The 283,006-nt window shown below is 37.6% G+C and overlaps 9 protein-coding genes and 5 long non-coding RNA genes across 29 annotated transcripts; 7 read left to right on the top strand and 7 right to left on the bottom strand.

The window, feature by feature from the left end:
- The first annotated feature begins 35,288 nt into the window (after nucleotides 1–35,288).
- LOC116249521 (uncharacterized) lies at nucleotides 35,289–48,896 on the top strand. Of its 3 annotated transcripts, XR_004171209.2 has the most exons (4): nucleotides 35,289–35,837; nucleotides 36,333–36,577; nucleotides 37,040–37,809; nucleotides 37,898–39,367. It is a non-coding gene; the product is annotated as an uncharacterized LOC116249521 (long non-coding RNA). The 3 variants fall into 3 exon arrangements; XR_007572984.1 differs by lacking the exons at nucleotides 37,040–37,809; nucleotides 37,898–39,367 and adding an exon at nucleotides 48,520–48,896; XR_004171208.2 differs by having other exon boundaries at nucleotides 37,040–39,367.
- A 5,125-nt stretch (nucleotides 48,897–54,021) lies between these two features.
- On the top strand, nucleotides 54,022–71,584 carry LOC116250112 (uncharacterized). 2 transcript variants are annotated; one of them, XM_031623514.2, is made up of 6 exons: nucleotides 54,100–54,153; nucleotides 55,783–55,869; nucleotides 63,846–63,939; nucleotides 66,958–67,172; nucleotides 70,605–70,902; nucleotides 70,988–71,584. In XM_031623514.2, the coding sequence occupies exons 3-6, from the start codon at nucleotides 63,905–63,907 to the stop codon at nucleotides 71,262–71,264; spliced, it is 825 nt and encodes a 274-aa protein (XP_031479374.1). In that variant the 5' UTR covers nucleotides 54,100–54,153; nucleotides 55,783–55,869; nucleotides 63,846–63,904; the 3' UTR covers nucleotides 71,265–71,584. The 2 variants fall into 2 exon arrangements, with proteins under 2 accessions (XP_031479378.2, XP_031479374.1); XM_031623518.2 differs by lacking the exon at nucleotides 63,846–63,939 and having other exon boundaries at nucleotides 54,022–54,153.
- Nucleotides 71,585–77,306: 5,722 nt separating this feature from the next.
- LOC126409916 (uncharacterized) lies at nucleotides 77,307–90,071 on the bottom strand. The gene is made up of 2 exons (XR_007572816.1): nucleotides 89,870–90,071; nucleotides 77,307–77,660 (listed from the first exon to the last, which is right to left on the bottom strand). It is a non-coding gene; the product is annotated as an uncharacterized LOC126409916 (long non-coding RNA).
- A 10,422-nt stretch (nucleotides 90,072–100,493) lies between these two features.
- Nucleotides 100,494–101,956, bottom strand: LOC116250011 (agmatine hydroxycinnamoyltransferase 1-like). Its single transcript, XM_031623329.2, has one exon. It carries the CDS (start codon nucleotides 101,932–101,934, stop codon nucleotides 100,636–100,638), a length of 1,299 nt encoding a protein of 432 aa, XP_031479189.1. The 5' UTR covers nucleotides 101,935–101,956; the 3' UTR covers nucleotides 100,494–100,635.
- A 1,778-nt stretch (nucleotides 101,957–103,734) lies between these two features.
- Nucleotides 103,735–106,410, bottom strand: LOC116250010 (agmatine hydroxycinnamoyltransferase 1-like). Its single transcript, XM_050076602.1, has 2 exons — nucleotides 106,339–106,410; nucleotides 103,735–104,469 (listed from the first exon to the last, which is right to left on the bottom strand). The coding sequence occupies exons 1-2, from the start codon at nucleotides 106,408–106,410 to the stop codon at nucleotides 103,735–103,737; spliced, it is 807 nt and encodes a 268-aa protein (XP_049932559.1).
- A 9,921-nt stretch (nucleotides 106,411–116,331) lies between these two features.
- LOC116250012 (uncharacterized protein C630.12) lies at nucleotides 116,332–166,459 on the top strand. The gene is made up of 13 exons (XM_031623330.2): nucleotides 116,332–116,634; nucleotides 116,864–116,926; nucleotides 117,571–117,749; nucleotides 131,138–131,267; nucleotides 131,371–131,467; nucleotides 140,402–140,461; nucleotides 140,543–140,643; nucleotides 140,843–140,877; nucleotides 165,109–165,166; nucleotides 165,275–165,349; nucleotides 165,422–165,579; nucleotides 165,686–165,952; nucleotides 166,050–166,459. The coding sequence occupies exons 1-13, from the start codon at nucleotides 116,485–116,487 to the stop codon at nucleotides 166,297–166,299; spliced, it is 1,623 nt and encodes a 540-aa protein (XP_031479190.1). The 5' UTR covers nucleotides 116,332–116,484; the 3' UTR covers nucleotides 166,300–166,459.
- Nucleotides 166,460–174,573: 8,114 nt separating this feature from the next.
- On the top strand, nucleotides 174,574–184,707 carry LOC116249604 (uncharacterized). 8 transcript variants are annotated; one of them, XR_004171229.2, is made up of 5 exons: nucleotides 174,574–174,731; nucleotides 175,890–175,991; nucleotides 176,119–176,210; nucleotides 181,000–181,078; nucleotides 182,951–183,090. XR_004171229.2 is itself a non-coding variant. In XM_031622752.2 (2 exons), exons 1-2 carry the CDS (start codon nucleotides 181,172–181,174, stop codon nucleotides 183,105–183,107), a joined length of 1,848 nt encoding a protein of 615 aa, XP_031478612.1. In that variant the 5' UTR covers nucleotides 181,087–181,171; the 3' UTR covers nucleotides 183,108–183,420. The 8 variants fall into 8 exon arrangements, 1 of the variants encoding a protein (XP_031478612.1); XR_007572993.1 differs by lacking the exons at nucleotides 175,890–175,991; nucleotides 176,119–176,210; nucleotides 181,000–181,078; nucleotides 182,951–183,090 and adding exons at nucleotides 184,247–184,352; nucleotides 184,477–184,707; XR_007572992.1 differs by lacking the exons at nucleotides 175,890–175,991; nucleotides 176,119–176,210; nucleotides 181,000–181,078; nucleotides 182,951–183,090 and adding exons at nucleotides 184,235–184,352; nucleotides 184,477–184,707.
- Nucleotides 184,708–191,197: 6,490 nt separating this feature from the next.
- On the bottom strand, nucleotides 191,198–193,123 carry LOC116250968 (protein ASYMMETRIC LEAVES 2-like). Its single transcript, XM_031624993.2, has one exon. The coding sequence runs from the start codon at nucleotides 191,970–191,972 to the stop codon at nucleotides 191,334–191,336; it is 639 nt and encodes a 212-aa protein (XP_031480853.1). The 5' UTR covers nucleotides 191,973–193,123; the 3' UTR covers nucleotides 191,198–191,333.
- An 11,540-nt stretch (nucleotides 193,124–204,663) lies between these two features.
- Nucleotides 204,664–238,782, top strand: LOC116251200 (integrin-linked protein kinase 1-like). Of its 3 annotated transcripts, XM_031625320.2 has the most exons (12): nucleotides 204,665–205,807; nucleotides 206,354–206,428; nucleotides 206,539–206,643; nucleotides 211,161–211,246; nucleotides 212,755–212,875; nucleotides 213,402–213,481; nucleotides 218,037–218,099; nucleotides 218,226–218,347; nucleotides 229,669–229,754; nucleotides 230,220–230,344; nucleotides 237,574–237,705; nucleotides 238,489–238,782. In XM_031625320.2, exons 1-12 carry the CDS (start codon nucleotides 205,385–205,387, stop codon nucleotides 238,493–238,495), a joined length of 1,425 nt encoding a protein of 474 aa, XP_031481180.1. In that variant the 5' UTR covers nucleotides 204,665–205,384; the 3' UTR covers nucleotides 238,496–238,782. The 3 variants fall into 3 exon arrangements, with proteins under 3 accessions (XP_031481181.1, XP_031481180.1, XP_031481178.1); XM_031625318.2 differs by lacking the exon at nucleotides 238,489–238,782 and having other exon boundaries at nucleotides 237,574–237,745; XM_031625321.2 differs by lacking the exons at nucleotides 229,669–229,754; nucleotides 238,489–238,782 and having other exon boundaries at nucleotides 204,664–205,807; nucleotides 237,574–237,709.
- A 2,410-nt stretch (nucleotides 238,783–241,192) lies between these two features.
- LOC116251534 (uncharacterized) lies at nucleotides 241,193–251,635 on the top strand. Its single transcript, XR_004171697.2, has 3 exons — nucleotides 241,193–243,225; nucleotides 245,621–245,744; nucleotides 251,567–251,635. It is a non-coding gene; the product is annotated as an uncharacterized LOC116251534 (long non-coding RNA).
- On the bottom strand, nucleotides 249,190–253,400 carry LOC116251532 (zinc finger BED domain-containing protein RICESLEEPER 2-like). 3 transcript variants are annotated; one of them, XR_004171695.2, is made up of 4 exons: nucleotides 252,920–253,400; nucleotides 249,934–251,881; nucleotides 249,776–249,834; nucleotides 249,190–249,605 (listed from the first exon to the last, which is right to left on the bottom strand). XR_004171695.2 is itself a non-coding variant. In XM_031625859.2 (2 exons), exons 1-2 carry the CDS (start codon nucleotides 253,389–253,391, stop codon nucleotides 250,227–250,229), a joined length of 2,127 nt encoding a protein of 708 aa, XP_031481719.1. In that variant the 5' UTR covers nucleotides 253,392–253,400; the 3' UTR covers nucleotides 249,190–250,226. The 3 variants fall into 3 exon arrangements, 2 of the variants coding, with proteins under 2 accessions (XP_031481719.1, XP_049933113.1); XM_031625859.2 differs by having other exon boundaries at nucleotides 249,190–251,881; XM_050077156.1 differs by having other exon boundaries at nucleotides 249,190–252,431; nucleotides 252,920–253,056.
- A 16-nt stretch (nucleotides 253,401–253,416) lies between these two features.
- On the top strand, nucleotides 253,417–255,833 carry LOC116251533 (uncharacterized). 2 transcript variants are annotated; one of them, XR_004171696.2, is made up of 4 exons: nucleotides 253,417–254,025; nucleotides 254,636–254,741; nucleotides 254,867–255,363; nucleotides 255,494–255,833. It is a non-coding gene; the product is annotated as an uncharacterized LOC116251533 (long non-coding RNA). The 2 variants fall into 2 exon arrangements; XR_007572990.1 differs by lacking the exon at nucleotides 253,417–254,025 and having other exon boundaries at nucleotides 254,603–254,741.
- A 906-nt stretch (nucleotides 255,834–256,739) lies between these two features.
- On the bottom strand, nucleotides 256,740–258,436 carry LOC126409879 (uncharacterized). Its single transcript, XR_007572760.1, has 3 exons — nucleotides 258,316–258,436; nucleotides 257,408–257,697; nucleotides 256,740–257,335 (listed from the first exon to the last, which is right to left on the bottom strand). It is a non-coding gene; the product is annotated as an uncharacterized LOC126409879 (long non-coding RNA).
- Nucleotides 258,437–259,156: 720 nt separating this feature from the next.
- On the bottom strand, nucleotides 259,157–260,275 carry LOC116250009 (zinc finger BED domain-containing protein RICESLEEPER 2-like). Its single transcript, XM_031623328.1, has one exon. It carries the CDS (start codon nucleotides 260,273–260,275, stop codon nucleotides 259,157–259,159), a length of 1,119 nt encoding a protein of 372 aa, XP_031479188.1.
- Nucleotides 260,276–283,006: the final 22,731 nt, after the last annotated feature.

The following is a 283,006-nucleotide window of genomic DNA, read 5'->3' as shown; positions in this document are numbered from 1 at the left end:
TTAACACTATTACCATGTAAAATATAAGGGCCCCTGCCTCCGCCTAGAGGTCGAAAAGTTAAGGTTCACTATTCACATTACAAGAAGACATAATTTATTGATTAAAAAGGAAAATATTTTATTTGTGAATTTGTTTTTCATTCATGGTTTTAAATATGAGCATCTTTGTCGAACAGCATTAAGGAAAATATTTTATTTGTGAATTTGTTTTGCGTTCATAATTTTAAATATGAGCAACTTTGCCAAAGAGCATTATGTCTTATAGGATAACTGGGGAAGGCGTGAAAGGGTAGAGCATTGATCGTTAGGAAAATGTGCTTACTCATTTCTACAATAAAAGAGCACATTTCGGGTCCAGAGTGATTTATATGTTATGGACAAACAAGGAGGATGTGAAAGGCAGCCCCTCCCCTATGATGCCGTAGGAGAATGAGTTATGTATGTCATCTTGTGTATACAATAATTGCATGTTGGGGGTGGATCCTACTATCAATAAGTACATTTACTTCAGTGTCAACGTTGCACGTGCATGGCAAACATTTCTTAAGCTTGTCACTATCTTATGCCTCTATTGTTATCTTATACCCATTATCTCATATTCTTATCATTATTTCATACTCATAACATCTGAGATAATGACAAGAGGTGCTATGAGATAACGACAAAGGGTATGACATCATGATAAGAAAATGAGATCAAAATAAGATAATGGGTATGAAGCAACAACAGGAATATAAGATAATGACAGGGGTATGACATAATAGGTATGAAACAATGATAAGAATATGATATAACAACATGAGGGGGAAAAAATAAGGATAGTTCATTGCCACTCAAAGGGGTACATTGGTCATAGCAACCGCATAACACACTCATTCAGTATATGCTTTATTGAATCTCAAAACCTTTAGTCACCACTTAGCAACATTACAAGGCTTATGCACGAAATTTTAGTGCACAAGCTGGCTTATATACCCACTTCGATATGGCAGGTCTTGACAATCAGCATGTTGGAGAAATAGAAAAAATTGGCTGAAAAAGATAAACATAATCATGATAGCTCCCAATAACCATGTCGTTAGTGTCACGACCCAAGTTTGGACACAACTTTTTTTTTTCTTGGTGAAAATATAGATATATTATGGAATGAACATCAAGTCTTAAAAGTCAAATCAACTCTTGGGTAATGACCAAAGTAGAAATAGATCCAACAAGAATATAGATGTCACAAGGACCCATGTAGAGCCCAAACAAAAGACTACAATAACTCAATGAAAATAAATTAACAAAAATATCGCAAGCTTGACTTAATGCCTAGATCGCCGATGCCCTATGGGCAGTCCGGTGCAAACGGAGGAATGGATGGCCATAATAAGTTCGTGTCATCCCATAACCTTTCGGGACAAAGCCAACCACCAGACTCTGCTCACACTTACATGTATCATAGCATAAGACATATTCAGTGTTCTTTTGTATATCAACAAAAGATTTGGCATATCAAAACATATTCCAGTAGTTTTTTATGGAACCTAGCCTTGAGCGCAATTCTCAAAACCAGCATATTCAAATACCTCAAAACACACTACTCTAAAGACTTTTGATCATTCTAATCAGATTGAGTTATAATAGGCATTGTTGGTCAGCATATTTCAGAGAAACCAACTTTCAAATTTATTTTATTTACACCTGTGATATAACATTTTCATGAACAGCATTATCGATGCCCAAATGTGTCCTTGAACATGCATATGTATGAACAATATTATCTCTGCCATAGTGTGTTCATATAGTTCTCATGAATACATGAATACATTAATACAAATAGATATGAATTACACTATTTCAATTCTTTCATGTACATAAAGTTGTCAAATATATATGCATAAGAACAACATTATCTCAACTCTAAGTACACAAATAGTTGCCAAGAATGTACATGTATGACAACATTTATCTATGCTCTAATATGACTGTCATTTTGGTAAGTAAGAACAATATTACCTCATCATTGATATATCCATATGGTTGCCATATATATTCATGTAAAAATTGTATTATCTCATCTTTGATATAACTGTATGATTATCATATATATTCAAACAAGAAAAACATTGTCTCTGATCTATCCATATGATTGTCATATATATGTGTATAACAACAACATTATCTCATTTATGATATATCCATATGATTACATATATATGTGTAACAACAGTGTTTCTCATCCATGATGCAACCATTTAGGTGTCATATATATATGTGTAAGAGCAGTATTATTTCATCTATGATATATCCATATGGTTGTTAAGAATAGTATTATCTCATCTCTAATATATTTATATGACTGTCATATATATTCAAGTAAGAATAGTATTATGTCATCTCTGATATATCTATATGATTGTTATATTTATATGAGTGTGACAACAACATTATCTCATCTATGATATATATGTATGATTGCCATATATATTCAAGCAAAATCCCTTGGTGAGGCTTTGAAGAAGAAGCAGGTGATGCCCCATCAAGACGAGGGCTTCTCTTATGTGACCCTCTCCCTCCCTCCCTCATTCTCTAAACTTTGAAGTGCAACATGGTGGAGGAGATAACGGCATTCGATCGAGGTTTCTAGGGAGCAAAGCTATTGTATAACCAAATATTCAAGAACACCACGCTCTATTTAGGTAAGTTTTTCTCGTTTTCATACACGGGCATATGGTATTAGGTTGCTTTCATGATTTTCTACAACATAGGTTAGAATTTCCAAGTATTATTGATTGTAGATCTCGATTTTGTGCCTTTTTTTATAAATCTAAGTGTTGGATCATCTAATTAGTTGGTGAATTTTACATTTTTCAGGTTTATATTTTATATTTTGAGTTAGATGGGTCGATAATTGTGTGATATTCAAGGTTATTGCTTATTTTCATCATCTGCTGTTGGATCCTTTTATTTACAAAATATAGAACTTGATCCCTATATGTTTTACTATTTCTTGTTCTAACTGTGTAGATGGTGTAGGCTTCCTGTCTTTTATTCATAGTCATCGAGCATTTAAGGTAGGGTGTAATGTTGGAGTAGCTCGTGCATACAAGGAGTCACTGGCAGCTTCATAGGCTGACCAGTGAGCTGCTAGCTGCATCCGGCAGCCATTTTGGCTACTTTCCTCTTTACTTTCTCATGTTTTCAGCAATGGTTAGTGGGGCTTTAAAGTAGAAACACATAGATTAGGTGTTTATCAATCATACCTTGTCAAAAGTGATGTTTAAGTTGATTTTTTTTTGGAGTTTTGTGGTTTTCAGTTAATATCAAGGTGTTGGCTGCATCCAGCACTAGGGCTGGGCATCAGGCCGGGCCAGCCCGATTTTTATAAATCAAGTTCAGGCCCAACTGAATTAAAACTGGGCCCCGTTACTCAGCTCGATAGCAGTCGGGCCGACCCAGGCCCAAGGATTATTGGCTACTAGGCTCTTAATAATTTTTTTTTATAAAACCCACCATTCATGGCAGGTAGGACCACAAGGATGAAAGAAACAAGTTTTCCCCTTTTTCTAATGTGCTCACCCACCCTTTTTCCTCAAAGATATGCCATAAAAACTAAACTTGTTTTGTTTTTTTACATTTTTAATTATTATTTTAACATTAATAAGTATTTTAATGTTCTTTCATATTGTTATTACTTATGAGGGTGTCAAGGCATAAAGTTTGTAATACAAAATCCCCTTTGAAAAAGTTTTACTTTTCATTCATATTTTAACCCAATAATGCAAAAAGATTTTCTCTTTGTACTCAACAAAGACAAAGGACTTTTAGTCCTGCATCGAAAAGTTTTAAAAAAACACCTCAGAAATGGCTATAAAATGGGCTTGGTTCATTTTAGTCGGGCATTTCTACTCGAGCCTAGTGAACTGGCTGGGTCTGGGTCCTTTTGTTCCATTAGGAAAAATCCATGGCCTGGCCTGAGCCCAATCTGAGCCAGGTATGGGGTACCCATTGGGTACCCAGCCCGATGCCCACCCTTATACAACACCTACTTTAGTAAATTTCCTTTAACTACATGATTTTCCAGCTTGTATTTGCTGTGTTTATCTATATATTAACATTGATGAGATAATTATATGTAGTTTTAATGACTTTGTTACATTTTAGCTGATAATTTGTAGGGTTTTTTGTAGCTGGCTGTGTAGAACTTTAATTGTTGCAATAGAAGTATTTTCTTTTGAGAATCAGAATTCTTACTCTTGATTATATTGTGAATGCAATATATTTTGATTATACATATTGGTAGCCAAACAATTGTCCTCAAAGTTCGGCTTAGATTCACTATTTGTGAAATCCAATCAATATAACTGGGATGTCGTTTCACTTTATATTGCAACAAAATATTTGACTATATGTGAACAGACATTTGAAATAGATTGCAAACTATATTTACATCCAAAACCGCACCAGCCGGCTAATATAAGTGTAGACTAGGTTACACATGATCTTACACTTAAATTGACCATGGTTAACCCAAAATATGCAATCCAGACTCATTGAATTGGATGGCAATGGTTTACTACTAACTACAGGTCGCTAACTAGCAACACCTCTTGTCAAAGTGACTGCTCAAAGACACTCTATCCAGCCATTACGTGTTGCAAGAGCACAAGATAAACCCAAACTCTGTCAATAAAACAAGAAACATAAACAACATCTGGAAACCACACTACCACGCAATAGAATGAAGTATGTTGATAATCAAAGTGAAAGTCAGCAGTCTGCAAGTTAATACTTAACAAAAACCACTAAAAACACAATATTACTAAACTACTGAGACATGCATAATTGAATGCAAATACTGAAAAGCTACATTAGAATGCAATTTAATTTACTTACAACCAACAGTAGCCAATTGTGGCATAAAAAAAAAGTCAGTTAGCTAAAATGCTGCCAGTGAGGTCCCTTTTCCATTTTCCTACCCTAAATAGGTCTGCATCGAGCCGAGTCAAGCCCGAGCTTGGCTTGCTCGAGCTCGACTTGGCTTAAAAAACTCTAGCTCATCGAACTCAAGTCAAGCTTCTTATAGCAAGCTCGAGCTCGACTTGACTACACAAAATTGAGCTCGAACTCGACTTGTTTAACCCATTTAACTCACTTAGGAGTTAACTCACATTGAGTTGTGTAAGCATTAACTCATTTAACTTATGTAAGCATTAACTCGTGTAACTCATTCAACTCATGTAAGAATTTAACTCAAGTAACTTGTAAAAAATTCTTTTTGCCCTAAAAGTTAAAATCAGTGAACCAGTTTTGGCAACATATATTGAGTACTAGTTTGCAAGTCGAGTCAAGTTCCAGAAACTTGAAATTGACTCGTTTATCGTTTTAAGTATTTTTGTAAGCTCGAACTCGGCTTGTTTATAAATGAGTCGAGAACAAGCCGAGTTTTTTCAAGTGAGTTCGAGTTGAGCTCGAGTCTGGCGTGGCTCATTGTGCAGCACTAACCCTAAACCAACTACTAAACACAATAATCAACTAATACAAAGCTAATGGTTTAATCAAAATATATAAACTATTATCACTACTATAAACAGTTCAGTAAATTACACAATAAATTATTGCACTAATTGAAACTTACAGTCTACACTGCACACTGTACAAAAACACAATCACGTAATCACCCTAAATTTTTCAAAGATTCTATATTTAGCCTTTCTCAAACATTTCGTGATAACTTTACAACAACCTTCAAGGATTTTCGGCTTCAAATGCTTCAATTTCTCTTATTTATGATCAATTTCTCTTATTTATGATCAATTTCTTCTTTTATCTGACTATCAATGATATTTGGGACTTATTTGGATCTATTTCAGACTTTAGACACAAAGCCCAATCACAATTTGAACTAATTCTATAATGTAAACTCGACTGGTTCAAAAAAACATATAGAAGCCTAAAACAAATCCCAAGATCCAAATCTAGATCCAAAGCCCAGCCCTAGATCCAAATTTAGATCCAAATACTAATCCCAGATCCAAAATAGATCCCTAGACTAAAACCACATACAAAATGGATTCATATCCCAATCCAAATTCTAAAACTGGATCCACAACAAAACTTTAGATTTAGACCCTGATCCAAATCTCAATTCCAGACTCATTTGTTCCCAATTTGTGCCTTCATATCAATTCAGACTTGATCCGAACCCAAAATCCAACGTCTAGATCCATATCATTATTTAGTTCCAAATTCTTGATCTAGATCCAAATTTAGATTCAATGCCATGTTTTTACCTTAATCTAGATCTAAATTTAAGATTCAAAACCAAATATGAATTTTAGATCAAAATTTGATATCCAAATTCAGATATATTATTTTTGATCCATTCTAAGTTTCAGAGAGCTAGATCCATTTTTAGATTTGAATACAAGTCACAAATCATTCTCAGTCCAAGTATCGAGACATATGATCATTTTTCAAATACCAATAATTTCTAGTTCAAGGTTTCAAAAATACCCATGATTTTCTGAAAATGTCATTGAATTCTCTTGGTTTTATCAAAATATCCTTTCACTTAAAAAAACAACATTACTTTTTCTTAAAAAAATACCAAAATACCCATTGTGGGGTCTACAGTCAAAGTGGCAGGCTAACCAAGCCTGGTCTGGACAACCCAGGCCTGGCCCATTGCAGCCCTGGCTTGGCCTGGCCTGCCCTAGCTGTCGTCGTGGCCCTAGCTTGGCCTGGCCTGGCGCTGGCCCGGCTAGGCTAAGCCTGTAGCCGGCCAGCATAGGCCATAATAGGCCTGTGGCTGGCCAGCTCAGCCTGTCTAGGCCTGGTAGTGGGCCAGGCCTAGGTTACGGTCAACCCCCCCCCCCAGTCGACATATTTGTAGATAGATTTGACGCTCTTAGTGTTTTTAAGCTATTTAAAGCTAATAATTACCTATTAATTAATAATTGCATTTTAGAAAAACACAATGGCCTTGAGTCTCTTCCTGTATAAATACAACCTCATTTCTCTCATTTAACAAGGAGAATCCATCATCTTTTCAACCTTTGAATTTTCTCTCTCCTCTTCTAGATTTCTTCTTCTTTTCTTCTTTATCTTTTTCTTCTTGTTCAAATTTTCTTGTTTGGCTCTTCTAGTCTTCAACTCCAAACCTTCATTCCCAACAAGAGGAGACCATGGAGGACTTGTGATGAACTCTTGGGGAGCATCTCCAACCCGTTCAAGCCATCATCAAGGATTTGTTTTTGCTGAAAGAGCTAAAAAGCCGCCTCTACATCAAAATTTTTTAAGATATTTATAACTTTACTTTCTACCATTTTTTGTCTATTTTCTTTATAACAAGCCAATGAAGGTCTAGAGCCATTCCGGAGCTAAGAATTCTCTTTCAAGCTCCAAAGAGCATAACCAAGGCAAGAAAATTTCCTCAAGATCATTTTCCCTCTCATTTTAACTTATTTTTTTAACTAGTTTTTTCATTTATTTTAACTCATTTATCACTTTTAAACTTGTTTTTCTCTCATTTTAACTTTTCTCACTTTTATTTTAACTTCTTTTTATCTCATACTTTACTCCTCTGTTAATGTATATTTCTCTCATTCTTAACCATCCTCTATCTTTTTTAACTTGTATCTCTCTCATTTTAATTTCTCATCCTTATTTCTCTTTTTTTATCTTATTCCTCTTCTCATTTCTCTATCATTTAATTCTTTCTCTTTCAAATATCTCTCTCTTTTCATCTTTATTTCTCTCAATATATTTTTCATTTTTCTCTTCATCTCTTTTAATTTTTCTATACATATTCTTTATCGCTCATTATATATCTATCTTTTCATTTCTCTATTGATGACTTGATTGTATGTAGATGTGCATTACGTTGCGAGGATCTAGAGTGAGTTATTTTTTTATTTTTATCATTTTAACGTTGGGACATGTCCAACCCAGGAAACACTCATACATGCTTGATGTACATGTTAATTTGCAGTGAGCATATTATTTTCGATTTTTTAAATTGCAAATCCATCTTTTCTATTTTTCTTAATCATTTTTCTAGCCTTTCATCGGCCCACCTATATTTTCAATACACCCTTGAGTGACTCGCTAGATGAAATCTTACCACTATCAATTTATATCAAAATTTTCCTTTTCATTACTTCATAAATGTATGTTATGGCAGAAATGGTTTTTTTTTTATTATGTATATAGAATTTGTGTAATCATGCATATACAATCACTTACAGGAATCACGAATGATCATAAGCACATCTCTAAGAAGGTTAAGTATGACAAGATCAAGCTTAATGAGGTGATGATCAAATTAAAACAAAATCTTGAAATTTACTTAAGATTCAAGGAAAACATCTTACAAATTATAATATATTTTCTTGTTTCAAATATCAAATCTTTATATTTTTCAACATATTATTTTGATATTCGCAATATTCCAAAATCTCTCTCTTTAGCCCTATGATGAACAAGAACTATGGTCATCGTTCATTTATTTTTGATATCTTATTTTCAAACAAAATTTGTAAAACTTGTTTTTGCAAAGTATAACAAGTTGAAGCCATGTTTTGCAAAATAAGTAATTTGCGAGTATGTTTTCATTGATATTTCCTTAAGCAAGCTGAAAACTTCGATTTTCAAAACTATCTTCAAATACAAGTTATCTTCTAGTTGAGTTCTACTGACAATATTTGAAGAACTCAAATGATCTTACAAGTACCTCTTTAAAACAATTTGTTTACTATGTTATTTGGCTATTCCAATAATTTGAGGATACTTAATCATGTTCACTTAGACTTATAATTCAAATACAAGCCTCTTCAATTTAAGGTTTGATTGAAGACATTATGTGCTCTCTATTTATTTTAATCACTGTCTTAGGCAACATTGCATTAGAGACAATCGATTTTGCATGTGTGCTCATATTTCAAAGCTTCCTATATCTATTTGTCATGATCATCATGTTACTATGCTCAATCTTAGACAGTAGCACAAGACTATGCTTATAGTTGGATCACACCTTGGGTGGAAAAGCCCTTTTGTTAGTACCATGAGTAGTAATTTGTGGTATATTGATGAGTGACAAAGGAGAAATGAGAAACTCAGCTTTTAGTTGCCTAATAGAGGAGTCTATGCTCGTACTAAGCCTCTTGGCTAAGGTATACTGGTGTATCTTATATGGAACAATCATAACTAATCAACATACTCAATTAGAGTCCTATGTTCTTTTTTCAAATATATGTATGATGAATGCATGTGTGTCTTTTATACACTCCTTGATCAATTTAATAATTTTACATTTCATCTTCCTCATTTAAATCAATGTCTTCTTTGATCATCTCTACGTAGTCTTCAACATGACCATGTCATAAATCCATGCTTTAACCCTACTACCTAAGTGACTTTGATTAACTCTTTCATCAAGTTCTATGATTTGGCAAGTCTAATTTTTTTATAATTGCTTCAAAATATATATTTTACACACCTTGTTAATCCCTCATTTTATTCATCTGTCTAACCTTCTACGCTTGAACTTGATACCCATCTATTGGTTCAATTATTAATTTTGCTTAACTCCGGTCATGCATTGTTTTTATCCTCCTTTATATTTAGCCAAATAATTTTCTAGCTTTAACACCTATAGTTTACATGATTTTATTGGGTCATCATTTATTCCAAATTGATTTTCAACCTTTTCTTTACTTCAGTATATTCTATTTTCACTCGTCGGACACATTGCATCCATATTGAGTCTCTGTCTTTCTGAATCAAACATCATGTATTTATTATGTACCTTCTACTCGGCTTGAGCTTCAATCCTTTCAAAGTTAAGATTCTTCACAAGTGATAGATTGCTCATACTTTTCTTTATTTTTCTATATTATCTTTAAAGTGTTATCAACTTGATATGTCACTATAAAGCTACTGATCATATTCATATAACAAGTTTCTTTCCTACAAACCTTTGTCCCAATTGCTTGTCACTAAAGACAAATAAAAAATTCTTTTATACCTAAGTCCATACATATGATATTACCTTGCATCCTCATTTTCCTATTAGTGAAAAATATATTAGTTTTCTTTATATAATTTTGTCTACACCTTTTCTTTACTAGGGCATTTTCTATTATTTTCTTGTCTCAGTCCCAACCCAAGACATCAACCATCTACCTTTTATATATACATTGGTGCATTCCATTTTGAATCAGATTCTATCTCTTCTGTCTCTTACCAGTCATGCAATTGCTAACATTGGGGCATTTTTATTTAATTATGAATATTTTGAGGCCTTTTCTAAATTGCTTTTGAAACATTTTTTTTTCTTTCACAAAATCATCATTATCCATCAAGGCAAGCAACACCCAAGCACTAGTTTGGGGAATTTTACTAAGCAAGTTCAAAATCTATCCTTCAGTGAAAAAAAACTTTACCATAAGACATTCAAGGTGATAGGAAGTCTTCTTGTCACAATCAATGTAGGAGTAATAGGGTTTTATTCTTAGCTTCAATAAAGGTATTTGAGGTGATGAGGGTTCTTTCCTGGCGTTACCACTTGTTATCGAGCAACCCACTCAAGAATGGGTAACATTGGCCGACCTGGCGCAACCCTTGGCCCAACTAGGCTAGGCTTGTAGCTCGCCCGCATAGGCCAGAATACGACTGTGGCTGGCCAGCTCAGCCTGTCTAAGCCTGGCAGTGGGCCAGGGCTACGCTGGGTGAGCCTTGGGTGGACAAGCTGCCCCTTGGCACGGTCAACCCCCCAGTCAACATATTTTTAGATAGATTTGAACCTCTTAGTGTTTTTAAGCTATTTTAAGCCAACAATGACTAATTAATGGCTAATTTTATTTGTAAAAGAATACCACAATGCCCTTGAGTCTTCTTCCTCTATAAATATATCCTCATTTCTCTCTAACATGGAAAATTCATCATCTTTTCAAGACTTTGAGTTCTCTCTCTCCTCTTCCTGATTTCTTCTTCTCTTCTTCTTCGTGTTCAATTTTTCTTGTTTGGCTTTTCTAATCTTCAATTCCAAACCTTAGAGGAACTTGTGATGGACTCTTGGGTAGCATCTCCAACCCATTCAAGCCATAATCAAGGATTTCTTTTTGCCCAGAAGATCTAAGGAGCTGCCTCTACATCAAATCTTTCTTTTAAGGTATTTATAACTTTTCTTTGTACAATTTTCTTGTCTATTTTCTTCGTAACAAGCCGATGAAGGTCTAGAGCTTCTTCGGAGCTAAGACTTCTCTTTGAAGCACCGGAGAGCATGGTCAAGGCAACCATTTTCTTCAAGATCATTTTCCCTCTCATTTTAACTTATCTTTTTAACCAACTTGTTCATTTCTTTTAACTCGTTTATCTCTTTTAAACTTTGTTTTTCTCTCATTTTAACTTTTTTTCTCTCACATTTTTTTCTCTTATTTTCATTTTAATGTTTATTTCTCTCATTTTTAACCTTCATCTATCATTTTAACTTATATTTCTCTCATTTTAATTTCTCATCTTTATTTTTCTTTTTTTATTTTATTCCTCTTCTCATTTCTCTTTCAAATATGTCTCTCTTTTTCTCCCTCTTCCATCTTTATTTATCTCTATGTATTTTCATTTTTCTCTTCATCTCTTTTAATTTTTCTCTACATATTCTTGTTTGCGCATCAAACATCTATCTTTTCCTTTCTCTATCTAATTCTCTATTTTGATAACTTAATTGTATGTGGATGTGTATTACGATGAGAGGATTGGGGGTGAGTTATTTTTCTATTTCTTATCATTTTGAGGTTGGGATATATCCAACCTAAAAAGCACCTACACGCGCTTGATGTATATGTTAATATGCATTGAGCATGTCATTTTCGATCTTTTAAACTACAAATCCATCTTTCATATTTTTCTTAATCATTTTTCTAGCCTTTCATTGACCCACCTATATTTTCGATACACTCTTGAGTGACTCACTAGATGAAATCTTATTACTATCAATTTGTATCAAAATTTTCGTTTTCATTACTCCATAGATGTATGTTATGGTAGGAATGGTTTTTTTTATTATGCATATATAATTTATGTAATCATGCAATCACTTATAGGAATCACAAATGCTCATAAGCACATCTCTAAGAAGGTTAAGTAAGACAAGATCAAACCTAATGAGGTGCTAATCGAATTAAAGCAAAATCTTGAAATTTACTTAAGACTCAAAGGAAACACCTTACAAATTATAATATTTTCTTGTTTTAAACATCAAATCTTTACACTTTTCAACACATCATTTTGATATTTGCAATATTCCAAAATCTCTCTCTTTGGCCCTATCATGAACAAGAAGTATGGTCATCATTTATTTATTTTGATATCTTATTTTCAAACAAAACTTGAAAAACTTGTTTTTGCAAAGGACGACAAGTTGAAGCCATGTTTTGCAAAATAAGTAATTTGCAAGTATGTTCCCATTCATATTTCCTCAAGCAAGTTGAAAACTTCGATTTTCAAAACTATCTACAAATATAAGTTATCTTCTAGTTGAGTTCTACTAACAATATTTGACAAACTCAAATGATCTTACAAGTGTCTCTTTTAAATAATTTGTTTTCTATGCTATTTGGTTATTCCAACAATTCAATCTCAAGTTTCTAAAGTTACTAATTACTAAGAGTTTGTTAACCCTTTTGACCATAGTTCTAGACCCGAGGGCACCACCGTTTTTTTTTCTGAAACCAAACCATATTTAATCATTTCAATATTTGTCTGAAATATATTTATTTAGACTTGCACACACATGCATATAGGATTTAGGATAACATTTCAAATATAAGAATGTGCCAAGCAAGAGGCTAGCTCTTGATCGGGTTACCCCCAATAAAGGCATTGGGAATGGCTGGAGCTCATACCGATAGATGAGTCCATTTCTCTCTCATTTTAAAATAAAACCTCATTTTTTCTAAAGCACTCTAAAGACCAAAATAAATTTTGGAGGATGCAAACAAATCCTAAAACTTAAACTAACAATCAAAAGACAGTTTTCTATCATCCAAGCAATGATTGTACAAATAACTGCACCATTGAAACACTGAAATGCCTATTGCTTTTACATAAAACATATAAGAATATGAAGCAAATTGCTGTAAAATATATAAATGTGCAAATCTATTCTACTAATTATACTAGAGAACAGTCACAAACCTTCAACATAACATAATTACTTATTCTAAACACTAACCTATACTACAAATCAGTACATTCAACAAAGTAAAAGTCTAAATTGTGAAACTATAACTGATGACATGTGGAAATACAAAATACCTTAATATAAGCAATCTTATGCACAAGCCGCAAGTTGTAAAATCACCTAATAACAGCCTAAACTCATAAATTAATCATAAAGAATAACTAAAACCCAAATTTCATGCTACAACTATATTATCTAAGTATATAACTACTACTGTACCAAACTACAACAACAATTACAGTAAAATTCAGGATGTTACATGGTCGAATGCACACTTACTAGGTTGAAATCCTGTACACCAGTAATAGTCTATAATCTTAAATTAGCTATCATTGCAATCAATGACTCCTACTTATATAAAAACTGATATAAACAAAGGATAGCTAATAGACCTAACTAGGAACACTTTAATTTGCACAAAACTATTGATCAGCAAGTACTCGTTGTGATCAACACTAACCAATTGTCTAGTAAACTGCTGGTTGAAATATAACAATGATCTACTATACTAAGTTGATAAGTCAAGTAATTTTTGAGCTTAGAAATCAATAATGTTAATAAAGTAAACACATCAACTAAGCTACCACTACATAAAAAATGCTAAAAATGAGATAAAAATCACATTAAAAGTAAAGAAGCTACAAACTAACATGCCAACTATTCAAAGTGCAGTCTATATACTAAAAATATTCATAAAACATGACTAAACAACTAATATACTAAATCTAAACTTATTCAACAACAAGACAATTGCAAAGTCTACCTAGAAGCAGCAAGAAGTAACCTCAATCAACCAGCCACTACGTGGTGGACATGCCTAATAAATCAATTAATTTTAAGTACATATGGTTGGCAACAATGAAAGTTATAATTTTTACAGCATACTCAATAAGTAATCAACAACATGTGAACACAAACTACATAATCTAAACTAATCACATTAAAACCCAATAAATTAACTCATGGGAGTAAGAATAATTGAATGAAAAATCTGCTAGAAGCAGCCAGCACTCATCGGACTACTAAGGAGCTGCCGTTGAGTTCTATATCTAACCCTACTCTAACACATTAACTCAATGAAAATGCACAAACACTTCAACTAAATTGACTTGCACACATGATCTTTGGAAATACATGCACCAAATGAAAACCTAAATCCAAAGTTAACATTCTAGAAAACTCGAAATCCTAAATCCATATAGTAGAAAAGCAAGAAAAAGTGCCAAATACATGCCATGCAATTCAAACCATTTGAAACCCAGAATTAAAGCTGCAGCCACCTGTTAGAATCCATCTCCAGCTCTTCCTTCTCTACTCCAAGGTTGGTTTTGGGGTTTCAGAGATCCATGATTTGGTAGAAGGCAGTCACTAGTTCATGAAGTAGAAATCCGAGTGGCGCATCACCTGAGCCAAGCTGTCACAGCATGGGCCTTTTTTCATGCGTAACCCATGTTTTTTGGGTACATGGGCCATCTAGACCTGTCAAAATGCATCAACCCTCTTTCTTGCTTCATCTTACGAAATCCAACTGCACATTCTTGGAATGAAGTGTATGGCTTTAATTGTTTCTTTGTCTATGGCAAGTTCTGGTGGTCATATCTAGAAGGAGCCACTTTATCAGATGGTCTTGGCACCTCAGGCTCTCCAATGGAAGTTAGCTTGTGGGCTAATTGGTATAGGGGTCTGTCTACTTCCTGATCTACATATACGTGGCCAACAACCTTGCTGCCATAGCCAAGAGTCCCTACTGTAGGGGCAGGGTTGGCCACGACAAGTGTACTCTTGCTTGGTCAAGACTCCTTCATTACTGAGACCACCTTGTACTCTTGGCCACATCCAACATCCAGTGCCTTCCTTGCCACTGTCACATATGACAACACTCCCCTTATTCTCTCAGCCATGCCAAGCAACCAATGCTATAGCACACCCCACTCCCCAACAGGATGCCATGCCTGATTTGGCTGCCCGCACTCATGTGGTTTCTGCTCTTGGTTGAAGGCTTTTCATGCTTCCAGATGAAGAAAACAAGACTTCTTTGATTAATGGCATGGGCAGTACATGCACAAAAGTTGCACCATTCTTAGCCCATGATTTCTCTTCCATGCTTGACCAAGAGTGTGAAAGATACTTAAATATTTATTGAATGAGCACGTGTATATGCAATTTTCCCCAGCTATTGTTTTACGTTTGACAAACCCATCCCTCGCACTACCTATGGCTTTGGTCCCATAAACCAAGGTGACTAAGCCTCAAGGTCCACCAACGCACATGGCATGTAGACCATGCATATGGCACGTAAACCATGCCCCCCATTGGCCTTGCTTGAAAGCTTCGCAACTACCTAAAGGTAGCAGCAAAAACCTCGAGTGTAAAGTGTTTTGGCATTCACCAAGCACTCTCAGCAAGCACCTCCTACCAAGCCTTACCATAACTGAGTGCCCTCAATCCTGCCAACCTCTCGATTGCACTATAGATCCTAGCTCTTTCTACCCTCAAACCCTCCAGTGCATGCTTCCTGGCATTTAAAAAATATCATTATTAATGCTTGTTTAATATTTTCATTGTTCATGTGTTGTGAAAATATGTCTTGTTATCATAACATACGATATGTACCGATCATTATGGCAAATTTTAAACAATGCCCCATAGCAAATGGCTCACGTCACTTTAAGCACATCTGGTTGTTAACTCCCTACACCATGGGTCTGTTAGGAATGTGGCTCTTACAAGATCACTTAATGCACCAAAAGAAGAGGAAAACAAAAGAAGAAGAAAAAAAAAGAGAAGATGGCACAAAAATTTACATGATTTGGAGACAACGTTCCCTTTCCATGGCCACCACATAGAGTAGTTTTACACTATCACAAAAGAATATAGAATGCAAGCTAAAATGATGCCCTTCATAAGCATAAGATTAATGGAAAACCCACACAATGAAAAAGTGACATACATGCCATTACAAAAAGTCATAGAAATTAGGAAATACTGTCAAGTATGGATCAGGCTCCACTCCAACAGGGTCTTCTTCATTGAGTGGATCCTTATGTTAAGTGGAACTGCTATCGGTCTTCCTTTGATAACAACTATGCCCTATGAGGACTATGGAAACAGTGAAACTTCAAATGCTGGTAGTGATAAGATTGTTACTTAACATGTGTCTTTTACTGTTGTATACTTATTTTCATATGTGGTATTTGATACTTAAGATAGATATAATTCACACAAAACATAAGAGATGAGACAAAAGTAAATGCTTAAAGGTAGCCCAAATGAAAAATGACAAGAAGATAAAAATCCAATGTAATAAAGAAACAATTAAAAGACAATGCATCAACATTGACAGGCTTCTTGAGAACATTGGCACCCAATGGGAAATGGGCTCCAATAAGTTATAGTACTTGTCTAGATATGCCTAAGACCTACAAGGATAATATGTGTGCACAAGTATGTAATGTTTGAAAATCTATTTGTTTGTATGTATGTGATGTGATATAATACATGACTTATTTTGTTGGCAAAATTTGAATTAGACAAGAATATGGAGGGGTGGGTCATGTTAAAGTTGAATGAAAGTTGGAGATTATGCAAATGTGAACGGAAGAAAAAAATATTTTGACCCATTTGAAAAGATGATGACCGTGTGATCACTGACAAGGATGATCGAGATAGAGTAAACCCTGAACAATGGAAAGCTTATTGAAAGAGATGGAACTCACTAGAGTGACAGGTACCTGTAATAAATTTAATCATATCTTTCATTGCTGAGCAGATGCAGTTCATGAGCTAATTACTAAACTGTAGGCAAACTCAAAGAAAAACAAGAAAAATAGGGTCAAGTAAAAGTTCCACACAGGATAGGTCCAAGAAGCAAGGCAAGAGTTTGGGATGAATGGGTGTGACATGTAGATTTCATTTATAAACTAGTTTTTGTTTTTCAGCTGAGAATATATAATTAATATTTATGTTTTATTGGTTTATATCATAAGGATAATGGATGTCTTCATAGAGAGACACTAGAGAGGAGATAAAAATCAGACAACACTCTAGAAATTTGATTGTAATGTGATATTTCCTTACATATAGATTATTTTTGCATTTCTTAATTTTGTGGTGTTATCGTTTAATGATTATTTGTGATTATCTGTATATGTAGGATAAACATAAAACGTTGAAATCTTTGCAACTTTAAAATTATGATGACAACCCAAGTTGTAATTATGTTTATGCAACTATCATCGAATGGGAGCATTCTTAACATGTGTGCACATATGGATTAAGGCCAAACTACACGTATATATTTGATTCATAATGAAGTGATTTACTTATAAACAAGAAGTAACTGATTATTCCACAAGGGCAAAGCTTCCAAAATAAATGGTGGTTTAACCTGAGAAAAAAAACTCATTGAAAAAATAAGTTGTGAGCTTAAAATGACAACTAAGGTATCTCATAGAATATGCATTGGCCAGTCAAACAACAAAATATTGCTCAAAATGATATATAAAAGAACTTATAATTTTTAAGGAATGATGCAAAAAGTGGACACCATTTTATGTTCTTCCTTATTTTTTGTGACATTGAACTTTATCACACTTTGCTAATGTAGTCCAAACTTTTTATTGCTTATTTATTGAAAAGAGTTAAAAAGATGCTCTAAAGGTTGGGTCCACATAAACTAGGGAAGACTATAAGTATGGATCAGATTCTATAGTCCAACAATCTCCCACTTGGAGACTGTTCTAGCATTCAAGCTTTGTACTCCTTCTTCAAATCACCTTGTGTGGCACCTCCTCTACAATTGATCTTGGTGGCCAACCATGGTTTGTATCCTTAATTTCTCAATCATCACAGACTTTGTCAACATGTCTGTTGGATACTCTGTTCCACAAATCCTTTTAATTGACAACACATTATCTTCCAACAAGTCACAAATGAAGTGATACTTTAACTGTATATGTTATGTCCTTGCATGGAACACCAAATTGTTTGTCAAATAAATAGCACTTTGGCTATCATAGAAAAAAACACTTTTATCTTCTTTTTTGTCGAAATTTTTTAAAGGTTCCTAAGCCAAACATTTTGTTACTTGCTTCTATGATGGCAAAATACTCTGATTTGGTGATAAATAATGCAACAATCTTTTGAAGTTAAGATGCCCAACTAACAATTATTCCACTCAAAGTGTATACGTTCCAGTAGAACTCACTCTTAAATCTGCATCTACAAAGCCTTGTAAAGATACATTCTTTCTGTCATACCTGAGTTTCCTTCAAGTATCTCAAGATCCATTTAATAACTTCCCAATGCTTTCTCCCCAGATTCAACATGTATCTACTAACTACTTTCTCTGCATGTATAATGTCTGGCCTAGTGCAAACCATTGCATTCATTTGACTCCTTACATCAGACCCATAAAGGATATAGGACACAACTTTATGATTTTCTTATGTCTTAGGGATGAATCCTTTAAAAGTTGAAAATGACTTGCCATGGGAGTGGTGACAACTTTTACATCTTGCATTTTAAACCTACTCAAGATCTTCTCTATATAAGTTTCTTGAGATAATTTTAAAGTATCTATCTTCTTGTCCCTTAATTCTTATTCCAAAAAAGTTTGCCTTGCAGCACCTAAGTCTTTCATTGCAAACTCTTTTGGTAATTGTTGTTTTGATATATCGATCTCTTGTATACTAGAACCTGCAATAAGCATATCATCCACATACAAGAACAAGTTAATGTAACAACTATCAAATCTTTTAAAGTAACAACAATGATCTATATCTCATCTCTAAAACTCATTTTTTTTTGTGAAGCTATCAAACTTTTTATACAACTGGCTTGGTGTTTGCTTCAACCATGTAGACTCTTTTTCAATTTACATACACAACTTTCTTTTCTAGGTACCTGAAAAGCTTTATGGTTGCACTATATAGAAGTCATCCTCAAAATCCCCATTGAGAAAAGCTGCTTTGACATCTCATTGTTCTAGTGTAATCACCTCAAATTTTTCCAAAAAAAACTGTAATTTTACCCAAGCACGAAACCCAAATTTAGACGCGAGATTCAAATCCAAGATCCAACTTTTAGATCCAAATTAGGTCCAAAACTCAAATTTAGATCTGAGCATTTGAAACTCAAAATCCAAGATCGAGTTCAAAATAAAATAAAAAAGTCTGGTGCTATAAGGGTCACGCGCGCGTGCATAGACTTCTCCCCGTTTTATGCTTCGTCCTCGCATGAAAATATGTTTTGAAAGCCTAAAACGAAGCCGACCACTCTTTTATAACAAAAAAACCAGTTTTCTAGATATTTTAAATAAAAAAGAGGTTTTATGGTACTTTATCTTATTCACTTTAATTATATTTTATTTAAAAGTTTTTTTAAAACAAAAAGAAAAGAGGTTTTTTTTGTTGCGAGACATGCGGTCCCGCGACATGCAGTCGCGCAACCGCGTGTCGTGAGATTGTGCATCATGTTACGCGATTGCCTGCGACACTGCTGCGCCTCTGTCCCAGGCGTTGTGAGTGACTGGCGTGCATGTCCCAAGCATTGTGAGTGACTGGCGTGCATGTCCCAGGCGTTGTGAGTGCCTGGCGCGCCAACACCCCCTCCCTCATCCGTTTTTGTGAAAAAGAACCGCCTTTGGAGGGTGGTTTTGGTATTTTTTGGTGGGCATTAACCCTGCCCACACTCCAAATGGGTATTTTGCAGGGCTAAGGGCCAATCACACTTAGTCAAAACATATTTTCTTTAAAAAAATGAAAATAATTCAGAAATATGTGAAATTCATATGAAAATGTTGTGATAGTAAAAAAAAAAAAAATCAAATTTTGAGTTTTGACTCTAAAACTCTCTATAAATACCCTCACAATCTTTCCCCTTAGGCATATGTTAGCCATTGGAGAAACTCTAGTGAATTATCACTTGAGGACTTAGAGTTTTTAGTTCTCTTCCTCGATTTCCTTCTTCCTCTTTCCTTCTCACCTTTTTTTTTCTACTCCAACTTTGAGAAGAAGCTTCATCAAGTCACAACTCTATTGAAGGCATCATCTTCATCACCTTGGAGTTTCACTCAAGAGGATTCAAAATCATTCCAAGCAAGGGTGTTCATTATCATTTTCATTAGAGGTATGTAATCAACATCTCATTCCAATCTTTCTCTTATTTCATTTCTTCTTCGTCTCCTCATAGCCATATAAGATAGCTCTCAAATATCTATTTTAGAGTAAAAAAACTATTCTTGAGTGCACCGGGAGCATGAGAAGTAGGAGGTATGTTTTTATTTCATTATTGATTCATGTTTTCTCTTTTATTTATTAAATATATTCTTGTTATCATTTCATTATCTTTCCTCATCTTCATCTCCCCATGGTCATACGAAATAGCTCTCAAATCTCTATTTTAGAGTCAAGAGGCTATTCTTGAGTGCATCGGGAGCATGAGAAGATGAGACTATATTTCATTTCATGATTAAATCATGTTCTTTCTTTTATTGAATATATTTTTGTTGTTGTTGCTCATTCTTTTCTTGCATATCTTCTTGTTGTTGTTTCCTTATTTTCTCTCTTCTTCATTTTCCCATGACCATAAGAGATAGCTTTCAAGTCTTTATTTTAGAGTCAAGAAGTTATTTTTAAGTGCACCGGGAGTATGAGAAGATGATATTATCTTTCATTTCATGATTGAATGACTCTATTTCTTTTCTTGAATAGTCTTGTCGTTGTTACCTTATTTCCTCTCTTCCTCATCCCCCCATGACCATATGAGATAGCCCTTAAACCTTAATTTTAGAGTTAATGAGCTATTCTCGAGTGCACCGAGAGCATGAGAAGATGAGATGATATTACATTCTATGATTGAATATGTACTCTCTACTACTTGAATGTTGCATTATTTTAGAGATACTGTTCGCAGTGGCTTAATTTCTCTCTATTTATATATGTGAATACACGGTGAGAATGAGAGTGTAGTTTGAGATTCTCTCTTTATTATTGTATTGATTAAGTTTTGAGGTTGGGGCTTGTTTAGCCCAGAAAACCTTCATGAATTTGTTCATATTAAAATGCATTTTTATGTCATTTTGCGTTAGTTTCCTTTTAATCTCCTGATTAGAAACTCTAATGAGCGTCTTATCGTGTGGTTTGCTTTTCTTTTATACCAAACGGTGGAAGAAACATATTCCCTTGTAACAAATGAAGTAACTATGTCTTATGTTCATATATAAAAATGTTTAGGATCATGGTTTCCAAAATATTTTTGAAGGAATTCTTTCTAATATGGCTTTGGGGACTTGGCTTAGACTCTTGCATGGGTCCAAGCTTCTCCTCCGGCCTACATCAAACTTAAAGTTAGATGTTTTAAGTTACTTTTAATCTCATAAAGGGACATATGTATATACATGTTATATACATATGTATGCACATGATGATTTCCTTCATTCTTCCATCTCTATGTTTCCATATGCTGTTTTACAAATTTTCACATATACATGTGTTCTATTTTTTCTCTCTAGAATCTTTTATTTCTCTTTTCATGTCAAATACTTTCATCCACAAATTTCTTTCATATATATATATATATATATATATATATATATATATACATACATACATTTCTCCATTTCTTTTTTTTTTAAATCTCTCTTTCTATTCAAATCAATATCATTTTTACCGACTTTCATATACGTGTATGTGTGATAATATGTAAACGTATATATGCATTTCTCTAAAATCTCTCTCTCTCTCTCTTTGTCTTTCCTTCTTTCTATGAGAGTATTTTAACTTTTCCATTCTTTTAAACATTTTTCTCTCATGATCCTTCTATATGCCAACGTCATCAAGACCAAAGTTCAAGTAATGACCCAATATTGGAATCATGCTTGATGGTCTACAACCTCAATCCAATTTCAAAAAAAACTTTTCTTTCTTTGTAAAATATTTATGATAACTTTAAAAACAAAAATCTTATATGTATGTTATGGTAGAAATGCTTTTAGATGAATATTGTGGTAGGAATGCTTTAATCATATAGGATCAATGCATTCATGCATTCCACTCACTTAACATCACTTATAATCACAAGCACCACTCCAAATAACTTAAGTAAGAAGAGATGAAACTCTAAGTAGGTGGTAACCGAATTAGAGCAAAATCTCAAACCTACTTAAGTCTTGAGAGAATACTAAAGCGACTTCAAAAATAAATCTCTAAAGTTCCAAATATTTATAAAGAACTTCTCAAAATCAAAATGTTTTACACTTTATAAAACTTTCTTAAAATCTTGAAACATCAAGTCTTTAACATTTTCTCAAAGCACTACACCGCATATAGAGTGAAAAGATATTTAAGCCAAAATGAAATGCATCAATAATAGACATAGCCATTGGATTGATTACCCTGAAAAAGGCACCGAGAACGGTCAATCCTCGTACCGACGGGCGAGTACATTTCTTTCTCATCTTCAAAACAAAAACTATTTTTCGGGAGCATTCCAAAAACCAAAGAAATTTTAGGGATGCGAACATCTAGGTATAGATTTTCAACTGCAACCAAACTCAGCGCTAATCTAATTGTAGTCAATTTAACAGCTGAAGAGAAGATTTTAGTGTAATCAATACTTTCTTTTCCCTAAAAACCCTTTGCCACTAACCTTGCCTTGTACCTCTTACTACCATCAACTTCCTCCTTTATTTGATAGACCCATTTATTATGTAGAGCCCTTTTTTCAATTAGTAGCTCAGTCAGCAACCAAGTTTTTGTTCACCATCATCAATCAACAATAAATAACGCAAGAAAGTGGAATACCTATGAGTAGGCTTTGGTGTCCAACTTGATCTCCTCAACTGCACTTAAGGTGTTCTAGGATCTTGTTCTAATGGTCGTTCTCTACTTTTTTGAAGTTATTTTTTACTACATCCTCTTGAGAAACCTCTTTCATTTCAACCTAATCTCTTTCTACCTCTTGATTTTTCATCACTTTCGAAGTAGTGGTGTTTTTGTCATTGTAAAGCATTGTTTTATTGCAAATTACATCCTTATGTATGATGATTTTTTTTTGTTCATCATCCCAAAAACTAAATTCATCGTTATCATATCCAATGAAATATCATCTTGTTGACTTTGGATCCAGCTTGTCTTTGTTATCAGAGTCAATATGCACATAACAAACACAACCAAAAGTTCTCAAGTGCAAAAGGTTTACCTTCTTTCCTGTCCAGACTTTTCAGGTATTCTATAGTTCAAGGGAATAGAGGGTCATGTTTATTCCTAGTGTAGTTATCATTAAACGTGACATAATAGAGTGATCTTCTAAGGAAACAAATAGGCGCTAGGCCCCAAACATCTATATGCACTAATTCTAATTTCTTCTTCTTTAGTGGTCACCCGACTTTGGAGAAGGATATCCTTTTCTGCTTTTCGGAGATGTAATCTTCACAAGGTCTAACTTTTACAAATTTCAGATTGTGTAATTTATTATTTGCTGCCATAATTTTCACCAATTTTTAACTCATATGTGTAAACATAAATTGCCATAGCAACGAGTTGTTATCACATTTTGTTGCAAACACTGTGTCTTTAATGTCAGCATATATGTACAAAGTACCCACTTTGTTGGCTCGTGCTATAATTATTGCACCTTTGCAGCTTTGGTTATCTTCCAACATCCTCCAAAAAACATAGTGACATACCCCTCATCGTCAAGCTGACCTATACAAACCAAATTTCTCTTCAAGCCCAAAACTTGTCGGACATCCTTCAGTTTTCATACATGCTTGTTTTGCATTGCATATGGATATCGTCCTCCCCCATAATGTCCAGTGGTTCATTATCTACAAGATGTTTTCCAAAGTTGCCTGCGATATAATTTTTCCTCATATGAAGTAGAGTGAAAAAGATGTACCAGAATCTAAAATCCAAGATTTCATTGAAGCTATACAAACTCAAAACTAGGCATCATGTATGTCCTTCATGGCAACATTTACATATTCTTCTTCCTTCTATTGATTCTTCATTTTCAATAATATGCAATCCCTTTTTGGGTGACCTGGTTTTCCATAATTCCAGCATCATTCTCCTCGATGTTTGAATTAACTTTTTCCTTTCAATTTAGATCTAACTCTTTCTTAACTTGTTTTATTCATCCTTTTTCTGCCTTGAATATTTATGGTAGAAGCAAATGTTTCTCGTGGTTCTCTTCTACAAATATCTTCACCCAAAATCACGTCTAAAACATTGTTAAATTTCAACTTGTTAGACCCATAATAACTACTCACTGCAATTATATTCACACCCAACTCTCAACCAATGTTGACAAAGGATCTTCAAATTAAATGAACTATGCATCAAATAAACCTTATTTGAGGCTTTCATGCATATTAGTTATTGCCTTCTTTAGGCCCACGGTGGTCTTCTCATTGACGATCGTGGTCAGTGTCAACTAAATAACTTTAAGTGCTTGTCTATATAGCAACTGCCAATCTTCTTGTGACATTGTTGTCCACTTCACTCCAGTGATGGGTTGATGTTATTTCTTTTGACATAGTTAGTTTTCGACTTGCATCCTTCAAATTTAAAATCTTTGCCATCAAATTTTTGAAAATTCACCTATCATTCTCCATCGCCTTTGTTCACAATGTTCCTCTTGGCCACAAATCATTCTCTGATACCAATTGGCAGGAACGAAAGAGAAAAACAGAAGAAGAGAAAGAAGACAAAGATTATGTGGTTTGAAGACAATGTTCTCCTGCATTCACTATCTTTACACAAAGCAGCTTTTCACTATCATGAAAAAATAAAGAATACAAGCTAATACAGTACCCTCATAAACATGAGATTAGGGCAAAACATGCAAAGCTAAAAATGATATAAATGCCCTTTAAAAAAACATGAAAATTAAGAAAGACTATCAAGTACGGATCATGCTCCACACTTGAACAAGGACTTTTTCATTGAATGGGTCCTTGTGTTAAGTGGAATGGCTATTAGTCTTTCTTTGATTACAACTATCCCCTATGACAACTATTGAAACATCAAATGCTAGTACAGATATGATTGTTACCTAAGATGTGTTTTTTTATTGTTGTATATTTATTTTCATATATGGTATTTGATATTTGTGACAGATATAATTCATGCAAAATATAAGAGTTGTGACAAAAGTAGATGTTTAAAAGTAGCCAATATGAAAAATGACTAGAAGACAAAACTCAAATGTAATGAACTTGGACAAACAATTAAAGACAATGCATCAACATTGACTAGCTTCTTGAGAACATTAGCACTCAATGGGCAATGGGCTCCAATAAGTTATAATACTTGGCTAATTTTTTTTTAAAAATCTATTTGTTTGTGTGTAGGTAGGCAAAAATTTGAATTAGGCAAAAATAAGGAATGGTGGGTCATGTTAAAGTTGAATGAAAGTTGAAGATGGTACAAATGTGAACTGAGGAAAAAGTAATTTGATCCATTAGAAAAAGATAAGGATTGTGTGAACATAGACATGGAAGATCGGGATAGAGTAGACCCTAAACAATGTAAAGATTTCGAAAGAGATAGAATTCACCAAAGTGGTAGGTAGGTATAATAAATTTAGTTATATGTTTCATTGCATAATAGATGCAGTTCATAATGTAATTATTGAATTGTGGACAAAGTCAAAGAAGAACAAGGAAAACAGGGTCAAGTTAAAGTGTCCAGATACATACAGTAGAATCAAGAAGCATGGTAAGAGTTTTGGATGAATGGATATGACATGTAGATTCCATTTATAAGCATGTTTTTTGTTTTTCGACTAAGAATAATTAATATTTATGTCTTACTAGTTTATATCAGAATGATACCCACATGAATGTCTTCATAGAGACATACTAGACAATAGACAAAAATCCAATAATAAATTAATAGTCTATAGATTTGATTGTATGTGATATTTCATTGTACATAGTTCTTTGTGCATTTCTTAATTATGTGGTCTTAACTTTTGACGATTGTTTTTTGTTATTTGTTTAATGTACGATAAACTTAAAAGGTTAAGATCTTTGTAACTTCAATATTCTAATGACAACCCAAGCTGTATTAATGTCTATGAAACTATCGTGGGATGAGTACATCCTTGACACGTGTGCACCTATGAATTAGGACAAACTCCACATACGTATTTGATCCACAACAAAGTTGATTTACTTATGAACAGGAAGCTGCTAATTCTTCCAAATGGGCAGAGGTTGCATAAGAAAGGGCAGTCTAACTTGAGAAAAAAAAAAGCTCATTGAAACAATAAGTTGCAAGCTTGAAACAACAACTCCAGTTTCTTAGAGAATCTGCCTTGGCCAGTCAAACAACAAAACATTGCTCAAAATGATATATGAAAGAAATATTTTTTTTTTAAATGATGCAAAAAGTGGACATTGTTTATGTTATTCCTTATTTCATTGGTGACATTGGACTTTGTTAAACTTTGCTAATATAGTCCATACTTTTTATTCCTTATTTGTTCTTAAAATGAGTCTTTGTTACATTTTGAGGTTTTTTGTGCTGTCAACAATATTGAAAAGATTTGAAAGAAGATGCTCCAAACTCTTATTTTGTAAGAAATATTAGTTAGTAAATTCTCATTTTTACATTTGTATAGATACATTATTCATGAGAGCATTCTTGTGCATTGTAGGTAAAGAAACACTTGTACATGCTTCACATTTAGTAAGCACCCATGAACTTTAGTAGTGCTCTTATGTGCTTTGTCTCAAGCAAGTGTTGAATTTCGACTAGGACTTGTGTGGTTGCTATCTTTATCCTCACTATGTAAAAAGCTACAACAATTTGTTAAAATAAAACGTGACTGAGGCTTGGAAAATCTCCGATAAAGTTAGCACAGATGCTTTCTTTGATATGCATGCCTTTTTGCGCACTTTCTAAGTTTCAAGTTCTTCTGATATTCTATTTATGTTGACCGACCATACTACCTATTTTTGTTATGCAATCTTTCATGTAAATACTAACAAATCTTGTCAAAGCTGTACCATCTACATCAGCTATTGGTTACACCAAGGTGTCATTTTGGTATTGTGGTAATTTGCCATCATTCCATTAGTAGTGGGTTAGACATTCAACTATGATTGTTTAGTGTTTCTGTTCTTTGTCCTTTTAAAAGTTTTTTTAGAAGACTATGTGAATGCTAGAAAGACATTAAAATTCCCAACAGTTATGCTTGTTGGAAATCATAAGAATTCCCAACTGCCATAGTTGTTGAGAATTACAAGAATTCCCAACTGTTGTGATGGATGGAAATTCCCATAATTTATGTATACCATTGGCAAAGACAATGGCCAATGCCAACTACTTGGGCCGTAAGCAATAAAATTTCCCACAGGACTTTCCCCAATGGTCATAGACAATTGGGAGTTCAATTCCCAATAGCTAAAGGGGGATATTGCCAACAGTTCACAACATTGTTGTATTATTAGGCTACTTGAACAAGGTCTGTATTCCTAATGTGCCTTTACAAGTTTGCTGAGGAGAAAGTGAAACATTTGTTTCATGCTTGTCCAATATGTAAGAGCATATGGAAAACAAGTACTATCCAATTTAGGGTGAACAGACTGCAAAAGTCAAATTTATTCAAAAGAACTCAACTGGTGATTCAATCACAATTTCAAAAGTTAGAAACAACAATAGACATGATGTTGAGAAAATAGTTACCATGTCTCTATTTAGTTTATTTGGAAAGTTAGAAACAACAATAGACATGATGTTTTAGTTAGCTTGTGGGGCTTTGTAAGGACCCATTTCTCTTCCTAAATTGAAAGTAGACAAAAGGAGTGCATTCATCTAACTTTGAGGAAGGAAATTAAAACCAATACATTATGTTGTTTTCAGGAAGGATGACAAAAAATGAACAATGGGGGCTGGAAACTCACTAGATACTTAAAGTTGTTGGGCAAGATAGAGGTAATATGAAATGGGAAGCATTTTGGTCTAGACTAGCAATTTGCAAGTTTGTTTCTAGGAGAATGTATTAAATATATAGGGGGATGGCTAACTTCTTTTATCTATTGTTATATCTAGCTTGTGTATCAACAGTCCTACTAACTTACTATTAGTATTTTTTCTAAACAGTATTTCTAGTAAAGCTAAAGTATATATATGTATATATATACATGTATAATGTATAGGAATAGCATTTCTATGCTCTATAGAACATGTAAATGGAAAGTAAAATTTCTTTCATAACGGAAGTTCATAGAAGAAAGAGATAAGAAGGAACCGCTAAAAGTCTACAATAAATTCCAACCAAAATGACCGAATTATGAGCACAATTGCTATGGCTCACCAAGAACAGATCACTCGAATTTGAAATAACAACCAACCAAATAAAATACAGCAAGTAAGGTCTTTCCCCTTGCAATTATTGACTCATTTTTCCAACCTTAAATGGGAATATCGTTTATGAGACACATTGAAAAGTTTTTCGTTAATATTTATTTTATATACTATATTGTTTTATAATTGAATTCTATATAGAATCGGTTGATTAATGTTGTTTATATTGAAATGAATGAGATCAGTGAGTGGAGTCGAAGGCTAAACTCATTGTGAATTCATCGAGTCAGAGTTTGACTCTATGAATCACGTCTGGTTTGCCTTTTTGCTATGTCTGACTTGTTATGTCCATCGCCCCCTGACTTGGGATTAGTTCGCTTGTGCCACTAGTTCAGTTCATAAGAACTGGTTGATGCAATTCAAATCAAACTGAATCAGTTGATTTGGTTGAAAATAAACTAAACTTTAACAGGTTACGGGTAGGAATTTAGTTGGAAAGCTGCTGCTTCTGTTGGATACTTGCTTTGCTTTTTTTTTTATTTCCTTTATTCCTTCTTTGTTTTCCCTTCCCCTTTCCCTTCCATTAATTTTCTTCTTCCCTCCTCCTTTCTGCCTCTCCATGTTCTCCTCCCTTCTCTCACCCTTGCTGCTGCGATGTAGCGACCTGTTTTTTTCGTATTTCTGTTTTTTTCCCTTTTCTGCTGTAGCTGCTAAACAACAACTCTCTTACTCTCTCTCCCCCTCGATCATTTTCTTTTTATTATAGTGTTATTAGAATTGATACGAATTGACCTGAATCAGCCAATTTGCATCAATCGGTCCTTTGCTGATTTGCATCAAGAGCCGATTCTAGGCTCATGGAAAATCGGGCGATTCTTTTAGGAACCACCGAAATCATATGAAAATCAGGCGATTCTAGTCCAAAATATATCCTCATCTCTCTTTTGAGTCTTCTAGTTTCTCTTTTTATTTATTTTTTTATATGTAATGTGGTGTGTTGTCCGCCCTTCCCCTTTTTGTTGACCCCTCTAAAAGAGTTGATGCGGGGAGGCAATGATGACTTTGGATCTGGACCCTAGGTCCATTGTTGTTAAAGGCATGAACTTGGCATTTTTAAGCCAAAGCACCTTGAGACATGATGGTGGGGCACGAATGACATGATGGTGGGGCACAATTGGTCTTCAAACGTGTGCACTACCGTGTTGAAGTGCATGCTTCACTGTGTGATGTGCATGTCTGAGGCATATGGTTTAAGCATCATACCTTTTCCTTTGAGCCCATTTAATGTTTCCTCCTTTCCAGTTTGCCATTCGGCTAAGGCGCCGTGGTCCGTCTGTGGTTGGGTGACAATGTCATTCCTTCTTTCCTCTTTTTTCACACCTTTCTTATTTTACTGTGCATTATATTGTATTTTTTCGTCTGTTTGCTTTTATTTTTGCGGTTTGCTTATGTATCTATGGGACTTCTTGTCCCCCAATTTTGTTATATATTTTTCATTTTATCGGCTCTCTCTCTCTCTTCAACACAATGGCAACACTGAAAATGGGTTGATATGCAATATATTTACTCAATTTTCATGTAATTATGTGCCGTAAACCAATTTTTGAATTTTTTTTACGAAATATAATCCTCTAAATCTGAACTATACGACTAAGAACCTACAGATTCATATTTTTAATATGTAAAAATTCTCTTACAGCTTTCAAGGTTTCACTTGGATTGTTGATTTTTGTGCTTATAGGACCTAATTTAAGCATCAAATTTGACGCTGTTTGGGAATCACAGTGGCATGCTTACACAAATTAGATAAAAAAACGTAACAATAAGTTATTTCAAATCATGGTTTATTTACTTTTCTCTTTTTCTTAAAATAACCTTCCAAACGACGGGATAGACCATTTGCAATATTGATGCAGCCATAAGGGGCTCCGTCTCTCGAGCTGACTACCATGCAATGGGGGCGCCAATTTTTAGCCTCTTTTCATTATGGGTAATTGGTTTTTTTTTTTTTTTACTTAAAAGCATTTTGTGCATAACAAGTATCGAAGCATCAATAGTATGCATGCCCTTAATACTCTGTGGTAGCTAGGAAGGTTAATGAATGTGACTCGAGCTGAATCCAGGATTTTGGCATCAAATTTTAATAAATTTTTTATTTGTACATTTTCATACATTTTACATTGACCTATACTAGTGACTTTTTAATAGAGCACTTAAAAACAGACATGGTCTAAATGTTTAATGAGGGCAAGGTAGTTAGGTGAGTGAATTATTGTAACATAGTTAAGCACAGCAAGATAGTCATGGAGGATGCTCCAGACAATATCACGGATGTAAGAAGCATGGCTGCATCAGAAGCCTCTGACCTTATGGTATGTATGTACTTTATGTTTCTCTGTGTGGAATAAATAGTTTATCTTCCTGAAGTCCGATTTGCTTGAGTGAAAGCATGTTATAAAGAATAGATGTGTATATGGGTTGACACATATCCATACTAGGGCTTTAAGGTTTCTAGAAAACGTAATAAATCTGTTTGGAATAGTAGGAACAAGTTGCCAAATCCCAAAAACCAAGAGACAAAGGCAAAATGGAGTACCCATTTGAGGCAAAAGGCTGTTAGGGGAAACAAGAAGCCATGTGGTGAGGTTGAGGGATTAGCAGAGGCGTGCTAAACTACACAGAGCTATTACTATTCTAGAACTAAAAGAGACTCCAAAGGTGGGTATAAGGTCAAGCAATATACACAGATAGGCTGAATAACATGAGGAAACGAGGGTAAAGAAGGCCTAGGGAGGATACAAAAATGTTCCAGAAAAACAAGATGCCAGAACAAAAAACGATGCCTGAATCTAGTAGAAAACACATAAGCGAACCTACGACAAACATCAGAACAAACATAGAACTGATAATAGAAAACCAGACACTAATCTAAAATACATTACTAAATCTTATTAGAAATCTAGAAAATAAGAAACCAGAGGTATAGACTTTGGAACTTGATAAAAATCTAAAGTATATATCAGAGTTACAAACAGCCATTTATAATGAGAATCTAGTAATAGTAATAGGTAGAATAATAACAGAATCGTTTATATGAATAATAAAAAATACAAAGTATCATCACAAAAAATATACTATTACAAAGAAAGGCCTAGGCTAATTAAAACAAATTTAGGAAGAAAATTTTTAGAAATACATGAAGAAGATCTAAGACTCGTAACAAATGAAGAAGATTTGCTGATAGAAGGAGTTAGATAGAATGACTAGACTACATATAGAAAATAGGAAAGAAAAAACAGAAAAAAAAGGTATGGCAAAATGAAGGTTGCCATGCTGGTATATCACAGTCAGTGCAAGGTTGCCCAACATACCAACAAAATAAAACAAATGAACTGCTAGAAAGAATAATAGAAAAGATGGATAAAGGATTTGAACGGATAATAAAGGAACTAAAAGACATTAAAGAACAAAACAAAGAAATGCAAAAACAAATAACTGAGATACCACATAAAACAGCAGAAAAAATAACAAAGATCCAAAAGAAAACAACCGTACAAGAAGATGGCATTATTACAGAAAAAGAGCAAGATGTAAACATATATGGAATAAACAAAAGTACCGAAGAAGAGTTAAGTGCAAACGAAGACAACAAAAGCATTATTATACAAAACTCATGGAAAAAAGAAAATGCTGAAATTAATATGAACACCACACCAAAAGAAACAGTGGAAGAAGAGAATATACGATGAGAACCGATTAAAGAAAAACACTTCGAACGTAGAAGAACAATGAGTGAACCACAGAAAGAATATACAAGAGGTTATGGGAATCGAGACTCAAAGACACACCAAATACAAAATTACATGAAGTAGGGATATTAGATTTAGACAAAGCCAAAAATATACTAGAAAAAATACAAATATGGAAAGCCGAAATATGACAACATATAACAGAAGCAAAAATGGATACAAAAACTATACCAAAATACATAGAAAACTCATTCATAGGAAATGTAAAATTATGGTTCGAACAACTAGATGGATCAATAAAAGACTCATTAAGAGGAGAAACATATGACAAAGGTAATGTTACAACAAAACCTTAAGAAAAATTATGTAGCCACAATTAAAGTAGAATTGGTACATGCAAATATAGATCAAGACTATAAAAATAGAAATAAAGAAACAGCTAGGAACAACCTCATATCTTTAACAATATGCAATATGTGTTATTTAGATGATTATATCACACTATATAGCCAATACTTTTATAACACATAATTAGTAAAACTGACAAAACCATAGTATTAAGATGGTTTTACCAAAAATTACCTAAAACAATATATGAAAGCATCATTAAAAACTATAAAGAAAATCTGCCAAAAGAAGACACATTAGGAGCAATGATAGAAGTTTTAAGGCAATGGTATAAAAAATCATGTATAAAGTATACCAAGGAAAATAAACTAAAAAAGAATTATGAGAGATCCTTATAAAGGCTCTATAGAATATGGGACACCACAAATAGGTTGTGGATCCAGAAACTACAAATATAAGAAAAAGAAAATTAAAAAACTTAGGACTAAATATAAAGAATACGAAAAACATTTCAAAGAAAGAAAAATATATTATATAAGAAATAGAAACAAATATCCCAAAAACCTGAAAGAATGCAAATGTTATAATCATGGAAAAATAGGACATATAACGAGGAACTGTGGACAACCTATAAAAGAGAAAATAGCAAAAATCATAGAGGAAGATTATATTGAAATAAGCCTATTACAAGAAAAAGATATATCAGAAAATGAAATGATTTACGAAACTGAGACTGAAACAGAATCTGACAAAGAAACATACAGTAGCGATTATGAGTAAGGAAATGGAGAGACCACAAGATATTATTTACCAAGAGGAAGTAACAGAAGAATATACAATACAAAGGGTAATATTTGATGAGAAAATATTCCAACAGATAGAACAACAGGAAATTGACACAAATAAAGATAAAATATTCGATTTCCCACTCATTAAAAGAATACCAAGCATAAAAAATATAATAAAGAAAATTAGAGAAGAAAATTATATAGTAAATCAAAGAGAACATGTAATAGACACAGATCAAGTGGTAGGAACTACCAGAGTACCACTTATAAGTAGAGCAATATAACTGAAGAATTAAAACAATTAAAGATAAAAGAATCAACAAAATACATATACTATCAAAGAATAAAAATAATGATAAAAACATGTTTTAGAGAAAAAATAAATACACCTATAGAAATATACTTAGCAGACAATTGAATTATATAGCCATTAGAAAAAAACCATCATAGACAAAAAAAAAAGGAATCTGATATACCAAAAATTGAAATTCATTATAAAACAAAATTTTACAATAGCATTAACTTACAACTACTTAGACAAGAGCTTAGTGTTATATTGGAAACTGTCTGGAATCAAGTTAGAAAAAGGATGCAAAGTCATGACTATTAAGGAAAAAAATATATATGTAGTAACAAATAAATACAAAATAACAACCAAAAGAAAAAAATGATAAGATACAAATAGACAATCCTTTTAAGCAACTAATAAAACTCGTAAACGAGGAAGAACAATATTACCTTGAAGAAGAAAACAACGAATTAGAAATAATCAAACATAGGCTGAGCATCACTGAAAACAGAAAAGAAGTAGGAGAAACCAGCCATAAAAATCACCCGTTTTTTATAAAAGCAATAATAGATAACAATATAAGAAAAATATTAATAGACACATTACACCAGAATTAATAGGAGAAGATTTAAATTTTTGAAATCGGTATTTATTTTAGCATAAATGGACAAAATACGATTTTTGAAGTTGTACTTTATCCGATTGCATTTATGAACGTATATTCGGATTCCTCTCCATTTCTAGAGCATATCTATGGAGAAGAATTTTAATTTTGACCGTTTACTTTGTGGGGCACTTTCATAGTCTTAAGTAAACGGTCCAGCTATAAGCGTGTGGGTCGTACCAACAAACTTATCACGTGATGCTGAGTCCAACGTTACCACCCAGCCCAGCATCGCCCACCGGCACTCCGCGAGGCCCGGTTGTTTGACCCGAGCTAGCCCTAACCAGGCTGAGCTAGTCAGGGCTGACCAGCCATGCTAAGCCAGTTGACCATGGCGAACCAGCCATGGCCATGGTCATGGTCATACCATGACTAAGCTAAGGCCAGGCCAAGGCCAAGGCCAACCTAGGCCTAGGCTCGACTCCAAACTGACCCTCAACTTTTATTTTAAGTGCACAGTTTTGTGGTAAAGTTAGTTTAACCCAACGGTGCTTAGTTTGCTTAAACTCGCAAACTTAAGAGATCATTCATGACTCTACGTTTGCCGGTTGTGAGTGAACCAGTTTGTCTTTTTCAGTTCTGTCATTGCATGCCATTAGATTTTTATATTTAATGCTTAAATCCTGTCAAATTGCTTCAAATGAGTGCAACATGTTTAACATAACTGTCATTCATGTATGATGATAAAAGGATTGTGCCTTGATTAATAACAAGACGCTACAACAGTTCAAACCTACTTTAACGCACTAGAAGCGTGCGTCAGAATTTGTTAGGGGCATGACAAAGCCTCCATTTACAAAAGTACCCTTCCTTAACGCCCAAACCCCATGTGTCAATGATAGCGCTTTTTCCAAAGTTAGATACCCAATGCGTTAGTAATTAGTCTTCAGTCATTTACACGCACACCGAACGCGGTGGTGTAGGGTTTCTTTTTCCTTTTTTCCCGAAATGCATGTCCCTTCTGCGTTAGAAAATCCCTTCTCACTTTCCCAAACGCGCAGCCTTCTTTCGTTAGTCATACCCTACAGGTGAATTCAATTCCATTCCCGCGGATTTTTATTTCGCTTCCTTGTCCCATCCTGTGAAGCTCCCGTCTCCTTGCTCCGGCTTTCACAGAGAACCGAAAGATCCTTTCTCTCTGTTCCGGCTGCCGCTCCCCTTTGCAAAGGTGTCCCATCTCTCTCGCCAAACTGCTGCTCAGTCTTGTAATACAAGCAGGGCCCTGCTCTGGAGACATTCCAGCACGAGCTAGAGAAGGAAAAGCACTACGAAGAAGTCTTGCAGCTGCCAATAATGGAAGGGTTAGATGACACCAGCGTCATGGTAGAGATGAAAGCGGCACTAAGGCAGTATGAGCAGATAGGATCAAACCTTGGGATCACTGCCACCTGCAATTTTCCGCTGCAGATCCAAGCAGATTAACCAGATGGATAATCGGGGAGGAGGGCAGAAAGGTATAGTTCTTTTTCAATTTTAGCACTTTCTTTTGTAAAGAGAGCGTATTTAAAATCTATTGAGCACTGTATAGCCCTCTTCTTCTGTGCAATAGTTTCATGTCTGAGGGGATCAATTATTAATGGTTCCTGGACAATTCAGACCAGTATGATTCTATGATGGGTGTATGGGTTATAAGTCATCTCTTCCCTCCCTTTCTCCTCTTTCTTACACACATAAAGTTTGATTTTCACATTTTCAGTTCAGATCCTGCTTCGCATCAATTTCTATCACTTGTTCCTTTATATAACATTTTTCAAAACATTTATAACTCTCTTTTCCTTCATATATTGCTTTCTGTTTCCTTTTCATGTGCTGGTTTATGGTCAAACTGTAAAAGTTTCACTTGGCTTCGGGTATTGCTGCTTGTATCCTTTTAATTTACTGGTCTATGATGAAAAGCAGTTTCGGAAAACTTATTTTGATGCTAAAAGATCATTTGCTGCCATTGTTAGAGGTTCAAAGGTGTCATCAAAGATAGGAGTGATTGAGTCGTTACTGGAAAAGGTTGATATTCTTCTTCTTGGTGGAGGAATGATCTTCACATTTTAGAAGGCACAAGGTCTTTCAGTGGGATCACCACTAGTGGAAGAGGATAAGCTCGATCTTTCTTGAGAAAGCCAAAGCCGAAGGAGTATCTCTCTTGTTGCCCTCTGATGTTGTTATTGCTGACAAATTTGCTCCTGATGCCAACTGCAAGGTTTGTTATTATTCTGTTTCCAGATTCTAGATCATGTCTATTCTTGTGGCAAGTATCACAAAACTTGTTAGTTAGCAAGAGATGTTTCTCCAGCAACTACCTACAAATGATTTTCCTTTCACAATGTTGGGAGATTATATAATTTTAGCTTATATAGTGGAAATTTTGAGATGTGGAAAGGGTTATGCATAATAGTATAGGGATTGATTTTGATATATCGTGCTCTTTTGTTACCATACCAAAGCACCAATCCCAACCAGCGAAGCCACCCTATCTCGGTCATATGGTTTGACCAACAGGGGCGGAGTCGGGGGCTTCTAATTTTGACTGGCAACTTAAAAGGGCAGTTGCTAGACTGTTTTTTGAAACGCCAAAAAGGATCAAGGCCCAAGCCCCCCAACGCACAAGAGCTTCTGAAATCATATTATTTACTTACCTTCTGATTTACTGTTTGTTGTACAGACTGTTCCACTTTCTGCGATCCTTGATGGTTGGATGGACTTGATACTGGTCCCGACTCCATCAAGACATTCAGTTAGCTAAAGGCACCTACCCTACATCTAAACCCCCTAGAAAGTTGAAAAGGGAAGACGGTTAATTTCCCTTCACAAATTGTGCATTGCTGAAAGTTTCATTTTTGGAAGAACTCCAATGTCCCCGAGGGGACATTGGAACATTCTTCTTCACAGAGTGTGACCAGCATTTCTGGCCCCATATCAATGAGACACAATAAGCAATTGCAGCATAGAAGAAGAAGAAGAAGAAGAATAAGAAGAAGAAGAAGGTGAAATGTATATGCCCAGCAGGGGGGTTGTTGGGAGCTGACGATTGTCCTATACTCTTTGTTCGCATTAGAAGGCCTCCAAAGTCCCTTGGATGGTGCGGTGATAGATATTGTATGAGGGCTAGGGTGAGTCCTCATGTGGCCCAAATGAGTGTGCTGTCCATGTTTCTTAAAGCAGCAGCATGGCCCTGAGTAAGGGGGAATTAAGTCTTGTAATGTTGAAAATAAGAGATGGAAGTCTTGTAAAATCTTGGATTGATCTAATTATCTCGTCACTTTTGAAGATTATGATCAGGTGCAGCATGAAATTGGCCCGTTTGTTAGAGACATCATCTCTGGTGACAGAAACAGAGAGGGACAATGGGCAGAATGGCCTGTCATTGCTCAGTGTCTTCAGACCCATCTTTCTATGGGGAACGATTCTCTGATTTGGAGGCATAATGGCCAGGTAATTTTGTCTAGAGCTTGACAAAATATTTGTATTAAAGGAACTATCAGTTGGCATGGAAAGATTTGACTCTCAAATTCAATTCCAGGGGCCAATTGGTTTGTTTATATGGGGAGTTATGGCAGGCTAGTGATGGAGGCAAATGGGTATTGCTTTAGGCTTTTAGCCTCTCAGTGGAGGCTGCTTTTTTCTTCTGTGGAGGATCAACAGCACATCATTTTCTTCTGCTTTGTTCCTAAATCCATTTTGTTATATGTTATGGCATGGTTTGGAATTCTATCCTTCCTAATGGAGACTTTGGTTCTACTTGTAAAGAATTCAAAAAGTTGTGGATACTTTGCTTTAATGTTGTTTATATGGAGAATTTGGACAATTAGGAATCATGTGTATCATTCTGCGCATGTTCAATCCATTATGCATATAAAAAGGGATGGTTGGCAGACATGCTCTGAGGCATTCTTTAAGCAGAAGTGGCAGGAACAGGTTTTGGTGGCTATAAAACTGTGGCTCAAGACCAAGATTCTCTCCTTTTAGGAAAGTAAATCCTCCTAATGGCTGGGTAATTGAAATTTTAAGTATGCTGTCAAAAGGTGTTCCTCTATGTGGAGCTGTTCTTCTGCTCAATGATAGTCTTATGTGCAGAAAATGTGCATCAGATCATGAAGAGGTAGGCATGGTTGAAACATCTCTCCTGTTTGCACATGGTTCCAAGAACTGAGCAGTCTATTCATCTATTGCTGTTGAATCCAACAACAGAATTTGGATGAGATGGCTTCAAGACAGAAAATTGAAGATGGCATTGGATATCAAGAGTTTTATGAGAAGAATATCAAGGAACAACTTCAGAAGAGAACTCCATAATTTTCTTATCTTAATGTTGAGTTAATAAAAAAAGTATGAATTTCTGTGAAGTGCAGGGACAATTGTCTGATTTTCAGCATTGTCACATACAATGCATATTATTCGAAAAAAACACGTATTATACATGTTTTTTTTCTCCCTTTTTTGTATTTTATTTTTTTATAATTTTCAGGTTTATTAAATGTTTAAATTTGTTAAAAATTTGTCAAGATTTTCCCAATATATATACCAAAAAAATTCCTCGTCGTATAATACCCGTATATGATATATGTGACAATGATTTTCAGCACCTATTTTCTGTTGGTGGAAATTCTCAGTGACAAGATGGCCAAAAGCTGTCAGCTTGCATCTATTCTATATTATGTCCTTGAAAACCTGGAACCTGAACAAAAAATTAACAAGGAAGTCAACCTGTGAAGTATGACTTTCTTTTAACTCGCTATTGCTCTTATATGAAAGTGACAAATGCATTCCATTAGGCCTGGGCGTCGGACTGGGCCGCCATCGGGTACCCAGACCGGTCGAGCTCGGGTCCGGGTTAGAAGTTATAGTATCGGGATTTAGCCCGTTGTGCCCGACCCGGCCCGACATCATAACGGGCCAGGTTCGGGTTAACTAAATTGGCCTGTTGGGGCTCGTTAAGGCATTAACTTGAAAATTCGACTTCGGCTGTTCGAGTCTTCGACTAACAATTCGACATTAGGGTTTTCATTTGCAGGCAGGTAAGAGCTGAGCTACCAACACCGTCGCCGCACAGCTGTCGGTCCGCCACAACCTCCATCGACTTCCTGGCTGCTAGCGTAGTGCTCACCTTCCCTCCCTCCCTCCCCACATGCCTGCTGCTACTTGCATTTTGTCTCCAACTTCATGTAAACGAGAACAACAACCGATTAAACACAACATCTACAACTCTCTGACATTTGATCCGGAGACAACGTGGGCTCGAGAATCGGTGTATATTCCGAACAGGAAAGCAGAGTGGGACCTCGACTATCCACCACTCTTGGAGTATTTTATTTTTTTGCTTTTCCTATTTTAATAACTTGTCCTCAATAGATGAAGCTTGCCTTGTTTAACTTTTTTTTAAACTTGTTTTGCCTAGATGTGCAAATGATGGTTGCTTCTTTTAATTAATTAAATAATAATATGCATGTATTTGTTAGCTTTTGAGTTTTCATGAGATTCTTGGTCCACGTTCGGTTTTCTCGTTTATGTTTCTATTGCTATGTGCAAATGATGGTCACGACATTATGCTAGGTTGACTACTTGTTTCTATTTCTCATTTTCTTTTTAGTTTAGTTTGGATATTGCATAGTTTGATAGTTAGTTTTTAGATTAATGGCTTGAATTTGCTATTGGTACAATTTTTCTTTGGTTGTCTATTTGTAAAGAGAAAATGCGGGTAGGAACTAGAAATGGTTTTCCCTTGATGTCTGTTGTTCCAGGGAACATTTTCCTTGAATCTGGTTCTAGTAATGGTGGGTTTTACTAGTTCTTTACCTGTCGGTTAATTTTTGACAATTTGTCACGAATTTAATTGATCGCCTTGAACTGGTGAGAGTGTGACTGTGTGGCGGTTTTCCATTTCGTTTCCTAGTTCATGTCAATATATTTGCTACTCTGATCTTCAGTTCTGCTGCCCTTTTTCGTCAGTCGTCACCATGACAATGAGCAGGTTGGCCTTCAAGAGAAATGAATTTGTGTAACTAGTTGAAAATGAGCAACGCTTATAGAAATTGTGAAGTCTCAGGCTAAACCCAATTTAATTGAACCACTTTGGTTTCGAAGTTGACTTGAAGACAAATGTAGGTTCAGTGATATTACAAATCAGGCATCAGACAATTTTGGCCTAGGAAAGAAAACGAATTGGCTATGCTTTGATAAAATTAGTTGTTTATCATGTTATTACTGGATTGGGACTTTTAGAGCAAGTTGTTTATCATCATGAATGCTCTTTTGGTTATAAAGGCTGAAAGCCTGAAAGAGCATGATGCAACTACTTATGTTCAAAATTTTTGAAGTTTTTATTTATCATCATACGATTCTTGTTAGCCTTTTATTCAGCTTAAGAGTTGAATCATTTTATGTGTTTAGGTTGTTTGGATTCCACTCAAATAGTAAGTTATGTCTTTCCACTCTGGGAATGAAGAATATCATCTGATGGCAGATATAGAGGAGAATGAATCGTCTTCATCTACTGAATAGGAAGTTGAATCCAAGAGGAAAAAAATGTCAATAGTATGGAATGACTTCACATTAGTACAATATAAGGGGAAATAGTATGCAAAATGCAACCATTGTGGTGAACGATTTAGTGGACATAGTTATAATGGTATTAGTCACTTAAACCGACATAGAGTTAATTGTACCAAAAAAAACATTACTAATCGAAAACAATAAACTTTGTCATTTGGAGTTTGTGAATCTGGTACCACTTCTTTATGTCTACATAAATTTGATATGGAGACTGTAAGAAAATGTATGGCTAAATATACAATACTACATGCACTTCCTTTCAGTTTTGTAGAATATGAATATCATAACGATTTTATAAAGGCTTGCAATTCAAGGTTTTTCCATTTTCTAGAAAAACACTTACAAAAGATGCTCAGTCAATGTTCAAAGCTAAAAAATGAGATATCAAGGAGTTTTAAATAACCACGTGTAGCGGGTTTCATTGATATTTGATATGTGGTCCTCACAACAGACATTAGGATACTTGTGTTTGACAACCCAATATATTGATACAGATTGACAATTGCATTCTCATATACTTAATTTTGTACATGTGCTTCCACCACATAATGCAAGTTGTATATGTGACATTTTATCTGCATTACTCCTAAAGTGGGAAATTCAGTTGAAGTTGTTTTCTGTTACGGTTGATAACTGTTCAACAAATGATAATGGAATAAGTTTACTAAGAAGGGCCATAGAAAGAAAAAACAATATTTCATTTCCATTGAGAGGCGAATACTTTCACATTCGTTATGGTGTGCATATTATAAATCTCATGATTAAAGATCGTATGAATGATGTGCTTGATACAATTTCAAAAATTCGTGACAGTGTCAAATATGTAAGGGGATCACCAAAATGACTACATGCTTTCAAGCAATGTGTAAAGGCAATGAGTTTGGATGAGAAAAAAAGTTTAAACTATGATGTTCCTACTCGATGGAATTCTATATTTATAATGTTGAGAGATGCATTGTTATTCAAAGATGTCTTTCAACAATTGGCATCATGTGATCCTAATTATGCATGTTTGCCTTCTGAGGATGATCTCATGCATTTGATTTATATAAGTTCTTAAAGGTATTCTACAATGCAACAAATGTATTATCTACTTCTAAGCAGGTAACAACTAATCTTGTATTTCAAGAAATTTTATCAATTTACCATCATTTGCATATACATCGTGAAGCATCAAATGGACATATAAAGACATTGATATGCCAAATGCAAGAAATATTTTACAAATACATTAAGAGCTACAATATTCTTTTTGCAATTGTAGTTGTTTTGGATCCTAGGTTCAAGTTGTCGTACTTGAAGTATTTGTTTGATGATTTGAATAAATTTGGTGCAATGGTCAAATATGAAGATATAGAGAGCATCCTACATGAATTATATGTTGAGTACAAAAATATGTATGATGATAGTGACATAAATAATATGCAAAGGGGTAATGCATCCACTAGTACCATGATTGCAACGGAAGAGTATAGAAGCCTGGCTAGATGTGGTCTCAGAGCATACTTCAGCTTTGTATCTCCTGTAGTGGCTCACACAGATCTAGACAAATATTTGAGTGATCCAATGGAAGAAATTGCATCTACTGAAGTCTTCAACATATTATCTTGGTGGTAGACAAATGAAAACAAATATAAAATTGTAGTAGAGATAGCTCAAGATGTATTAGTCATTCTTGTATCTACAATTGCTTTAGAATCTGCATTCAGTATATCGAGTCACGAGATCTCAAGTGCAAGCACTCGATGTCGTGAATCAACAAATTCGGGTCATCCTCCACCCTGTGCTGAAGCAGAGCGATGACAGCCAAAGCTAAGCGCATTACACATCCGTGCAGAAAGAGGGTATCCCTTATGAATGATCAAACGTTTAGCTTTTTCAGTGGGTCCGCTTGGACTATGCCAGAAAACGTCATGTATTTGCCAATTGGCGATTTTGAGCTTTGCTTCCTTCTGAGGCTCGTATAGGAATTATTTATGGAGGGAATTTTTGCTTATTCAGATATATCATGATCCTGCCCCTCCGAATTTTCCTTTTTGATGAAGACAGTTTGAATTCAAGTGAGACATCTCTGTCAAGCAATACAGTTGTCACTTTGTCTACCAATTCAGTCGAACAGACGACAACGCCCTCCACCACCACTATTGAGGATTATACTTATAGTCTTGAATCATCATCTAGCCTTTCGGGAACTTTTGATCCATTTTCTATTATTATTGATTCTTCTTCTTATCCTAGTCTTATTTATTCTTCTTATTATGGCATTTTTGAAGATCACCCTAGACAAGAGGCATCTTCCATTCATCTCTCTTTTGGTTTTGGGAGCTATTCTTACGATGTATTAACGACTTGAAATGATGCATTCATAGTGGAGATCCCTCCATCTCATCCTAATTCGGTCCCCCGCTTCACCTTTCGGAATGGGGGATCCCCGTTGGCAAAAACCATGGTAGTAGTTGCGGAACTACTGGGTCGGAATCCCGCTCTTGTGTCGTAGGACGCTCGGCAATCGACCGGGTGGGTTATCCTTCCAGTTTCGAGTGTCTTTTTGGCGTATTGGTGAACATAATACGGTCTACAGGAAGAATTCTTAATAATTATCGATGCTAATTCAACTACTCCTGAAAATGTAGAATCGTTAATCTGCATATAGAATTGGATTCGTGATGCACGCAACTTGTGTGAAATGTAAGTTTGTTTAAAGTTCAATCTAATTTATTTTACACATTACTATAGTAGTGTGTTTAAATTAATATGTGTTACAGTTTTCATGATGTAGAGCACCATTCTGACGAGGAAAGTTAATCCAATGCATGATTATCATGGTAAATTTTTTATTAATTTGTAGTGTTTAGTATTCTATGCATGACCTTTAAATTGCTCTCTCTCTCCACCCTCACATGTAGCAGACAAGCACCTGTTAAATTCTATTAACATTTCTTTTCATGTTAAATTGCAGATTTGCTGATGGACTCTGAAGATGTTACTTTGATTTTCAAACTCTGCTTATGGACCATTTAAATTTTGCTGTCACCTACTTATTGGCTGCTCTCGAATATTACTTGTTTGTCTACCTTGTTCAATGGCAACAATACTAATGTTGAATAGTGAGGAACTTCAATGCAACTTTGGTCTTCTAGGCGTCGTTAGCTTTTCATAGGTTTGAGCATTATGGTTGACATTAGTATGCAGCATATGAACTTTGGAACCCAGCCCGCCTCGGCTCGGCTATCAATTTAAAAACAAGCCAATGATGGCCAGAAGACCAAAGTTGCGTTAAAGTTCCTCACTATTCAACATTAGTGTTGTTGTCATTGAACAAGGTAGACAAACAAGTAATATTCGAGAGCAGTCAATAAGTAGTTGACAGCTGAAACAAAAATAAAAATGTTCCATAAGCAGAGTTTGAAAATCAAAGCAAACATCTTCAGAGTCCATCAGCAAATCTGCAATTTAACATGAAAAGAAATGTTAATAGAAATTAATAGGTGCTTGTCTACAAGCATACATGTGAGTGTGGAGAGAGAGAGAGAGAGCAACTTAAAGGTCCTGCATAGAATACTAAACACTACAAGTTAATAAAAAATTTACCATGATAATCATGCATTGGATTAAATTTCCTTGTCAGAATGTTCTGCATCATGAGAACTGTAACATATATTAATTTAAGCACACTACTATGGTAATATGTAAAATAAATTAGATCAAACTTTGAACAACTTACATTTCACACAAGTTGTGTGCATCACAAATCCAACTCTTTGTGCAAATTAATGATTCTATATTTTCAGGAGTAGTTAAGCAATGAGCATCGATAATCATTAAGGATTATTCTTGATATGCTAAATGCAGATTTTAAAGCAATTGTAGATACAAGAATGGTTAATACATCTTTGCTATAATTTTATATTTGTTTTCATTTGTCTTCCACCAAGATAATATGTTGAAGTCTTCAGTAGATGCAATTTCTTCCATTGGATCACTCAAATATTGGTCTAGATCTATGTGAGCCGCTACAAGAGATATAGAGTTGAAGTATGCTTTGAAACCACATCTATCCAGACTTCTATACTCTTCTGTTGCAATCATGGTACTAGTGGATGCATTGCCCTTTTACATATTACTTGTGTCACTATCATCATACATATTTTTGTACTCAACATATAATTCATGTAGGATGCTCTCTATATCTTCATATTTGACCATTGCACCAAATTTATTCAAATCATCAAACAAATACTTCAAGTATGACAACTTGAACTTAGGATCCAAAACAACTGCAATTGCAAAAAGAATATTGTATCTTGAAGTATTTGTCAAATATTTCTTGCATTTTTTATATCAATGCTCTTATATGTTCATTTAATGCTTCACGATGTATACACAAATGATGGTAAATTGATAAAATTTTTTCAAATACAAGATTAGTTGTTACTTGCTTAGAGGTAGAGAATAGATTTATTGCATTGTAGAATACCTTTAAGAACTGACATAAATCAATTGCATGAGACCACTCATCCTCAAAAGGCAAACATGCATAATTAGGACCACACAATGCCAAATGTTGAAATACATCTTTGAATAACAATGCATCTCTCAACATTATAAATATAGAATTCCATTGAGTAGGAATATCATAGTTTAAACTTTTTTTCTCATCCAAACCCATTGCCTTTACACATTGCTTGAAAGCAGGTAGTCGTTTTGGTGATCCCCTTACATATTTGACACTGTCACGAATTTTTGAAATTGTATCATCCATATCATTCATATCATCTTTAACCATGAGATTTATAATATGTGCACCACAACAAATGTGAAAAGTATTCCCCTCTCATGGAAATGAAATATTGTTTTTTCTTTCTATGGTCTTTAGTAAATTTATTCTACTATCATTTGTTGAACAGTTATCAGCAGTAACAGAAAACAACTTCAATTGAATTTCCCACTTAGCAGTAATGCACTCTAATAAAATGTCACATATACAACTTGCATTATGTGGTGAAGGCACATGTGCAAAATTAAGTATATGAGAATGCAATTGCCAATCTGTATCAACATATTGGGTTGTCAAGCATAAGTATCCTAATGTCTGTTGTGAGGACTACATATCAAATGTCAATGAAACCCGCTACACGTGGTTATTTAAAACTCCTTGATATCTCATCTTTTCAGCCTTGAACATTGATTGAACCTCTTTTGTAAGTGTTTTTCTAGAAAATAGAAAAACTTTGAATTGCAAGCCTTTAGAAGATCGTTATAATATTCATATTATGCAAAATTGAAAGGAAGTGCATGTATTATTGTACATTTAACCATACAGTTTCTTATGGTCTCCATATCAAATTTATGTAGACATAAAGAAGTGACACCAGATTCACTAACTCCAAATAACAAAGGTCTTTGTTTTCCTTCAGTAATTTTTTTTTGGTACATTTAACTCTATGTCATTTTAATTGACTTGTACCATTATAACTATGTCCACTAAATCGTTCACCACAATGGTTGCATTTTGCATACTATTTCTCCTTATATTGTACTAACGTGAAGTCATTCCATACTATCGACCTTTTTTTTCTCTTGGATTCAACTTTCTTTTCAGAAGATGAAGACGATTCATTCTCCTCCATATCTGCCATCGGACGATATTCTTCATTCTCGGAGTGGAAAGACATAACTTACTATCTGAGTGGAATCCAAACAACCTAAACACATTAAATGATTCAACTCTTAAGCTGAAGAATCGTATGATGATAAATAAAAACTTCAAAAATTTTGAGCATAAGTAGTTGCATTATGCTCTTTTAGCCTTTATAACCAAAAGAGCATTCATGATGATAAACAACTTGATCTAAAAGTCTCAATTCAGTAAAATACTCCAAGAGTGGTGGATAGTCGAGGCTCCGCTTTGCTTTCCTGATCGGAATATACAGCGATTCTCGAGCCCACGTTGTCTCCGGACTAGATGTCAGAGAGTTGTAGATGCTGTGTTGAATCGGTTGTTGTTCTCGTTTACATGAAGTTGGCGACAAAATGCAAGTAGCAGCAGGCAGGTGGGGAGGGAGGGAAGGTGAGCACTACGCTGGCAGCCAGAAGGTCGACAACGGCTGTGGCGGACCGGCAGCGGTGCAGCGACGGTGGTGGTGGCTCAGCTCTTAACTGTCCCCAAACGAAAACCCTAATGTCGAATTGTTTGTTGAAGACTCAAAGCCGAACTTTCGAGTTACGCCTTAACGGGCCCCAACGGGCCAATTTAGTTAACCCGGCCCGTTATGATGTCGGGCCGGGTCAGGCACAACTGACTGAAGCTCGATACTATAACTTCTGACCCGTGCCGAATACCCGGTGGCTGCCCGGCGCCCAGCCCTAGATTCATCAGTATTCTTGTTTCAGCCTTTGATTATTGACCATGTGCTTCTTTTTCATTCCTTTAACTTGCTGGAAGAAAAACTGTTCGTCTTATGACTTTTTGGGTTTACTCGAGTTGTGAGAAATGTTGTATTGGGAGTGGTTTGTTGTTTATCTGTTCTAAAGTAGCTTGTGATTTACATGCTTCGCCACAAGTTGGCTCTGTTTCAATCAATGATGAGGGAATTTAATGTGAAGCCCAATGAGGTGGCAATGCTTTCTATTATATCAGCCTGTGCCTAGTTGGGTTCTATTGAGTCTGGAAGATGGGTTCATTCGTATGTTAAGAATATTGGGTTTCATACAAGGGTGCGTGTGAACATGGCTTTGACAGATATGTACTGCAAGTGTGGTGATTTGGATGATTTGACAATATGCAGGAGAGGGATAAAGTGTCTTGGAATGCCATGATTGCAGGCTCTGCCATGCATGGCAAGAGCAAAGAAGCTTTGCAGCTGTTCTCAGAATTGATTGAATTAGAATTTCAAACCACTGGCAAGAGCAAAGAAGCTTTGCAGCTGTTCTCAGAATTTATTGAATTAGAATTTCAAACCACTGACATAACCTTCATTGGGTTACTGAATGCATGTAGCCATGCAGGTCTTGTAAATGAGGGGCGCAATTTTATTGAGTCTATGAGGAATAAGTTTGGGATTGAGCCGAAGATTGATCATTATGGTTGCATGGTGGATTTACTTGGCAGGGCTGGATTATTGGATGAAGCATATGAACTTTGGAACCCAGCCCTGGCCTGCTATCAATTTAAAAACGGGCCGGGCCGGGTCTCGGAGCGGGTTGACGAGGCCCGGTATCCAGCCCCTGGCCGATCTTTTAAATGGCACGTCCTAGTCAGGCCAGCCCAGCCCGACGCCCAGGCCTACATTCCATGTACTAATATTCTGTAATTTTCATATTTTGAAGTAGGCTATAGAAGTTGAGAAAATGAGGGAGCAGTATGTACCATGCAACATTCTTCTCCTTCATGCAATTGCTACCACTCCTCCAACAATGAACTTGCCTGAAATTTGTCTTGCGTTTATTACCTAGTTGCTGTAGAACATGTTGGTTCATAACAATTATTTCTGACTCTGAATTTCTTTATTTCTTGTCTTCTTCGTGCCTATTACTCTTTTATAGCATTTCTAGTTTGGATCATGCTAATATTATGTAACTTCTGTCTTGTAGATAAAAGCTGAAGTTCATGCTTTGAAAAAAATTGGTGGACTTCCTTGGCCTCAATCTTTTGTTCGTACTGCATATCAAGACAGTATCAGACAAGATCTTGATTTATTTGACTGGCTTCGGTCAGTGTTTGGATTTCAGGTACTGTAAATCCTGATAATTTGATTGGTTTTCATTGAAACTTGATAATTGTTTGTCATGAATAAATCTAATGTGGAGAACCAGAGAGGACACCTAGTTTTGTATCAGGAACGTGCACCCATTTGGGAAGCTACGGCTGAATTTAAAAAAAAAAAATGTTTAGCGCAGCAAGTTGCGTTACTAATTCTAATATGTAACACATTTGATTTTGTTACTAATTACAATTTGTAATTCAGCCACTTCGTTAGAATTGTTTATAAAAAATCGTTACTAACAATAAACACATGACATTTTTTTGTAAGGAAATCCTTTTTCAGTTGGCCTTTAGTAACAAAATTAGTAACGTGTCGGCTGCGTTGGAAAAGACATTTACGAACACAAACTGTGTGTTAGTAAATGTGCATTTTCTTGTATCGAGATGAATTGGAAGCACGATGGAGCGACATAGTTCTGAGGGGTGGCGAGCGATGGTGCAATTGTAATTGTATCAAGACGATGGTCTTATGTTGTGTACCACCTGAGAATACTTGGTGGGGTTGTTTGGGTAATGACCTTGCTCAGACGTGAGAAGTCCGATGAGACTTTCGGCTCAATGTGGATATACGGCTCATAAGGTAGGTCTGATGTGACCTGGCACGGTAGATGCCTTAAGTTTTTCCCTCGCCCTTAGTATGTATTAGCGGAAAACATCTCATTGAGGTCGATCAGTGGGAAAACTGCAACAATATTTTAAATAAGTAGAAATTAAGTAAAAGATGATCAAGGAAACAATGTATCGTCTGTCATTGTGCCACACAGGTTAATTTTTAGTGATATTGAATAAAGCAATGCATAGATGATACTGAATGATAGTTTTGTTTACATATTTTATATTCCTGGTGTGAAATCATCCTGTTATAATGTTGTGATATATTATTGTCGATGCATGAATTACATCTTCACAAACCTCGTAGGTGGGCCTACTGAGTATGAGAAACCACACTCGTGCTTTGAATTTTTACTGTTTCTCAGGTGATTTTGATGCGCCACCATAATGAGCAAGGGAGACCTTGGTAGATATATAATTTTGACCTATGACCATCTATGGACGCTTGAGGACAAATCGGACCTATGCCAACTACAAAAGTTATGTGATTGTGAATGCTCTGCTTAAAAAAAAAGACTGGGTTTCGGGATGTTACATTATGAATGCGATTTTATGCTATTGGCTCAATTGCCTTGCTTCACCTCAACGTATTTAACAACATTGTGTCTAGTTCAATAATTAAACCTTTCTTAATCTAATTTTTCTAAGATTTATCAAATATATTTTTATGTTCCACATTTACCCCCTTATGGGTATGAAAACCCTTATGGGTAATATTTATTATTTTGTATGTGATTTCTAGGATACTTATGTGTTCCAAATCTTACCCCTTATGGGTATGAAGACCCCTGTGGGTAATATTTATTATTTTGTACTTAAATATACATGATGCACATAAATACCCTTGGTGGAGCTTAGTGGACTTGTATTTATTCAGTGTGACACCTAGGATTATGAAAATTTTCAATTTTACCCATATTTTTTAATGGCATCAGCAAGTAAGGGTAGGCATCGGGCCGGTGAGCCTGGCCCAGGCCCGGCCCAATAGCCAGCGTCTGGGCCTGATCCATTTAAAATTAAAAAATAATTTTTTAATTATAAATTTTTTTAATATAAAATATATTTATTAATAATAATATATACTATTAAAACAAAAAAATTTAAAAAAAATAATTTTTTAATTTAAATGTTCTTAATAGGCTGGACTCGGCCTGATCGGGCCCGGGCCCGACGCCCAGGCCTATCTATCAGCAAGTCAAATTTTATGGGGAAAATGGTCGTATATTATGAGTTGCACATGCGGCTTCTTTCGTTTATTGACTGATAGAGATCTCATAAACGCCGTGTCCACTTGCTTCAAAGAGCATAGCATAGTTGCATAGGGTAAAGGGCGCATAGTCTTAAACTGCAAAGTGTTCCATCCAATTAAAAGCGGCCTATTATCCATCTAGACCTCAATGCACCAAAAAACGAAGGGCTTTGAATCTCCTGTCAGTGCATGGAGTAGATAATGGATTGTGGGAAAATTCCGTGCAGACTCATATCGCCCGATACTGCTTAATTTTTTAAAAACTTTCACGTACTCATAAAAATTAAAGTAGAAAATTAGAAAATTGCTTCCAGTACACGAGATTTTCAGTGCGGGTTTGATCCACGGGAAAGGCATTCACGTAACAACATTTAAAAGCTTTTTCACTGCGGACAAAGCGCTTTCTTTTTTTTTTCTCAAATTTAGAGTGGACTTGGTAAAAGAATCCAGAATTCAAAATTCGACCTCGAGTGTCCGACATCATTTTACTGAATTATTTTTCCGACCGTCGGGCGCGTCCGCGTCTTTGCCGCTGCGTCTTCACCGCTCGCCACTGCCTCTTCGCCCTTGAACTGCACCAACCGCGCCCATCTCGATCCATCGGAACCACCTCCCGCCGACGTGCTCCTCTAGTTCTCCACTAAAACGATGGCCGAAGAGACCACAATCTCGCCGCCGTACTCTTCTCCACCAAATCAATCCCAGGTATTATCTCCGTAGTTCTTCCTCCTCCGGCATTCTCTTTGGGCAGGTAGAGACTCATTTTCTGCCGCTGGTTGGGAAACGCACGGTCCGGATGGATATCTGCACCTGAGGCCATCCCCACCGTTCATCGACGTTACCGAGTTCACGGTTTTTCCACACAATCCTTCCATCCCACTTGCACAACCTTCTCATAAGTACGTTAATTGGAACCTTAATGTTTGGCCACTGCGTCCCATTAATGTGTTGTCAATTGAATTTATCAATAAACTAGATTTTTCTTAGAAATTCCCTACTTTCTTAAACTTTCATGATACATGGATAGCACACATTATGACCTCATCTCCACAGCCTCAATTGCAATCTCAATGGATGGTGTTGTGGGTTAATACTTTGATAGCTCTCCTGGCTTCATATAAAGAGACTCAATGTCACCCCTCTTCTTTGTTACTGTCATGAAGCGTTTCCATAGGTGCATTATGCATAGTGTGAACATGAACAAGCTCTGTGGGCCAACTCTCCCAAGGATTGGGAAAGCGCTCGTGGCACTGTTTTTTGTTGATGACATAATGTCCTTCCCACTCAAGGGTTGAGTTTCTTCAAGAAATCAAAAGTACTATAGGAGATTTTGAGATCAAAGCTGGTACGAGAGTTAGTGACGCTAAATCGAGAATAGTAACTTTCAATGCCCATGGAGACTTGAGCAACTTGGTTGTTGCCTCAACGGGTTGGCCCCTTGCCGCCCTCCCCCATTAAGTACTTGGGGCTCCACATCTTTTTGGAAAAACTTACTCTTGACCTCTACCAAAAGTTCAAATAAAATTGAAGGTGTGGCCTTGCTACTCTCTAATGCGGGCAGATTATGTCTACTTCAATCTTTCTTTATACCTCTAATATTTTTCTCATGTTCCCCTTTCAAACTTCCGAAAAAAATTATTCAAGTACTCGAGTCTCTTGCAGCTATTTTTTTATAGAGCTCTAACTTAAGATGCTGCAAACACCACTTAGTTGCATGGAATAAGCTTTGCAAACCGAAAGGGGAGTAGAGTATGGGGTTGAGAAGCATTACATACCTAAACTACCTAAACAAAGTATGCTTAGGGAATCTTGCTTTGAAGGTTGGACATTAAACATTTTCTTGAGCCTCCCTTGCTTGGAAAAAATATCTCATGAATTACAGTTTCTAGACGCGAAAGGGTAAGGCCAAAGACTTACGACCCTAGAAATGAATATAATGGGGTTGAGACACCATTAAAAAAGAGGGTAGATGGTTTGTGGGGAATGACTTTACAGCTTGAGTGTGGTTGGATGACTGGGGGAGGGCATTTTGTTGTTCAATGTCCATTTCTCTGAGTTCTATGCCATAGAAACCACACGTTCATTTTCTGTTGCAGATTTAAAGATTGTCATTCAGCATGACCTTGATGTCAATTGTTTGGTCTGATACACAGTTGTTCCCCCAAGGGCCTAGTGGTATGCCTACATCGCGAGCAAATACAAGTTGAGCACTATAGACAACCTTCAACGTAGAGGGTTTTTATCTATCGGATAAATGCCCCCTTTGTCTATCAAACGAGGAGTCTATTAATCATTTGTTTTTTGGTTGCTTGGTTACTACAAGCCTTTGGCAGCTCATGCTCACTAAATTCCACAAACCCTCTACAAAATTGAGGTCGTTCCTGCAAGGTATCTAGCGGTAGATCACCTCCTCTTTCAAGAGGGGATGGTTGAGCTGGTGCTGACAAACAACCTTTCCAGTAGTGATCTGAAAAATTTGGGCATCGAGTTTCTCAGTGGCCTTTGAATATTGCCCCATTTGACTACAACAGAAGATTGACAAAATATGAAAGGAGTGCTGCTTGATTTACCAATCTTTCAATTGGCCACAAAATCAAAGAATAGAGTTTTCCCTTTGGGTGAGGGCAAACTTCATTTCAGATCTAAATCTCCTCAAATCATAGCATGAGCTTCTAATCCATAGCTACCTTAAGAGTGGATGATGGTTAAAGTTGGTTTGGTGCTATGATTTCTACCAAAAGGCATATTCAAAACAAGGAAGCACTTTGAGGTTTTCTTTTCAATCCTTTATTTCATGAAATTGCTAGTTTGGAACAATTACTGTCCATGTTGTAGATTGAGTGGCAACATGTTCTTTCTAAAAACATGCAATGGATAAAAGCTATGTGGTAGGTGATTCACAATCAAACTCAACTTCAACCAGTTTTTCACAACATACACAGGTTGAAGTCACATCTTAATTTTTGTTGTCGTAATTCCTCTAAGGAGCTGTATCATTTTGTTTTACTGCTTGCAATCCGACGTTATCTTTCATTGGGACCCTTCTTCTCGTGGATGAAATTTGAACTTGTTGCTTAGTTTCTTACCCTAAGTGATCTTTCTTGTATACTTTCCTTTTCACCCTAAGTGAACTTGAGGGCCTGGCCTTCTACAGCATGGTTTTATTGGAACCCTTCCCTTAAACTTAACTGAACCCCTCTTCCGGTTGGTTGGGAAAACGTCGAAAGCGTTTGATCCCTTGAAATGGAGAAATGGAAAACAAAACCTCGATGGTTTTCCCATGAACATGTTTCGTGATGGATCGAAATATAAACCTTTGGAAGTTAAGGAGTGTTTTGAATTTTTCAAAGGCTATGGGGCCTCCAAGTATTTTAAAAGGACTCCGAGGGATCATGGAAATATACGAAAACATTTAGCGCAGATATGAAATTTGTGAGGAACTGGTATTCCCTTTTAGCGATTTTTTTTTCCCCCCATTTTCAATGCTTATCTCTCCTCTTGATCCTTCAAGAGAATTCATTCGTGCTGTCGTGAGTGACGTTTGCTCCAGCGACCGGCGATGCGCCGAAAAGAGGCTCCGACGAACACCGGATGAAACCCGGTACGAGAGAACTCTCTCTCTCTCTCTCTCTCTCTGTCCTTTTTTTTTTCTGCCTATGCAGATTGTAGAGAAACCCTCTGTATCACCCTCGACGCACCAGAGGGTTTCGGGGTTTCCATCAGCGTTCAGCCCTCTACGTCGAGGGTACCATTCACCCTCGACGCAGAGGGTTTCTCTTTGCATAGAAGGTACCCACCCTCGACACACGGGGAAACCTTCTGCCAAGTAGAGGGTATCCCTCTGCGTTGCCATCGATGCCGGGGAAGCCCTCTGCGTCGGCCTCGATACAGCAAAGGGTGCCCCTCTGCGTTGGGTTCGGTGCTTAGGGCCTCTGAAACTCTCTTAGTGGAGTGTTTTTGTTTTTTGGTAAAAATGGGGGACGGCCGTCGGCCGATCGTCGACCGGTGCTGTTTGTTTGTTTGTTTTTTTTAAAGTAATACGTAATTGATCGAGTCGGAGAAGGATAAGAAATCCCAAAAATTTGGGGCAAAAATAAAATTGGGGACAGCGATCTAGGGTTTAGTAGTGCTGTCAATGGCGTTGGAATGCAGGACAAGGCTGGGTGCAACAGTTGGATGGCGCAAAATCTCTCTCTCCCTCTCTCTTCGTGGGCAAGAACCGAAGCACTTAATCTCTCTTCCTCCTCCGTTCCTAACCTCTAAATTGTAGTAATCATTAATTCATTAGATGTCGTTATCTATGAAAAGAATTCCTTGTGGCTTTGTCTACATTAAAATGCCACATTTCAGGAACTTAATTGATATTTTGCATCTGTGTTGGTGCTTTTTTGTTGCTTCTTGCTGCTTTTTCTGTTCTACAACTTAGGTGCTCCATTTTTCTATAGCCATCTTGTTATTCATGTAAAATGAGGTTTAACTGTTTGTTATTCTTAGCTGTGTCTGCACATTCTGTCTCTTGCTGCATTAAAGTATTTTCGTTATTGCCTCTCCTGTATCTTTGGAATGAAACTCGGAGTAGAAACGGGAAAACATTATTAATGTGCCAGTTATGTGTTTATTACATATGGCATATACCCCCAAAAGCAACAAAACATGATATAAATCTGCCAGATATATGTTTGAGACAATGAGATGAGACGAATGTAGGAGGTTATCACGTATGCCCAAGGGTCACTGGGATTTTCCATCTTCTTTTATGCATGCCCATCAAACTGCAGAAAAATTACTTCTGGAATTATGATTCTAGAAAATCAAAGACTCTGAATTTGGAAGGGATGAAAATTCGTCTGCTGCCCTATTTCAAGAAAATGATTCCGTAACTATTTTTCTGGGCCACCAAATGGTAAAACTGGGAATCATTATTAAATTACCATTGGCCCCTTCTCTGGGGTTGAATAGAGAGAGAGAGAGAGAGAGAGAGAGAGAGAGAGAGAGAGAGAGGTGCTGGAGAGTGTTTGCCTTGCCTCATTAGGTTCTATTCCTGGCCAATGAGCAGGGACCAGTGCTTCATTTGGGGTCTCTGCTTTCTTCCTTTTCACAGATTTTAATTTAGGCTAGGGTTTACTGGGCATTTTATCAGTCGTCCTTCTGTGGTGCTCATTCTCCATTCAATTTTGGTGCTGTGTTTTCTGTTATGGGTTTTCATTTGAATATTTTGTTTTGATGACAGGGTTGTTGTGTGTTATGGTGGTGTCGTGGCAGGCAAAAAGAAGGTGCACTTGTTCCTGGTTGTGCTATTGCCAACAATTTTTACAAGGTAAGATGACTTTCTTTCACAACTCTCTTTGGTGTTTTCTTTGTTGGAATTGTTTTTATATGTGATTTTCGGGTATACAAGGTGTTGATGTGTGTTCTATTGTTGTATACTCAATCAGTGTTTCACGTGTTATCGTTCTAGAAGTTCTAGGAAGATGTACAAAAACATTTGCCTTTGCTTTTCTTGCTGTAAGATGTTGGGTGTACATGTTAATGTACGCCTCTGCAGAGGAATAGAGATCTACAAGATCAAGCTGGAGCTGGAGCTGCTTAATGTTACAAACTGAACATATAAACTTTTGTCTGTTTGGTTTATATTCGGTGAGTCCAAATCTGAAGTAAAACCCTGCTGAAATGGTACTTGTTCATCATAGCAATAGGATGAAGATTACAAGATTAAAGTGGTGCTTGACGCTACAGAAGAATATGTATAACATTTCTATTTAGACAAGAGAACCATATTCAATTCTATTTAGAGAACGGAAGTATATTTTATTTAGAAGCCCGAAAGAAAATCCTTTTGTGTCCTACAATTATAATCTGAATGCTGCCCTGTTGATAAAGTTGGCGTGATTTTCTGCTGGAACACTTCTATTGACATAATTCAAGCTTGAATGTCAGTTCTTCAAAAGCCGACCAAGTTACTGGCTAGAAGGACTGGGTTTGTGGAGATCGAAAGGAGCAGATCTAGTGACAATCTTATGAGAGCCACGTCTTTTAGATGGAACAACAAACAAGGGAAGTATGATTGCAAAAATAGAGGGTGTCTAAGGCAAAAACTCAATATTTTATAGACTAAAGGAGGTCCATGTGAATTGAGCTGGATCTGGATCAGTTTCATTGATCCTCTTAGCTGTGCTGAACAGTTGCTATTTGCTTTTTTAGTACTACTCCAAGAGATATAAACTTCACACCAACCCCCCCCACATATATATGCAAGATCTAGTTTTGACTGTCTTGTTATTGGGTATCCGACTTTATGGAAATTAGAAAATTCATAACCAAAGGATGAATTCCTTAGGAAAGTCAATTAGCTATTAACAGAATTCATATCCGACTTTATACGACTTTATAGAAATTAGAAAATTCATAAACAAAGGATGAATTCCTTAGGAAAGTCAATTAGCTATTAACAGAATTCATACGGAAATGATGATATGGCGATTGATTTGCTTGAGAATTGGAAGTTGTAACTTTTAGGAACGTGCATGTTTTGACATCTAAGATGATTTTGGATTGGTGAATATTAGAACTATGAGGTGTTGGACAATGCATCTTTCTGAAAGTAGCCTTCACTTATAAGGCATTATCACCATTCTCGTTGAGATACGTTTCCAGTCTATGAATATGTTTTTGTTTGTTTTTGTTGCTAGCTTTTTTCTACAAATAATTCTCTGTAGATGGGCTTGGAGTTTCATGTTTGGTTCTAAGTTTATGTTTCCTTTGGGTGTTTTATTTTCTTTGCATAGTTAATTGGGACACTTACGTGCTTTAGTTCAATGACGTATGTGAAAGTAAAAAATTGTGACTGAAACTTTAGTTATGTTGATTGTTATGTAATGAAATATTTGATGTGTTAGTGCTATGATAAACTTTAATTATTTTGGTGTAACAGCTTATAAGTTGATAATTACAGGTTCTTCATTGTGAAATGCTTCAGTTTTTTTAGTGCTCATTGATAACCTTTTTGGTGTTGTGCATAATCACCGGGAAGCATGTCTATGTAAGAGGAACATGAGATTTTTCTGAGGCTTTCCTACTTAATTGGTTTAGCAGGGGGCATCCAGCTATGGCAGGGATATAATCAAACTCGTATTTGCTAAAATCTAACCTTGATCAGGCTAGGCCATTATTTCCTACATACGGGTGCGGGTGCATGTGCAGGCAATGTTGTAAAAAACGTATCGTAAGCCGTATCGTTCCGGCTTTAAGATACGTTGTATCGTAATGTATCGTAACATATTGTAAATTTTTTTAATAAATCAGAAAAAGTAGGAAAAAATTCGAAAAATTCATAAAAAATCAGTAAAAAAACAAGAATAATATGTTCTTCATAAAAAACATGTTTTACAGAATGATAAACTTATTATTGCTATAAAGTTACGGTTCATCATTCGTAAACATCAAAATTCATAATAATATCAATCTAGAAAACACAATAACTCAACAATTACATAACGTATATCATAATTTCATAACCACAGATTCATAAGTCATAAGGTATTAAGGTCCATAAGTCTATGAGATGCCACATCAAAAAACAAGTTTTAGATGTTATGCATTACATCACAAGATAATAATGAAATTGTGAAAATGTTCAATGTCAGTACATATAAAATGAAAGCACTTTTGACTCTCATTCATAATCTTCATCATATTCATTCTCATCCTCATCTTCATCTTCTTCATCTTCATGATTTAAAAAAACCCCTTTCCTTCCAATGGGAATCAACCACCCATGCACAAATCCATGCTTTAATCGATGATTTAACGATGGAATTCGATGATTTCCTCCACGACGGCACAATATTTATGTTAGAAATGAAGAATGGGTGGTTTTTTATAAAGAAAACTCAAAAAAGAGGGATTTGAGCCCTCCTTTTTTGAAATCAGTATGTATCGTACGATACGAAGCGTATCGCACTGTATCGTATGATACGGGGGGCCTGTATCGTACACATCGTACGATACGGGCACGATACACCCCTATATACGATACAAGGAGTGTATCGTATCATATTTTTCAAACGATACAATACGTATCGTACGATACGTACAACACTGGGTGCAGGTGTGGACCATAAAAAACTTGGGTGCCGCAGTAATGTCGTACAAACACACACACACACACTATATATATATATATAATCACATGGGTGAGATGAATTCATTTCTGCTGCAGCAGCACTACTACTACTACTTGTCATATTTCTACTTTCACTTGTAGGCATCGTTCCTTTTCCTTTATTGGCTATTACAACTTATGTCTGAAAAACAAAAAATTATAACTACTAACTGAAAATTTATATCGGCAATTCAACAATATATATCAACAATTCAAGCACGTAAGAAAAGAAATGATGTAGCTCTGCTGGTCTGCGGCTGCCACATGCAAATAGTGCAGCCGTTGGAGCTACATTACATAAGTGCACACTCACTTATGTGATGTAGCTTCAACGATGCATTTTGTTTTTCATTAATATCAACAGCCACAGCCATACAATTCAACTAAATCAATCAACTAAAAGCGTATGGACACGGTGATTGACAAACACACAAATCAGGGGACTGAAAGCTTACAGTGAACTTGCAAAACACACAAATTAGACGACTGAAAGCACCACTGACTAAAAATGCACAAATCAGGCGAACAGAAAAAAACACTAATCAGATTATCTCCAGCAGACCAGAAAAACGCACAAACGTTGGACAGAAGGGAGAGGATGAAAAATGTCGACGGAGGATGAAAATACATGCCGCCGGTCAATGGGATAGGTTGTCAAACGACGGGTGAGGCTGCTGGAGAAGTAAGATGCTTAAACGTTTGGACAGAGAATGACACAGCCAAATCAGGCGATGGAGAACCAAATGACGTCTTTCAACCGCAATAAAGGTGTTGCCCTTTGCCGGAAAAGTTGCCGTTTGCTAGAGAAGTCGTCATTCGCCAGAGTTACCCTTACTGCTGAAAGCACCCTTTGTCGATTGCTGTGGGTGAAACGCACAGCCCATTGAGGGCTCTGCTGCATTTTCTCTTTAACGTTAAAAAGAAAAAAATGTAAACCCTACACTGTGGACGGTTTTGGACTCCGGTCAACTTTGTTCTGAGTCCGAAAATAGACAGATTTGTACTCAGGTATGTGGACCATACCCGACACGCTACCCAGGGCGTACTGAGTGCGTACCGGTATGGTGCAGGTACTGTTCATAGTACCTGTCTTACATAGGTCACAGTGGTACGCCAAAACGAGTCGCGTACTTGTACCGGTACGCCGGTATGGCAAAAAGGGTACGATGGTACGGGGCGGTACGCCAAATCCGGATCTGAGTTAGAACCAGATCCAAACAACATTTAAACAACCAATGGGCAACAGGCGGAAAGGCAAACCCTTCGATGCCCAATGCCCTTCTCCTCCTCCATCTCGACTTTCAATAGAAGGTTTTCCGGTGGGCGTTTGGGCAGCTGCAGACCGACGGCGACCGGCGACGAACGGCGACTGTCAACCGGCAACGGATGGAGAACAGTGACGGACGGCGAGTGGGCGACGCCGACGGCAGTTTTTCGTCTGTTGGTTTTTGTGTTTTCCCCTTTTGATTTTTAGGGTTCCCAACTTCCGATCTGCTTCAATATTGCGAGATTTGTTCTTCTCTCTAGTTTCACAACTTCCGGTGTGCTTGTTCTTTGTGTGTCAGTGCTCTGTGTGCATGTTTTCCCATTTACATGTTATAGGTTCATGCACAGAATACCTTTTAACTGTTTGTTAATATGATTATGAGGGAGACAATGCACTGCATGACTTCCCCAATGTGTTTCTTCATTTTGAGGGCATCTCCATCATGACCCATGTCTTGCATAACATATTTTTTCTTATGCCTCTCAAGCCTCTCTACGAACCAATAGATGATAAATGCTTAGAAAGCTGTAGAAGCTTGGCCACCTCTCTAACAGCTTCCTTAGCTTCTACACCTAGATCAGGAAGGAGAATAAAGGCGGTATGTATGTCCCGATGACAAATTTATCTACCAAGAACCATGTCTACAAAGAGATGACCACCACAACAGAAAGTAATATTTTCACAATTCTAAGTCACATCAACAACAAAGGTGATCAGGCTCCTTCAACTGCAAAAGCACATGAAAGTAGCCTTTATGTTCCAAATGATCACAGTCATGCTTTCCCCTATCCATATAGTTCACAAAGCAATAGCGATTGAATCAATCCACCTTCCCGAGGCGAAAAGCCTCTAGTTTATCCATTTTTAAGCCTCTCCCACCTGGCTAGGCATCTGGACTTAAAGAACTTAAAGTTTGGTCATCCTGAGAAAAAAAAAAAAATCTCACTTGACAGCAAGAGACTATCAAACGAAATTATCATGTTTACCCACCTAAAGGCAGCTATACCCATTACAATAGTTCAAGACATGGGTGCAGGGTGTATGGCAGTGGCTAGGACATGGTCAAACCTGTACAATGTGCAACTGACACTGCCCTTTGTTTCCATGTTTGGACTTGGTCAACTTTGACCAACTTCAATGTACCTTTTTGTAACCCTTTTAAACTAAGTCACATGGTGATCTAAAATGCACCAAGCACCCATGTTGACACGACACGGGTGCAGGCTCCGACAAACACCCAAGCCGCACCTGATTTTTTCCTTTTTTTTCAATTTCTTCTCTACCTTTTTTTTCCTTTTCCCCTCCCTTTTTCATTTCCCTCCTCTCTTTCGTTTTTTTTCAAACTTTCAGCTTTGCCCTTCTCTTTTTAAAAAGGCAGACAGTCAAAGGTGCAGCAGTCGTCCTTTTTAAAGCACACCCAGTCTGCTGTCCTTTAAAAGGACGACTAGACTATGCATATTTAAAATAAAAACTTTATTTTATTTCCTCTCTCTTTCTTTCTTTTGAAGCTTCCAGCTTTTCTCTTTAAAAAGGAAGGCAGCAAAGGAATAACCAGTTTGCTGTCCTTTGACCAGACTGCTTACACTAAAAAATAAAAACTTTATTTTATTCAATTTATAATATTAAAAATTAACTGCCCTTACAATGCCTGTCCTTTAAAAAGGACAACCAGACTGTCTATATTCTAAAGGACCATTATTTTATTCAATTTAATGTTTTAAAAATAAATTACATTTCTATTTTCATGCACCCAACACTTACATTCAATTTAAAATGCACCCAACTCCGTTTGGCATTCGCTCATATTCACAGTGTGTTTGACTGTTTTTCAGTTCTTTTTTGTGATGTTCAGGATTTAATGATTATTTTCTGAAATGTGGAATTGTTTGATCGTTGTTTTCTTGGTATACACTATACAATATACATGCTTGAGTTTGATTGTTAAAGTGTTAATGTTTTTCACCTAGATCAGTTTTTTGTTTTGGCTGCAATGATGATTATACTGTTGTCTAATGTTTACTTGCTTAGCATGTATATATGACTAATTTCTGCTGGGTTTTGCTGTTTTTCATAGTGTCCATAATTTGATCTGCTTTGCTGCAATGACTGTTAGCACCAAATGTTTGAAGTGTATTGTAAACATTTACTCATTTACCATTTACTGATTTAGATTTTAGTATTTTACTTAGCACCGAATGTAGATAGTGTAAATTTGTAAACTTTTTTGTACATACTTTATAGACAATTTTGTTATGTGTGTGCGTGTGTGTGTATTATAGTAATAATAATAATAATAATAATAACTTACATTCGCTGCACCTAATTGTTTTTGGAATGTGCCACTCCGGCACCCGCACCCCGCAACTATGTGACAAAGCTTTTCAAAGATATTAGCATTCGTTCAATTTGATCAACTGTGTTATCCTTTTCTCTTAAACCTTTTACTTATGAAGACTGAAAGCAAGCTGACTGAAATTGTTGTGCCCAGTACATGTGCCTTCGATTTTCAGACAGGAAGGAATACCACACACATGATCTGCATAGTTGCCTCGGTAGAAAGTAGAAACAAGCTTCTGACTACATGACTTTGAGGTAAGGAAATTGAGGACATAAGACATTAAAAGGGTCACATCCTTAGTTGTCAAGATCTTGACTAGTTGGTTGACTAGTCCAACTAGTTGGTTGAATCAGTTATCTACCGACCTGTGCCTCAAAACAGCATTGGTCATACTAGTTAATTAGTCAACCTAGTGGTTACTCAGCCAACTAATTCCTGACTATACATATAAATGTATATCTGTGTTCATATTATAGATATATATGTTTTTTACTTATTTCCTATGAATATTTGTGTTTATTACTTTATTTATTTATAGTCCATCGATTTGAAATTAGTTCCAACCTATGTCACATGCATGCAGGTAAGGCACCGACACAACTTTTTCAAAAAACTTAGGTGCATGGGCACAATGTGTGAGTGTGTGTGCGAGCGCGTATGCGTGTACATATAGATGCGAAACGTGATTCCATCCCTGGTATGACGTTCCTCAGCTATCCGATTTACCACCATCAGATGGCATCCTTTTATTGAAGAAAAGGAAAGAAAAAAGAAAAGGGGGAAGAGGGAAGAGGGAGAGAATGCAGACCGCTGCTGTGGGGGTTTCGCAAGTTGGAACTACCTTTGACAGATCAAGACAGCCAGCGTAGGACATCCTTCTGGCAGATGCTCATGCATGAATGAGGGAGCACCCCTGTCGCGAATGGAGAAAAAGGGTTTTCCTGCTGCTCAGGAAGTGAGGGAGCTAGCAATGGAGGAAGGAGGATGCCAGTGGTGGTCAGTCAACGTCTCACAGGACCCGATGGCCCGCAAAGGGGGTTAAATAAGAACACAAGGTCTAGATCAGACAGCTCAAATTTGGAAAATTCAATTACTATTTTCACTCAAGAAGTTATAGGGAAGAAAGATAAAAAAAACTTGCAAGAGGGAATTAATCCCACACACACACACACACACACACACACACACACATATATATATATATATATATATATGAGGCCCAAAGAGCTAGCTGTTGGAAGTCATCCAATAGCTCTATTCAGAGCCGTTTGAGTCCCCCAACTGACCTTGGCAAGACCAAAGTTGACCAAAACAAAAAAAAAAACATGAAATAAAAAATGAAAATTTACAGAAAGAAATATAAAAAATATTTACAGCAAAACCTATATAACAAGCATACTTAATGTATGTACACACACACACACACACACACACATATATATATATATAATTAAAATATGCTCAATATGTACAATACAACTATTTTAACTTTTAACAGCTTTTTTATCAAATAAATGTTGAGTGCAGGATTGCCGGTTCGAGAAGTTGACTGCAAAAGGCTCTAGGAAAGGAGATATTTGTTACTTATGTCCCATAGGTATGGGTACGGGTGTCGGTACAGGTACGGATACTAACCATTTTTAAAAAACTTGCGTGCGGGGGTACGGCCGTATATATATATATATATATATATATATATATATATATATATATATATAATAAGAAATATTTAGAAAATATGTATCAAAATAAAGAATATACATCAACATAAACAAATAAATAACATAGAAAATATATATCAACGGCTCTTGCAGCAGTGTGTTTAAGAAACCTATGAAAAACTTTAAACATATGGACATCCAAGCAGCCCCCTAGTCAAATATCAACATCATTCGAAATTTCACATCCAAAGAATAGAAGAAAAAGTAAGGTGGAAAAAATTAAATCAAAGTAAAATTAAACAGTTTGGATCTATAGGTACTCAAGTGTCAAAGTACCCATTTTGGGTACGAGTACGGCGAAATGGGTACATGGACCTTATTGAATTACCCATGTGACTTAGTTTGTTACATGAATTATCTTTGTAACCGCAAGGATATTTTTGTAATTTTGTGGTAAGAGATTGGGGATCCTAGTGTATCAAAATTGTTGAGTTGAACACATACTAGAAGGAAATATTTGAAAAAGATTTTGAATGTGAAGATTGTATTCTAGGATAAATGAAAAGTCCACCTTTTAAGGAAAGAACTTTCTTTACTTCCAATTCTTTTGAGGTTATCTATTTTGATGTTTGGTGTCTCGCACTATCACTTCAAATTTCAAAAGGAGAATTTTTGTATTATGTTCTATTTGATGATGATTACACACACTGCAGTGGATTTATTTGCTCAAACATAAGTATGAGGTATTTACCATGTTGAAAGCCTTTCACAATGGCCAATTTGATGCTAACATTAAAATCTTTAGGCTAGATTCCAATGGAGAATATCTTTCAAATGAATTTAAGGAGTATCTTGATCAAAATGAAATAGTTTACCAAATGTCTTATCCTAGAACCCCTCAACAAAACAGGTTAGCTGAAAGAAAAGATGGACATATAGTAGAAACGAATAGAACCTTATAAGTTGGGAAAAAGGAAAAGAGCAAAAAGAAAAGATAAGAAAAAGAAGGATAAATTGTAGGAAAAGAAGGAAAGATGTAATTGAAGAAGGTCACTTTGAAAAACCCAAAAACAAAAAGAAAAAAGATTGGAGGAGGAGAAGAGGAGGAAAAATAAAGAAAAGGAGGGAAATGTTTGATTATGTATCTTGGTATACTGCATGTTTTCTTCTTCTTCTTCTTCTTCTCCGGCACGTAGGTGGGTAGCAGCATACCATTTATTTTGTCATAAATGTTATATTAGGTTTTACATATGTTGCCCATGATTTTTTTTTTCAGAACTTAATGGTTACACTTTTAACTCATAACTAAATATTTTGGACAGTTTTTTTTTTTAAAAGCTCACAATGCATAGACTACCCGTCACCTAGGCATGTCATGCCTAGCACATAGACATTGGATAAAACCTATGTCACAATGGTATGGGTACGGGTCGGGTACGGGTACGGGTGCGGGTACGGGTACCGGGGTACAGGTACTGGTACGGTGTTTTCGTAAATCTTGGTATGGGTACGGCGACTATTATATATTATTATATATAATTAATTCAAAAAATTGAAAAAACGTTATGGGTTCAAAAGCACCGACCTAAAGATGTAATCATGTTAACAACAATAAGTCATAAACCTTTTATTTTTAAATGCAATTAAATGGCCTTCTGCAATTACACGTGCAACTAATCCTTCCTCTTTTTTAGAATTACAAACTAAGCACAAAAGAAAATCAAGTGCATGAATACATTTCAATGGAATGCATACATTGGAACACGAAGATGCAATTCTTCACCTCCTCTTTCACGTACAATTATGAACTATTTTTTGTATAATTATTGTTTACACCTTTATGAAATTCTACCTTATGGTTTGAGATGTGGTGCCCAATGTGGGTTCTCTATATATGGTTGAATGCAAGTACTGGTGTAATACGATCTTAAGCAGGGTTTAATTTGGCTTTGGGAACTGTAGTTTGTGAACAGGCCAATGGTGTTGAGTGAACCACATATATTAAATGGTAGGAAATTGTAAGAAGCCTAGCTGAATAACAATTTCTGCCTCCCTCTCTCTCTCTCTTTCTCTCTTTAATTTTTTCCTTACCAATGTGGGTTCTCTATATATGGTTGAATGAAAGTACTGGTGGGATACGATCGCTGGGTTTAGTTTGGCTTTGGGAACTGTAGGTTGTCAACAGGTCAATGGTGTTGAGTGAACCACATATATTAAGTGGTGGGAAATTGTAAGAAGCCTAGCTGAATAAGAATTTCTCCCTCCCTCCCTCTCTCTTTCTCTCTTATACTTTTTCCTTAACTTGCATTCCAAGTCTGCATTCAGTTCCTGAATTCTTCAAGGTTAGGCCACCATCTCAGATCGCAGAAGCCTCAAAATTGTTATAGGAGTCCATGCCATCAAAAGAAAATTCCAGCAGAACTAGTGTCACAAATGCTCCTAGTCCTATGGACAAGATGAAGTTGATCTTGGAGGCCAAGGTCGTCAGGGCCACCCTGGTGCTGCATCTTAAAATCCCCAGTTTATGCCCCGCTCAAAAACTTGAGGCCTTGAACCAACCTGGGATGCCTAAATGATAGATGCTAGAATCTAAACCATAAACTTGAAAATCTTAAACTCCAAAACTTATGTTGTACACCTGTACTTTCATTCAAATGATTTTAATATTTAATGCTTATGCACTGTCCTCAAGAATGGAATATGTCATGATATTTTCCAATCAGATTGCAGAAATCCATCTTCATATTTGGGCTTACTTTTGGGTATATTTTGGTCAAATCATTAATGATTTTGTTTGCCCCCTTGTAACACCACAAATGTCTCTTGCTGCAAGAGAGAGAGAAAGAGAGAGAGAGACTTGTACATCCCCGTTTGCTGTCTTAGGATCTGTTTGCGTCCCTGTTCTTATATGACTAGTTTTTTTGGCTCATCTCCTGACTTGTTATTGCATTATCTTTTACATGCCAAACATAGTCAAGTTCTGCCTCCAAGCGTCATGTGAATAAATTAGGCATGCCCAGTTCAATGGACCCAGAGATGGAGAAGCACCTTGCATCAATGCTGATACAAGAGGCAACAACATTGCGTCAGCAGGCTGACAAGGAAGGAGTGCACATTTACTTGCAACGGCCTCAGCAAAGGAGTAGACCAAATTCTCGCTTTCTCTCTGCAACTGTTCTTGGAGTGCAACAAGGTGAATGTGAAAATCCCTTTATATGGTCGCATCACCTTTTTCTTTTTTGCATAATGGGTGGATTGGGATCATATCAGGTACAGCTTGAGAAAACCTTAGCACGTTATTGAATGTTTACAAAGTTGAATGGTAACGGTTGAATCTTAATGCCTCAAAATTTTTTCAATGCTCACTCTAAAATTTATAATTGCTTTCTCTTGTTGGTTTCAATTTAAACACTTGATTTCAATGTTGTTAAATGCGTTGAAGCGAAGTGAAGCATTATGCCTGTGAGGTGAGGCGCAGTGCTCCAAGATGAAGCGAAGCGTAAGCTTAAGGACCAAAATCACTAAATATATAATATCCATAAATAAGGTTAAAATTAAGAACAACTATTAAAATAATAACAATGTGTAAAGGACAATGTGAGGAAACTTATTTGCTCATATTATCAATTAGAAAATGATATTGGAAAATGACAACTTGAACATTTTTGGCTGCTCAAAACTTATAACCATCAGCAAGAACTTCTTAGCTCCAGAAAAAAGGAGAAACTAAATTGCAGCTTGGTCCATCAAAATCACATTTAGGACCTGCCAATCAAAATCACTTTGAAGCACTGCTATAAAAGTTGGCTTGAATCTGTTGAACAGAAATGAAGTATCAAAAAAACTTCCAATGAATGGTTTGGAACAAAAAAATTAGAAGAAAATTAAGAAACTTAATGCCTACTATAGTGCATAGCTAGAGAAATGAATAAAAGAATCAAAGCCATCCAGAATTATCAACAACATTTGTATATTGGTTTCATAGGCATGCAAACAAACCATATCCACACTCCATTTTTCACAAAGGAAGGACAAAAAGGAAAAAAAAACCTTACCAGTGACCAGCGAGAGGGCTTAGAAAAACATTGCCTTAAAAAAACCTGACCTTAAAACTCATATTTTATAAGCATTTTGAAAGCTGACCGCAAGGTACCTGAAGCGTGTGCTTCAGACACATTGCATGCATCAGGTTAATTTATGCTTCATACAGATGCTTTGATGCGTTTTCATTAGTAAGGTGGTCTGATGTGCACGCTTCACGCCTCGAAGCATGCACAATTAACGACAGTTACGACACTGCTCGACATCACAAATTTACCTGGTCCTGGCAGGCCTCCATTTTAAAATTTTTTGTTGATGATAAGCCCACTTGGATGGTCTGTGTATTTTAGACCTAAGTCACATGGGTGCACCAACTATGTGACATAGGTTGACCAACTACCAGCACCCATACCCGTACCTATGTGACATAAGTGCACCAACTATGGTGGCAGCCCACATCGGTGGGGGTGAGGGTGCGGCTCGACATGGCACCCGACTTGGCACACGACAAAATATGATAAGTTTTTCATTTTTTTTCCTTCTCCTATCTTTCCCTCTTGTTTTTTGCCCTCTTCTCTCTCTCCCCCCTTATTTTATTTAATAAAATTTTGAATTTTGTATGAGATTAAGGTAACCTTGATAAAAATAAAGTTTAAAAATATAGACAAATAATATTACTTATATATATATATATATATATATATATATATATATATATATGTGTGTGTGTGTGTGTGTGTGTGTGTGTGTGTGATCTCGCTGCACTAGCACACAATCTTTTTTTTTTTTGAAACTTGCTGCATTCCACACCCATGTGACATAGTTTTAGAATATAAACCCAGATTACTGTGCATCATTACTGTGACAGTGTGTTAACTCATGAAAAAACTTGTTGCATAATTTTGTTTACTGAACGTCAATTAATTTCCATGATAGAGCAAGCAAGATTAACATAACCAAAATCAAATATGTGATTTAGCAATGACTTCGTTGTAAAGTAATAAACTAGTGGTTCTCCCCACAAAATTAGTCAAAGCTTGGTAAATTGACATGGCTAAGCTCACGGATGAGTTGAACAACCTTGATGTGCCTTGTAAACTCATGCTGCTCGCTTGTGCCATCTGCCTGTAGGTTTTGCTAGAGTCAGTTGAAAGGTTCTGGGTGTTCATTCTCATGCACAAAGAAGGATTAAGAGTTGACCAGTTCTGTCACTTCTTCATTCACTAAAATTTGGGTATTGGGAAATTAAGTGTGATACTAATTTTCACCAAGGTCTTTTGACTGAGATCTGATATCATAGAAAATGCATAACATTAGTGAACAGGCAAATTCTTTTCAAGATGTTTGATGGAGTTGAAGTTGATAACAGTAACTGAAAATGAGAGTTCTGGTAATCCTGGTTTCCTCTCTACCCATTTTTAATCTAGGGAACTGAGGAATGGGAGAACTGCCAGTGCTTCATCTCTCCATTTCATGACACGAGGTTCATGAGCTAGCAGGTCATTTTCCGTTGTAGTTACTTTTGGCTAGAAAAGCATGGAGTATTTGGAGCCATATTTTGGGCTTATAAACGTGGAGGAAGTGTTAAGTTTTACCTTTTTTCTTGCTGCATTCATGTTCTTTCTCTCTTTCTGATGGTTCAATTATGTCTCATCAGTGAAGTAGGAAACAGATGAAGCAAGTTATTTTGATCACCTATGTCACATAGGTATGGGTACGGGTGCGGGTACGAACAATTTTCAAAAAAATTTGGGTGCGGGGGTATGGCCGTACACACACGCGGACATATATATATATATATATATATATATATATATATATATGTGTGTGTGTGTGTGTGTGTGTGTGTGTGTGTGTGTGTGAAAATTTCAAAATGAATTAACATATTCTCAAATCATGATCCAAAACACATTATGGAAGTAATTAACATACAAATATATCAGCTTTCTTGATTCTCTGTCACATCATCAAGATTAGAAGGAGCAACAGGTCATGCTTTTAAGATATATTGACATCGCTATGGTGATGGCTCACACTATTATCGAAGAGTCAAGTTATAGAGAAGGAATGGATTTTCGAAACATTGTATGGAAGATTTTAAATGAAAAGTTGTGAGGAGCTATGTACAAGAAAGGTTTAGAGTGAAAAAGGAAACAAGAAAAGAGGGGGATTTTTAATTTTCAACTAAAAAACTGGACAACTTTGGACTTGGTCAAAGTTGACTGAGTCTGAAATGAACAAAAATGATCTCGGGTACGTTGACCGTACCCGGTAATGCGTTGACTGTACCAGGGCCGTACCCGTACCGTACGGGTACTCCTTAAGAGGAGTACCCATGTGACATAGTTTGTAATCCATGTTCTTTTCCTTTCTCATGTTTCAGTTCTGTCTCGTGGGCAAAGCAGGAAATTTGTGAAGCAAATTATTTTGATAATTCAGAATTCTTTAGTTACTAGTTGGTACAGGTTTCTGAAAAATGAACCTTTTCTTATTATAGGACCTCTTGGGAGTTGGAATGTGTTGAATTAGTTTTTTGTTTTTGCAACCCTGTATTTATGTTCAAATGGATTTTATTGTTTGGTAGCAAACCGTGTTACTGAAGTGAATGAAATGTGGAGGATCAGGGAGAAAGAATTGGAATTAAATGGCCAGTTAAAAAGTTCAGATGGTAAAAGCGGCCACCACAGATCCCCTGACCACGGTCACCAGAAATGTCACTCTGCTGATTGTTGCAGCACTTCATCAAGGACTGACAGGAAGAGGCTTGACAACAATAGCGATAGTCCCTGCATTTCAAATTCACTGGTTTGTAGCAGTGGCTTTTCACCAGAGCATGATGGTGCTCTGAAAGAAGAGGAGTTGGAGGACTTCTTGAGATCAAGGTTATTATTATTCAGCAGCAAACATCTACTTACTAATTATTTTATGATTGTACTTCTTCTAACTGAAAAAACTTGCGAGTGACAGGGCCAAGCGGGGAAGAGGTTCAGTGGGTTCAAGAATGGACGAACCTGGCCCCTATCTTCCATCTGTACGATCTAATGAGAAATCAGTATCTCCAGATTCAAGGCTAAACAAGGAGTGGGAACGCCACATATTTGGACCTGATAAGCCTTCCTGGCTGAATGTGCCCCAGGATAAAGATGATATGGATCTGTCTAAACTGAGAAAGAAAGCTGCAAAAGAATCCAATCGTTCTGAGAAACGGAAGGTTAAAAAAAGTAAGAAGAAGAAACGACGTTAGATGCATTATTGGCTGTTGTCATTAGCTCTTCAGTGCTTCATTTCTTCTAACCATGGCATGGTGATCGTGGCTACAGCAGAAAAGGGAGGTAGGATTGAGTTTTTTTTTTTTTCAAAAAAAGAAAAAGAAAAAGGGACAGGCTTGTTTCCTCTAGGAGTTTTGAGTTTTTAACATTCATGAAAGGAAGCTTCGCCATACTTTACTGTCGTGGATATTACTGCCTGGATCAGTACAAATTGTCTTTGCACGTGTTATAACACTGCTTTTGAACAATAAAAGACCAAGTTTCCAATGAAATGAAATTAACTAGTGTTGCTGTAGCTTTGTAACCCCATATGCAATAGAAGCTTGCTTGTATTTCTTGTTACAAAATTTGCACCTATTGAATCAACAGGCACTCTTGTTTACGTGAATGCACGAGTAGCTCGTTTGCCGGATAAATTTCTTTAGCAGGATCAACTTTGAATCCTATGGGGATAGAAGAATCTGATTTTGTCACTGCTTCTGCAACACCTTTTTTCTCTTTTATTTTCTCTGGATAGGAGTGCTAATGGACGCGGGAAGGACTTGGCAAAGCGTGTCTTTAATATGACTTCTTGTCTTTTCTCACGCACTTGGGGTTCATAAAACTGTCCCTTTTGAGTTACAAGCATACTTGTGTGCTTGGCCCCAAATTTGAGTGTTTAGCTTTGATTATGAAGTTAATTATAACCAACTGACTCCAACTGATACGAGTATGTAGTGTAGTAGATCTCAAGCTAATCTATAGTTGGCTTTTATTTGTACCAATAAGGACAAACTACGTCAATTGACATTATAGCACTTAAGCCTTTAAAGGTTTTTGAAATTGTTTTCAAATCCTTCTTGACATACGTGGTGATAACTTGGAGTGTATTGTCTCATCAACCAATTTGTCTTGGAAGATTTTATATAGGTTTGTCAATTAGTGTCGGCATCTTGAGGATAAATTGGCCGATGGAGCAGGACCACAAAGGTTAATTTTTTTTTTTCTTTTGTAACAAAAATATCATAACTTGCCATCGTAAATGGAATAAAAGGTGTGTGATTTAGATGCACCATCATGTACCCAGAAAATAGTTGTTAACCTAGTGAGTATAGCGATCTACGTTTCTGTCTTCTTTGTTTGAAATAGTTCAATAGCTTAGCTAATGTTGGGTGTTCAATTCCCCCCAACGTCATGTGCTGAAGCGGTGCTTTAGGTCTAACCTCAATTTGCAGGTAAATAAGAGGAGCCAAGTGTTTGTTCACATTGGGAACTATTGCCTTGTTTGTGCATATGAACATTTATTAGAACAATTTCCTCTACTCCATGCACATGATTATGATCCTCATGTGCATCAGACTCATTACTGCCCTATTCATGCATGTGCACATCCATTGCAACACTTTCTCATGCTTCGTGCACATCATGATAATCTTCACATTCATAGAACTCGTCATCAACCTATTTATGCATACACGCATCTATTGGAACAATTTCATCTATTCCATGTGCACCAATATGATCTTCATATCATTACTGTAGTTCTACTTACACTAGTCCTAAAAGGACATCAGCAAAAAGGGAGGAAGCATCAATAAATTTTTTACTAGTACAAGTTATGGAATGAATGAAAAGTATTGCTGTCCTAGCTGCTAATAATTTAATTGCAACGTATGCAAGTAGCAACACCTTCACTGGTGCAAAAAAAGCATAAAAAGTGTTGTGGGAGAACTTAATGGAAGGTGGGCTAAAAGATTCATGATAAAGTATGGATGACACAAACCACGCTCATGACATTTGTCAACAGCGACATTGCCTATTCGTGTTAGTGACAAGGCTAAACTGTCGTGCAATTTGCACAAAAGAAGACAATGTCAGTCAGTATGAACTAAAATGGTGCACTATGGGACACCAAGTTTAATATGGACACAAAAAAGCAACATTGGCATATTGCATATTATATAGGTGATTTTTTCTGTTGACCACCTGGCCCGTTAACTGATTTATAATTAGAGGATTAATGTTCACTGGTACAGTAACTCCATCGTAAAAAATCATGTATCAAAGTTTATTAGAATTTTAAGGGCTTACAGCATAGGGATTTATTTAGTACCGGTGAAAGGGATTGGTTTAGTAATTAGTTGTCCTTGTTCCTTGATATTTTTTGCTAAAGCTGCTAAGGGGCTAAGATATGCCAAATTGGGAGCCTAAGCCCCATGTGAAGTCTGTTGAGCTGTTACAGTTGGTATGAAAACTGATTTAACGCGATGACCTAAAGTCACACACAGATAAATGCCTTGGGAGCGTGCATTTTAACACATTATTATGGCAAGTTACTCCCTTATCAAAGATTATAGAAAATCTTCAAAGTTTATATGATTGAAAATACCATCAGTTAAGTGATTGATTGTCTTGGTTTCAATCTTTCTGCAGCTTTAGAAGGTAGGTTGAGACATAAAAACTAAAGAGCCTAAGCCTGATGTATGAGTATGTTGGATTGTTACAATGGGTATAAGAGCTGAGTCAACATTAAAACCTACAGTTTCACATGTATGGGCTCATGTGCTTTGAGGGGGCTGAATTATAGGACTCTCTAATGAGAAAAAGTTTAATCATGTATTAAAAATTATAAAAAACTTTAAGGGCTATAGAGAGGGTTTGCTAAATGGAAATAGCATAAGTAAAATTATTTGAACTGATATAATAGCATTTGAAAATTTACACATACTTGACACTAAAATCATGATAGCATTTTTTGCAAGTAGTGCTTGAGTACAATATGACAGAAAATTACAAATGCACTAACATGTAAATGTAATAAGCTGTTGTGTCTTTGTTGGATGAACATCTGCTCGTATAATCTCCACTATTGTTATCATTCAAATGCTTTTCTTGCAACATCTAACAAGCAATTTAATACTTGTTTTCATGCATGAGGCCAATAGATTTCTATCAAATAGACTTTACATGGTTTGCCTTTTTGTTTTTTTACAAAAATGTCATCGACCGTAGGTTGAGTATATTATATAAAAGCCCTGACGTTAGATGCTTCAAGGGGAGGGATCTCAACACTTTCATGTTGCCATTACAAGAGAGTGAAATATAGAGCAGCTGCACGTAATATACATCGGTATAAATAGAAAAACAAGCGGATTCTTTGAAATAAGGGAACATGTGTGAAAATAAGCCAAGACAATACTTAGAACACACTTTTATTATAGAAATAAATCAAGGGCATTTTTTGAATCGCCCATTTCCATTTGTCATGTCGACACACAAATGCTCGAACTTAAGGGTATTTATCGGATTCCCTCAACTTCTTTGCTGGCATCTACACCTGAGGATTCACTTCATTCAATTGAGCCATGCATTCTGCTGAGGGTAGGCCATGGAGGGCAAGGGCCTCCAACTGGAGAAGTTCGAGTCCTTTTCAGTGAGTGAAAGGTTGGCAATCCACTGCTCGAAAAGAAAGCCTAAAGGCCTTCCCATTATTCTCGACTGCGGTGTCTGGGCTTCTTCAGGGCCTGGGTGTTGCGAGTTGTCCTCACAGCCTAGGATCTCTTGCATGTGCCTTACTCCCGCTGGCCTAAGAGTACAACACACGTGTCCGAACAAGACCCAAGGATACCCCAGTACAAGTATCCTAACCTCAATATGCCTCACGTACAAGATTAGCTCTCACGGTGTGTGTATGTGGACAGTACAGTGCACATGCAAACCAATGAGAGGAAGAGACAGATAGAGAATAGGACTAGAGAGAACCATCTCTGCTAGGCTGAGAGGGTGCGATGGCTGGGCTTGGTAGTCGTGTACTCTAGAGCGATAGGCAGGTCCTGAGGCCGAGATGTCAAACTGGTCCACTTCGGGTGCTTCTGCCGCTCAAGAGGCTTGCGCGATCATGGACCACAGACGGGCTTAGCCAGCGTGGCCGGTGACAATCAGGGGACTAGCAAGGTCTTGATCGGCTAAATCTATCAATCTCATGAGGATCAACCTAGATCTAGCACGTCTATGGAGAACTCTGATCTGGGGTGGAGTTGCCGAGGGAGATGTGCAAGATCGCCTCCTACATGGGAAAGCTGTGCAGTCAAGACATAGTTGTTCTACAAGGACGTTGGAGTGGCATTGGGGACAGCTGGTGGTCGCTGATTGGGATCAACAAACAGAGATGTAAGAAACGAGAGATGGACCCACCCTAATGGCAGCTAGAAAGTCGTCGGTTTCCTTTCTTGAACCTGCAGCTCTTCTTGTGCGAGCTGGTGGATGTGGTACACGGTTGGCATCCAAGTAGCATCCGACTTGCTGAGATGGGAGTGCTCTCTGGTTGATACATGGGCTGAGCATGTATGCTCCATGTGTGGGCTCAAGGTAAGCATGTGGCTAGTGGGTGTAGCTGAGGTAGTATCCCAACTGGGTGCACTCATGGTGTGTGTGCTGGTGACTTGGACTTCGTCCAAGTGGGTTGGGTCAAACTGATTCCATGTTGTGCCAAGGTCTGAGGTCAGCTCGAGGTGGGTGCACCTACTCGGGTTTAGCCGAACTCTATCGGTAAATCACTCTAGACTTGTGAGTCTGACACGTGGTGACACGTGGTGTCTTGATGTGGATTGGGCCTATATGTTTGCAGGATGCGAGCTTAGGGTCTAGAAGGGCTTGGGACCTTACTGATGTCTGCATCAAGTTCTACCCTCGAGACTGGTCTTGTCCCCAAGACCTAACAAATGGAAATATGTCATGTAACTTGTTCTCCCAAGTCTGGCTCATGTCCTTCTCTTGATCCCATTGGAATAAGACACGACGAACAATTGTGCCCTATCTCATGATCCTCCTTACTTTTACGATTTAGATCCATCACACCCTGGCCTTGTTAACACCCAAACTTTTTATTCGAAACATGTCGAGATGCGATGACACAACAATTGAAATGGAGCTATGCAAATCAAAATTACAATGCGGAAAACATTCTATTATGTAACAAAATCAGTCGATATAAAATGACTTCACATTTATCAATGACGCACATGACAAAAATGCCTCCAGATCCAAAACATCGATGTCTAACAAAAACAAGACATCAATGAGATCAAAACATGATGCACCAGCATGACTATAGACCCAAAATCTCTCTAGTAAGAAGTGAGCGGAGACAACTCATCAACCTACTGGCCTAAGTCCACCAAAACCTTACACTTTGTAGTATGACAAAAACCAAATAAATCCCTAACCTTCTAAGATAAAGGCTCAAATCTATAGTCTAACATATAAATAACATAACCTCTATGATATTATAATATGTACATGCAATCACATAACTTGCTACGGTAACCTCTCACATTTTCCATAATATGTAGGGACCTACCACTTCTACAATCCACACATCATATTCAATTGAAGTACATTCACTTCATTCACATTTATTTCATTTACATTCGATTTACTTGCATATCACAGGCGACCTACAATCGAGAGACAACCCCCGTGGTGGCTCAAAACAATATGGATTCGTTCACGCTGTAGTAGTAGCACAATCATATAAAAATGTGTGAATTTCAAGGAGAATTGTTTAACTGGAAGCCCAACACTCCCATCACATCATGCAATGATACCCTGGGCTTTGCACCGTTTATGCTTCGAGTAGGCAAGACCAGTGGCAAGGGTGGGATGTATCCCAAACACATTGCCCTAACCCCTTGGTCTCCCATCAATTATTCTTTATTAATTTATCATTATAAGGACATATTCATAATGAGACCAGCTAACACACGAGGTTGGTTCACTTCATGAGTGCAACCATACCTCAAAATGCCTTCATAAAATGGTTACACATTGAATCAATACTCTTAGCTAGCCATTATACTTTTTTGGATACTTTTACCTTTCAAGTTCATTCAATTGAAATACCAACCAACAACAATGCATACAACAATCTCATATCATTCACATTAGTGAAACATAACAATCACATCATACTAAAATTTCGCTAAACCACAGAGAGTAGTCTCCACACATGATTGGCTCATAGCATTCATATGCAAATATCAAGCTAGGATGCTCACTAATGTATAATCAGAGTCAAAGAAACACTCGATTTGCTACCCCACTTAATCTGTTCTAAGCAATTATAATTTCTAACATGCATATAAGTCAACCAATCTCGTAATCATTCAATCACGTACATACATTCATGTGGTAATAAACATGTTATATCACACCTCATTCAACAAAACACAATCATAGGATCCAACGATGCTAAAAAGAACACTTCATATTTGGCCTCAGGCAAGGATTTGCATGGAATGCCGTCATACTTGTCGTGCATTGCCACAAACACCCACAATTGCCTCAAGCTTCAAATCCTATCGCTCAAGGTCCACATGACATGCCCTGTGCACCTACATAAATTCAAAGCAGTAAGTTTTTCATTCATTTCACTCTAAAATCCATATAGGTAAGAAATATGACTATTGAGGCATCGGTCATCATTTCAATAGGGTGCTAAAAGGTACATCGGCCCGTAGAGCTCTTTAATTAGTTTTTCTCAGTTTTTGAGATTATGACCGATTGATTTAAACTCCAACACCTCGATTCAACCTATCAGTTAGATGTCTTTCAACTTGCTTTCTTAGTTGAGATATCATTTTAGCAATCATGTTTCTCCATTTGTCAATTCGACAATGACAATTCTAGCTCACTAGTAAGGGTGTAAAATTAATCGAATCCCCACAAAACAAACATTATTATAGCACCCTAGTGTATGCTCGAACCCTGATAATTTACACATTTTGTCATTCCTTCAAATCACAATTTCACATGTGACCCAACATTCCCACAAGCTACGAAATATTTATATCAACGACAACATGCATTATGGGTTCATTAAAACAGCCCTAAACCTTCATCACATTATCAAAAAGTCTTCCATGCTTCCTATTTGCTTCAAATATTAACCTATCATGTTAAAAAGATGATTATACACATTCTTAGGGCAAATATCCAATAAAATTAGGCTTGCTTAGCTGTACTCACCCCTCTTAGAGAGTCTTAGCTGCTGTAGTGTCCCCAGCATCCACCCCAAACGCTCGACCGATTCCCAAACGGCCAAGACTATATGTTCTTGTCGCCACCAACACCATTTATTTGCTGGTATGAGGGGAAAGGTGCACCCTTCCAATTGTCAAATCCAAAATAGCCCTAAAAAGCATGAGAATAAGCACGAGAAATATCAAAAGATAGGTATGATGATAGAAGAGAGCATCTGATTGTGAAGGAGATGGTTCAGTTGAGGGAGACACAAGAGATACGAAGGAGTAAAGGCGAATGAAGGAGAAAGTGCGGGAGACCAATGGAGTCCATGAGGGAGGGCTCAGGTGGGGAGAACTTGAGATGAGATAGAGGGCGAGAGTGAGAGACAGTGAGGGTGAAAGGAAGCTAGCGGGAGAGAGACCAGAGGGCGAGAATGAGATCAGAACAAAGAGAGATCGGGAGGGAGATGGCTTAACTCAGAAACGCTACCCTCCATCTCCGCTGCCGTTGCCTCTCCTTCTTGCGCCTCCTATTCCTTTGCATAAAAAACCCAACAGCGTGAGCAACAAAGAGGGAGAGCCCCAGTGTCGAGCCTTCCTCTTCACACGGGTGGAATTTGGGTCTAGGTCTGGACCTGATCCAGGTCCAACCTACCCCAAAACGCCACTCGTTACAGTTTCGGCAATGGTGAAGATCCTGTGGAGCATCGGCTTCTTCAGATGGGGGTAGACCATGAAAGATACTTATCTGCGGTTTGAAGACTTGCGAGAGCAACGGGCACCATCTTCTTCCTCTACAATTCCCGGTGGGATCTCAGCCACTGAACTCCTCCATGGTCGAGGAGAATGCACCATAAACCCACCCCGAATCCCTCGGTTGGGAAGAATGCTCTCGAAACCTCCGGTGGTAGCAACCAACCGCTGCCCCTCTGGACGATTTTGGCAATACCTCTCACGCAAGAGAATTTCTCAAGGTTGTCCACACAACCATCAAGGAAACTCCACACAAGAGGAAGAAACTTCAAATTTTGATTAATTTCAGACTAGAGTTTACAACACATGGTCTTAGCTTTTATATGCCTAGACCGAACTGGTGCAATCACTGTCTCGAGCTGAGACGATACTCAAGAAGAAAGAACAAAAGCAAAGAACAATAAAACTGATACATGAAATAAACCGAGCGCTTGGCTCGCACCTGCTCAGGTTGCATATGAGCTTATCATTATTCTGCTGAAAAGGGAAAGTGGGCTCTTGCCCGCACTCACGTAGGTTCACCCTAGGCTATTGAAGAAGAATGCTACCTTGACTGAGTCCATTGAGACCTGACCTTGACCCGATCCTGTCTCTTCTACTGAACCAACTAGGCGTTGTCCGCCCTGGCCCCATGTTGAGTCTAGACCCAGCTTCCTTCTTGCATTTGCACTTAACCTCACTTAAGCTCGCAAGGCCTTTCGTAGAATTTACTTCATTCGGACCGATAGCCTCACTGAAAATCTGTACGTGCCTGTCAACTAGTTTGGCCTGGCCATCAGCCTCGCTCGCATCCCAGCTGCTAGTCACTACCACTGCCACTTTGTCTTGCTGCTGGCCTGGCTGCCCTCGACTGTTAACCTCACTTTGTTTATGGCCCATAGTGCCTGTGAGACCCTCCTCGGCCTTACCCTCACTTGAGTTTCGACCGGACTCGTCCATTTCCTCACATGCAGTCTCTCACGTCTGTGCAGCGTGTAACGCCCTTAGCACGCGACAAGCCATGTTGGTGCCTTCGACCTCTCTCATGTTCATGCTCTCGGCTATGCTCATCAGGCCTCGGCTACCCTCGGCGGTGTTGTAGGCATGCATCAACCTAGTGCTAGGCTAGCTCGTGATAGGTTCCTTTGGTTGAGGGCAGCCCTTGTCGGAAGTGTGGGAGCTCCCAAGAAGGATAGCTGGTGAACCTAACACTGGCTTGAGTGTTGGTGTTGGATCCGGTCTCTAGGATGTGTCTAGGATGCTGAGAATGCGATGATCAATCAAATCGGGTAGGGCAGAAACGACACAAAATTGGGAGGATCAGACCTAGAGTTTTTATGGTTGTGCTGAGATGGATCGCGATTATTGTCTCCATAGTTCATCGTGCAGCCTGATGCCTCCCAGGTCTTTTTCTCTACTTGATCAATTGGCTCTGTCAATCTCGTGCAGATTAGCCTAGATCTAGCATGCCTGTGGGAGAGCTCCACGTTCGGGGAAGAGTTGCTAGGGAGGGGGCAGATGTGCATGATCTCCTCCTCCTACATGGAAGAGCTGGTGGCCAGGGCATAGTTGCTAAACAAGGACGTCATAGTGATAGACAAAGATGTAAGAAACACGAGTACCAAGAGGGGGATATGGCCGACAGCAGGGGTCTTCACAATGGAGCCTAGCAGGGCGAGTGAGGAGGGTTCGATGATGGTGGAGATCTCGATCCAACGATCTGCTCTTCGCCTCAAAAGATGACTTCACACGATGGACAGAGAAACAAGGAAGAAGAAGATGAACTATGCTACCAAAAAAGAAAAGCAGCTATTCTATTTCTCTCTCAAAAATTCGATGCATGATTGAATGCATGATGAAATGCAAGATCAAAAGGGTTTAGAGGTGTTCCCCTGTGTCTGAGAGTCTGTACAGTCCTTTGCTTTGTTTTGCATTGTTCTTCCTTTGCTTATGTTGAGTCATTTGCTTATGCATGTTTACTTGTAAGGGAGTACACTCCCACCGGTCTAAGTGTCAAGTACTGGGATTTCTTGTTTTGGGTGGTTGGCATGAGAATCCTGTAAGAGGCCTCAGCCATCCTATATAAGTAAAGTCGAGATCATTCTCCTTGCTTATCTTTCTCGTGATGTACTAATTTTCCAAGCGAATACATTGCGAGATTTCTTTATTCACAAGTATTCTTTATACACTCATTTTCTCAAAACTACTTTTGCGCCCCGTTCAGTAGTTTGAAGGCTTGCGGCAATCAGGTTCTTGCCGCGCCGCACCGGCCGAAGTTGTCAGTCCGTGACAACTGGTATCAGAGCATAGGTTCAACTCAATCTGGGAAAGCGGTTGGATAGTCGGTGTAGAACTACACGCCGACGATCGTTGATCGAAAGAGACCTCCGACGATCGTTGATCGAAGAGGAAGAAGCCCTAGCGACTCAATACAATATGCAAAGTGCCAAGGGCAAGGGGGTAGCCCATTCTGACGAGATGAGTACATCCCAGGGTCAGGAAGACCTGACTGAGATGGTGAACAAGCTGGCTACCGACGTAACTACTCATGAAGATGCGTTGGGTAATGCAGCTGAGTCCTTCGGGAAAATGAAGGACGAGATGAAGGTACTCTGGGAACAAGTGGCTGACCTAGTGGCCATGAATCGGGGACTGACTGACACAGTGACCACGTTACAGGCTAAAGTCAAGGAATTTCAGGTAAAGAACCACACACTACAACGACCGATCTCTGTAGGTGGAAGTGACGATCGGCCAGCGAGGGTCGATGTTCAGAGATCAGCTAAATACAACGGAACTCGGGATAGTCGAACGATCGACAACCTTTTATTCTAAGTAGAGTATTACATGGACTTGCAAGGCATTATGGGGGACGACCTTCAAGTCAAGACTGCGGCTATGTTGCTAGAGGGCGATGCTGTGGCATGGTGGATAAAGAAAAAGCTCGACATTCAGAAGGAGATTTGCACAATAGACACTTTCGATGATTTTCAGCGAAAGTTAAGAACTTACTGATGCCCCCGAATGCGACACGCCATGCCTATCAGATGGTTGGTGAACTGAAACATACCGGATCCTTGCGAGATTACGTGAGAGCCTATAAGAGGCTGATGTTAGATGTGCCAGATATGCAAGAACAAGATAAATTGAACTGCTTTATTTTGGGACTGGCACAATCCGAAGTGGAAAGGAGTAACCTAGAGACCTTGGAGGATGCTTATGTGATAGTAGAACATTTGGCTGATACTCAGTGCAAGAACTACATTAACGCCTTCAAGCCGTCGAGAAAGCCTGACCATGGAGAAAAGAAAGAGGATCGATGGGAACGAAAAGATGAACCATCAACTCAGTGCCAAGTCGAAAGAAGAACATTCTTTCGCATAAACGACAATTCTCAGAATATAGTGCCGAAATGTTTGTTTTGTGATGGTAATCACTTAAGGAGGCAATGTCCAAAGCGTGTAAATAGGGACAATCAAGCAAGTTCTTCAAGGCAATCTGCTAATGCGGCACAAGGTGAAGAAGGAGAAGGAACAAAGAGGGTGCACTTCAACTTCTGAACACTATAAAAAGGGAGGAAAAAGTGAAAGTGACAACAACACCTTCTAACGAGTTCATGTACTTTGAAATCCTGGTAAATGGAAGACCTACATTGGCTATGATAGACACGGGGCCCACGCATAACTTCGCCTCAGTTGAGAAGGCGAGGAGACTGGGCCTAACCCTTGAGAGGGGAGAGTTACGCATGAAGGCGGTGAACTCAGAAGCCAAACCCATCCACGAAGTGGCCCGTGATGCGGTTGTGAAGATTGAGAGATGGTCAGGAATGGCCAACTTCTTGGTGGTCATAATGGATGATTTCCGGATGATCCTAGGCATAGAGCTCTTCAGTACAGCGAAAATGGTCCCAATGCCGCACCTACGCAGTATCAGTATCATGGACGAGAAGTCCTATTGTATGGTTCCAGTAACATCGATAAAAAGGGATAAGGGCAAAGCCGCAATGATATCTGCCATTCAGTTGAAGAAAGGCCTCAAGCACGGCGAAGAGACGTACTTGGTGGCAATCAGGGAAGTGACTAATGACTCCCCTGGTTTGGTCCCAGAGGTGCTTGCGCCTGTCTTAGCGGAATTCGCAGGAACAAGGCCTGCGGAGCTCCCTAGACGGCTGCCACCTCGACGTGAGGTGGATCATGCCATCGAACTCCTTCCTAGTGCCAAAGCCCCGGCAATGACACTATATCGAATGACCCCTACAGAATTAAGAGAACTTCAGCGACAGTTGGACGAGATGCTAGCTGGAGGTATAATCAAACCATCCAAAGGTCCTTTTGGTACACCAGTGTTATTCCAAGCGAAACATGATGGCTCCAAAAAGCTATGTGTGGATTATCGGGCATTGAACAAGGTAACAGTAAAGAACATGTACCCCTTACCTTTGATTGCAGATCTGTTTGATCAACTGGGCAGAGCTCAAGTGTTTTCCAAGTTGGACCTCAGATCAGGATATTGGCAAGTTCAGATTGTTGACGGCGACGAGCCAAAGACCACTTGCGTCACTCACTACGGTGCCTTTGAATTCTTGGTAATGCTGTTCGGGTTGACGAATGCCCCAACCACTTTTTTGACTCTAATGAACAAGATATTCTATCCGTACTTAGATAAGTTCGTGGTAGTCTATCTTGATGACATTGTAGTGTACAACAGCTCCATGAGGGACCATGTGGAACACTTGCAATCAGTGTTCGAGGTATTGGAGAAAAATGAACTCTATGTGAAGCACGAGAAGTGCCTATTCGGCCAACTAGTAATCAGTTTTCTTGGTCACATTGTGGGAAAAGGTCAACTGCGAATGGACACAGAAAAGATGAGGGCAATTCAAGACTGAAAACCGCCAACCAATGTACCAGAACTACGTTCTTTATTTGGTTTGGCAAATTACTATCGACGATTCATTGTGGGGTATTCTTTGATAACTGCGCCTCTCACTGATTTGCTAAAGAAAAACCGAACTTGGGCTTGGAAAGAGCTCGAAGAAGACGCTTTTGAGAAGTTGAAGAGGGCCCTGATGCAGGAGTCTGTGCTCAGGTTGCCCGACCACGCAAGGAAATTTGAAGTCCACACGAATGCATCAGATTTTGCCATTGGCGGAGTTTTGATGCAGGAAGGTCATCCAGTCGCCTATGAGAGTCGGAAGCTGAAAGACGCAGAGCGATGGTACTCCGTACACGAAAAGGAAATGACGGCCATTATTCATTGTCTTCGCACATGGAGGCATTACTTATTCGGGTCCCAGTTCGTCGTAAAAACTGATAATGTAGCCACAAGCTACTTCCAGACTTAAAAAAATTGAGTCCGAAGCAGGCTCGATGACAGGAATTCCTTGCAGAATTTGATTTCGCATTGGAGTATAAGGCAGAGAAGACAAACGTCGTAGCCGATGCACTGAGTCGGAAGGCGGAGTTGGCAACTACCCAGATAACATCATCCGAAGCGCAACTCGAGGGTGCTCTTCTCGGGCGGATTCGAGAAGGCATGAAGCAGGACCCAGTGGCCAAGCACTTGGTCGAAACAACAGATGTGAAAAGACGCGACGATTCTGACTACAAGATGGACTATTGATGGCAAAGGACAGACGAGTGTTCGTGCTAAAGGAGTGTTATGACTCATTATGGGTTGGCCATCCTGGCCAGGAGTGGACACTGGCACTGCTCGAACTACTGGCCACAGATGCGCGACGACGTTGAAGCCTATGTGAAAACATGGTTGATATGTCAGCAGGACAAATGAACAAACCAGAAGCCTGCCGGTCTCTTGGAGGCTCTTCCTATTCCAGAACGTCCGTGAGAATGCCTCTCCATAGACTTCATCGTCAGCTTGCCCAAAGTTGACGGCTTCAGCTCCATCCTTGTGGTTGTGGATAGATTTTCAAAGTATGTCACCTTCATCTCAGCCTCTAAAGAATGTCCCGCGGAAAAGATGGCAGAGTTGTTCGTGAAGCATATAGTCAAGCATTGGGGCGTGCCGAAAAGCATTGTCAGTGATTGGGACTCTCCCTTCACAGGAAAATTTTGGCGCGAAGTATTTCGTTTGTTGGGTTCAGATTTATTAATGTCAACAAGTTTCCACCCTCAAACGGACAGCCAAACTAAACAAATCAACGAATTGTTGGAACAATACCTTCGACACTATGCTAGTGCGAATCAAAAGGATTGGGTGAAATGGTTGGATGTAGCTCAATTTTGCTACAATTTACAGAAGAGCGAGTCTTCTGGTCATAGTCCATTCGAAATAGCCACTGGACAACAACCGTTGATGCCGCATACCCTTGCAGCCCAAGAAAAGGGAAGACCCACTTTTGCCTACCAGTTCGTTCGCGATTGGCAGGAACAGACGGAAATGGATAAGGCGCTCTTACACAAGGCCGCCAAAAAAATGAAAAAGTTTGTAGATCGAAATCGAAGGCCAATGGAATTCTGAGTGGTTGATCAAGTCCTCGTAAAGCTCTATCCTGATCGCACAGGCATTTTCCGTGGTTGACACAAGTCATTGATCCGCAAGTATGAGGGACCCTTCACGGTGCTGAAGAAAATCAGAAAGCTAGCCTACAAGCTAAACTTGCCGCCAGACTTTAAGGTGCATTTAGTGTTTCATGTTTGTAACCTGAAGCCCTTCTATGTCGATGAGGAAGACCCCGAGAGAAGCGTTCCAGAACGAGACCCGATCCTGCAGCGAGCCCCGTCTACCAAGCGAGCGGCGGACCGTCAAATGAAAGAGATTCTTTGACACAAGACAAACTATTTGGAGGAGCCGAAGAAGTACCAAGTGAAGTGGATAGGCGAACACAACCCCATCTGGGAGTATGCATTCCGCATGAAGCAGCACTACCCGCTGGAAGTCAAGGCCTATCATGAAACTGTTGGCGCCGAAAATGACACATGACTTGAAGGGGAGAGCCTGTTCTCCTGTGTCTGGGAGTCTATACAGTCCTTTGCTTTGTTTTGCATTGTGCTTCCTTTGCTTATGATGAGTCATTTTGCTTATGATGAGTCATTTGCTTATGCATGTTTACTTGTAAGGAAGTACCCTCCCACTGGTCTAAGTGTCAAGTATTGGGATCTCTTGTTTTGAGTGGTCGACATGAGAATCCTGTAAGAGGCCTCGGCCATCCTATATAAGTAAAGTCGAGATCATTCTCCTTGCTTATCTTTCTCGTGATGTACTAATTTTCCAAGCGAATACATTGCGAGATTTCTTTATTCACAAGCATTCTTTATACACCCGTTTTCTCAAAACTACCTTTGCGTCCCGTTCAGCGGTTTGAAGGCTTGGGGCAATCAGGTTCTTGTCGCGCCGCATGGGCCGAAGTTGTCAGCCCGTGACAAAAGGTGCACCTCCTATAAAGGCGAAAAGAATTCAAAAATGGGCTCTCCCATTGGTCGAGTTGGGCTGGATTGTTAGAAAGTCATCAGCTACCAATGACTCCTCTTGTGCGAGCTAGTGGATGCACCCTAGTGCTGACATGGTGCAGGGGTGGCATCTTGCTATGATGGCACTCTTCCTGGTTGACACATGGACTAAGCGTGTGTGCTCATGGCATGGAGTGCATCCAAATCGGCTGGGTCAGACCGATCTGGTGCTGCACCAAGGTCTGGTGCTCTCAGTTGGCGTTGGCTCAAGCTGGGTGCACTCGCTTGGGTTTGAGGTGAGCTTCATTGCTAAATCACTCTAGACATAATGACTCTAGTACGTGATGCTGTCAATGTCCTACTGTGGATTGGGTGTGCATGTCTACACAATGGGGGCTGAGGGTCTAGAAGGCCATGGGGCCTTATTGAGGTCCCCATCACTAGGGAAGGCCATGGGCTGCCTAAAACTTGACAAAGTACCATTACCTTTTTCAGCCCAAGAGAGTAGCATTCACGGGAATCAAAGTGTGGACATGTTGCCTCGTTCCCTACCCTATCATCTATGCTACACCCCTTGAGACAGGTTTGAGTCCTTAAAATAACTTTAGGGGTATAACTTTACTGGCCTCGCTCAGCTCAACAAGGTATCATGTTGAGAGGGGGCTGCTTTACTAAAAATGTAAAAAAGGTTAAAATCCCTAAACCTTTAGCTACTATAGGATACTTAAGCTTCCATTCTACATTGTCAATAAATCTCTCTCTCTCTCACTCTCTCTGATACAGTTGACACAACCTTTTTTTCTCAAATTTATTTCTATGTTGATGGCACATGCACTTTTTTTTTTCTCCTTCTCTTTGTGGCAAAAAGTTATGTGTATTGATGGTAAATGCACTTTTTTTTTTTCATCTTTGTGGCAGTGTTGGCCATGGCCAATGTAGTGCTAAGGAATGTTCAACGAGCGAGCCCAGCTCAAGCTGAGCCAGCTTGAACTTGGCACGACTGGCATATTGCTCGGCTTGAGCTTGAGTCAAGCTTTATGAGGCAAGCTTGAGCTCGACTCAGTTAACTGAGTGTGAGCTCAAGGTCTACTTATTTAAGCTGGTCAATGAATAATGATCCTCAACTTCTTTGGGTTATGAAAAAAAAAAACAAATGCAATAATTATTTGTTCTTCTCTAACACAAAGTATGTGAAGAGTACTAATCTAAATTTCATTGCTTAAATAAAAAATTAATTATATACCGGTTCTTATAATCTAGCGTCGAAACCAAAAAACTATTACTTGGTTCGCGGCTTGTAGTTGTAGCCCACGAAAAAAAAAAGAGGTGGGAGGAAGACGAAGAAGAAGACCAAAAAGAAGTAGAATGTGTGTGTGAGAGAGAGAGAGAGAGAAGAAGGGATGGAGAATTGAAAAATGAGAAAAGGGAGAGAATTAGAACACGTAGCAAAAAAATAAAAAACAAACACGCTGAGTGGAGCTTGTGTAACTCGAACTCAGCTCGTTTATAACCCATCCTGTTTCTGTAACAGAGTAAGTTCTCCCGTTTTCTTAGTTTGTCTTGTAGCAGGTGTGCCCTTTCAACTTGTCTTCCGGTACTTTGCAGTAGGTAATCCAGAGAAATGTCTAAACACATTGTCTTCCATTCTTTATATATGAGTTTTCATACAATAAAATCAAATACTGCATTCTTATACATTTTTTCATTTGAAGACATGACTGACGCGACACATTTCTGGAAAGGCAAAGGAGTGTCGGTATAAACTGCCCTTGATCACCATGACCCAAAGCTATTTAATTTGTGAAATAACATGCAATTCATACTATGTATCAATGTAATGGCCTGAAGAAGGCTCTCCCCTCATGGGATCCATTCTTCTAGAGACAGAAAGAGAGAACAGAAAAAGTTGACAAATAGAATAATTATTGATCTCTCCACCATGAGGCTCCAGTTATGAGTGCCCATCATGTTTCCGATGTAAAAGGAGGGAGCTAGATGTTATTACTAATATCAACATAAAGTAAGAGGGGGGATTTATACCAATAGGTTTTCCTCACAAAATTACCATTAACAAAATTCATTTTGGAATATAAAAAGCTGGTTATCGAAGAAAGTGCTTGGAGAAAAAAGATATTGTGTTCTTCAAACACATATTCCTAAAACATATAGTTCAAGAACATCGAGTTTTTATTTCAAAAAAGATAGTCACCATTTTTTTTTTTCATTTGACAAAACAACACACTGTAGAGCTGTCTTGCACACTCAAGCTCAAAAAGGTACTTTTGCAGTCACTAAATGCTTCATTTTCCTAATTTCAGGATTTTCATGTCTCACAAGAATCTCGATGCATGCCCTATTAGCCATTTTTGGACGTGTTATTCACAAGCCCAACCGTGGTCCATCAATGCTTTTTGCAAGTAAGCTCGGTTTATGACAATGTAGGTCTAGGAAATGACGCCTCTTGGTCATTCCCATGAAGTTGGATATCTAGCTAAAGTGTGTAGATGAGATAGGACTGAATTCACTGAAATCAGACACAACCACACTAGCAATCAAATTTTGAAAGATCGAAAAGACTTGGAGCACCAAAGCTATAAAGTATTCATTGCCAAATCTAATACACCCATCTTGAAAAAGAAAAATATATGAACAAAATGGATACTATGTGACTTACATAGAGTGGCGAATCAATGGACCATCCAGACAACCCAAACAAATTATGCCAAGAGATGTGCTCAACTCATGACCATCACTAACTTGAGGTCTTAAAATTAAAACAACATCCTAGCAGGGCATGACAGAGCACCAAAAAAACGAATGAACAGCATAAAATCAGAGTCAAGTCCTTCCCCAAAACAATCATATAGAAAATCAAGCAACTGAACACAAGAAATGAAGAACAACCTCCTACTTTAACTAATAAACAAAGAAAGTAGCACAAACATGTATGAATGTCCTGCAAAAGAAAGTGAGATGGTACCCAAGAGACCTGAGATGAAATTGGAAAAACAATAGCTTAACTTAATTTGTAGCACGAAGGATTGAACTCGAACCCTTGCAACAACGACAACAAAGCAACTGCAGTACTATCTCGTGACACATAGGGCTTAGAGAGAGAGATGGCTTGTGAAATGGCATAGGCAGGCTCATCATGTCTTAATTAACCCACTGACCGTGTGGAAACGCCTAGAAAAAAGAGAAATATAATTGAGGGCAAAGAGCAAGAACATCGGCTACTCTTTCAAGGCATGACATTGACAATGCAACCAGATAATGTTGAAGACGGGGTACTTGTAGCTCGGACAACCAGCAAACTATTGCAGGTTCATGGAGGACATTTCAACATATGGGACACCCTCAATGCTTTATTTGGGTGTGGGGAAACATAAACCCTCACGATCAGCATATACATGAATACAGAGGGAAGGATTTACCCACAGGCACCGAATGAAGAGGATAAGGCGGCGGATTTAGTCAGCAGAACACAGGAAAGATGGCAACACCGTATCATTTTTGCTTGAGCAGTGCACAAAGAGGAAGACCATCCGGTAGATAACGCTAGTTTCATGGAGAGGCACCATTGACCTAGGCATGAGTAGAGGAAGCTTCTGGATTGAAGAGAACTCTCCACTCACTTTCATTCTCTCGCTCCAAGTTGCGAACTCTAGCTACCTCCATATCTCTCTGCTAAAAAGTGACATTGCACTTGCAAATCGCTGTTTGATTTGCTGTAAAAAAAATAAAAAATAAAAATAAAAAAATAAAAAAAAGGTTGACAAGTGATCACATCTTCTTTGACTGTAGCTTGATTAGCAGTGAAAACAAGAGACTTGTCTCAGAGGAGGTTCAATACCAACATAACAACTTGTTCCACCATGACAACTAAGCTTAAAATGGTGGTTTAGCTCTAGTCTTCCCAGAGGATGGCTAATGAGATGTTGGATAGTGTTTTTCCATATGGGTGTTTGGAGCATATGGATGACTTGAAAGAACAGACTGCATGGGAATCAGATTTCTTCTTTGGTTGTTGAAGCTCATAAGACATGAGATCATGTTTTGTTTAATAATGTTAATTAAGGGGCTCAAATATAGAGATCATAATGTCTTTTCTTTTTTATGATTACTTGGAGAAAATGTCTTGGGCATAGAATGTCCACAAAGGCCTCAGACTTATGTTTCCAAGGTTCTGGTTTGCTTCAAGGCCTTGATAGAGTGTTGTGTTTGCATTTTTGCAGCCCTACATGAGTAATTTATGAAGCATGACAGTGAGCATAGGATTCAAATCTCACACAACTGGCTTTTTTATGCCCCTTGAGGTAAGAGATCCGAGTGATCTTAATTTCTATCTAGGCACTAGAACTCAATGGGGCAACTGGCTGAAGTTAGATGTTAGAAGTCCATGCATGCAGCTCCACAGCTTTCTTCAAGGGGAAAGATAGTTGTGTTTGCAATGAAATATGCTAAGAAAAATTGAGAACATATATAAAGTTAGGTTAGTAGACCTTAATTCTCATGAAAACGGTTGCAATCTTCACCAACATATTATCAAATTAAGTTTGTTTTTACCCCTAGGGATTAATGCACTGGACGGGCAAGGATGATAGACAGCTAGTCTTTATTTTGAGTTCTTGAAGCGTCAACTTATTCTGTTGCAAAAATGGGGTACTGATATGTAGAAGCATAGTAGAGACATCATTTGAAGTATCGAAAGGGGATAGCACCCTAGAGAATGGAAAAAAAAGTAAGAATTTCGGCTCTCTTGTTAGGTAGTAAAATGAAATATTCTTTCTACTTACCTAACAATTAGGTTGGTTTTTAAATATAAAATTGGTCAGTGAAAGACTCTATATGTTACCTTCATGAGAATAAATCTCAACCTAGCTTCTATGATGCGGGGCAGAACCACATCAATAAGGTCAATGAAACTGTCATCTTTACTAACACTTCGACTTTCCTCTGCCACCGATTAGTCTTGTATTTGGGATAAGACAACTCTATTGAAACTACTTTAAGTATGTAAAGAGAGAGAGAGAAAGAGATTTTGATTCAAGAGTGACTAGAACTTGTAACCAAAGTGGTGCTAAAAATTGCTTTTCCTTATAAGCAGCGATAATGCATAGCACAACTCAAATTTAAAACCTTTAGAAAAATCTTAAAACCCTCAAATTCCTAATAAAATATTGAAGGGCAGCATTACGTAATAGGCCAAATTATATGGGTTTGTGTGGGCAACTGCCCACACTAGCCATGTGTGAAAGATAACGAAGAAAGAACAATGTTCAAGGAAACAAAAAAAAAAGAACATAAAAAAGAAATTCATTCGACTAGCTATTTTGCATCATACAAATCCATAACTCAAGCAACTAAATATAAAATTGCCATACACAATTTTGTTCTTTATTCCTTCAAAAAATTAAAAGTATTTCAAGAAAGTAAATCTTGTTAATATACCCAAATGGGCCATGCCAATACCAGTGGCAGAGCTAGAAAATTTTCTTGAGGGAAGCGAAATTATAGTTTCAAAAAACTGACAAGGGTCAAAATATATTTTTTTCAAAAAATTTATATAAGATAAATGAAATTTTTTAAAATTTACATGCAAATTTTTTAAAAATTATTTTCGAGGCAGGGCTAAGTCCCCTGCCGGCCCCCTTGCGCTGTTGGGTCCAAATAATTTCCAGTCCTATGTATATGATACCCTTGGCAGCAGCTATATAATATATATATTATGTGCTGCACATGGGGTTGGCTTGCCAAAGCACAAAAAAGTTAAGCTCACCTAAAACCACATAAATGTTTTTATATCACTTACAATAAGTCCATTCAATGGTAGCAATTTTATTTTAATTAAAGAGTTTGTAAGGCCCAGAAATCCTTTTGTTTCCTCACATATATGGAATTAAAAAAAAAAGAAGAAAAAATGATATTTCAGAGAACCACTAATTGTCCGTGTGCCCCTTGGTTCCAAAAAGTAGTGAGCGCACCAACGCTAGCCCAATCAACCCAGTTAGTAGAAAAGGATGGCCACATGGGTCTCCTTGAATCCCAAGAATAAAATGGCACATGAACAAGCTTTTGATGTTAAATAGTACTTTTTCTAAAAAAAAGAAATTTAAACATTGAAAGTTATTATCTGGTAAACGGATGAAATATACTAGAATTAGGTGATGAAGGAAATTACACAATGCCGCCCAACAAATGGACCAATGACAAAGAGCACCCCCAATTTTAAACCACAATAAATAGTTGGGGTTCTAAACTTTTCACCTACTTTTCATGGAACCGGTGAAGCCTGGGCATCGGGCTGGCCCGACATCCAAATCTAGGCCCGGGCTCGGCCCGACTCGAAAACCCAAGCCCGATTAAATTTAAAAATATATTTAAAAAAATTATATAAATATAATTAATCATAATAAAATATTATATATATATATATATATTAATTAAAAAAAACTCATTATCGGGCCCACCCAAGCCTATTGAGCAAACCCGGAACGGCCCGGGTTCCTTTTTTCCAGGTCCGACTCGGGCAGGGTACCAGGTATCTGGCAGCGGCCTGACCCAGGCGATCATTCACAAAAAAGTTAAAATACACAAATAAATGACAAAATTGGCCTTCAAAAGCTGAAGTGATCTCTTAAAACATAAAAAAAAAACATGTTGTGCCAGCAAGAGCTATTCATTACTCTTTAAGATGACAAATTGTTATTGTCTTATGAATCTGTTTAAAAATTTAAGCAGCTTCATGAACTGTTAGATTATTTCATAAATCTGAAAGAAGTTTATGTAACAATTTGTTACTGTTACCAAATGACTCGTCAAGGACACTTGTAGTATAGGACGACAAAGTTGCTACCTTTGCCGTAGAGGGTGATAGTGTCCCTGTCCGATATGTATAGAGGCCGACAGCTGGCATTGCTCCAAAAAATGAGGTAGGAACCACGCTAGCTGATACATGCAAGACGCAGCGCAAGACTCGGGAAGCAAGAGGTGGAAATGAGGACTTTTTCATGGGTTGTAATCATATCACTAACATAAAAATAATGAAACTGACGCTCTAATGCTTACACCAGTTTGTGAAACTTAGTTGCACTCTTAATAACATAAAATCTTGTGGATAGGATTTATAGATATCCATCCAAGTTTCCGACATCTCTGATGCATTGCATTAGCGGCCAATGTTGAATAGATCTCAAGATGGTCCGAGGATTTGAGGTCCCTAGTCACAAAAAAACGCACGTGATAAATTAAATTGTCCTTTAAAGCATTAAAAATGCATTTTAAAAAAATGCATCTTTAATACATTTTTTATTTTTTAATGTCAAATAGTTTTTTTATTTTTTATTTATTACAAATATACTTATTTTTTTATGTTTGTGTTATTAGTTTCTCACTTATTTTATTTTCCACACATTTTTAGTTTTTATAAATTTTTAAAAATTTATCATATTTTTCTCACATTTTTTTGTTTTTTTAAGGTCATCGCATTATACCAAAAAAAACCTCATTGTTTAAAACTCTAAAATGTTATTTGTAACTATGATTTGAATTGATTATTCCTCGTAAAAAATGTTTAATTTTAACTCTGACTGCTTTTTTGGCAGCCGCAGTCTAGCACAGTGTGCCGTTGGGGGCTTTGAACATATAAAGCTCACAAAATTTTCGTGCTATTTTTTCAAGGCTTTCAGTTTCTCATATTAAAATAACTATATTATGTCTTTTCAAGCCAGCTAAGTGAGTTTTCTTGCTCAATTAACAGCAGAACGTTATATATATATATATATATATATATATATATATATATATATATATATATATATATATATATATATATATATATATATATATTTTTAAAAAGGAACTATGAAGCACTTTTAAAAATTAAGGCTAAAAGGTGGTCTGTAATGAACATCACCATAAATGATAGACTACGATAGGAAGAAATTGATTTGCGAAGTTGGAGAGGCAACATCGGCATCAGTCTTACATGTATTTTGTTCATTTACTATAGACTTATGTGACCTTGTTCTTACTTATTATTATTATTATTATTATTTTGCTTTTTTCTCATCGCTGTAGCACCTCGGCGGTTTGCCTTCTCCCATGCGGCCGTTCATGCATCCCATGGTTGATGGCTGTCGATGTCATGAATGTCCATCACTTTTTTTTCTTTTATATATATATATATATATATATATATATATATATATATATATATATATATATTATTGATTGGTGACTCTTTCTTTTTTTTCTCTTTTATATATATATATATATATATATATATAAATGTTTTCAACATGAAAGCAAGAATTTTGTTTTTAACAAAAGGAAAAAAAACGAAGATATTTTCCATAGAAGCATGCAACTTTTTTGCTAGGATGAATCTAACCGCAAGGATTTTTGTTTTTATTTTTACATTTAACGACTTAATGTTGATTGACAGGGTTGACACCATCAAATAGTTGAAACTGTTGATTAAAGTTAAATAATTGAAGTAAATTAGGAGGTCCGTTAGAGGCAAAGCGAGCTTTTTCCCCTTACTAAGTGTTCTATGTATATGCTACAGTACACCTTTAAAAATCAAACTAAGGACACGACACTCATGTCGACAAGATATGCTATGCCTCTCAGGTGGACCATGCATTTAACGCGGTGAAAGGTTGGTGGTTACATATAACAAGACATGCACATGTGAGGAGTTTATAATCCGGTGACGTCCGGTCAACTCCATGGCATTCACATGTGGTGGTTTCGAGATGCGTCAAGCCATCAGAAACAGGGTTTTGTCTGGTTAGACAACGAAGCCTACTATTTAGCTACAGCATGTTTGCCGGCGACTTATTCAGTTGGTAGCAGGAGGAGCACGACGTACGTCGTAAAATCGGTAGAACGTCGACCGTTTAAAATCCATGTAGAAAATGTTACCCCATATATGTAAGGTTTTCAATCAGTTTTTATTTTTTATTTTTTTTTTGGTTATTTTCATCATCTAAGCATAACTAGGATATATTCAGGACTTAAGGAGAGCTTTTCTTGTGGATTTTCAACTGCAAATTTGACCGGATTTCAGTTGATTTTCACTCAAAATTAGGACAACAGCATCTATGGTTGTTGCAGATGGTTTTTTCATCATTCTTCACCAATTTTCATGTCATTGTTTGTCAAGTGAAAACCACAAGGGAACAAAGACAACGAATAAAGGCTAGAGAAAGTTAATGTGGTTCTGCCTTTGTGCCTACGTCCATGAGAAGGAAGGATTTATTTTCTTTCTTCATCTGAAAAGCCGGTCCAATCGGCATCTGAAAAGGCATATAGATTTAATGAGCCATATTGTAGCATCCTAAGTCCAAAATGCAGAGTGCCTTTAATGTATCATAGTATTCTCTTGACAAGTTGGAAATGATTTTGTGTTAGTTTATGCACGTAATGACAAGTTTAATTAACACTAAATGATAATTAAGTCCTTGTAAATGTTAAATATTGAAGGCTGCCAACGATGCCTTGAAGAATTTAATGTTTGAAAAAGGTGGGAATGACATTGTTGGTTTCAATCATCCAACTATAGGTATTGCAAGGGGTCGATTATATATAAAGTCAATAAAGTATATATTAAAAAATATTATCAGGCCCACCCGATCCTGATTAAGGTTGGGTACCCAGCCCGACGCCCAGTCTTATTCTGGTGTGCCTTGTTGAAAAGAACTGTTGCTTAATGTCCGACCACCAGTAGTGTTTCCTAGAGCTTTAAAAGGAAGACAACATTCATCAAAAACAATGTTTTGACTATGTACATGTGTCATGATGGACCATGGAGACATCGGTAGCTTTTGTGTGATTCGTTGTACCCTAAGAAAGCGCATTGCATGAATCTATAATCAAATTTATCTTTTGCGTAGTTTTGTAAATGTATGTAGTAACACCTGATTCCAAAAAATCAAAACCAAAGAAAAAATAAAAACTGACTGAAAATGATCAAAACCAATTACAAAATAAAAAATAACAGTCGACGAACATTCCACAATTTAAAGTTGTCAAAGTTGGCCGGAATCTGGCCACCATGAGGCATTTTAGTACTTTATAGGCATTTTGTATATAGTTTGGGGAATTTTCATAATTTTGCGATGCTTCACTATAATGTCATGTCCTAGCAGTGTCTTAGGTGTGTCCCTATCGTGTCTCTCACACGTGTCATAGGTATAAATGTCCCCTTTTAGTGTTCTCACGTCATCCATCACATTTTATAGTTTCCTAGTGTTTTAAGTGATTTTTCTCATCGAGTTAGACCAATTTGTCATTCACTTTGCTTTTGGTTGATTTTTTTTTATTTTAATTTACAATTTAGTGTTTTTTCTAGGATCATGCTAAGTATAGTATTGGTTTGCCTTTTCTTGGATTAGAAATGAGGCTGCTCTATTCATGTTCTTGCTATTTTACTTGTGTTATTAGCTTGTTTTCTTTCTCCTTTAGGTATACTTAGGGTTTTTGTTCCCAGCACTTGAATGACATAAAGTTGAAGATTTAATTCTTGATTTGGTAGAATTTCTCTTGAAGCAAGGCTTATGATTTATTTTCTTATTTTATTTTGTTTTCTTTTTATATGTAGGCATCATATCTTTGGCATTTGTTATTGGTGCAACAATAAAAGCACAACTTTTTGTTTAGTTTCCTTGTCAGCAATATGCTCCTTCCATTGGACCCGACACTCAGTACTTGTGATTCCCGTCAAATTATTAGTAATTGGACTTCGTTTCATATAATTATAAACGAGAAAAATCAAGTTTAAAAATGAAAGGCATTGAGTTTAAAAACATATACTAAAAACAGCTTGGTCTTCCTTTGTCAACATGATGGTGTTACCATGTTGTAATATCAAAACTCAATTGCTCAAGGTGATATGTACAAATCTCATGTAGTCCGTCCCAAAGTTCTTTTATCATGCCTTGGAATAAGAGCCTTTCAGCTATGTTAGCGTCCATTCATTAAGTTCAAAAGTCAACACATAACTAAGTAGCTCTTGGATTTCCACTCCTCAAATTTAAGGACTTCTCTTAATGCTCTTTTCTAAATAACGTAAGCCAGCTATGATTTGCTGCTTTCAAGTAGGCTAGTTTCCTTGTACTAGCATATTGATTTTATCCCATATAATGGAGTCGTGGTCATTTAAGCTTGGGTTTTAAACATGAGGGAAAAATTAAACATGTAGAAGGACAAAGTGCGTTCATTTGCATACAACGTATGTCACATTGGTGTTTTTAAATGGCTGTCACATATGTGTTATACCCATGTTGATGTTGGTGCTGGTGCTTCAACTCCAAAAAACCTGTCACGAATGTATACATGTTAAAATACATCTTCATGACATTCTTATGTTTAGCATTTCTCTTAACTACCTGATTAGGGATACCAATGAGAGCTTTCTTATGTTATTCTCCATTTCATGTGGGGTTGATTTTCTTCCATACACAATGGTGGAAAAACTATATTTCCTTGTAATAGGTGAAATGATTATTGTTTTTTGCTCACATATAAAAATATTTCCATTCTCATTTTATCGGATCTCTCTATCTCTCTCTCTAAAATCTTTTTTTCTTTTTCTAAAATCTTTTTCTCTCCCTAAAATCTTCTTCTTTCTCTCTCTAAAATCTTCTTCTTCTTCTCTCTCTCTTTCAGTTAATACCTTCCTATCACGAGCATTCATATATATATATATAAGTACGTTTATGTATACATATTTCTCTCTTTTTAATTTTTTTTTTCTTTAGTGATTTTTAAAACCTCTTTCTCTTCATTCCCCTTAGATTAAAATATTGTCTTTCCTTTCTTCCATTCTTTTGAATATTACTTTCCCAAGATTTAATATTTGAAATTTTCCTTTATCAGCTTCATAAAAACTAAAACTCAAGTAATGACTCGATATTGAAATCATACTTGATGATCTACAACATCATTTCACTTTCATGTTTTTCTCTCCTGATGAGAATATTTAAGATAAGTTTATAAATAAATCATGATGTATGTGGTATGCTTAGATGAATGATATGGTAGGAATGAATAATTTGTTTTCAATCATAAAGAGTCAAGGTATTGACATTCACTTGTACAAGTCACAAATGATCATAAACACCTCTGTAAAAGAACTTAATCAAGATGAGATGAAACTCTAGTTAGGAGTAATCAAATTAGAGAAAAATCTTAAAACTATTTAAATTCTTAAGAGAACATTAAATCGACTTCGAAAAGTGATATTTAAAATACACATATTATCTTTCAAAGGTTTTCAAATGATATTTGTAAAGATTTCTTAATTCAAAATTCCTCAAATCAAAATCGTTTATACTTTCAAATGATACTTCAAAACTTTCTCAACAATTCGAAACATCAAATATTCAACATTTTTTTTCAAACACCACACTATTCCAGTTGCCCCCAGTAAAGGCAACTGGAATGATCGATTCTCTATTGATGGGTGAGTCCCTTTTATTCTCATTTTAAAAAATAAAATTTTATATTTCTGAAGAACTCCAAAAATCAAAGTAAATTTTGGGAATGCAAACAACGGGTCAGCGCCATCTCTCCCTTATCTCCATCATTAATGTTATTAATTTCAGTATCTTTCCCATACACATTGTATCGCAACTAAACCAACACAATAAGGACATGCATGCTTGCTTCCCTGTTTGGAGATGTAAAATCAGTACTACACGAAATCAGTACTATATGAAATCTAATGTTTAAACAAGTAATGAATATCAACACTAAGCAGAAGTACTCATATCTAGAGGGGCACCTATATGTATATAAAATTAAATCTTTAAAGATGTCTGTATAAAAATAAAAAAACTTAAGAAGCTGCACACACCAGACTAGATGTGGCTGTGCCTGGTCCAATGGAGATGGATTGAGGAGGGGCCAAATGGAGCACTCTGGCATTGATGGCATGGACCCCTCATCGCTTTTCTGTCATTGTCTTGTGAACGGCAAGGGCCATGACATTGTTTTTTCATTTTTTAGATATAATTTTGATTAAATGGGCAGTATAGTATTTTAATAGTCCATTTTAATGTTCTTTGTAAAGTGATGGCTGTTTGAGGGTTGACTTGAAAGGTTGAGTGTCGATCTGATGATGGTCAAAAGCGGTGCAACCATTTGTTAATGGCACATTTTTAGGCAGTTTTTTGTATGTTTTTCAAGTAATTCCCATTTTAATGTTTATCAACTGCCTTCAGGGTAAAGCCCACATATGACAATACCCTTATGTGTCCAAGGATCTTACTCATTTCATGCCATGGAATAAGAACCTTTCAGCCATGTTAGCATCCAATAATTGAGTTCAAAAGTCAAGACATAACTAAGTAGGTCTTGGATTTCCACTTCTCAAACTCAATAACTTCTTGTTATGAACTTTTTTTAACAACATATATAAGCCTGGGTGACTTGCTGCTTTCAAGGAGGCTAGTTGCCTTGCACCAGCTTATTGATCCCATTCAATGGTGTCGTGGTAATTTAAGCTTGGGTTTTTGCTCAAGTATGTACCACATTGGTGGTAGTTGATTAAGTCTCAGTGTTACATAGTATGCATAGCTCCATTGATGAGCATAATTTAATTGCCTTTTGATAATGAGAGCAAAATTAAACAAGTAGAAGGACATAGTTGTGTTCATTTGCCTACAAGTTTATGTTGATGCTGGAGCTGGTGCTAGTACTGATGCTAGTGCTTCTCTGACATAGCACGTTCGATGTGGTCAGCTGAATTGGGACAAAGCTAATCTTTTAAAATGTGCACCAAACTAAACTAGCACCAGCCAAAACGTTTATATGTAAATACAAATAAATAAGACCACTAAATATTTAAATAACTATATAATATTCACTCACCCACACCAGTTTTCTTTTGAAACATTGTCGTATCTGCACTTGGATTAGCATCCGTGCCAGTACCTGCACCCTATGCCCATGTGGTACAGCTACAAATTTAGTTTAATTGGCTTTATCATGTCAATCCATGATCATGTTAAAATTTCATTCTGAATTGAAATATATGATAACCACACAAGAAAGATACCAAATCATATGATCACCACAATTCACTGACATTGTCCATAGCAACAACATGGGGACTACCTAAACAAGTGAAAGTAGAAAGCGTGAAAGGGAGCATTAAGTTTCAAAACATACACTAGGTTTGGCATATAAGTACTAATCTAAATAATACAGTCCATTATGAAGGATCCCATGTCCTTCTCAAACAGAGAATCGAAGGCATCAACATCTCCAACGCCAGTGAAGGAAGGCACGATATGCAAGAACCCTTCTACTCTCTCATATGAAGGTACAAAGAGGCGAGGGCGGTTTGTACCAAAGTCCATGTCATAGAAGGGGATATTCAACCAGGAGGACACTTCCAAGTCAGGGCTCAACACCATATCTCCCCCATAGGCGCTCGGCACCAGCCCTTCCATCTTTTCCTTTGAGCTTGAGAAGTCAATGAATGACCTGAAGTAGTCGTCATCGACTCTAGCCACTGCATCATGTATGAGCCTAGCTGCATGTCGCACTGGCTTGGACAAGAGGTCTTTCACCTTAGAGCGAGGCCAAGCCCACAGCACCACATTGCCCAAGTAGCTCATGGGCACAGTAGGATTCCTCATTCTAAAGCGACCGTTCACTGCAATCCTTACTTTTGTAGTCAACTCCCCTTCTAGATTCCTGACACGGGTAATCTTCCTCCATAGGTGAGCTGTAAGGCTCTCAAAGGTAGTGTAAGGCTTATCACAAGGATTGTCACCAGAGGCCTTGGACTTGAGTTTCTCTAAAAATGCAGAAGGGAAGTGTGCCCTTTCCATCACAATAGTGTGTTGTAGCTCTGGGTGCTTGGGCTTTGGTTGACGGGCCGTATACTCAATCTCACTATGTTCAAACTGAACGAGAGAAGGGTTGCGAGGGATGAAGATGGAGCGGTCATGCAGTGGGAGTGGTAGAACAGGGATGCTGTTGCGCACAGTTTGGCCCCATGCTATGAAAAAACGGCTGAGAGACTGTGCATCCAAGACTGCATGGTGGATGGTGCAGCCCACCACCAAGGAACCACAAGCAAACCTGGTGAGCTTCTCCTGAAACAACTCCTCCTCTATTCCTGTAATGTGTGGGTGCAAGTCGAGGTAGTACGGAGATGGCTTGTCCATCAAGCTGCCAAGAGGAGAGCCGGAGGTAGCTTCGACAAAGCGAATGCCCTCGTCATTGAGAAGGATGCACTGGTGGCCATTGTCATCGAAACTGAGGCGGCCAGCGAACTCTCTGTACTCGGCAAGAAGCCGGCGGAGCCCTTGTTCAATGACTTCATTTGATGGGTTGGGAGGTCTGTAGGCATACAAGGTTCCAACATGGATCTGATATGTGACGGTATCAAAGGGGCTCAGAGGGATCAAGGAATCAGTAGGAGGGAGGGTTGGGGTATGATAGGTTGGCTTGAGCAGTGTTGAGCTCCCTCTATTGATCTTCATTTTTGGTTGTTTGTTTTCCTTGTTCTTCTTATGCTGCCTCAGACCTAGTGATGGCAGGGAGGAAGATGTTTTATAAACTATGTGAATGGGCCCTTGTATCAGTCCACCTAATAAATGTAAATGGAGCGTGAGTTGTGTGAGCTGCTTGGTGCACTCAAGACATATAAGCCAAAAAAAAAAAAAAAAAGTGGGAGTTGGTGTACTCTGAAAATTCTTTAAGAGAAATTTTCTAGTTAGTTTTTAATTTCTTTTGGGTTTTCTTTTTTATCTCTAAAAAAGTTCTTTTTACTATTAACTGGAGGCATTTTGATTATTAAGCATATTGCCAAACAAAAAAATTGTGCACCAGACAGGGCATGTAACCAGTTTCAATGTCAATGAGTGTATGTAGGATCTAACATCCCAGAGCATCATGTCTTAAATGATGATGATGACCTATCATATACGCATGACATATTAATGGTGATGTCTATTGTCTGCAGTTCAAAGCAAGGAATGTACGAAGAGCACGCTGAGGTCAAGCTCAACTCGAGTCACATATTGTTCAGCTCGTGCACAACTCTAGCTCACTCGAGCTTTATGAGGCAAGTTTGAGCTCGTCTATTTAACTATATATATATATATATATATATATATATATATATATATATATAAAAGTTAAAATGAAAGCCACAAAAAGGATATTAAAGTTCATAAAAATATTACCAAAACATGCCACTAATGATTAAGAAATAGAAAGAGACACATTTCGAGTCAAATTTAAATGAGTCGAGTTCATGTATCTCGAACTCCAAATTTTTAACTCGAGCATCAACTCAACCTCAACCTCGACTCTTTTAAACAAGTCAAGCTTGCATAGGCAAGTTCAGGTCGAGCCCGTGTTAACTTATTGTACATCCTTATTTAAAGCTGAAGTTAAATTGTACTTCCTTATTTAAAGCTGAAGTTAAATTGTACATCCTTATTTAAAGTTGATTATATGTCTGGGTGGCCATACAGTTGGGTGTGAGCTCAATATATGTCAGCCAGTACAACACACTCCTATGACATTAACGGGTGGCTAACCGTCACCATTTAGAAGAACTGATATACCTAGAAAGAGGTAGGTGAGTCTTGCAAATTCTAAGTCATGGAAAGAGAACCTCAGCTAACAGTCATCTTGCACCCACTCCTCTCTTTTTCATTACCCCCTATGACCCATATGCCAAGGGGTCAGATTTCGTTCGTGGGTATCCTTTCACTTTATGGTGCGGTGTGAATTGTGCAGTATCTTGTGGGCTTTGGCTCAACATACTGGACTTTTATGCATCTATTTTGAAGTCCGGGAAGCGCAATGATAGACTTGACGTTACCCAAGGGTACCATGCTTCCTTTGAGCATTGAGCAGTGTGAATGTTGCATTTGACGGGGAATTGATCGGACCGGCTTTGTTCATCGGGTTGGTATTGGCTGGACAAGGGAAGGTGAGACATGTGACGGTTGAAGATCTATGGTGTGGGATGTGTGTGAAAGTCCATATCATAGAAGGGGATTCTCAACCAGGAGGACATTTTCAAGTCCGGGCTCAACACCACGTCTCCCCCATAGGCGCTTGGCACCAGCCCTTTCATCTTTTGCTTCGAGCTTGAGAAGTCGATGAATGACCTGAAGTAGTCGTCATCGACTCGAGCCACTGCATGATGTATGAGCCTAGCTGCATGCCCCATTGGCTTGGACAAGAGGTCTTTCACCTTAGAGCGAGGCCAAGCCTACAGCACCACATTGCCCAAGTATCTCATGGGCACAGTAGGATTCCTCATTCTAAATCGACCGTTCACTGCAATCCTTACTGTTGTAGTCAGCTCCCCTTATAGATTCCTCACATGGGTGATCTTTCTCCATAGGTGGGAAAGTAAGGCACTCAAACGTAGTGTAAGGCTTATCACAAAGATTGTCACGAGAGGCCTTGAACTTGAGTTTAGCTAAAAATTCAGAACAGAAGTGTGCCCTTTCCATCACAATAGTGTGTTGTAACTCTGGGTGTGTGGCCGTTTGGTGATGGGCGGTATACTCAATCTCGCTATGTTCAAACTGAAAGCGAGGAGGGTTGCGAGGGATGAAGATGGAGCGGTCATGCAGCCGTGGAAGAACAGGGATGCCATCACGCACAGTTTGGCCCCATGCTATGAGGAAATGGCTGAGACACAGCGCATCCAAGACTGCATGGTGGAAGGTGCAGCCCACAACCAAGGAACCACAAGCAAACCTGGTGAGCTGCGCCTGAAACAACGCCTCCTCTATGCCCGTGATATGTGGGTGCAAGTCAGGGTAGTACGGAGATGGCTTGTCCATCAAGCTACTGAGAGAGAAGCTAGAGGTAACTTTGACGAAGCGAATGTCCTTGTCATTGAGAAGGATGCACTGGTGGCCATTGTCGTCGAATATGAGGCGGCCGACAAACTCTCTGTACTCAGCAAGAAGCCGGCGGAGCCCTTGTTCAATGACTTCAATTGATGGGTTGGGAGGTTTGAAGGCATACAAGAAGCCAACATGGGTCTGAAATGTGACAGTATCACAGGGGCTAAGAGGGATCAAGGGTGGGTTGGGGTATGATAGGTTGGCTTGAGCAGCCTTGAGCTCCCTCTATTAATCTATATTTTTCACTCTTTCTTTTCTTTTTCTTCTTATGCTGCCTCGGACCGAGTGACCGGCTCCCACCTCTCGGATCCGTCCACTTTTTCTCACCTATGATTGAGTTATGATCCAAAAGCCTAGATTGTCACGTCTTAAATAACGATGGTAACTTGTCATTTACGTACGTGATATTAGGGGTCACCATCAATATGTCTATTACCTACTCGAGGTAAGAATGTACAATATATATATATATATATATATATATATATATATATATATATATATATATATATATATATATATATATATATATATATATATATATATATATATATTGTTTGAATAGAAATGAAAACCACAAAAAAATATTAAAATTACTCAATTACCGACATGTCTCTAAAAATTTACAAAGACACAGAGTAGAGTTTTTAAATGAGCTGAGTTCATAGAGCTTGAACTCAAATTTTAACTAAGCTCGAGCTCAACTTGTGTATTAGATGAGCCGAGCTCATATCGAGTTTACGTTGGTGAATTTGAGTCAAGCTGGAGTGGGGTCGACTGGTCTGAGATAACAGTCCATCTCCAGATGTGGGCAGCATTATCTCTCCTTCAAACTTCATCTCCACCCTCCACCAGCTTTCCACTTCCTAAAAACATGATCCTCCACATCATTAAAGTTGTCATTAATGTCTGCCCACACCAAAGATGATGCTAGAGGGCCCGCCAACATCAATGAGCCAGCTCATGTTTTTTTCTTTCATGATCCCTCAATGGGCTCACATTCAAAAAGCCATTCCAGTGTAGTAGATAGGGTGGCAGGTGGAGGAAGGGGCAGAGCCAAGGTAGTCGCATGGGCCTCGGCCCCACCTCAATTTTTTTAAAAAAAAAATTGCATGTAAAGTCTAGAAAATTTCACTTGTTTTATAAAAACATTTTAAAGAATGTTATTTTGGCTCTAGTCAAAATTTAGAAACTTTAATTTGACCCCCTTTATAAAAAAATTCTGACTGCCTCTGGGTGGAGGGAAAATGGAGAAAGTACATCACACCTTTTGTCTCTCTGTTGATGGCCCCCATAGCGATGGAGCTGGGCTGCCAGGGCTCTATTGACCAAAAGCCCCTCTCTCCATCTTTCTCTCTCCAAGCCATCTGGATTGATTCTGGCCCCAGTTGCCCATGCCTCCCCTCCATAACGATGTGGCTGGGATGCCGGGGCTCTAGCTCTATCGCCAAAAGCCCCCTCCTCCCAATCGGGTAGGAGATTGATTCAATATGGAATTAAATCATGAATAGTTTGACTTTTATCTTATAGAATGTATAGTTTCTCCACTCTTGAATAGATTTATTTGAATATGTAAGTATAATTTCCTACGAATTATAGAAACTTCCAATGCCCAAGATTTTAAAATTTTTATGTCATGGAATCTTGTCTATACATCAACAGTCATGGTGTCACAAGATGATCCATCATGTTAGTCAACTAACTATGAATATGAACACCACCTCACGCCACATAGATATCCCTGGCACCTAGAGCCCGATGTTGTGTCAATCCTTACTGCTTAATGTGAGCTCAATGTACGTCAGCTAGTATATAGCAGTTTCACTGCATTTCACTCAAATTTTCATACTGATATGGAAAGGGCAGCCACACACGAACCAGTCACCATTTAGAAGAACTAATATGGAAAGAGTTAGGTGCATTCTCTGCATTGTCCAAGTCATTGAAAGGAACTTCAGTTAACAATTCATCTCCAGACGAGGGATCACCACCATCTCGACCCTGTACCTGCCCTTCCACCACTTCAAACATCTCAATTTTATCGGATGCCTCCAAGATATAGTTGAACCATTTCACCATGGGATCCAATCTAGCTAAACCAAAACAAACTTGTCGTAGGTTAACAAGAAAAATAGGTAATTCTGTTAACTTTTAAATTTTTAAAGGTGAAGAGAAATGGAAAAAAAAATGTTGAGATTTCATACCTATACCAAGTTTTTTAAAATTTGTGCCAACAACAGAATTTTAATTTCGAGCTTCATTTGGAGGCAGTCTAACGTTCCAGAGAATTCATCAATAGGAACGACAGTATATTTAATTTGGATCAGATATATAACCGAGCGATTCCAAAACCACCAGATATGACAAAAAGAACTAATATCCAATTAAGAAATCGGATCGGATTCAGATATACATAAGTATGTGATCAGATCTGGATTTGAATCAAATTTAAAATCGGTCAGATTCGGTTTAAAATTTGCACTGTATTCAGATTGTCAAATTGAATTTTGGATTCAGATTTAGATATGTATTCTTAGTTCACACTTGAATCAGATTCGAATGCAATCTGTTGGAGGATGCATTATCCTGAAAAGTTGGTTGCAAACTTCATATTTGTGAACTTACAAATTGAGTATATACAGATGCCACAGAAACAATATACTAGTAATAGGATCAAGGTTTTGGCATATACTTTATATCCAATGTCAAAGGCTGCATCGGTTTTTTGAGTAACCCCAATATATATGAGCTAATACAACACTCCTATGACTTTGTAGTTAAATCCTCCTACAAGGTGGATCAGTCATATGGAAAGGGCAGCTAACAGTTGCCATTTAAAAGAACAGGCATACATAGAAAGAGGTAGGTGTGTACTCTTGCAAATTCCAAGTGATGGAAAGGGAACTCAGCTAACAGTCAATCTCAAGATGAGGGATCAGCACTATCCCAACCTCATCTCCATCATTATTGTTATTAATTTCAGTATGTTTCCCATACGCATTATATAGCAACTAAACCAACAAAATAAGGGCATGTGTGTTTGCTTCCCTGGTTCGAGATCTAAAATCAGTACTATATGAAATCTAGTATACTGTTGAGGCAAATAATTGAATATCAGCAGTAAGCAGCAACGTACGTGGATGTAAGGTCCATTCTGCCTCTTTAGGGACATGCATGTTTGCTTCCCTGGTTCCAGATCTAAAATCAGTACCATATGAAATCTAGTATACTGTTGAGACAAATAATTTGAATATCAGCAGTAAGCAGCAGCGTACGTGGATGTAAGGTCCATGCTGCCTCTTTTAAGGACAAGCGTGTTTGCTTCACTGGTTCGAGATCTAAAATCAGTACCATATGAAATCTAGTCTACTGTTGAAACAAATAATTGAATATCAACAGTAAGCAGCAGCGTACGTGGATGTAAGGTCCATGCTGGTTCTTTAAAACTTAGCGTTTGACGTCCAATGGAGACGGAAAAAAGTATCTCATATCACGTTTGAGGTCCAATGGGGAGGGAAAAAAGTATCTCATATCACCATGGATCTCAAATTTACTGTAAACAAGAATGGCCTATGGGAACTGAGGGAGTCCCTTTATATTATGGGTCTATGTGAAAGGTTATCTTGGGAGTAGAGCCAGAAATTTCTCATTTGAGGAATTTTTCAGCTCCCTAAATCCACCCCTAGTCATCAATACATTAAAACTTTAAGCGACAACCAATGCACAAACAAGCAATTTATGTTGGCTGGTGCTGGCAAATGGCCCACATCTGCCCTCATGTGGCTCTTCCAGTACTCATGACCACCAATTTTCACCTCCCCATGGTGGTCATTATATATATATATATATATAACACGAATTAAACTCAAGTTGGTTTGTTGTGGATCCATGCCTAGTATAGAACTTTCTTCACCTTTTCATGGTTGTGTTTATTGTTTTGACCGTTAAGGCTGGGCATTGGGCTGGATACAGTTGAGTACATGATACTCGCTCGGGCTTGGACTCAAGCCCGAAAAATGTGTACCGGGCTGGCCTGATAACTTATCAAGTTGGCCCGGGTTGGCCCAACTGGACTTGATTTGGCTCAATAAGTTTTTTAATATTATTTTTTAATATACATATTATTACGAATAATTATATTTATGTATTATTTTATATCAAAATATATTTTTTATTTTAACCAAGTTGAGTGCAAGCTCAAGCCACGGTCACAAGCTGTGGCGTCTGCTGTGTGGTGTCTGGACTGCTGCCGATTGCCTGGTCCAACGAAGTGCTTGACGCCAAACTCCATAACGCTGCCTCCGGAGCCACCAAGATGCCAAATGGCGAGTGCCACTGCCCATTTGCCGTCTTGTAGATGACATCATATTCATGTGTCATGGCAGAATTGGATTTCTTTTAATTATCAGTTGTGTGATGCAGTTATGCCTGTATCCTTGCTTGGCAGAAAACTCAAAAAGAGAGAGCCAACCGTCCAGACTGCTGTCTGTTGCAGTGTTTTTTGAAGCCTGAGTCTGCTTTCCTCTCCCTCTTTTTAAGTCGGTAACTGGTTTATGTTATTTTTTCTCACGGCAATTCCTTTATTCTTTCTTAAATTTTTGTTTTTTTATTTTGAATTAAGCATATAATTAGATTAATTAAGGCCTTCTGATTGTTTTTTGTATTTTAGCGAGGGTTTTCAATTTTAGTCTGCAGATTTGGAGGTGTTCTGTTTGTGATAGACTCATTTGAGAATTAGGAGTTTTGATTGAGATTAAAAGTATTGATTTCCCTTTCAAATTTCAGATTAGTATATGTCATATTTTTATATAGTTTTAATTTTATAATTTCATTTGCATTCTTTGTTTAATAAAAAAATATCCAACGAGAGCGACGCTGTATTTGACCCATATGAACAATTTCTTGATTTTCATAATGTCATGGTCTGCAATTAGTTATTTATTTGATTATACTTGAATTTAGATTTCAAAATTCAAAATTTTCGTGTAAGTTTATTGAGAAGGTGATGAAAAGCATTTCTGATTATTTCAAACACAAAAGCAAGTTAATGAGCAAGAAAAACAAAACCAAGATGCAGAAAACAAATATGCTATTGCTGCTCCACTCTGAAATCTCTTGATGTTGCTCTTTTTTAATATGGTTTTCCACCTTTTAAGCATTTAAAAATTCAAACTGTAGAAAGCGTGGTGCATGTTTAAAGGTTGCAACATCTTATATGGGAGATATTAATAAATGAGAGAGATGAAGTTAGGTGAGCTTATATTAATTATGGCATATCAGCACAAGTTTTATAGATATTCAATGTCAGGCCCTTCAGTTCATCTTCGTAAATTCAAGCTTTGTGGCTTCAAAGGTTTACATGGTTAAGAGTATTCTCACAATACTTATAGGGCATATTGTTTGAAGTGTGCAGTTTGAAAAAAATATTTTATGCAACTTGTGTAGTTTCAAAAAGCTTAAGAAACAATGGGTCGACATATCAAGTACGTAATGAAGGTAATTTAGCATACAAAATGATCAAATCATTTACATTTGTATTTATTTTACATTTGGTAAAAGAACTTTTGGGACAGAGTAATATTTTTTGTCAAGTATTGCAAAGACAAGAACAAGACATTTTAAATGCAATGCCTATGGTTTACAATTCAAATGAGTTCCTATAAGAACTTAGAAAGACTAGCTAGGATAAATTTGCAGATACTATGAAAGCAATTTGTATGCCACATGACATCATATTTTATATGGATGTTCAATATTTTGTCAGATGATCACATTCTTATTATAAACATATTTTTATTACAATGAGACATCATTATCATGTAGATATTTTTATTGTTGCCATTACTTATGAAAATCATGAACGATCACTAGCACCTCTCTGAAAGAACTTATGCAAGATGAGATGGAGCTTTAGTTAGGTAGTAACCGAAAAAGAGCAAAATCTCAAACATACTTAAATTCTTAATAGAACATTGGATCGACTTTAAAAGTAATCTTCAAAGGTTTCCAAATGATATTTGTAAATAATCTTCAAATCAAAATGGTTTATATTCTCAAATGATTCTTCAAAATTTTCTTAATAATTTGAAGCATCAAATTTTCAACATTTTGTATGTTTGATCATATTTCAAAGCTTCTCATACCCATGTGTCATGGTCATCATGTTGCTGGGCTTGGTCTTAGGTGGTAGCACACAACTAAGTCTTACAACTGGACCACACCTTAGGTAGAAAAACCTCTCGTTAGTACTATGAGTGGTAACTTGTGGTATACTGACGAGTGTCCACGAAAAAGTAGATAAACCTTACCATTAATTGTCTAAGGAAGAACCTATGCTACTACTAAGCTATTTGGCTAATGTATATAAGCATAACTTGGCATTGGATTATCGTGACATGAAGTTATCTCAATGAGCCCTTTATACTCCTTTTTCTCCAAATTCTTTCACATGATAGAAGTATAGAGAATGTTGGGTGTGCACAAAACCCTATGTGATGATTTGCAGCCTTATTATATACTTCTAACTCATATGGCCCTTGTCAACTTTGTCAATTTAAATTTCACATGTTACCGTTAATTGCCGAGGAATGTACAACGAGCAAGCTGAGCTCAAGCTCCACTCGAGTTACATATTGTTTAGCTCATGCACAACTCTAACTCGAGTCGAGCTTTATGAGGCAAGTTTGAGCTAATCTCTTTCACATTATATATATATATATATATATATATATATATGTGTGTGTGTGTGTGTGTGTGTGTGACTATGTGTGAAATTTAAGTGAAAATGAAGACCAGAAATAGGGTATTAAAGTTAATAAAATATTACCAAAACATGCCACTAATGATTAAGAAATAGGAAAGACACATTCCTAGTCAAATATAAATGAGTCAAGCTCATGTATCTTGAACTCTACATTTTTAATTCAAGCATCAACTCAAACTCAAGTTCGGCTCTTTTAAACAAGTCAAGCTTACACAGGCAAGTTTGAGTCAAGCCCGAGTTAACTTATTGTACATCCTTATTTGAAGCTAATTAAATGTTTGGGAGGCCATACAGTTTGGTGTGAGCTCAATGTATGTCAGCGAGTACAACACACTCCTATAACATTAACAGGCAGGCACCATTTAGAAGAACTGATATACATAAAAAGAGGAAGGTGAGTAGTACTCTTGCAAATTCCAAGTCATGGAAAGAGAACCTCAGCTAACAGTCCATCTCAATGTGAGGGAACAGCACCATCTCTCCCTCATCTCCACCCTGCCTTTCCACTACCTTAGACACGATCGTCCCCATCATTGATGTTATTAACTTCAGTCTGTTTTGCATACACATTATATAGCAACTAAACCAACACAATAAGGACATGCGTGCTTGCTTCCCTGGTTCGAGATCTAAAATCAGTATTATATGAAATCTACTCTTTAAACAAATAATGAATATCAGCACTAAGCAATGGATGTGAGGTCCATGCTGCCACTTTAAAACAAAGAATTTGAGGTCCAATGCAGTGGTGGAGCCAAAAAAATTATTTGGAGGGGCACCCATTTATAAGTACTCATATATGGAGGGGCACCCATTTAGAAGTACTCATATATGGAGGGGCACCCATATGTATATACAAGTAAATATTTAAAGATGCCTGTACAAAAATCAAGAAAATTTAGAGGCTGGTGCAGAGTGCATGAGTGTTGTTCAAGCAAAGACCCTGCCACTGGCTGGGTTTTTGTCCGCCCAGGAGGCCCAAGGTCTAGTCGGTCAAGCGCCCACCAAGCCTGTCTGCCAGGCTGGCCTGGAGGTCAGCTTGACTGGTCAGCTCTCCTACTCTTGTCCTTTTTTTCCATTATATTGTTGTTGTTCTTGTTGTTGTTGTTTTTAAGCTCTATTGACTAGGGTTTGAAATATACATGTATTTTTGTTTGAGCTCTAGATTTGGAAATTCTTCTCTCGGAATTGAGAAAAGATCTTTTGATTTTGGATTTCAATCCTATATTTAGATCTAGCTTTTGAATCTGCTCTTTAGATTGGGATTACAGTTTGGAAGGATTCGTGCTAAAACTTGGATCAATGAGCTTGACTTTGGATCTTCGATTAGGTCTTTGAAGTGATTCTAAAATCGTATTGGTACTTTGGATAACGATCCAAATATGGACCCAGACTTGAAATGGATCTTGGTTGTTGTAATATGGATAGAAAATCAGTCCCAAGTTTTGAAACTGGGATTGGGTGTAGATTTGGATTTTGGATCCAAACCCAATTTAGGTTCTAGATTCTGGATCTTGGGATCAGATGTAAACCTAGTTTTGAATCTAAAGTCAAGATTTAGATCTTGGGAATGCTTATTTGTGATTGAAAATGGAAGAAAAGTAAAAAAGATAAAAAGATTTATTGCTATTTTACTTTTTTGTGTTTCTCTTGCCCTAGATCAGTCTAAGGATAGTTTTGAGAGTTATTTTTGGCCATGCTTTTGCCTAAAACTGTTGAATATTCGTCGGCGGTCATTCCTTCTTTTTTTTTTTGACTTTAGTGCCGCGCTTACCACTATTCGCAGCTTAGAGAAGTAATGCACAAATGCATGACAACGACCATGAGATTTGAACCATGGACCCCTTTAGATGTAAACCCCTTTACCACACCGAGTTGCAATGCGCCTCCTTGAGGCATGTAAACTTATTCTTAAGAATGAAAAGTGAAGAGAAAGAAATGGGTCCTACATAGTTTTACATAAAAACAAGTTACAATCATATGATATCAACCACGACCACGAGGGAAAAGGATTGTGTACAAGTTCTCAACACAAGGTTTTCAAGGCCACTCACATTCTCTGAGTAACTCTAAACTGCAAAGATATAAATTTCATTCACATATACAAAAATGCATATAACACATCATGGTAATCTTGCAAAAATCAATTTAATGGATTTTTAGCCCAACCTAAAACAGACATTGGGCTTAGAGACCCAACACACAAATGCATATGGGTAATGTGATTGCTGATATGCCACATTTGAGCACGGCTTAAAGCGATCTTTCTCAATACGATGAAGAGGCCGAAAGTGATTGTCATTAGTCATATATTAAAGGAAAGAATATATCTTGTTATCAAGCAGGAAAATTAGAAGAAATTGGCCAAAATGTTGTTGGTTATCATAAAGAGAAAATTACTGGTAATGCAAGAAAAATTCAAATGCAGGAAATCGCGTAGAGCACTTCTCAGAAACAGTTAAAGTGCCTTTCTCGCGCAGAGCTCATCCATCACATTTTATAGTTTCCTAGTGTTTTAATTTATTTTTAATTTCTCATCCAGTTAGGCCTATTTCAGGCTTACTTTGCTTTTGTTTGAAGTTTTTATCATTTTAATTACAATTTAATGTTTTATCTAGAGTCGTGCTAAGTATTGTGTTGGTTTGCCTTTGTTTGGTTTAGAAATTGGGTTGTTTTATTCATGCTTTAGCTATTTTGCTTGTGGCATTAACTAGTTTGCTTTCTCTTTTAGGTATAACTGGTGCTTTTGTTCCCAAGGGATAATATTCCACCGCTTGAATGAGTCTAAGTTTGAGATTTTATTATTGATTTGCCAGTACTCTTGAAGCAAGACTTGGGATTTATTTTATTTTATTTGATTTTTGTAGTTGGACATCATATTGTTGACATTTGTTATTGGTGAAACAATAAAAGCAAAACCTTTTTTTATAAATCTTCTTGATCTAAGGTGAAAGAAGCCCGACGTCTGAGGAAGTTTCCGTGGTTGGTTGGTGGAAAGAAGTAGTTTCATTATTGGACCGCTCATGGCTCCGTCGGCCGGCAGAAGGCCTGGTCACTGCCACCTCCTCCTGCATCAATGGCTGGCATTTGGAGGGAGATAACATGGTCCATATGTTCAACCGGACACTCGGCTTCAAAAGTTAAGACATAACTAAATAAGTTCTCAAATTAAGAAGTTCTCTTTATGCGCTTCTTTTTATACCATACCTGCTATGATTTGCTGCGTTCAAGGAGGCTAGTTGGTGTATAAAAAAAAATCCCATTCAATGGAGTCATGGTAATTTAAGTTTAGGTTGTTACTCATGTATATGTGACCATGGCAGTGCAGGGTTGATTGAGTACTGTTGCCTTGTATACAAAGCTCCATTGTTAAGCATAATTTAATTGCCTTTTGATAACAAGAGCAAAAATAAAAACATCCAGAAAGAAATAATTGTGTTCATTTGCCCACACATTTTAGCTTTACTGGCTTTATCATGTTAATAGTCAATCCATGACCTTGTTAAAATTGCATTAATGTGAATTTAAACAAATGATAACCACACAAGAAAGATACCACATCTTATAGTCACCACAATACACTAACACTGCCGAAAAGGTACGCATAATCTAAATTGTTTCTTTAGGTTTTAAGACGTAGTTGTAAGAATGGGGAAGTGGAACAGGCATGAACATACACTAGGTTTGGCAGAAAAACTACTCCTAATCTAAAGCATACAGTCCGATCTCACATTCTTCTCAAATAAAGAAATGAAGGCATCGATATCTCCAGTGCCAGGGAAGGAAGGCGGAAAAATCAACAGGCCTTCTAGTTGCACATAGGAAGGCACAAAGAGGTGAGGCGGGCCTGAGCCAAAATCCAAGTCGTAAAAGGGGAATCTCAACTAGGAGTTCACGTCCAAGTCAGGGCTAACACCACCTCTCCCTCATCATATACGCTCTTCAGACCTTCCATTTTTTCCTTTTGAGCCTGAGAAGTCCATGAATGACCTGAAGTAATTGTCATCGACTCGAGCGACTGCATCATGTACGAGCTTAGCTGCATGACCCATCGGCTTATTCAAGAGGTCTCTCACCTTAGACTCAGGCCAAGCCCATAGCACAACATTGCCCGAGTAGCTCATAGGCACATCAGGATTCCTCATTCTAAAACGGCCGTTCACTGCAATCCTTACTTTTGTAGTCACCTCCCCTTCAAGATTTCTTGAGGAGGTGATCTTCCTCTATAGGTGGGAGGAAGGCACTCAAAGGTAGTGTAAGGCTTATCACAAGGATTGTCACTAGAGGCCTTGGACTTGAGTTTCTCTTAAAATGCACAAGGGAAGTGTGCCCTTTCCATCACCTCTGAGTGCTTGGCCTTTCGTTGACCGTATACTCAATCTCACTATGGTCAAACTGAAAGAGAGGAGGGTTGCGAGGGATGAAGATGGAACGGTCATGCAGTGGGAGAGGTTGAACAGGGAGGCCGTCTCGCATAGTTTGGCCCCATGCTACTAAGAAATGGCTGAGAGCAAGCCCATCCGAGACTACGTGGTGTGTGGTAATTCCCACCACCATGAAACCACAGGCAAACCTGGTGAGCTGCACCTGAGCCAACTCCTCTATGCCCTTGATATCTGGGTGCAGGTCAAGGTAGTATGGAGATGGCTAGTCGATCGAGCTACCAAGAGGGGTGTCAGAGGTAGCTTCAATGAAGCGCATACCCTCGTCATTGAAATGGATGCACTGGTGGCTGTTGTCATTGAAAATGAAGCGGCCAGCGAAATCTTTGTACTCGGCAAGAACCTGGCGGAGCTCTTGCTCGATGACTTTGTTCGATGGGTTGGGTGGTCTGTAGGCATACAAGGTGCCAACATGGGTCTGAATTGTGACGGTATCGAGGGGGCTTAGAGGCATCATGATAGCTTGGCTTGAGGAGCCTTGAGCTCTCTCTATTGATCTTCATTTTCTGCTACTTTTCCTTTTTTCTTCAGTTTTAACTCCAGCTCCAACTCGATTAGAGCCATGCTTATACAAGCCAGTTCGAGACGAGCGGACTCGACTCGTTGTACAGTACATGATTTAGTAGCACTCTCTCTAACTCTCTTGCGTCAGCAAATCAGCTCCTTTAGCCATCGTGGACCCAGCCCGAAATGGGTCGTACATGACCCTGTTATTTATTTATTTTTTTTTTACCGAAATGCTTTGCAATAACCGGGTACTGGACCCATGTTCAGCTTGCTGCCTGTTTAGCGAGCAGGCACTAAATCCACCAGGTAACGGGGTTGGTGCAGGGCCATGACCACCCCATCTCTCGAATCTCTCTCCCCCACTCCGCCGGACTACGAACCCTGTTGGGAGGTCGAACATTAAAACTGCTTAGTTCGACAGATGCAGGTACGAGGGAAGGCATGGAGAGAGGAAGATGGAATCGTCAAGTCAAGGAGGAGATGCAGAGCGGTTGGCGTCTCACTCTGTTTCTTTGCTGCATATGGATTGTTACTATTCTATATGGGGAACTAATCGCCTACTGGTTGCCTCTTTGGGCTTGCTCTTGGCCGGTAAGCAGGGGATACTCTCTCTCTCTCTCTCCCTCCCCCTCCCTCCCTCCCTCCTTACAAACAAAATTGATCTCTGTGCGCGCTTCCGACTCCGATAGACTAAGGTCTAGTGACCATCTTCTTCTTCGTCATTGTTTCAATGATCCAACTGCTTCTGCTTGTTTTTGTTTTATTTCTTACCATGTCAAACCTCTTATGGTCGTGGTACCTGTCATCTTCTGATGTGCAGGCAATTGGCGACCTTCCCAATCCTGACAATCTGGTACATGTCGCCGTTCTTGCTGACCCACAGGTATCTGTAATCTTTCTCTGTCCAGATCTCTTACCTTTCTTTTTTAGATAGCCAAAAGCCACTACTGGTGTAGAAGACCTGGCCCCTCTGGTTCAGGTCTTTGTCCGTGTTTTTGATGCTCCCACGCTTTCGAGTGCGTCGTGGGTTCTTATGCACTGAAGGTGCATAATTATTTTGACGTTTCCTCCTTATTCCTCGCGAGCACGTAAACCTTTTCATGATTTATAATGGTGACGGCTTGGGAAGCTCTGATTCGATATTTGATGTTTTGGTTTTAAAGGTCCAAACAGTTTTTTAGTGAGTGTACTTAAAGCGGTCAGCCCTTTAAGTGAGGCAAAACGAACACAACGGGTAGCAAATGAGGCAAGCCATGTTGCAAGAGTTACAGTTCATAAATAAGTCATGTAGCTACCTTCACTTTGCATTGCACATTGGCGAGCTTCTTGCTTCGTCGGATATCAATCTTTGACCATTTATTAGTTTTTTTATTTATATTTTTATGCCATTCGCCTGATTTCATGCGTCTAGAGAACCCGTTTTGACGTTTGAGGTCAAAAAGACCTTCAGGTTTGTCATTTCTACCTTATGCAACTGTTTTTTCCATGTTTGCTTCACTTTGTTTTTATGCTTTATCTGTCTAATAGCTTACAGATCGAACATCACATGGCCTTTCTCCAAAATCCGGTGCTTTCAAGGCAATCAAATTCTACACTGATCTGTACATGCTAAGGGCGTTCCAGAAATCTGTGCTCCCTTTTAAGCCTCAGATAATCATATTCCTGGGAGATCACTTTGATGGTGGACCTTATTTGACAGATAGAGAGTAAGGAAAAAGTAACAATTTCTGGTTTTGGTTTATATGTTTCCTTTTTCACATTTTCGAGTGTGAGATAAACCATCTGCTGTTCAAATTGCTTAACTTGATGTGGTTGCAAAGTTCCCCCTTATTTTACTTAATGCTTTCATTCTTTGCCATGCTAATTTCTTGAACCGTTCTTGATTTTGGTGGGAAGAGTACTGGCAGATAATACATGTACATAAATCAAAATCATGAGGAGCTGGAGCTGGGAATGTCTACCTTCTTTACTCAGAATAATATTCAAACACAAAACGGCAAAAACTTCATATACCTTCATGGCATGTCAAAGCACAAAAGTGGAAATACAAAGCTTTAGTGTATAGAAACTTAAATAACCAGCTTTCTTTTTCCAAAAACTGGCAAGTTATATCTTTAAAAATTGTTAATTATGATTGAGAATGAACGTACAATGAACAATCATTAGCTTAAACAGCCATTCTTTAGTGAAATCAGGGGGAGAGTTGATCTGTGGATGTGAAGATTGAAACATGCCAGATTTGGAAGTTGTAACCCTTTAAAGAGAGGGAACCTTAAACTAATTTGAAAAGCCCCATTACACACATTTAGAAATTCTTTCCTTTCTGTATGAAGTTTCTTGCTGTATATATGTCATCTAGAGTAAAAGGGGCCCAACACCCATTCAGCATAGCAAAGAGTGTAATTCAAGTCCAGAAATATAAGTGCAATTCTAAATTAGTGATACCCTTTCTAAAACTTCCAAAATATTGCCTGGTACCTTGCAATTGAGAATTAGGGACTTTATAGACTGCTGTCGAAAATTTCATAGGTCACAAATCCACAAACAAAATGCACAAAATCAGTTTCCTTAGGTCCAATATTGAAAAGGCCCAAGAATAAGCAATTTTAGTGATTGTAAGATGAAAATAAGTCAGAATTCACTAATTTCTCGCTTTTCTACAGACACGTTCTAAACCCAGCAAACATATTGGAAACAGAAAAAAGGTTGTAGAGTAACTTGGGGCATGATGAATCAACTCCTGGATATCATGCTCTCAACAAAGGCGCAACCAACTCTCCAAACTCAGCATGAATTCCTATCTTGAAATCAGCCAACTTCATATTCTCCAGTACTCTTTCCTTTTTCATGAGTTTTTTCTATGCATTTTGATGTCAATATCTCATGCTTTGCCATAGTTCTAGCTTTGATATCCTGTGCAAGGTAAAAGAGCAAAAGTAATCCTTCAAAACACTGGGTTTTGTTTGTTTAGAATTAGGTGTTTTAATATAATATGAAGTGGTCAACCTCATTATTAGATTTTGTCTGTCCCTGAGATTCCCCTACTAGATTCTTTAATGTCCATACAAGGCAAAACGGCCATTGGCCAACCTAAATTCTGTTACTACTTATATTCCAGGATTACAACTTTGCCATTGAATTGACATGTTGCAATTATACTCCATTCTTCTAAAATCTTTTCGTGTTTGTACAATATGTTTCAAAGGTTCACTTAGGCCCCAGCTTGGCTGGTTGCATATGTTGGCTGTTCCGATGCGACCTCTTATATGAAAATGCCTAGGTCATCACCTAGATTGCATATGCTCTTTTAGGCCATTTGGTGCTGTAGAAACACGAACCACAAGGAGAGAGCAGAGAAAGAACACACAATATACGTGGAAAACCTCAGAAGGAGGTGAAAAACCACGGGGAAGCTCTGACCTAGGGGCAAACCGCAACCCTAGGAGAGAGAAAATTATATTCACTTAACTCAACAATTACATGTAAGTGAAGAATATATAGGAGGGAGAGAAAGAGTGCCGCCTAGGGTACCGAGCCTGCCTCGGTATCCGTGCCCCAATAGGACCGGGTCCAGATATGGACCCGGTTCCCATTACAATATATTCTAACAGGTGCCGAACAGGCTAAGTTTTTTTTTTCCTTTTTCTTTTTCTTTTAGCAGTCTAATCCTCATGTTTTGTTGTTTGAGCCACTTAATTTTTTATTTCTTTATCTTTTTTGCTTTTATGTTAATGTTCTTGAGCAGAGCCAAACTGAATTTTGTGAGTCGAAAAAAATCAATACAACTCGGTAGCAATTTCTCAAATAAAGAGGCATAAAAGGTGGTCCAGATTGGCCATAAATGTTCAGAGCATAGCAAAATGGCTAATGATGGCTGAAGAACAGCACACCAGAACCAGATGCTAGATTAATTCGGCCATTAATGAAAAGGTGTTGTTGGTAATGGGGAGGTGGTGCATGCAAGGCTGCAATCTGAAGAGTCAGCAGGGCCAATCAGAATGCCTAAAGCAGAGGCCATAAACCAGCGAGTGCAAGCACAAATCCTGGTGAAAAAATGTAGAAGCAGCAAACTGTGAATCAGAGAATCAGTTGAACAACAATGAAGAATGTTGGCAATGAGAGAATTGAGGCCAAACAACAATAATGAATTGCACTAGTAACAACTGAACAAAGAATGTGGGCGGTGCAAAGCCAAACAAAGTGAATCAGGCCAAATACTGATAGAGAATCGGGCCATAGAGAAATGACAAAGCGTGCCCAACAACAATCACAGCAACAGTGAGTTGGCCAGCCAGCAACAAATGGTGAACAGCAATAGTAAGTCGGCCAGCAATGTGGAGCAGCAGCAACCCTGGGTTGTCTAGTGTCACGCGGCTACTCTTTTTTCTTTTGGAGAGCCAGGTGCAACCTAAGGTTCTCAACTGACAGCCTTCAAACCTCCTAGGCAATACAGGTTCGGAGATGGGTTGTTGCAGAAGTGCTTGCGATAGTACTTCCACTCTATAGCGAAGGAGCAACTCTGGAGATTTCTTCAAGGCCGAGGCCCTTCTTTCATTCACTTAAAGAACAAAGTATACAATTGATTCCCTGATGCCTTCGCAAGGCCGGGCGGATGGCCTTCTGTAGGCACGTCCTTACATTATTTATGACTTTGCCATTTTTACAAGTGTACAACGCCAAAGGGACGAGTGGCACTTGGCCAGCGACCATGTGTCGCTGCGTTGGTCGCTCGCTATCCGTTGAAGGGCCAATCCCGCCTCTTTCCTGCCCGCATTTGAATTTCAAACGCCATAGTGGTTTAGCCTTTTGAACCTTTGCAGTGGAGTCCGTGTTGCCCTCGAGATCTGGGACAATTGTCTACAAAGGTCCAATCATGTGTCGCACATGCATCTCTGCAGAGCTTGGGCCAGCCAGGCAGTACAAGGCCTTTATCCTTTGCGAACACTTGCCTGCTCAGATGCTTCGAAGAATCTCTGCCTCGAATATCCTCACGAAGGGTTCTGTCCGAGCTGTCCTTGCTAGATCTTTGCCACTCATTGTCTGTCCAATGGTTAGGCCGGTTCATCCCATCACGTTCCAGCAAGTGTCTACTTCGGATGTGGCCAGGTTCCGCCTAAGTCAGGAACCACTAAGAACTTAGGCAGCGAGTAAATAACTCCGAATAGCGGCTTACGTGGCAAGACTACCAACTAGGTCTCGGCAAGAAAAGAGCTTGCTTGGCTGAGTTTTTGGCTGTGTTACAAGCCTTCCCCGCCACTGTGTTTGACATCCCTGTCAAACCAGCAAGGTAGCGCAACATTTTGTCCTTGAATTGCCACAAAGAATGATCTCGTTCCTAGTTGTTTTACTATCTAGAAGGCTTTTCCATTTTACAAAGAAATCCTGGTAGTAGCTGAACTTGCTTTGTCCCTTCAGTTGATGGTCCAATATCCTTTTGAACTCGCGCTGCGTCCTCACACTCGGAGGGTTACGAACAGGCTTTGGCCGATCGGCATCTTGCTTGTCCTTGTGGAAGGGCTTAAAGAAGCTTACCTAGAATACTGGGTGGGACTTGATTAGAGTTGGAACTTGGAAGTGTTTTTGCACTAGCTTTCGGTTGACCTTCCAAATCTGCGGTGTCAACTTGAGCATAACCTCGTCGTTGATGTTGAACTCCAAGGGCCTCCTGTGCCAGTCGGCCACCTTTTTCATGTGTTGGATGGCCTTGGCCAGGTAAACTTTGCATTTTCGAGTCGTTCCTGCCGCTCCTGCACATTCCTAGTCGATGTTGGGCACTTGTCCTCGGCCATTGCTAAGTCCGTAGGGGTCAAGGGCTACTGGCCATTGGCCACTTCGAACGGACTGCTCTCCGTCACACTGGTTTGCTGCAAGTTGTAGAAAAATTGGGCGTGTCCAAAAGAGTACACCAATTCTTTTGGTTTGCCGTCACAAAGTGCCGAACGTACTCCTCCAACACAACATTCCAGCTCAGTCTAACCATCACTTTGCGATGATTGCTTGTGCTGAAGACTGAAGTTAAGTTATGTGCCCAACATCCTGAACATGCTCATCCAGAATCGCCCAATGAAGCAAGTGTCTTGATCGTTGACAATGTCTTGGGACACTCCCCAGAGCTTGACAAAGTTTCGCAGGAACAACTCGGTTGCCTCCTCTGCTTAGCAGCGATGGGGCACAGGGATGAAGGCCCCATACTTGGAGAAGCGATCGACCGCCGCCAAAATTGAAGACATATCATCTACTTGGGTTCATGGATACTGTTATAGTCTAGGGTTCGGATCGAGTTTGTGTTGGGTCTATCGGACTGTCCCAAAAGATGTCATTGTGTTACAAGCCTTCCCCGCCACTGTGTTCGACAACTCCAAGACACAAGGTTACGTCCAATGAAAATACAAAACCAGAAATAGACTTTCTTTGATCGGGATCTCCAGTCCAATTTGCATCAGTGAATGTCATAAGTTGTCCAACAGTTATATTTCCACTTTTACTATAAACTAAGTCATCTCCTGCTGTCCCTTTTAGATATCTTAATATTCTTTTGACAGCATCCCTATGAGTATCTCTAGGTGCATGCATAAATTGAGATACTTGATTCATAACATATATAATATTGGGTCTAGTGAATGTAAGATATAAGATATTGGAGTGCCCCAACAATGCTTTGATATTGTGTAGGATCTTCGTATAACTCCCCGTCCTGAGTAGTTAGTCTTTGATTTAGAACACTAGGAGTTTTCACAGGCTTACAATTAGATCTACCTGTCTTTTTCAGTAGATCCAATGTCTATTTTTGTTGTGTCAATGTGAGGCAATGATTGTGCCTATTAATCTCCACTCCAAGAAAGAATCGTAAATCATCAAGTTCTTTCATTTTTAAGTTCTGCATCATCAAAGCTTTAGTCTCCTATGTGTTTTTCAAAATTGTCTGTGATAACAATATCATCAACATATATAAGAAGTAAAGAAAATATGTTTTCCTTTCGATAAACAAAAAGAGAGTGATCTAGAGGACATCTCTGAAAACCACATTTTTGAGTCTTGCATGAGGAACTGTCAAACCATGAGCATAAGCATGTTTGAGTCCATAAATTGATTTTCTTAGTTTACAAACCCACGCATGAGTCTCCTTTCGTATATCCTGGAGGTTGTTTCATATATACTTCCTCCCTCAAATCACCGTGGAGAAAAGCATTATTCACGTCCATTTGATGTAGTCTCCATCCATATTCAACTAACAATGATATAATTACATGAATCATTCCCGTTTTGATCACATGGCTAAATGTCTCATCATAAGGTGGCCAAGGATCAAGGGAGGATTGGGCCCTTGCGCTTCTTCATGTTAGCCTCCTAAGAATGTGTTGGTTGCGGCACTTAAGTGCTTCAGTTTATGTCACATAGGTATGGTACGAGAAAGCGGGTACGGGTACAACAATTTTAGAAAATCTTGGTATCGGGGTGTATACACACACACACACACAAAAGAAAAAAAACACATTATTAAGACAATTTTAGTAGTTTCTTTCATAATTTCTACATATAATCTCTTAAAACATAAATAAATTAACAAAAATATGGTTAAAATGTAAGAAAAAATGAAAAAGAAATATGGTTTGGATAAGTTCTGATCTTGGAATTGATCCAGCCATACCATGCCGTACCACCATACTAGTACCGGCGTACCGTCGTACTGGTACTGGTATGTGGGCATATCCCTGGGAACACTGTGACATAGGCTTCAGGCAATGCTCGCTGAGTGTGGCTGAGCCAAGGGGAGATGAAATAGATGTGGGCTAAGGCAAGACTGCATCAGTTCATCCCCCTTAAAGCAAGCCTTGTCCTCAAGGCCCTGCAAGTGGGCTGATTTCCACTTGGGTCCCAAGGTTGGCTCGGCTGCAGCTTGCATCTTGGCACTTGGCGGGTGTAGTTGTAGGGCCAAGTCAATGCAAGACTCGGCCACATGTGAGGTGCTAGGCTCTCCTTCCTCTGTCATGGCTGCCTCAGATTCCATGTAGGGATCGGCTCATGGGCTTAGGCCTTCGGTGCACTTGGGTGAAAGCTGTCCAATTGAGTAGTGGGGGGCTTCCTCGCGGCCTTTCCAGCCTTTGTTGAAAGGTGCTAATCATGCCTTGGAAGTCCTGGATGAGATACTCCAAATTCAGATCTTTGTGTACCATGGAAGGTGAAGGCTTGGCTTCAGGTGTCTTGTCATGCATAGCCGAGCTGGTTGCACCGGTGGTGGTTGACCTTGGAGGACTAGGCTTGTTCAAGGTGAAGACTAGCCAGCTGTGACTATGCTCTCGGCTGGATTACAGCCTACTATCTATACGAGTTCTAGTAGAATCACAACCTATGTACATGGGAATGGGTGGACAATAATGTTTGGCTGATTGGTGCCCATCATAAGAAGAATCTACGACAACATAGTCATCATGGACCTTGCTCTCTATTGAACGATGGAGGAAGGAACGAGACAGAGAAGGGGGGGGAAGAGAGAGAGAGAGAGACGGAAAAGTTTGTTTTCATTGTCGTACCCTAATCTCTACTTAAAGAGAGATTAGGGATCGACTGGAGTCTTTACACAAGAGAGACACATAAAGTTGTAAAATGACAAAAGAAGCTACCAAACTTAAACATAAACTTTCTGATTTCAACACTCCCCTCTGGAGCATCGATATCAACCATGCTCAACTTGTCACAACATTTAGAGAAATCACCAATCGAAAGAGCCTTAGTAAACATATCTGCTGCCTGATCTTCAGAAGCTACATGAACTGTAGACACAACACCTCCTTGTATAAGGTCTCAAACATAATGACAATCCACCTCTATATGCTTAGTTCTTTCATGAAATACTGGATTGTTTTCAATGTAAGTGGTAGCCTTGTTATCGCAGTACATTTTCATAAGAAGAGGAACATGAATACTCATATTTGTTAGTTAGCATAGATTTAATCCACGTCATCTCAGTAGCTGTTTGAGTCATTGCTCTATATTCAGATTCTGCACTTGATCTAGAGACTACATTTTGTTTCTTGCTTCTCCATGATATGAGGTTGCCCCCAACAAAGTTACAGAAGCCAGTGGTGGATTTTCTGTCATCATCAGACCCTGCAAAGTCAGCATCACTGTAAACAACAATGTCTAGAGATTCACCTTTCTGAAAGAAGAGGCCTTTGCCTGGGGATTACTTTAGGTATTTCAACACCATCAACGCAGCATCGCAATGGACTTTTTTAGGCTTTTCCATAAACTGACTTAGTTTCCCAACAACAAAGCTAATGTCTAGTCTTGTCACAGTAACATAAAAAAGTTTGCCAATGAGAGACTTGTAAGATTGTGAATCCACTAACTCCGATTGATTATCATGAAGATGAAGATGTGGATCCATGGGAAGATTAGTCGGCTTGGTTCCTAACATCCCTGTATCTTGTAGTAGGTCAAATATATACTTCCTCTGAGACAACACTACACCTTCTTTGTTATGCGCAACCTCAATTCCAAGGAAATATCGCAAGTGACCAAGATCTTTTGTGACAAAGTGCTTTTGAAGGAAAACCTTTGTAGCCGAGATTTCTTGATCACAATCACCTGTCAAGATAATGTCATCAACATATATTACCATGACAACTATACCTTTGGAGTTCTTCTTGATGAATAGGGAATGATCCAAAGGAGATTTTTCAAATCCACATTGTGAAACCACCTCAAATAATTTGTGGAACCACGCCTTAGACTTTGTTTGAGTCCATAAATTGCCTTCTTCAGACGACACATTTTACTACACTCTCCTTGTCCTATGTCACAATGGTACAGGTACGGTGTGGGAACGGGGGTACAGGTATTGGTACTGCGTTTTCGTAAATCTTGGTATGGGTACGACGAATATAATATATATTATTATATATTTTTAATTAAAAAATGAAAAAAAAAACAAATGATATCACCTCTAGTGATAAAAACGAAAAATATAATGCAAAACATTCCAACTGATGCCAATGCAAAGCCCAACATTTCCAGCATTAAACAATTGCAGGTTGATAAAGGGAGATGGTTAAATAACTATTGCACGGCCAGCAAACCTCAACATATTGCAACAACAGAAATCGGTCTTTCCGTAGTTGTGCCATCGAACATATTGCAAGAACAAAAATCCCAAGCACTATAATTCCAACACTGCCTTTGTGGACTCATACCAACATCGCCTTCTTCCTTGAAAGAATAAGCTAAAGCCTATCGAAGGCAAGAATCATTGCTCACTGAACAAAATAAAAACCAGTCCTTAATCTAAAGAAAGAAATCAGAAAATCAGAAATAGAAAATAGGTCTTGCCCAAACTCAGAAGGGAATAAAAAATAGAATATAGTGAGCATGAGGAAAATGCATAAACGAATGATACTTTATGCTCAGAAACACAGATAAAACAAATTTTGAAGATCTGCCCAAACTCTCAAACAATAGTAGGAACCCTAAAAACTGCCTAATAAACCAACCATCCATCTCCAGCCGCCGTCCGTCGCCATTCGCCGCCGGTCGCCGTCCATCGCCATTCGCCGCCGGTCGCCGTCCGTCGCCAGCTGTCCGTTCGCCGCTACAAGCACTGGCCGTTGAGGGAAGGAAGAAAGTCGACCGCCGAGGGAAGGAAGAAAGTCGAGATGGAGAACGAAGCGACGTTTTTTTTTTAAGTTATGATATGGTTTGGACCTGGTTCTGACCCAGACCAGATCCAAACATACCAGCACGTACCGACGTACCGGTATTGCCGTACTGGTACTGGTACACTGGCCATTTGAGCGTACCATTGTGACATAGCCCTTGTCGCTTGAACCCTGGGGGTTGCTGCATATATACGATCTCCTCAAGATCACCATAGAGAAAGACATTCTTCACATCAAGCTGATAATACATAGGCCAATTAGAGTCTACCACAACAGAAATAATGAGCCCTCAACCTAGCCACAGGAGAGAACGTCTCAAAAAAGTCAACTCCATATGTCTAAGTGTAACCCTTAGCCACTAATCGAGCCTTATATCTCTCTACAAACCCATCTGAATGATACTTGACTGTAAATACCCATTTGGTGCCAACAATATCACTATTTTCAGGTGGATCAACCAATTTCCAGGTACCATGTTGTACGAGAGCATCCATCTCATCTTGCATGACTTTCCGCCATTTACAGTCTAGTAATGCCTGTTGATGACCAATTGGTATAGTATGGACTGACATAACCTTAAGAAATTGTTGCAAGTTGTCGTCAATTCAGTCAGTGAAAACAAATTGTGAGATAATATGCTTGGTACACTGTCTCTTGCCTTTGCGCAGGGCTATATGCAAGTCCGGAGAAGGATCAATGTTAGGTATACTTACTTCAATGGAGCTCTCATCCTAAGAAGGATCAATGTAAGGTATACTTACTTCAATGGAGCTCTCATCCTGAGAAGATTCTGATGGTCGACCATGAGAAGGATCCCGTCGATGAGTGTAGACCAATGGAGGGTCTTGGAACCTATTCATAGTCGGAGTAGGAGAGGGAAAAGATTGCAACGGGACAGGAAGAATAAGACATGGCATCTCAGATGACACAGAAGTAGGACTAAAGTATGACTGAGACTCGAAGAAAGTGACATTCGCACTGATATATCCTTTTTGAGTTACCAGATCAAAACACTTGTACTCTTTTTAGTTTCGAGGATAGCCAACGAACACACACTTAATGGCTTGAGCAAAAAGTTTATCACGTTTAGGCCCAAAAATGTGAACAAAACAGGTACAACCAAAAGCTCTAGGTGCAACAAGAAGTAAGTTTCGATTGGGATAAACAAGTTTAATCGATACTTTGTTCTCAATGGAGGATGATGGTAAGCGATTCGTCAGGTAACAAGCCATGAGTATGGCATCATCCTACATGTATGCAATTACATGATTATGAAGAATTAGGGTACGAGCAACAGTTAGAAGTTGCCTATGTTTTCATTCGACAACTCCATTCTGTTGTGAGGTATGAGGACATGTAAATTGGGAAGAGATACCATTTTTAGCATAAAAGGTCATTAAGATAGATAATTTGAACTTGAGAGCATTATCGGTGCGAATATACTTAATCATAGAACTAAACTGAGTTTTTTATTTCAATAATCAAGTTCTTAAGAATATAAACTACTTCAAACTTTCCTTTCAAAATGAATACTCACTAAAAATACTTAAACTTAGATCGGCTAGCAATCTTGCTAGGCCCCCACATATCAACATGAAGAAGATCAAACAACCCTTGATTCGATAGGGACACGAAGGAAAACTACTACGAGTGTGCTTGCCAAGTTGACAAGCCTCACACTGAAATGACTTTGGGACTGAGAGATTAGGTAGGATGGAACAGAGCTTGGACATTGAAGGATGACCGAGCCTGAGATGCCACTGGAAGAATGTAGACTCTGAAGGAGGTAGCAGCAAGACCGATAGGAGCCGACAGGATGTAAACTTCCCATTTCTCATAGCCGCCACCAATTGTCTTCCTAGTTTGTAGGTCCTGAAATGAGCATGAACCAGAGTAAAAAATAATGCGACAGTATAAATCAGTAGTCAACTGTTTAACAGAGAACAAATGAGATGGAAATTCATGAACATATAAAACATGTGGAATGGTCGTGGACTGAGAAAACTTTACATCTTTATAACCCAATATGGGTGACATTCTACCATCTGCAATTTTGACATGACGTGGCTGAGAGAATCTATGTAAAGTAGTGAAAGAACCAGGTCTATTGTAGAAATGTCTCGATGTTGCTGAGTCAATAATCCAAAAGATACATGAATCAGACGTAGACCATGGGGGGGCCGACCTCCTGAAGTGGCAAATAGATGGCTATAGCTGATAGGGCACATGCAGGACTCGGGCCAAGGTGGACATTCACGCGAGCACTAGAGTGTGTTGGGTGTGTGCCTGCCATGCAGTAGAGGACAAACTCAATGCGCTGTAAGTGTGGTTGGCTCCTTCTAGCATGTGAGTGGCTCTTGCAGGGGCATGCCAAAGGGAGCAGACATACTAGTAGTCTTTGGCTAGGCTTGAGGTAGCTCGGGCCCAGGTGGTCTGCTTGGCTTTATGCCCGAGGTCTGGCACCACCACGAACTGGATGATAGGGCATTGGCCATGGCCGTGGCCATGATTGTTGCTGGCTGGTGATGGAACAAGGTGTGGCCTATATTCACGTCTGTTAGTGGAGGTGGCCAAGGATCAAGAAGGGCTTGTAGCCCTTGTGCATCTTAGTGTTAGCCTTTTAAGAGTATGCTGGTTAAGGCAATTTAGTCTCTTCAAGTGCTTCAACCAATGCTTGCCAGATGTGGTCAATAGTGGCTGAGCCAAGGGGCGATGAAATGGATGCGGGCCAAGGCAAGGCTGTATCACAATGCAACATGACACTTGTGCTGATACGGGACACTGCTTGGACATGGCAGACTTAATTTTTTGTAACTTCTTGATTCATTTTTGTACCTTTTATATGCTTTTTCATCTATCTTAGCATTTTTATTCAGTAATATATATTTTATAAATGTAAGAAATGAATTTATGTTTTTATTTGCTTAAAATCTTATTATATATGTACATGTACAGTCCTTGTACCCAAGTTTCTTGAAAGTATTCCGCACCTGTACTCATACCAGCACTGTATCAGTATCCATGTGACATAGCAGGCCACATAGGTGAGAGTCAAAAACCGTGTCTGTTAAAGTAGGTTATTATAATTCTTTTGTGCAATCTAACCTTGTAGGCTTATAGATATGATCTTAAAATTACTCAATTGGAGACACATATTAAGTAAATCATTTTTTGAGTTTGAATGTGTTCTTAAACATAAAAAGTTTAACAGTTCTTATAACATCAAAATTTTTGTGACAAAAAAGTCAAATATTTTATGTGAAACCAACTTGAATTGGAGCATGCTTTATACTGAATTAGTATTTAATTATTTATAACTCGCATAGTCACAAAAAACGCGTTATTTTCGAAAAAAACGTGAAAAAATGACATGCCGTTTCAAACTTAAAAAAACACGTTTTTTTGAAAAAAAATGTTAAAAACGTGTTTTTAATGCTTTTTTCGCGTTTTTTAACTTTTTTTCGTTTTTTCATTTTTTTAATGCCTAACAATTTTTTTTCATTTTCTATTTTTTATTTATTGCATATCTACTTATCTTTTGATGTTTGTGTTATTATTTTCTCACTTATTTTATTTTTCCCCAATTTTTAGTTTTTTATTTTTTAAAAAAAATACAATTTTTCGTATTTTTCAAGCCCGCCGTATTATACCTGAGAAAAACCTGGTCGTTGAAAACTCTGAGACATTATTTGTGACTATAATTATAAGGTAGCATGTCCTGATTTCTTTAAAAATCTTTTCAGTGGAATTCGAAAGGCGAAGAGGAATCAAAGTGTACCTTTAACACAATATGTATGGATGGGTCTTGGTAAGGAGAGAAAGGGAGAAACAGGAAAAGGAGAAGGAGTTCAGATAACCCCTCTTACAAGTTACGAAAGAGAGAGAGAGAGAGAGAGAGAGAGTTTTGTTGGGGTTGGGGTGGGGTGCGGGGGGAGGTGGTGTTGGCTTGGGGGAGTTTCAGAAAAACAAAATAATGAAGTGAAGATTTCAATGGCCACATGTAATCTCTACTGATCCTCTTTGTGCAGCAGGCTGGTGTGTCAAGACCTGAGGGTTGAAGTGTAGATTTTCTTATCCCAAAAGACTCAAACTTGATAAACCCTCTTTATGTAAACTAGTGTCCAGTTATTTCATGTCCATTGATGGACACTGCCATGTCAAAGATGGAGAATTTTACTGCGCAATGTGTGTCTGAAAAGAGATACCTGTATTTGTAGGCAGATATGCATGTCCATATTGTTGGACACTTTGTATTGCAAATTTCCCGTGTTCTTGCCATGTCTAAGTGTATCATTGTCCAGATTTGTCCAACATCGTCAGCTCATGCTTTTACAGGAACCATGCAAAGGGTTTTTGTTCAGTTTTTAACTTCTTGTTTTTTCAAAAGTTTTTGTTGCTTTCATTTTCAGAAGTTTTGATAAGGACTTAATCTTTGCCAGGTGGCATGATTCATTAATGTGCTTTAAGCACATTTTTTTGGCTGGAGCGAGAAACTATGGAATTGATGTTCATTATCTGTCAGGAAACCATGATATTGGTTACTCTGGCTTCCATTCTTTGAATCCGAAGGTCTGCTGCATGAAATATCACAAATAGCACATTGTTTTTTGTTCCTATGTACCTAATGGCTTTACGGTTTACTTTTCTCTATGGTGATCCATCAAATGTGCAGGTCATCAGTCGTTATGAAGAGGGTTTTGGGCAGAGAAATTATCATTTTAATGTTGGACAGGTGGATTTTGTTGCTATCGATGCACAAACACTTGACGGTAAGCTAAGTTGCGAAAGTTTGAAGTCGAGCACAGGCCGATTTGATACAAGCTTTCTTCTCTATAAAGTAAGGACACATTATGTTACATTATGTAACTATCAGAAAAAGCAATGCAATAATACTAGGGCTGGGCTAGACAATCTGTCTAGTGTCCATCCGATTTAATTAAAGTGGATTGGGTCTGACCCCACTTATTAAAAAAACTTTTTTTTATTAATTGCTGGAGCTTTTCTTTTCCCTGCTATCATTAATTTCAAGTCATTCATTTAAATCTGACAATGTTAAGAAAACTAAAGAGATCCAATATCTATCCAAACCACAATAGTCCAGTCCACCCTTCTTTAGTGAAAGAAGTCTTATACTTAAGCTTATGTGTTTGTGGATCCGGATCCACATGCTAGGTGCAGATTCGCCTCATTTTATAAAGGGGCAGCCACACAGTTTTATCTTGGGCAGTGGCAATCTTGTGATCTTTAAAAATCTCATGCATTATTGCAATGTAAATTATTTCATGTTCTAAGATTAGGGCACACCAATGGTGCATGAGGCTGCTGACTTCTATAGGAAACTTCCCTCTCAGTTTTCTCATCTTACTCCTCACAGTGGATTGATTTTGGACGTTGAGAACTGACATGGTATCAGAGCACTGTTGCATATAGGGGCAGCTTGGATTCCGAAAGAGTGGCTCAGGAGATTGCAGCTTCTTCAGTTAAGTTCATGGATTATCTGTTTTTCTTCCATTCCTGTCATCCTCTTACCTCATAAACTTCTTCCCTTCTTAGTATCCGTCATATTCTTTCTGTCCATCATATTCTTCTCTTTGAAACTCCTGATGTCTGAAAATCATTTCTCCTGTCGTATATGCTTTTTCTGATTCTGCCCTTTATTCTATTTTTCATTCATTTTGTTTTCGAGTTTGATATTTGCTGTTTTGATCTGTAGCTGGAACGCCCTTAAATCTGTTCTCTATTACCTCTTGTTTGTTGATAGCCAATCACCAACTGGATGAAGTACTCATCCTTCAGAACTGAGTGATGGATCATCGTCTCCGTCTCGTCGCCCCCCACCGACCCCTTTCATTTTCTGGTGAGGATCAAGGAATGGGAAGTTCTCTCGATTGGCAACATTGACACTCCAAGTAACTGGCAATTGAAGGATGCCATCTTCCTTTTCTCGACAATCAGGCCAAATTAGGCTTCTGAATAATTGACTGGCTTCCCTACAATTCTTACATTAGGAAGAACATTGGCTGTCTCTTCACCATCCAGCATGGCTTCAAGAAGATATATGATGCTGCGATCAGGTGGAAGTTATCAGCAGGGATATTGGCAAGCATTTCGATGTCAAATTGAATGGGGAGGAGGGCCAAAGGGAGACAATGTTGCAGTATGTTCATTGGAAGGTCCAGAACAAGAACAATAACCATGTGGGTAGTCCGGTTGTGAACCAGTATCTCCATTCTGGGCAGAGATCTGTCTGGCTGAGAGGATTGCCTCTTGAGAAGAACATTGGATCTCTTGGGCATGAAGAATTCTACATTGTGGTCTATGGCGGGAAGCACAAATCTGAAGTTTCACTATTCTAGTCTTTCCATGACCTTGTTTGAAGCAAATTTTCCTCCTCTATTTGATTTGTCCAATGTGATGGTGCATGTAAACTTACGTTTAGTAAGTTTACTCATTTTATCCAAGGTAACAAAATAGGGAGAAGAGTCTGTTGCCTACATACACCCAACTGGTTGTCCCTTGGCATTGTGGTGGGACTACATGGTGGTATAATGTAATGTTGAAGGGTATGTCACATGGGTGCGGGGTGCGGGTGCTCATGCCGGTGCGGGATGCGGGAAGTTCCAAAAAAAATTAGGTGTGGGTGCGACAAGAGCATATATATATATATATACACATATACATATACATATATATATACATATATATATATATGTTATTTGTTATATAAGTAATTTTATTTTTTTATATTTTCAAACTTTTTTATCAAGGTTATCTTAATCTCATACAAAATTCAAAGTTTTATTAAATAAAATAAGGGGGTAGAGAGAAAAGAGGAAAAAAAGAAGAGGGAAAGATAAGAGAAGGAAAAAAATGAAAAACTTATCATATTTTGTCGTGTGCCAAGTCGGGTGCCCTGTCTGGCCGCACCCGCACCAGTGCGGGTGCGTCACCATAGTTGGCACACCCTTGTGACTTAGGTTGAAGGTTCTGAAGCGGGTGCTGACGAAGGACAATGCCTGCATGCACCCCAATAGAATGGTGTTGTCGAGCGCAATTGCTGACACATAATTGAAAGTGCCATGAGCATGATATGTGATAGTAACCTCGCCATCAACTTTTGGACCAAGGCCTTGCATACCACAGTTTATGTGATCAATTGATTGCATATGAATATTCTGATGATAAATCACTGTTCCATGTTTTGTTTGGTATTCAACCTGATTATGATTCTGTGAGTTTTGGGGAGTGTATGTTATGTACACATTGACTGGCATCACAGAAACAAGTTCCAGTATAAAGCCATAAAATGCCGATTTTTTAGATATGCTGATGACCATAGGGGGTGCATATGTTATGACCCAAGCACCAAATTTATCTGAGTATCCCACAACATCATCTTTGTATAGCTCAATGTTGATCAGTTGGACCTTAAAGATGCTTCCTTATCGATGTTAGTGGAAACATGTCATCCATGGTTATGTTTGAACTTCAAACGCAAAATAATCCAGCTAAATGTGCAAGTTCCCAAGCAAATGTGTATGAGCTTCAAGTCTGCTAGTATGGCAGCAGTAGCTACAAAGAATGCAAAGCTTGGATTCAAAAGAACAAGAGAAAGACTAAAAGAAAAGGATGTAACCCTAGGTCAAGCTACAGAAAACAAGCTAAAGTACATAAATGCCTGCATTTACGATTCACTTATGAGGGTTAAAACAGTAAAATAAGTTACAACATATTACAATAAAGGGCAAAAAAAGACTGACTAGAAAAGAAGATACAAAACTTGTGTATTTTAAGACTTCCCCTCAAACTTGGCATGATTAAGTGACATGTTACCAAGTTTGCTAACAAATTTCCTAAACTTTGTTTATGTCAAACTCTTTATAAACATATCAGCAACCTGATCCTCAATCCTTATGTGCTGAAGAGATATTAGTCCATCTTCATATGCCTTCCTTGTAAAGTGACAATCGATTTCCATATGCTTTGTTCTTTCATGAAACTCTGGATTTTGTTAATATGAAGTGCATTCCTGTTGTCACAAATTAGTTTGGTTTTATTAATAACCGGACTCCAATTTCATTTAGCAATTATCTTATCCAAATAATTTCAGCTGTAATTTGGACAATAGCTCTATGTTCAGCTTTAGCTGTAGACGAAGCCACTCTTTGTTGTTTCTTGCTTTTCCAAGAGATTATAGACTTGCCAAAAAAAATACAAAGCCTTGTTGTAGATAGTCGATCACGTAGTGATCCACCAAAATCAACATCAAAGAAAGCTACAAGTTCTTCGGAATTTGAGGAGGAAGAAAACATTCCATAGTCTGATCACTAAGAGAAAATATGACAATACAATTATGTTTTGTAGAATGAACATGACATTATTAGTATATAGTTTACCCCCAGAACAAGAACTGGGAGTAATTGAAGCAAACTTCGTTATAGGCATAGAAGAACCATTTGCAGTTCTAATGAGACCAGAACATGGGTGCCAATCTATAAGAATGTCCTCATGTGATGTCATATGACATGAGACACCTTACGTCAGACCTCGACTTTTCACTCATATTTTTTTTCTTTTCTTGTAGCACAATACATCGAGGTGTGACGACACAACAATCATAGTAAAGCTACAAATTTCAAAATAAGAATGGGGCAACTAATTCATTTATGCACAAAAAAGTGTTTGTACAGAAGCAACCTTACATGGTTTTAAATGACCCAATGACAAAAATGCTCTCATAATCAAAACAATGATGTCCAAACAAAAACAAGACATCAATGGATCAAAGGATACAACGTGCTGGCATGCCAATACACAAAACTCTCCAGTAGGATGTGAGCTAAGGCCTCTGATTAACCTGCTGTGTCGGGTCTTTCGAAACTTGAAAAAAGAGAAACAACGGAAGATTGAGTGTTCAAAGTATGATGACAAACAAGATAAATCCTTAACCCCTATGCTATGTCACATAGGTACGGGTACGGGATTACGGGTACTGGTACTATGTTTTCGTAAAACTTGGTACGGCGGTACGATGAATATTATATATTTTTAATTCAAAAACTTAAAAAAATTGAAAAACCAAATGATATCATCACATTAAGACAGTGTATCACCACAGAACACGGCATGAACAGCAGGAAATTTGAGATGGCATGAAAAGGGAGCGAGAAATCTCCTAACCAGCAGAACACGGCATGAACAGCAGGAAATTCGAGAACTGAATAAACAGGGAGCAGTAAATCTCCTAACCATCCAAACATGACATGAACAGCAGGAAATTTGATAACTGAATAAACAGGGAGCAGGAAATCTCCTAACCAGTAGAACACTGCATGAACAGCAGGAAATTTGAGAACTGAATAAACAGGGAGCAGGAAATCTCCTAACCAGCAGAACACGGCATGAACAACAGGAAATTTGAGAACTGAACGTATGAAGAAAAAGGAAAAAACTCAAAACACGGCATGAACAGGGAGCAAGAACATTAAGATGGCGAACCACAGGTTCTTGAAACAGATGGCGAAACAAAAAAAACATATGAATAGGGAGCAGGAAATCCTTGATTTTCAGCAATCCTTAGAAAGAAGAACAAATCCCGCAACAATGAAGAAAATCGGAACCCTAAAAATCAAAATGAAACAATCAAACTAACAAATGAAGAAACCTGTTGTCGGCATCGTCAGCCGCCGTCCGTCTCCAGCTGCCCAAGCACCCGCCGGAAGACCAAAGAAAGTCGAGGGCGAGAGAAGACGAGCATCGGCGTTGGGTGTCTTTTTTAGATTTTATCGTGTTTTATCATGGTTTGGATCTGGTTCCGACCTGGAACCAGATCATAACATACCAGGACGTACCCGCGCACCCGTTTTGCCGTACCGGCATACTGGTATGGGTACGCTGATATTTGTGGCGTACCACGGTGACATAGCCCCTATGTCACATAGGTGCGGGGTGCCGGTGCCAGTGCCGGAGTGGCACATCCCAAAAAAATTTAGTTGCAGTGATGGTATTTTTTTAATTATTAATACTATATATAGTATCCGTTGTCATAAACATACAAATAACAACATGAGCATGTATATATTGTTATTACAATTTAGTTATTAATGTATATAATATAACATACTTGCATAATTGCATTGCATACGAGCATATTGGAACAACTTATATAATATATTATATATAGTAATTTAGTAACATAACATACTAACAGTGTAACATAGAGCCAAAAAAATGGTAGAATCATAGAAGCAGAAATTGAAAAATTTGAAATCAAAACTTCAAAAGAACAACACTAAACACAGCTTGTCAGCCTCATAATGCATATATACAAAAGCTTATATTGTATATTATAAGTTTATAACTTGTCAATATATCACTATATCAGTTGCAAAATATATAGACAAGGCTGCATATATACATAGCTGACAATATATATTTGTTAGTTGAACTTTGAAACTTTATAGTAGATTCAAGAATGAGCATCTAAAATAAAATGCTAATAAGGCAAATGTATACAGCAATAATAGTAATTGCAGTCAGCACTCAGCAGTGGATATCACAGTCCTCAGAACTGCAGAAGTACCGAACATGAGAAGTTGAGAACTATACTGTTTAGGCATATGGGATGTACACCACGATGGAATGATATGAAAGTATAAAACAGCAGTAAAATCGAATTGAAAGAGATGCAATGAAAGAGAAACACACAAGGGGCAGCAAGAACACAAACAGATGGAGCAATTCCTCATGCTGGAATCTGGTGGGTGGTCTGGTTATCGTGGGTTCAGAGTCTTTAGCTTCAATCTTTCTGTTTTACAACCGGTTTGTATGGGACACAATGCCTCTCGTTGCTGTAGGAGATGGCGATGGTGGAGTCTCAGCACAGCAACGCCTCTCGTGACCTCGTCATTGCATGGTGGCTGAATCAGCGCCTCTCATTGCCGGGAAAAGGTTGAAGTCTGCTGTCCCTTGTGGAAGATAGCTTGCCGGTTACCAAAAAATGTGAAGATCACTATAAGGGGAAGCACGCTGCATAGCAGGGCATGGGCAAAGGTAGCAGTGGGGCTTCCACTGAAAAGAGTCGAAGCCCTGATCCCCCCTTTTCGTTTATGTTTTAACAATTTAAAAGAAAAAATATGGGACACAGTGGACCCAACACGGGTTGACTGCACCTAACTTGTGTCAAATGTGAGTCGGGTCAAAATTGGACGAATATAGTCGGGTGCAGCTGACTGCAACCAACTCTAGGCTCGGGAGCGAGTCAGAGCCGAGCATATCAAGGAAGTGGAAGCATTGTTAGGTAAGTGTTTTAAAATGAAAGATTTGGAAGACTTGAGATACTTGGAGCTGAAGTGGACCGACAGAATGGACGCATGTCCCTCTCACAACAAATATTGCTCGATGTCTTGAGCAGAGCAGGAATGAAAGGTTGCAAGCCCATAGGGCCGTAGCTACACAAAGTATCCTCGACAATGGAATGAGCATTCATGATGGAGAGGCTTATGAAGATCCCACTGAATACTAAAGCCTAATTGGTATGGTACAATACACTTTTACATGATCTGATATTGCCTATGCTGTCAATTAGGTACCACAATTCATGCGTGGGCCTCGTGCTGTCCACATGGGGGCCGTCAAGTGAATCTTGAGTATCTAAAAGGAATGTTAGGAGACAAAATTGTATACAAACACACTCTTTCAGGTATGGAAGCTCATGACTTAACAGTGTATAATGATGTAGACTGGGCTGGAGATCTTGATATGCGTAGATCTGGCATATGTTACAATGTGTACGTTGGAGGGAATTTTGTGCCATGGAGCAGTAGAAAACAAAAGGCCATCACGACATTAAGAGGCAAAGTTCCAGGCAATGCAGCAGCCACGACTGAAGTATATGGGTTAGACACTTGTTGATAGAAGTAGGTGAGAAGATCTCTCAATGTGTTCTCCTATGCAACATCATAGTGCTATATGTGTGTCTAGAAATATGGTTCATCATAGCTGTGCTAAACATATCGAGATCGACCACCACTTTGTCAGACAAAAAATTGAGGAGAAAGAAATTGACCTAGAATTCATTTCCACACAAGAGCAAGTGACAGATCTTTTTACCAAAGGCTTAACTAAGGAGAGATTCTGGTGGTTAAGAAGCAAGTTGTCTATGGTTCAAAACCATGCACAACTTGAAGGAAGAGGGGGGGTGAAAAGACATCTTGTACTTATGCTTATGTGTTTGAGGATCTGGATCCACATGTTATGTCCAGATTGTTATCTTGGTGATGGCAATCTTGTGATATTTAAAAATCTGTTATGTGTTATTGCCATGTAAATTATTTTCATTGTTCTAATGCAAGATTAGGGAACACCAGTGGTGAACAAGGTTGCCGACTTCTATAAGCAACTTCCTTTTCTCAGTTTTCTCAGGTTACTCCTCTGTATTTTGGAGTTGAGAACTGACATTTAAGTGCCACAGAAGACAACCTTAAACAGTTAAGTAGTCCATCCAGCTGGGGTACTGTGGCCTGACCCCACCCAGCCAAGCCAGGTTTGGCCCATTAAGTAAACATCCAAGGCTCAGTTTAGTAGGCCCGATAGTCGATTTCTTGACCCAAGCCTATTGCATTATGGTCACACCCATTCTCTTCTCTTATGCAATACAGCCCTGAACTTAGTTTTGGGGGTGTAACTATTTTGTATTAATTAGAACTTATGATAGTTGCCATATCTTGCATCATAGGATGACATCAGATCACATCTTCAAAGTATGAAAGGTCACAAAAATTGTTCTTTTTGAACTTACATAAATTTTAAGGCCGAATATAAGTTTGTTATACATTCTTAAACATTTAAAATAAAAAGTTGGGGGTGATTTAATGCAACAAAACTGGGGACTTTTATGTTTTTTCATGTCATAACCTAGTTCTCTCCTCCAGAAACAAAAATTTGAAGTTTTATAAGCATTAATCTGTTTGATGACTCCAAGGAATATGCCATATGTTGAGAGTTATTTACATGAGGGCTTTATTAGAAATTTGGAAAATTGTAAGGGCGTCATATCTCGTGGTATTTTAATATTTTGGAGGACCTTTATGTAATTTTCTTTATGCCAAATGTAATCCGGATTCACGGTGTTTAGGGCTAACCTAATGCAGAATCTTTTCTTCCTCCAACCTGTCCACAACATGGTATTAAAGCAGCCTATGCCTGGGAAAATATGATGCTATACAGGTTGAATTGATCTATTCTTTTATCTTCCTCTTCCTTCTATTCTCCCTCCTCCTCCTTTCTTAAGGTACTGTGATTGAATGCTCCTGCTGTTCTTTGTGAGAAGCTGCTGTCACACAATCAGGGAACTTAATCACAGCTAGTTATCATGCAGCAGTTAGTTACCTTAGATGAAGTTACGCAAAGTCTATGTCAAAAATAATACAAAAAAATGAGCTTGCTGTGCCTAAGCTGCATCCCTACCTGCACCTGTGTCCAGTTGTATTGACGCAAGTGTGGTGCCTTGTTACTAGTGTCTATGTGACATAACTCTCAATTAATATTTTAATGCATTTTTCTAAACAAATTACATTGTTGCCTTCCTAGGCCTTGTAGGTCTCTTTGCATCCTTGGACATCCATCTCAAGTGTTCTACATCTACTAGACCATCATTTTTGCTGTTTATGGAGTGAGCTGTTTCTATGATTTTATGGCTGCAGGTCCTTTAGAAGGGAAAGAAACTTTATCTACATGGGATTTTATTAAAAATATATCGAAAGGTGTGTATCAAAGTTGATCACAGATCACCGTCATATTTTTGTTAATAGGTGATAGTGATAATTCTTGAATTGCTTTGTTAGATGATCGATTTCAGGCAAGAGTTTTATTAACACATATCCCCCTGTATCGACCTGATGGAACCCCTTGTGGTAAACATCGGTCATCCCCAATCATTAATCAGGTACACTCCATAGTTTGTATGACTTTGTAACATTTTTGGAAGTTCCATGCATCCATAATCTATAGAAGTAACTCCGCTCATACACAAATTACTGCTATTGTGCTTTAGCTGTACTTGTTTTCATTTTACCTAAACAGATGTATGGCCGTTACCTTTATAACCTAAACTGATGATTACTTCATTCTTTAATTGCCTGTAGAGAATTACTTTTGCTGAAGCTGGTCGAGGATTAAAGTAAGTCAAGCATATCCAGTTTGATCTTAGCTGCAAGTTCAGTTTGAAATTGACACATATTTTCATGTTTATTGCACTATATTCTATTTAAAGTTTCCCATTTTTGAACTGATGAAGTGGTGGCTGCTTGGGAAAAGGTACCCATTTTTATAATAATATCAAAGTTAATTACTTTCTTGTTCCCAAATTTTTCCACATCAGAATTGAAGCAATGTCAAAATTTTGCAAAAGAATTGTGAAAAATTGCAATTTCAAAGCCAATTTCGAATATAAAGAACAATTTAGATTCAAATCATGAATTTGAGTCGTAGGTTTACGAGTCCAAACTAGATTCAAATTAGGATTTGGAATCCAAATCAATTACAAATGTCATTTGAAATCCATATCCGATTGCAAAATTCAAATTTTGATTTAAATCCGAGAACTAGATCTAATTCGGTGAATGCTATGTGAGACCCACATGTGGGCCCCACCTAGCTCATGTGGTCAGAAGCCCACCCAAGAGGTCACACACCCTTTTTTTCCAAAAATATCTTCCCTCATTTTAAAAAGGAAATGAATAAGGGTTCATATGAGAAGAGAGACATTAATCTCTCTCTCTCCCTTAGTTAAAGAAAAATTAAATTCCAAAGAAGCAATAAGTGTTAGAATTAAATTCACTTAACCTACTTAATCCAAATAGGTTTGACCTGTGTGCACCCAAATTTGGTGCTAATTTAGGCTCGGTCACCATGAGCTCAGCTCAGTCAAAAGGGCATGTCTGTCCCACGACCAGATTAGTGGACAAAAATAGACCTTGACCAGATCGAATCCGCTTTGACTAATTGCAGCCAAAGTATAATTTAGCTCAATTAAGAGCTTTCATAGCTCAAATTCCTTAAATTACCTCATGTCAAGTCAAACTACTTGCAAATGAGCTTTGACTTTGGTCAATTGGTCAAATTTGACCAATCTGGACAGTTTTGCTTTTTTATGAACAAATTGAGATTACAGAACCTAAATTGAGATTTTATGAAAGACAAATATACATTTGAATTTGTCAAATGCATAAATCAAATATCAAATTGAAATTCAATATTTCAAACCAAAGTTTGATTCAATTAAAATCCATTTTCAATCAAGTTATGGACGAAAATACCCTTTTCAAACCAAATTTGATAGAATTTTCAATTTTATTCAAATTTTAATTGAATTACCATAATCAATAACATTTAGAGCTTAATGACTAGGTTTTAACCTAACAAGCTCAATTTCAAACAAAGAAAAAAATAAAATAAGGCAAAACCCTGCACAAGGGCATTTTCGTTCAAAACTTTGGTCAAAGTTGGGCAGCTAGGTCTGAACTGAGGTTGACCATGCCTAGCCCCGCCCACTTAGCTCGTGTAAATGAGTTGGGTGTGGTCAATTAGAGTCATTAAACCCTATTTAACTCATTTTGCAAGTCCCCAAAGGGTTAAGTGAGTTTCCAAGGTGAGTTAAGAAGGTGGTTGAACTCATCTTCTCCTCTATATAAACCCCTCCTGGCAACCAAGGAGGGGGCTGAATTTTTGAAGTCTTCATCAAATTGCTGCAGCCAAGGAGTTAGGAGAGAGAAGCCAAGGAGGAGAAGAAAAAATCATCCAAGCCCTCTTCCCCCTCTATATCATTATCTTCTTTGTTTTCCTCTATTATCTCTATCGAGTTTGCTAAGTTAGAGTGCTTAAGTGAACCCTTAGGATTTTCGTGGTGAGATAACTCTCTCTTTCCTACTTCAAATTCTAGCAAGCAAGTCATTCTTCTTCTTCTCGCTTTGCTAAGCTCGAATCCAAGCTTGGATTCTTGCTTAAGATTGCTTGATTTAGAAAGCAAGTGAAGAAGAAGATCAAGCATCAAGACCGACCGCAATGTGGACATCCGCTTTATGGTGTAGACCAGAAGCCAACAAAGGAAGTGGATTGAGATGGAACTCGAACAAGCCTTTTTGGGAGACAATAGAGAAGAATTCTCCTCTAAAACACCTCCTAGGACGGAAGCCAATGATCCGGAATATGAAGAATACAAGAAATTCCAAAGATACATGATTATGTTTAATGAAGAACAAGCCCAGGCAGAGAGGGCCAAATAGAAGTTGAAAAGAAGTTAAACGTAGTTCAACTCAAAGGCAAAAACAAAAGAAATTTCACCTGCAAAGATTTCTATGAAAGTTTTGAAAATGACAAGCACACAAAAACTTGCCTAAGAAATTTATCAAATTTGATGGTCATGGAGTCTCAAAAGCACATTTGGTCATGTTCTTTGCAGAATGCTATAAATTTCATCACAATCATAGAGCTCTCTTTCGATGCTTACCAAGGAGGTTAGAAGGAATTGCTGCACAGTGGTATCGGGAGCACATCAATCCAGTTGAATCGAAAAGTTTTGACAAACTAGTCAACCTTTTCATTGAAAGGTTCATCCAGAATGTCGAAACTGCACCAACGATCATCACACTGTGTTATCTAAAACAGAGGCCAGGTGAAAAGGTCAAGGACTTTATTCAAAGATGGAGGTCTTCTTGCAACAAGATGAGAGAGCCAATCTCCCAATCCTATGTATTGGGATTGATCGTCAACAATTTAACACAACCACTAAGGAGCCTTATTTCCAATGCTCTAATCAAGTCTTTCATTGATCTCACTGAGAGAGCATAATGCATCGAAGCATGAATTGAAAATGGAGCTTTTGATGTCGTCATCCTTGTAAAGGTTAGGGAAGAAGCAAAGAAGAAGAACAAGAGTCAAAATGCTCCGACCAACATTATAGCCAACGCCAACACCTTCAAAAAAAAAAGGACAGACTATCCCAAAAATAAAGGGGTAGCAGACAAAGCTAGCAGCATTAGCAGCGGCACTAAAAACAAACATCCTGGATGGGGATACGACAGAAAATTCACCTAATTACAACAGAGTTACGAAGAAGTCATGCACATGCTGATTGAAAGAGACACTCTATTCCTTCCAAAAGTTTTCAACCCTCCGCCAATGATGGGGAAAAACAAAGAACAGTTCTGTAAATTTTATCGTGCTTCAGGACATGATAAAGGAGATTGTCCTGTGCTCAAAAATATTGTGCAAGATGCAATCGACAAGGAAATCGTCAAGAAGGTCAAAGAACAACCAAACATCCTTAAAAACCCTTTCTCTAAACATGAGAAAGGAACAGTTGCAATGGTTAGGTTTTCAACAAATTATCAAGTCATGGTAACAAATAAAAGGGACAAAGCGCCCCTGGATTTCTTTGGGTTACTTTCCAAACATGACAAAGGATCCGTCAATGCATAAACCGAGTCAGGCAAACAAGGTAGTCGGACAGAGATCGATCAAAAGTCACAAATATGGGATCCTGAACCTTTGGAATCCATTTTCAAAGAATTAGACCCGTTACGTCAAGTCAAGAAGGAAGGATTTAGCCACAACCGGGGAAATGAATGGTCTTTTGGACTACACAAAAATGGTCCGATCACATTTTCTGATAAAGATCCACCAAATGGAGGCGAATTGCATAATGATGCCTTGCACATAGTGGTAGAAACAAGGAGCACCAGAGTGTCCCATGTTTTAATCGATGGAGGAGCAAGCCTAAACATTTGTCCACAACAGACAACTTGTACATTAGGCATAAAGCAAGTCGACTATACCCCATCATCAATTTTCATTCATGGATATGACGGAACGGGATAGCTTGCATAGGATGTATATGCCTGGATCTGAATATCTGCGAGACATATCATCGAGTTCCATTTCATGTGGTGGATATAAAACCCTCATTCAATCTGTTGCTTGGCAAACCATGGATCCACGCTACCAATGCGATTCCTTCCACTCTACATCAATGCATCAAGTGGACTCACAACATGAATACTATAACAATTTATGCAAATGATAGGCAGAATCATTTTGTGCATCCAAGGATTCTGGTACCAACATATACAATCGAAGTACCTAGTATTTGAGTCTGCAAAGAAGAAGAAATATCTCAAGGTCTTAGCAAATTGGCCATTCAGAAGTCAAATAAACAAATGTGGTTGAAAAAGGGTACCAAACCTGAAACAAGTTACAAAAGCCATCCATTATTCAAAAATTTTTGCCACAATGAGAAAGGATTGAATTTACTTATACATCATGGCTACCAGCCATTCACTGGCCTCGACAAATATGAAAATGGAATCTTGGAAGCAATTACTTTGACAAGACAATGAAGCACTCAAGCCTTGGGATGTCAAAGTTATGAAAAAGTGGATACCGAGGAAGAATTCAAGCGAGTACTTTTCGTCAAGAGCAACACCATAGGTGAATGTTCACCATCAATCTGAATCAACAAATCTGCTATCATTTTGTGCACGGATCCTTTGTCATCTTTGGAAAGTAACCCACAGAAATCCAGGGGCGCTTTGTCCCTTTTGTTTGTTACCATGACTTGATGATTTGTTGAAAACCTGACCTTTGCAACTGTTCCTTTTCCATGTTTAGGGAAAAGATTTTTGAGGATGTCTGGTTGTTCACTGACTTCCTTGATGATTTCTTTGTCGACTCCATCTTGCACAATATTTTTGAGCACAAAACAATCTTCTGTATCGTGTCCTGAAGCACGATGAAATTTATAGAACTGTTCTTTGTTTTTTCCCATCATTGGTGGAGGGTTGGAAACATTTGGGAGGAATAGAGTGTCTCTTTCAATCAACATGTGCATGACTTCTTCGTAACTCTATTGTAATTGGGTGAATTTTTTGTCGTATCCCCATCCAGGATGTTTGTTTTTAGTGCTGCTAGCTTTGTCTGCTACCTCTTTATTATTGGGATAGTTTGTCCTTTCTTTTTTGAAGGCGGCGGCTAAATTGTTGACGATCATTCCCAATGCATGGGATTGAGAGATTGGCTCTCTCATCTTGTTGCAAGAAGACCTCCATCTTTGAATAAAGTCCCTGACCTTTTCACCTGGCCTCTGTTTTAGATAACACAGTGTGATGATCGTTGGTGCAGTTTCGACATTCTGGATGAACCTTTCAATGAAAAGGTTGATTAATTTGTCAAAATTTTTCAATTTAACTGGATTTGTGTGCTCCCGATACCATTGTACTGCAATTCCTTCTAACCTCCTTGGGAAGCATTGAAAGAGAGCTCTATGATTGTCATGAAATTTATAGCATTCTGCAAAGGACATGACCAAATGTGTCTTTGGGTTTCTATGGCCATCAAATTTGATAAATTTCTTAGGCAAGTTTTTTATGTGCTTGTCATTTTTAAAACTTTCATAGAAATCTTCGCAGGTGAAATTTATTTTGTTCTTGCCTTTGAGTTGAACTACGTTTAACTTCTTTTCAACTTCCTGAATTTTTGCTTTCCAGGATTCTTTCTTTTTCTTTTTCTTGGGAGTCCTTGGTTCTTCCTCACTACTGGATTTTGTGGTAGCATCTTCAGAAGAGTCAGAACTGTTTGATGAAGATTTCTTCGTTTTCTTCCTTTTCTTTTTGGCCCTCTCTGCCTGGGCTTGTTCTTCATTGAACATAATCATGTATCTCTGGAATTTCACCACGAAAATCCTAAGTAAGGGTTAACTTAAACACCCTAATTTAGCAAACTCGATAGAGAGAATAGAGGAAAACGAAGAAGATAATGAGATAGAGGGGGAGGAGGGCTTGGACAAATTTTTCTTCTCCTCCTTGGCTTCTCTTTCCTAGCTCCTTGGCTGCAGCAATAATTTGATGAAGACTTCAAAAATTCATCCCCTTCCTTGGTTGCCAGGAGGGGTTTATATAGAGGAGAAGATGAATTCAACCACCTTCTTAACTCACATTGAAAACTCACTTAATACTTTGGAGACTTGCAAAATGAGTTAAATAGGGTTTAATGGCTCTAATTGACCACACCCAACTCATTTACACGAGCTAGGTGGGCTGAGCTAGGCATGGTCAACCTCAGTTCAGACCTAGCTGCCCAACTTTGATCAAAATTTTGAACAAAAATGCCATTGTGCAGGGTTTTGCCTTTTTTTTTTTTTAAATTGAACTTGTTAGGTTAAAACCTAGTCATTAACCTCTAAATGTTATTGAATTTTGGCAATTCAATTAAAATTTGGAAATTCTATCAAATTTGGTTCGAAAAGGGTCTTTTCGTCCATAACTTGATTGAAGATGGATTTTAAGTAAATCAAACTTAGGTTTGAAATATTGAATTTCAATTTGATATTAGATTTATGCATTTGACAAATCCAAATGTATATTTGCCTTTCATAAAATTTCAATTTAGGTTTTGTAATCTCAATTTGCTCATAAAAGGGCAAAATTATGCAGATGGGTCAAATTTGACCAATTGACCAAAGACAAAACTCATTTGCAAGTAGTTTGACTTGGCTTGAGGTAATTTAATGAATTTGAGCTATGAAAGCTCTTAATTGAGCTAAATTATACTTTGGTTGAGTTTAGTCAAAGTGGATTCGATCTAGTCAAAGTCTATTTTTGTTCACGAATCTGGTCGTGGGACAGACCTACCCTTTCGACTTAGTTGAGCTCATGGTGACCGTGCCTAGCTGAAATTGGCACCAAATTTGGGTTTACCCAGGCCAAACCTACTTGGATTAAGTAGATTAGGTAAGTTTAATTCTAACACTTATTGCTTCTTTGAAATTTGATTTTTTTTTAACTAAGGGAGAGAGTGAGAGGTTAATGTCTCTCTTTTCCTATGAATCCTTAATCATTTTCTTTTGAAAATGATTTTTTTATTTAATTGAGGGAAGATATTTTTGGAAAAGGGGGGTTTGTGACCTCTTGGGTGGGCTTCTGACCACACGAGCTAGGTGGGGCCCGCACGTGGGTTCCACATAGCATTCTAAACCAAATTAGATCCAATTCTCGGATTTAAATCAAAATTTGAATTTTGCAATCAGATATGGATTTCAAATGACATTTGTAATTGATTTGGATTCCAAATCCTAATTTGGATCTAGTTTGACTCGTAATCCTGCTTTGGCATTCGTGTCATGACTCAAATTCAGGATTTGAATCTAAATTATTCTTTAGATTCATTTGGCTTTGAAATTGTAATTTTTCACAATTCTTTTGTAAAATTTTGACATTGCTTCAATTCTGATGTGGAAAAATTTAGGGTGTTAACATTTTTTATTTTGTCTGCTGGGGCCTATTTGCATCTATTATTATTGTTTTCCATAAAGACAAACAAAAAGTTTTTCAGAAATCCTTTGACAATCACAAAGACTGAGCTATAACTGAAAACCTATGTTGCATGGACACGGATATGAGTGTCGGTGTCGGACACGGGTACAGGTGTTGGTGTATAAAGAGGTGGGGAGAGTAGAGTGAGAGGAGAAATTACAAATTGTATAAAAAACTTCTAAAATTTGTTGTATAATCAATTATTGTTTAATACCTTTATTGGTTTGTGTTTGTATCTATGTTTTATATCAAGGTTAGTTTAGTTAATTTGATATGTAGTTAAATAAAATAAAGTCCTTTTAAAAAGTTAAAGGACAGACCCCTGAGGTCCTTTGAAAGGACAATAAATTTGTGCTTAAAAGGCTTCTTCTCCATCTTATTAAAGAAAAAGGACTCATCCTTTTAAAGGAGAAAAAGATGATGTCCTTTTGAAAAGGAAGAGAGAGGGAACGAGAGAGAGAGAGGAAGAGAGAGAGAGGTGTCAGTTGGACTCAAAGAGGGAGGTAACTGAAAAGGAAAAGGAAGAGAGGAAGAAAAGAAAGACAAAAGGGAAAAAAGGGAGGGGAAAGGGGCAGAACATGTGTCCATTTTTTTGGACACTTCATGTTCAGAAAATGGCATGTCCCACCCATGTTAAGGTGTATCGGTCTCAATGTTGGATATGGCTGTACACCAACACTTCATCTTTTTCAAGTGTCCATGCAACATAGCTGAGAACAAAATAGAAAGGCTTGAAAGTGGGCAAACACATTTTTTTTGCATTTATATTCCCCTTCAAGGTTAATTTCTTGAATTAAAGATCCACCCTTCATTCAAAACCATGTGGTCTAGAGAAGGCAAAGAAAATTAAACAAAACGGAACCATAAGATCTGCTCTTGCTGAGCGGCCCATATTAGTTGCTTTATTGAATGAAGGTATGGAAGAGGCTCATATGAAAAGTAAATTTGCAGAGATGGGTCCCTAAACCCATCTATGCCAATTTCTTTCCCTCTTACTCTCTCTTGAAATTTAAAGAACCATGTTTTAGTGGACTGAAATATTAGAAAGTGGACAAGGGTCTACTTATTGTTTTCTTATATTTTAGTGGACTGAAATTGTAAATATGTAGTCAACACCCTAATCTCTTTTAATATGAGATTAGGGTTACGTGAATGCAACTGAAAAGTTTCCTCTCTCTCTCTCTCTCTCTCTCTCTCTCTCTCTCTCTCTCACGTCCATTTCTTCCTCCAATATTGAACATGGTATCAGAGCAACAGACCTAGGGTTGTGCGATCTAGGGTTTCACGCCTAGGGTTCCTGCTGTTTACAAAACATGCAAGTTGATTGTTTGGTGGAAAGGCGCTAATCACATTTAACATGTAGAAATGTGATCAGCACCCTTGTGTTGCTATTGCCGTGGAAGACATGGAGAAATGTTGATGAAGTTGCTGTTGTGGAAGAAGATGGTGGATCTGATCAGGATGTATCAGATCTGAGTTTCTATTGCCGTGGAAGAATATCTATGTCGCTCAGATCTGATTTTCTACTGCCGTGGAAGAAAACCTATAACGTTATGTATCAAATCTGCCCTAAAGAGATCTGTTTTTTTTTTCTGTTGTGGAAGACAATCTGTGACGTGATATATCAGATCTGCCCTTTTGTTGTCACTGCATAAGATCGTGTGGGGCAGAGTTAATCTGCTAGTTGTGGGTATAGTGTGACAGTGAGAAGTTGTGTGTGGAGTCATGTTGCTGGTTGAAGATGCAGTTTGACTTGAGGAGCAATATCTGCAAATCGTGAATGTGAAATCAGTAAAGTGAGGCTTTGTGAGGTGTGAATTGCTGCTAATCGAGTAGCAGCAGTCTTTTGTCGTTGGGTGAAGAAGTTTCAGTCATCAGATCTTACCTTTGTTCCCTTGGAAGATGTTCTTGGACGTTCAGATCTGTCTAGTCGTGTGGTGCTTGGTGGATTTCCACAATCTAAGGTATGTTGTGGTAGCAGGTTTCAGTCTTTTCTCTGCATTGTTGAAGTGAGACAATTTTTTTTCTCTGTTGTCAAACTTGTGCTTGTTTGTTGCCTATTATCGACATCTGAAAGGGTATTCTTCATCTACTGCAACTTTGTCACAGTTTACAGATGCTATGGTTGAGTCTCCTACCTGTTCTCTTATACCTCCATCATATTATCTCAACTTAAGCAAGGAAGAATATGATCTGGTTCTTGCTCAGAGGTCTACTCCTGCCTCAACCAGCACAACTGCTATAGACTCGGTTCTCTCTGTTGGTGCCCCTACCAGTGACCCAGGTATGATATGGATGATTGACTCAGGAGCATCCAGACATTGTTGTAATCAACCACAGATGTTTTTATCATTTACCAGGTTCACTACACCACAGCACATCAGGTTGGCTGATGGCTAGTTGTCCCCTATTCTGGGTAGCGGTGATCTATCTCACACCTTTTGGCACCATTACACATGTGCTATATGCTCCTTAATTTCCTGTTTAACTTGTTATCTGTTAAGCGATTGGTTAGAGATTTACAGTGTAGTCATTTTTTATCCTGGTTCATGTTCTTTTCAGGACTTACAAACTGGGAAGATGATTTGTGGCGGCCATGAAAGCAAGGGGCTCTATTTCCTCTCTATCCTTGTAGATGTTGTTGCATCCTCTTTCACGTCGAAGCCTTCTCCTTTGCAGTGGCATCTCAGACTAGGTCATCCTTCCGTGTCCAAGCTTCGTCGTATTTTTCCAGATATTCCTGCGTCAGAGTCATTCTTATGTGATGCATGCTAATTAGGCAAGCATACACGTAGTAGTTTTCCTTCAAGTCAAAGTCCCTTTGATCTTTCTGCATGTTGATGTTTGGGGACCAAGTCGTGTTTCTTGTCGTTCACGTTTCTAGTATTATCTTGTTTTGGTTGATGATTTTACTAGAGTCAGTTGGGTATTTTTGTTAGGGGACAAGTCTGAAGTCATTTATATTCTTCAAAAATTTGTCAATAAAAATAAAAACTCAGTTTGGTGTTGTCAAAAATATTCGCATTGATAATGCTCTTGAATTTAAATCTTCAGTTCTACTCCAATTTTATGCCAATCATGGGATTCGACCACAATATACATGGCCTCACACATCCCAACAAAATGATGTTGTTGAACGCAAACATCGACAGCTTCTAAATGTGGCCTGTACCCTCATGTTGCACACTCATATGCCTGCTTATTTTTGGGGTGATGCTATTCTTACCGCATGTTATCTCACCAACAGATTGCCCTCGTCTGCCATCCAGGAACGCATCCCCATTCAAATACTATATCCAGATCGACCATTATTTTATATACCTCCCAAAGTATTTGGATGCACTTGTTTTGCATACATATTGGGCCAAGACAAAAACAAACTTGCTGCCTAAGCTGTCAAATGTGTGTTCGTTGAATATTCTGCCAATCAAAATGGCTATCGATGCTTTCATCCCCATACCAAGAAAGAGATTGTCAGTGCGGATGTTACATTTTTTGAGTCTCATCCTTATTTTTTCGCCCCAAGTATCACTGTGTTTGAGCTTCCCGTGTCTGTTCCTCTTCCTATTCCCCCAGTATCACTTGAGTCGATCCCGTCCTATCCACCATTGTCAGGTGATCGTTTTCTTGATCCTCCAATAGTCTATACCCGACATCAAGGTCCCTCTCCTAACCGCCCACCAACGTCTTCTTATGAGGTAAGTTCTAATGATAAGACTGACTCAGGAAGAAATGATAACTATTCTGCAGATGATCTACCTATTGCTATTCGCAAGGGCAAGCGATAGTGCACAAGACATCCGATTTCGAACTCGGTTTCTATAGACCATTTGAGCACAAGTTTGGTGCAGTTTGATCGAGTTATGGCTAGTCATACTATTTCGACCTCTCACCACCAAGCCTTATTAGATTCATGATGGAAGCATGCTATGCAGCAATGTTGTAAAAAATGTATCGTAAGCCGTATCGGTCTGACTTTAAGATACGCTGTATCGTAAAATATCGTAACATATCATAAAAGTATCATATTTTTAAAAAAAAAAATCAGAAAAAATATAAAAAATTCTCAAAAAATAATAAAAAATCAATAAAAATTACCGTATCGTACCTGTATTGTGTCGTATCGTAATCGTATCGTGTTGTATCGTAACCATATCGTAGTCGTATCGTAGCCGTATCGTACGATCCAGTGCCCGTATAGTAAATATACGATATAGGGGGTGTATCGTATCGTATTTTACGTTCGATACGATATGTATCGTACGATACGACTCCGCATCGTACGATACGTACAATACTGCTATGCAGGAAGAAATGGATGCTCTTCTTTTTAGGGAGACTTGGGACTTGGTAGACCTACCGTTGAATTGTGATGTTGTCAGCTACAAATGGGTATTCACCATCAAATATCATTCTAATGGGTCTGTAGAGTGATTCAAAGCTCGTCTTGTGGCTAAAGGCTATACACAGACTTATGGGGTGGACTTCTTCGAGACGTTTTCGCCTGTGGCACGGTTAGGTACTATTCGCCTAATTATATCTCTCGCTGTTTAGCAAGATTGGCCCCTTTTTCAGTTTGATGTGAAAAATGTATTTCTATATGGTGATCTCTCTGAAACAGTTTATATGCAACAACCACTTGGTTTTGAACGACAGGGGGAGTGTTCTAAAGTATGCAAACTCAAAAAGACTATCTATGGACTTAAGCAAAGTTCCTGTGCATGGTTCCATAAGCTAAGTGAGGTTGTCTCTAAATGTGGATTTCAAAGATCTCAACTTGATCACTCGTTTATCAAGCGAGGGACTTCTGGTATAGTGATATTGATTGTATATGTTGATGATATTGTTCTCACTGGAGAAAGTACTCAGGAGATAACTCAGATAAAGGAGTTCTTACAGAAACACTTTGTCACAAAAGATCTTGGTCAACTTCGATATTTCCTTGGTATTGAAGTGGCTCGTAGTAGTAAAGGGATTGTGATGTTTCAAAGAAAATATGTTTTTGATTTTCTATAGGAAACAGGGTTATTGGGAGCCAAACCTGCTACACTTCCTATGAATCCTCGAATTCATATGCATGATGATGAATCAGAGGCTTTTGACTCCCGTTCTTACAGATCTCTAGATCTCTGATAGGGAAACTTTTGTATTTGACCATCACTCGTCTAGACATCAACTTTGTTGTAAATAAGCTTAGTTAATTCATGGAGAAACCTATGAAAGTTCATTGGGAGGCTGCTTTAATGGTGATAAAATACTTGAAATCAGCCCCAGGAAAGTGGTTATATTAAAAAAAGGAGAATGGGTGAACATGAAGCATATAGTGATGCTGATTATGCAAAGTCAGTAAATGATAGGAGATCTACTACAGGTTTTTGCATCTTTATTGGTGGGAATCTTATTTCCTGAAGGAACAAGAAACAAAATGTGGTTGCTAGATCGAGTGCTGAGTCTGAATATAGAGCTATGGCTCAAACGGCGGCTGAAATGTCATGGGTCAAATCAGTGCTTCTAGAATTGGGAATTTCAGTGAAAATTCTTATGAAGATGTATTGTGATAACAGAGTAGCTACCTACATTGCAAATAACCTTGTCTTTCATGAAAGGACGAAACACATTGAAGTTGATTGCCATTATGTTCGAGACTTGGTACAAAAAGGAGTCATTAGCACGATCCACTTTTCCTCTGAAGATCAAGCAGCTGATATGTTTACTAAGGCTCTTCCCATTAGAGATTGTTTGAGAGGATGTGACAAGCTGAGCATGATTAATATCTATGCTCCAGCTTGAGGGAGAGTGTTAAAGTTTTCTAGAGTCAATTTGAGTCTTTTTGAAATATTAGAAAGTGGACAAGACTCTACTTATTGTTTTCTTATATTTTAGTGGACTGAAATTGTAAATATGTAGTCAACACCCTAATCTCTTTTAATATGAGATTAGGGTTACGTGAATGCAATCTGAAAAGTTTCCTCTCTCTCACGTCCCTTTCGTCCTTCAATATTGAACATATATATATATACATATATATGCAATCTGAAAAGTTTCCTCTCTCTCTCTCTCTCTCACGTCCCTTTCTTCCTCCAATATATATATATATATATATATATATATATATATATATATATATATATTAGTTTATTTATAGGATAGGTTTAGTTGTGATCTATGTCACATGGGTGCGGGTTCGGCGATACGGGTACGGACACAGCAATTTTGAAAATTTGAGATACGCGGATACGGCAAATTTTATATTCTCAAAAATAATAAAATGAAAAAAAACATTAAATTAATAGTTCACTCTTATAAAAAAGTTTGTTTTATCACAAAAGTGTTGAGTATTTGAAAGCATTGTTCATGAAAATAATTGGATGCATCACAAAAAAAATGATAAAATGAAAAAAAAACATTAAACTAATAGTTTATTTTTTGGCGTGTCCCAGCTGTGTCCTGTATCCGGATACGCGTGTCCGCATATCGGATACAGGTACGTGGGCTAAACCCAAGTATCCGTGTGACAGAGTTTGTGATATACACACACACACAAAAGCGGATTTATCCATCCATTTGAATGTCTTTGGCCTCTCACACACGCACCAGAGGATTTCAGCTATACTATATCACATAGGTATGGGTATGGTGCTGGTACAGGTACAGGGAATCGGGTACGGATACGGCGTTTTTGATAAGCTTGGTACGGCGGTACGGCGATAGTTATATATTTTTAATTAATTATATACATGAAATCAGCAAAAGAAATAATATAAATATAAGAAACTGATGCCATTTTTGCCATAGATATGTTGTATAAAGGTAAGGAAGAAGTCGGAAGATGGGTCAGGTGAAAATAGGTTCATTTAAAGTGACATAGGTATTATGTATGAGAAAGGAGGAGGAAGAATGTACCAAGACATACCACCGTACCGGTATGGGTATGTGGGCCCTCCCCACATACCATTGTGACATAGCAGCTATATATATATATATATATATATATATATATATATATACATATATATATATATAGAGAGAGAGAGAGAGGAAGCTGATGTAGGCTGGACGGTAAATAAAAAATAAAATAAAAAGCTTGATGAGCACAACGTTCATAGTAGCTCTATATGATGGTACAAAAAATGCATCATGAAGATCCATTTAAAGAAACCAATATCAAGTTTGACTTGCCATGTCCCAACAGCCTTTACACATGACCGCTTGTTATTTTTGAAAAGATGTTCCTTTCATGCAATGTTGGTTCCCTTTTGCTCAGAAAGTCTTGCAAAGAATTAGCATTATGCACCATAACACCGGAGTCAATCCACCAGCTATTTATGAGAACATGTAATAAATTACATTCATGAAAAAGAAATGACAAATGGATATCTGTGAGAGAAGCTTTTGTTAGAGTCTTGCAAAGAATTAGCATTATGTTCAACAACAGTCATGCATTATGCACCATAAAACCAGAGTCAATCCACCAGCTATTTATAAGAACATGTAATAAATTACATTCACGAAAAAGAAATGACAAATGGACATCTGTGGGAGAAGCTTTTGTTAGAGTCTGGAAAAGAATTAGCATTATGCTCAACAAAAGTCAATCGACCATACATGCACGCTTAAAAGGATTTTTATAGTTATGTTAAATTTATCTACCCTTCCTATTCATTTGGGGTGAAGCTCTTAGAATAACAGTTACATATTTTGTTAAATTTGTACGTAAAACTCCATGAGTTATGGACAGGTAGAAAACCTTCCATATCTTATATGTATATATGGGGATGTCCTACTGAAGCTAAAACCAAGATGAACCAACTGTGGATCATGCTGGTGAGTAAGAAGAAGGTATATAGGTTCAAATTGAGACTATACAACCACCTATTTGTAGGTACATTAGAATAATGAACCCGCTATTGCATTTGATTATGTGGTGTATCTACAAGATCCTAATGATTTGATAGATATTGATGAAGATCCCTTGGCATTTATGAAAACTATAGAAAGTAAGCAACACACACACTAAATAAGTGCCATAAAAGAAAATTTTGACTCTATTGCTAAAACCAGACTTAGGGTCTTGTTAAGTTACCTGAATGAGTAAAACTCATATGATGTAAATGAGACTGTGAGACCAAAAGGGATATTATAAAGCAACATTGAGAGATGCAAAAAAAGGGCTAGTTGCTAAAAGTTTCACCTAATTGGAGGACATAGATTACATTGACATGAATTTTCCTATCTCTACTAAAGAGTTGATGAAAATAATTTTTACCCTAATAGCTCATTTTGACTTAGAATTAAATCAGATCAGTGTTAAAACTTAAAACAACTTTCATAAATAGGGATTTAGGTAAAGAAATATACACGGAACAACCTCAAGGGTTTTCGAAGAGCAATACAAACAATTTATTTTGCAAGTTTAATAAGTCAGTTTATGGACTTAAACAAGCCTCTCGACAATGGTATAATTTTCCCAAGTCATTCACGTTTCTGGTATTACCTTGTTCTGGTTTTTGTTACGTGACAGGTCTAAAGTCATTTGTATTCTTTAGAAATTTGTCAATGAAATAAAAGCTCAGTTTGGTGTTACTGTCCAAAATATTCGGACTAATGATGCTCTTGAATTTAAATGTTCAGTTCTACTTCAATTTTATGCCAATCATGGAATTTGTCCACAATATACATGTCCCCACACATCCCAACAAAATGGTGTTCCTGAATGCAAACATCGACAACTTCTAAATGTGGCCTGCACCCTCATGTTGCATACTCATATGCCTGTCTACTTTTGGGGTGTTGCTATTCTTACCGCATGCTATCTCACCAACGGATTGCCCTCGTTTGTCATCCAAGAACGCATCCCCATTCAAATACTATATCCAGATCGACCATTATTTTATATACCTTCCAAAGTATTTGGATGCACTTGCTTTGCACATATCTTGGGCCCAAACAAAAACAAACTTGCTGCCCAAGCTGTCAAATGTGTGTTCATTGGATATTCTGTCAATCAAAAAGGCTATCGATGTTTTGATCCCCATAACAAGAAAGAGATTGTCAGTGCGGATGTTACATTCTTTGAGTCTCGTTCTTCTTTTTCCGCTCCAAGTACCACTGTGTCTGAGCTTCCCATGTTGGTTCCACTTCCTATTCCCCCAATATCACTTGAGTCTATCCCGTCCTCTCAACCACTGTCAGGTGATTGTTTTCTTGATCCTCCAATAGTCTATACTCGGCGTCAAGGTCCCTCTCCAAACCACCCACTAGAATCTTCTCATGAGGTAAGTTCCAATGATAAGACTGACTTAGAAAGAAATGATGACTATTCTGCAGATGATCTACCTATTGCTATTCGCAAGGGTCAGCGACAGTGCACAAGGCATCCGATTTCTAACTCGGTTTCTATGGACCATTTGAGCACAAGTTTGGTGCGGTTTGATCGAGCTATGGTTAGTCACACTATTGCGACCTCTCACCACCAAACCTATTAGATTCACGGTGGAAGCATGCTATGCAGGAGAAAATGGATGCTCTTCTTTCTAGGGAGACTTAGGACTTGGTGGACTCATCAATGAATTGTGATGTTGTTGGTTCCAAATGAGTATTCACCATCAAATATCATCCTGATGGGTCCATAGAGCGATTCAAAGCTCGTCTTGTTGCTAAAGGCTATACACAGACTTTTGGGGTGGACTTCTTCGAGACGATTTCGGTTGTGGCACGGTTAGGTACTATTCGCTTAATTATATCTCTCGCAGTTCAGCAGGATTGACCTCTTTTTCAGCTTGATGTGTTGCATTTTTATATGGTGATCTATCTGAAACAATCTATATGCAACAACCATCTGGTTTTGAACGACAGGGAGTGTTCCAAGGTAGTCAAACTCAAAAAGGCTATCTATAGACTTAAACAAAGTCCCCGAGCGTGCTTCCATAAGTTAAGTGAGGCTGTCTCTAAATGTGGATTTCAAAGATCCCAGCTTGATCACTCATTGTTTATCAAGCGAGGGCCTTCTGGTATAATGATATTGATTGTATATGTGATAATATTGTCCTCACTGGAGAAAGTACTCAAGAGATAGCCCAGACAAAGGAGTTTCTACAGAAACACTTTGTCACAAAAGATCTTGGTCAACTTCGTTATTTCCTTGGTATTGAAGTGGCTCGTAGTAGTAAATGAATTGTGATGTCTCAAAGGAAATATATTCTTGATCTTCTACAGGAAACAGGGTTATTGGGAACCAAACATGTTGCACTTCTTATGAATCCTCGAATTCATTTGCACGATGATGAATCAGAGGCTTTTGACTCTCGTTCGTACATATCTCTGATAGGAAAACTTTTATATTTGACCATCACTCGTCCATGTTAGAATATTAGATTGTATGCATTCTAAATGTATCTATATATATATATATATATATATATATATATATATATATATATATATATATATATATATATTTTATATATATTTGGATATTAGGATACTTATGTAATTTTTCCCTTTTTTATGTATTTTTATTTTCCCCTTTTACCCCCTTTCTTTATCCTTTTTCCCCAAAGGGGACTAGTCCCAACGGCTAGAATTCTAGCCGTTGGAACTAGTCCCAACGGTTGGCTCTCTTCTTCCTTTTGTTCTCTCCTCTATATATAGTGTAGGCTCCCCTCTCTGTAACCTATGGCTTGTTAAGCCACTTCTTGTATTATTGTTGAAGATAAATACATGTTTTCTTTATCCTCTTATTAGAGGACTCTTGTGTATTGTCTTGTTGAGTTCGTGGGAGATTCAAGAGTGATATTCTTGAAGTATTTGCCTAAGTTTTGGGCCTGATTTACATGGTATCAGAGCCAGGTTTTGGCTATTCATCTTGCTGTCCTTCAGTTTGAAGTTTCAGCTCTTACTCTTTCTTTGGAGCCGTGAAGCACTCTAAGTGCTCGACGTTATTGCTGGCTGATTCTTGACATAAGAAGGTGCTGTTTTGCTAGTCTCTATTGGTGGTAAAGATTGAAGCTGAGGTGCTGTTTTGGTGAAAGAAGATTGTGACTGATTTCTTCTTTTTTTTATCATCTCAAACATACAAGTTTTACACAAGAAGAAGGGAAGACTGGTTTTTCTTATTGCCGTGGACTTCTTTTTGCGCGACAGCCAACTTCGTCATAACTTGTAAGTGGATCTACCTTGTTGATTGTGATCATGGATGACAAAGTCTCGTCTCTTCCATTTCCCAAACTCTCATCAACAAACTATATACAATGGGCTAGAACTATGGAACATTTTATTCGTAGTAAAAGCCTTTGGGGACTAGTTGATGGGACAAAACTTGAACCACAATTAGTCCTCACTAAAGTTGTTGATGGAAGAGCTATGGAATTGGACGGAACCGAAAAAGAAAAAGTAATGGCTGAATACAACAAGAAATGGGAAGAATGGAGTGTTGGTCATCACAAAATTATTACTTGGATCTTGACTTGTGTTGACAATGCTACTAGCGGGCAAATTTCTAAGTTAAACTTGGGAATATCTAGAAAACGCATACCATGAGAGACGTTGCTTATATGCATCATGTTCAACTCAAAATTCACAATCTTCAACAAGGAAATAGATCCATTAAAGATTATGTGGCTGAAATGGATCAATTGTATGATGAATTAAGTATTTTTGAACCACATTGGACACAAGATCTTATTTTTAGAGAAAAGCAAATACAACGTGACAAGTTTTACAAGTTTATCATAGGTCTTAGATCTGAATTTGATGGTGTTAAAACCGCCTTACTTCATCGTTCTAAAACACCATTTATGAATGAGGCTATTGCGGAGCTCCAAATGGAGGAAAATCGTCTTTGTCTTGGTAAAGAGAAAGTCAACAATGTGCTTGCCACATCTAGGCCGGGAGCCCATTTGAGACCTTATAGACCTCCTCACTTCAATCGTACATATGAAGGAGTAAGAAGAAAAGTTATTTGCTATCATTGCCAAGAAGAAGGACATACCAAACCAAGATGTCCAAAACTTAGAATTTTTGACAAAAGAAGCAATGTTGCAGCTCCAATTCAAAAAGAAAGAAAAGAAGCAAGCTCATTCCAACTTGATCAACTTATAAGTGCTCTTCAACTTTTTCTAAAGGGAGGACACACACCTTCAACTTTGGGAGCTACCGTAGCATCTACTTGTACAAGTAAGTATTCTTGGATTATTGATTCGGGTGCATCTTTTCATATGACTCCTTGTGGATCCCTTCTCACCGAATGTACTAAAAATGATTTTTATTCCTTTGTGAAAACGGCGGATGATACTTCTCTTGAAATTGATTTTATTGGAAACCTTGACCTAGCTTTTGGATCCAAAATTTTAAAAGTACCTCAAGTAAGACACATTCTTAAATTAAGCTTAAATTTATTATCAGTTTCTCAAATAGCCGACCTTGGTTTTGATATAATCTTCTCACAATCCAAATGTTTGATACAGGACCGAGTATCCAAGAAGACGATTGGGGAAGGTTTTAGAACAAAAGATCTCTACTACATAGACTTTTTGGACCTCTCAAGACTATCTTGCAATATCTCCAAAGAATGTGACATTCAAACTTGGCATCAAAGACTTGGCCATTCCAATATAGAAAAAATGTCTCATCTTCCCTTCATGGAGAATTTTTGTCAAAAGAACTTTTATTGTAATGATTGTATTAAGGCTAAAATGAAAGTCTTACCTTTTGATAATAGAAATTTTATTGCCCAAAAATCTTTTGATTTAGTGCATTCGGATGTGTGGGGACCCGCTCCCATTATGTCAAAAGGAGGATTGTTGTACTATGTGATCTTTATTGATGATTTTTCTATTCATACTTGGGCTTACTTTCTCAAACACAAATCAGAGGTTTTCACAAACTTTAAGAATTTCTACAACATGATCTATACCCAATTTGGCACAAATATCAAAGTCTTTAGAAGTGATTCAGGAGGAGAATTTATGTCAAATGAATTTCAACAATTTCTAAAAAAAAAAGGGGTTGTTCATCAAAGATCTTGTCCTAACACTCCACATAGGCACATTATTGAAACTGCTAGAGCCCTTCTTTTATCTAAAAATGTTCCCAAAAACTTTTGGGCTGAGGTTGTTTTGACTTCAGCCTATTTAATTAATAGAATGTCTACCAAACTTTTGAAACATATTTCTCCTTTCGAAAAACTTCACCATGTTAAACCTAATTACAATAGACTTAAAGTCTTTGGTTGCAAACGTTTTGTGTTAAGTGATAAAGACGATAAACTTTCTTCCAAAGCTATTTGTTGTGTTTTTATTGGGTATTCCGAAACTCAAAAGGGTTATAGATGTTATGATATGGAAAGAGAAAAAGTTTATGTTTCTAGAAATGTGATCTTTTTAGAAAATGAAGATGGTTTCAAAGATGAACCCAAGAAACTAGAAGATTATACTTTTCTTTGGACTAATGATCTTGATGATGATGATGATGATGAACCCGATAAAGTTGTAGAAGTGCCAATTGAAGAGGTCAACAATGATAATTCTACTAATATCATTCCTCCAAAAGAGATCTTAGTTATAGAAGAAGAGATCCCCAAAATCAAGAAACTAATCAATCTCTTCCTAGGAGATCCCAAAGGCACACTAGACCTCCTCAAAGATTTATCTCTTATGAGTCTTTTTCCCCAAAATTTCGAGCTTGTATTATGGCTCATCACTCTTTTTATGAGCCATCTTCTTACCTTGAAGCTAAGGAAGATCCCAATTGGATTGAAGCCATGGATCTTCAACTTAAAGCTCTTGAAAGCAATGAGACTTGGGATATTGTGTCTCTACCAATGAGGAAAAAGACTATTGGTTGTAGATGGACCTATAAAATCAAAACTAGAAGTGATGGAACCTTAGAAAGATATAAGGCCAGACTTGTTGCCAAGGGATATGCTCAAGAATATGGGATTGATTATGAAGAAACCTTTGCTCCCGTTGCTCGCATGACTTCTGTTAGAACTCTTATTGCCATTGCTTCTGTTAAACATTGGACTATTTTTCAAATGGATGTTAAAAATGCTTTCCTAAATGGTCACCTACAGGAAGAAGTTTTCATGAGTGCTCCTCCTGGTTTTGATCTACCTCAAAACAAAGTTTTACGACTTAAGAAAGCCCTTTATGGTTTGAAACAAGCTCCCAAGGCCTGGTTTGACAAGTTTAGTAGTGTCATGTTTAATCAAGGTTTTCAATCTTGCTACTCTGATACTGCCATGTTTGTAAAAACCACTTCCGTAGGTGTAATTGTTTTATTATTGTATGTTGATGATATGGTTATTACTGAGAGTGATGATGAAGGGATTATAGAGGTAAAACATTTTCTTAACAGATGCTTTCAAATGACTGATTTGGGAAGACTAACTTATTTTCTTAGAATTGAAGTTGCTTATAGCAAACAGGGTTACCTTCTTTCTCAAATGAAGTTTGCCAGTGAATTAGTTGACAAAACAGGTATCTCAGATGACAAAGTTGTGGATACTTCAGAAGCACTGGGAGTAAAAATGAAAATTGATGATGGAGAGATATTGGAGAATCCCACCCCTTTTCGGCAAATAGTTGGCGCTCTCTCTTATCTCTCCATCACCAGACCTGACATTGCTCATGCCGTACATGTGATAAGCCAATTTCAACAAAGACCCACCTCAATGCACATGGGAGCGACAATGCGGATTGTCCGTTATGTGAAAAACACTATCAACAAAGGACTATTTCTGTCTTCCTCTTCTACATTAGAGTTAGTTGCTTATCCAGATGCTGATTGGGGTGGAGATCCCAATAATAGGCACTCCACCACTGGTTTTTGTGTGTTTTTAGGTGATTCCTTCATTTACTGGCGATGCAAGAAACAACATAAGGTGTCACTATCATCAATAGAAGCTGAGTATCGTGTGATGGCAACTACAACAATGGAGATAGTGTGGCTGAAGAGCTTGCTGAAAGATATGGGAATTCATATCAAGGATCCGGTCAAGCTTTGTTGTGACAACAAAAGTGCAATTTATATTGCTAGCAATCACACATTTCACGAAAGAACGAAGCATATAGAGATGGACTGTCATTATGTTCGTGAAGAATTCCTTCAAAAGAACATTGATCTCTCCTATGTCTTTTTTGAATATCAACTAGGCGACTTCTTCACAAAGGCTCTTGCCGCTGCCAGATTTAATTTTCTCCTTAGCAAACTTTCGGTTATCACACCATAAGTTTGAGGGGGGGTGTTAGAATATTAGATTGTATGCATTCTAAATGTATATATATATATATATATATTTATATATATATATATATATATTACATATATTAGTTATCTAATATATGTCTTATATGTATACATATATATATATATATTATATATATTTGGGTATTAGGATACTTATGTAATTTTTCCCTTTTTTATGTATTTTTATTTTCCCCTTTTACCCCCTTTCTTTATCCTTTTTCCCCAAAGGGGACTAGTCCCAACGGCTAGAATTCTAGCCGTTGGAACTAGTCCCAACGGTTGGCTCTCTTCTTCCTTTTGTTCTCTCCTCTATATATAGTGTAGGCTCCCCTCTCCATAACCTATGGCTTGTTAAGCCACTTCTTGTATTATTGTTGAAGATAAATACATGTTTTCTTTATCCTCTTGTTAGAGGACTCTTGTGTATTGCCTTGTTGAGTTAGTGGGAGATTCAAGAGTGATATTCTTGAAGTATTTGCCTAAGTTTTGGGCCTGATTTACAGTCCAGACATTAGCTTTGCTGTAAATAAGCTTAGTCAATTCATGGAGAAACCTCATAAAATTCATTGGGAGACTGCTTTAATGGTGATAAAATACTTGAAATCAGCCCTAGGAAAGGGGTTATGGTTTAAAAAATGAGAATGTGTGAACATAGAAGCATATAGTGATGCTGATTATGCAAGGTCAGTAAATGATAGGAGATCTACTACAGGTTTTTGCGTCTTTATTGGCGGAAATCTTATTTCTTGGAGGAGCAAGAAACAGAATGTGGTTGCTAGATCGAGTGCTGAGTCTGAATATAGAGATATGGCTCAAACAGCGGCTGAAATGTCATGGGTTAAATCAGTGCTTCTGGAATTGGGAATTTCAGTGAAACTTCTTATGAAGATGTATTGTGATAACAGATCAGCTACCTACATTGCAAGTAACCATGTCTTTCATGAGAGGACAAAACACATTGAAGTGGATTACCATTATGTTCGAGACTTGGTACAAGAAGGAGTCATTAGCATGATCCACGTTTCCTCTCTGCTGATATGTTTACTAAGGCTCTTCCCATTGGAGATTTCTTGAAAAGGTGTGGCAAGCTAAGCACGATTGATATCTATGCTCTAGCTTGAGGGGGAGTGTTAAAGTTTTATAGAGTCAATTTGAGTCTTTTTGAAATATTAGAAAGTGGACAAGGCAATACTTACTATTTTCTTATATTTTAGTGGACTGAAATTGTAAATATATAGTTGACACCCTAATCTCTTTTAATATGAGACTAGGGTTACGTGATCAATAACAGAAACTTCTCTCTCTCCCTGATTGCAACAGAATAAGACTTAATGAAATGTGATATTTGACAAGGAATTGCTGACAGGAAGAGACGACTGCAAAAGCTAATCAGTCATCAACCCTAATTTCGTAGTAATCACACAACTAATACATATTGGGCAATTATACCTTTGGTTACAATAATAAATAAAACATTCAATTAATGAAAACAAATAAACATGTGACTAAATAACATATGCGCCTAAGACCTTACGTGTTTGGAGTTGGATCTGGATCCATATGCAAACAAGCCAACAGTAATTACCTTGGATGCATCAACCAACCTCGTGATGTTTTCTCAATTTGTTTCTTCTTCTCTTCTACCTTTATGCTAATGATGACAATGTTCCTGTAGCTTTCTGTTTTGTGTAAATGCGTGCTCCTTTCTATGTGCTTGTTTTCTGTGCCTATTTCGTCCATGTAAAAGTAATCCACAACTGTAAACCGTCCAATTTCTAATGATTTTCCTTTTCATACAGGTACCAGAATTATCTTTCTGAGACAGCATCAACCTACTTACTAGATCTTCTTAAACCTGTTCGTATTTTTGCTCTCCCTCTATTTTCATCTGTTTTTTTTTTGACAGAAGTTGATAAGTATTTCTTTTAAATGAGCATAAATACTTCTAACTGATATATATTTCAGAACCTTGTACTGTCAGGTCATGATCATGACCAGTGTACTGTGACCCACACGGCTAAACATGGACCTGTCAGAGAGGTAATCTTAATAGGGTCCTGACTTGACCACATTTACTCAGCTTCTGAGCCAATTCGAGTTGTTCTTGTGTAGCATACAGTTGGGACTGTGAGTTGGCAGCAAGGAAACCTATATCCTTCCTTCATGCTGTTGTCTTTGCACTCCATGCCTTCTCCAAATGTGTCCAACTCTGAGGATTTTGTGTCTACCCAATTGTGTTTCCTTCCAAAGCAAACCCACATTTATATCTGGTAAATTTACCTGAATTTCGTCTAAGGTGTATAAGACGTCAATGTATTGATGTCTCTTAACAAATTCAGTCACCGACTCACTGCTGTTTATGATAAAAATGAGCAGGTACATTATCCTCTTTGTAGTGACTCTCTTTCTGCTCGCTATATGGCCCAAGAATGGTTTCCAAAGTTGGCATTGCTATACTAATGCTGTTGCACTGACCACAAGTGTAGCAGCGGCCAACTATAAAGCTGCAGCGAAAGAAAAGGATGAAGATAGAAACCGTGAATATGATATGACATGGGATGCAGAAGATTCAATGCATATCATGAAGAAATCCATAAAGCAGAGCCCTTCCACACCTGCAGATAATGTGAAAGCCTCTGCCAAGTAGGTCAACTTTTTCCTGTTTGCAATAATGTGTTTGCTGTTTTAGTTTATCTGTTTACAATGTATATGTCAGTCACTTAATTGGTTGTTATTTCAGATCTGCTATAGTCATGCGATCAACAGCAAAAAAGCAGAACATTCTTGAGAAACAACCATATTTTCACTTAGAAGAAAACTCGAACTTGCTACAATTAGATGAGCATCCGCAGGTGCAAGGACATGCTAGATATAAATCAAAGATTGGGATGCTACGAATCAGGTTTATTTTTAAATCTGTCCTGTTCGTTGCAGCTGTAAATGTCCCACTTTATATGATGCTGCTTTTCAAGGACTGGATGGATGCATGACTGCATGTAATGCTGCCAACTAAGATAGTGATGGATGATGCTTTTTCAAACAATCAGATTAACATGATAACCAATCTTCATCCATCCTCTCCTTTATGTGTTTTCAGCAATCGTGATCCACTTTGTATATCATCTTCAATTTAAGAATCCTTAGATTTAATGTTGTGTACCTGTCCTTCACATCCTGCTCATCCTATCGGAAATATGTGGCGTTGTCTTCTGTTTGTCACTTATTTGAAGCCTAGTGTACTCCATTCATTTTGTTGTAATTTTTATCATGTGGTGGCTTCTGGGGGAGTCGTATCCGATGATACTTTAACTTCTGATTGACTTTCTTTCTTTAAGGTGATGGTATATATATGGAAGTTGTAGGTATCATACATTTAGGTGTTAGACCCATAAAGAATAATTTTGGCTATCCATCTTTTCAGGATGAATGGTTGAGAGATTGAGAAAAAGTTAACTAATGCTAAATAACTAGAACACCCTACTTTTCATTTTTTTCATTTTTCTTTCAACTATGGGTAAAACTATTCTTTATGGGTCTAGCACGCAAGTCTCTTGTACCTATTAATTTTTCATATAAAAATATATAAAAATCTCTTCTATTTTTTTGCATGAATTAGATAAAGAATAATCTCAGTCCTTGATCTTTTTAGATAAGTGATGAGAGAAAAACAAAGAAAAAGGTGATGTGTATTTTTCATCAACCAGTATTTGTTCACAGTTTTTTTCATTTTTTTTTCTCTTAAACCCTTTTTATGAGTCACCAAGAACATTCGGGAGAAGTCCTGCCAATTTGCGAAAGTTGAACCTGTTATGCTTTAAAAGAATGGTAAACCAAATTTGGAGAAAGAAAAAATAGCCAATAATTTAGTTCCTCTCTCATTTAATTTTGCATGTCCAGCATATAAAAGAAATGGCAAAAACATCTCTTACGTTCTCAATTTCTTTTACCGTTCGATGAAGTTAAAGTTACTTTAGAATTTCACACGGAGAAAGCAAAAGAAAGATGAAATTTATTCAAAAAAAAGAAAAAGATTCACAACTTTAGTGGTTGCATCAAACGTTAACATAGTTTAATTATTCTTTTTTATATGCTTTCTGATTTTTAAAATGTCAACCAACAAATTTTCTTTATATGTAAATTAGGGGTCAGCTAACCAAGCGTTAATTTTCTGCCTTTTCTTCTTTGCCATGATTTGAGTTGGTCGTATTTGTGTATGTTGATGATGTTTCAGCATGCCTGTGAGTTCAACGTGTTATTTAGTTTGTTTTGCTTAGTATTCGCTTAGAGTTGGGATAAGTGTCACCGGCAGGTGTTTGTGTTATATATATATATATATATATATATATATATATATATATATATATATATATATATAGGTCCAATATACATATTAAGTTTCCCAAGTTTATGCATTTAATCATTCATTTTTACATTACATCTAATTAAGATGCATATTTTAACCATGTAGACTACGTTATAGGGTTTATGCAAAAATAAAGCTAAAAAGAGAAGCTAATAAATGATTTTATAATAGTTTAAAACATATAATCAACGCAAAACATGCTAAGCACTCAATAAAATACACCAACAGAAGAAAAAAAAAAAGGAATTGGCAGGCAAACAGAATAACCTAACTACTCGTGCAAACTATGTTCTCTAGAATTTTTCTGTGTAGTCTCTCCCTTTATATGTGCAATCACCGCAAATATGAAAGCAAAATAAACCCAAGTGAGGCTACAGTAGCGTCCAGTGTAACCTATATGTGATTAACTATATCAAAACCTGTATTTACTAACTGAACTATCTTATAGAGAAAAAAAAATATTAATAAAGTTAAACAAAAGTGGAGTTCGCTTAACCAGCACAGTTTCTTGGCAGCAGTACAAAAAATTGTTGCATTGTTTTGCATGGAGACCTTTTAAAAATGTATATTTGTTTTAAATTCAGTTGAAAGCCTATATTAATAATAAGAATTTACCGAATGCAACTATAGAAATGAATACAGGTTGAAGCACTAAGGAATGGGGGATTAATTTATTGAATTTGAACTCAAAATTTTAACTTTATTAATGGAAGTAAAAAATGTTCAACGATGTAAGACTCAATACAAACATACCAAATCAAATAAATTGAACAAAAAAAAAATCTAAAAGCGAGGTAGAAAAAATTTCCCATCTATCAGTTCCTCCAGGGCTCTTTGCCGGATTGGGTACGTTGAGCCCCACACAGCCAACCAGGATATGACATTAAGCCCTAAAAAATGCAACAAAGTCAATAAACTATTCAAAATAAACTAAATAACCAAATGAAGGGACAGTGCTTATGATTTTCTACATTTCATCACTTCTCATCTACCCTAGTAAATGAACAAAAGAAAACGAACAATATTCAACTTGTTATCCCCATAAATAGAATGTAAAATAATAAAAATCAGCCAATTCTAACTCTAAACTCGACTTAACGGTCTTTGATCAAAGAGTTACCTCTTTAGTTAATGCAACAGAAACAAATAAATCTTATATAAAAAAAAAAACAAAGCACTGTTTATATTATGCAGTGTACATTTGTGGACAGGTTGTTGTAATTTTCCTAGGACGAGGTTGTTGATGTCAAAACTTTACAAATTATAGTTCTTTAAATCTAACATTGCAGAGAAACCTTCCCATTTTGTAGAATGTAAAAATTAGTTATATTTTAAAAGATATGATTAGCAAACTATATGTTCCCATGCAAATTTGGACAACTCCACGTGTTGATCATCTAACAGTTGACTCACCTTTGTTTGACTTGTGCATAATCTCTAGGGATATGAGATCTGACTTGTAGTTACAAAGCTTGATCATTTTTAGTGTCTTCATTCACTAGGAGTAATCAAGCCAAGGACTAGACTTTACCCTTCTAGGGTCTATGTATCCAAATGTCATCCTAAACATAATGCCAGAATAGAACAAATTTGTCCTAGCTTTTTGAAGTAATGCTTTATTAAAATATAATTTGGCCTTCAGATTTTAGAATGAGATTTCATTAGATTATCCTCATTTATCATTATAGGCCACACAACAATTGAACCTAAACTATATGATGCATGCTTTAGATTCAAGTTTCCAAGGGTTAAAGTTTAAAACTGGCTAGATCCTCAGCTTAGAGCTTGACTATAAGGTTTTGATTTGTTGATGCTTGATTTTGAGTTGAATCAATTTCAGATCGAAAGTTAAGTTCTAATTTTGGGTTTTACTATAATTGCGAGAGGTAAAGTTTTGGGATTAAGACTTGAAAAATTGTTTATTTTTAGTACAGTTCAATTAATGTTTGACCTAACTTTAAATGTTGACTTAGGTTTTGGGTTTAATATTTTGGATAATTTAGTTAAGGTCATAGGTCCTAAAGTGTTGATGTTTCTAAGATTACGTTTTGAGGTGGTAATTTTGTTAATCGATCTAGGATTTTGGTGTGGTTTGATTTAAGTTTCGAACTTTTTGTTGGATCAAATTTTAATTAGGTAAAGTTTGTTTACTTTTAAAGTCTTGTGGTTGGGAATTTGATTTTGGTTTCTTCTAGTACAAGGACGTTGATGGTCTAAGAGTTTTGGTTGGATCTCTTGGTCCCTGTTGAAGATTTTTATTTGATTAAGGAGTTGGTTAAGTTTTAGATGTCCTAATTATTTAGATCGTTGAGATTTAAAAAAAAAATGTTTTGAGATACTTATGTTTTTGAGAAAGTCTTTACAAAACATGGATGCGGTTTACAAATAATGTGCCTAATTAGAGTATAAGTAAAACTAAATTGTTTTTTCATCAAGGTTAGCACTTAGGGTGTAGTAGTAAATAAATTGCATTTAAATTCTAATCAGATGTGAAGTGTGTGTTTTTTGGGGTTAGAGGTGTCTAGTTCAAAAATTGATGTGTGGCTAATATAAGTGATCCTTATCAAGCTTTGAGAAATCATTTATCCCTAATGCAAGATTATTACTATGGATTAGGAGGTTATCATTCTCTAAACCTGGTTAATGATGGTGTGTGGGTATGTGTTAAACAAATAAAATACTGAAATTAAACCAAATATGATGCATAAGAAGCTTCAACATGATTAATTTAATTAACTAAAGAGATTAGTGATGGAGGGGCATACCTAACCCCATATTCCTAACTGACAAGGAAATTAAATTAAATCTACGTGAACTTATTTGAGATATTTAAGTAATTATTATTTTTCTCTAAACCAAGATTAGTAGCACAGTTAAGAGTTTAATCATCTTTAAATCACAACTAACATGGCGTGTTCAAACATACTTAATTTAAGTAAAATAATGGTTAAATAAAATAAAACTAATCCAGGTTTAAGAAAGAGAGGGCGGCATACCTGGCCTCATAATTCCTAATTGACTAGTAAATTAAATCTGGTTAATTCTAAGCATAACCAAATGAAGCAAGCATGCTTAACCTAAGTGATGCTCTATCAAGTTTAAGAGACAATAATTAATCTCTGTTCCAAGATTAGTACCACAGGTATGTATGGATCCTCTTTAAATTATTAATAAAACATAGTGTGTGAAAATATGCATAGTCTAAAAAAAAAGTATGATTAACAACTAAGCTTAAGAGAGAAGGCCATACCTAACCCCATGATTTCTAAGTAACAAGGAAATTAAATCTAATATAAATGTGATATTGAAACTAAAAATAATAAACCTTAAAATTTAAATTAAAGAGAACTCTCATAGAAGAGCAAACTCCAAGGAAGGGGATGGGGAGAGAGAGGAGGAGTGAGCTGAGAGACTTGGGATTTGGATCTGAATTTTGGATCTTGGATCTGGATGTTGATATTTGGATATGGATTTGATTCAAAAGCGGAATTTGGATCCAGATTGACTTCAAAAGAAAGAGGTTTGGATTGAATTTGAAATTAACAATTAGATTCTGAACATTCAGATTCAGAACAGATCCAAAACTGATAGTTTGGATCCAAATGGATCCGAATTTATATTTAAGTCTGAATTGATAGTTTGGATCTTAAATGGATCCATAAGTGAGATTTGGATCTGAATTAGATCCATAATGATTTTTGGATCTGAAATTGATAGTATGGGTCCAAAATGGATCCAGAGGTTAGGCTTTCATCTAAATTTAATAGTTTGGATTTGAAATGGATCAAGAAGTTAGGTTTTGATATGAATTTGATAGTTTGGATTCGAAATAGACCTAGAAATTAAATTTTAGTATGATTTTGGATCTAAAATGGATTCAAGACTTGGATTTGGATCCAAAAGTTGACATGGTGCTCATATTTGGATCTAGTTTGGATCTGAAGCTTGATTCGGGTCTATGGTTCATATTTGGATCTATTCTAGATCCAGGGGCTATGAAGGTTGGGTCGAGGTTTCAATTGAACCAGTAACTTGGGTAAACAGCATGATAACAATATGTGGACAAGATTAGAAAAGAAATCTTTTTATTTGGGGGTGGAAAAAATCGGCAACAAATCAATGGAAATTTGTGGTGCTCCCATTGTGCCAATCTGATTCTATTCAGAACTGATAGTTCCGGAAATTAGGGGGAGCATGGTCCACAAAATTATATCGAACAAATTCCTTTTTCCACGAAATTTAGTATGCAAACTCCAGATATATAGGCTAAGATTTAGTTAAAATTCTTTGAAAAACGCAATCATTTGACCAATCAAATTCATTCCCCTAATGGACTTCATTTTTTATTTAGTAGAAAATTAACGAATTATAAGTCCATTAGTGTATTGTGCATAATATAAATTATAAACCTTAACTCCAACCACAACTAAACAATTTATAAAAAAAGAAAATTAATAGCTCTACTACTAATTCTAAATATCACAATTATCACAATTGATCTGACACGACACAAGCACTTGAAGTCAAACACATATCTTGACCCGACCCTACCCTTCCCTTAAATAAATGCATCTTCATATCCTATATGCAATGGATTACATGAATATTGAAGGAAAAGCATGACACATATGCATAGACGAATGAATTAAACTAAATATGATATACTTTAAATAAAAAATGCATGCGGTGATAAATATCATCCCAACTGCAATGCATATGTTATGAACAATATGCTATGTGCTATATATGCAACATGCCCAAATGATATGATTTAATTAATATTTATCGTACTAGATAAGAATTAAACTTTCTATAGAACATCCAGCTAGCATGGGTGGACCCACGGGCTGCTTAGTCATCAAACCATGTCACCTAGTGGGCCAGTAGATTTCTTATCTGAATCCAAAATGAGGTGTAGTGAATGTAATACATAACTGAAATGCATGATCAATATGTAATTGACCTAACTAAGATCTTCCCAGAATGCAACACATGATTGAATTGTAAGGGACCTCTCCTATCCTGGAGCCTACCACAAAGGAAATAATCTCTTGGATAATATGAAAGTTCCCTAAACTGAAGGGATTTGGCCCTTTTACCTCTTCCTATAATATAATAAGTGGGCTTATGTTGGATGAATCTTGGAACAAGACATGATGCACAACAAACAAACAATGTGCTTCGATCACAATAAGTTCTTGTTTCAACTAAGCGGTTGGAATGATGAATAAAGCGACTTATGGATCCAATCAATCAATGAATTCATTATATTCTACATTCATAGGAGGTCATCTACGTTTGTACTTTAAGAACATAATATTTTCTGGGTATTTCTAATGGTATCAAGTGATTCCTAATTTGGTATTTACAATTTTTAGAGTTTTAGCCTCAATCAATGAAGAACGAAATAAACTCTCCAATTATCAATTGGGTAGAGAAGGAATACTTGGATACAATTCCAAATCCACTATTATATGTTTGCGCTCATTCTTTGTTGGTTTTATGCCAAAACACTCTTTTTTTTTAAAAAAATCTAATTGCGCAGTGAGTTTTGATACATTGTGCGTATATGTATTCATAGGAGTAATGATTTTCTTGCTTATCCCAGTTGTTAGTTGAGTTTATGGATAGCAAAAAGGAGCATCATAACGGCCCTAGCTCCTGAATATTTAGGCAATAAAAAGGAAAGTTCCATCGAGACAATTATGAACATGTGGAGTTTTCACTCTTTGACCAACAACCCTCAGTTTAGTTATTTCAACTATATTAAGTGATTTTTCAAATTAGACGAGACTTTCCAATTTATGGCCGCTTCTCTAGGTACCAGTTAATAACTTCATACAATGCATATATATATATATATATATATATATATATACACGCGCGCTGAGAAAGAGTAAAACTAGAAGTCAGCGGCTACGACTCAATAAAGGGGCGTTTAATTTATAGACTTCTTAGTAAAAATTCAAATGATTAGGCATTTCAATATTCATGGGGATAAATTTTGAAGCTAAAATACCAACTTAAGGTTAATTTTAGCTAAAAAATAAAAAATCATTTAATTTTGCTCAGCACTCCGCCACTACCAGCCATGGAGGATGGCCAGATCTCATGGTAAAAATTAGAAATGAAAGTTCAAAAATTTCAACCTCAAAATTTTGTTTTCAAATAGAATTTGGCTGAATTTGAAAGAACAATGAAAAATAATTATTGTAGTAGAAAAAAAATCTGGTGCTTGTTTTGTGCATATTTCAATTCTTAGGAACAAAGGCCAATTTTTATCTTGCAAAAATATATACCCGTTTTCATCTGTTATTCAAAACATTGAAAATCAGTGTCTTTCTGGCATAGCAGGGCAGAGACCTTTTTTCCTTTTTGTTTGGAGAATAAACAAGGAAAATTTGGGTCGCCTTTTTTTTATGTTGATTTGTTTAACATCTTACGGAACTACCACAAAATTTCAAAACTTCTAGAGGTACAGATTTTAAGTTATTAACTTTTATTAGCTCTTGTTTTTGCCCTGCATCAATGGAATTATGAAGATCTTGTTTTATGGATCAGATCAAGAATTTTAATTTCCTGGAAGAAAAATCAGATTTCCAAGCTTTCTACGAACTCTACATTTCATGTTGTATTTTTGTGAAATTTTAGGATTTCTCTCTCTCTCTCTCTATATATATATATATATTGTTTTGTTGTGCTTTTAAAAACTATCTAGATAGTTAGATTTCTAGAAAATGCAAGAGATCAGAGGCAGTTAGGATTGTTTGGTTGCTTTTTTTTTTTTGTGTAATTACGTGTGTTATTATGTTCCCACTAATCAAAAGTTGGTTCAGTTTCAACTTTTGTGTTATAATTAGGGTTGTGGAACTTCAATACCAGGAATAAAGTTCCACGAAAACAGGTGGAACTTCACCCCCGGTAATTTTTCTTTTTTTTTTTTGCCAGTTGAAAGGAGCAGCGTTTTCAACTCCAACTTCTTGGAGCCTCTCTTGTTCAGCGCAGCAACTTCAGCAGCTCGCAACCTCAGAGCAACTTCAGCCTCTTGTGTCAAAACAGGTAACACTTCATTTTCATTCCCCTTCCCCTTCTCCCATCACCGTCCTTTCCCTTCCCCTTCTGGTTCCCTCTTCCTTTTCTCGCGTCACCTTTCCTTCTGCCTTCACCACTACAACAAAATTGGCTTGCGGCCATAGTTAGTGCCCATGGAAAACAACGGTGGCCTTAGGGAAGGGCACCGCTATAAATTCACAGTGCATTTTCTTTTTTTATCTCATTTCACAGTGAAGCTTTCAGCTTTCACAAAGAAGGGTTGGGCCTGAGTAGGGGATTGGGGTTGAAGAGGTTCCAAACGCTTGATAGAGAGAGATCGATTAACTTCAATGCGAGGCTGAGGATGTCTTCACTGAATTCAGCACGACAGAGGAATGCAATGCATGATCTGCTGCTGCTTCCTCTTCTTCCGATTCTACTGCTCTCAATTCATACCTCCGGGAGCTCCAAGCTGTCGTGCTCCTCTGATCAGCAGGCTTCACGTTCAGTATTGCTGAGCCTGTCTCTTTCCATTTCACTTCTCCCTTCCCCTGCGCCTATTTCTTCCGCTTCCGCTTGACGTTCCCCTCTCCCGTCAGCTTGACCCAGGAGCCTTCAAAATCTTAAACCCTGCCCTGCTCTCCTGCTGTTTCCTTGACAAGCCCCAACCAGCAGTCGGCAGCCAAAGAGAGGCGAGAGGATTGCTTTTGGTATTTTAGTTCCATGCATAAACAAACATGGAACTAAAAGTACCTGAAACTATAATTCCATCCCCTCAAACAAAACGGGGTATATGGAATGTGGAACAAAACATCCACATTGCAAGGACTTGGTTAACTTTCTATCTGGGTATTTAGTTCCATCAATTCAACCTGGCCCAGGAGTAGTCTAATGTACGCATAGTAAGAGGGCTATAGGAGTGCCTTTGCATCCGTTTGAACCTGAGCCGGAGCAACTTTTTCAATTGCTTAGAAGACTTAAAGAGGACAAGAAGCAATAGAAAAGTAGAAGCAACAACATAAAGCATATTGATGTAGGAGAAACTTGCTACGCTGTAGCGAGAATTCTTTATCCTGACTAACTACAATTAGGGCCCCATAGTCACCAAGCATGAGACTGGAGCACCAGAATATGAAATCAAAGCCAGCATCATTAACACGCTTTCATCCTTCCATGGCCTTGAAGGTGGGGACACTTACAACTGCATTGATTAAATTTTGGATTTTTGTGCTACGATGCAAATCAACAATGTGGGCAATAATCTTTGAAAGATTACCCTACTCTCAGGTGTAGATTCTTTCTTCTTCTTTTTTTTTTTCCTTGTGGGGGTGGGGGATTTATATGTTCCAAAATTTTAAATTTTTATAGGGGTAACTTGAAATTTTTAAAAATTATACATGACTTTTTATTTCAGTATTGCCCCCTGCAGCCCCTACCTCCACCTCATGGCTCATGACAATGAGTTTTCTTACCGTCTTGGGGAAATATGAAGGAACTTTTGCACAGGTATCCATGTCACCAAGTCACAAGTATTACAATGTTTTATGGGAACGTACAGGTTGTTGATTCTTCATACTTTGGTTCCATCCTTCTGAAGAATGATTATGAGACACGGCAACTATTCAACATGCTTTCTGAAAATTCTCTATACAATGTATCCTCATCTTCTACATCTGTTTGTGATGAGAGGGGCATGTAGGGATTAGTTAAGAAGAGGGAGTTTTCAAAATAGGTTAATCCAGCCATTTTCACAATCAATTTGATGTTCTATCTAGGAAGATGAACCAAATTTTATCTAATCCCATTTTGAACCGGTCTTTTGTGTGCACCTTATGCTAGATTCCAATAAACCTGACCTCAGGTTTTCCTTCTATGACTGAATACCTTGAGTACATTGGAGGACAAGTCCAATCTGATTGGTTTTCTTTAGCCATCCTAGGATCCATGCTCGTCTACAGTATCTTTTTTGGAAAAACCATCTTAATTTCTCATGGTGTAACTCAACTCTACATATGACTAAGCGCCACAACCCAGCCACCTCATCCTAACCTATCTACTAGAGATCTCATTTATAGCCTTTTACTTATTCATCTAATCATACTTTTGAAGTTCTGAATATTATGGTTCTTTGTCTTCTTCATCTTTGGAAACAAAATTTTGAAGATCCATGAGGAGCCGATAAAATGGGAATGTATATCAAAATTGGGGGACAAGACGTCCCCTAAATACAAAAATTGGGGACAAGAAGTCCCTTAGTTACAGTAACAAACCGCAAGACAAAAGCAAAAGATGAAGTATAAATACAACGTACAGAAAAACAAAAAAGGGGTAGAAAAAGAGTGGAAGGACAGACCGACATCATCTTCCAGTCGCAAAAAGAGGATGACGCCGCAGCTGAATGACAAAATGAACATCTCCCTGCACAAGCCGAGCCACAGACTCCGGCAAAGCTAAGGTGCCCCTAAAGACCCTGTTGTTGCGCTTCTCCCAAATGCGCCACCAAGCTGAAATGAGCCACAACTTCCAAACACGGCCCCATGAAACAGACAAATTAGGGGAAGGACAGAAAAGGAAAAGAAGACGAATGGAAGGTGAGTCTGTAAGGCTACCAACAAGAGAAGGCCAGGCAGAGGCAAGGACACTAAAGAAGAAAGGACAAGATGTAAAAATATGGACCGCCAGAGCGTGGAGGGGGACATACGCGAGACAGTGTTTAGTAAGAGTAATGCGGCCTGGGAGAGAAAGCAGTTTTCCTTGCCAACACTGAAGGCGATTAACAAGCTTTTGCTCCACTCCATCCCAAAAAGAGGGTGCAGGAGGTGACAACGTAATCTGAAGACCTAAATATTCCATAGGCAGGCCAGCAGCCTTACACCCAAAGCAAGCTTCCGCAAGAAGTACTGTGGCCGGATTCGTGTGGATGAGGGAAAGATAATACTTAGAAGAATTAATAGATAGACCCGAGATGAGCTCAAAAACCCGAAGGATGAGCCAAGTTCTCATAACCTGTTGACGAGAAGCTCTAATAACCTGTTGACGAGAAGCAGTGCCAAACAGGAGAAAGTCGTCAGCATACTGAAGGGTGGAAAAGGTCTGTAACCTGTTGCAACCCTATTTTCTCAGAGCGAGGTTCAGTTCTCATAACCTGTTGACGAGAAGCAGTGCCAAACAGGAGAAAGTCGTCAGCATACTGAAGGGTGGAAAATGTCTGTAAGTGGGGGAGTGAATGCGGTGTAAGGAAGCCAACGACCGCAGCGTGACGAAATAAAGCAGAAAAACACTCGGCCACCAAGTTGAAAAGCAAAGGCGATAACGAACAGATCCATGAGGAGATGAAAGCTTTAAAATGAAAAGATAATTCAGAGGATAGACCAGAATCAGAAGTATGATCAGATCATAAATTCTCATTTATAGTTCTTATCCAAAATATGATTAGATACTTAGTTTCTACCTCATCATTGTCTAAGCTAGAGATAAGCAGTGGCGGAGCCAAGGGGGCCGATAGGGCTATGGTCTCCCTTAAATTTTGGAAAAACAAAATTTAATAGATAAGAATTTGAAAAAATTTGCATTTGATCAATGTGAAAGTTTGAATAAACATAATTAAGATTCTATAAAAATTTGAAGCAGTATCATTTCGCCCTTCCCAAACAAAATTTCTAGCTCTGCCCCTGGAAATAGGTGGACTAGCTTGCCGAGCCAATAAGTAGAAGTCCAGATGGAACCTAGTCAGCCCATGAGGAACCCTAAGAGCAATGATAAGGCTTCAGGGAATCCTTCAGGTTATGATGCTGAAGAATAATCAAGCGTATAACCAACTACAGCCTAGCATAAAGGCATAGGAGCAAGAGCAAAAGAAAAACACATCTTCTTCTTCACTTACAGCATCTTCAATTACCATCCTGCCGAAAACCATTGAGTTTGCCATCTAGTGCTTAGAAGGGTATGACATCTCATAGGGAGCATCCAGAAGTTATTCCTTGATTGCCCTTTCCTAAGGCATCGGAGAACTCAATGACATTATCCATACAAGGTTTAAAGACGTGGAGCATGCTTGAAATCTTTAAACTTGTGCAAATCAACTTGCATCTTCTTGATGCCATTGGTCAGGTCCCTACATATGAAAAGTTCCTAAAAGAGATTTGTATGCAAAAGAGGTGCTCAAGAAAGATTTCTACCAACGTCAGATTAAATGAGCATGTGAGTTAGGTGCTCCATCATCAAACTCCATCTAAATTGCAAAACTCCAATATTCTCTCATCTAGGTACCCCTCCCATCCTATGTGTCATTGGGAACATCGAGATGGAGGGAACACTATTTGATCATAGAATGAGTGTGAATATTCTTCCTGATTTCTTTTTTGAAATTGGTATGTATGGCTATCCTATTTAGCAGATCGGTCCATGAAGATACCACGAGACATTCTTGAGAACGTGCTGGTTAAGGTAGAGGACTTTTATTTTCCTATTAATTTTGTCATACTAGACATGAAGGGTGTGGATTCTGGATGCATGACTCCCAATCTTTCTTGGTAAACCTTTTTTGGCTACTACAAGTGCATGTATAAATTATAGCATAGGAATCATGGACATCTCAACAACAAGAAAGTAAGTTTAGATGTTTTCAATGCTACTTTGGGTGTTTCAGACAATGCACGCTTCCAGGTTGCTGAGGTTAAAGATGTGGTTGAGAAAGAAACATAATAATTTGTGGCATTCATTTGTGCACATTCGCTAGGAGTTGATTATAACAGTAGCTTGGATTCGATTGAAGATTTTGATTATTATGTTGATATAGAGGATATGACAGTGTTGTCTTTTCCTTTCTTTCATGACTTCCATTGAAAGAGATTTTTTGAACCCCTTCCTTCTTTAACCGAAAAGTGGTCAAGAGCTGGGATTATTTACCCATAGTTTAATTCAAGCAAATACCTAAGAAGTCTGAACTCATTGTGATCACGAATGAGCACGGGGAAGAGGTCCCTATGTGCACTATCATAGGGTGGAGTATCTTTGATTATAAGAAGCTTAATCAAGCCACATAGAAATATCATTTTCTACTTTTTTTCATCGATTTGATCTTGAAAAATTGGTATGTTACAATTACTTATGTTTTTTGTCAAGCATTCCAGCTACAATGAAGTTGCAGTCTACTTGACACGGGTACGTGGATTCAACCCACGTACCCGCTTTGGTATGCCGGTACGTAGATCCAGGTACAAATGGGTGGGTACGGATTGGATCGGGTCCGAGTCAAACTCGATCCGAACAAAAAAAATGTTTGATTTTATATCGAATTGAAGTCGAGCTCTGCACTTCACCAATGCTTTCTGCAGCAGAGCAAGTTCGACAACTATGGTCGGTGACGATGACAATGTCCGGCGACCCACTGCGACGGCTAGTGGTGTCCAGTGGCAATCGGCGGTAGGCAGGTTTTTTTTTTTCGATATTCGAACTTAGGGTTTCATTTTCTTGATTTGGTTTTTTTTTTCTCGGATTTGCCGATTTGGGGATTTTTTTGTTTGAAGATTGGACGGTTAATCCGTCGATCTTGAGCCTTAACTCTTGTTCAATGCTATGGATGATGGATTTAGCAGACTTTATTTTTGTGGACGTGCAAGTTATAGTCTTGCGGCTCTTGAGTTTTGCATGATCTTCCATATAATTGACATAAATGTTAGTTGAATGTTGCTGAAAACCACGCTCTCCTAAGGCTTTCTTTTACCCCTTTTTGAGTGTGTATGCGTTCGTTCACTTAATTCATGTTTGGGTTTTGTATCTGCAGTGGCTTTGATTGTCATAAGGTGTGGTGCTTGGATGATGGCTTTGTTTGTAACTTTGTATGATTTTTCTATCGGAGTCTACCTGCAGTCAGCCTTCAGAGTCTATCGCAGTCTCCAGTTATTCTATTGTAATTTACGATTCTAAACGTGAACTATAAAAGCATATCAATTTTAAAAATACAAGTGATATTTGGAGTTCCATTTCCATTTTTGTGTGTGTTTAGATTATCACTTATTACAGAAACAGATACAATGAACCTCAGGAAATATTTGTAATATAATTGGAATGACATATATGCTGGTTTCACATTTATATCAGCTTTGCAGATATTCTAAGTTGTCATGCTTTCTTATGCACTTATAATGTTGAGATGTTTCTTAAAAACTGTTTGGTAACTCATTCTTTTGTTTCTTAGTATTGATTTTGCTGAACTGTTGTGTGTATTGTTTTATTTCTTTAATTTTCTATTCATTATGTGTTTTTTATATCTTTTCGATTATTTTTAATGTAGTATGGCGAACAGAGGAAAAAGAGTCTCTCAACCTACAAGTTCAAGTTGTGGATCTGGATCAGCTGCATCTACTGCACAGGTAGACCGACCATTATGGTCATACGTAGAAATCAGTAATGAGAGTTTGGATCAGTTGAAGAAAGAACAAGAAGCCTTTGAGAAAAAGAAAAGCATGGCATCATCTGGTTATATTAACTTTGCTTCAATTTTACATGATGATGTTAAGGGTGGTCTAAAAAAAAGAAAAGTTGTTGATGTTACTCAGAAATCAATTAAGGAGTCATTTAGTTTACAAGGACGGCAAGAATTAGATCTAAAAGTGGCGGCATTTTTCTATGCTAATTGCATACCATTTAATGTAGCTAGAAGTCCATATTGGAGAGATTTAGTTACATATATTGCAAATTGTAACTTGTCTGGGTATGTTCCCCCTAGTTCGGAAAGACTTCGCACTATACTACTAGAACAACAAAAGTCTCAAGTGAACAATTTGTTAGAGTATCAAAAGTTAACTTGGAAGCAACACGGAGTTTCTATTGTTTCTGATGGCTGGACAAATTTGCAAAGGCGCCCTTTTATTAATTTCATTGCAACTTCAGCAAATAGACCAATTTTTTTAAAAGCAATAGATGCATCTGGTGAATACAAAAGTGCTGAGTATTTGAAAGGATTGTTCATGGAAATAATTGAAGAAGTGGGGAAAGATAAGGTTGTTCAAATAATTACAGACGATACACCTATATGCAAAGCAGCTGGAATTGCGATAGAACATGATTATCCTCATATCTTTTGGACTCCTTGTGCAGTCCATAGCTTAAATTTGGCTCTAAAGGGTATATGCAATCCACCAAGCAAAGAGCAAGATCCTCATGCTTATGAATTATGTTCATGGATTGAAGACTTGGAAAAGGATGTGAGGAACATCAGAAATTTTATAGTAAATCATCAATATGCACTTTCCATTTATGACAAACATTCTGATCTAAAATTGTTAAGAGTTGCAGAGACACGTTTTGCATCTTTAATTGTTATGGTCAAAAGGATGAAAAGGGTTAAAAGTGCATTGATCAGTATGGTGACTGATGATGATTGGAATTTTTATCGTGCTGATGATGATGACAAAGCTCAAGCAATCAAAAGATTGATTCTTGATGACAAGTGGTGGGATAAAATCTTTTATTTTCTTGCATTCACAGAGCCTTTTTGGGAGATGTTGAAAGTTCTTGATTGTGATAATTCAACATTGCATCGTGTTTATGAGATGTGGGACACTATGATTGAAAAAATCCAAGATGTCATTTTTAAGCATGAGAAAAAAAATATTGCATTTGAAGATTCAGCATTTTTTGTTCATGTGCGTAAAATATTGATTGCAAGATGGGATAAAAGTAGCACTCTTCTTCAATGCATGGCACATTCATTGAATCCTAAATATTATGGAAAAAAGTGGCTTGCACAAGGTATTGGAAGAACTCCACCACATAAGGATCCAAAATTATCAAAAAACATATTGGCATGTCTTAATAGGATTTTTATTGATGTACATCAAAATCGCGAAGCTCATGATGAGTTTGAAAGGTTTTCTACCGGAATTGGAGAAGATCTATGTGCAACTGTAGATAAAGATGATTATGCACCTATGTCTTGGTGGATTAAACATGGATATGCTTATCATACCCTTCAACGTCTTGCTTTGAGATTGCTAGTTCAACCTGCTACATCTTCATGCTCTGAGAGAAATTGGAGTACATATTCACAAATCCACACTATAAAACAAAATAATCTCACAAGCAAACGTGCAAAAGATTTGGTTTATGTGCATTCTAACCTTCGGCTTTTATCACGAAACAAAGAAGAATATAGGTAAATAAGTATATGATTTATTGATTTAGATGTTTCTCTTCTTATTCGATAATATCATAATAATTACAATTTTTTTTTTGTCTTGTAGGAAAGGAGAAACTAAAAATTGGGATGTGAATGTAGAAGACCTTAACTTAGAAGAAGACAATGAACTTGAAGTTGTTAATTCAAGATTCGAAGAACCTTCTATTCCATCAACATGTTCTAATGTGGAAGAAGAGGAGAACGATTTGGGCATTGACTAGAATGATGATAAACAATGTTTTGTGATAAACGATGTTTGTTTGAGACTTTCTTACCATATTGTAAGAGTGAACTATTAATGTTATTTTTCATTTTATCGTTTTTTAGAATATAAAATTTGCCATATCGTACCGAAACCCATGTGACATAGGTTGCAGTCCACCTCAAAGATCATGACAAGGTGACATTTATTTGTCATTTTGGTACATTTGCATTTAGGAGAATTTTGATAAACCTGTATAATGTGCCCACAAATTTTTGAAGGTGCATACTTTCAATCTTCTTTGAGCTTCTTGATGATGTTATGTAAGTTTTTATGGATTGTTTCTTTGTTTGTGGCTCATCATATGAGGATTGTCTTGATATGTTACATATTTTACTAAGATGTGAGAAGACAAATTTGATTCTATCATGAGAAAAAAATGGTTTTATGTGAGGGAAAGCATTTTGTTTGGCCATATTGTACCATAGCATGACAAGTTGACAGACCAAAGGTGGAGTCTATCTCCATGCTGATACCACCTTCATATGTGCGGGAAGTTTGTTCATTTCTCAGGCATGCCGGATTTTATAGGTGATTTGTAAAGCATTTTAATAAAATCTTTAGGCCTCTTTGCACATTATTGTCTAGAGAGCAGTCCTTTTATATTTGATGATGATTGCTTGAGAGCATTTGAGACTCATAGAGACCGTTTGGAAACGGACACAGTTTGTACCTGTCACATAAATCTACCTTAAGGATTGGGATAGATTTATGAAACAATATATTATAATATTTCATTAATCTGCCCAATGTTTAGGCAGATTCAATAAAACAATGACAAACTTTTACAGTTGTCAAGCTGCCCATTAAAAATGTTCTCGTTGGAACCCCTATTCTTCATTTTCCAAAATAGTCACTACCAGTGTTGTTAAGTGCATGCGGACCGAGGTGTGATGCGCACGCCTTGGTGTGCATCAGCACCATGAACACATCAAAAAAGTGCTGTGAGGGTGACTGATGCGTGCACCTCATAAGGCTGACGTGTGCGCATCAGCCTGATGCGCACCACACACCTGACGCATGCGCTTCAGGCACAACTCCTTTTTGACAATTATCTGTTTTTTAAGTTTGTAACTTTAATTTCAGTCTCATGTTTAGGAAAAATGGTTTCACAAGTGAAACCCTTTTGCAAGTGGATGAAACCCTCATCCGGCGAAAGCAAGATTGGCACCACAACCTTCCTTGAGCACTGCAGTTGTTTCCGGTGAGCACTCTGGCTATGCGGCAGCCCTCGCTCAACCTTGGGCAGAACATCTAGTGATTGATGAGTTTGATTTTTAGTTTTTGTATGAGTTTACCTTTCTCTATCCTCTCTCTCTTGGTTAAAGGCTGGCAACAAAAATGGCGGACCGGCTATTGGTGATTCTTGCCCGCAGTCCTCTGCTGTTTTTTCTTGCTGCTGTTAAAAGGGCCACCTGAAAGGTTGGTCCATTTCTCCTCTGCTGCCAAAAGGGCCACCCAAAACGAGAACCCAAATGTCTTTTTTTTTTAAATTACCTAAAATCCAAACAATTGTTGACATTGTGCCTTCATGTTAATTTAATATAATCTTCTATTCAGCATTTCATGTTAGGACGATGGTCAATTGTTTTTTCCAGTCGATTCCCTCTTATTTCATCTTAGCACGATGCTCGTTGAGATGTAGATAGTTGCATATGTGAACTCTGTTACTTTTCACCGTATCCGTGGTGATGCTTCAGGTGTCATGGCGTGATGAGATTTTAACAAATCTGTTGATACCATTCTTTGAATATTCAAGTTACTCCCCCTATCCAATTAGGATGCTTTCTTGTTTTTATTTTGGTATTCCATTTTTGAGTTTGACATATCTTCAAGTGTACGGCTCTTTGGATGTATGCTAGTTGACAACAAAACCTATTATCAATTGCATACTTTTCAATTGTTGGTTTTTTGTTGAACCATATTAGCCCATATTTGTTAAGTAGGCAATTATAGATAGACTAGCCCCAACTAGAATGATTTAATATTTAATTTCTTGTTATAATCTGATGTAATTTTGTCAATATGGCTAGCTGTGGTTGTTTCACACTTGTGGTCCACTTGCATATGTTATAAGCAATATTGATTATGGATTTTATGAGTGCTATCAGTTTGCATATGTAGTCTGCTTAGTACAGTTTGATTCTCTTGGTTTTAGGTGAATGTATAGTTATATCTAGCATCCCTAAATATCCATTTATTATTTGTTCATTTTGTGGTTGTTTAAGCTTCAAAAATTAAGAACCATCATTGCAGGTTTGTTGCAGGTTCATTGAATAGTTTAAATATTATGCTTGAAATCTTGAATAATGCTTCTTCGCATTGTTTTTTATTTAATTATTTGTTATTTAGGTTGTTTTTATTTTTTATTATCTTCAAGAATGTTATGTACTTCAAATTTTTGGTTGTGATGCTTACACATCACTTGACATTATTATGCATTGCATCGTTTCACAGGCTCAACAGATCACTTTGCCTCAATGAACTTAACAACATTGGTCACTACCCTTTGAAATTGTGTGCGATATGTCTAGATCTCTTTCAGATGCTCAACTAAATTATACAACCACTAGTTGCTTTCAGCAGTCCTTGCCCTCAACAAATTCCAATCTTATCTTCCTAGCTTCTGAGATGTCATGTACTTCAACCATGTAGCATTGAGATATTTGTCAAGGAAGAAGGCCCCAAAACCTGGGTTTATTAGATAGATTTTGTTACTGCAGGAGTTTGATCTCAAGATAAGAAAGAAAGTGAAAATGTAGCAGCAAACCATCTTTCAAGGCTCGTACCATGATCAAAGATTCATTTCTAGATGAGCATATTATGGGGGCCATGAAGGCATCACATTGGCCTTGGTATGCAGATATAGTTAACTATTTGATGGCTGGTGCTTTGCCTGAGTACTGGAATAAGAATGAGCAAGACAGGTTTTTATATTAGGGCAAATACTATTAGTAGAGTCATATTAGTAGAATGACTCATAGCTATGTAAGAATTTTGCAAATCAAGTGATCTAGAAGCGTGTACTAGAGGAACAGCACGTGTTCATCTTTGCTTTGTCATACTCATGCCTACAGAGGCAAGGGGCCTGGTTAGGGCCATGGCCCCCCTCAAATTCTAAAAAATTCAAAAATTTTACTTAATAAAATTCTTAAATTTTAATTTAATCTACATAAAAAGTTTGAAAAATTATGTTTTGGCCCTTGTTAAAATTTTGAAACTACAGTCCTGCTCTTGCGAAGAAAAATTCCTAACTCCACCTCTATATGGAGGGTAATATAATGGGAAAAAAATTGCAGCAAAAGTTCTATAGCATGGTTTTTAGTGGCCTTCCCTCCATAGTGGATGCTTATGAATATTGCATGCATGCATTGTTTCATAGCCAGCAGACAAGGAGCATTGTTTGGTTGATTCCATGTTTATGCTTTTGATTCTAGTTGCTGAGATATTTGATGTCGAGGCCCTTCCCACCATTCTTCAATGGTTTGTATATTTTTTTTCTATGATTGACAATGTCTTCAAATATGTTAAAGGCAATTGTTACCAAAACAAATGATCATGAAGTGGTTCTTATGTTCATTAAGTAGAATATCTTTAATCTTTTTTAAGTACTTGAGTAATGATAAGTGATGATGGAAAATACTTCAGGAATAGATAAGCTACTTCTCTTTTGAGAAAATGCTATATACATTATAAGTTTTCCATCCATTATCATCCTCAGACCTATGGACAAGTTGAGGTGTCCAATGGAGAGACGAAACACATTATAGAGAAAAGAGTTAGGCCAACCTGGAAGGAATGGAGTTCGTGGGTGGATGATGCCCTGTGGACCGATAGAACTGCGTCCAAGACACCTATTGAGATGCTTCTTTTTCCGCTTGTGTTCTGTAAAGCATGTTATCCATATGAATTAAAGCACGACATTAAAAAATCAAGAAATTAAAGTTTGACTTAACGCGAATAGAGAAAGAGAGAAGTCTGCAGTTTTCAAAGCTAAAAAAAATTCAAAATGATGCTTATGAGTATATCAAGGTTCATAAGACTTGAATAAAGGCTTGTGCTAACAGCAAACATGACAATCAATGCCTATCGGGCCTCTTATATATGTAACTCATAGTCCTTAAAATGCTCATATGAAGGACTCATCTTCGCTACATCCATTTTTCATGTTGATGCATGTGAAACTAAACTAATCTTGTTATAATTCTTTTGTCATGTGAACGAAGAATATCAAACCATTCGTAGTTGAATAAACTATATTTTTATTTTTTGTTATAGAAAAGTTCTATTAGTAACAAGTGTGTAATATGAAACGTCACCAAAGAGTTTCTATCGATTGTGCTTAAAAAAAAAGGCATTTTCTGTATGAACCAGTACACCACCATTTCAAGATTTCATATATTTATTCATGTATTTTATATAAAAACTAAACTTGTCAACTATGAAACATTTATATTTTAGCACACTTCAATTAGGGATCTCATCATATATCATAGATTTGATCCATTTTATTTCAGTTTATTGGATCTCTTATGTGTTTTAGTTTATTAGATTGAGTTTGGACCTTATTATGTTAGTTTTGGATCCAAGATCCAATTTAACTAGGAAGCTATATTTAAAGGGATGATTAATAAAAAACCCTACTTTATTTTTTATTTCCGTGCGTTTCTTTCCTTACTTTCCATTGTTTTTGTTGTTGTGCTTTGTTCAATTCATTTTTTTTCTGGGGATTAGAACCTCCTCTCTAATTGTTGTATCAGATTGATATTAAAGACAAGTTTTCCTCGATCTTCATGATAGCCTACAACCTGAGGAACAATTCTGCTATGAGAAAGTCGAAAGAAAACAAAAATTTTTTAGGGAAGCTTGAAGTTCTCATGCTTCATTTGATCGAATCCATGGACGACTAATGTGATCAGTAATCACCTGTAGTAGAAAATATGCAATAAAGGTTCACACAGATGAACAACGCCAATCAAGAAAATCAATTACGTACAAATTAAATCCTAGCTGCATTGACAAAATAGTTGGATGAACTTGACCACTGGGTAATGAACTTGGGTCAACAATTTACTGAAATCAAATAAAAGTCTGAAGAAAAAACACAGACAATTGGCTGAAACTGAATGTGTGGCTACTGAAGGACAATTTTTCAATGATTTGTTGCCCGACCTTCCAAGTTTGGCAGGACAGGGAAATAATGGAAGATGCCATATTTTAGGATGCCCAAACAATGGCGGATATTGCAAAATCTCCAACGTTGGGGGTCAGGAAGACCAACTTTGGAGTTTCAAATGATGGTGAAGCATCAACCAATGGGCATAATGGAGCAGTCTAATGTTACAATCTAGTTGTTTTAACAGAGTCTTGAGGAAGAGAGCAGAGTAGGAGGGAGAAGACGAGAGAAGTGAGGAAGAATTGGGATCAAAAGCATAACAATTCCATTCACAACTAAGGGCTTTATACTCCTCTAGCAGAAGTGGAAGCCTCAAAACAGGGGATCGTGGCAGACCCACTCTGCCACTAACAGGGATAACTCATCGCTAAAAAAGTGGAACAACCCACTTCTTGGAATAACTGAAATCAACTTAACTGAACACTAACTATGACCATGACGCTTACTAACTGTTGCCATGATGCCACGCTAGACGCCTTCGGTTAAGGTGGTGACATCTAATGGCAACGATTCATCCCATTGCAGCGGTGGGATTTGAAGTCTGGGGTGGCATCAACCCCACAAATGACAAGCCACCCCAGTTGTTGGGAAGATCACATCCTGCTTACTCTGCCTTGCCCTGAATTAGGGCATCACCGGAACACTGGGAACATCAGATTCGGTTTACCTAATTGACCGAGTCATGCTCGAACCAGTTTCTGCTGGGAATGGTCCTGTCAAAACAAAAAAAAAAAACCGGTTTTGACTAACCAAGGCCTGATTTTTTGGCGTTTCTAGACTAAATCTGGGTATAATTCATGTCACTTGCGGTCCTGGGGGTCTCAAACTTGGCTAGAAGTTTTTGAACAATAGTTTCCACTATAGTTCCTCAAACTTCTTAGTCCTATATCTTGACTTAAACCCAAGTCCAAAAAATCATTTTGAACCAAACCTAGTCTCAACTCAAATTTCTAAACTAAATCCAATTAGGAATCCAAGTCTTGGACCCACAACCTGTTCTCATTACACACTTGAAATCGTGAACCCAAACCCATCACTCAAACCTTTGAGTAGCATACTAATATGAGAGTCATCAGAGCAGGTAAGAGACCACCTGTCCAGAGATTTGGTTTGTCGAGGATGGCTCTTCTTCAACTTGGGGAAAATGTCAACGAACATAGTTTCCAACCAAGCCAAGAGATATGATATGAACCACCTATACTTTAGAATTATGATGTCAAACAATCTAAACTAGGACTTGGGAGGAGGGTATGATCTTAAAAATTTGTGGACCTTAATAGCTAAGCATCTTGAGATCATATCTGCCGTTTAGGTTCTCAACCATCTCCCAAAAGCCAAAAAGTTGCAGAGTATATTAGAGAATAACTAATTTGATGATAATGTCAAATTAGGCACTTATATTCCTGTTATGTCATCCTATCATTTTAATAAGACCTTAATATTAGCGTTGAAAAGGTGTAAAAATTGGAAGATAAAAGGAGAGAAGAAGATGACTTTGGGGGTGGGAGAAGATTGATGCTTCGTTGTCACTGAAGATGAAAAAACTTTCTTGTTGTGATTTTTAAGTGGGCTTTGCAAAACTCTTGACATAAGGTGTTCTTCTTCTTTTCTTTGTTTTTGTGTGGATGTATCATTCTTTTGCACATGTCCATGCTATCGATCATCGATCCATCGTCAAAATTATCTAAAGTACCAAGTCAGCGCAGTTATTGAAAAAAAAAAAAAATGTAAAGCAGCAGATATGGGAGCATTAGTGTGTTAATGGGTGTCCGGAACATATAATATGCTTTAATAAGATTTGTGACGGTATTGCTGCGGCGGCCGCAAAACTAGCAGAACATGTCAGGTGCTGACACCAGTTGCATTGAAAGGCTTTCGGGGACTTCAATTATCTTCAAAGGCATCCAAAACTAATGTATTCATGGTTAGCTTTCCAAAGCTAATGTATTGATGGTTATGCTTTCGAAGTAAGTATGCACCTAATTGTGCAGAACGAGAAATCAATCGTAATAGCAACTAATGACTTTGGACTCGTAGAGAAAATTTTTCTTTTGGGATAAATGAAAAGGAAATAGTCCAAAAAAAGAAATTACGGATCCCATGCAAGCTGACCCTGCAATGGTTATGATATCAATCATTCAAAACCTCCAAGTTGGACCACGGCCGACAGAAACTAAGAAAGAGGTAAAAGAAGTCTCGCCTGAACATGGTTGTGTTTCACACGAGTGGTTACGTTGGGTTGGACCCACCACATGAATGGAAACGAAGTTCTGTACGCGGCTCCATCTATATAAGAAACGTATGTTGAATGTGGACTTTAGTATTAATATGTATATTTACTTTGAAACGTGTCTATCATTATCTCATGACATAATAAAAAAGGTATGAGATAATACTAAAGAATTAAAGAGTTTTGTTTTTATTGAATCTTAATTTTTTTTTGTGGTTTCTTTCTTGTCCTTACAAAAAAGTTTTTATGTAAAACTTTTTTTCTTTTCATTTTTCCTTGAATAAAAAAAAAAAGCCTCCGACCTAAGAGCTCTCAAACCCATAAACTTTCACTCACTCTCTCTCTCTCTTTCTCATACAAAAGACACACGTCATGTCACAAGTGAGTTTACTAGTCAAATACTTTAATTGTTCCGAAGAATCTTTTTCTTTTTGATGTTGTTTGCGTGCAAGACAAGTGAATCTAGCACGCCGCCGTATTGAACTTCGGTCAGTTTTCTAAAAATTGACTCCACCAGATTTCGTAAGTGAAATTAAAAAAAATATAAAAAATCCTTGAATCCGATGCACAAACGCATTAATCCTCCCATGTAATGAATTTATTCTTCTAAATTTTGATAACATCCAAACTTGACTATTTTAATTCTCATGACGTGCATTTAGTGATGAACCATGTTTTCTCTAGCACAGGGCGTTGTTAACAGGAGAAGCATGAATGGCTCCCGGTGAAATGAAGCCGGAACATCGTTTCTCTCGTCAAAAGAAAACCTAGCCGGGAGGTCACGGACCAATGCTCCTTCCAGCAGCGGTCTTCTTCTCTCCCCTCGCGGCCTCGGGATGCCGCGGCGCTAATCCTCCGACGAAGTTTCCGTCCACATTCATGTTCAAGGAGACGAGCCCCCCACCGTCGTAGCCGCCCGTCCTTCCAAGCCTGGCACCCATCTCCGTGACTGCAGCTCCGCCAGCGGCCCTCATGAAGACTCTGCTCTTTAGGTGGCCATCAATCGTCGCGTGGGGCACAAAAATGCCAGCAGCGCCGGCACCGGATGACGGGACGATGCCAAAGGAAAAGCCGCCCGCATTGATGTGTTTGGAGAGCTCGGAGCGGGCAAAGCTGAGGTGAGAGTGGAGCTGCTTCAGCTGGTGTTGTAGAAGGGAGATGACGCCGACGCAGCCGTAGACGGGGTCCTGGACTCGGGCCTGGGCCTCGTAGGCCAGCGAGTTCACGGCGTCCTCTCGCTGGTGGGGGAGCAGCTCGTTCAGTAGCTTAGTAACGTTGGACGCACCGAAGACCTTGTGGACGTTGGCGAACTTCTGAGGCTGGTCCGGCGGGAAGTAGGGAGCGAACGCACATTCAAACGTGCACTTACGACGAAGGAACTTGCACGCCGCGCATGGTGAGTTGGAGGACGACGACATCCGTCGATCGTAAGCGTCGTCTTGAAGGAATAAGTCACTATTCTACTTTCCTGTCAAGATTTTGTGTTTTCACTTTCCTGTCAGTGGCGGAGAGGGGCGCGCGTGAAATTAAGAAGAAAATTCAAGCAAGCTACAAAGTGATTGCGGGTGGAACCATCCAACAGTACAATCACTTGATCAAATGGATACTGCGAAGGGTTTAATGCATTTCCAATTGAACGGCTCTCTCTCTATCGTCCTTGTGAATTATTATGAAAGGGAAGGTTGCCCTACAGAAAACTTTGGAGGGGAGAAGTGAAGTACTGCAGGAGGAAGAAGGAGATGTACAAGGGAACAAAAAATAAGCGAGAGATGGCAATTCAAAGAAGTGGAAAAAAAAAAAAATCTTAGAGGGAAACGAGGGACGATACCGAGTTCGTAGATAGTTAATTAGATGAACGATTTGAGGGCTACGGATCGGGAAGTTCAATCTTATCGGCCAAATTGCCACAGATTTAGGAAGGGGTTTCTGCCGACGACCACAAACTTAGGGGGACAAGCTTTTGACCCAGAACAATATCCCGTTGCTTAGTGATCTTTTCCGCCTTCTTCAGCCTCCTGGTTTTCAATCTCTCTTCTTTTGCGCTTATCGTCGTTTCTACTTGTAAAAATGCAGTTTTTGCTGTTTTCTCCTCCTTCACAATCTCGCATGGAAATACGCAAAACTTAAACAAATTTTGCGGCCAACCACGAGGCCGCCCGCATTCATCAGTAATATTATCCTTGCTTGGAGCCGGGAAAACGCAAAAATAATCTTTTCTCGTTGCCCCGTGATATCGCCTCTCTTGGGTCTGATCCTCTCTGTCTGATCTCTCTCCCTCTCTCCACAAACACCCACCCCCGCCCCCTCTTTATGAATCGTTCCATGATCTCTACCTTTCGTCTCTTTCACTCTCCTTTTGCTCGCAGGAGAATCGCCGGGAGCCCGCTGGTGACGAGGGACAACGCAAAGGATGTCGAATCGTGGGAGAGAAAGAGAGTGGTAGGAGAGAAAAGAGCGCACTGGGAAGATGGCGCGGGAGACGCGGCGAGAGAGGAGGCAAGGAAAGGAGGGGGGAAGAGAGGATGTAAAAAGAATGGATACGAAATATCTTGGTCTGGCTCTCCATCGCCGGAGGAAGCTGGCAAAAATGAGAGAAGCGATCATTTTAACTTGGAGGGACATCATTTTAATCATGCTATCGATCACTGGATAACTCAAGTGACTGGATCTTCCAGTTCCTATTACGTCCTGAACCGAGACGACCGACTCGCTCCTTTACCTAAAACTTCCTTCATTAAAATAAATAAATAAATATAAGTGTATATTTCTTTAATAAATATAAATATATATTTCTTTGTAAATCCCTTGCAGTTCTTTCTTTAAGACGGATGATAGAAATAAAGATATTGACGATCTTTTATTTATATTAGGACAGTTAGAGAAAGTCAGATTAATTCGTGGCGAACTGAATGTTAGGCCTGCATTTTTTGAATAAAACAGGTAATCAAAGTTAGTGGCGTACATATAGCATGCTACACTGCATTCTAGTATTCCGTAAATCTGTCATACTCTTTAGAACATGGTGTTTCTGTTGTCAAACATCTCCAAGGGATCTAAACAATAGGGGAAGCTATGGACATGGTTTGGCTTCTCCTAACGGTTCGATTGAAGTCAAGTTGATGGAGATATATGCATGTTGAGACTGGGAAAGCTCAAGATGGTTTGTGGAGGCAGGCAGATTTGCTTGGATCTACGGCGCACGTCCAAGATGGTGATCAATGCAGGGTCGGTAGGAAACTGTTGGACAAATTTCCTTAGTTTAAGTTGAGTCATGATCATCGGGACATGATAATTAGGGGTGAACAATGAGTCGAGCTACTCGAACTCGACTAGTTAAAGTTCGGCTCTCGTGAATGAGTTCGAGCCGATTCATTTGCTTAACGAGTTGAGCTCGAGTTCATAAGTCGACTCGTTCAAATAATCGAGTTGAGTTCGAGCTCAACATATAACTACCGAGTCGAACTCGAGCCTTAATCAAGTTTGTCGAGCATTAATCAAGTTTGTCGAGCATTAATCAATTTCATATATTCAAACGAGTTTACGAATTTGTTGAGCTCGAGCTCAATAAGTAACGATGAATATCAATTCTATTCAAACAAGTTTGTCGAGTCTTAATTGAGTAGAGATCGAGATGAATACGTGACGATGAATATCAATTTTATTCCAACGAGTTTGTCGAGCCTTAATCGAGTCGAGCTCGAGCTCAACACGTAATTGCTGAGTCAAGCTCGAACTCAACACGTAACTACTGAGTCGAGCTCGAACTCAACACGTAACTACTGAGTCGAGCTCGAGTTGCTTCCGTCGAGCCATTCTCAAGTTGAGTCGAGCTCGAGGATTCATTAGTCGAGCTCAGCTCGAGTTGACTGAACTCGAGCTCGATTCTACTCGTGTTCACCCCGATAGTACAAACATGTGGTAATACCTCCCGCCCCCTCGGTTATGAAGCCAAGTGCTTGCTTTAACCATGACTCTCATGTGACTTCTTACATACAATTTGAACTTTATCATCAAGGGACATGGACCATTTAAGGCTTACATTAAATTGGGTCTATCATCGTATCTTCTAAAGTAAGACAACTAACAATTAATTACATTTCTTTTTGAACGTGTCATGTATATATGTAATCATATTTCAACTCAATGTTTAATTTTGCTTTTTCAAGAGTTCATCCACCACTACCACTCCCATGAATGAGACTACGAGAGCCATATTATCACAAGAAATGTGAGGTGATTGGTGGGGAAGGAAATTTTGGAGCTCATTGGGCCAAGAGAAGTTGTCTTTTGTTGTCGTCCATGATTGAGTGCATTTTAGGGAAAGGGCGGAATTAGTGACTCAGTACAGAGATGCTAGTGAATGAATATGGGATGGTGGAAAACACAGAAGTGGGTAATGCAAGGTGGGTTAGCTGGTAATAGCAAGAAGGAATTATCTGTATGGTGGAAGACGGGAATCCATGGCCGTCGTCTTCAGAAATATAAACCTGATAATTGAAAGTACTGTTTGTGCTTGCATAAAGGGGAGATTCAAAAAAGCGACGCGTCATAAAATCCAGTAAATGGAGGTTTCGTGCATGTAGGTGTAAGTTTTTCCGATCATTATGAATCAGGTGGGCGTGCTGATCGGTTTTCTTGGATATGCTCTGGAATGAAGGATTGGTTTGCAAAGACTAACTGCAAAACTAACATTAGGCGTACTAAGCAGCATGACATACATTAAACTTCCTATTAGCTAAGCATTGTTTACGACACATTTAGTTTATCAATTCATTTATTGGACAGTTGTTTCTGATTGACATGATTTACAATATTCAGCAATAAAATTTAATTTATAGCGTGGAGTTTTTTGTTCCTTATCTGTCACACTTGACTCTTGAGTCGACATATATACCTTTTTACCCGACCATACTTCGTTAGTTATTCTGTCAGCCATGATGATGTAAATGCCAGGAAACATATATAAGAAATAGTATTGCTCATATCTCTCGTCTCAAACTGTACTTCAATCAATGTTTTGTCTCGTTAATAGTATTTATATTATTTTCAGCTTAAAAAATATCAATATACAAAGATAAAATAGTCAGAATTGCTCTCACTTTTTTATACATTTACCTATATAATGATCATAATATTGATTAAATATATAACAAAATTAAATAATGATGTCAATGGGCAAGAAGTCAAATATGCCATTAGTGATGAGATGATTGTATTCCGAAAAATGCTGTGAATCTTGGTTTCTTGTCTCATATCAGAACTCGTCGAGGAAACCCATGTATTAATATGGCATGCGTCAGCTGCCTTAAAAAAATCCAAATTAGCTTAATTGCTTTTTATTAATGGCAGCCGACATGGGCTGATTCGGCCTTAAACTGACGGAAAGGAGCCGTATTGGCCCTTCTAAGTCGTTATGATCATACTATATATTTATTAACTCCATAACTGACATCATGCACTAAAAAGTCAAATATTACATACTACTTACCATTAATAATGAGATTATTGTGTCAGACCTTGTCTGCTATCAAAAAAACATATGCAGAAATTATATTGACATGTAAACATCAGCTGTCACAACCCAAGTTTTGACTTTTTCTTTTGCACTTTAGAAATAAACATTTAAACATTGAACAAGTGCATAACAAACCAAAGTATGTGAGAATTCAAAGACTCATTTAGAACTTTGATAAAAAGATGAACATATACTCAACCAACACGACATTCACAAAATGTTCAAACTCAGCTATGTGTCTAGGTCGCCAATGCTAGTAAGCCGCAAATGGTTTAGGGTTTAGGGTTTGAGGAAATCAATCTAAAAGTTATCAAACAATCAAGAGCTATCCATAGATATAGAATGGAGAGGGTAAGATTTCTCTTAGTGTGGTGATTCCAACCATGGATTGAGCATGGTTTTGCAAAATAGATATATGGACAAGTCAAAACCAAATCCATACGCACTCATGGCTACCATCCATGAACTGCATATTTCATACATCATCCAGGTATATCGAACTATCACAGTTGAAATTTACTGGAGCCTCATAGATTACAAAGTCACATCCAGAGTCCCATGACATTTAAACATAATCATAATAGCAAACACCAATAAAAAACCCTTCGGGCACAATACACAAATAGACCATAACAAACCTTCACTAGGTAATCTACATAGATCGAGGGTAACATGAGTGAAACCTTCTCAAATAACCCAGATCGCCTATGCAGCAATAAGGTCAAGCCACTGGCATCACCCAAAGTGGTAGACCGACCCATCTAGGAACCTGAGTTGAGTGACTAGGAGAATCCTCGCTCTCTAGCTACAATTTATATAAATAGAATCATCTTTAATGCAGCATAGAAGCTCTATCAAGAAATTATAAAGTCAGTGGCTGCCAATGTAGATGGTCAAATGTGAAGAGCTCATGCAAAAGCTTCAGAAGCACAAAAACTTAGCAGACCAAGTGTGGTGAATGGAAAAGGTGCACATATAGGACATGATCACACAGTTGTACCATATTTCATATTAAGAGAAAACATGTACATGGGTACAACCAAATGCAAAGCAATATAGAGCATTAGAGGCCAAATTGAACCTAAACAATAACTAGTACAAATCTGGTTATTGTCGGAAATCAATATTTCTTTGCCTTTCTATTTTTTATGTCCCTCAAATTTCTGGATCTAATTATGATCATGCTTTGCTCCTTCCATTTATTAGTTTTATATGGCAATTTGGGTCTAACTCTTTTGACTAAAATTACAATCCAGTAGTAACTAGACTTTTGTCTAGAGCCCCTGATTATGTGCTCCAATTCCTCAATAAATTTGTTTGCAATTTTCCAAGGCAAGCATGCTTTTATAATAACCTCAAGTTTGCTATAATTGTCTTTTATCATCATCCCTAGGAGACTATTTTTTGTGCATGTCAACAGAGGGAGAACATTAGTATTTCCAAATATTGTTATTGAGCACAAGCTAGGTTTTCATTCAATTTTCATTATACCAATAAAGAAGATGAATGTGTTCAAGCTTCGGCTGTACTGCTTTCAGAAAATACAACTGATTTCATAAATCTTTCTTTAGCTAGCTGATTTATGATAAACAGTAATATTGTTCTCAATGAACTTTAAGTATTATATATGGCACAAGCATGAGATAAACTGAGTATGTATCAATTTCCTAGTTGGAAAAAAATCCATCTGATTAGGTTGCTATTTCCCACCACCACTGGACTAGATAGACAAGGAGAGGCTTCTAGGTTTCTGGTGATATGTTTTGGAGCCTTGCAAGTCACCAAAGATGACTATTGCCAACAGAACATCAGCCATGAGAGAGAGAGAGAAAGAGAGCTGATAAAATTTCAATGCATAACAAAATTTGAGAACAAGAAGTCTCCTAGATTCAAAAACAAGCTGCTAAAGCTAAAAAACAAAAGAAAAAAGAAATATACATGACAACAATACAATGAAGTAGAATAAGAGGGGGGAGAGGGTGGATAGATGAAATGACAAAGTCACATAGCAACAAGCGAAAGACAGTGCCCTAGCCTAATAGCAAAGTGAACATCATCTTGCATAAGACATGTCATAGAATCCAACGATGAGGAGGTGCCCCTGAAGACCTTTTTGTTGCGCTTCTCCCAAATGTGCTACCACGAGAATATAAGTTACAACCTCTAAACATGACCCAAAAAAAAAGGACAGAAAAGAAAAAAAAGTGGATAGAGGGTGATTCTGGAAGGCTACAAATAATGGAAGGTCATGCAATGACAATAACACTATAGAAGAAAGAACACAAAATAAAAATGTGAACCCGAGACTTAGCCACGGTGAGACAAAGGGAACACTAGTTAGCTAAAGTAACTAATGTCAAGGCACTGTAGGTGTAGGTGGTCAAATGTATTGATGTAGTCAGCAAAAGGAAGTTAGACAAAAGAAATGACACAAGGAAAAAGTGGCCAGAAAACCAAAAGAATTGAGCAAAAAGTCACACAACAACTTAAGAACCAAAAGAGGCCAGGTAGAAAGAAGAAAAAGTGAATATATGGGAAGACGAAAGAGGTCGAAATGAGGGGGTGAGTGACAAGAGTTCAGCAAAGCGAAGGAAAAGGGGAAAGGCCACGAGCAGGCCACACCAAAAGTGGAAATAAGAGGTGTGTGAGAGAGAAATATGGCAATCACTAGGGGATGACATGTCATATGTGGAACTGATGAAAGGGGCGAGAGAGGAATATTTAGTTGTTAGATGCCACCACCAATAACACAAAGATGACTCACATGTCCGACTAAGGTTGGTAACCTCGACACCTTCAAGAGGATGCCGAAAGGCAACCATGTCCCAATGCACATGGCAATCTGAGGGTCGATCACCATCCCAAAGAAATCTACAAATGATCTTATCAAGTATTCTTAGGACAACCGCAAGAGGCTGAAAGACCGCAAGAGCATGGAGGGGGACAGATGCAAGACAATGCTTAGCAAGGGTAATATGACGTGGGAGGAAAAACAACTTTTTCTGCCAACAATGAAGGCGATTCACAAACTTCTACTCCACTCCAACCAAAAAGAGGGTGCATGAGGTGATAGCATAATCTGAGTACTCAAGTAGTCGATGGGCAGACTAATAGCTATACACTCAAAGCAAACCTATGCAAGAAGTATCATGGTTAGATCCATGTGAATGAGAGAAAGGTAACATTTGGAGAAATTAATAGAAAGACTCGAGATAAACTCAAAAACTTGAAAGATGAACCAAATTCTCATAATCTATTGATGAGAAAGAGTGTCAAACAACAGAAAGTTATTATCATACTGGAGGGTAGAGAAAACATGTAAGTGGGGGGGGAGTAAATGTGGTCTGAAGAAGCTAACAACAGCAGCATATCAAAACAAGGCAACAAAGCACTCAACAACGAAGTTGAAAAGTAATAACGATAATGGATGACAAAGGCTGCAACCGAGACAGAAGAACTCACAACACATCCCACTGAAGGAGACCGCAAGCTGCACCTCAGTAATGAATGAAAGGATCCACTGCCAAAATGATGGACCAAAATAAAAAATGGTGAGGAAGTCAGATAGAAACTCCCAACTCAGACAATAGAGGAAATGAACAACCTCATTAGCTAGGACAATATCGTCATGCAAACATCGACCCTTTATAAACACAACCTAAAAGAGGTTAGAGATAGAAGGTATAATGAGCACAAGCCATAGGGAAAGCAACTTTGTGATAATCTCGTAGGTTGTGCCTAAGATATTGATTGGGTGAAAGTGGTTGACGTCTATAGGGTTAGGATGCTTAGGTAACAGTACGCAAGTGGCTTGATTAAATTTTTGAAGAAAGACAGAGTTGGAAGCATCAAAGCGAAGACATCAATGCTACGAGCCTCCAAAAGGTGCAAAAAAACTCAATAGAAAAACCATCAATGCTGAGCACCTTACCAAAGCCGAGAGCCTAAACAACGTTTTTGATTTTCTGGTGCATGAAGGGCCGCTCAAGAGTGATAGCACAAGATGTAGAAAGGAAGGAGAGGTGAATGTCCGGCAGCGAGGCACAAAACAAAGAGGCTTAGAATATAAATCACAAAAATGAGCGGTCAAAACCAAAAAAATGTCATCACCAAAAAATACCATGTGTTCAATAACCATGGACTGGAGCAATGTCTGACGATGCCTTTGTGAGGCCGTCAAGTGGAGAACCTAGTGTTTTTGTCTTCATACGCTGACGATGGAAAGGATGAGATTTGAGGGCTTAGCTACCACCTATCGGATGATGTCATCACCGGTGGATGTATGCCACTGGTAGAACCCTACCTAAAAGTGGAAAAGTAATTTAGAAAATGGGAACCCAAGAATCGACTCAAAAGACAGGAAGGGGAAACAATTATTCCTTGCAAGGGGTCAGTTCACTTGAAAACCAGGGTGATGATCTGGTTCGTATAAGAAATCATTGAGTTTGACTAAGAAATGTCTCATGTTTGACTCGGATGAGTCACAGTTGGCTTGCTGAACCCCCCAAGTTGGGCAGTTCAAGGGCAATTCAATTTGATTATGGTATTAAACCATTCGAGTCTTGACTCACGTCGAGATTTATGGGCGATCTGAGCTGAGTTGGGCGATTCTAAAGTCAACTTGGTGAGCTTGCCAACCTGGTTGGCACCATCTTTGGATTTTGTGTGCATATCTACCTTTCTTACTACACGAACAACAAAATGAAGACTTATTGCGTTGTGATGAACTATCAAAATCTAGAGATCATATCATTTTGGACATTTCAACGTTTCCTATTAATATCCTGTCCACCCTCTTAATATGTTTCATACATGCTATAGTAAGTAACAACATCTGGAAGTTTAGTAACTTCAACGTGCAACATTATAAATAACTGTATAAATTCTGATGCAAGGTAAACACCGGTTTCCTTGTTTTTTTTGTTTTGTTATAAATTTCTGAATTGAAATTACATTCCTAATTCAAAATAACAATAACAAAGCAGTAACACTATTTGTATGGGTGATCTTTCTACAAACTTCTGTTAACAAGTTGATCGCATGGAATACTTACAAACTCTATTTAAACATTTGACATTTAGGCATGTTCATATCATAATACAAATTTGTTCAAATCATATTACATAAAACACGTATATGTCCTCACAAAATACAAGAGGTTCTTTTTATAATGTAATCACATTCATGTATTCCAAAAGGGTTCACAACCATGTCTAAGTTCTTACCCTTAAGATTTGTTGCACTTTGTCATTCTCAACAATAATGGTCACCTAACCCACATTCTTAACTTTAGCGTGCAAATACTCTTATGTTTAACGATACATGAGTACATGTATTCATCTGTATAATTGTGTATATACAATTATATATATATACTACATGTTGGAGGCATGCTCAAATATCCCCAATACTTATAAATCAAAAATATGCTCAATTTGATCTGCATGTAGATTTGTCCATTCCAATTACAATCCATGTAATGCCTACTTTTAAAAGTTTAGTTCCATATTGAAAATTAAGCCCAGTGTGAGAGTGGTTCAGGTTCTTTCAATCCACCTGCACTTTGATTCACTGAGACTGATTTTCAGATAACTCTATTCTCATGCAACACCTATTTATTTTCATACCACAATATATATATGTGTATATATTATGTGCGTGTAACCAACTTAAGTAGGCAAATTACATACTAGGTTTAGTCCTTAGTAGAAAGAGTTTTGCTTCAACAAATGCCTCTTTTCTTCCATTGCAACATAAAATTATTTTTCAAATTACAACCTTGCCATCAATATGGGACCTCTCTCTCTCTTTTTTTTCTCTCTCTCTCTATATATATAGCATTTAACTTGAATTGAAATAACCATGAGTCCCAATCAGCAGCAACCCTAGCTCCTTGTTTTTTTGGCTGAGATGAGAGAGGCCAGGTAACCCAATTCCTACCAACTTTGTTTGCTACCTGAGATGCAACAAAAAATGAGAGGTGCCTCTCTCTCTCTTTGTAATTTTCTTGTTGCTGGAACTTTCTCCACTAACGCTTTGTTTGGTTGGAGGGAAAGGAAGGAATGGAAAGGGAGGGAATGGGAAGGGAAGGGAAGGGAAGAGAAAGGAAAGGGAAAGGAATGGAATGGAATGGAATGAAAAGAGTTGATTAAAAAGTTTGTTTGGATAGAAAAGAAAGGGAAATGAATGGAATGAAAAAAAAAACTAAATAGCACATGTATTTAGAAAGGAGGGGTAGTATGAGAATAAAAAACTCTTCCACTTACCTTTCTTTCTTTTCCCTCCCAATCCGTCCGATTTGAAAGGGAAGAGATTTACATTAAACAATTCCTCTATTTCCTTTCATTTCATTTCCTTCCCCTTCAACCAAACACCTTTTGCCTCTTTCCCTCCCTTTCCCTTCTTTCTAATTATAGCCAACCAAACAAAGGAGGGATTGCTCAATCCCTCCCTTTCCCTCCTACCAAACAAGCCCTAAGGCTTGGGTAAGTAAATAAGCCCTTTAAAAGGGCACTATTCAAAATTGGTCCTCTTTTTCTTCTTTTAAGGGAGGTCTGCCATTTCCTCCATCCTCCTTTAATAAGCCACTTCTGTTTCCATGAATTTTAACTGCCATTCTTTTCTTCTCAATTATTTCATTTATTTTTAGAGCTGTCTCATTAGGACTTAACAGCTGGTTTGACTAGTTTCAAAATCACAATATAAATAAATAAATAACTATACACACACAGACACACAATATGTACTTACATGCATATATTTAATTGCACACAGATTGAAATACGTCAGATGCCCCTACAAATAACTTAACCTTTTTTTAAAAAAAATTAATGGCAGTCGACATAGGCTGATTCGGCCTTACACTGGCGGTCTATGATTTCACAAATTTGAGGCTGCCAGGATACATCAACATTTAGAATGCTGGTTTCAGGCCAGATAATGATTTCTTTCAACTTGTAGAACACGATCGATTAATTTATATAAGACGTAACTCTATTATTTGCTTATGAAGCAGAATTTTGCCGAAAGTACTCTAGATCGTCCGTGTTGATGAAATCGCACTCTTCTTTTAGTAGTGCAATTGCTGTCAATTTCTGCCAACAGGCAATCTTTCTCATTAATCCTAGTCAGGCACATGGTTGTGACTTTGAACAGGTCATAGATTAGACAATCGATGCGTGTTGGTGAGGAATTTCCAACCTATTTAATTAACGAACGATATGACATGCGATCGTTTAGAACAATCCCTTTTTTTTTTCGGTTAGTTCAATCAATAAGGCGAGCATCCTACCATGGTCTTCTCCTTACCAAAAAGATTGCTTTGCTATTTCATCCAACTCAATTTGATGAGTTTCTCCTTCAAGTCTGGTTACAGCGCCGTTTTATTGAAGGAAAACAAAAATATTTGGCATGACTATGAAAAATATGGTGATTAATTTGGGCGATAGCTGGATGCAGAGAGTATGATTCACGCTGCGTGAAGGCAAAGCAAGCCAATGGACGCTGTTCTAGGCCCACTCATGTGGTATCTTCCGTCTTATGTGGAGCAATGTTCGCCAAGGACCCCATAACTGCCCCTTTGATTCAAACCAGAAATTTTACGAAGAAACTATGAGGTGGGTCTGACTCTTCGCGGAGATGTCGGCTGAGATGATACCTAGGGAGATTTGGAACTCGTCCGAATGGGAGTCAAATTCTCTGTTCATCTAGAATGCATCACATCAGACACCGCATGTGGGAGGCCAGATGCAAAGCATCTTGGTGGCCTGACAAATCCATGTTTTATATAAACTAGAAACGAAGTCGTATGTTGGATTACTCGGATCTCATTGTTGACTTTGTAGCTCCTTCCTACTCACACAATTTGGACAACCTTTTCTATTTTTTTTTTCTTCAATCGTTCATCGTAGAACATTACGTGAAAAATTGTTCAAAATGGTCGATGGGCTTTAAAACCAATTATTTTACTACACCATATTTTTCTTAAGATTTTTTTCAAAATAATTTAAACATATGTTTTAAAACTTTTTATTTATATATTCTTCTTTTCCGGTTGAGCAGAAAGCGAGTTTAGAAAGTAAAAATTCGTAACACATATAATAAGAGAGAAGAGAGAGAGAGAGAGGGAGATTTGGAAGGCACCGGATGCAACGAAAAGTCGGAAAAACATTTAATGGCAATAAATAAGTGAGAGAGATTGTTCGGATGATTTTGGGGAACCGAGATCAGAGGCGCAATTATTTAGTAAGACGATGGCGTCGTCGCTCGACCTTTTGTTAATATTTTTCTTTATGACGTCTTGACTTGGCTTGGCTGTGATACGCGGTCCGGCTGCGTCTGACCGAGTCCACACGCGCGTCGTGACTCGCCGACTGCAGTTGGGTTGCCGGTGGCCGGCCCTGATGCCGTCGCGCTGGCGGTTGGGAAGAAAGCTGGACCCCATCTTTTGGGTTGGGTTGGGAAAGCCAAGGGTCCCGCGGCGCCAACCTGTCCGGGGCCCCCAAAGACTGCTCGCCAATCAGTTGCTCTGCCCGTACAATGGGATATGCATTGCCGCGCGTGATTCATAAACTGCCCGGCCCCTTCACTCCTCGTGGCCCCCGTTCTTCTCTCTGGCTTGCCTCTTCATATTTCTCGCTCGCCCTCCTCCCTTCTGTATCTCTCCTCTCCTTCCCACCCCCCCGCTTTCCCTCCCCCCAGGGGACCAGAAGCCAGGCCCTCCGGAGTTCGTGGCATGGCCCCTTCCTCCCCTTCCAGTTTCTGCAAACTCCGGAGGTGCCCGATCTCCAGTCGTTGACCACCATTGCCCAAGACACACTTGTTCCTTCCCCAGGGATCATTAGTTCCGCTGGTTTCTCCATCTTTTGATCTGTTTCCTTTCATCTAATTTGGATCGGAATTCTTGCCCACCGGAAAAAAAAAAATCTGTTCGGAATTTTCTCGTGTTCCATCTGCCAAGTGGAACTTGGTCGTTTTTTTTTTTTTTTTCCGTTTTTGCTTTTCTGGTTTGGTTTTTGATTCTTTTGAAAGGACGACTTTGGATTTGGCAGCTAAGCAAAAACAAACTTCGGACCTCAATTGAACTTCTGGAAAAAAAGAACATGATCTTGCCTTCTGCCCCTAATGGACAGGCCTTGATCCTCTAAAATATCAAGTCGAATCTCTCATTTCGGGAGCCTGGGTTCCCTGAATTCCGAGACAGGCATGTTTCGAACTTCTGCGTATTCCAACGTTGTGAACATGTAGGTCGCAGTAAATATTTATTTGAGGAGGACCGACAGAGGTTCGTGTTTTCCTTTTTCTACGAATCGGGGGATGGAAATTGTTTCCCAGTTGAAGCGTGGCATCTCGCGCCAAATGTCGACCGGATCGCTGGGGGCCCGAAGCATGAGAGCTTTCACTTTCAGGCGACAGTCCTCTTTAGACCCGAACAGGACGGCCTTGAAATTTAGTTTTGGGCGCCAGTCATCTCTGGATCCCAACAAGCGGAGCGTAGTTGAGGAGGCGTTGGCGGTGCCCGAGAATCTGGATTCAACGATGCAGCTGCTCTTCATGGCTTCTAAAGGGGATGAAAAGGGTGTGCAGGAGCTGTTGGATGAAGGCGTAGATGTCAACAGCATCGATCTGGATGGCAGGACGGCTCTTCATATTGCTGCTTGTGAAGGTCACGTTAATGTTGTGAAGCTTCTGCTGAGCCGAAAGGCCAATATCGATGCTCGTGATAGGTGGGGCAGCACGGTAAGTCGAGAGGATTTAGCGTTATTCCATCTTTACAAGAAACAAATATGCAATCGACGGCATCGATCCAGAAAATTCCCCTTCCTTTCTGCGTTTCAGCATGACCAATTATTTCTCATTATTTTTGCGCTGTATTTGGATTGCCCGGATCTGATTTTTTATGCGAGCCAAATTGAATTGCGCATGCAAAGATAAAAGCTCATGCGCTCTGTCTTACTTGTAGTTTGTAAATATTTCGCTACGAACGGCAAGAAATTAGCCTTTCCATGCAGCAAACCTGCCCACAGAAGCAGTAAAAAAATCTCTAGGCCATCTCCAATAAACACTGAGAGATTTGCCTAGACATACACTTCTTCAAGTCCAACCATGCTTTCTGTAGATGCCGCAGGAGAATGGACCCTGATGCAGGAATGGTGGACGAACTGAAAGACATGATTTGGCATCAGCATTAAAGTTCCCTGTGCTTCTATGGCAAAAAAAATCCCATGCTTAATTGCTTTTACGTTTCCAACTTGTCTCTGATTGATGATGCCATATATGATGCAGGCTGCTATTGATGCTAAGTACTATGGCAACATAGAGGTTTATAACATCTTGAAGGCTCGGGGGGCTAAAGTTCCTGTAAGTATTAACCTGTTATTGCTTATTTTGATCTTTGAGGCTTAATTACTTTGAGCGCTCAGTTATGGGTCATTGACAATCATTCCTTTTCATTAATTATGAATCATCAGAAAAACAGAAAAACTCCAATGGCAGTATCTAGCCCTCATGAGGTTCCAGAGTATGAACTCAATCCGACAGAAATTCACTTTCGGCGGGGAGAAGAGATATCAAAGGCATGTCTTATTTGTTTAAATTTCAGCAGTTTGTGCTTGTTTTTACTTTGTATCAGATTAGAAAGACGTTGTTATATGACTATCATTAAGGTGAAATCTGGATTCTAAAGACAAAGTTATTGGCATTGTTCAAAGGCTATATTTGAGTTTGAGATGTTTTTTTTTTGGTACTACCATTCTATATGCATTTGAAACTAGTTAATCTGATAGACCAACGTCACAAAATGCACACATTCTCCTCCCATTTGTTGTTATGGGGATGAAGCCTATCCAACGAATTTGTAGAAAGTCGAACTTTAAGGAGTGATATTGAAGTCAGTTTCAGCATAGCTTGTAAGCTTTTGCGTGTATATCTGATGGAATGGAGAGGAGAATGCTTTTTGGTTTTGTTTGAAAATTGTCCAATAAAATTTGTCAAAGTAAACATTTAGGGTTTTAACGAACAATGCATAATGCAATCTCAACCAATAAATTTTATGTGCATACTTGAAGGAGAATGCATTATTTTAGTACTTTCTTGTCTTCTTTCTCACTTTTTCCTCTTTCCTTATTATTATCTTTATTCTCCTACATATTTTTTAATTTCTTGTTTCTATAAGCATGTTTCTTGATAGCAATGTCCCCTTGATCTGTGGAGGGAAGCGTCTCATTCGGCGATGCATATGATAAATTGCCTGCCCATGACCATTTTACCAAACAAGCCCCCATATTTTACTCTTTTTGGACAACAAACTGATTATAATGATTTACAAGCTTCTGGATGCACTTCCTATGTGTATGCTGACAAATCCTTGACAAATTAGTTTCAGGCAGTGTCACAGATATCGCGATATTTTCGAACATATCACGATATTAACACCAAAAATAAGACAAACAAAAAAAGGAAAAAAAATCATGATATTTTGAAAAATCAGGAAACAAATTTATCACGTTATTATTGCTTTTTTTTCACGTTCTTTTTGCGATCTTTTCCCATTTTTCTATTTTTTAGAATTGATATATCATGGATTCCAATGTAAATTTAAACTAAATTGTTTTCATCATTTTATTGTCATTAAAACATTCCTTTTACCACTGTTATATAGTTTTATTTATGTTTTCGTATTAGTTTCTCATTTATTTCATTTGTACGTAACTTTTTTATTTTTTAAAATTTCCCAAGTTTTTTCTGAGATTTTTCAGAAAAAACAACTTTGCTTTAAAAACCCTAGAAAAGTCTCACCATTAAAAACCCGGGACTGATATTTGAGACAATGGTTTCAGGATAGATCAGCCAAGTGTAAGTTTGTGGGATATGCAGATAATTAGAAAGGATATTGGTGCTTTGAGCTGCAATATTATCTTTGACAAGAAAAATGTTGAACATGAATCTTCACAACTTCAGTACCACTAGACTTGCAACACCGAGTTCTACATTCCATGGCTGAATGTGGAATTTTTTTGCCCATGTGAATGGTATTACTTCTGAGACAGATTATGTGTTCAATTCATCTCAAAATGAAGCTGAAAATCTGTCTCATAAAGGTACTGAAAAATTTGCAGGTTGTGTTTATGTGAGACAAGTGTATCTAACAGTCAATTGTCAATAAGAGGATCAGAGAAGATGATTTGGTGTCTAATTGAAGGCTGGGTTAGTTATGATAATGTGTTTATGGATTTTCATTTATTTCTATCTTAGCATGGAAAACAAGGTCATCCATTCCCTTCTACTAAACTAATAAAATTCCATACGTGGGTGGAGACAATGAATGAATTGATGGAACCATTACTTGAGGCTTAGACCTAGGAAATTGTTTCCGAACCCAAGGAAAAAATGTTTTAGTTTTGAATTGGTCTACCAAATAAGATACAATCCTGATGGGATCATTCACTCATACAAAGTGAGAGTGTGAGAATTGTGGCACGTGCTTTTGCTCAAGAATATGCACATGATTAGGGTGAGACTTTCAGCCCCATTGCCAAAAGGGGAAATATTTGCACTATTTCTTTCTTTGATTGTTGATTATAGGTGGGCATTGAGTTAGTTAAATGTTTGAACATCCTTTCCTACATTGAGACTGAACAATGTCTATTTGGAGCAGCTCTCTAGTTATGCAAAAGGAAATCCCAAGGAGTTTGTGTGCAAATTAAGGAAAACTCTTTATGGTTGAAAATACTCCTTTGACGCTTGGTTCAAGCGTTTTTCTCTCAAAATTCAGAATTATGGATTCGGTAGGTGCTCTCTTGATCATTAGCTATTTACTTTAAGAGAGATAAAATACAATTACCTTACGCTTGGTATATGTAGCTGACATATTTCTCGTGGGCAATTGAAGAAAATATATTAAAAAAGTGGAGGATTTATTGAATCGAAACTTTAAGATGAAGGATCTCAGAGGCCTGAGATATTTTGTTGCTGTTGAGTAGGATAGGGAGGATGATGTTCTAACTCTCACGCAACACAAATGTACTCTTTGTGTGGCTAAATGAGGATGAGATATTGCAAACCTTTGGCTAGTCATGGTGTTTTACATAAAAAATCAAGTCCATAGAGTGGAGACTTGTATGACAATCTTACGAGACGTTGAAGTATAATTGGTAGAATTTTAGTATCTCACCTTACTACACTGGAGGTTGTCTATTTCAAAATCTAGCATTTCAGGTCATGCACAAATCAAGGACTGAACACATGGAGAAATTGTTTAGATAAAGAAATACATTTGATTATTAATTATACATATGTGGACTGGGCAAGAAATCAAGATAAGGGAAGATCTATCTTAGAATATTGTGTTTTTATTGGAAAGATTCTAGTATTCTGGAACACCAGAAAATAAAAGGCTGCTGTTAAGTAAAATGCTGAAGCAGATTATCAATTATGGCTGCTGACATGACTGCTAGGAGAATTCATCTCCATGTTGTTGTTGTTATGTGATAATCAAACTGATTTTAGTATTTCTTTTAATATGATTAATCATAGCCACTGAAAACATTTTGAAATAGTTCAACATTTTACCAGAGAGAAGGTTGAAGATGATGAGGGTGTGCCTTGCCATTTTGAAACCAAGAATAATGACTGATCATTTGGTATTTAAAAGCAAGTTGTCCATCGTTTATGCCCATGTACAACTTGAGGGAGGTCGGTATCATGCGTAGGATCTGGATTCAGTCCAGATTATGTGTATTGGGCATATGCATGTGAACACACTTGTTATGTTGTTCTTATACTTTGGATATTATTTCCTCATGTGTTTATTTTGTGAAAAAAAGGAATATATAGATGACACTAGGTCAAATTTTCCACAACAGTGTTATGTCTTTGTCTCCTTTATTCTTCTTGCAGACATAGACTGGCAGATTTGTCTCAATCTAGTATGTGAATGTTAGTTTACTGAGAGTGGATAGCAAGAAGGCCTTTCTTATATTGAGGTGAAAATGAATCATAAGAGACAAACCTTGGAGAAGGACTAGTCGTCCCATGTAAATCTTTTGTGGTTAGAATTTGAACCTTCTGAATATAAATCTGAATTTCTATGAAATATCCTTTCATCTCCTTTGTATTTTTGAAGATCTCTAGAGGTTTCCATGAAAATAGTATTTTCAAGTGCATTTTCCAAATTATATGAACCATTATTTTCATAAAAATCATCATCATCCAACTAGGCAACAAAGCAATAGAAAAGCATAATCATCATTCTTGGATTATTCTCTTGAAACAATTTTTCATTTTCAAGAAAAGTAAAAAATCACATTTTTTGAGACATACAATTTGTCATTTCTTAGTCATAACTTCTATATGCTATTTAATTTCTCGAGCAATCCAAGAAAGCACACGAGTTCTTTGAAGAAAGTTTATCATTCTTATTCTTTAGAATAAATATTTGCAATCTTAAGTCTTGGAAAATTGGTTCCACATTAAACATTTTTGAAAAGGTGAAGAACCATTTAGGGAATCCTATTAATGAAAATATGCTGAAGCAATAACAGCTTCAGCCAAAAATTTGCTAGGAGCTTTCTTGAAAAAAGTAGAGTTCTAGCGGTCTCTATTATGTGTTATGTTTTTATTTCACAAACCTATTTTTGTTTTGGGGTTTGTGGACATGATCACTAGACATATTTTCTCTGCCTGACTCGGTTGTTAAGACCTCAATGTTAGGGCCCAATTGTTAATTATATTCTAAAGTAGTCTAATAGTTAGAAAATACTTCAGCAATGAAATGACAAGATCTGAATATGTTTCTTTACCTGATGAAGATGCAACATTAAATTAACCAGGCACAGGAATTTCTGCATGTCTTTAACCTGATGAAGAAAGAGTTGTGACGTGTGCAACAGTGGTTTTGCTTATTCAGATGTCTGATTTTAGAAGGGGACTTTTGGCATATTGAATTGTTAAAGCATTCCTACTTTCTTTCTTTTGCTACTTCAATGCTGGTACCAGCATTTAGTGATCATAATAGAACCAGAATGTCCAGTTGTGTTTTTATTTCTTTAGATCACTTTGTTTTCTTGTTTAATCATTCACTTCAATTGAGCAGGGTTCATATCAGGTGGCTAAGTGGAATGGGACCAAAGTTGCTGTGAAGATACTTGACAAGGATGACTACACAGATCGAGATAGCATGTATAACTCTTTCTTCATCTCATTTAACAGTTTTGTTACTCTTTTATCTCTGCATGTGCTTGCATTCATAGGCAATACCTGCTCAAAAACTGCACCTTATGTTTCATTACCTTCACAAAAGGTTTTCTCTCAGTCTTACTGAGTACGACATTTTTGTGGTAACAAGGAATGAAGCAATGCTTCACTTGGGATTTTTGGCTGAATTGGATTCAATGTGGAACTATGAAGACCTACTATATTTTAGAAGAATGCTTTTACAAAAACATAAGAGTAAAATGCATTATTGTAGCTCCAGAAGCTTTATATGCCCAACGCTTCTACACCTTCTAGAAAAGGTGGCTTTATGGATTCTTTTTTGGTATCCATGCTTTGGATTCCCATCTGAATCCTCAATCTGCTAATTAATGTATGAAATACTCTGTCGTCTGTGTAAAGTACCTGTCTTGGAACTACACTAGTCAATGGGTTAGAGCTAGTGAGTAATTGGACTAGACCTATGCTACTTAATGGGCTGACTGTTTCCACATTGTGCGAGTCAATAGTTCTGAATAGAATTAGTTAATTGATTTTTAGTCAATTGGTCGGACCTCTGCTAGTCTTGTATCATTATTTTTGCTATTAGAACTGAACTTGAGTGGGTCCATATAGTTGGACTGATATTGAAATGTAGAACATAACCTGTACTCGTAATGTTAGAAAATTCTTAAACTAAAAAGATTTAAAGTAATTCTTTTACATGAAAATTTGTTGTTAACCACAGAATGAAACTACAATATCGCATGACATAATAGGAATCCATGTTTTTTTTCCAATTCAATGCAACAGCTCCAGACATAACCATGTTAACATGTGAAGAGTATAAGGCTATATTCTTGGACAGTTGCACATTGTGTCTTATAGACAAAAACAAAAATAATGAAAGCCAGAATGATAGGGAGGAAGGATTGGCAAATCTTATGCTTTTGGTCTTGATGTTGCCTATTCATGAGACAAGTGCTTGGAAGTAACCATCTTTTCAACAGAAGAATGAAAATAAATGATTTGCTGTCTTATTGGCTAATAGTACATATAGATTCATTGATACTAGTTATCAGTATGGTCCATCAAGCTGAACATTAGTTTGTGCAATTAGTGTGTTTCACAACCGTTATTTACTTTTTTTTTGGAGATGAGGAACAGAAGGGGCTTCACAATGAAGTGCAAATGAGAATTTTTCTCAATTGGTTACAATGGAACATTCAGTCTTTTCAACTGTTAGTTTAATAAACATGCCTGCTAAAATCTTTTGCATTGAGTTGTAAAATACTGCCAGTGTGTGTATACTTATTATTTTTTATCTATCTTTATTTTAACTGTTTAGAGGTCTTTGTCATAACTGTAAACACAATTGTGGTCTTCCAACCTTTTCCTTTCTTGAGCTACCTATTCTTTTCAGTTAATCTAAGTATATTCTAGTGCCTTGCATGGCTGTTTGAATATTTTTGGTTTATCTATCCTGTATCTGCCAGAAATGCCTTCAGACAGGAATTGACATTGCTTGAAAAGGTTCGTCATCCTAATGTTGTTCAATTTGTTGGAGCTGTGACTCAGAATATACCAATGATGATTGTTTCAGAATACCATCCACGAGTAAGTTTAATTTCATGGATTAAGTATATTCTGCTCAGTTAGTAGCCAGGAACTTTGTCTCTTGTTTTTCCGAATGTTGATTATCATACATGATACCTGAGCTATATGCACCTTTCCTCAAATTAGAGATCAGAATCATCCTATGATCCTATCAGTGGATTTCTGTAACTTGATTTTATAGAATCATAATCAGCTGTATTTTTTCTGGCAATTGCTTTTTTTTTTTTTTTTGGCAATACAATTCTCTTATGGAAATCTCCAGAAAATTTCATCTTTTAAATTCTGTCTGATGTACGTTATGGTTGAACTTGATGTTTATCATGGTATTGCAAGCTTGTATAGTTTGGATTAGTGGTCTTGTTATTGCACAATCATGTCAGTCATGAGCAAAATTAGCAAAAAATGAGCCATCCCCTGCATGGTGAGGCTCTAACTCATGAAAATATGGTTAATTAGAAAAATAAACGTGGTGAAGACACTTTTTTATTTGTTGAACACATTTTCATGTTTTTCGGGTTAATTTCAGGGTGATCTTGGAAGCTACCTGCAAAAAAAAGGGCGCCTACAGACTCCTAAAGCACTGAGATATGCATTAGACATAGCCAGGCAAGTATTTTTATTATTAGGAAATCATTCTTTGATCTTCTGTTACAGAATAAAATGTTTGGGATAAATTATTTTATGTATCTGTTTGAGGACAATGCATTGTAGAATTCAGGTTCTCAATTTACACTATATGTGATTATTGAAGCAATAGCATCATATTGACGAGGTTCATTAGATTTTAAAGTCATAAACAGTTCCATTTGATTGCTGGACAGCCAGAGACTTGTTGATCTTACTTCATCCATATCTTAGGCTAGAATCACAATCCAGAATACCCAAAAATTTTCAGTTTGTGTCTCATGCTTTTGTAATCCTTTAAGGGGAGAAATATGCTATTATGCGGTCATTCTTATGCACCACATCTTTGAGGTCTGTGATATTGTCAAAATGTTGGAATTTTTTTTTTCAGCTTTTGTCATTTTCCCATCAAAACTATAGAGAATATCTTGTCATTGAAGGCTTAGACTATCCACCTTGGTATGGGGTAATTTCAACATCTAATGTGGGTTCATTTTGCCTAGTACAGAAGCTGCCCCCCCCAACCACAAAACACCCACATACACAAGAAAGGGAGGAAGCGAGGAATATGATCTTAAGTTCTTAACATAAGTATATGAACCTTTTGGTCATGAAGTCACTCAGAGCACTTCAAATAGTTTCACAATAGGATAACTCCCAAAAGGATCTATCGGATGCAATGAATGCATAAAGTTTAGTAAATGATTTTTTCTAAAAATGTATGTAAATTTGCATGGTTATGATGTGAGACTTTAGTACTACACTTATTATATACACAAAAGGCAAGCCAATGGCTAGTTCTTCTAGCTTTGGACATTCTCAACTTTCAACAACTCTGAATTTTATTGCAAATATGTCCTTAAAGGTAAAATGAATTACAAAAAAGGTAAAATTTACAAAAAAATGGAAGAATTATTTATGTATTAGAGTACAAGAAATACAAGAAAACCTATTTTTGTAACATGAAATCAGCCTTAAACTTGATTTTCACTTTACATGTCGAAAAGTGCCTTTCATGACAAAATTAATATTCACCATAAGTCTTGAAAGAGTCATAATTTTTCAGCTTAGTCTTATTGGATCTCAAAATCTTTAGTAGTCTTACAGGTAGTCCCAGAATAAGCATTGCTTCTCAAAGTTTAGTTGAGTAAACAAAATGCTCATGTATGCACGTGTCACATTTTTAGTAGCATGTATCTTCCCTCACAAATGAGAATTCATATGCAAAATCTTTTCTTGTATTTATTACTAGACACTCTGATATCACTAGCAAGGACAAGCTTCGCCATTGAAACATGCTTATATCCATATTATCTAAAATCCACGACATTACCTTGTAGTATTTCACCCGTCATTCATGCTTCTTTTTATGATCTTTGGAAATTTTGCTTTTTTTATCTCTCTCTAGGTCCATTTTTTCCCATGTCCATAAGCCTCTTCCTTGGATATGGTGCTTCATTGTGTAAACGACATTCGATAGTTGGTGGAATTGGGCATATAAAGGATGATTTATATTATCCTTATCTCCCACGATGAGGAAAGATGAAGATACATGATGATTGAATAATGAAAACATAACCTACATGCCAATAGTGAACCCAAGCCTTCATGACACTATCAATTTTATGAATATAGATAATACACATGATCCAATGGCTTTCAGGCTTTGGTATCGTGTAGGTTATATGAACCTTTTAGTCAAAAACTTGCTCCAAGAACTTCAAAAGAGCCTCACAATAAGATAACCCTCAATCAGATTTAACAAGTGAAGGTATAATCCATGTACAGAATTTAAAATCTTGTATCTTGAAATGCAAGTAAAAGTGCATGTTACAGTTTGAGGCTTCGCCTGATGTATATACACACGATGTGCAGCCATGTAGCCATTTGGAGTGCCCAAAGGCTAATGCAGCTAACTGTTGGACAACTCTGATGGGACTTTATCACAAGTATGCCTTTGAGGCCTGAGGGTGAAAGCAAATTAATGAAGAAGGGAAACAAATAATCATAAGTACATATATGTAAATATCATATATATCTTGTATATGTACTTATGCAAATGCATACAATAATATTTATTTAAGTACGTGCATGCATGTACATGTCAAAAGTGCATATACGTAATAGTTAAATGCCTTAAATGTTGTTGAGAATGAGCAATTGCAAATCTAAATCATTGTCACATATATCATGTATGGGTACTATACGGTGAATTATTTCTTGGGTATAATATGGCAAAATTATATATCTCAGGAATTTTTTTAATAAATTAAGAAATCCTAAAAATTAGGTAAAAGTAAAATAAAAAAATTAATAATAAGTCATTGGAAAATGATTGGATGAAATCGTAAACATGATAGGATGTGGATGAAAAATAGTACATTAAAATCAAATAATAGCCATATAAGGTTTACGAAATAATAAATTTGGTTAGTCACCATGCTAGACCCAATTTACTTAGTGGCATAATGTGAAGGCTGAGTTAATGAAGGAGTTAATGCTATGGGTTAGGATTTCGTAGGAGCAGCTGGGCTGTCTCTCCCTCACTTCTCTGTTGCATCTAATTTTTTGTAAACTCTCGCTCTCCTCTTTATTACATAATTAATCTTCATTACTACATGCACCTTTCAGCACTCTCTCTTCTTTGTCATGCTTAATTTTCTGGTTAATCACCTGTCTCTTTTTTAATACATTTAAAAGATAGAAACTCAACGTTTGGCTAAAGACTTAAAAAAAAAAAAAATCTAACTTCCAGTAACAAAAATGCAAAATAGCGTGAAAACTTTTTCACATTTTTTATTTTCTGGTGTCTTTCATAAAGATGCGTTTTATTGATGTTTTATACAGCTGAGTTATATTTAACATATTTATCACGTTTTTTCAAATAAAACGTGATATTTGTGACAGATTCTAAACATGTCTGATAAGATTTTACCTTAGGTTGCATTTGATAGCCTTGGATCTCAGATCCGAGGCTGGATTTCAATGTGAAATCCATTGTTTTCGCAAATGCCGGATCTCACAGCCATGGATTTCAAATTTTTGATAGGGGGGAATCCATGCTTTTGAGAACCGAGCTCCCCCGGTCCAATCTCTACCACGGATCATTGATCCATGCAGGAAATGAGGGCGGAAAGCTGCGTTTGGCAGCAATTAGCTGCTGCCTCAACTGCAGAGAGAGAGAGAGAGAGAGAGGGAGAGAGAGAGATATGGCCTGAATACTGACTGGCGAGGGTTTGAAGACGCCGGCCTGAAACCGTTGACCTGAAACCCTCACCAGTGAGGGTTTCAATCATGAAACCAGAGAGAGAGAGAGAGATGGCCTCAATTCGTTGAAGGATTCAGGCCCATGAGAGGGTTTCAGACAACTCTCAATGGTTTCACTCGACCTGAAATCCTCACAGGCGAGGGTTTCAGGCATGAAACCAGATAGATACAGAGAGACAGAGAGATGGCCTGAATCTATCGAGAGTTTCAGGCCCGTTGAGGGTTTCAGTCTCGACCGCCACCTGAAACCTTTGTTCATAAAGCATGTATGCAAGAGGATGTCAAACCTTTGTTCATAATGTTTCACAATCTCAAAACATTTTCTTGAAAATTTAATTTAATGGTCTTTTTCATCATTCCTCCTACATGTTCAACTTAGACTAATAATCATGTCCTTCGTCACAATATCCTGGCTGCATCTGGCCACTGACATGCCAAAATTATGTTGGAGCGGTCCCTCCCACTTGCAAGTGAAAGCTTTTGAATGTGCCTGTTTTCTATCCACCTCAAGAGGAAACCTAAAGTTTCATAAGCTATAAGACAGAGCTTAAGAGCTACTATTGGCGTTGCTTAGAGTAAGCAGGAAAAAAGGGAAGATATCATGAATCCTGATTCACAACCATGAGCCTGATAACTATTGATAGATATCCCAGCCCCAGGCCATTTTACCTATGTTGGTCATCGTATCGGTTCTTACAAGGTGGCCTTCATGTTCAGTTTTGGAAGTTACAGAAATTACATGTTTTTATTAATTCATTAGGATTTGGAAGTTTACAGAATTTAATTTGTCAGTTCAGAAAGAGTTACCCTTATTGCTTACTGTTTGTTTTCCATTTTCTGAATCAGTTAAAAGTTTGAAACAACTGGTTCTCAATTATTATTGTCATACTTCTCTGCTTCTTTTTTCCACTTCAGCAGTGATGGGTGAACTTTTATGAGCAAGCAACTGAAAACATTTATTAAAGATAATTCATAAGCAGAAATTCAAAATATCAACAGCTTACCATGCATTATGTCCAATTGCTCTTATTTGCTACAGTAGTTGAATGCCCTTTTTTCTCAAGTTGTTCTTTAAGTTCTTCTATGAATCTTGGCATTGTTAATAGGATGCATCTATTATTTGTGCAAAACCATCTGATCTTCTTAAAGTTTGACCTGTCAACATGTTGCTTTTCAACATCTCCTTATTTTCAGATTTGTGCCTCTTCATGGCAAATTTGCTGTTAACTTAGTTTTGCATAAGGCTAACGCTTTAAACTTTGCTTTACAGGGGAATGAATTATCTTCACGAATGCAAGCCAGATCCAATTATTCATTGCAATTTGAAGCCAAAGTAAGACTACGCGATGCTAAGTACTTTTATCTTAAGAGACAAAATGCCATTTTTTTATATCAATGCATGGTTCATGCTCATCGTAGTTCTGGTCTTTTACTACTTGCAATTTTGGCAAGGTGCCAGAAATATAATGCTGGATAATGGTGGCCATTTAAAGGTTGCTGGCTTTGGCTTGGTAAATTTTTCAAAACTATCTGCAGACACAGCCAAACTAGTTGAACCGGGGTCCCTGATTGATGGATCAAGTAAGTTCCATTTTTTGATGTACATTTTTTCTAGAGCCTTATTTTTTCTAGTATCTGCTCCATGCAGATTTTAGTGACAATTTTATTTTAAGAAATTCAATATGTAATTTGAGGCAAATGAATGAATTCAAGCTAATACATGGTACTGTTAGTTGATATTTAAATGCTTTTATGCTAGTAATGTTAAAGGGAAAGTTTATGAATTTCTTATACTTTATGTATTTATTTTGTTTTAAGGCACTCATGTGATGGAGGGGACTTCAAGCAAGTATAGGGGGAATGTAAAATGAACATTTTTCATTCAATATTTCTCTAAAATAGTCAAGTAAAAAGGAGGAAATTTACGAAATTTCTTTGAATTCTTTCCAAGGTGCCTCATGTAAAAGAAGGGAAATTTCTTGAGAGAGAGAGAGGTAGAGAGAGAGGTAAAATTCTATTAGGAACCAACATGCTCACAAAGGGCTCGCCCATGAAAGATGCAAATTCCTCATAAATTTAACTTGCTTCAGCACCATATATAACTTCAGGAGGGATTTACCGAGTGCACAGGACCATTTTTCAAAAGCTAAATGTCTTATATACTTGGGTTTAGTGATATCCAACCAAGAGGTTGGGTATTGTTCCTTCAACGACTCGTGTGCGAATGCCACATTTGTTCACCTTTTATACACATATCATATAGTCAACATGAGGAGGCATTATTAGAGAATATAATCTTGGTTGTGGTGTAAAACAAGAATGATACAATTAGGGTTCTCACAGAGGTGTTTTTTATGGAAGCCCTTTATCCTTGAGCTTGGTTATCAACTCATGAGCCAGATGATGGGCCTATTTCACATGCGTGCTCTTGCAGGCACTTGATGCAATAAATATTTAAATTAACAAAGAAATATTATCAAAGTGAACAAAAAAAAAAGTACCATCATTTTGTTGTGTCCAAGCCGTGTCAAATCCCCACATGTGTCCAACCATGTCAACAAGGGTATGGCACCGTTCTAGGTGAGTCTGCTTGACATAGCGATGCACTAGTCAACCAGTTGCCAAGTAGAGTTAGTTGACTAGACAATCAGCACAAAATTGTTCGGGCCCAATTTTATTGACTAGTTGATTCACTTGGTCGGCTAGTGAAGGACTAGTCATTGATAGACTAATCCTTATGCATGGTAACTTGCATTGTTTTTCTTTCCTTTTTTAGAAAATATATTTAGAAAAAACATTTTTGCTTCTTTGCTTGTTTCTAGTTTCTTTGCAGTGTTCCTTTCTGTTTAACATGTTTTTTTTATTGAAGGTGCTTTTTCCTATTTAATGAATTGTTAATTTCTTATTTTAGCTACTTAGTGCTACAACTCGGACCAAGCTCAGACACTAAACAACACTATAGGGAGAGAGAAGAACGTGGGTATAAACCAAGAGGCAAGACCTAGGCTAACATAAAACCCTGGCTCAAACCCAAGAAAACCAAGCTACTAAACTTTTAAATAACAATGAATAGGTCCAAGATACAGATAGTGCATTTGAAGGACATCATTCACAAACTGCAAACCAACCAACAAGCACACAACACAATATTAGTCAGCTGCTTATAACATGCTCAAAACTGCCACTCAGCCTTGACAACCTTCGGATTTCTGATACTTTTCCCGGCCAATAATTTCATGGCGGTAGCTAGTGATGTTCAAGATGGTCTCCTCCAAGTCTCATTCCAATCCATTTAGAACTGGGAGAGATATAACCATCCAAACTATCTGGTCCGATGAATACACTGCCAACAAAAGTGTAACCACCCTCTCCGAGAATCATATACAACCCATTATTGGGCAAGAAATGCACAGAAATTATGTTTGGGAGCTCTTGGGACACAGATTGAAGACCAACTCAAACCCTTGTTGATCAACCAACGCTATAGGGCCACAGGCCATGGGCCACAACCAAACCATTCCCAACCACGTTAATGTGAAATCAATTATATATCATTAATTGATAGTGAACACTCAGCTTGGAAACACAAGGCCTAGTGCCCATGTTGGAGGCCAAGGTGCAGTAATTCCACATGCCCCAAGCACTAGAACCTAAGTCACATGGGTACTTCAATAAGGTCCACGTATCGTACCCGTACCCAAAGCGGGTACTTGGACACACTTGGGTACTTTTCAGATCAAAATCAATCCAAACTACTTAATTTTACGTGATTTATTTTTTTTCAACTCAGTTTTCATTTTGCCTTTAGAGTCATTGTTCATTAGCATGTAATGTTTTTATTTAAAATCACTTGTTTATTTAAATGTTGCTTTCATTTTGATTTTTTTTGTATTATTTTGCATGTATACATAAATATATCCTGTCGTACCCCTGTACCCACATTTCCTAAAGTTAATGTGTCCGCACCATACCTGAACCGTATCCATACCCATGTGACTTAGACCAGAACCCTCTTTCCAATGGGCAGAAAGCACTATCAAGCATTGTGCTAGCTCTCTTAGTCACGGGTGGCCTACTCACGTTTTCGGTGCCACATCTATGTGTATCTGCAGCCTGTCCAGTGTCTCGGTGGTATCCTGCTGCACAAATTTTGGCTTCTCGGCAGCACTATGTCAAACTTGACAAAGCTGCATTATGGTATGAACAGCTTCTCTTGTTGAGTCAATTGCTCCTGTAGCTTGGCCTCTGCTGTGTCCAGAGTCATTTCCAACTGTTGACCTGCTACCTGTCCTGACGTTTGCCTGCCTGTTGCCTTGACCACGAGTCAAGGTCGTGTCACTTAGTGCTTGAGGATCCATTGGGATCAAAAGGTCTTTGTTCTTAAAAATCTCCATCCTCAATTACCCTAGACAAATTATTCAACTAATCAGGCATGGCTGGAAATGATCCATATAGCATCCTCTATGTTCCAGATTCATTGTGTGGACTGCAGAGGATCTGATTGGCTGGATTTATTAAAGTATAAGATCCATATGGATGTCGGATTGGCTTATGAATTAAAGGGAAGATGGTGCTCTGGTTGCTCTAGATGAGGTTCTCCAGGACTGCTACTGCTATGGGTGTCCAATTAGCTACTTTGATTAGACTGCTAGAACAAGGTAGACCCCAGTTTACCTTATAATTTTTCAGGCCAGGCATGGGATTCGATCCATGTTTCTGCATAAAAACCAGAATCTGTAAAATCTAGAATGCATAGAAAAACCTGTGTCACATGGGTGCGGGTGCCAGTGTGGGACGCGGCAAGTTAAAAAAAAAATTGGGTGCAAGTGTGGCGAGAGCATATATATATATATATATATATATAAATTAATTTTATTTGTCTATATTTTTAAACCTTTTTATCAAGGTTACCTTAATCTCGTACAAAATTCAAAGTTTTATTAAATAAAATAAGGGGGGAGAGAGAGAAGAGGGAAATATAGGAGAAGGAAACAAAAATGAAAAACTTATCATATTTTGTCGTGTGTTGAGTTGGGTGCTGTGTCGGGCCGCACCCGCACCGGTGTGGGTGTACCACCATAGTTGGCGCACCGGTGTGAGTTAGAGAAAAACATATTTTTCTTGGGTTTGGTTCTTCCTGTCTTATCTTGGCTCTGAATTTGTCATGGTTTACCTTTGTCTAGGCAGAACTTAAAACTGTATTCATAATCTTGAATTCAATATTTTCAGTATGTCAAAGTTGAATATCAAATTCAACCATCCAGACAAGGTTTTGAACCATTGATGAACCCTAGTGAGAGGTTGAAGTGCTGCACCAAGAACAAATCCATTGTTTAACTGAATTGAACCCCAGATTCATATATTATATCCATAACTATTAAAGGAAGTTAAAGTGACCTAATTAGTAAAGACAGAGTTATGTTTTAGGGTTCGAGGATTGGGCCTTGGAGTATAGCCACTACCTGATCTTGAGGCCTAAAGGCATTGCTCATAGTTCAAGTTCAAAGTAAACAATGATAAAAAGAAAATAATGTGATGTAGAAGCCATATTGTTTATCAATAGAAACTGATATTATTTGTTTATAACGCTGTGTGCTTCTGGTAAACCTCTGCTTCATTGGTGTATTCACAAATATTATTTTTGGCAATTTCTTGAGAAGGTTGGAACTCGAATGTTTTAAAAAATATTAAAAATATTAGGAAATTTTAAGATTTTATGAGATTTTTGTTATTTTTGTCTTAGAAACATATTAACAAAACATTTGTGAAAGTATGTCTTAATTATAAAGAACATACTTAAAATACAATAGATTTTTTTTTGAAAATGAAAAAGCAACATGATAAAATGTGTACTGCAAGCTGGCTCATTCTTCAACAGGCATGTGGTCAGAGTTCAAATTCTCCTCTCACTGCTTTCGTTGTTGATTCTAAAGCAAGATGTATTGTAATGTATTCAAAAATCTTATGTTTTGTGAAAACTTTAAATCCAAAAAATCAGAAAATTTCAAAAAAAAAAAACATTAGAAACACATTGCATGAAAAGAGAAAAATGATATTTAGCTACATGTGAAACTAGATGTCATTTGTACTGCTATGATTTATGTAGAAGATGGAGTAGAAACTATGAATGGTAGGCATGTTTCGATAGAAATAATTGAAAAGGGATGATTTGAATTAGTCCCAAAGATTAAAAGAATGCAAAATAAGTTACAGTTTAATGAACATGAATTACTCCTTCAACAATTGAAATCATAAAAGAACTTTGGAGGGAGATGAAAAAGGCCCTACTCAGAAAAACCATGCAACATCTGTCTTTGGTACATAACACATTTGGTGCTATGAAATAAATGGCTATGACTTGCATAAACGTTATATGCTATGATTTGGAAAAAATCATCAAATGTTACTCAAATTTATATGCAATACCTTGCATGGAACATTAAATGCGATCAAAATAACTATGACTTGCATGATAAAAATATCTTATGAATAGCATGCATATTGTTGCAGCGGAGAAGAAGAGAGTGAGAGAGAGAAGCTGCCGTGAGATTGAACCTTGAGAACCTTTCCTTACGATAACCCTCATCTCTCTTATAAAAGAGATTAGGGTAAAAAGGGATTTACAAAATAACTCAATGGAAAATAAGAAAAATATTAAAGAGATCTTATAACTCTTTAATATTACAAAGAACCTCCTAAAACATAAAACTTTTCTTGTTTAACACTCCCCCTCAAGCTGGAGCATACATATTAAACATGCTCAGCTTGTCACAACATCTAGAGAAATCACCAATAGGAAGAGCTTTGGTGAAGATATCTGCAGCTTGATCTTCTGAAGGAACATGAGCAGTGGCAATGGTTCCTGCTTGAACGAGATCTCGAATGTAATGGCAATCCACCTCAATATGTTTAGTTCTTTCATGGAAAACTGGATTGTTTGCAATGTGTGTGGCTGCTTGATTGTCACAATACATCTTCATGGGAAGTGTGATTGACACACTTAAGCTGGATAGCATGGATCTAGCCCACGTCATTTCTGCTGCTGTTTGAGCCATAGCTCTGTATTCGGATTCTGCACTAGATCTTGACACCACACCTTGTTTTTTGCTTCTCCACGATATGAGGTTTCCTCCCACAAATACACAAAATCCTGTGGTAGATTTTCTGTCCTCTACTGAGCCAGCATAATCAGCATCACTATAGGCTTCCACTTCCAGAGTCTTGCCTTTTGTGAACAAAAGGCCTTTGCCAGGAGAAGATTTCAGATATTTAACCACCATCAAAGCAGCATCCCAATGAACTTTCCTTGGTTTTTCCATAAATTGACTTAGTTTTCCCACTGCAAAACTAATGTCTGGTCTTGTCACGGTAACATAGAGAAGTTTTCCAATAAGGGATCTGTAAGATCTAGAATCCACTAATTCTGTTTGGTCATCATGAAGATGTATACGTGGATTCATAGGTAAATTTGCCGGTTTAGCTCCTAGCATCCCTGTGTCCTGCAATAAATCAAGAACATATTTCCGTTGAGAGAGAACAACACCCTCACCATTGCGAGCAACTTCTATTCCCAAGAAGTATCGTAGAGGACCTAGATCTTTCGTCACAAAGTGTTTTTGAAGAAACAACTTTGCATCAGAAATTTCTTGATCAGAATCACCTGTCAGGATAATATCATCAACATAAACCACGAGAACAGTTATACCTCGGGAAGCCTTCTTGATAAACAAGGAATGATCAAGAGGAGATCTCACAAAGCCACACTGTGAGACTACCTCGGAAAACTTGTGAAACCACGCACGAGGACTCTGTTTGAGTCCATAAATAGCTTTCTTCAGCTTGCACACTTTTCCACACTCCCCCTGTCGTTCAAATCCCGGTGGTTGTTGCATATAGACAGTCTCATCAAGATCACCATACAAAAAGGCGTTTTTGACATCCAGTTGATACATGTGCCAGTCATGGTGGACAGCCACAGAAATAATAAGACGAATGGTTCCCAGCCGAGCAACTGGAGAGAAGGTCTCAAAGAAATCCACACCGTAGGTCTGCGTGTAGCCCTTAGCAACCAATCGAGCTTTGTATCGTTCCAAAGAACCATCAGAATTATACTTAACTGTGAATACCCACTTTGAGCCAACAATATCACATCGAGGAGGAGGATCAACAAGTTCCCAAGTGCCCCTCTGCACTAAGGCATCCATCTCATCTGGCATAGCCCGTCGCCATTGGGTGTCTAATAAGGCCTGCTGGTGACACGTAGGAACTGTATGAGCAGCCAAAGCATGAATGAATTGTTGCATATTTTTACTAACCCCATCAGTAGACACAAAATGAGATATAGGATGTAAAGTACATTGTCGTCTGCCTTTGCGAAGAGCAATAGGTAAGTCTTGACAAGGATCAGAATGAGTAGGGCTATGCGCTTCAGATGTACTTACCTCCTGAGAAACGGTTGGCAAAAGATTATGAGAAGGGTCCTGTCGACGTGTGTAGACCAGCGGTGGATCACGAAACTTGGACACAACAGACGAAGGAGATTCAACAGGGAACGACTCCAAAGGAATAGGAGGAATAGGCAGTGGGTCTGGAGACCGTAGCATCTCAGTAGACATAGGAGTGAGGCTATAATAAGGTTGAGACTCAAAGAAAGTGACATCCGCACTGATATACTCTTTTTGGGTCAAGGGATCAAAGCATTTGTAGCCTTTATGGTTTCTGGAGTAGCCAATGAAAATGCATTTAATGGCTTGGGCTCCCAATTTGTCACGTGTGGGTCCAAGAATGTGAACAAAGCATGTGCAACCAAATACTTTGGGAGCCACTGGAAACAAAGATCTTTGTGGGTGCACAAGTTTAATGGGGATCTGGTTATCAATGGAGGATGATGGTAAACGATTGGTTAAGTAGCAAGCAGTAAGAATAGCATCTCCCCAAAAATATGCAGGGAGATTAGTATGAAGCATAAGGGAACGAGCCACATTTAAAAGTTGACGATGTTTTCGCTCAACTATTCCATTTTGCTGGGAAGTATGGGGACATGTAAACTGAGGAGAAATGCCATTATCTGAGTAAAACTTCATTAAGGTAGATGCCTTAAACTCAAGAGCATTATCAGTGCGAATGTTTTTAACAAGAATACCAAATTGGGTCTTTATTTCAATAATAAGGTTTTTGAGAGTACATACGACTTCAGACCTTTCCTTCAAAAGGAAAACCCAGGTGACTCGAGAATAATCATCTACGATGACAAGAAAATAACGAAATCTTGACCTACTAGCAACTCTGCTAGGACCCCACACATCAACATGAAGAAGATCAAATAGTCCACAACTGGACGTACTAAGACTCGATGAATAACTACTACGAGTGTGTTTGCCAAGTTGACAAGCTTCACACTGGAACGACTCTGGTAAGGAGAGATGTGGAAGGAGATGACGGAGCTTGGAGACAGATGGATGACCAAGTCTGAGATGCCACTGGAACGAGGAGGACAACGATGTGATCGATGATGCTGCAATACCCACGGGATCCGACAGGAAGTAGATGCCCCCTTTCTCATAGCCTCCACCAATCGTCTTCCCAGTAGGCAAGTCCTGAAATGAACATAAACCAGAGTCAAACGTAACACGACAATGTAAATCATTAACCAATTGTCCGACAGATAACAAATTTGTGGGAAACTTAGGAGCATATAACACATTGGGAATAGTCATAGATTGAGAGATCTTGATATCTCCATATCCCATAATGGGTGACAATCTACCATCTGCAAGTCTCACATGACGTATCTGAGGTAGTGAGTGTAGCACAGTAAACATAGAAGGCGTACTACAAAAGTGCCTCGATGCCCCAGAATCAATAATCCAAGTAGTACCTGTATCATGTGAGATAGTGTCAACAGACATAGCGCTGTCAGTCATAACTGTGGAGGCCGATGGCTGAGTAGATCTGTGTGCTAGAAAGTCCTCATACTCTGACTTATTGATACTCACAGTCATTGTCTCAGACTGAGAAGAAGATAAAGACCCATCTACTACTGATGACGCTGCTTGGGCCGCTCCAATAGAAGACTGTAAAGAGTTCTTCCCTAGCTTTGATGTAACATTTCTGCCTAAGGATGGCGCTGCAGTAGGACGACCATGTTTATCCCAACATCTGTCTTCCAAATGACCTATTTTCCCACAATAAGTGCACTGAAATCTCCCCCGACCTCCTCCTGACCCACGGCCCATGCCTCTTCCCCTGAATAAACCGCGTCCACGTCCTCCTGAAGCTGCTAAGGCAGAGGCATGGATATCACTGGCAGGTGAAGAGAGGGTCACAGCAAGACGACTAAGCCTGTTGTAGGCTTCAGCTAGATCAGGGATTTCTGCTCCAGTCAGCATCTGAGCCTTTGCTACTGCATATTCAGAGGAGAGACCCTGTAGGAATTTCGCAACCATAGACTGTTCACCATGGGTCTTATAACATGTTGGACATGGAGGACGTAATGCTTTAAGTCGCTCAGAGATGGACTTAAGGGAAGCGAAGTACTGAGCAAGACTTTGGTCACCTTGTTGCAGATTAAGTAGTTCCTCCTCTACCTGCAATATTTTGCTAATATTCCTGTCATTCGAGTAAGTCTGTTTCAAGAAATCCCACATTTGCTTAGCCGAGGTGTAGTATGCAATAGTTGATGCAATTTGGGGTTGCACACTATTCATGATCCATGACATGACAATATTATTATCTCCCTTCCATGAACTATATTTTCCACTCTTTTCAACAGGTTCGTTTTCTTCTATAACATGCTCCTTTTGATGTCCAATCACAGACATCATAAACACACGAGACCAAATCTCATAGTTAGATCCATCTAACTTTACAGTAGAACCATACGAAAATGGATTTCCTCCACTTTTAACTTCATGAGAAAAATCAGATTTATTACTTTCAGCCATCATAAATCTGTCCACAAGAGATCAACCACCAATAGCGAGAGAATATATATATATATATATATATATATATATATATATATATATATTTCTATTGAGAAAGAAACTGATCAACAAGAACCGACGTCCCACACGGCAACGTTAGATGCGCAGAAACAATCAACCTGCTGTCCAACTGTTGACAGCAATACCACAACAAAGAAGACTGCAATCTGAAGACAGAAAAACGCTGCTACCAGCAAGCCCACAACTGAAAACGAATCCCCACTGTTTGTATTGTTTGCGCTGACCAACGACTTATCTATTTATGCATCTAACGCTGTTGTACCACAGTTTATCCTTCACAGATCATGAATAATGACAGCAAATAAAACAATCAACATAAACTTGCCATAGACGTCATAGATAGCAGTCCTCCACTTGGCTGCGTTGATCATATAACATATCAAACCATAGGCGATTAATCAGCGCAGACTCCCACACAGCTGCAATACTATATATACTTCTGAAAAATCCACGGCTGGAGTCTATTCACGCATCTGTCCTAACGTGAATAGACTCCTCCACACTGTTCCGTTGCTGGAAAACAGCAACTAGAACAGGCGAGAGATGAAGGAGAAAGAAGACGGAGGAAGTAGAAGAGATCAAGCCTGAAAGGAGACGGAGGATCGCCGATGGTGTGCGTCACGTCCGCGCGCTGGCTGTGTGCTTCAAGTCTCCAGTCACGTCCGTAGCTCTGATACCATGTTGCAGCGGAGAAGAAGAGAGTGAGAGAGAGAAGCTGCCGTGAGATTGAACCTTGAGAACCTTTCCTTACGATAACCCTCATCTCTCTTATAAAAGAGATTAGGGTAAAAAGGGATTTACAAAATAACTCAATGGAAAATAAGAAAAATATTAAAGAGATCTTATAACTCTTTAATATTACAAAGAACCTCCTAAAACATAAAACTTTTCTTGTTTAACACATATTATCAAAGAAATAGTTAAAACTTGGTAGCCTAAAGTACTTGGAATGCTTAAAAAAAACAAAACTTTATTGAACATGATATATTCATTTATTAGTCATAAAAGGACTTCAAATGTTTAGTTTCGGTGGTAGGAATAAGCTGTCTGCAAAAAACTTGAAAGCCCTATGTTTTACATGAAGTCAGCCTTAAGGGTAAAAGTGGGTTCTGTGCAGAAAACCATGTAAAATACCTTATGACACTTGACTTTCAGCTTAAGGGGGATTTATGTAAGATTGGACAAAAGAAGAGACTTTTTGTGCTTTTAAGGCGTAACATAAGAATAAGATATATGTGTTGCAATGTGATGTAAGATATGTGGGTGTATCATATGTGATACCCAATACAAGATAGCTACACCATTACACTGCTGAAGGTAGTTCAAAGGGTGTACTGTATTGGTCTCACTTATACTTACAATATGTGTCTTATGATACAAAAAAATGCGTATAAAATAGAAAAAGAGAAATTATTTTGATAGATTCATGATATTTATTTTCTGGCAACCTATTGAAATCTGAGATGTTCCAGAATTCAGATATTACAGTTCGAAGCATTTTGTCAATAAAGCATAATATTGTCATCAAGATTTATGACTTGTTTATCAGAACCTTAAAATTAAAACTACCTCTGCTGATTTTTCAATCTTTTGGCGTATGTTATTATGATATTCCTTTAGTTACCTTACTGGTGCACTATGTGAATGTGCTTCCTTCTTCTGGCGTTTTCCTGGTGAAACATATTCCAAAAATATAGTAGATACTTTTTTGGCTGAAACTTTCCCCATAAAGCCTGCATGAATTTTGGCAGCCTGTTCTGTGAAAGAACAGCAGACCAATGTGGCGTTTAATGATTTTTCATGTTGTGTTCATCTCAAGATTCGGTTCTGTTTAGACAATAATATGCTTTTACTTATTTGTCAATATATACAACGGGCTTTCTCTGCCTGTCGTAGGTCTCTATGTAGCACCGGAAGTATACAAAGGCGAAATTTTTGATAGAAGTGCTGATGCATTCTCATTTGGTCTCATTCTCTATGAGGTTTGTTTATGAGTATCTTTTTTAAGAATTTTATTTTTATGGTTAAAGAGAAATTTTCAGTGGGAACAAACAGGCCCATTACATTTTGATAGAGGCCAATAAATAGGAGAAAAGTTCATGGATGAAGTTCATATCATAGGTGTTCTTTTCCTAAGGTCTGCAAATATTATGCAAAAAGTCACCTGTAAGATGTATTCAGGAATCAATAGACTCAGATGTTCATTTCTTCTTTTCCATTCTTGTTGTGATCAGGTAATCAGATTTCTTGACCTTAGTTTCTGTGACATTTGTGTTACATAGCCTTCAATATTAATAAGTTGCAATGTTTGAATTGTAAGATGAGTCAAGAAATTCTTCCCAGTCCTTCCGGGTACCTTCTGAAATGATATTGGCTCTAGTCAGCGGTATGATCTTTCCTTGTCGATCATTGACTGAATTTGATTTTATTTTAATTTGGCTGTTTAGATGTTGGAAGGAGTGCCTGCATTTCACCCGAAGTCTTCAGAAGAAGCTCTAAAAATGATTGCTTTAGAAGGAAAGCGGCCCGCTTTCAAAGTGAAGTCAAAGAACCTTCCAGCAGATCTCAGAGAGTAAGATCTTATCTCCTAGTTCCTCAGAAGTAACATCTCAAAATGAGGAAATAAAATATAAAATCACGTGATGAACTTCAGGAATAGAAACAGTTGCAAGAATAGGCACTGAATGGAGGAAATAGAAATGAGACTTGACTTCTGTTGTCAAATTATATGTATCTACTTGTAACAGATTATATACATACATACTTACGTATGTATATACATACATATATGCACACATACAAGCATACATGCACTGACACACACACACACACACACACACACACACACACACATATATATACTCTAAAGTCTTGTATTTTTTTTTCTTGTGCATCTTTTGGTCTTTTTTTTTTCTGCTTTGCCATTAGGTCAAGTTTAGTGTTTGACCTTGAATAGGGCTACCTCCAACAGCTAGAAAATATAAGTACTTAAACAGTATAGAATAAGGAGTTCGGTCACTTGTCTGAGAAACCCATGGGTCCCTGTTTTTGGCATATAAGGCTGTGTGTATAAGGCTGTTGTTAACCGGTAGAAATCATGCTTTATGAATTGAAGTTAGGGCTTGGCTTAACCCTATTTTTAAGAGTACGTGAGTTATATTGTCTTTGGCTTTTATCTCATCTACAATAGGTATTGGTGGTCTGATGACTACCACACAGGTTCTTCAAAAAGGTGGCCACACCTTAGTTGTTGCAACTCGGGTATAGGTATGGCTGCGGCTTAGATGTCGCTTGGGTGCAACAAGAAACAAATGGTTTTTTTATTAGATCATTAATTAAGGCATAAATCATAATTTATATTTCATAAATTGTAAATGCTACGTTTCTTGTTTGTGAACAATATTATTGCTAGTTTCATTGTTTGTTGACAATTATATATATAAATAGCCCGTCATTTCAGTTTCATTGTTGCGAACATACTCCCAAGTGGGTATATCTCCTTGCTGCACCTGCATCCAACACCTGTGTAACATAGCTAGCACTTGTTCTATCAAAAGGTGGCTTTGCTAATTATGTAATATTTATAGATAAGTATACCAAATATTGTTAGATATACTTCGGAGCATAAACTTGAAGGTTCCGTATTTTTTAAAAATTATCATATGTTAATAAAAAAACAATTTTAATGGAAATTTAGAAATACTTAGAACCAATGTTGTAAAAGGCATATTGTAAGCCGTACCGGTCAGGCCAATAGATATACCGTATCATAAAGTATCGTAATGTGTCGTATGTGTATCGTAAATTTATTTTTTATTCAAAAAAATAGAAAAAATGGAGAAAAATCAGACAAATCAAGAAAAATAAAAATTATGTTTTTTTAATGAAAAATCATGATATACATAAAATGGCAGGCTTATTATAGGTATGAAGTTACTTCACAAACATTAATAAATAATAAGTGGTCTTAATATCATATAACAACACAACATGAACTAAGACATCAAGAAACATAATCTATAAGATGATCTACATAATAACTCATAAGTAAGTCATAAGATCCATAACCACATCAAAAACCAGGTTTTACATACAATATACATCACATCACAAGACAACATTGTTCAATGTTAATGAAAATAACAAATGAAAACAGCTTCATTCATAATCTTTATAATCTCATTCTCATTTTCATCTTTCGTAGAAGATATAAACCCTCTTTATCTAAACAAGAATCAATCATCCATGCATAAATCTGCCTTCAAATTGATGATTTCATGGTGAAACTGATTATTCCTTTTGAAAATTGTCACAATCTTCCCTTTCTTCAACTATTATATATGTTTAGAAATGAAGAGGGAGGCAAGTTTTAAAAATGAGTTTGAAAAAAGTGGTTGTAACCCCATGTTTTTCAAAATAGACATGTATTGTGCGATATGAAGTGTATCACCCTGTATCGTATGATACAGGCTGTGTATCGCATGATACATGCAATACACATACTATACACCACCTGTTTGCGATAGAGGTGGTGTATCGTTTCGTAAATCTAAAACAATACGGCCCCGTATCGTACGATACATACAACACTGTTTAGAACTAGTGAGAGAGACTATTTTGGTGACAACAAAGGAAATCATCTCCAATGGATGAGCAATGAGAGAGGCGAAGCATTTCGCCAGCAAAAGAGAGAGAGAGAGACATTTGGCAAGAAGGGTTTCGTGGGAACAATGTTGTTAATATGATGAGACGAAGTAAACCTAGCAAGCTTGTGAAGCAAGGAAAAGCCAAACAAAGTGTAAGAAAGCATAAGTTTCAAGAGAGAAAATGTCAAGTATATATATCCACAAAAATAATGAGAAAAGTGAAAAAAAAAAGCAAAAGAACATGTAAGTAAAGCAAAAGTTGTGGGTAATCGCCAAACCAACCTGTCTTAATAATACTTTCTACGTGAAAAAGAAAAAGAAATTTTTGTGGGGTAATCCCTAAATCAGCATGTTTTAAACAATACCTTTTATGCGTAGTTCAAAATGCACATTCACAAAATCAAGTTGAACATAACTCAAACAGATAGGGCCAAAGAAATACCTTCTATGTGTAAAAAAAACCTCTAGTGATCAATTTATCCCCTAAAAATATCTTCTACATATCATTTCTCTGCAAAATCAATATAAAATAGACCAAATCATGCATAATATATAATATAACATTCACAAATACATAATGAAACTAGAAATCCAAGACAACTCGAATGTTTCTCAATCATCCATAGACAATAAAATAAGGAGAGCTAACCATAAAAAAGTAATTCAAGTATAATGATCTCCTTAATACAAATATATTTTAAACTTTTAACAAAATTCAAATGTTTTCAATTTTCTTTATTGTTGTCCTCGTCAGGTGTGAACAAAGGATCTTCATTTGAATAATTTATATATGCATTAAATTCATCTTCTTCTTTTATTTCTTCATCATCTGCGCTCTCATTTTTTTATCTCCTACTTTGATTTTACCTTCATTTAGAAATGTCAATAAAATTAATGTATTTAGTAACCAATCAACAGAATTTATTTACCTTTATTTAAAAAATTACAAGTCTTTTACATACCTTTGTCATTGTGCACCCTTATGGAAGATGAATCCTTCTTACGCTTATTCGTAGATTCAAGTAAATCTTCGATTAGAGCAATATTGACATCAATTATATTGAATGTCAAGTCCAACTAATAGTCATCCAAAGGAGGAGGTAAAATATGATTTTTTTTTCTACGATCCATTCATCATTTGAATCGATATTCTCAATATAGAAAGGGCCCTCAACCAACTTCCTTCTTTTATGTCTTTTGTTTGACTTTATGTTATACATTACAAAAACTAAAACATTGAGTTTCTTTTGCTTAAGACGATATTTTATTTTGTATGCACCTATTAATTAATTGTGCATGTTGTAAATAATAAACATATACATTTAAGAAAGAATATAAACGAATACTACGATCCATTCATCATTTGAATCGATATTCTCAATATACAAAGGGCCCTCAACCAAATATTGGATCATTCTTCTCCATTGGGCGCATTTCTTTATATGCATTCTAGAAGCCCAGCTTTCACTTTCTTATCATTGTTATTATCATCAGCATAAAAAAGTGTGAGTTCGAAAGTACCCTACATGATATGAAGTTGCAAACAATGATGCATTTTATTGTCCCACATGTTACAATGATTTCCTAATTTTTCTCATACTTTTTTATATCATTGTCTACGTTGAAGGCAATTTCTTCTTTTGCTTTTCTCATGTGATGATATAAAAACTATGTAGTTGGGTTCTCATTTGAATAAGCTACTCGCAATACCTTTAATAGAGGTAATGTAACTTTTATGCATATATGAAACAACTTTCCAAAATTTGTGTCTTCAGTATCAATCTGTGCTACCTTTTTGCTGTTTGTATTTTTATGATAATAATCATTCTTTTAGAACTGTTGAGACAAACACATTTCTCATTGTTTTTTGTTCGCTTTAATACTTTGTAATTTGTAGAGTAAGATAAGAAGTTGCAAATTGAGTAACGGCAGGTCATTGAAGTTCTTTATTTTTTGTAAATTTTCTCATCAAACTCAATACCAGTGCATGTCCATATATAAATGCAGTTATCATCTTGGTTTTGTCTATTGTTTGCTTGTTTACATGTATCTTGTAGATGTCTTCAAGTATCAAATCTAGATAATGTTATTGCACAAGATGTCTAAAAATATGTTGAAGACCTTTAATTTTCTTTTAACTTTATCGTAGTTTTATAGTTTATAACATTATTTGTAATTATTTGAACTACATTTTGGTCACTAACTTCTTTATTTACTTCTATGAATAACTTTATTAAATTTTCAGATGTATTTTTCATGCCATTAAGTTTACAAGACTTGGTCTTCAACATTTTTGGATAGCTTGTACAATACATTGTTTAAACTTGATACTTGAAGACATCAGCAAGCTATGTGTGCATAAGCACATAATAGACAAAGAGAAGATGATAACTATACTTATATATGGACATGCATGGGTGTTGAGTTTGATGAGAAAAGTTACAGATAATAAACTTTTATGATCTACTATTACTGGATTACAACCTTTTTATCTTACCCTACAAATTATCAAAGCAAATGAAAGAGTAGTAGAAAATATGATTATGTTTCTAGAGATCCAAAAGAGTGATCATTATCACAAAAATGCAAATGGTAAAGAGATAACATAGATTACTATTAAGGACTGCAGTTGTTGGAAAGCAATTTCTTATATGCTTAAAGGCACATTACCTCTACTGAAGGCTTTGAGAGTAACTGATTGAAATGGAGATCCAACTATGAGGTTTTTATATTATCACATGTGAAAGACAAAATAAAAAATTGCTTTCAGCATAGACAATAATGCAAAAAAGTTTGAAAAAATTTGAGAAATCATTGAGAATAGGTGGGACGATCAAATATGTCGTTGTCTACATTTTACAGGCTACCTTCACACTTTTTTTTATGATGATGATATTAACAAAGATAAGAAAATAAATGTTGTATTTCTAGATTGCTTGGAATGAATGGTGCCCAATATAGAAGAGCGATGCAACATTTTAGATGCATATGAAAATGTAGTTGGCTACTTTTAGAAACCTGAAGCAATTTGAACCACAAGGGACAACAACTTAGAATATTTCAAATTTGTCTTTAGCTTTTTTATTTATTTTTACGCTTGAATCAAATGAGCTCTCTAAATTATATTTCTTTTTCACTTTTTTTGGCCAATTGATAAGTGGAATACATTTATTATTGAGACCAAAGAAGTGATGAACTTTTTAATGAGAAGTCTCAACCTTAAATGAAGTGCATCAGGATGAAGATATAATTGGAGTATATTTCTTTTAGTAATTATTATATGTTTAATGTTTATACTTTTTTCTTAATTGTAGATGTTTACTATTTACAACTTACACAATTATTTGATAGGTTCTTACCAAAATGAGAAATTGCTTTGAGCAAATAAAACTCAATTCTTTAGTTTTTGTTATGTATAATATGAAGTTGAATAAAAGACATAAGAAAAATGATGGTTGAGGATCCTTTGTATATTAACATTACTGATTCAGATGATGAATGAATAATATAAAAAGAACTTGTCTTACATCTTTCTTCTTTAGATGATTTTTGGCTAGAGTTAGTATTCAATATACATGATGTCAATATTGTTCCACTTGAAGATTTACTTGGGTTGATGAAGAAGCATGAGAAGGAATCATCTTCTATAAGGGTGCAAGATGATAAAATGTATGTAAAAGATTTGTAATTTTAAAAATAAAGGTAAGTAAAATTTTGTTGATTGTTTACTGAATATATTAATTTTTGCATGTTTCTAAATGAATGTAAAAGAATAGTAGGAGATAAAAAATGAGAGTGATAAAACAAAAGAAGGAGATGAATTTTCCCCTTTATGATGATTCAAATGAATATCATTTGTCTACTTTTGATGAGGACGGCAACAATGAGAACGTTTGAATTTTGTTGAAACCTAACTTGTATTAAGAAAATAATTGTACTTCAACTGCTTTTTTATGGTTATTTCTTCTTATTCTATTCAGAAACATCTGATTTGTTGATATTATTATTTGGTTTTTCAGTTTTGATTGTTCATTTTTTAATGTTAAATTGTATGTGTAGGAGTTAACCTATTATGTATTGATTTTGTAGATAAACTTTTATAGAAAATATTTATAGGTGATAAATTGATTTCACTAGCGGTTTTTGCGCATAAAAGGTATTGCTTCGGCCAGTATATGTTTGATTTATGTTCAATCTGATTTTGAGAATGTAGATGTTTTGTATTGTTTAGAACAGATCAGTTTGGGACGTGATTTAAGACTTTAGGTTAGGTGGTAAAGCAAATATAGACATATAATTGAAACTACTAAAACTATACTTGTGTGTAAAACTATCTTTAAAACAATTTTGGTTTGAATTAGCTCTTATACCCATCTATCTAATTAATTGATTTCTTTCAAAGCTTTAAATAATATATAATAGTCTAAACATATGAAAATGAAAGTGACTATGACAGATGTAAACCTCATTATGTTAATGTAAATTAATTTTCTTATTTGTATTTGAATTGTCATCTAAACATTATGATAGTCTTGGTGATAATGTGTTAGGAAATCAGGATCTTCTCAAGCTCTTTCAACAAGGCACAACAACCCAATCTTCAAAACAGAAGGGTGGATACAAATATACAAATCTATACTTTACAACGAAAATCAACTCAGTAATGTGAGAAACAATACATCAAAGCTCCATAGCTTTGCTGATACAACAGCTCACAGAAGGCACCAAGGCCCAACACCTTGTTGTCAATGCAGCAATCGAGTCAGCAGAAAATTCATAAAGTTTCTATTATTTTTTTACATTTTTCTAATTTTTTCATATTCCCGAGAAAAACCTGAGAAAGATATTTGTGAATGCTTGCAATAGTGTCTTTATGATGTCAAGTGAAATTTGACACAAGTATCCTTTTATGCTTCTGAGTAATACCTTTTGTCTTTGAGGATGAGGAGCTTGTAAAATTGAATTACCAAAGCCATAAAAATTGTGCTTGTGATTATCTTCTTGGTTCTGCCAACTAAATCCATCATCAATTTCGTTAGCAATGCTGAAGTGCATTCTTTATTATTGGTCTTTCATGTTGGCAAGTATCTCCACATATCAGTCAACTAGATCTGGCTTGATGTTAACAATTATGCGATTTGTTTCTTTTGTACAGGCTAATTGAGGAGTGTTGGGATCCTAAGCCTTTGGCTAGACCAACATTTTCTGAAATTATAGTTCGACTTGATAAGATATGTGCATACTGCGCCAAGCAGGGTTGGTGGAAAGAAACATTTAAGTTGCCTTGGTATGTAACCTTGTATTCGGACTAATTTTGATAATGATGCTGTATTCCTGATTTGTGCATTATGTAACAAAATTTGCATTAGTAAACTAATAAAGCTTTTCTGAATCAGAAAGCAATCGTAATTTCCAAATTACATGAAGAATTCCCTGTCTCTTTTCATACTCTTGTACAGCATATATACATATACAAAACACATGTACTTTCTTGGTAGGGATTTGACATGTCAGGTCTTGGACCTCTTGGTTCTGCTGCGTAAGTATTAGAAAGAAAATAAAAACAATTGAAGAAACTTGCTTATATTTAGTGTATCATCTGTATATACACGGAAACACATTGTGCTTCATGTGTTTATGTATGTATATTGCAGATATATAGGTGTGCATGTATGTCTACGCGTGTGTAGGTACACAAATATATATATATCTAGCACAGACTAACAAGTAATAACAAACATTTATGGCACATGCATACATCACAAATATAATTATCAGGTTCTTTATTGCAAGGCTTTTCTTGGGTATTAAACTGAAAAATTGTTTTTTGCAGGAAAATGTGGGGAAGTCAGTAAGTTAAAAAATCTAGAGAAGTAATAGAAAACTTATCAATTTTCTACAAATTTGAATTTTTCTTACAATGTTTTTGTAAAAATTCAATTAATTATTAAAATATCATGACTATCAATGTTCATCTCCATTCCTTGTGTGGGCTATCTTCCAATGGTTTGATCTACATTTCTGAAATTTGGTTAACAAATTGACCATTGTTTTTTTGTTTTTGATGCAGGAAATGATTTGATCGCAGAGTCACTTCCCCAGTAAATATGGTGAATTTATCCAAGTGATCTGGTGTAGCTTAAAGTTATCTTTATCATTTGCGTCTGTTCAAAACGATTCTTAAGTTGCATGCTTGTTTCACTTATGAGCTTGTGAAATAAATTTTTTATAGACAATAAAATCCTCAGAGCTTCTCTATCGATTTGTGTCTAATCACTGTGAATACACCATAATTTCACTTGTATGCAGTTTATATGGATTTCAATTCCTGCAACATTATGTCATTGGCTACGGTTTATTGTAATCTTTAGCCACCTTAAACGTTGATCTACTTCCGCCTGATCCTTTTTCTTTTTCTAATCTTCAGTAATCCTTGGCTTTCATGAAATTGGAGCCGTATGTTAGGTACATCGTAATCAGTTTATTTTCTTGATTTTGCTGTTGCTGCAGGCAGAATGCGACTTCTCCTGCAGTTTAACTGTACACCATGTTTCAAGGCCTTCAGGCTTGTTATTCACTATGTGGACTAAAATCCTTGAATTTTTTATTACATTGTTTTTGCCTTGTCAATCTGCTCTACAACTCTATTAATTCCATTGATGTTGTTTTGACCCTGCATTGTCTTTCTAGGGACCATCAGTTGGAAATGGTCCATTAAAGGAATTTGTTCAGCAAGCCAAGTTCTTTTAAAGAAAAATGCTGCAGGAAGCCTTGTCGGTGCATTCAGATATTGAAAATGACTGCCTGCCAAGGGAACCATGATGCAAGAACTTGAGTGTAGTTTTGTCCCATCTTCCGCTAGTATTCCCCACCAGAGTCTAACACCTTTCTGGACTTTCTTTGGCTTGAGCAAAGATTATTTGTCGTGCACCCGATACACCAAGCAGCATCTCGTACCATCGTACGGCACAGCTCATCATCAATTGGATGATCTTATTTATAGGCCATTTGTATTTACCCCAACTTATAATGCCTCCATCTCCTCCTGAGCAGCCCATTCTATTTAAGTGGCCTTACCTACTTGTGTAGGTATGAGGCATAAGAAAACATGTAAAGTTGATGTTGCAGTTGATGAAAACAGCCCGAGTATTGTAAACATGATTTCACCGGCAATTGGAATTGGTAGCCGTCTCCTGTGCAAATTATACCAGTTCTTGAGACCAACTTAATTATCGGGGACTTGATCGTCATCTTACACCCTGTTTGGATGAAAGGAAATGAAAGGGATTGAACAATCAATCATTTGTTTGATTGATTAACTAAAAAGAAGGGAAAAGAAAGGAAAATAAAAAATGTGTTTGGTTGCAAAGGAAGTGAAAAGAAAGGAAAGAAATGGAAAGGATGCTCTAATGTAAATTCAATCCCTTTAAAATTAGAGGGATTGAGAGGGAAAAGAAAAGACTATCATTTCTACCATGTATACTCTTGATGTTGCATGGCTCTTTCTCTTCCTCCTCGCTGCTGGTCAATACATCGACGGGTATCGAGTTTGTCTCTCTCTTCCTTCCTACCACTGCTCGAGACTTGCATGTTTATCTTCCCTGTTCAGACCATACTGACCATCGCTGGAGTCACCATCGCCACCGTTGGACAGTGAGTTGTCACTATTCATTGTGTTTCTTGTACACCTTTAGAATTAAATATTAAGGGTATCATTATAAAGTAATATAAATTTTATCATTTTTTTCCTTTTTATCCAAACAAGTTTTATAATCACTTTTTTTTTTTCCTTTCTTTTTCTTTTCCTTTTTTTTCCATTTTCTTTCCCTATCTTTCCTTTCCTTTCCACTCCTTTCTTTCCTTCTATACAAATAAAGCGTTAGTGAGGTCATGAGGTTCGACCTGCAAAAGAGTTGGAACGAGAGTGACGTGGTTATCAAACCATTTTGGGAGATCCTCAGTACCAGTACCAGATCAATTTTTTCACTAATAAGCATCAGCCCACATAGCATATTTTCTCTTATCTTTCCCATTTTAAAGATTAATTAGAAGTGTCCTAACATGAATTTAAAATAAGAAAAAATCATAGTGCCGATATCATTCATCTTAGTAAATATGATACAATTTTGCATTGCCAATATATAAGATTCTGTTGACATTTAACCAGGGAAGGTTGCATCTAAGCCTGAGAACTGAGCCAAACAAGTTGCACAAATCATGTCCAGGTTAGTTCTTTAATTTATTTTAAGTAGCTTAAACTCTGATCATGATCATCATGAGAAAGCCATGTCCATTCAATGATAAAAGCAGCTTGTTCAGGCTTGGTTTGTGAACTGTTTGATTTTAATGTACTGAGCTTAAACTTGATTCAACCTTGAGTTTGAGGCCACTGAGTGTGACTTAACAATATACAACTTGTTTTTGAAACCATCGGTTACTTCTTATGAGTTTATATGAGTTCACATAAATTTGTAAACAATAAGAAAATATGAAACAGACATGAATTAGTGGCCATAACATAAACAGAATATTTACTTGGGCTTGTTCACCCCCACACAGTCTATGTTAGAATATTGAATGCAGATCCAATGCATGCATATTTGGATTGAGGAAATCAGTGATAATATCTTGCCAATCATGAAGGAAAAATCACCAAGCAAATTGATGGTAATAATTATGGAGGCAAGCCAATCAACGAAGGAAGTTAAAAAAATATTGATAAACGATACTAACAAAATGGAGGCCACACACCATCATGATTAGGATAGAAGATCGAGCTGTTAAAGAAAGAATAACAACTTGTAGCAATTATCATTGTCCTTGCAACATCATATCAAAAATCAAGGAGACAATCTCATGTCCTGCCATAGTGTTCTCTCTTTTTATTTTCATGAAACCTCTTGATGAAGAGCAAAGAGGAAGTATCGTGCACGTAAGGGACGAGGGCCCTAAACCATGTTAAAATATCTTTTTTGTGTGTGGCATCATTTTGATTTGGTATTAGAGCCAACGCTCTCATCCTCAGCTGCTCGTGTTTGACCAACTGTTGTAGTTTTCTTCTTCTTCCTCTGCTGGTCTTAGACTTGCTCTCATGGCACCATCAGATTCGTCTAACCAGCTAAGTATTCAGCCAACTCTGCAAATTCCCTCTAATTGGCAAACTTTTCTAAATAATGCCCATATTTACTTATTATGGGAGACCCAGTGCACTCCCTTTATGAGGTCTTATGATCTATATGGCATGATGGATGGTACTAAACCATATCCGCTGAAAGTTATAAAGGGAGGGCTGAAAAAATTAATCTTGAATACGCTATATGGATGTGTCATGACCAGCTTCTGCTAAGTTCGATCATATCCTCTTTGACATAATCAGTCTATGTTCAAATCATTGGTATGAAATTTTTTAAAGAGAACCTATGGGCACATCCTAGGTCCAAGGTCATGCAGTTGAAAAAACAACTTCAAAGTCTTAGAAAAGAAATTATGGCTATTGATGAATAATTTTTCAAAGTCAAGATGCTTGTCGACCAGTTGACTACGGCCTCTAAGCCGCAGATGAGGAAAACAGAAATCTCCACATAGAGGTTTTTCTACCAAGTACCTAGTGTTTAAAACATCTAGCTCAACTAGACCCAATGCCATCACTCTGGCCGAACTCCATGGGTTGACACAGGATGCCCAACTCAAATATTAAGAAGCCAGCACGGATGCTATACCTTCTCCGGCTGCCAATATTAGTATAATTCAGAAAACAAGGTAGCATATTTTATTTGCCAACAGAATTCTTTCTGGGGTAGAGGTTGTGGCCATGGCATAAATAACGGGGGACGTGGAAACTAATCAAATAAACTGCGGGTAGTTTGTCAATTCTATGACAACCAGCCCACTCGCCAAAGGCATGCTTTAAAAAAAGGATTTCCTGAAGTTCAAACAATAGCAACAATGAAGCTAGCACCTATCATGTTTCAGCTCTACACGTGCTTGATAGAAAATTGGTTCTTGAACACAGATGCTAGCCATCAATTTGGATTCTTTAAGTGTATTTGGATTCTTTAAGTGTCCACGGTTAGGGTTGGGCATCTAGCCGGGCCAAGCCTATAAAAATGTTCAAATTTAAGCCCAAGCAATGTATCAGGTTAGCCCCATTAATCAGACCAGGCAGGGCCTTGGGCTTGAGCTTATGCCCTAGGCCCCGCCCGGCCCGATTATTAATGGGCCGGGCTGGTTTCTCTCTCTCCATTATTTTGTGTATATGAACGACCATCCCAACACAGATGAGGCCGAGCGAGGTTGGGAAGGGAGAAAGGAAAGGGTGTTTAGGGTTGCGTAAGGAAGCGTGAGGCTCGGATTTACTGGGTAAGAGATTGAGAGGAGGGTTGAGATGGCCATGTCCAGCTGCTGTGCCAGGTTCCTCGGAGGAAATTTTGCGCCTTCATGTCTTCTTCCTCCTCATCCTCCTCCTTCGACTGTCGATCTGAGCCTGAACTACTGTCCAGCTCATCCTCCTTCCAGAGGACTCAAAGAAAGCAAATCAGCTCCTCTTTGTCATCATCACCGCTCTTGATGGCAGCAGGGATGTCGTTGTCCTTCATCTTCAGATTCCCTCCCAACTTTGTGAGGCAGCTGAGCGTCAGGTCTAGGCGCAACTGCAGCAACATCGGCACTGGTGGTGATGGCAAGGAAGTAGTCGGCAGTCACAGAGCCGATGGGCGACGGGGAGGACAAGCCGATGGGCGACGGGAGGACAAGCCGATGGGCAACGGGAGGACCGGAGGAGGCGTTCGGCGACACAGGGAGAATGAAAGTATGAAACATTGAAACGAAGTTATGAAACCGAAAACCCTAACCAATGTTAATATATATATATATATATATATATATATATATTTCAAGTTATCAGGCTTCTCGAGCCCTTGTGGAACACATAATCAAGCCTGTGCCCGACCTCTTAATTAGCGGGCCAGGCCGGGCCCCATAAGATCAGCCGGTTAAGAATCGGGCCGGGTATCGGGCAGTGGCCCGGCCCAGTGACCAGGCTTATCTATGATTTCTACACTTAAATGATAGAATCAAGATCGGTAATGACTTATGTGTGACTCATAGAGTCATCAATAATGCATTCTTTAAACTTAATTTTCTCAAATATGTGTTTGCATAATGTTTTTTATGCTCCTCATATGGTTCATAAGCTGTTTTTTGTTAACAAGTTTTGCATGGACAACAAATGAGTGTATTTTGAAAGCTCAATCCACATGAAAGGAGATGCTTAGAGGGACTAGGAAGCGTGAACTTTATCATATTCAACATCCTCAGCTAGTGCAACTACAAAAGTCGAACAGCGCTACTTTCTATGGTGCTTGTGTGTCTTTAGGAGGATGGCATGAGAGGTTCAGCCATCCCTTTCATTCCATAGTGAAGTCTACTGTTCAAAGTTTTAAACTTCTTGTTCTTGATTTAGACACTATAAACAATTTTTGTGATGCATGTTTATGTAGCAAGTTGCATGCTTTACTTTTTTATGACTGATTATAAATATAATGCATTCTTTAGATGATCTGTTCAGATGTGTGGGGACAAGCCCCTAATGTAAGCATGGATAAATCAACTATTACATGGTTTTTATTGATGATTACTCCATATTTATTTGGCTCTATTTACTTACAGAGATGTAATCACCCCAATTTTGTCAAAATTCTATGTTTAACATTTTTTGAACATTTTTTTGATAACTTTACAATAGCCTTCAAGTATTTTCGGCTTCAAACACTTCAATTTTCTTAATTATGGTCAATTTTTCTTTATTGGCTATCAACTATAGTTGGGACATATAGACTTTGGACACAAAGTTCAATCTCAATTTAAATTTATTCTATAATTCAAACTGGATCCAGTTCAAAAACTCATAGGGAAGCCTAAAACAAATCGTTAGATCCAAATCCAGATTCAAAGCCAAGCCCTAGATCCAAAATAGAGCCCTAGATTTAAAATAGATCCTTAGATTCAAACTAGATCCAAAATAGATCTATATCCAATCCAAATTCTAAAATTGGTTTCACAACAGATCTTTAGATCTAGACCTTGATCCAAATCTCAATTCTTGACTCATTTGATCCCAATTTGTGCCTTTGTATCAATCCAGACCCGATTGGAACCCAAGATCCAAAATCTAGATCCATATCCTCGTTTGCTTCGAAATTCTTAATCTAGATCCAAACTTAGATCCAATTCCATGTTTTTACCTCAATCCAAATCTAAATCTGAGATTTAGAACCAAATCAGAGTTTTAGATCCAAATTCAAGATCCAAATACAAATGTATTATTTTTTATCTATTCTAAGCTTTGATCCAGATTCAGCTCCAAATCTGAGAGCTTGATCCATATTCAGATTTAAATGCAAGTCACGAATCATTCCCAGACCAAGTGTTGAGACATTATAATCTTTTCCAAATACCAATAGTTTCTAATTAAAGATTCTCAGAATACCCTTAATTTTTTGAAAATATTATTGAATTTTTCAAAATGCCCTTTGGTTTTCTTGAAATATCATTTCTTTTTCAAAAATAACTTTTTTTTACAAAATACAAAAATACCATTTGTGGGGCCCACAGCCAACATGGCAGACCAAGCTTTGCCTGGCCAGCCCTAGCTGCTTGGCATTGTCCTGGCTGGCCAGTTCTGGCATTGCCAAGCCTGATGCGGCTGGCCTGGCCCGGCCAGTTTTAAACTTGCAAGGCCTAGTGTAGCCTGGCCTGGCCAGGCCAAGCTAGGCCTGCGGCCGTTAGCACAGGCCAGAATGGGCTTGTGGCGGGCCAGCTCAGCCTGTTTAGGCTTTGTAGTGGGCCAGGCCTAGGCTGGGTAAGCCTTGGGTGGGCAGCCTACTCTCTGGCACGATCAACCCTCCAGTCAACCTATTTTTGGATAGATTTGACCCTCATATGGTTTTTAAGTTATTTTTAAGCCAATAATGACTAGTTAATGTCTAATTTTATTTTTAAAAAGTCCACAATGCCCTTGAGCCTCCTTCCTTTATAAATACCTCCTCATTTATTTCATTTAACATGAAAAAAAATCCATCATATTTTCAAGTCTTTGAGTCCTCTCTCTCTTCTTCTTGATTTCTTATTCTCTTCTTTTTCTTGTTTAATTTTACTTATGTGGTTTTCTTAATCTTCTACTCCAAACCTTCATTTCCAACTAGAGGAGACCTTGGAGGAGCTTGTGATAGACTCTTGAGGAGCATCTCCAACTTATTCAAGTCACCATCAAAGAGCTAAGGAGCCCAGCAGGCGGTTAGGTCAGGAGAGATTGTTGGAGTGAAATAGGTAATCGACAAATCTTGATTTATTTGATAATAATATTTTTTGAGAAAATAGTTTTCAAGTTTATCTCGTTACTGCAAGTGGCCCCCTCACAGTTACGAGATGTTGAGATAGGGCTCAACGCTACTATTCAATATCTCTTACTTGGCCATGAGACCATTAGTTTACTTCCATTATGTGTAGGTTTCCTCTATCTTTAGTTACGCAGTTTTCTACAATTGATTTATCCATCGTAACTTGAATTTTGTTCAAGATTCCTAACGAGGTTTTCCATTAAATGGCTTTCCATCACAACCTTTCAATTATATCTTAGTCTCATATGGACTACATGCTTAGTTAAGGAATCAGCAACCATAACATTGGTAGACATGTAATCAAGTAAGATTTCATTTTGCTCAATCATTTTATGAACATAATGATATTTTGTCATTATATATTTACTCTTTGAGCTAACAACTCAATTTCTAATGAAAAATATATCTGCTTGATTATCACAGTACAGTTGAACTGGTTCATGATCAAGATCTAACTTCAAGTCTTTAGGAACCAATTTATCAAAACAGCAAAGGTACTAACGACATTGCGTACTACATATTCTCTTCTCGTGTGTACAGAGTAACATATCCCTATTTTTTATAGGACCATGCTATTGCTCTATCTCTAAAAAGAAAAACATATCCATATGTGGACTTACCGTCATCTTTATAGCCAACAAAATCTGCGTCGGAATAGCCAACTAGAGTTAGCTCATCGGCTTGGTAGGACAACTTCAGTCATTTTGTTATTTTAATATATCGAAAAATTCTTTTAACTACTTGCTAGTGAGGCAAATCAGGATTACTTTGGTAGCGGTTTACAAGACCAATATGAAAGCTTATGTCTGGTCTTGTACATAACATAGATACATTAAGCTACTGACAACCTAAGCATATAGAACATTTAATTTTTGTTGTCATTCGCTAGGATAATCACTTTGCTTAGATTTGTTCATTTAGCAATGTGAGTTCCAATAAATTTGCAATCTTGCATGCAAAACTTTTTTAAAGTATAATCAATATATCGTTCTTGGCTCAAACTTAGAATTTTCGAATCTCTATCTCGAGTGATCTTTACTCCTAGCATATAGGATGTATCACACTTGTCCTTCATTTCGAACTTCTCGTTTAGCTTAAGTCTTTGTTTTGAGTATCATATTGTTATCATTTGTAGTCAACAAAATGTCATTGAAATATAGTGATAGGATGCAAATGAGACTCCCACTTTTCCAGACATATACATAGTGGCTTAACTGATTTAATACGTATCCAAGCTCTGTGATTACCTTATGAAAGACAAAGTACCATTGTTTAGGAGACTGCTTCAAACTGTACAGTGATTAATTCAACTTGTATATTTTGTCTTCATTTCTTTGATGATGTATCTTTGTGTTGAGTTATATATATGGTTTCTTTTAACTCACCATTCAAAAAAGTAGTCTTCACATTCATCTCACAGACATTCAAGTCATAGAAGACTGCTATAGCAAGAATAATTCTAATTGATACAAAATTTGCAACTTGTGAATATGTTTCTGAATAATCAATTCATTTCTTTTGTGAAAAACCTTTCACCATCAGTTTTGCTTTAAATTTCTTGTCTGATCCGTCAGCTTTATACTTTTTCTTTAGCACCCATTTACTCCCAATGAGTCTTCTATCCTCATGAAGGGAACATACAAAGTTTCATTAAAAATGACACTGGTGCCCCTAACGTTTAGACAATATGACCTGACTCCCATAACATCATAGTATGAGTTATTTTCCATATAAACCTTTTGAACTCTTAGACCCAGGTCTTCCATATAAATCATACGTTCTTTCGTTTTGGCGATGTGATGGGTAGCCCCTGAATCTACCCACCGGCCATTCAGATCTCTATCTACAAATAAATAATCTGACACAACACAAATGACTTCTCTATTGAAGTTCCCTTGATCTTTCTTGTTGTTGTTGTTGTCATAACCATTGTTGTTCTTTCTATTTAGAAACTTTGTCCTACAGTTCTTCTTGATGTGTCCAGACTTTTCGCATCTGTAGCATTTTACTATAGCTCATTGAAGCCTCTGATTACTTATAAAATTGCCCTTAAACTTGCCATAGTTTTTCATTTTAAATTGCTTGGGTCATACAAGCACATGACTACTGGTAGGTTTATCTTGGATTGTCATTAACTTTGCATTCTTTCTCTTAGTGTTCTTGTTGAATGACTAACTGAATGGGAAGCTTCTCTAAAGTTAGAGTGTCAAACTGAGAACTCATAACAGTGACTGTCATATCCAAGAAGAAGGTAGGCTATTCAGAATCGTACAAATCTAAATGTTGTCAAATGTCACATTTCCTACTACAACTAAGTCTTAACCATGGCCAACATCTTGGTAACATGGTCAACAACTCTATCTGACTCTTTCATTTTATATGAATTATATTGGTCTATGAGCACCTGAACATACATCATAGTAGTGGTGCTATACTTCGAGGAGATGTTGTCAAGCAGTTGAATAGTCCTCAAATACCCTAATCAGGTCATCTTCCATGAAGGTTAATATGATGGTTTTAGCCATCAAGTTATCAGTCTCAAAGGCATCATATGCTCTCTTTTCCTCATCCGTAGGCTTGTCTCCTGAAGTGGGAAAGGTTTGTTGATTACGTAGATCAGCCTCTCGAGAGTCATGACCAACATGATCTTCCGTTTCGATGCATGGAAGTTGGTTCCATTGAGCTTCTCAGTCTTGGCAAGTTCTAAGGCTCCCACTTTAGAAATCATTTCTAAAATTTAAATTTTTAAAGGCAAGTGAAGAACAACAAGGAGGAGGTTTAAATCACCGTTAGATACACACAATATAAATAATATCATCTCAGGAAATCTCCAACAATATTCTAAAACATTACTTAGAAGCAAGGAAATCTCAATTTTAAATTTTAGTACATGAACTTCCTCTTTTATTTTCAAAACTATTTTCGGAACTCTCTTTTAGCAACTTTTAATAAAGCTGGGCATCGGGCCGGGCCGGGCCGGCCCGACCCGATAAAAATGTAAAAATGAAGCCCAATAACCTAAACGGGCCGGGCCCAAGTCATATCGGGCCTCAGGCTTCGGTCAAGGCCCGAGGCCCGGCCCGGCCCGATTAATAACGGGCTGGGCGGGCTGAGATGGGCTTCGGCCCGACCCGTTATTGAAAAAACTCAGACACAATGAATGCAGGAGGCAGCACAATTTATAACTTCAGATGATGAAACACCATGGAGTATCAAGTTCTTTTATAGGCACATTGATAGTTTACAGACTGATGGGCTAAACTAGATTTATGAACATAGCAATTAGCAAGACACCATTGTGTTGTAAACAAGTTTCACTCTGCAGATAACGTGCAATGTTGGGTTACCTTTTAGAGTTCAGACAAACCAAAATCTTAGATTTGAAATCCTGCACAAGTTAATCCATTTTCTTATAATGCACAAAGGTGCAGTTGATCATCAAGTGCATAAGACTGTTTTACACTATCAAATGCAATTGTGTGCCTGTATCCACCAAGGCCAACACCAACGCAGCACCGCTGCTCATTTGGTTAGCTTCAACAGTTCAATATGATTTAACAAGCATATGTTTCAGATATACTAACAAATCTGAATAACCCTTTAACTCTAAGGGGTCTATAGACAAATGAAAATCACTTAATCAGTGGCCTAGTTACATGTTTCACTAACAAATCTGAATAACCCTGTATCTCTATGTCCACCATGATTGCAGTCCTCCTCTATGTCCACCATGATTGCAATCCTGCTGCTTCTGCACTTGCAATGGCCCAATGACAAACTTGGATTTCACCTACAAGAGCAACAGTAGAAAACACAAGTAAAAATTAATTCAATAAAACCTACACATATAAAAGGCTAAAAGAGAGTTATAACATTTTACATACAAACTTGCTCATTCCTCCTGCACTTTTATATGGACATGCTAATTCGAAATATGAATGAAATGTTATAACATTTTACCACAACGAAATATGAATCATGCTAATTCGTCACCAGAAGAGTCCTCCTTATCTTCAAAACTACAAAAGACACATCACCACAAGCAAACTACAATGTTAGTATATCATAAAAAACAAAAGGAATGAGCAAAATTTGACATTAAACAATGAACATCTTACATTTCGCATGAGTTATCTTCATCACGAATCCAACTCTGTGTACAAACTAGTGCTTCAACAGTTTCAGGAGTGGTAGAACATCGATAATCATTAATAATTCTTCCAGTTGTACTGAATGAAGACTCAGATGCAACCGTGGATATAGGGATTGCCAATATATCTCGAGCCATTTTGGATAAAACTCTATATTTACTTTCATTTTCCTTCCACCAATTTAATATACAGAAGTTTTCATTGGGTCGAAGACGTTCTATTGGATCAGTTAAATATGCTTCCAGATCTGTGCGAGGTACTTAAGGAGATACAGAACTCATGTAATATGTGAAGAAGGCATCTCTTGAAAAAATTGAAGGTCTCTCTTCTTCAAATTCCACATTGGTGTTGTTTGCATTCTCATTTTCTTCATCATATGTTGCATACACAATTTTGTACTCAGCATACAATTCATGAAGACTTCTCTCTACTTTTTTATATTGTACCATTGCATCACGTTCATTTAATTTCTCAAGCACATACTTCAAATATCCCAATTTGGACCTGGGATTTAAGACAAATGCAATTGCAAAGAGGACATTGTAGTCATTTTTCCAATATTTGTCAAATTTTCCTTGCATTTTGATGGCTAATGATTTTATATAATCATTGCCTGCCACACTATGTGTATGCAAATGGTTGCGTACCTTCTGTATTTCTTCAAAAACCACATTAGCTGTTACATTTCTAGTAGCAGAGAAGATATTTGTAACATTATAGAATAACTTCAAAAATTGGCACAAGGTAGTTGCATAAGACCATTCATCCTCAGAAGGTAAATTTATATAATTGGGATCCACAAAAACCAAATGTTGAAATGCATCTTTGTAGAACAATGCATCTCTCAACATAATATATGTAGAGTTCCATCGAGTTGGAACATCATAGGTTAATTTCTTTGTACCAATCAAGCCCACTGTTCTTATACAAACCTTAAAGGAATGTAACCGCTTTGGTGATCCCTTTACATATTTAACACTTTCACGAACTTTTGAAATTGTATCATGCAGATCCTGCATACCATCTTGAACCATAAGATTTAGGATATGTGCACCACAGCGAATATGCAAATGTTGCCCTTGCATTGGAATAAGATGTCTTCTTCCTAAGTTCCTTGTCAATGTAGTTATTGCACTATCATTCGTCGAACAATTGTCAGCAGTAATAGAAAACAACTTTGACTGAATGTTCCATTTAGAGATGCAATCTAATAAAGCCTCACACAAACTATTTGCATTATGTGGTGGAGGTACATGTACAAAACTGAACATATGAGCATGCAACTTCCAATATCTATCAACATATTGTCCTGTCACGCATAGATAACCCAATGTCTGCTGTGAAGTCCACATATCAAATGTCAATGAAACTCGCTGGGTAGAATCATTTATAAATCCTTCAAGTCGGACTTTCTCAATCTTGTACATTGACAGAATTTCTCTTTTCATAGTTCTTCTAGAAAATGGAACGAACCTATGATTGCAAGCTTGAAGAAGTTTATTATGATATTTATATTCTGCCAAATTGAATGGAAGCTCATGTGCTATTACACACTTTGACATCAACTTTCTAATAGACTCCATGTCAAATTTTTGTATAGATACAGAAGCGGCACCAGAATCATTGACTGCAAGAGCTAAAGTTCTTTGTTTTCCTTCATTGATTTGCCTACTTAAGCAAGATTTTATATGTCGACTTAAATGGCTAGTTCCATGACCACTGCTTGCTTTCAATCGTTCTCCACAATGTTTGCACTTTGCAAAATCTTCTCCTTTATATGTAACCAATATAAAATCAATCCATACTTTTGAAGTCCTTTTTCTCTTGGATACAGCTTCTCTCTCGGTAGATGATTCCAATGATTCTATATTAGAAGTTGGACAATATTCTTTATCAGACATACCGTGCGACATAACTGACATAAAGTTGAAATGACACATGTAAATAACCAAAACAATAAAAAGGACCATTAAGATGCACAATGCGTAATTTCATTAATATAGAAATATCTTAATCCAAATTAATGACATAGTTAAAAGCAGGCAATTATGAAGAAACTAACTAGTAGAAGAACATAATATCACTAAATTTGACCTTAAAAAAATTGAAGCTATCACTAAATTTGAAGCATACACTTTTTTAATATATTAAATCTAGCCAATTAGAGATCTTTTCTTCAGCAATTTTTAACATCTATTCACTCCTGCCGATTGATTTTTTCTGTCTTAAAAACTTCTACCAGATTCCCATGGGCAGCAACTTTTGGCTTGATGAGGCTTTTCTCTCTTTACAATTCTATATCTCATTGTTAATAGAACTGGTATATGAAAATGGATTACCTCATACATTTATGAATACAATAAATCAAATATCAAGTAGATCAAACATTGCAGAAAATGAATGCAATATATATAGTGGTCCAGAGTGGTCAAAAAACCATTTGCCGTGGTATAGATCGCAGTATCCTGAAGAATAAACCACCAGTGACATATAAGTGTGATTCTGTTGAATATGTAAACAGAAAATAGAAAGGAGAAAAGAGCTACGACTAAAGGCAAATATAATTTAACTTTTGGAAAAGAGCGATATATGTCCAACAAAGATAAACCACAAGTAGCTATTATCTTAACAAGCCAGTATCATGCCACAGGCACCAAACATAAGAGACTAAGAACAAGCCAGAAGTAGAATGTGATTCTTAGTCTCAAAACATTTTTCAGATTGTAAGGATACAATAAACATTGTGCAAAACATACGTAAGTCCATAACAAGGAAAAAGTATGACTTGGTAACCAAAAAAGAACCATTTGGAAGAAACATGAAGCATACACCACAAAATTTGAAAGATTCCCCTAGGTCAATAATTTCACAAACCAGCATGCTCATTCTAAAGCAACTAGACGCAGAATACCAATACAAGTGGTAGTCATTTCAGTCACATAATTGCACATACCCGAGCCATTGATAACATTTGCTGATAAAGTATTGTCGATGTCTGATGTCATAGAACCATGTATAGAACCTAAGCTGCTGTTCTCATTCTTCACAGTCATACTCAATCTGTCATTAGAACCCAATGGTGCAGTAACAGAAAAGTTGCTTGAACCAGAACCGCCCTTTCTATGAAGGATATGATGGCTTTCTTCTTTATCATTACCAAGATACCCAAATTGTGCTTCTCTATCACCATATAGACCATTAAAATAGCCTTGAAATGTCGAACTAACTGATACAATAGTCGAAAGAGATGAAGAAAGAACCAGAAGTACTGCTAAGGCAGCCAATGAAACAGTGAGGGCTGAAATTGATTTTGGAAAACTGTTCATCCATAGAAGCGCTTTTCTGAGAACAGAACTTAAATTCCAGAAATCCCAATGGGCAACTACCATAAAAGTAACAGGTAAATTGTTTAAATCTGAATACATGCCTTTTCTGATTGACTGGTCAAACCACTTCAAAAGTAATCAATACTATAGTATATTATTTATTAACAAAGAGAACAAGGAATAGGCAAATTTGGAGCATTCCACAACACAGGCCCGTGTCATTCACCATATCTTACGATATGACTGCCGTGTCAGACAATAAGGCCGATACACCCCATAACTTATGATATGGGGCTAGGGCATCTTTTTTAAGGAAGCACGACCATACAGGCGGTGAAAATCAGGGGGGAAGGAGACGACCATACAGGCGCCCTTAAAAAACACGACCATGCAAAGCAGCAAAACAAAAAAACAAAGGAAATCAGGGGGGAAGGAGACGAACCTACAGGCTGTGAAAATCTCAGAGCTAATCCGTTGGTGAAGAAGACGATGAGAGGAACAAAAGCTTCACAGAACACGAAGAGCTCTAGCGCCTTCTTAAACAATCCCTTTTGAAGCAGGCTTCCAGACGAGCTTTGAAGACCTTCACGGCAGCCGGCACACGGTCACCGGAGAAGGCAGCCGATGGCGACGGCGACGACCGGAGGAGCAGCCGATGGGCGAAGAGGAGGCAATGTCGCAAATGCAATCTCTTGAGTCTCGACGGGCGACGGCGACGACGGAAGGTCGAAAGGTAAACCCTAACTCTCTAAGCTTAAGTTCATTTTTATTTAACCCTAACGAGTAACGAAGTTCATTAAAAAAAAAAAAAAACAACGGGCTTCGCGGGCCGCCGCCGATCAAAGTGGCTGGCCCGCGCCCGGCCCGTTAGTTACCGGGCCGGGCCGAGCCCGGCCCGTTAGTTACCGGGCCGGGCCGAGCCCGGTAACTAACGGGCCGACTACTATAAAAGCAAGGCCCGGGCCCGGGCCCGAGTCGGGCCGGGTACCGGGTACCCAGCGGCGGCCCGGCCCGGTGCCCAGGCTTAACTTTTAACAAGTCTGAGAGTATCTCTATGCAATTTCGTACAAAATCTTGGTTTTTCACTGAAACTTTCACAATCCTCTTTTTGAAAATGTTTTTAGCAAAAAAGTTGTAGCATTAATTTCTAAAAAATCTGACAATGTTTTTGAAAATTTTGCTAATAAGGTGGACTAAATTTGTAATTTTTAAATTTTGGGTGTAAAAACACTTTGAACCAAATTTTTGACATTTTTCAGTCTTTCTTCTCTCTCCTCTCGCAAAACCCTCTATGCTAGGGTTTCGTTGTTCTTCCATCGACTCTCTTTGTTCTTGTCAGGAAGGCTGTTAAAGCTACATCTGGCGAGTGGTAGAGGAAGCTTGCGACCTACAACGTCACCACCTCTGACAACTCACTGCTTTGCCTCTTCAGCATGTTCAACTGACAAGGTGAGACACAAAACACTTCACTTCTGTTTCTGTCAATCTCCCTCTTCACCAGAATTTCTTTTGGCTTGGATTGCTGGACAAGGTAAGGATTCTCTGGCTCCTACTTTTATGTCGACAACGCACAGGTACAGATGAGCCTTCGCGAGTCATGATTGCAATGCATTTGGCATTCCCATTGCTCTTGACTGCACCAAGCAGATGGTAGTCTGGCAGCAGTGCTGCGATGCGAGCAACTGAATTGTGTGAGAAAGATGTCCAGCTGAGCACTAGACAATCTCGAACCCTCTGGATGGGTCTAGGGTTGTCACTGGAAAAGAGAACATAGTGACAAGCCGGGAGTTATTGGTCTACCGAAAAAGTAGCAGCGACGGATATCTAGCTACTACAGAAAGGGAAACCGGCGAAGACTTCTCCACTGCACATACTGCTGTGGCCCTCAAATACTCTATGCTATGGTTTGATACAGAATAGAGGGTTTCAGACAGGGTGTTCAGGTGTTCTGGTTAGTCCGTGCTCTCGCATGACTATTGGAACAAGAGCAATAGAGATTCTGTAGTTGTGTCAGAGGCTCTAGTGAAGAAAAAAATCAGCTTTTTTAGAGGCTCAAACTGTAGACACAGAGGTAATTTCTTTTCTTTAGTCTTGAGCGTGCAACCTCTTTGTTTTCTTATTATTGTCATTGTTTTCCTTTCCGAATCTACTACCTGAGTCCTTGACAGGGGTATTTCTTCTATCATTGAGGTTCTTTCCAGGTTCTCAATCTTCTATACCCTTGTTGGGGTTCTTACAGAACAACCAGAACTTTCAACTAGCGGAAGGATGAATATCTATCATTCCCAGCCTATTCACGCTCAGGTCTAGAGGTCAACTATGTTCTCTGTTTCCTTATGATTCAAGGATACAGTTTTTCAACTTGTAGAATAGAGCATATAATTACATATAACAGCTGAGAGAGCTCCAAATATGTTCGAACTAGCATGCTTTCACATTCATGAAACATGATCCAAAACAGCATGTTATATGCGGAGACTGCATTCATCATAGGCATCTCAGGCACCACAGAAGTGAGATTGGACTTACTGGAATTTGAGAAATCCCACTCTGATACCAATGTTGGGGAGCCGGCATTGGAACAGTCAGCAGTGGAGCAGCGTCCTTTCCCAGATCTGTGTCTTCGTAGCAGGATCACCATTGGATACTCCAGGATGAATACACGAGCGTAAGAGGCAGAGGTAGTGACAAAGAAGAATAAGAAGAAATGGAAGAAGAGGTGATGATTCTCGAGTTTGCTTCTATGAGGCTCCTCTTGGGCAATCATTGAGTAACTCTAAAATAGATAATCGTTGGGCATATATAGGCCCGCCTCATTGTAATGTTTGGCAAGTGGGGCAAGTAGGGCTGAATCAGGGTCCAGACTCAGACCCGAACCCCACCTGCATGGTGAAAAGAAGCCCAACGTCCGGGCTTTCCCTATCCATCTTCTCACTGGTTCGATCGTGAGAGAAGTTGGTGGTGGAAAAAGGGCAGCGGGGACGAAGGTGGATGGCGGCGGTGGTAGTGCACATGCGAGCCCAGTCCATCCCTCTCTGTCTCTTCTATTTTCTTCTTCTTTCTCACCCTCTATTGTTGTTCTTCTCCCCCTTGCCATTCTCTGTTAGGGCTGAACACGAGCCAAGCTCGGGTAGCTCGAACTCGGCTAGCTCGAACTCGGCTCGACTAAGTAAGAGTCGAGCTCGGCTCGACTTGAGGTCGACAATAACTCGACTACGAGCTCGACTTGAGGTCGACAATAACTCGACTACAATAGCTCGAACTCGACTCGAAAGTCATGAGTCGAGCTCGACCTCGACTCGATTAAGCTCGATAAACTCGTTTGCTCTTGAAGAGACAGACGCAGATCTAGTCAAGAACAACTCGTTTAAGCTAGATTAACTCGTATGCTCTTGAAGGGAGATACAAAGGAAATCACGCCTTTTTTCTTATTGAAGAATGTATGAATTTCTAGACAAAAACGAGAGCTAACTTTCAGAAAAATTAATTGCGTCTTATAAAGGGAAGCTTTCCCATAGGTTGGAGCTGTAAAAGCTTCAAGTTTTTCTTGTCAATGCCATAATCAATTGTTCCACGAAAAAAAAAAATTATATACACTTTCAATTAGCACAGAAAACACTTTTCCATTAACTTACATAGACTATACAAGCTGATACATAGCCTCAAAGGGTGTAAAAACCAATAAAAGATAGATGTTATTCTGTGTACAGTAACTTCCGTTGCCCACTTTTATGTACCATGCCGCTGACAGTGCTTGCTAATGAACCTGAACAATGATAGTCATCAAGGAAAAGAAGAATAAGGACACAAATATAGAACTGCACAAGCACCTCCACTAACCAGGTGAGTCAGCAGCACCTAGATTGTAATATGCATGATCTCAGACAATAAATTATGTTGCATTCATTTACCAAGGAACACTTACCTCTAGCATAGGATTCATCGTCCCGCTACCTGAGTGTAGAACACTAATGAAGCAAGATAATAATCTTATAGCTGATCTGTCAAGCTAAATTTTCCCTTTTGCCCTTTGCATCTCTCGACTGCCAACAGAAAATAGAGATCTAGATGAGAGAGAGAGAGAGAGAGAGAGAGAGAGAGAGAGAGAGAGAGACCTGTGTACCAACAGATTTTTTAGACTCCAAGAACTGACTATAGATCCCATAGAGTCTCTGCCTCTCCGATTGTGAGACGGACGGCCTTGCCTTCAAAGCCACTGCCCTCAAAGTTGAGTTATCTTATCTATAATTGGAACTCTTCCATTTACTGGACCATTCATGCTTTCTAGAAGTTTATGAATGGATGCAAGTTGTGCATCAGATAAAACAGCTTGGAGGTCAGCACCACTAAATCCATCAGTTACGGAAGCTATAGCATATAAATCAACATCACTTGCCATGGGAAGCTAGTCAAGAAAACACAATAGACCATTAAGCTCACAGAAAAAAAGGGGATACAAAAAACCTTCAAGAAAAACAATCCAGCTAACAAAATTTACGAGGAAAAAGTCTATTGCAGGCATCAGTTGGCATGTGCAAGATATGCTGGTTCATCTTTGTATTGATAAAAAAATAGTCAGACAACAGTCAACGATATCATTCTCCACAATTGCTTGGAGAAATCTCGGGAAAACAAAACACATACAAATGAACAGATCACAAAATTATGAATGCTCTACTCTTCCCACAAAAAACATCTACAACATTTCGTAAGATACTTTAACTTATAAAATGAAACAAAAAACTAACATGTCATACACATATGCATAATATTATTTCCAAAATGAGGAAAATATGATGGTTTCTACTGCCATTTTATTGAGAAGCTTCTTTTGGCAACATTTTCAAAATATCATGCTATTTTTCCAAATGATATTGTTTAGGAAATAAAGATACAATATTCTCAACATTGGTCACCATTTTGCAAACAGGTTTAAGTTAATCAGTTCTGACATAAAGCCTGTAAAAAATCAAATATTGTATTAATCTATTATGTGGATTTAAGCAACAATATCATTACTAACCTTTCTAGATAGAACTTTTAGAATATCCAGCCTCTCATGCTTTGAAGGAAAATCACAGAAAAGAAGTCGATCAAGTCTTCTAGGACGCAGAAGTGCAGCACCAAGCAGGTCTGGCCGACTGCCAAAATGTGCACAAAAATGAAACTTAAGTTGCTAGCACATGAGCATAGAAATAGCGATTGAACATTGGTGAATCCGAAGCATAAATTAGATAGACAAAAGGGTTAGTTTGACACCATAATTCTAATCTATGGAAACCAAGATCAAGATAGCATTGTTCCCATGATTTTCTGTTTGTCAATCTAATCTACGGAAACCAAGAGCAAGATAGCATTGCAAATTGCTAAATGGTAATGTTGCTGGACGGATTTGACAGAACAATTGCTTGAAGAAATCTTGGGAAAAAAAAAACACATACAAATGAACAGGGTGCAACTCACACATCCAGCATACACTAGTTGATCCTTTAACCACACTTTTATGGCTGATTCAAGGATACAGGGAAAACAAAGTACAAAGTTTAGAACAATATACTTACAGTTAATCAGTTGAGAACTTGAATAACTCGAATTCACATACTCACTTCATATAGAAGCTCTTCAGACAATCATGAGTCATGAACATTGAACATTAAAGCAAAAAACTACAAGAGGCAACTGAAACATACACTAGAATCACATTAGATCAAGAAAAAGAAGAAAACAAAACAACGAAAAAAAAAAGCATTACCTGTCTCAATCATTCTAATGATATATATTCACTTGATTCATCCTCAACCTGAAGGAAATACATATAGTCAATTAACAAATTATTCACAAAATATTTAATGAATACATTTGCTTCAAAACATACTTACTTTTGTTAAAACTTCATGCATTGGATCACCATCATTCTTTACCCAATTACCCAAACAAACCAAAGCTTTAACTGTTTTTGGCATCAATGAACTACGACTATCATTAACAATTCGACCTCCTGTACTGAAAGCTTTTTCTGAAGCAGCAGAAGTTATTGGAATTGACAACAGATCACGTGCCATTTGTGAAAGAATTCGATACTTAGATTCCTTATCCTTCCACCATTGCAAAATATTGAAAGAATCTTCATCACCATTATCATCATGCTTAATCAATCCATCCTCCAAATATGTGTCTATCTCAGATTTGGTGACCTGAAAAACAACATTCTCAGCTTTACCTAAGAACTTAAAAAATAACTTCCTTCCACCATGTGGGGTGTCTTGACTCTCTCGACCTTGAATACTAGAGGAAGTAGTTGAAGCAGTAGAAATATTGACATCCACTTCATTTCTTTGAATGTAACTTTCATAAACATCTTGTAAAGATTGTTTTATCATTTGCATTTGTTCTTCCCTTTCTTCTCTTGATTGGTAAATTCTTGAAAAGACAAATTCTGATAATGTGAGTTTCACGCGTGGATCTAATATGGATGCAATAACCATTAACAAGTTACAAGATTTCCAATATTTATCAAATTTCTCCTTCATTTTCACTGCCATTGCCTTCATAAACCCACCTTCATTTTCAACCTTTTCCTGCAATATTTCTTGAACTCTCCAAATTTCAAGAAAATATAAGTTTGCTGTTGCATAAGATGACCCAGAAAATAAGGTGGACACATCATAGAAAACATGAAGAAAATCACATATCACTGCTATTTTTTCCCAATCCTTAGGTACAAGCAACCATACAAAACCTGGGTCTTCCATGCTATATCTTGCAAAAGCATCTTTATATGCAAGAGCTGTTTCCAACATAAAATATGTTGAATTCCATCGAGTTGGTACATCTAACACTAACTTCTTTGTCGTTGAAAGATCCAACTCTCTACCTGCAGCTGCAAAACCATGGAGTCTTGAAGGTGACACTTTGATATATTTAACTGCATCTGTAATGCTAATAATTTCATTTTTAATGGCACTCAACCCATCTTTTACCATCAGATTTAAAATATGTGCACAACATCGCACATGAAAAAATTTACCTCCATAATACAAGTTGATGCCACTTTTTTCCATGTTCTCTTTTAATTTTCTAACAAGAACATCGTTTGATGAAGCGTTGTCAACTGTAATGGATATTATTTTTTTTAATCTCCCACTCTGCAAGATGCTTAGCAATTACATTTGCTAAAACTAACCCAGTATGAGGTGGCTCAACTTCGGTAAAGTTGATGATACGTTGTTGCATATTCCACTCTTTATCAATAAAATGTGTTGTTAATGCCATATATCCAAGTTGTTGGTTTGACGTCCACATATCTGTAGTCAAAGCAATCTTATCAACAACCTTCAAGACAAGAAACATTTTTTTCTTTTCATCTTCATATAATTTCATAACATCTCTTTTAACTGTCGTTCAACTGGCACCCAATTAGGAAAACCAAGCCTATGAAGGAATCTAAACCAACAATTATCCACTATGAAAAAGCATGTTCTCCGGTTGCCACTAGTTTTGCAATTATGTCTCTTATTGCTTGAGTATCGATGTTGGAACCCATTTCCATAAGCTTCTTCGTGACATCTGAAGTATTTCCAGATTTAAAACTTAAAATTGTTTGCTTTTTGTTAGCAAGACGTGTCAAACATTTGTGTCTTCTCATTGATGATGTAGATCCTCCTGCACTTATCTAAAATAGTGTGCTGCAGTACTTACATTTTCCTTTTTTGGTACCATTTATAATGACCTCGTCGAAATCATTCCATATTGATGAAGTCTTTGACCTTGATCTTTTTGCATCACTTATACGTACTTCAGGAGCATCTATTGAAACTCCTTCATTTTCAGTGTCTTGCGATCCATAGGAGTTTCATTAGAGGAATGTACTCCCATTGGGACATCATCTGAACTCTTTCTCGAATCACATACTTGTTTGCCCTTATCAATGATATTTCTTCCTAAATTTGTCATTCTTCAAACTAGTGTTTTTGCCTCCTGCTCAAGCTATTCTCCTATTTGAACATGAAATTTAACAGAAACATATTACAATTTAAGGGAATACCAACAGAAGACATCCTTACAATTTAAGGGAATACCAAAATAAGACATCCTTACACAGACAGAAGACATCCTTACACAGAATACCAAAAAAAACTACTTCATCATTGGGATAAATATCACCCAACAGTCCAACACAACTATGAGAACAATATTTATAATTCAGAAGCCATGTGAACTAGCAACCAACTAATATTTATCATTTACAAATATGTGATTTATCATTAAGTAGTATATATATATATTGATTTATTTAGAAAACATAGTAGAAAATCAGTTGACCTATCAGAATTTCATATTTATCTCAAGCTTCTTTTACACAAATTAAGAACTAGCTGCATGCAGCAATAGATACACAAATTAACAAATATTGAAACACACATAATATATCCAATAGCAGCAACAAAATAGCATTTAGTATACCAGAGTGACATGTCCTAAGTCCTAATATTGAAACGCATAATATTGAAACAACATGCAAATCAGTAGCACTGTAGACATTAAATCAGTAGTGCAGACATAAGAAAGAGACATACTTTAACTGAATTTCCCACCAGGTTGGTGATTATCTGTCAAAATCTTCCTGGATCACCAATCAGAATTTCTGGGACCTTGTCTGATACAAATACACCTAGCTATCATCGCCAAATGATTACAAACTATATGAGAAACAAGACAAGAAATAACACAAACATAGTGCATGAGCATGACACTAACATAGAAGAAAAAACAGAACACGGTGGCTCCCATGGGTTCAATATATAACAAAAAAGGGCATAGACCACTAGTTCTATGTCCAACTGCAACAAAAAAAAAAAAGCCATTTGAAAAAGAAAGTCCACTTTATTCAAGTAAGGGATTGGAAAATCAATTCCAGCCTAGACCAGACGCAGTAGCACTACATACAAATGCATCAAGTGATGTTTTAAAACACCTGCTGCACAAATTTGCAAATGAAGTCATTTAGAACAATTATCAAACATCTCCAAATTCTGTTCAGTGATGAGTGATGTATGTTAGTATGTAGTTAAAACTTAAAAGTGTTAGACTGGACTAGGTGGCAGCCACCCAAAAATGCCTAAGCAGTAAGCAGGGTGCAGCTGGATGGATTTGACAGAACATATGAAAAAAAAAAAGAGAAAGAAAAAAATACATACAAATGAACAGATCACAAAATTATGAATGGCTACTCTTCCCACAAAAAACATCTACAACATTTCATAAGATACTTTAACTTACAGAATGAAACAAAAAACTAACATGTCATACACATATGCATAATATTGTTTCCAAAAGGAGGAAAATATGATGGTTTCTACTGCCATTTTATTGAGAAACTTCTTTTGGCAACATTTTCAAAATATCATGCTATTTTTCCAAATGATATCGTTTAGGAAATAAAGATACAATATTCTCAACATTGGTCACCATTTTGCAAACAGGTTTAAGTTAATCAGTTCTGACATAAAGCCTGTAAAAAATCAAATATTGTATTCATCTATTATGTGGATTTAAGCAACAATATCATTACTAACCTTTCTAGATAGAACTTTTAGAATATCCACCCTCTCATGCTTTGAAGGAAAATCACAGAAAAGAAGTCGATCAAGTCTTCTAGGACGCAGAAGTGCAGCATCAAGCAGGTCTGGCCGACTGCCAAAATGTGCACAAAAATGAAACTTAAGTTGCTAGCACATGAGCATAGAAATAGCGATTGAACATTGGTGAATCCGAAGCATAAATTAGATAGACAAAAGGGTTAGTTTGACACCATAATTCTAATCTATGGAAACCAAGATCAAGATAGCATTGTTCCCATGATTTTCTGTTTGTCAATCTAATCTACGGAAACCAAGAGCAAGATAGCATTGCAAATTGCTAAATGGTAATGTTGCTGGACGGATTTGACATAACAATTGCTTGGAGAAATCTTGGAAAAAAAAAACACATACAAATGAATAGGGTGCAGCTGGACGGATTTTGAAAAGGGGAAAAGTGGTGATTTTGAAATTCCTCCACCTCAAACAATACACTAGAAGATATAAATAGCATAACAGTATATAAATCAGTAAAAGAAGGAAAGAACAGGAGGAAGAAGTAGAGAAAGGAAGAAAAGAAAAAAAAGTAAGAATATGCACGTAATATAATATGCACTTGTGTATGTGAGAAAGAGAGAGACAGGTAGGGGCTCGAAGGAAGGTACCTGAAAGAACGTTGATCAAAGCAGCAGCCAGCAGGTCACCAGAAGGACGACAGGTCTCTGGAACAGCTACAGAACACTAGAGAAGGGGAGAATGGCCCATCAAACATGGGTTTAGACATTACGAGTCATAGGCGCAACCAAGAAAGATAGAGAGACAGAAACAGAGAGAGAGAGAAAGAGGGCGAGATAGATGGCAGAGCCACACCTGGAACAACAACAATGGAGAAGCTGGTCGAAGGAGGAGAAGGACGTCGCAGAAGCAGGTTGACACCAGAGAAATGGGACACCTCCGGCGCAGGATGCGCTGCCTTTCAGTTGGATATCACTGACTCACTGAAGAAGTAGAGAGGCGGAGACTGGAGAGCACAATGACGCAGGGCAGCAGGAGCGCAGAGCATAGGCAGAGAAGAAGCACAAGTAGTGAAGCAAGGCGGGAGCACAGGCAGAGGAGGAGAAGCCGGAGACATCGAGAGAGGGAGAGTCGGAGTCGGAGAAAGGGAGAACGAAAAGAAACCCTAGAACACAAAAAAAAACCCTTTCCTGTTCCAGCCTGAGAAGTGAGAAGAAGTGAGACACTGAGACAGCTGAACCGGTTTTTTTTTAAACCGTTATGTTAATCGAGCCGAGTCGAGCTTTAACGAGTCCGCTAGAGTGAACTCGAGCTCGACTCAAATAGTTAAACAAGTTGACTCGTGAACTCAAGCTCGACTCGTTTAACTAATGAAGCAGTTTGTTTATACTTACGAGTCGAGCTTAAACGAGTCGAGCTCGAGTAGCTCAACTCGTTGTGCACCCCGTGTTCTCTCCCTGTCTCTTCTTTCTTCGCCTCCTCCCTCTCTCGCCGTTCTCTGTCCATCTCCCCCTCTATCCCAAGCATTCACTGTCCAGTCCCTCTCTCTCCCACAAGCTCTCACTTCCCCTCTTTCCCGCACTATCTCCCTCCTTCTCAACTCTCTCCTATTGTTCCCTATTTCCCTCCAGCTATGTTGCCCCTTATCAATTTTTCTCCCTCTCTGTTTTGAGTCTTCTCTCACTCACAATGTCTCTTACCTTCAGTCAAACACTCTCTCGGCACTCTCCCTCTCACCTGTTTTGTTTTCGCACCTGATTGTTGTCTCTCCTAACCATGCGTGTCAAAATCAGCTGAACCACCTCCTCATGACCGGATGCCATCTTCTAACAATAGGCTCTCTTTTTTTATCTCTCATTTGCTAATTCTCACTCTATTTAGTGTTGTTTGATCAGATTGCAGCTTGGGGAGCCGTTTTTCTCCTCATAACAGTGAATGGAAGGCTTTGGAGGCGATGATAACATCTAATTTTAGCTGCTTGGGAATCAGTCAAGCACTTGAGGTGGCTGCTAGGAACACTATAGCAGTTAGGACTCTAAGAGTGGGGTGAGCAAAGCCTAATTGAGCCTAAATTGTCTAATGTCTTCTATTAGCACATGTATAATTATTATTTAAACATGTTAAATTCAAGAATAATTGATTTAGAATGCATGTTAGAGACTTTGCTATATTGAGAAATGTCTAGGACTATTTTGGAAGGATAAAGATCTATGTGTTAATTATCTTTTTAGCATGATGGGTTATTTTTTGAAGCGGTTAGGAAGCATGGTAGAGATTTGATGTTGTTGAGAAGGTTTAGAACCACTTTAGCGACCTTGTGATGTATGCTTTTGTTGAGGTGCATATCGCGTTACTTATTGGGAAAAGAATACGTTAGTTGGAAAGGCGTTGGGAAGGTGTTACTTATTGACTATATGTGTAGCCCTTGTATGAAGGCGTTGGGATGTATGGGTGCACTCATGAAGTGAACCAACCTCATGTGCCAACCAGTCATTTTGTGAATATGTTTTCATAATGATAAGTTAATAAAAATAGTAGATGAGAGGCCAATGGTTATGACAATTTGTTTAGGAGATGTCCCGCCCTCATTGCTCGTCTCGCATGCTCAGAGCACAGGCAGAGCAAGGCTCCAGGATATTGTTGTGTGATGTACTTGAAGCATTGGGCTCCCGCCTTCCCAACCTAGTTGTCATAAGGAAGGCTGAGTAATTCTTCTTGGAATTCACATATCCATGGATGATTGCTCTACCGTTGCAGCATGAATAGATCCATATCGTTTCGAGCCACCACGGGGGTTGTCTCCCGACTGTAGGTCATCCATGGGTTGCATGTGTTTGTATTTGCACCTACATGAACTAAAGCTAATGTAAATAAAATGATTGTAAATGAAAATAATGTGAATGAAGTGAATATGCATGAAGTGAATGTGATTATTAAATGTGTTAATTGTGGCCTTTGAACAGTCTTTACTTGTTGTGGTATATGTAAGGGGCTTCCATGACAAGTCATGTGACTGCTTGCTTCTATCATGACATAATAGTGTTTTGTTTTCGTATTTGTTATATCATAGAGTTGAGCCTTTACCTTAGAAGGCTTGGGATTTATCTGGTTTGTTACCATACTACAAAGGCTAAGCCTTCTATTGTTTTCTTTTTTTAGGTTTTGACAGACTGAGGCAGCAGGTTGATCAGATGGCACAACTCACATCCTACGGGAAAGATTTTGGGTCTATTGTAGTGTCGGCGCGTCATGTTTTGGGTCTCATTGATGTCTTATTTTGTTAGACATCAATGTTGTTGTTTGGGGACAATCTGTATCGCTTTGGAATATGAAATGATTTTGTATAAACTAAAATTTATTACATAATGAAAAGTTTGCCCCATTGTCTTTTGATTTGTATAGATCATTTTGAATCGTTATGTAGTTGCACCTCAACATTTTATGTTTTTAACAAAAAAAAAAGTTATTTGGGGGTCAAAGTGTTGGGGTTGACAGCTTTGATATCAGAGCTATGAAAAAACTCTGTTATGGATGTGTGCTAAAGTCTATATGTAAGTCATGTTGTCCAAGTATGCGCTACTTGATTGAGCTCTTATTGTAGTTTTGTTTTTCACTGTAATATGTAAGTATACGATGGATTGATGTTTTGATGATTGTGGTGATGCAACTTTGTGATTGGACTTGACCGACTTGTCATAGCCCTTGTTTGAGAATGAGGGTCCTTGGTTGTACAAATGGAGTACCAAAGTTGAAGTAAGAAGTAAGGTGGACAGGCTACAAAGACACAAAGAGAGTCAAGTTCGGCCCATTTAGATGCACATACCCCGCTGGATGATAGTATGTCAAGGTAACTGTTCGCCCAGACTATTATGGGTGCCCAAACCCCACCAATACAAACCCCACCTATGGATCAGTAGACTATAATGTTGATGACCTTGCAGACGCTAATCTCCCTAGTACATTCGATGGTCAGTAATCAGAGGAGCCATGCATCTTCTACAAGGGACACCACTGCACCACTTATGAAGAAGATAACTTTGGTGTTGTTCAAACAATTTATGTCGATGCAGCCGCCTATCTTTACAGGAAATGGCAACCCAAATGCAGCAGAGGAGTGGATTGAAGAGGTAGAGTGCATCTTTGTGTTTCTCAAGATGTCAGAAGGAGATAAAGTAAACTATGGTTCGTATTTGTTGAAAGGTGTTGCCAAACAGTGGTGGCAACTGACCTGTGAGATTCAGTTTACAGGCCAACAGTCGATCTCATAGAAGCAGTTCAAATATTCGTTCTTCAACATTTACTTCCTAGCACATGCTAGAAACAAAAAGATGCAAGAGTTTCTTGAGTTGCAATAAAACTATATGAGCTTGGAAAAGCATGTTACTAAGTATCGACACTTGGAGGTGTATTGCCCACATCTCTATACCACAGCAGAGCAAACAAGTTTGTGCATAGATTGCGTGACGGGCTGTAAAACAAGGTGACATCTAGTAGGCCTCACGATTTAGATGAGGCGGTCACCATGGCTAGACACATAGAAGAGGATTAGGCTAAGACTCAGAGGGACCATCACAAGAAGACAAGCCAACACACACACGATGGGCGGATGCAGGCCAAACACTACAACTTTGCAGGCAGGACAAAGCCTTATAGAAAGCGGGTTGATAGAACATTCAGGCAAAACAGGCCTACATGCAATGACACTATACAGGGGGCAATGACTACCTCGACTCTATTGAGGTGCCCTACTTGCTCGCGTGTGCACCCTAGGAAGCTGTACTATCGAGAGACAAGAGCGTGTTTACACTATGGAAGGATGAGACGCTTCATCAAAGGTTGCCCCACAATGTGAGACAAGGAGTTGAAGAAGCCTGAGGCCAGTCCTTCTAGTGCACAAAAGACGACTGGACGTGTCTGTGTGACTACCGTAGAGGAGTTTCAAGCACACACTAAAGGTACATTACTTGTTGGTTCTCACATTACTATAGTGTTGTTTGATGCAAGGGTGACTCATTCTTTCATATCTAGTCGATTTGCCACTTCACTAGAATTGTCGGCTAAAATGATGCCATATGTCTTGAAAATGGTCTTGAAAGTGGTCAGCCCTATGCATGTTCAAGATTCATGTAGCCAATATCTACTTGATGTAGACATAGAGATTCATCAATATCACTTACCTACAACTCAGGAAACTCTTGAAAGTTGCTGTAAACGAGTTTATCGAGCCTTAGACTTGAGCTCGAGCTGAACAAAAAACTTTTGAGTCAAGCTCGAGTTACTTCCATCGAGCCATTCTCGAGCTCGAGCCGAGCTCGAGATTTCATTAGTCAAGCTGAGCTCGAGCTGGCTGAACTCGGGCTCAACTGGGCTCGTGTTCACCTCTACCAGCATAGTTGATGATCATAAGTCTTAGTAGATTCAATGTTATTCTGGGCATGGATTGGCCATATATGCATTATGACAATATAGGTTGTAGATAGAAGCATATACAATTGTTGATTCATGAGATGCAACCAATGTAATTCCAAGCTTGAAAAGCCACGAACTGATAAGATAATGGTGTTTGCACTAAAGGTTAAACAGTTGTTAGAAAAAGGGACTGTTGCATTCTTGGTCAATGTGTTGACCAGTGAGATTGAGCCGATGAAGTTAGAGGATGTTGCCATCGTGAGTGGATATCCTGGTGTGTTTCTTGAACAGCTATCGAGTTTGCCCCAACACAGGACATTGAATTCAAGATAGAGTTGTTACCAGGGACAGCTCCTATTTCTAAGGCACCATACCGTATGACACCAACAGAGTTAGAAGAATTGAAGAAGCAATTACATGAGCTCTTAGATAAGGGCTTCATTTGACCCAACGTGTCACCTTGGGGAGTACATGTATTGTTTGTTAAGAAGAAAGATGGAATGTTGCGCTTATATATAAATTACCACATGTTGAATCAAGTCACTATCAAGAATAAGTATCTGCTTCCTAGAATGAAGACTTGGTTGATCAACTTAAGAATGCAAAGGTATTCTCCGAAATTGATATAAGGATAGGTTATCATCAACTTTTCATATGAGAGAAATAAGTTTCTAAGACTGCCTTTCGAACTAAATATGTGCACTATGAATTCAGGGTCATGCCTTTTGGGTTGAACAATGTTTCTGCAACATTTATGGACCTCATGAATTGGCTTTTCCGAAACTGCTTAGATTGATTTGTTATAGTTTTTGTAGATAATATTTTGGTGTACTAAGATAGTGACACAGAGCACAGAGACCATTTAAGGAGTGTGTTGGGGATTTTGCGTAAGCATAAGTTGTATACCAAGTATTCAAAATGCAAATTTTGGCTAGAGAATGTAAACTTCCTTGATCATGTGATATCAAAAAATAGAGTTTCCAATGATCCTACTAAGGTGTCGGCAGTACAGGACTAGAGGATGCCACGCAACGTAACTGAGGTTAGAAGCTTTCTAAGATTGGCAGGATAACATTGCAAGTTTATACAACACTTTTCAAAAATAGCTACAACCATGACTAAGCTATTGAGAAAATGAGTTAAGTTTGTTTAGAATAAGGAGTGTGAAAAGAGTTTCCAAAATCTAAAGGTCAAGCTTACCACCACACCTCTTTTGATGTTTCCATCGGGTAATTCAGGATTTGTTATACATACCAATGCATCGAGAATCAGTTATGGTTGTGTATTGATGTAACATGGTCATGTAGTGGCTTATATATCTAGACAGTTGAAAACACATGAGAAACATTATCCCACTCGTGATTTGGAATTGAAAGCGGTAGTATTCGCACTAAAGATATGAAGACACTATCTCTACATGTCAGTGTTTGAGGTGTTTACGAACCACAAGTCATTGAAGTACATATTCTTTCAAAAGGATCTCAATCTGAGGCAAGAAGTATGGATTGAATACTTAAAAGATTATGATTTCAAAATATCATATCATCAAAGAAAAATGAATGTGGTGGCTGATGCTTTAAGCAGACATGCTAATGCAACAATATGCAATATGATGAATCACTCTTAAACAATGTTGCAAGACGTGACAACTTAGTAGTCTCACTTATGTGATGAAAACAGAACAACAATGACTGCCTTGATATGATATCCTTTGTTGGAGGAGCTTATCTTGAAGCAAAAGAAAGATCCTGATTTTGCTAAAAAAAGAAAGAAAGTAAGAAGACAGATTCTTCTTGGTATGAAGAAGAAGGTGGTTCATTGTGGTTTTGACAAAGATTGTAGGTTCCTAGAGATGAAGAGGTGAAGCGTCAATTGCTTAATAAAGCTCACAAATCCAAATTTTTCATGCACTTTGGCAGTACATAGATGTTTCAGGACATGAAATGAAATTATTGGTGGCCGGGAATGAAACACGAAATTGCATAATATGTGGAAAAATGCTTTGTTTGCTAGCAGGTCAAAGTTGAACATCAACGGCCAGGAGGCTTAAAAATGGGAGGACATTACGATGGATTTCATGGTTAGTTTGCCACACACTAGGAGACAACATGATGCCATGTGGGTGATTATTTACTGACTTCTAAAATATGCTCATTTTCTACCAATTAGAATAATTCAGACATTGGAATGTCTTGCAGAGTTATATATTCACGAGATAGTGAGATTGTATGGAGTGACAAAATCTATTATTGCGGATCAAGATCTACGTTTTACTTCTATGTTTTGGGGGCAATTGCAAAAGACATTGGGTGTCCAGCTTAAGTTGAGCACAACATTCCACCCCCAAACTAATGGACAATCTAAGAGAACCATTCAGACCATAGAGGACATGTTACGTGCATGCGCTTTAGACTAGAAAGAAAAATGAGAAAAACATATGAAATTAGCAGAGTTTGCATATAATAACAGATATCACTCTAGTATGGGAATGACACCTTTTGAGGCCTTGTATTCGAGGCCATGCAGATCACCAACTTGTTGACTCAAATTGGGTGATGGCAAGATCAAAAACCCTTTGGTATTGCAGCATCACACCGACCAAGTAAAATTGATAAGAAAAAGTCTATTGGCAACTCAAAGTAGATAGAAGAGTTATGCCAACATTGGACATAGAAAATTGGCTTTTAATGTTGGTGATCATGTGTTTTTCAAAAGTTCACCTACTAAAGACATTTTTCGATTTGGTATTAAGGAAAAATTGAGCCCAAGGTTCATTAAACCTTTTGAGATATTAGAGAAAGTTGAAGATGTACCATACAAATTGGCATATCACTTAATTTGAGTCATGTTCCTGACATTTTTTATGTTTCTATGCTTGGAAAGTTATGTGTTGGATCCTATACATGTGATTGACTTTCAAGGTATTCAGGTGCAAGATGATTTGATGTTGAAAGAAAAACCTATTAGAATTGTGGATCAAAGAGAGCAAGTGTTTCGCACTAAGAGAATTCCTCTATTAAAAGTGGAATGGCAATGCCATGGGTTGAAGGAGAGCACATGGGAGCTCGAGGCTGATATGTGAAAGAAGTATTCACACCTATTCTTGCATTGAGATATGATCTAAATTTTGATAATGAAATTTTATTTAAGGAGGGTATGATCTAACTTTGGCGAGTGGGGTAGATCGGTTGGATCAGGGACCAAACTCGAACCCAAACCCCACTTGCACGGTGAGGAGAAGCCAGACGTTGGGGCTCTCCCTCTCTGTCTTCTCGTTGGTTCGATTGTGAGAGACGTTGGTGGCGGAAGAAGGGCAGCGGTGATGAAGGTGAAGGGTGCGACGAAGGTGAAGGGCGGAGGTGGCGGCGGAGCACAACTGAGCAATGTTGTTCCCTCTTTGCCTCTTCTATTTTCTTCTTCTTTCTTGCCCTCTATCGCTGTTTTTCTCCCCCTTGTCATTCTCTATCAGTCTCCCCCTGTCCGAGTTCTCTTCTGCAAGCTCTCACCCCCTCTTGTGTTCTCTCCCTGTCTCTTCTTTCTTCTCCTCCTCCCTATCTCACCATTCTCTATCCATCTTCCCCTTTGTCCCGAGCGTTCACTGTTCAGTCCCTCTCTCTCCCGCAAGCTCTCACTTCTTCGTTTGTTTCTCTCACATTTTCTCTGCTCATTTTCTCTCCCACACTATCTCCCTCCTTTGCAACTCTTTCTTGCTATTCCCTATTTTCCTTGAGCCGTGTCACCCCATATAGATTTTTCTCCCTCTCTGTTTTGAGTCTCCTGTCACTCGCAATGTCTCTTACCTTTAGACGAACACTCTCTTGGCACTCTCCCTCTCACCTTTTTTTCCCCACACCCGATTGCTGTCTCTCCTAACCGTGCATGTCAAAATCAAAAGAACCACCTCTTTCTCACAACCAGATGCCCTCTTCTAATGACAAACTTATGTTTTGATCTCTCATTTGCTAATTCTCACTCTATTTAGTGTCATTTGATCGAATTGTAGCTTGGAGACACGTCTTTCTCCTCATAACAGTGACTAGAAGGCTTTGGAGGTGACGACAACATTTAATTTTAGTCGCTTCGGAATCAGTCAAGCACTTGAGGTGGCTGCTGGGAACACTACAACAGTTAGGACTCTAAGAGTGGGGTAAGTAAAGCCTAATCGAGCCTAAATTGTATAATATTTTTTGTTAGCGCATGTATAATTATTATTTGAGCATGCTAGATTCAAGATTGAATGATTTAGAATGCATGTTAGAGACTTTGCTATATTGGGAAAGGTCTAGGACTATTTTAGAAGGATAAAGATCTACGTATATAATTATCTTTTTAGCATGACTGGTTGTTTTTTGAAGCAGTTAGGAAGCATGATAGAGATTTGATGCTGTTGAGAATGCTTAGAATCGTTTTAGCGAACTTGTGACATATGCTTTTGTTGAGGTGCTATTGCATTACTTGATGGAAAAGAATATGGTAGTTGGGAAGGACACCTCAACTATGAAAACAAATGAGAAATGTATTGGTGATAGGTTGAATCGAAAGCTCGGAGTTTAAATCGTTTCATCACAACCTCAAAGATTTGGGAAGAAGCCTATTGGAAGTGTTATGGGCCAATACTACCTTTCGGCACCCTCTTAAGGTGATGATGTACGCCTCAATGATCTTATTTCTTAGTTGTATAGATTGTAAAGCGAAACAAGTAGAAATCTTATCGCTTGATTATGTTTTTAGGTACACCGGACACGTCAAGTAGACATTGAGCGGCAAGATTTGAAGTTCGAGGTGATTTTGGGTATGTTTGGCCACACGCGATAGGTGTGGTGACATTCTAGGCAAATCTCTAGCTGGGGTCAACTTTAGAATACATGCCTTTTAGAATCATTGTATCCTATGATTATGATGTGATTGAATTATGAGATTGGTTTTGTATTTAAAATTATTATGTAATTGCATGTGCATGTAAGCAATTATAACTGCTTAGGGAAGATTATGCAGGGTATCAAGTCGAGTATCTTCTCGACCCTAATTGTGCATTAAAAAGTATTATAGAATGATAATTGCATAGGATAGCTATGAACCAATCACGGATCGAGACTACTCTCTATGGTTTGGCTAAGTTTTGTAAGATGTGATTAATGTGTTTGATTGAAGTAAATGTTGCAATATTTTTCATATGCATTGCCATGGGTATGATGCAATTGAAGGAATTTGAAGGGTAAATATACCCGTAAAGTTATGACGACTAGCTAAGAGTATTGACTATATGTGTAGCCCTCGTGTGGATGTGTTTGGAGGTATGGATGCACTCGTGAAGTGAACCAACCTCATATGCTAGCCGGTCATTTTGTAAATGTGTTTTCATAATGATAAGTTAATAAAGAATAATAGATGAGAGGCCAGTGAGTCATGACAATGTTTATGAGAGAGTCTCACCCTCACCGCTGGTCTTGCCTACTCGAAGCGCAGACGCTGCAAGGCCCCAAGATATCATTGTGTAATGTGCTTGGAGCATTGGGCTCCCGCTTTCTCAATTGGGTGTCCTAGGAAAGGCTGAGTAACTCTCTTTGAATTTCACGCATTCATGGATAATTTCTCTATCGCTGCAACATGAGTGGATCCGTATCGTTTCAGACCACCATGAGGTTGTCACTTGACTATAGGTCACCCATGGTGTGCACAAGCCTGTGTTTGCACCTACAAGAATTGTCAATTAACTAAAACTAATGTAAATGAAATTATTGCAAATGTAAAGAATGTGAATGAAGTGAATGTGATTATTAAATGTGTTAATTATGGCCTTTGAGTGGTCTCTACCTGTTGTGGTATATGTGAGGGGCTTCCATGACAAGTCATGTGACTATATGCTCCTATCATGACATGATAGTGTTTTGTTTTCATATTTGTTATATCCCATATTTGAGCCATTACCTTAGAAGGTTAGGGATTTATATGGTTTGTTGTCATACTTTGAAGGCTAAGCCTTTTGTTGTTTTCCTTTTTTAGGTTTTAACGGACCCGAGGCAGCAGATTGATCAGATGGTTCAACTCACATCCTATTGGGGAGATTTTGGGTCTATTGTAGCTCTAACCCATCATGTTTTGGGTCTTATTGATATTTTGTTTGGTAGACATCAATGTTGTTGTTTCGAGACATTTTTGTCACGTATATTACTGAGAAATATGAAGTGATTTTGCATGAACTGAAATTTACTACATAATGAATAGTTTGCCCCATTGTCTTTTGATTTGCATAGCTTATTTTGAATCGTTGTGTAATCGCACACCTCGATGTTTTATGTTTTAGACAAAAAAAAAGTTATTTGGGGGTCATAGCATTGGGGTGTGACACTCATAGGTTTTCCCGAAGCCCAACAGGCGGTTAGGTCATGAGAGAGATTGTCAAAGTGAAAGAGGTAATTGATAAATCTTGATTTATTTGATAATAATCTTTTTTGAAAAAACAGTTTTCATGCTTATCTCGTAATTGTGAGTGGGACCCCTCGTAGTTACGAGATCCTGAGATAGGGCTCAAGGCCACTACCAACAGCCTCTACGTCAATATTTTTTTAAGGTACTTATAACCTTTTTTTTACTATTTTTTTCTCTTTTTTTTATAAAAAACTGATGAAGGTTTAGAGTCTCTCCGGAACTAAGGATTCTCCTTGAAGCTACGAGAGCATGACCAAGGCAAACATTTTTCTTAAGATCTTTTTTTCTCTCTTTTAACTTATTCTTTTATCATTTTAACTAGCTTATTCATTTCCTTTATCTCATTTATCTCTCTTAAACTTGTTTTTCCCTCTTTGTCATTTTCATGTTTATCTCTCTCATTCTTAACTTTCCTTTATCATTTTGACTTACATTTTTCTCATTTTAATTTATCATATTTATTTTTTTATTTTATTCATGTTCTCATTTCTCTCGCATTTAATTCTTTCTCTTTCAAATATATCTCTTTTTCTCTTACTTTTTCATTTTTATTTCTCTCTATGTATTTTTATTTTTCTATTTGTTTTAATTTTTCTCTACCTATTTTTGCTCTCTTAGTATATATATTTTCATTTATCTATCTAATTATTTATTTTGATGGCTTGATTGTATGTGGATGTACAGTACAATGTGAGGATTTGAGGTGAATTAATTTTTTTATTTTTATCATTTTGAAGTTGAGACTTGTCCAACCTAGGAAACAGTCAAACACTTTTGATGTACATGTGAATTTGTATTGAGTATGTCATTTTCGATTTTTCAAATTGTAAATCTATCTTTCATATTTTTCTTAATTATTTTTCTAACTTTTCATTGAACCACCTCTATTTTCAATACACCATTGAGTGACTCGCTAGATGAAATGTTATCTCTATCAATTTCCATTAAAAATTTTCTCTTTCATTGCTCCATAAATGTATGTTATGGTAGGAATGGTTTTTTTTTTTGTTAAGTATATAGAATTTATGTAACCATGCATACACAATCATTTATAGGACTCACAAATACTCACAAGCACATCTCTAAGAGACTTAAGTAAGTTAAGATCAAGCCTTATTGAGGTGATAATCCAATTAAGGCAAAAGCTTGAAACTTACTTAAGACTTAAGGGAAACAACCCTACAAATTATAATATTTTCTTGTTTTGAATATCAAATCTTCACTCTTTCCAACATATTATTTTGATATTTACAATATTAAAATCTATTTTTTTGGCCACATGATGAACAAGAACTATGATCATCATCCATTTATTTTGATATCTTATAACAAAACTTGAAAAACTTGCTTTTGTAAAACATGACAAGTTGAAGTCATGTTTTGTAAAATAAGTAATTTACAAGTATGTTTCTAATCATATTTCTTCAAACAAGTTGAAAACTTTGATTTTCAAAACTATTTTCAAACATAAATTATCTTTTAGTTGAGTTATAGTGACAATTTTTGAAGAACTCAAATGATCTTGCAAATGTTTCTTTCAAACAATTTGTTTTCTATACTATTTGATCGGGTTACCCCCAATAAAGGCATTGGGAACGGCCGCACCTTTTACCGACAAACAAGTTCATTTTCTCTTTCATTTCAAAATAAGACCTCATTTTTCCTGAAGCACTCTAAAGACCAAAATAAATTTTGGGGATGCAAACAACAAAATTGATGCTACTTGTACATTTAAAACTTTCAAATGCAAGGTTAAAAAAAATATCTTTAAACATGAGGTCAAATATTTTCAATGAGATGGAGGGGAGTGCAAAATTGTTGAGAGATTATTTAGAGATAATGTCATAGAAAGACATATTTGTAACCACACTCATAAACATAGCAGGTTTACCAAACGGTGCATAGGATGATAGTAGAGAAGCATTTGTCCTTGATTAAAACTACTGGATTACCATCAAATTTGTGATTGTATGCTTTCTCAACTGTAGCTTATTTAATAAATCGAAATCCAAGAGCAACATTGCATAGTAAAATCATTGTATGAGATTCTCTACAAATGGAAGCTTGATTATGAGTTCTTTAAGGTTCCTGACTGCAGTTCCCCTTGTTGCAGGCAATGCATCAATATAAACTTGAGTTCAAATCCAAGAGAGATGTCTTTCTTTGATACTCTAACACCCACAAGAGATATTTGTGCTTCTATCCATCTTCGAGAAAATTTGTTGTTAGCTGAAGTGTCTTGTTTGATGAAAATATTTTTCTCATTTGCAACCAATAACCCATAATGTACCTAAACCTAGTTGACCACCAGTTTGTTTGCCTTTAGTACTGGTATCTTCTATTAGTAGTCCACATATTGCCAAAACCACCTATTCAAACTGATATCTCTCCTTCATCTCCCATCACTGACCTTACATTAGAAGAGTCACCATTTATCTTTCCACTACAAGAAATTGCTACCACTCATTATCCACCTATTCAGACCAGCCCACCTCCTAGATTCATCACATGATAGCTCAGTCCCAAGATAGGACCTGAGTTTTCAAGGTCTACTAGTCAAGCCTTTGTCATCTTCTGAAGGCCTTACTGGCTACAAATAACTATACTGAACTAAATCCCACACTTAGGCAGTAAACATACATATTAAAAGAAGTTATGGAAAAAGAAATTCAAGCTCTTTAATCCAATCAAACATAGACCCTTCTTCTGCTCCTCCTAAACATGTCATTGGCTAGAAATCGGTCTACAAAGTCAAAAGACAAGCTGATGAATCACTAGAAAGGTTGAAGGCATGGTTTGCCGCTATGGGGTATGATCAGACTGAAAGACTTAATTATTTCGATACTTCTAGTCCAATCATTAAGCCAACTACTATCCATGTTGCATTGCCTGCTGCTATTTCTTTTAACTAGTCTATTTGTCAACTGGATGTAAACAATGTTTTTTTAGATGGACATCTGATAGAAGTATATATGGCACAATCACTAGGTTATGAAGATCAATGACAGCCTTCATCTGTCCACCAATTAAACAAAGCTCTTTATGGTATCAATCTAGCTCCAAAAGTTTGGTATCATGAACTGAACTCAGTGCTGCCCTCTTTGATATGGGATTTCACTTTACCTCAACAAAACATGTCTTTAGTTGTTCCATCCAAAGGAGCACTCATCGTGTACATCACTGTGTATGTTGATAACATCCTAGCAAGAACGGAGCTGTAAGGAAGGAATAATAACAACAGTTATCATTATCCTTGTAAAACAAATAAAAAATCGAGGAGATAATCTCATCTCCTTTCATTGTGTCATCTCTTTCTATTCTCATAGTGGAAACCTCCTAAGGTGAACTGAGGAGGTATTTTGGAAGTAAGGTATGAGTGGCCTAAACTAAGTTTAAGTTTCTTTTTTGTGTGAGCTTATTCATGCTCGACTTATTAATCTACCAACTAGGAGTCAAGATGGGTTTGGCACTCAAAGGAGGAAGTTCAAAAACCACATGCTACATGGCTTCTTTCCCAACTGCACTCTACCTTTAATATGTGAAGAAGCGACTCCAGTGAACTCCTTGGCCAGACTAAGAACAGTTAACCAATTCTCCACTGGCAATTCGTAGTAGTTTGATCATAAACTAATCTATTTCCATCAAAATCCACAATATGAGGAAAAATATAGCAATGTGGGTCTTCCTTATGAAGGTCAGTGTATTGTCAAACTGGACCATAACTTTAATAGGATTTCCAACTGCACTTCCATCTTAATTAAGACAGTTACTTGAACACCCAACTGACATGAATACTTGGCTAAGCTCCCAAGTCAAAGAGAAATATGAAAAGGGGATTCTTTTTCTAAGATTTCCAAAACCTTATAGTACTGTGTAAGATCCCACTTTGAAAAGTTTAGTCCGACATTGAAGATTGAGAAAAATTTTCAAGAGTTTATAAATGGGGTTGTTGGAATCCACCTAAATAAAAGCCCAAGCCCAATGTGAGAGTGGGTTGCATTGTAAGAGCCGTATCAAAGACCCACACTCACGGATGCATGTGCCTTAAGAGGGGTTGGGAGTGGATTATGGTAGGACACTTTAAAAATTGTGAGAAATTTTCAAGGGCTTATAAATGAGGTTAGTTAAGTGCTTAATTATCCTAGTTTTTAACCTTTTAGGAATATGATCAAACTTTTAAGAGGGCAAGATGGGATCGGCCTAACTGGGAGCCTTCATGATGTGAAAGTGCGTTGAGTTGTGACAACTACTCTGATCATATATTACATATTAAAAGAGTTTGGCAATTTTTACATTGTCTATTAGGTTATTTGGCCAATACCGGGACCTAACATCCCCCGATTTCCACATTGAAGTGAGAAGCTTGCGGAAGTTAGAATTTTATTGCAGCAGAATGAAGCAACAGCGGCATGGGAAAAATGGAATCGATCTACACCTTTGAGTTTGCCTTGGAGGTGTGCGCTTTACATGCAATTTTTTCCGTGATGTAGGTCTAGTCTTGGTGCATTGAGCTAAACCACCTCAAGACGCAACCAAGTATGCACTTGTTTGGACTGTTGGCCCCATGCCTTGCACTGGGTGTCTAGGTGAGGTCAAGGAACTTACTCGACCACCCCTAAATTTCTTAGGAAAAAACAACGAATGAAGAGGCTGCGCCTCAAAGGGCGAGGAGGAAGAAGACTTGGAGAAAGAGATGGCTTGCTAGAAAAAGCAAAGTCAAAAAATGAAACTCCATAGGTTTGGACTACTTTATATGGATAGTTAAAAAATTAGTTCATTAAGATTGAGTCAATGTTTTGAGCTTGATCTAGAACTAGTCCAGGTTCAAAGTACCTACTTCAGACCAGATCTGAGATAGCTGGAGCTAATAGATCAATATATTCGATTTGGATCAGATATGTGATTGAACCTTTCCAAAAAGTTAGGATATGAAAAAAAAAATACTATATGATTTAGAAATCAGATCCAATTCAGATTTCATCTGATCAGATCAGATTCAAATATAAATAAGTATCTGATCAGATTCGGATTCAAATTGAATTTGGATTTGCATATGACTTTTTTTGTTCACATTCAAATCCAATTATGTGCAAAAATGGATATGGTTAAAAGTATATCTGGTTAGAATCCGATAACATCCCTAATCTCAGATCCCGGTTCAAAGTGTGTGTTTTCAGTTTTGATTACATTGGATCTTAAATCTGAGGTGACCTAAGTTGATTCTAGAATTTTACATGCATGACTTTTAATGTATGTTTTAGATCTTGCGTTTGAAAGAGACAAAGATGACACCAAGGTCTCGAAAACCTTTCATCTTGAGATCCATGAAGTTGAGACGTGACAATGATAACGGTTTTCAAATCCGCAGTTTGTTAGGTTAGTGGATTAAAGGTTGGCCCCCTATTAAATCAACTCTTGGGATCCAAGGTCCGATGTAATCAGATGCCCATAAACATGTGAAGCTTAGCAATGGAAGTTGTTGCCATGGGCGGCGTCCTTATTATTTTTAGACCGACGTATCTACCTCAATGGCATTCATTTGCACACTTGATATATAGAAATTCAAAATTACCACCAGCAGATTTGGTCAAAATTAGTTTCCTAGTTTTGTGATCGTATTTGCAGATTAAACGTTTCATTATAGCTAAAACCATCTTGACAATGAGACCTAGATCAACTTCCGGTGAAAACCTGCTGAGGGATAGGCCCTCATCCATTTTATTAACAAAAAATTGGGATATATACAACAAAAAAATCAGATCCTTGTGAGGATGATTACATTACCAAAAAGAAAGTTGACTGGGATCCCAGCCAACTTGTCCCATAAAGCATTCTTTATATCCCTTATCACCGGAACACAAACACAACATACTACATACTTCCACTGAAGGCTGATGGTACGCCAACTTCAATTTGTTGATAAGCCTCTGCACGTGCAAAAGATGTCTTGCCCTGTCTGTGGTACCTTTGATGACTTTGTCTAACTTATCTTTCCAAGCCTCATTGTTGGCTTGTACAACAATGAGATGCTCAGAAGTATTGATCTTCTCTAGACATTTGTTCAAGATCCAGCTCTCAGAGAATGCTCGCCCTTCTTTCGACCAAGAGCAGACTCCAAACATGTATTCTCCATTGTAACATCTAATCAGTCCTGCGGTACGGTTCAAACCTTCACCATGCCAAGATGCGATGTGGATGTTATAACCAACTCCTTCTTGGAGGCTCCAATCTGCTGCCATGATGCCTTGGCGAAGCCATATTCCCACTCTTTGACTGTCCATTCTATTGCGATTAACTTTTTTGTATTGTTCTCTGCAATATTCCCAAAATCTAGAGCAGTAGTCACCAACTATATGTTCCTGTTCATGTTTAACCTTGTTCCTCAACTGCCATAGGAACCATATGGCCATGTGAAAAGTTGTTTTCCATATGCTCTCCCACAGTTTTCTTCTAAATTTCCTTCTAAACCACCAAACAAGGCATTGTTTAATGGACTGTTGGCGAGAAATCTTATGATTGAATTTGGCTGCAATGAATTGCCATAAAATTTCCGACCTAGGACATCCAAAAAACAAGTGGCTTTCATCCTCCTCATGGTTTTGGCATAGAACACACCTAGAGGCCAACTGCATCCCTAGTTTTTTGAGTCTGTTTTCAGTCATGGTTCTGCCATAACATCCAATATAGACTGTCCAAGTTGCCCTTGGTAATCCATGTTTAACCCATATATACTGTCGCCACTTTTCAGTTTCCTTATGCAGCCTGATGGCCTCCCAAATCTGATTCCGATTGATTGGGCAGGAGTGTTGATTAGCCCAGACAAGTGTATCAGCCTGATTATCCACCATGGTGAGTGTCGCAATATCAGGCCTCCATCTGTTCACAGTATCACGCAGCGCTTGATCAGGGCCATACATAACCTCTCTAACAGTGATTCTAGTATTGATAACCTCAAGAATTGGGTCATTAACATCAATCACCGCTGCTAGGGGCTTTCCTGTCCAACTGTCAATCCAAAATTTAGCTTTTGTGCCATCTTTAATTTGCCAGCAGACTTTGTCCTTGATTTGCTTCCAAGATTTAACTATATCTTTCCAAATTAAACAACTTTTAGTGAAAGACATAGCATGCCACAAACCATGATCCTTGAGGTATTTCTTTCTAACATAAACTGCCCAAATGTTGTTGGTGCTAAGCGCTCTGCAAGCTAGATAGGCAAGATTTGTTGTATTAGTGTCCTTGATCCTTCTCATGCCAACTCCTCCTTCGCTCTTCGGTAAGCAAAGTTGATCCCATTTAATCAAGTGTGCTTTGTTTATGTTATTATTGCTACCCCAGAGGAAGTTAGCACACAGGCTTTCGATTTTTTGCATAAATTTAAGAGGCAGTTTATATACCATGCCTGTGTAAGAGGGGATAGTGGATAAGGCATACTTGATTAAGCAAATTCTGCCTGCATAAGAGAGCAAATTGTTCTTCCAACTGCCCAATTTCTGATCAATTTTAAGCAACAATCCAGAACATTGAGTTTCTACCAACCGTTTGTTTTGAAGAGGTACTCCAAGATATTTGAAGGGGAGTTGGCCATCTTGCCACTCCATAATTCGAGCAGCCTTGCTAAGCTCTACCGGGCTGGTGTTGATCCCAATGATAGTGCTTTTTTCTTTGTTTACTTTGAGCCCTGAGCAGTTTTCCAATTCTTGAAGGATACCCTTGATGGTCTTCAGTGACTTCATGTGATAGGCTGCGAACATGAGCAAGTCATCAGCATAAAACAGAGAATCAATGCCAGACCTGTCTTTACCTATAGTGGGCAGTTTAACTTGCTTATTGTTAATGACATGCTTTAGGCTTCTCGTGAACATCTCAGTAGCAATGAGGAAAAGGTACAGAGACAAAGGGTCACCCTGTCTTAAACCCCTTTGAGGAAAAAACCAATTTCCTTCCTTGCCATTCAGGACTACTGTCATACTGACAGTTCTAACCAAAGTCATCACTTTTTGTATCCAAATGGCGTCAAATCCCAACACTTGCATGGCATTCTCCAAGAACTCCCAAGACACTCTGTCGTAGGCCTTGCTAAAGTCAATTTTCATGCAAAGTGACTTGCTCTTCCTAGCTTCCATAGAGTGGATCAGTTCCTGAGCTAACAAAATACTGTCTTGGATGCATCTCCCTGCTAAGAAGGCATTTTGGTTCACATCAATAATGCGACATAAGATAGGTCTCATTCTCCTTACCATGATACGACTCAAGAATTTGGTGGTGCTGTTGCAGAGCGAG

Source organism: Nymphaea colorata, chromosome 3, assembly GCF_008831285.2.
Source record: "Nymphaea colorata isolate Beijing-Zhang1983 chromosome 3, ASM883128v2, whole genome shotgun sequence".
Lineage (NCBI taxonomy): Eukaryota > Viridiplantae > Streptophyta > Magnoliopsida > Nymphaeales > Nymphaeaceae > Nymphaea > Nymphaea colorata.
Note: the sequence above shows the minus strand (reverse complement) of the source record. Positions and strands in the feature narration are given on the sequence as shown.

Coding starts and splice junctions, on each gene's coding strand:
- LOC116250112 (XM_031623518.2), top strand. CDS start 54,035: ATGCTTATCTCTCCTCTTGATCCTTCAAGAGAATTCATTCGTGCTGTC. Junction 55,870..66,957: donor TTGCCAACAATTTTTACAAG/GTAAGATGACTT, acceptor AACATAGTCAAG/TTCTGCCTCCAAGCGTCATG. Junction 67,173..70,604: donor TGTTCTTGGAGTGCAACAAG/GTGAATGTGAAA, acceptor ATTGTTTGGTAG/CAAACCGTGTTACTGAAGTG.
- LOC116250011 (XM_031623329.2), bottom strand. CDS start 101,934: ATGAAGATCAATAGAGGGAGCTCAACACTGCTCAAGCCAACCTATCAT.
- LOC116250010 (XM_050076602.1), bottom strand. CDS start 106,410: ATGGTGAAATGGTTCAACTATATCTTGGAGGCATCCGATAAAATTGAG. Junction 104,470..106,338: donor TTGAAGTGGTGGAAGGGCAG/GTACAGGGTCGA, acceptor GTCACATTTCAG/ACCCATGTTGGCTTCTTGTA.
- LOC116250012 (XM_031623330.2), top strand. CDS start 116,485: ATGGAGAGAGGAAGATGGAATCGTCAAGTCAAGGAGGAGATGCAGAGC. Junction 116,927..117,570: donor CCGTTCTTGCTGACCCACAG/GTATCTGTAATC, acceptor TCTGTCTAATAG/CTTACAGATCGAACATCACA. Junction 165,167..165,274: donor TACTAGATCTTCTTAAACCT/GTTCGTATTTTT, acceptor TATATATTTCAG/AACCTTGTACTGTCAGGTCA.
- LOC116249604 (XM_031622752.2), top strand. CDS start 181,172: ATGGCATCATCTGGTTATATTAACTTTGCTTCAATTTTACATGATGAT. Junction 182,863..182,950: donor CGAAACAAAGAAGAATATAG/GTAAATAAGTAT, acceptor TTTGTCTTGTAG/GAAAGGAGAAACTAAAAATT.
- LOC116250968 (XM_031624993.2), bottom strand. CDS start 191,972: ATGTCGTCGTCCTCCAACTCACCATGCGCGGCGTGCAAGTTCCTTCGT.
- LOC116251200 (XM_031625318.2), top strand. CDS start 205,385: ATGGAAATTGTTTCCCAGTTGAAGCGTGGCATCTCGCGCCAAATGTCG. Junction 212,876..213,401: donor TTTCAGAATACCATCCACGA/GTAAGTTTAATT, acceptor GGTTAATTTCAG/GGTGATCTTGGAAGCTACCT. Junction 213,482..218,036: donor TATGCATTAGACATAGCCAG/GCAAGTATTTTT, acceptor TTTGCTTTACAG/GGGAATGAATTATCTTCACG.
- LOC116251532 (XM_031625859.2), bottom strand. CDS start 253,391: ATGTATTCAGATTTAAACAATTTACCTGTTACTTTTATGGTAGTTGCC. Junction 251,882..252,919: donor AAATGTTATCAATGGCTCGG/GTATGTGCAATT, acceptor ACTTTATGTCAG/TTATGTCGCACGGTATGTCT.
- LOC116250009 (XM_031623328.1), bottom strand. CDS start 260,275: ATGGTAAAAGATGGGTTGAGTGCCATTAAAAATGAAATTATTAGCATT.